Source organism: Mauremys mutica, chromosome 6, assembly GCF_020497125.1.
Source record: "Mauremys mutica isolate MM-2020 ecotype Southern chromosome 6, ASM2049712v1, whole genome shotgun sequence".
Taxonomy (NCBI): Eukaryota; Metazoa; Chordata; order Testudines; family Geoemydidae; genus Mauremys; species Mauremys mutica.
In genome coordinates, this window is record NC_059077.1 from 29,410 (window position 1) to 298,298 (window position 268,889).

Consider the following 268,889-nt stretch of genomic DNA (forward strand, 5'->3'; position numbering starts at 1 on the left):
CCTAACAGCCGCTGAATAGAGCACTACTATCACCTCTCATTACTGTCATGTTATGCCTCTATTAATGCAACCTAAAATTGCATTTGCTCTTTTTGCAACAGCATTGCATTGGTGACTCATGTGGAGGTTGTGATCCACCACAACTGCCAAATCCTTCCAAGCAGTGCTGCTAGCAAGCCAGTTATCTCCATTCTGTATTTATGCATTTGATTTTTCTTCACTTAGTGTAGCACCTTACATTTATCTTTGCTGAATTTCATTTTGTTGTCTATAGCCCACTTCTCCAATTTATCAAGATCCCTCTAAATTTTAGCTCTATCTTTCAAAGTGTTAGCTTCCCCCGCCAGCTTATTTGATCAGTATGCTCTCTATTACTACATCCAAGTAATTAACAAAGATGTTAAACAACACCGGACCCAGCACAGATCCCTGTGGAACTCCACTTGGGACCTCCACTTGGGGGGAGGGATAGCTCAGTGGTTTGAGCATTGGCCTGCTAAACCCAGGGTTGTGAGTTCAATCCTTGAGGGGGCCACTTAGGGATCTGGGGCAAAAATTGGTCCTGCTAGTGAAGGCAGGGGGCTGGACTCGATGACCTTTTGAGGTCCCTTCCAGTTCTAGGAGATTGGTATATCTCCAATTATTACCTATTACCTTCCAATCTGACATCATTCCATTAATAGTAACTCTTTAAGCATAATAAACTAATAACTTTAATATCCTATGTGCTGCAAAGAGCTGCTGGAGACACATTAAAGAGCCACCTTGCAGCTCATGAGCCTCAGTCTGAGGATCACTGGTTTACAGGAATAGATCAGTTGGTAGGGATCTAGGATAGCCACAGCCTTACTAATAGCAGATAGGGGGGCAGCCTTCATGAACCCTACAGTTACTGTTAAGTTCTATTAACATGAAACTGACCTAACCAGTGCCTTCAGAACTACCAAAAGTGTTATTTACTCATAACACTAGAACTAAGGGTCACCAAATGAAATTAATAGGCAGCAGGTTTAAAACAAACAAAAAAGTATTTCATCACACAATGCACAGTCAACTTGTGGAACTCTGCCAGAGGATATTGTGAAGGCCAATACTATAAAGGGTCCAAAAAAGAATTAGATAAGTTCATGTAGCATAGGTGCAACAATGGCTATTAGCCAGGAAGGGCAGGGATCCAAAACCATGCTCTAAAGTGTCCCTAGCCTCCTTTTGCCAGAATCTGGAAATGGGTGACAGGATGGATCACTTGATGATTACCTGTTCTGTTCATTCTCTCTGAAGCACCTGGCATTGGCAATGGGCTAGACAGACCATTTGTCTGACCCAGTATGGTCATTTTTATATTCTTAAAGGGTCAACAAACATGGACAAGGGGGATCCAGTGGACATAGTGTACTTAGATTTTGTGATGGAGTAGGGACTGTCTGTGTGGGGGATGGGAGAGCCGGGGAGGACTTTAGGTGATAGACAATACCTGAGCCTGTAACCTGAGCTAGGCGGGGGGAGGGGAGGTCAACAGCTTTGCCCGGTAAGCTAGACAAAGGAGAGAGCTGGCTGGAGAGGGTTGGGTCAGTTTCGGTTTGGGGGGTGCAGTGCAGGGAATCCCAAGCTGGGATCTAAGCTCCCTGCACCCCCAGAAGGACCCGTTTGAGGGGTCCTGGCCGTATTTCCAAGCTCTGCTGTATCCTGCATTCCTGTTGTCCAATAAACCTTCTGTTTTACTGGCTGGCTGAGAGTCACTGAGAATCCCAGGAAGAGGGGTGCAGAGCCGCACTCCCCCACACTCCGTGACAACTGGTGGCAGTGGTGGGATCTACTGCACCCCGTGGACGGTGCTTCCTGCAGTAAGTGACTGGGGAGCAGTAAAATGAAGGGGTGATTGTAGGGGTGATAAACCCCTGGGAGTGTGTGCCCAGTGAGAAGGACTTTGCAGTAACAGGGTCCCCCGGGGGATCACAGCGAGCAGTCCCATGGGCGGAGGAGTCTGCAGCTCAACCCTGGCAGAGAGGTGGTGACCTCAAGGACTGGCACACTAGGGGTCCTCCTGGAAACCATGGGGAGCGGTGAGCACCCCAGCCTGCGAATGGCCAGCAGAAAGATGTATGCCAAGCGGCATAAGTGCGACCTGGTGGAGCTGTGCAAGCAGAGGGGGCTGTGCAGAGGGAGGCTCACCAAAGACCAGCTGATTGTGCAGCTAGAGGAGGGAGATCACGTGAGTGAACTGATCCCTGTCTCTGAGGGAAGCAGCCTGGCAGATGCAGCACAGGCACCAGTGTCTGTCCCTGCTGGGAGTGGTCAGCCAGCGATTGAGGGCTTCCCGAGAGCCCCCATTCCTATGCCGAGGGGGAGGGGGAGGAGGAGGCCAGTGACTACTGAGGGCACCGTGACCCCCCCGACTAGCAGGGGATCGTCCCGGCGACACTCGGCATCCGTGGAGCGCAAGCAGCTGGAATGGGGGAGAGAGCTAAAACTGAGAGAGCTGGAGGATTGTGAGAAACAGAGAGAACATGAGGAGAGACAGAGGGAACATGAAGCGAGACAGAGGGAACATGAAGAACGACAGCGTCATCATGAGCTGGAGCTGGCGAGGCTGAGGGGCAGCGGGCTCCCGGCTGCGGTGAGTGAGGGGGGGCCCAGGACTGCGCAGAGCTTTGATAAGTGCATCCTGGCCCAGCGTAAGGAGGGGAAGGACATGGATGATTTCCTGGATGCCTTTGAGACGGCCTGTGAGCTGCACCAGGTAGATCCTGCGGACAGGCTCCGGATTCTCACCCCCTTACTGGACCCCAAGGCCGTGGCATTGTACCTCCAACTGGAAGAGGCGGAGAAAGGGAACTACGAACTATTCAAACAGGCCCTGCTGCGCGAGTTTGGGCTGACTCCTGAGATGTACCGGGAGAGGTTCCGGAGTCAGCATAAAACCCCTGAGGTCTCATATCTGCAACTAGCCGTCCGCATGGAGGGATACGCCAGCAAGTGGGCAGATGGGGCCCAGACAAAGGGGGACCTGGTTAAACTGCTGGTACTGGAACAACTCTATGAGTGGTGCCCATCCGACCTGAGGCTGTGGTTGAGGGACCAAAAGCCAGAGAACCCGCAACATGCAGGGCGGCTGGCTGATGACTTTGTGAAGAGCCAGTCAGGGGGTGGCAGGGAGGAGCCCCAAAGGAACAGGCTCGCCGCGATGCAGAGAGTGTCTCATCCTGGGACCTCCCAAAGTGGGAATAGGGAGAACCCCCTCCCAAGAGGAATGCCCAGCGTCAGGGACAACCGACCGGTTCGAGGTGACCTATGGGACATGAGCTGCTATCAATGTGGCCAGAGGGGCCACATATGGTCCCAGTGCCCCAGGCTCAAGGACAGACTGAGCAGACCGACCCCACACCAGGTTAACTTCGTAGAGACCCAGACGGATGAGGGGCAGCGTTCGCAGGAAAGGGGATCTGGCCGCATACCACCTGCAAAGGAGGGAGGAGGGCCCCAGGTCAGCTCCTCTGGAGGGCTAGATGCTCCAGGTTTTTGGTTTATAGGGTGGGCACGGGGCTAACCCTCCAGAGAGAGTGCCTTGTTCCCCTGGAGGTAGATGGGAGGAAGGTCACTGGGTACTGGGACACGGGTGCAGAGGTGACACTGGCCCGGCCCGAGGTGGTGGCCCCAGAGCGGATGGTGCCCAACACCTACTTGACCCTGATGGGTGTGAGCGGGACCCCATTCAAGGTGCCCGTGGCAAGGGTACACCTGAAATGGGGGGCCAAGGAGGGCCGCAAGGACGTGGGGGTACACCCACATTTGCCCACGGAGGTGTTAATGGGGGAGGACCTGGAGGTCTGGCCAAGCTGTAGTCAGAGTTGACGCAGGGCACTGCGCCCTGACAACGGGGAAGGTACCCTGCCCGAGGTGCAGGACCCTAACCTGGTGGGGAGGGAACGCCCAGAGACACGGCTCAGAGAGGCTGTGGCCTCAGACCCAGCCAGCGGGAGAGAGCAGGTCCCCATCCCTGTCCCAGCTGCTGAGTTCCAGGCCGAGTTGCAGAAAGATCCCTCCTTGCGGAGGCCAAGGGACCTGGCCGACCTCAGTGCGGTACAGACCATGAGGAGAGGTTGCAAGGAGAGGTTCCTGTGGGAGAAGGGGTTCCTGTACCAAGAATGGGCTCCCCCCGGGGAAGCAGAGTCATGGGGGATCAGGAGGCAGCTGGTGGTTCCCCAGAAGTTTCGCCACAAGCTCCTGTACCTGGCCCATGACATCCCCGTCGCGGGGCACCAGGGAATCCGGTGCACCAGGCAGAGGCTGCTACAGAACTTTTACTGGCTTGGGGTCTTTACCCATGTCCGACAGTACTGCCGATCCTGTGACCCCTACCGGAGGGTGGGGAAGGCCCGGGACAAGGGGAAAGCAGCTTTGAGGCCTTTCCCCATCATAGAAGAACCTTTCCAGAAGGTGGCCATGGACATAATGGGACCTCTCAGCAAGGCGACCCGGTCAGGGAAGAAATACATCCTGGTGGTGGTAGATTTCGCCACTCGCTACCCAGAGGCGGTGGCCTTGTCCTCTATCGAAGCAGACACCGTGGCAGATGCGCTGCTGACCATTTTCAGCCGAGTGGGGTTCCCCAAGGAAGTCCTAACGGACCAGTGGTCCAACTTCATGTCGACCCTGCTTCAGTTCCTGTGGGAGAAATGTGGGGTCCGGCACAACTGGGCCTCAGCATATCACCCCCAGTCCAACGGGCTGGTGGAGAGGTTCAACGGGACGCTAAAGATGATGCTAAAAACATTTATGAACCAGCACCCACAGGACTGGGAAAAGTACTTACCTCACCTGCTGTTCACGTACAGGGAGGTATCCCAGGAATCTACTGGGTTTTCACCTTTCTAACTGTTATATGGAAGGCGGGTAAGGGGGCCCCTGTACCTGATGAGAGACGAATGGGAGGGGAAGGCCGCTCCCGATGGAGAGTCAGTGGTGGAGTATGTCCTGACCTTTCGGGAAAGACTTGCCGAGCTCATGGGCCTGGCCAGGGAGAATCTGGCCCAAGCCCAGAGGAAGCAGAAGGTCTGGTATGACCGCACGGCGCGGGCCCGCACCTTCGCCACCAGGGATCAAGTGATGGTTCTCATCCCCTTGAGGAAAAACAAACTCCAAGCTGCCTGGGAAGGGCCCTTCAAGGTTATCAAGCAACTAAATGAGGTAAACTATGTGGTGGAGCTGTCGAACCGGGCGCACCACCACCGGGTGTACCATGTGAATATGATGAAGCCATACTATGACAGGGGGAATGTGGTGTTGGCCGTGCGTGGACACTGGGAGGAGCAGGGAGATGACCCTTTAATGGATCTATTCCCAGGGACAAAAGCTGGTTCCCCCCTGGAGGCGATTCCCCTCTCTAATCAGCTGACCCCGGCCCAGCATGCTGAGATCCGAGGGGTGCTGCATCTATACCAACAGCTGTTTTCCAACCAGCCTGGGCGCATTAATTTGACTGTCCACCGGGTGGAGACCGGGTCACACCCCCCTATAAGATGCTCCCCTTTTCGGGTCACCAGGAAACCTGCCCAGGACCTAGAAAGAGAGGTCAGGGACATGCTGGCCTTGGGGGTGATCCAGCCGTCCGCCAGCCCTTGGGCCTCGCCAGTGGTGCTGGTCCCCAAGAAGGACGGGTCGATCTGGTTCTGTGTGGACTATCGAAAGCTCAATGCCATCACTGTATCTGATGCCTACCCCATGCCCAGGCCTGATGAGCTCCTAGACAGGCTGGGAGGCACTCGGTACCTCACCACCATGGATCTTACAAAGAGCTACTGGCAAGTGCCGCTGGACACGGATGCCAGGCTGAAATCGGCCTTTATCAGCCCTCTGGGGCTCTACGAGTTTCTGACCCTGCCCTTCGGCCTCAAGGGAGCGCCGGCCACCTTCCAGCACCTGGTGGATCAGCTACTGAGGGGGATGGAGAGTTTTGCTGTGGCGTATATTGACGACATCTGCGTCTTCAGCCAGACCTGGGAGAACCACGTGTCCCAGGTTAGACAAGTGCTGGACTGACTCAGAGAGGCTGGGTTAACCGTAAACGCTGAGAAGAGCAAGGTGGGGATGGCTGAAGTATCTTACCTGGGCCATCGGGTGGGGAGCGGCTGCCTAAAGCCAGAACCAGCCAAGGTGGAGGTGATCAGACACTGGTCCGCTCCCCATACCAAAAAGCAGGTCCAGGCCTTTATCGGGATGGTGGGGTACTATCGAAGGTTCGTGCCCCACTTTAGCGCCATAGCCGCTCCCATCACTGAGCTGTGCAAGAAGGGGAAGCCAGACAAGGTGGTCTGGACTGAGCGGTGCCAGCAGGCTCTCCGGGCGCTGAAGGAGGCTCTGGTTAGTGGCCCAGTTTTGGCAAACTCAAATTTTGACAAGCCCTTTATGGTGTTCACTGATGCCTCAGACACGGGACTGGGGGCAGTGTTAATGCAGGAGAATGAAAAGGGGGAGAGAGACCCCATCGTGTACCTGAGCAAGAAGTTGCTACCCCGGGAGCAGAACTATGCGGCCATTGAGAAGGAATGCCTGGCCATGGTGTGGGCCCTTAAGAAACTAGAGCCATATCTCTTTGGGTGCCACTTCACCGTGTACACCGACCACTCTCCCCTGACCTGGCTGCACCAGATGAAAGGAGCCAACGCCAAGCTCCTGAGGTGGAGCCTGCTCCTGCAGGACTATGACATGGACGTGGTCCATGTGAAGGGAAGTGCCAACCTGATAGCGGACACACTGTCCCGGAGAGGGGGCCCTGAACTTCCCCAGGTCACTGGGCAGAGTGACCCTGCTCAGTTCAGTCTCAAAGAGGGGAGAGATGTGATGGTGTAGGGACTGTGTGTGGGATGGGAGAGCCGGGGAGGACTTTAGGTGATGGACAATACCTGAACCTGTAACCTGAGCTAGGCGGGGGGAGGGGAGGTCAACAGCTTTGCCCGGGAAGCTAGACAAAGGAGAGAGCTGGCTGGAGAGGGTTGGGTCAGTTTCGGTTTGGGGCTGGGGGGTGCAGTGCAGGGAATCCCAAGCTGGGAACTAAGCTCCCTGCACCTCCAGAAGGACCCGTTTGAGGGGTCCTGGCCATATTTCCAAGCTCTGCTGTATCCTGCATTCCTGTTGTCCAATAAACCTTCTGTTTTACTGGCTGGCTGAGAGTCACTGTGAGTCCCAGGAAGAGGGGTGCAGAGCCGGACTCCCCCACACTCCGTGACAGATTTCCAGAAAGCCTTCGACAAGAGGGAGGGATAGCTCAGTGGTTTGAGCATTGGCCTACTAAACCCAGGGTTGTGAGTTTTAAGGTCCCTCACCAAAGGCTGTTACGTAAATTAAGCTGTCATAGGATAAAAGGGAAGGTCCTTTCATGGACTGAGAACTGGTTAAAAGACAGGGAACAAAGGGTAGGAATTAATGGTAAATTCTCAGAATGGAGAGGGGTAACTAGTGGTGTTCCCCAAGGGTCAGTCCTAGGACCAGTCCTATTCAATTTATTCATAAATGATCTGGAGAAAGGGGTAAACAGTGAGGTGGCAAAGTTTGCAGATGATACTAAACTGCTCAAGATAGTTAAGACCAAAGCAGACTGTGAAGAACTTCAAAAAGATCTCACAAAACTAAGTGACTGGGCAACAAAATGGCAAATGAAATTTAATGTGGATAAATGTAAAGTAATGCACATTGGAAAAAATAACCCCAACTATACATACAATATGATGGGAGCTAATTTAGCTACAACGAGTCAGGAAAAAGATCATCGTGGAGTCATCGTGGATAGTTCTCTGAAGATGTCCACGCAGTGTGCAGAGACGGTCAAAAAAGCAAACAGGATGTTAGGAATCATTAAAAAGGGGATAGAGAATAAGACAGAATATATTATTGCCCTTATATAAATCCATGTTACGCCCACATCTCGAATACTGTGTACAGATGTGGTCTCCTCACCTCAAAAAAAGATACTGGCACTAGAAAAAGTTCAGAAAATGGCAACTAAAATGATCAGGGGTTTGGAGAGGGTCCCATATGAGGAAAGATTAAAGAGGCTAGGACTCCTCAGCTTGGAAAAGAGGAGACTAAGGGGGAATATGATAGAGGTATATAAAATCATGAATGATGTTGAGAAAGTGGATAAGGAAAAGTTATTTACTTATTCCCATAATACAAGAACTAGGGGTCACCAAATGAAATTAATAGGCGGCAGGTTTAAAACAAATAAAAGGAAGTTCTTCTTCATGCAGTGCACATTCAACTTGTGGAACTCCTTGCCTGAGGAGGTTGTGAAGGCTAGGACTATAACAGCGTTTAAAAGAGAACTGGATAAATTCATGGTGGTTAAGTCCATAAATGGCTATTAGCCAGGATGGGTAAGGAATGGTGTCCCTAGCCTCTGTTTGTCAGAGGATGGAGATGGATGGCAGGAGAGAGATCACTTGATAACTGCCTGTTAGCTTCACTCCCTCTGGGGCACCTGGCATTGGCCACTGTCGGTAGACAGATACTGGGCTAGATGGACCTTTGGTCTGACCCGGTACGGCCGTTCTTATGTTACTGTATGATTAACCCTGGCCACTTGGATCACTCTTGCCTTCTTCATTATTAATCAAAGTGTTCCTTTCCTAGATAAATATAGTGAAGAGGCAACCTAATAACCTAATTCCAACTTTGACTGTAAACAGGTGACAGTTTTTTTAATGTACAGTTTATGCTAATGAAGCATTTCTTCCAGCAGCACACATGCTGTTATTTATGTTGTTGCTGATCTAAGGCTACAGTTTAAAAATGAGTTCTGGGAAAGGACACACTCTGTCTTTACTGAACACTGCACCATCGAGTCCATCTCTCACTGATGCCTGTAGGTGCTCCTGCAGTACAAATCACATGCACTAACCTAAAAAAAAAAAGAACTTGACGTGCTGGTATATGAAGCTGGTGGAAAAAATTTAAGCATTTGTCTATGTGGAAAATGCTAGTGCTTGTTCAACATAAGGGTGACTGTAAAACTGTCCTTATGGCTACAGTGCTGTGCTTGTTTTTAAACTTAGTCAATGACACAAACACTTTCATAGAATCCCAGAATATCAGGGTTGGAAGGGACCTCAAGGTCATCTAGTCCAACCCCCTGCTCAAAGCATCCCAGCCAGGGCTTTGTCAAGCCTGACCTTAAAAACCTTCAAGGAAGGAGATTCCACCACTTCACCACCCTCCTAGTGAAACAGTTTTTCCGAATATCCAACCTAAACCTCCACCACTGCCTCCATGAATCCTTTCACAAGAACTTTCACAAGATCTCAGGAAGGTTTTCAAAAGGAGGTTGGAGGTTGGATGCCTTAGACACAACAGATCCTGCATCTTGGTGGGGGTTAGACTAGATGACTTGTGGTCCCTTCTAACCCTATGATTCTATGAACCAGGCATCCTTATCACTAAGGTGGCACTTTGAGAGGACAGCAACTATCAGACAAGCCAAGATGCTGCTATTACAGAACATGGGAATTGACAGATCAGTTCAGATTTCTGGTCCACCTGAATTAGTACCAAATGCTTCAGAAAAAGGAGTTGGCTGAAGTAGTCAACTATGACATAACTTTTGTATAAGGGAAGTATCCTTAACCCATGTCTGAGATTAGCCTGTGATCTGAATGCTAATGTAACTCTGACTTGTTTTTATCCTTCTAAGTATACATTTTCCTTTTAAATTCCAACTAAGCTCTTGGCTACTGTGGTATTGAGTTTGAAAGGTTATGCATGCATTCTATAAGAACATAAGAGTGGCAATACTTGGTCAGACCAAAGGCCCATGTAGGCCTAGTATCTTGTCTTCCAACAGTGGCCAATACCAGGTGCCCCAGAGGGAATGACCAGAACAGGTAATCATCCCGTGAGCCATCCAATCGCCCATGCCCAGCTTCTGGCAAAGAGAGACTAGAGACACCATCCCTGCCCATCCTGGCTAATAGCCATTGATGGACCTATCCTCCATGAACTTATCTAGTTCTTTTTTTAACCCTGTTACATTCTTGGCCTTCACAACTTCCTCTGGCAAAGAGTTCCACAAGTTGACTATGCGTTTTGTGACAAAATACTTCCTTTTTGTTGTTTTAAACCTGCTGCCTCTGTTCCCCTTACATCTTGGTGAGAGAGCCAAAAGCTCTGTTAACATTGTAACTAGACTACAGTAACTCCTCGCTTAACGTTGTAGTTATGTTCCTGAAAAATGCTACTTTAAGCGAAATGATGTTAAGTGAATCCAATTTCCCCATAAGAATGAATGTAAATGGGGGGGTGGGGGTTAGGTTCCAGGGAATTTTTTTATGCCAGACAAAAGACTATTTTTGTTATATATAGACAGTATAAGTTTTAAACAAACAATTTAATACTGTACACAGCACTGATGATTGTGAAGCTTGGTTGAGGTAGAGTTAGAGGGTGGGATATTTCCCAGGGAATGCCTTACTGCTAAATGATGAACTAGCACTCGGCTGAGCCCTTGAGGGTTAACACGTTAATGTAGCCTCACATTCTACAAGGCAGCACGGAGGGAGGGGAGACAGCATGACAGAGAGAGACAGTGTGCATGAGAGAGACGCACATTGCCCCTTTAAGTATGCTGACACCACTCTAAGTACATTGCCTTTTTAAGTAGATCAGCAAGTTGAGATAGCAGCTGCTGCCAGCAAGCTCCCTCAGTCCTAAGCCCTGTCATGTCCCCGCCCCCAACCTCTGTGAAGAGGAACACCCTGACATTAGCACCCCTCTTCCCCCTCACACAGCAAGCAGGAGGCTCCCGGGAGCAGCTCAGGGCAGTGGGAGGAGGGAGGGACAGCTGAACTGCCGGCAACTGATAGCCTGCTAGGCGGCTGCCGCACAGGGAACTTAGGGGAGCTGATGGGGGGCTGCCTGTCCATGCTGGTTCTAAGCCCCCACCAGCTGGCTCCAATGTGCTGCTCTTTCTGCAAGCAGTGGACAAAGCAGGCGGCTGCCAAACAACGTTATAAGGGAGCACTGCGCAACTTTAAATGAGCATGTTCTCTAATTGATCAGCAACGAAACATTAACCAGGATGATGCTAAGTGAGGAGTTACTGTATTTCATAGGGACTGTGGTGGGAACTAGAAATAAAAGGTCACTGAGTGCACAGCTGGTGGAGCTTGTGTAGTTTCTGCAGGGAAGAAGATGGGGGTAGAGTGGGCCTGTTACAGTCTTATACTGCCCAGTACAAATATATTAAGTCTATTCCCTGAAAGGAATAACAATGTCAGTTTATTATTTTAAATAGCTATCCAAACATTTCAACAAACCACAGTGGATTAGATAAAACAATAAAACAAGTTTATTAACTACAAAGATGGATTTTAAGTGAGTACGAGTAATGAGCCATAAAAGTCAGAAATGGTTACAAGAAAAATAAAACAATCCCTGGTGCCTAACAATAGATTATATTCAAAACAAAGATTTCTCACCACATGCTTTCAGCAGTCTTGCTGACCAAACTCTTTACATAAGGACCCCTCCCCCAGAGTCCAATGGCCGCTTCCTTTGTTTTGTCAGATGCAGAAAATGCGATGGGAATGGAGAGAGAGTTCTCTGCCCCCTTTGGGAGCATTTCCAGGCGGGAGCAAGGTGACAGGCCATTTGTGTGGAAGGAACTCCATGCTGTTTTTTTGCTAAGATAAAGATTTTTGCCCGTCCCCTTTCCTGCCAAAGAATGGCCATTTAGCAGGTAATGTCCATCAGCCTTGTTTACACCTGGCTGAGGTATCTCTGACGAACTGCTTTGGCCACTTCCCAAACTTATCTGGAAAATATACTTTTATAGTCACAATCTCAGTTTATGCTTGTAACGTCACATATAATGCTGCTGCGTGCATTTTGCCATGATACTACTGATCATCAAATTACAAGTTTTTAAATGATACCTTAAAAGGCATACTTGTACAAACATTATTACAGTAGTGTGTAGGGTGTGAACACAAGGGTATCATCTGTCACACAGGTCCACTTTTTGTGTATCCCCACAATACACACACCTAAGTTCTCTGTAAGCTGCATGACCACGCAGCAGAGGCGCCCTGCCGGAGCCATCACGGCTGGGGAGAGGCACCTCTCCCCAGCCCCAAGCTGCTATGCTGAGAGAGGGCTGGGGGGAGTCCTTTCTCCCTGCTGCAGTCCCAGGGCAGCGTACACCCTGAACCCCCCAACCCAGAGCCCACAACCCCAGCCAGAGCCTGCACCCCACTCTCTGCCCTAGCCCTGAGCCCCCTCCAGAACCCCTCATCCCTGACCACGCTCCAGAGCCCTCGCCCACCCGCACACTAACCCTCTGCCCCAGCCCTGAGCCCCCTCCCAAACTCCAAACCCCTCAGCCCCACCCCTGCCACACATCACCTCCATTTTGGTACACTTAAAATTAATTCCGTACATGGACATAAAAAATTAGAGGGAACATTGACACACACCTTTGCTCTCATAAATCCTGGCACATTTCCTGGACTGTGTGGGTATCTCTTGAGCTGACAGGTTGTTCTGTCAGGTATTCCTTCTGGTGTACAAAGGTGGGCCTGGCTTTCAGCTGCCTAGGGAAAAGAACAAACGAGGAAAAACCCACTCTAACATTTTGTTCACCCGCACCATGAGATTATTCCTTCTAAGGCTTGCCTTCAGAGTCAAAGCTCCCTTTCCTTCCCACAATCAGCCTGGTACTATAGCCACTCATCTTGTGGATACACTTCCAGAAGCCCACATGATCACTTTGGTGCACTGTCTCACCTCCTACTCCACAAGTACACATTAAGAGAAAAAAATGTCACCTACTGAACAACAGAAAGCAGATAAGACCTACCTGATAGCAGTTGTCAGATTCAGATACCAGTTGTTAATATCCTCCTGGTTGCTCGACATCAGCAGCAGTGTCTTGTGGGGAAAGGAGAGCTGAAAGAAGAGAACATAATAGCTACACTTGGTCAGACCAATTATTCCTCTAGTCTAGTATATCTTCCAGTAGCAGCCAGGGCCAGATGTTTCAGGGGGAAGGAACAGAACAGAAGGAGAAAGGCGTTGAGTCCAACACCCATCTTTAACATTTCCTTTGCCCCAGACAGCAGCCCTGCCACAGAAACAACCAGCACCTCATCCCATCCTACACATTTCTGTAATCTTCCTTTTGCAATAGAAAAGCAACAAGGCTGTCCAGCTCCAGGCTATACTGGCACAGAAACAGACCTGCCCTACTCTGTTCCATTCCAGCTGATGATCTCAAAATACTTCACACAATTAAATATTCCTCCCAGCACCCTATGGAGGTAGTAAATCAATGCCACCCTTGATACTCTGTTCATACTCCAGTATCTGTCCCTTAATCCACGCTGCCCCACTGAATTGAACATCCTTGTTATTCAATCCACCACTCGCCCCAAGTTCAAGTTGCGGTCAGACTACTTCCCCCATACAGCTCGTAAGGAGTGATCCAAAATAAACTCTCTTTAAAGGTATTCCTTCTGGTCTTCCCACCATGTCCCATCTTGCCTGCCTTTGCCACAGAGCTCTCCATAGAGCCAGGATTTTCACAATGGTGTTTTATACACAGAGTGAAGTCACTGCTTAAATATAATCCCTTGTAATGGGGCTAGCTGCATGCCATGTGCCCCGTCATGGCCTTGGGGATACACTACGGGCAGCCTGTCTCAGATTCCCCCTCAAATGATTTCTTGAACTCCACACAGGCTTTTCTTGTCCATTCACCACCCCTTCTGGGGGCATATGTCCAAATTTGTTCACATAATAAAGTTCAAAAAATCCCCTGCAAGTTCTAAAACACTCCATTGGTTTTACCTTCTTGTTGGGTCCCCAGGCTTTTCCTGGCTATAGTCTCAGCAGGGAAATCCCACATCACAGATCTTTTGGCTAGAGCCTACTCACTCTCAGCAGGCTCCAATTTACCCTGTGCCCGGGCCTGCCTGCCTGGGGCCTTTCCTACATTGGCAGACCACATGCAGGCCCTATGTGTCTTGAGCCTCAGGTTTCTAGCTCTGGTTCCAAACCCCCTGGTGTCAAGGTCTTCTCTGTAGGAGCCTCTTTCTTCTTTCAGTTTATTGAGCTTCACACTTCACTGCAGCCACTTGTACTTTATATAAGGGATTACCTGATCTAATCCAGGTGTGCCTCTGTACTAATAAGGGCTGGCTAGCCCCAGGCCCTCCAGCCCTTACGGAGCAATCCCTGCTGTTACAGCGCTATGTCAACAGGAGAGTTTCTCCGGCTGACATAGCTACCACTTCTTGGGGAGGTGAATTAACTATGCTGACAGGAAAAGCTCTCCTCTCATGATAGAGGTGTCTTCATTTACAGATTTACCTTATACATTGAGAAACTAGCCCAGAAAGGAAGCCTCTTGCTCAAGATCACAGAGCAAGTCTGTGGTGAATCCAGTAGGGCCCAGGAGACCTCACTCTCTGTACTGCATTTTAATGTGGCTCTCTTCTCAGAAGTAACTATAAATGGCAGCACAGGGTCTTAGTTTAAATGTAAATAGACCAATTTGCTTTAGCATTATTGGGACAAGTCAGGAGACGTTTTTCTAACTGTAGGCACTTCAAATGACCTCTGGGATGCTTCTACCCAAGGTATAATAACCCCTAACAGGAGAAGTCCTTGCAGCCAAAAGGCAGATCCTTCACTGAAAAGACATGGGGGAAGAAAGAAAAGCAGCCAGGAGGAGGAGCTCCACCCTTGGCAACAGTTCCAAAGAATCTCTCCACATGTTATCTGGCAGGATTTCAGATGAGCCAAGCCCTAGTGACCACTCTGTTGCCTTTTACTTACCATGCTGCCTTGGGGCCAGTTTGGAAGTAGCCTCTTTGTGGATGCATGGGGATAGCACAATGAGCAGAGCCCAGGCACTGCTTCCTCTGTGCACTCCTAAGGGGGCAAGGGGCCATGCCCCTACCCTGAGCAAAACAAGTACAGTAGTGGGAGCAAGCTGCACACCAGGGAGGTCAGAGAGGAACTGTGCCTCCCACAGAAGTGATATGGGCTCTTCACTCCCTCACTCTTCCACCTGCAGTGAAGCCTCCCTAGTACAATCTAGCTCTTTATATTTATCACTGCCACTATTTTACCCTCTCTAGTCTGCTGCTCCTGCAGCAATTAAGAGACTCACCTTGGCTCTCCCCATCACGGCCTCAGCCACAGGGGTCAGTTACACCCACTATCCTCTCTCATATTAATTCTATTTTAGATCAGGATGTGTTTGTGGGTGGGGGTGGAAATGAGGGCTGTAGGAGCTGCAGCCAGAAACTGAGAGAAACTTACACTGAGCAGCCCTCCTTGGCTCTGGGTATGGCCAAACACTTTGTCCACTGTGCACTGGTTAAGTGGATAGACTGCCTGGCAAGAAAACTTGTCTGAATTCAGGGGATGCAGTGGATGGCAGGGCTTCGTCGCAACCAAGATATCGGAGAAGAGGAAGAACATCTTACGCTTCACTTCTTCACCCTTTGTGGGCACCACCATAAGCCAGCCTTCTTGGATATACCAGCGCCCTGGTTGTGTGGGGGGAAAAAGCACAACTGTGAGATGGGACTCAATCATGACACAGGCAATATCAATTAAAGGAATAAAGTGAACTACTCATATCGATTACTGTGTTTTAAATAAACTATTAATCACTCAGGAAATAGCCCTCAATGTGACTGAGGGCAGTGTTATGAAACCTCTGCTCAATGTGCAGAAAGTGCTCAGAAAGAGCATGCAGGCATGAATAAAAAGTGTTATATGCATGTGGAATGATACTGAATTATAATGCCATTATAAAAGTAATGGGACACCCTCCTGGCGTATTGTGTTCAGATATGCCCACCCTACTTCAAAACAAATGTAACAGAAAAAGAAGGGTTGAGAGAGATTGACTGTTTACCTTAAAGAAAAGAGGACTAAGGGGTTCTTCTTCAAGTGCTTGTTCATATCAATTCCAATCAGGTGTGTACACACACACATGCACGTTGGCCAGAAGATCTTTCCATTAACAGCATCTGTTGGGTCGGCCTGGGCACCCTCTGGAGTCGCGCCCTCATGGCACCTAATATATAGCCCTGCCTGCCACCCCTTCAGTTCCTTCTTACCGCCAGTGACGGTAGCTGGAACTTCCCTTGGCTCTTGCTCAGCAAGTTCTCTTTGTTATTCTGTGTATATAATTAGATAGTTAATACCAGTTAAAAGTTTAGTACAGTATAGTAGTTGGGGAGTTCCCTCCCCCCCAGCCCCAGCACCATGGCATGCCGCAGTCCCTGGGATTTAAGAACTGCGTGGCTTGCGCCAAGCGCATGCCTAAGAGTGGTCCACACTCATCGTGTCTTAGGTGCCTGGGGGAGACCCATCAGAAAGATTGTTGCAAGATCTGCCGCAAGTTCTGCCCAAGAACACTTAAAGAATGGGAACAGCAGCTGATGGTGATCCTCATGGAGGCAGCCTTGTGCCCCCACTCCAACCCGGGCTCAAGAGACCCGACCCCAACGACGTCCTCGACACGGAGTGCCCCAGCGCAGTTGGCGACTTTGGTGCCGAGGAAGGACTCCTCCAGGGACGTTCGTCACCTCCACGGCTCCTCACAGGGCCCATCTGATAGTAGGCACCGCTCCCATTCACCAGTGCTGCAAAAGAAGAAAAAGCCGGACGACCATTCTCCTCCGGCTAAGCCTCAAGAAGTGCGACCCCACGCGGGCCACTCCTCGGCATCTCCTTCCAGGGCTGTGTTGACTCCTGCCCAGGTGAGGTAGTCGAGTCCGGCCCCACCTCAATCTCTGGCGCCTATGCAGCAGCTTCAGCTCCCGTCCATGCCGGAAGCTTACCAGGCCACCAGAGATATCCTCCACCTGATGGCACCGTTCTCACCTGCCAGGGAGGAACCCTCAGCGCTAACGGAGCCCCGTCCTCCAGTGCATTCCAAGGGAAAGCTGGCTATGATGTCGAGGCACTCCCCTTCGCCTTGTCTATCGGCACCTACACGCTCCCACAGAGAGCCTTCCTGCTCCTCGAGCTCTCAACTTTTGAGGCACCAAGGATCAGCTCCTCCATGGTCTTCAGTGTCTGAGACCTCAGAGTCAGAGCCCGACTCCTACCGCTCAAGTACCAGCAGAAGCCATAGAACGAGATCGGGCAGAGATAGAAGGGAGCAGCAGGTGTGGCCTCCGCAGTGGCAGAATCCACCTCAATGGTCCTTCTGGATTCCCTGGGCTTATCACCAGGGCCAGGGAGGAACCCAGGGCCCATGCTCAGCAATGTCTTCAGTCACCTCTGCTACTGTCATGCCGCCTTCCACCGCACATCCGCACCTGGCGCCTACAGTCCCGACGCCTTTCCCTCCAGCACCGTCGTTGACTCCGGCACCGTGCTCAGCTCCGACTTCGGCATTGGCCTTTACGACATCGACACACCCGTCTCCCACGCCTACACCCTGGTCGACGTTGACTTCAATTCAGACACCGGGCCCCCCGACCTCGGCTGCTCCTGTGAGCATGCCGATGCAGATCCTTCCTGTGAGCCTGATGCTGACACCGACTATGCCGCCTTCGGCCCCGTCACCATCATTGGCACCACCTCCTCCAACGCTGCCCTGGGAATCACGTGACCCATCGGGGGCAGGGAGCTTCCACCACCGGCACATGCTTCCTCCTCCTCGTTTGGCTGGGTCGTCCATAGCTCCTGCGTTAGAGGACAACAGAGTTCTACAGCAGTCGCCCCGCAGGGCTGCCCAAGGCTTGGGCATCAAGGCCAAGGAGGTGGTTGAGGACACGGATCCCACGGTGGACATCCTAGCACCCTCAGGGCCCTCACAGGTAGCATTACCCCTCATAAAGACGGTGGTGGACACCTCCAAAACTCTATGGCAGACACCAGCATCTCTACCACCCACTGCCAAATGCAATGAGCACTGCTATTTTGTCCCTTCCAGAGGCTTTGAGCATCTCTACTCCCATTCACCTCCGGAATCGTTGGTCGTTGACGGGGCTAACCAGCGGGAGAGACAAGGTTTCCAAGATCCTTACCCAAAGAACAGGGACAGTAAACGCCTCGTGGGTAGGAAAATCTACTCCACCAGTGGTTTACAACTCCATATTGCTAACCAGCAGGCCATTGTGTGTAGGTACTCTTATAACACCTGTGCTTCCATGGCTAAGTTCACGGAGCTCGTCCCTTCAGACTCTTGGTCTGAGTTCACCACCTTGGTGGAAGAAGGAAAATTAGTCTCCTGCGCTTCATTGCCGGCAACCTTAGATGCTGCAGACGCTGCCACAAGAGTCATGGCGACAGGGCTATGTGACAGGGGGCCTGGTTGCAAGTCTCAGGGCTACCCTACGAAGTCCAACAAATGATTCAGGACCTCCCGTTTGAGGGTGAGACTCTGTTTTCAGAGAAGACGGACAAACGGCTCCACAGCCTAAAAGATTCCCGAGCCACCCTCAGACCTGGGCTTGCATACTCTTGGCCACTCAGCAGAGACACTTCTGCCCACAACCTCCTCAAAGGTTCCAGCAGCAGAACCGCCAGGACAACTCTAGGAGGAGGAACCGGAGCAATAGGAGAAGACAACATCCCTCCGCTAATCAGAGCCAGCCCAAACCGCCCTCTGGCCCTAAACCGGCATTTTGAAGGTGCGGTCGAGGTCGGCGCACCAGTCCAGAGACTGAATTCACCCCGCCGTACCTCTTCCTCCCGACTATCCCCTTTCTACCATGCATGGTCCCATATAACTTCGGATCGCTGGGTGCTTCACACGGTAGAGAGGAGATACTCCATCCAATTCTGTGCCCTCCCGCCTTTCCACCCCCCTTCCCTGTCCCTCTTCAGGGACGCTTCTCACAAGCAACTTCTCATTCAGGAGGTGCAATCACTCCTAGCGCTGTGGGCTGTGGAGGAGGTTCCACTGGAGCACAGGGACAAGGGTTTCTATTCCTGCTATTTCCTAATACCGAAGGCCAAAGGCGGCCTAAGGCCTATCCTGGACCTCCACGACCTCAACAAGTTTGCGAGGAAACTCAGGTTCCACATGGTCTCCTTGACCTCCATTATCCCTTCACTGGATCCAGCAGACTGGTATGCCACCCTCGACTTGAAGGATGCGTATTTTCACATAGCAATAGCGCAAAACCACAGAAAGTACCTCAGGTTTGTGATCAATGGTTCCCATTACCAACTTGCTGTCCTCCCTTTCGGCCAGTCAGAAGCACCTCAAGTCTTCACCAAGTGCATGGCAGTCGTCGCCACCTTTCTGTGGAAACATCAGGTACAGGCGTCCCCATACCTTGATGACCGGCTGATCAAAGGCCGATCCAGGGCTCAGGTGGAAGCACAGGTGGCATTCATCAGAGCCACCTTCGAGAATCTGGGCCTCCAGCTGAACGAGGTGAAATTGACTCTGTCCCCGGTCCAGAGGATACAGTTCATAGGGGCAGTTCTAGACTCAACCCAAGCCAGATCATTCCTCCCACAGGTGAGATTCCAGGCTCTTGATGCCATGATCCAGGGAGTCAGGCAGTTCCCCACCACCACCGTGAGAAATTGTGTCAAACTGCTCGGCCATATGGTGGCCTATAGGTACGTGGTTCGGCACGCCAGACTTCGGCTTCAGCTGCTTTAGTCATGGCTTGTGTCAGTGTACAGACCTGCCAGGGACAGCTTGGACAGGATTGTGACCCTGCCTCACCCCATCCTCGACTGACTCCTGTGGTGGATGGATGCTCACCAGGTGTGCTCGGGGGTCCCCTTCACTGCCCCACAGCCATCCCTGACACTAGTGACGGACGCATCAGATTTGGGGTGGGGAGCTCATCTGGAGGACCACAGGACTCAGGGCCTCTGGTCACAGACAGATCTCCATCTTCATATCAATGTCAGGGAGCTCAGGGCGGTACGCCTAGCATGTCAGTCATTCCACACATATCTAGCAGGTCGATGTGTATCAGTCATGATGGACAATATGACTGCAATGTTCTATATCAACAAACGGGGGTGCACGTTCCTCTCCCCTGTGCCAGGAAGCCTTCAGGTTATGGGACTTTTGTATAGAGCACTCAGTCAACAGGCGTCGTACCTTCCAGGGATCCAAAACGAGCTGGCAGACAGCCTCAGCAAGTCTTTTCACAGCCATGAGTGGTCCCTTCACCCGGATGTCGCATCTTCGCTCTTCCAGATGTGGGGCTGTCCCCTGATCAACCTCTTCACCACATGACACAACAGGAAGTGTCAGCAGTTCTGCTCCTTCCAGAATTATAGTCCGGGCTTCACAGTGGACGTGTTCCTCCTCCATTTGGGGGGGAACGCTTCTATACACCTTCCCACCCATACCACTTGTCCACAAGGTCCTGCTCGAGATTTGCAGAGACCAGGCTTAGGTCATTTTCATAGCACCAGCTTGGCCCCGCCAGCATTGGTACATGTCTCTCCTAGACTTGTCAGTGGGAGCCCTGATTACCCTGCTGCTTTTCCTGGACCTTCTCATACAGGATCACGGGCAGCTCCAGCACCCAAACCTGCAGTCACTGCACCTCACAGCCTGGAAGCTCCATGGCTGAATACATTTGAGCTCTCCTAATCAGAACAAGTCAGACACCTGATTGGAATGGACATGAACAACACATCTAGAAGAACAACAGTTACGAGAAGGTGAGTAACCATTTTATATGATAAAGGGATACAAAACAATAAAGGGGATAGAAAAAGTAAATCAATCAAGTATTTCTATTCATCTTCTCTCATATAATACAAGGGAAAAGGCAGCAAATTAACATCTATTTCATGCACTGCATCATTAGCCTGGCACTCTCTGCCACAAGGCAAAGAGTTTACCAGGGTATTTTTAAAGAAGATTGGGTCTCTGTAAGTACAGAGAGAACATGCACAGCTTTATTATATTTAACATAAGATAAAAAAGGACATGATCCCTCCTGGTTCAGGACAAACTAACCTCAAACTGATGGGAATTCGGAAGAAACTTATCCATGGGTAGGTTATTCATAGATTTTTAAGGCCAAAAGGGTCCACTATGATTATGTAGTCTGACTTGCATAACACATGCCAGAGAATTTCAGCAGCATTTTGTACATCAAGCCTGTAACTTCTGAGTTGAACTAGAACATATATCCTTTAGAAAAAGGCATCCAGTCTTGATGTAAAAACTTCCAAATTATGAAGAATCCACCAATGTTCCTTGGCATAGTGTTTTAACAACAGGAGGAAGAATCACTTTTGTAGTGATAATCAGGGTGGCCCATTTCAAACAGTTGACAAGAAGGTGAGAGTAACAGTAGGGGAAAATTAGCATGGGGAAATTAGTTTTTAGTTCTTGTAATGACCCATCCATTCCCAGTCTTTGTTCAGCCCTAATTTGATAGTGTCCAGTTTGCAAATTAATTCTAGTTCTGCAGTTTTTCATTGGAGAACTCTGTTCAAAATAGCAGCAGATTGAATCACGACTGGCATTCATAGTCCGTTACCCTCCAGTTTTTAAATTCTCAGCCATTTTTGGTGGGTTTATTTAAACCATGTGACTTTAGGAATTACACCCATGTGACAGCATAGGCTTGCAGTTACTAGTAATGAAATATGCATTGGAGAAGGGGGCTGAACCTGGATCTGCCTGCTACATGGGGACTGCCCTAACCACTGGACTATAGAGACAGCCATTCTAATTCTCTGGCCCAATGTGCATTTGATTATTTCAACAGGTTCAACAGGAGCGCCAGAGAGCCCTGCCCCAGAATACCCCATAGCTCAGTGGTTAGGGGGAGGTGGGCAGGGCTGGCTCCAGACCCCAGCACGCCAAGCGCGCGCTTGGGGCGGCGTCCTGGGGGAGGGCGACAGGCGGCTCCGGTGGACCTCCCGCAGACGTGCCTGCGGAGGGTCCGCTGGTCCCGCGGCTCCGGTGGAGCATCCGCAGGCGTGCCTGCGGGAGGTCCACCAGAGCCGCAGGACTGGCGACCAGCAGAGCGCCCCCCGTGGCATGCCGCCCTGCCTGGGGCGGCGCAAATCCTAGAGCCGCCCCTGGAGGTGGGAAGCCACAGTTAAAATCTGTTCTCCACAGCTGGCAGCGGTGGGAATTGAACCTGTCTCTCCCACATCCTAAGTGAGCGCCTTAACCACTAGGCTAAGTAATATCTGGTCCCCTGACTTGTACCATTTTGTGTAGGTTTAGGGGTGCTCCAAGCATGCCTAGTGAATCAGACCCCAAAAGCAAGATAGGAAGGAGAACACTAGCCTGGAGAACACCACTGTGGTTTAGGTGCAAGTTACGGACCAAACTGGTCATTTGTGTCAGGACTGAGGTAGCTTTGTGCACACACAGCCACTTTAAATCGCAGAAATTCAGATGCCTAGGGACTTTAGCCACCTTCAGGGTTAGGAGACAGCCAAGCAAGGGTTTTGCGTACACTAGTGGTGCCTAACTGCCACTTTAGGCACCAAGGCCCCCTTCTGAATCCGACTAAGTGCTTTCCAGAGTCTCTGGTTTTCAAATTATCAACCTCCATTTCTAATGTACGAGTTTGTACTCAGCTATACTGAAAAGCCTATATTTTTGTTTGATTTTGCCTAGCTTATCTAGCTACACTGATCACTCATTATTTTCCACCCCACCAGTGTAATTTAGAAACTTGTCAGCTGCTGTGGCATAGCTAGGAGTGGAAATTTGGGTGGGCCCCGACTTTCAGGTGGACGAACAATGAAGACTGTGATAGCTCAGCTTCTCCCCGATGCCACACCCTCTTCCTAGGGCTTTCCCTGCTGAGCTGGGCATGTGTATAGGGTGGCTCAAAAAATGGCAGAACTGTTGGAGCATAGCTTTCTGAAGGGCAGACACATAGCACCGTCCTGGATTTCAGGTGCCCAAGGTGTGCACAGGGATTTAAATGACTATTTTTGGGGGGCACTTAAAATGCTGGCCCCTCACCCAATGCCCCTGGGCCCTGCTGCTTCCCCCACCCTCCTGGCTCCCACCCTGCTCCCCGTGGCGTCCTCCTCCTCACCACTGTCCTGGGCTCCAAACACTTACTGGAGGTTGCAGGTGAGAAAGGGATGGAACTCAGTAGGCTTCCCGGTTCCTATTTCACAGAACTCTGCTGCCAGCCCAGTTTCCCTGCTCTTGGCGCCATCTAGCAGGGCTCAGTGGGAGCACTAGCTGCGGTGCCTTTCCTAGGCACGTCTCCAGCCCGACTTCCACCATGGCAGAAAGGGGGGAGGAGGGGCTAGGGAAGGGAATCCCAGGGCAGGGGCCAAGGCAGAAGCTGCAGACAGAGCCAGAGATGATTAATGGGTAGGGGGAGAGGGGGGAAGGGCATGCCTCTTATGTTCTCTCACAAATCATTAACAACATTAGTCTGCACAGGCACAGAACCCATGCCTGCACCCACCTTCCTCTACAGACAAAATATACTGGCCACTCTTGGAAACAGAAGACTTGACTAGATGGACCATTAGGTTGATCTGGTGTGGCAATTATTGTCAACCAACATTCCTCGATTTTGCCAGTGCACTGCAGGGGCAAAACACCAGTTCACATGCCACCAGAACATATTGGAGTCTTGCCTTTTTTTTGGGCGGGGGGGAAGTGAGGGAGAGAGGTGAGTGCGCATGAGGGATGAAAACACAAATGTCAGCTTGCTCTACTTATTAAAAGATGAGATGGAGACAGTAGCTACATTTTCCCAAACTAATGTCCATGACCTAATTTGGATCATTTTCCTGTCCTCACTGCAAGTCATAAATTCCTCCCAGTTGAGTAACACCTGCAAGTGCCATTAACCTGCTACTTACCTCCACTTCCAAGTCATTAAATGTGAATCCAGCCAGGCAGCCCCATTCCCTGAGGGCCCACTAGTCACCTCTCCCCATAATTTGCCATTTATCATAACCTGTTTGTGAGATATTAGCCAATTTTCCTCTCCAAGTCTATTTGAATTGAATCAGAAGTGACCACAAAGCAGTATCCAAATTCACTTAATCTGGCTGATGAGTAGAACCCACCTGGAGTAAGCACCTTGGTCTTCTGTCCTTTGAGAAGTTTCTGGACCCGAAGCAGTTGCACTGAGTTCTCATGGCTGCGAATTGTGCTGTGGACCCACTGAGACACCTCAGAAACAGATTTCACAGCTTCTGAAATTAGCATAGCATATCAGTAAAAAACCACTTCACTGCTAGTGACCTACATTAGGTTGGGAAATAGATAAAATTGCCAGCACCGGAGAAGAGCATGTAGATGGCTCTACCCAATCCTATCGCTGAAATCTGGGAGTTGAGCAGATTACTTACCTGTAACTGGAGGTTCTTCGAGATCACAGAATCATAGACTATCAGGGTTGGAAGGGACCTCACGAGGTCATCTAGTCCAACCCCCTCCTCAAAACAGGACCAATACCCAACTAAATCATCCCAGCCAGAGATGTGTGGTCCCTCTCTGTATTCCAAAAGTGGGTGTGCTTGCCCGCCATAGCTGAAAGTTTTTAGTAGCAGGGTCAGTTGACCTGCACCTGAGTCATACATTGCCTCATGCTACAGACAAGATTGTAGGAGGCCATGCGGGGCAATGCCCCTTCAGTAACCCTCTCACCACTAAGTAGCACAGTCTGCAGTAGAGGGGGATGGTGGGTGGGTGGGTGTGACCACGTCTCTGGATGGGCCACACTGACAATGCAGGTCGTTATCAATGACTCCATGTCTAGTTGACAGCCGGTTTCAAGTGGAGTGCCCCAAGGGTTGGTCCTGGGGCCACTTTTGTTCAATATCTTCATTAACGATCTGGAGGATGGCGTGGACTGCACTCTCAGCAAGTTTGCAGATGACACTAAACTGGGAGGAGTGGTGGATACGCTGGAGGGTAGGGATAGGATACAGAGGGACCTAGACAAATTAGAGGATTGGGCCAAAAGAAACCTGATGAGGTTCAACAAGGACAAGTGCAGAGTCCTGCTCTTAGGACGGAAGAATCCCATTCACCGTTACAGACTAGGGACCGAATGGCTAGGAAGCAATTCTGCAGAAAAGTACCTAGGGGTTACAGTGGACGGGAAGCTGGATATGAGTCGACAGTGTGCCCTTGTTGCCACGAAGGCTAATGGCATTTTGGACTGCATAAGTAGGGGCATTGCCAGCAGATCGAGGGACGTGATCATTCCCCTCTATTTGACATTGGTGAGGCTTCATCTGGAGTACTGTGTCCAGTTTTGGGCCCCACACTATAAGAAAGATGTGGAAAAATTGTAAAGAGGCTGAGGGAACTGGGATTGTTTAGTCTGCAGAAGAGAAGAATGAGGGGGGATTTGATAGCTGCTTTCAACTACCTGAAAGGGGGTTACAAAGAGGATGGATCTAGACTGTTTTCAGTGGTACCAGATGACAAAACAAGGAGTAATGGTCTCAAGTTGTAGTGGGGGAGGTTTAGGTTGGATATTAGGAAAAACTTTTTAACTAGGAGGGTGGTGAAGCACTGGAATGGGTTCTCTAGGGAGGTAGTGGAATCTCTTTCCTTAGAGGCTTTTAAGGTCCGGCTTGACAAAGCTCTGGCTGGGATGATTTAGTTGGGAATTGGTCCTGCTTTGAGCAGGGGGTTGGACTAGATGACCTTCTGAGGTCCCTTCCAACCCTGATATTCTATGATTCTATGAATGCCACACTTAGGGCAGACTGCAAGAAATAGGGCCCATAATCCCCAAAACTGGTGGTTTATTCTGTAATCAGATAGCTCTCGTTACTGGATTGGTGAATCTATAGTGCAACACTGGTTAATAAGAAACCAAACCCAATCCCCTTTAGGTATTCCAGCTCTTGGCTCCCATCTAGACAACCAAGTCTAATATAGTGAGGGGTTACTGAAAACCCTATTCACCATACTTAAAGTTCTACCAATCCCAAAGATATTGGACACTTATTCATATGGACCGATGGGTCTCAGATCTTACCCAAATACATGCTCACAGCCAATCCTTAATAACTAAGTCTAAGATTTACTATTGAAAGTAAAAAGAAAGAAGAGAGTTATAAATGGCTAAGGAATCATATACATACAATTGATTGCAAAGTCCTTATATCAGGTTTGTAGCAGTGGTGGAATAAACTGATAGCTTGCAAAAGTCTCTCTAGAAATTACCCAGACAGATTAAGGGTTATCAGTCCTTGTTTAGAGTTTCCTTGTTAGTAATCCAGTCCAGAAACATGAAGCAGGAAATGAAGACAAAATGGAGATGTCTTGCGTGCCTTTTTATATCCTCTGTCCCAAACAAAGCCCACAGCTCCTGTTTATGGAAAGTTACTTGCCCAAGATGGAGCCAGGGTCATATGGGCATATCAAGTCCTTACATGGTTTGCTGACTCACAGGGGTTGGCCATTGGTCCCTTGGTGTCTAAGGCATCCTTTGGGAGAGTTATCTGGGAAGGATGAGTTTCTTCTATGGCCCACTGATAGAGTGAAGTGTCCTTAATGGGCCATCTACACACACGTCTAGTCTTAATGTTACTTTATTTGAGAGGTGTCACCCAGAAACAAACATTTACCTTCTTCAAGTGATAGTCCCTATATGTATTCCAAATGTGGGTGAGTACCAGTAGCGATCAGCTTGGAGACGGGGTGAAGACACAAGAAGTATCGTCATCTGCAGGATGGCATGGCTGATGGCTGTATCTTCTACTGCTTCCCCATGTGATGGCATAGTGGGTGGGGCAGGTATGCACGGAGCGCCAGGTTGCTGCCAGGTCGTGTGTGTCCGCATGGAGTGGGCTGTAATCCTGCCGGGCAGCGGGGTATTAGCCTGCCTGCAGCATTCTGTGATGCATGTAGAGACCCGCTTTGATATGTGCTGTGAAGAGGGGGCTTGTCCTCACGACCTCACCGCAATGCCTACAAAAAGGTATGAAAGGCATGGGTCCTGTCAAGATAGAACGCAAGTGCATGGCAGACGTCCAATGAGTGCAGGGTCCTGTCCCCTGTAGAGACATGTGGCTTAGGATGGAAGACCGGGAGGTGAATGGACTGATTGAGATGGAACTCTGAGACCACTTTCAGAAGAAACTTAGGGTGAAGGCATAATGAAACTTTGTATTTATGGAATACTGTATATGGTAGGTCGGCCATTGTGGTCACCAATTCGCTGACCCACTTAGTGGAAATGATGGCAATGAGAAAGATGACCTTCATGGATAAGTATGAGAGGGAGCACATGGCCAGGGACTCAAAGGGAGGTCTGATGAGGGCAGAGAGTACACGTTTGAGGTCCCAGGGTGGGGATAGTAGGTTTAAGGACAGATGGGAAGTTATTTGTCAGCCTTTTCAGAAAGGGGGTGGGGGGCAAACATTGAGTGGCTGTCAACCAGTGGGAAGAAGGCATTAAGTGTTGCTAAGTGGACTCAGAGGGAGCTGATGGCAAGGCCTGAGGTCATAAGTTCCAGGAGGTAGTCCAGGACGGTAGGAATGAAAGACATCACTGAGGGGGAAGATGGCAGTGTTGCGCTCAGGAGGTGAAATGCATCCATTTCACTGCGGAGAATGCCCATGTGGAAGCCGTGTGCTGTGCTTAAGTATGTGCTACACTGGTGTCAAGCAGACAATGTCTACATGCAAGCACCATCCCAAAGCCAGGAGAGGAGGCAAAGCAGGCCTGGGCAGGGATGTCTGACTCTGCCTCAGTCCTGGGTGAAGAGATCCAGCAGTGTTGGGAGGTGGATTAGGGGACGGGTGGAGAGTCTGAGCAGGTCTGGAAAACCAGAATTGCTGGGACCAAAATGGGGCTATTAACAGGACCATGGCCCAATCGTGTTGGAGCTTGCACAGTACCCCGGGAATTGGGGTTGGGAGAAGGTGTAGTGGAGGCCACCTTGCCACAGAAAAAGGAGAGCATTGACCTAGGAATCATGCCCGTTGGCCCCCCGGGAGCAGTAGAGGGGGAACTTGCAGTTTTTGCAAGTCGCAAAAAGGTCCCGGTGACGGGTGCCCTAGGCATGGCAAAGGCAGAAGAGAGTGAGGTTGTGTAGCTTCCACTTGTGATTGAGGTACCAGATCCGGCTGAATGTGTCCACCAGAGAGTTCTGCATTCCTGGGAGGTACGTCACACAGAGTGTGACATTGTGGCAGATATACCAGTTCCAGAGGCAGATGGTCTCCACACTGGGTGACCAGGACTTGGTGCCCTCCACCTATTTATGTATGCTGCTGCGGTGGTATTAGCGAAGAGGAGATGAACCTGGCATGCTTGGATAAGGGGCAGGAACACAAGGCAGGCAAAGCGGATTGCCCACACCTTCAGGATATTGATGTGCATGTGGGCTTTGTGCTGAATCCAAGCCCCTGGGATGGCATGACCATCCAGGGTGAGCACCCCAACCAGCTAGGGAGGCATCCGTGGTGAGAGTGGTGGTTGGGATGGGAGTGGGGGCGGGTGATGCCTATCATCACTTTGGAAGGGTTGGTCCCCCAGACGAGAGGCCTGAACTAGACTTGGGACAATCAATGTGGTCGACATGGAGCCTGCAGACCGATAGGAGCCACAACTATAGACAGCGCATGTTCAAGCGGGCATGCAGTGTCACATGGGTTCAGGCTGCCATGTGGCCAATAAGACAGAGACAGCGACACACTGTGGTGTGTGGGTTGCGACATAGGACTGCTGTCTGGGTGGCGAAATGGCTTGCCGGGAGAAAGGCCTGAGCCACCATGGAATCCAGGAATGCCCCGATGAAGTGTCTGTGCTGGGAGGAGCATGGATTTTTCCTTGTGGATTCAGATACCAATAGTGGCGAGGAGAGAACAAAGAGCGCAGATGGCTGACGTCGTCTCAGTGAGTACCCCAGCTGCTTTAGTTGAGCTGTGAAGACTTTGGTGAAGACCCTTGGGCCGTTGCAATGCCGAAGGGGAGGACTCTGAACTGGTAGTCGTCGCTGCCCATGCAGAAGCAAAGAAACTTGCAGTGGACTGGGCAGATGTCAGTGTGGAAATATGCATCCTTCATGTTGAGAGCTGTGAACCATGACCCCTGGGAAAGGTAGGGGATGATGGAAGTGAGCGTCACCATATAGAACTCCGTTTTTATGATTAATGTATTGAGTAGTCAGAGATCAAGAAGGAAATGAAAAAGTATGGGGAGTAGAAGCTTTTGCTGACTAAGGGATTAGACACCAGTTCTATTGTGCCTTTCTCAAGGAGGGTGTCTGCCTCGTGTTGTAGGGGGTTGCGATAAGAGAGACTCCCAATAGGCATCTGGGAAAGGCAGAAGGCATGCAGCAGGAGGGGAAAGCAATTTGATTGAGTAACCGTGCTGCATGATCTCTAATACCCAACAATCCATGATGGTCTTGTCCCAATCATAGACAAATAGGGCAAAATGGCCCCCAAAGGTTGGGGGGCTGAGGATGGTGATGTGGGGGGCTCGCAAGTCTCAATATGTGCATCAAAACTGTCACTTCGGTGGATGCCGTGGTGCTGCAGAGAAGTGGCGGTGGCTGAGTGTCATGGACACTGTGACTGAGAGCACCATTGTGCGGGCTCATGATATTGGGGGTAGGTGACCTGGTACGGTGCATAGGAGCATAACTGGATTGCTTTTGATAGGGTGCCAGGATGTATTTCCCAAGAGAACAGACTTGCATCTGAAGAAGTGGGTATTCACCCACGAAAGCTCATGCTGCAAAACGTCTGTTAGTCTATAAGGTGCCACAGGATTCTTTGCTGCTTTTACAGATCCAGACTAACACGGCTATCCCTCTGATACAAGAGAACAGAGTGCTGCTCTAAAGTCCTTCAGAGTGTGGAGGGACTTGTCTATCTTCACTGAGAACAAACTGTCCTCATCAAAGTGGGAGGTCCTGGATGGTGGCCTGTATCTTCCTGGGGAAGCCAGAGGATGGCTGCTAGGACTCTCATTGTATGATGATGGCTGTGGCAAGGGAGTGGGCGGATGTATTTGCTGCATCCACCGCAGCTTGGAGGCTGACCTTGGCCATCAGGTGACCTTCCTCCACCAGGGTCTGGAAGTGCTGCTGTTTGTCTTATGGTAGATCCATAGCTTGCCTAGTTATGAAAGTAATACTTCGCTAGCAGAGTACAGTAGTCACGAGATGTGGAACTGCAGAGCTGTGGAGGAGTATACCTTATGACCAACTGGATCATTTTGTCAACTAGGCTGAAAAGCCCATTATTAAATATTTGTTCCCTGTGTAGGTACTTAGACTGATCAGGTCACCCCTCAATCGACTCTTTGTTAAGCTAAACAAATTGAGCTCCTTGTGTCTGTCACCGTAAGGCAAGTTTTCTAATCCTTCAATCATTTCTTGTGGCACTTCTCTGAACCCTCTCTAATTTATCAACATCCTTCTTGAACTGGACGCAGTATTCCAGCAGCGGTCACACCATTGCCAAATATAGAGGTAAAATAGCCTCTCTACTCCTCCTCAACATCCCAGTTTATGGATCCCAGGGTTGCATTAACTCTTTTGGCCATTGTGTCACATTGGGAGCTCATGTTCAGCTGATTATCCACCAAGACCCGCAAATTTTTTTTTAGAGTCACTGCTTCCCAGGATAGAGTCCCCCATCCCGTAAGTATACACTATATTCTTTGTTCCTACACGTATACATTTACATGTAGCCACATTGTTTGCTTGCGGCCAGTTTACCAAGTGATCTAGATCACTCTGTCCTCTTGATTATATACCACTCCCCAAATTTGTGTGCTACCTGCAAACTTTATCAGGGTTGATTTTGTTTTCTTACATGTCATTGATAATTATGTTAAATAGCATAGGGTCAAGAACTGAGGCCTGCAGGGCCCCATTGGAAACAATAATGGCTGCCCATTTACAGTTACACTTTAAGACCTATCAGTCAGTTTTTAATCCATTTAATGTGTGCAATGTTAATTTTTTACCATTCTGTTTTTTTAATCAAAATGTCATATGGTACCAACTCAAACACCTTACAGATATCTAAGTATATTATGTCAACACTATTCTCTTGCATCCGAAGAAGTGGGTATTCACCCACGAAAGCTCATGCTGCAAAACGTCTGTTAGTCTATAAGGTGCCACAGGATTCTTTGCTGCTTTTACTATTCTCTTTATCAACCAAACTTGTAATCTCATAAAAAAGACATCAAGTTAGTTTGACAGGATCTATTTTCTATAAACCTATGTTGATTTACATTTATTATATTACCCTCCTTTAGTTCTTTATTTTTTGAGTCCCACATCAGCTGTTCCATTATCTTGCCAAGGATCAATGTCCGGCTGGCCATCCCGCTTTTTACCCTTTTTAAAACCTGGCATGACATTTGCTCTCTTCCAGTCTTCTAGAACTTGAGTCCAGTCCCCTGCCTTCACTAGCAGGACCAATTTTTGCCCCAGATCCCTAAGTGGCCTCCTCAAGGATTGAACTCACAACCCTGGGTTTAGCAGGCCAATACTCAAACCACTCCCCCTGAGGGACAGCTCAGTGGTTTGAGCATTGGCTTGCTAAACCCAGGGTTGTGAGTTCAATCCTTAAGGGGGCCACTTCGGGATCTGGGGCAAAAATTGGTCCCCCTAGCGAAGGCAGGGGGCTGGACTCGATGACCTTTCAAGGTCCCTTCCAGTTCTAGGAGATTGGTATATCTTCAATTATTACCTTTTATTATTACCTTTTAACTTCTCCAGTGTTCCAAGATTTATTGAAAATCAACATTAATGGTCCAGCAAGCTCCTCAGCCAACTCTTTTACAACTCTTGGACACAAATTATCTGGTCCTACTGATTTAAAAATATCTAACTTTAGTAGCTTCAGTTTAACATCCTCCAGATATACTAGTGAAATGGAAAGAGTGTTATCACCATATGGTGGAACTATATCATCTGTTTTTTCCCCAAATACAGAACAGAAATATTTATTAATCCCTCTACCTTTTCTGTGTTGTTATTGATAATTCTACCATTTCCATCTGATAATGGACCAATACCATTTCAGGATTCTTTTTGTCCCCAATATATTTTAAAACTCCTTATTGTCCTTCACTTTCCTAGCCATAGATTTCTCCTTGTGTCCTTTGGTGCCATTATCAATTTTTTACTAAACTTCTGATATATATTCCTTACTATCAACTTGTCTATTCTTCCATTTGTTATATATAACTTTTTTGTAGCTGCCTTCAATGCCTCTCTAAACTATGTTTGTTTTTTAACCAGCATAGCTTTCTTCCTCAACTGTGTTTTTTTGGGGCATCTAATAAGATGTTATTAAATGATTCCCAATGAGCATTCACATTTTTCTGATTAAATTCTTCATCACAGATAATTTGGCTCATGACTATTTTCAGTTTTTTTAAATTGGTCCTATTAGAGAGAGAGAGAGAGAGAGAGAGAGAGAGAGAGAATGAATATGTATAGAAACTGGTCTGGACTTTATTCAGCTTGCATATTATAAACACAATTAAATCATGATCACTTGCATCTAAGCTACATTAATTTTTAGTTCTGTGATCAGTTCTTTATCTGAAGGACAAGACCTAATATAGAATTCGCTTGTGTTGGCTGCCACACTTTTTGAATTAGGAAATCATTTATAATGTTTAGAAATCCCAAGGGTGTTTTAAGACTAGCAGCATGAGACCCCAAGCATGTTACTCAAATTGAAGTCCCCCATTATATCAGTTTTTTTTCTCTACATATTGTAAATTGGTGCATAAGGAGGTGGTCATACTGTTCCCTCGTGTGATTGGTGGTCTGTAGCAGATATCAGCTAATACCCTAGTCTTGTGCTTTATCTGTTAGGACATTGATCCATAAGCATTCAAGATTATTTTCTTCTTAGTTATCAGTGACTTGGAAACAGGTAATGCCATTTTTGACAGAGTGCCACTCACCTTCCCCTTTTGCCCACTCGATCCTTCCTAAATAGGTTATAACCACTGATTTTAACATTCCAACTGTGCTACTAATCCCATCAGGTTTCAGGAAGTTGGGATGTTTGGTCGGGTGGGGGGTAAAGGGGGGAAGAGAGAGAAGGAGGAAACAAATAGTAATCTACTAGAGTTCATCACCGAAAAGGGTTTGAAGTCAGAGAGATTATTAAAATCTGATCATTGTTAGCAAAGGAAATAATCCAGAACAAGGTTTGGAATCTACATCATACTTGCAAGGTACTGGAACTCCACACTATCCGGGCTGGTGTTCTCCATCAGGTCTCTGAACAAGTGCTTGTATCTAAGACAGATGGGATAAAGTTACATTTCACGTACAGTCACCATCAGCAGAATCTCTTACTGTTGATAATACAAGGGATGAGAAAGATCCAGCCTTTGGAAAGGGAGGACTAATCAGTCAGAGTCTTGAAGCACTTCCCCTCCTTCAAGACAGTCAGTTCCCCCTTCTTCTCCCCACATACACCATTTTTCTCCTGACCCATGTAGACCAGGAACTTGGTAAGATTCAAAACGGGATTTGACACATACATAACAAAAATATCAATTATCCTAATAATAATTGCAGTAACTCCTCACCTAAAGTCGTCCCAGTTAACATTGTTACGTCACTGGTCAGTTAGGGAACATGCTCATTTAAAGTTTGGCAATGCTCCCTTATAATGTTGTTTGGCAGCTGCCTGCTTTGACCACTGCTTGCAGGATTCTCTCGAAGAGCAGTCCCTCCTTGTGGGGATTAGAACCGGAGGGGCCAGCAGCCCCCCCGCATCATCTCCCCTAAATTCCCTGTAAGATATGTGGCTCAGCAGCCGCCCAGCAGCAGTTCAGCTGTCCCTCTGCCCTCTGCCTTGGAACTGCTCCCAGGAGCTTCCTGCTTGCTGGGGGAGAGGTAAGAAGGGTGCTGATAACAGGCTGTTCCCCTGCTCCTGCCCCCACACTCAATACCCCCTCTCCACAAAGCGGAGAAGGGGGACAGGGCTCAGGGACAGAAAGGCAGGAGCTTGCTGGAAGCTATTGCTTCCTGTCTGAACTGGCTGATCTGCTTAAAAGGGCAATGTACTTGAAGTGGGGTCAGTGTACTTAAAGGGGCAATGCATGTCTCTCTCTCTCTCATGCACGCCCCCCCTCCCCCAGCACTTTGGAAAGTCAGCACCTGTGCAGCCGTGCATGTGCTGTCAGGAGGAGGGAGTGGTGCGCTCCAGCTGGATAGCGTGGGCTCATCATCATGTTCAGTTTTTGCAGGGAAGTATTTGCAGCTACTGCCCTGTATCTATTGTGTTTCCTCCCTCCTGGCTCAATCCATGCTGCCTTGTAGAGTGTGAGGCTACATTAACAACAGCATATTAACCCTTGAGGGCTCAGCCAAGTGCTAGTTCGTCATTTAGCAGCAAGGCATTCCCTGGGAAATATTCCACCCTCTTACTCCACCATCTCAACCAAGCTTCACAATCATTCATTGCTATGTACAATATTAAACTGTTTGTTTAAAATTGTTTAGAACGTATACTGTATGTGTATATAATGTCTTTTGTCTGGGGAAAAAATTTCCCTGGAACCTAACCCCCCCATTTACATTCATTCTTATGGGGAAATTGGATTTGCTTAACATCATTTTGCATAAAGTCGCATTTTTCAGGAACATAACTACAACATTAAGTGAGGAGTTACTGTAGTGATAAACATTTCAAAAGGAATAATAATCATCACACTTCAGGTCTTAAACCAATCTCCAACTAGTAGAGGACAAGATCCAATGTGGTGGGCAAATTATCCAGCCTCTGCATACTACAGATGAAGTATCTGACAGTGGCCTCTGTCGAAAACAAGTTACTGGAGTAGATGGACCTCAGATCTGACCCAGACTGTCAATTCCTATGTTCCTACATCTCATGTCTACAGCCACCACCATGGTCCAGGAGACTAAAGTGTTATGGAGTCCCTCTCCCTGACTGAGGGATGCCCTGACAAGTGAAATGCCCTCTCCATCAGATGTTTTTACTTACTTATCAGCATCAAAGGAACTATAAATGTACTACTCAAACTGGAGTCTCAGCAAAGACCCTACATCTGGACCTCCCCATGGCTCCCCCAAGCTAAATTAGCCTCCAAACCGCCACATGCAAACAACCTTCTTCCTGCACATCAGGATGGCTGCTCTTAAAGGAAAGCCCTAAGCAGAATAGACCTGGATTACTGTGGCAGATATCAAATAAGAGGAAAGGGTACAGCCTCTGATCAACCACAGAAGGTTCTATGGCTCTCCCGTGCCTCCATCGCCTCCTAAAACCATGCAGGTGCAAAAAGGGAGATACAGAATGTCCCGGAGACAGCAACCCATATAAAGAGTGGGCAGACACAGAACCTATAAAACGGCACCACTTCTGCCGGTGTGAACCAACTTGGTGCGAACCAACTTCAGCCAATTTTTTCTTGTCCAGCTGCCAAGTCTCAGTCAGATGCTGGAAAGACAGAGACCCTACCTACTCAAATCTGGATTAAATGAGATTAGAGCCAGCAGTCACAGCAACCAGTAATCCAACTATCTCCCCTCGAAATTTGGCATACCCAGTTAAGGAGTCCTGCAGCATCCCATATCGGAGACCCTCTGGCAAGGCACCACCACAATCTGAGAATTGCTCAGGGGGCAAGAGTTTATGCCATTGAATGTCTTTCCAAAATCTGGAGAGACCTCAGACAGCTGCCTACCTCCTTGTATCCCCACCACACACACACCTTGGAATCTGTGTGGACTGCAATGGAATGTTCTGACTTGGGGTCACTACTGCCACTCTACCTCTGTCCACCAGCAACAAACTACAGTTCCATGGGGTCCCCTCTCTTCACCTCTAATTCCTAGCACCTAGTGCTAATCTTGGTGCTAAAATGACATCTGAAGGCTCAAGGCTGCTTCCTTACTGATGGAGCCTCTGCAGTGGCAGAGGGAGTAGATCCTCCAACTGCCATCCCAGGAACTCAGGTCGAGACTCTTGAAGCTTCTTAAACCGGCAAAATGCCTTATTCTTCTTCACTTGCTCCTGTGTGTGACCAAGCAAAGATGAAACATAGGTCTGAAGTACCAGAAAGAAGCAGTATATTTTAGTAGTTTGAGCAGGAGCCCTAGAAAAGAACATTTACTTACCCTACAGTAACTGGGTTCTTCAAGCTGTTGGGAGCCACAGATTACATTACAGGTGTTCATGGACCTTACGCATGTGAGACAATTTGTTGTGGCTAGCAGTGTCCATTCGGATGGCACAGGCCCCCTTCTGCCCCCTCCCATATGAAGAAAGAAAGGGTAGGGTTCCCATGACCCTCCCTTGCAATCCAACGCCTGGATTACTGAGTGATCTGTCCTGAGTTTGGGTCTATTCAATATCGTCATAAATGAGTTAGCTAATGGGATAGAGAATATACTTATAAAGCTTGTGGATGATACTAAACTTGTGGAGGGGGTTTGCAAGCACTTTGGAGGACAGGATTAGAATTCAAAATGCTCTAGACAAACTGGAGAAATGGTCTGAAATAAACAAGATAAAATTTAATATGGATTAAGTCGGGATATGATAAAGGCCTTTAAAAACATGACTGGTGTAAAGAAAGTAGATAAGGAAGTGTTATTTACTCGTTCTCAAAACACAAAAACCAGGGGTCACCAAATGAAATTAATAGGCAGCAGGTTTAAACAAATAAAATGAAGTATTTCTTCATACAACTCACAGTCAACCTGTGGAACTCTTTGCCAGGGGATGTTATGAAGGCCAAGACTGGATGATAGGTCCGTCAGTGGCTATTAGCCAGGATGGGCGGGATGGTGTCCCTAGCCTCTGTTTGCCAGAAGCTGGGAATGGGCGACGGGATGGATCACTTGATTACCTGTTCTGTTCATTCCCTCTGGGGCACCTGGCATTGGCCACTGTTGGAAGACAGGATACTGGACTAGATGGACCTTTGGTCTGACTCAATATGGCCATTCATATGTTCTAAGAAAAAGTGCACAGTACTACATTTAGGAAGGAATAATCAACTGCACAAATACAAAATGGGAAGTAACTACCTAGGAAGAAGTACTGCAGAAAAGGATCTGGGATTATAGTGGATCACAAACTAAATACGAGTCAACAATGTAAAAATATTGCCCCCACAAAAAAGGTGCATATCATTGTGCGCTGATAAGGTCTCAATCGGGAGTACTGTGTCCAGTTCTGGGCACTACACCTCAGGAAAGATGTGGATAAATTGGAGAAAATCTAGAGGAGAGCAACAAAGGTCTAGAAAATATGACTGATAAGGAAAGATTGAAAAAAAATGGGTTTATTTAGTTTGGAGAAGAGAAGACTCGGGAGGAAATGATTATAGTAGTCAAGTACATGAAAGGCTGTTGTAAAGAAGAGCATGATAAAATTGTTCTCCTTAACCACTGAGGACAGGACTAGAAGTAATGGGCTTAAATTGGAGCAAAGGATATTTAGGTTAGAAATTAGGAAAAACTTTTTAAATGTAAGGATAGTTAAGCACTAGAACAAATTACCTAGGAAGGTTGTGGAATCTTTGTCATTGTCTAATCTGTCAGGTATGGTGTAGATAATATTTTGTCCTGCCTCAGTGCAGGGGACTGAATAGATGACCTGTCGCGGTCTCTTCCAGTCCTACATTTCTATGTTATCACCACGCTGATACCCTGCAGTGCAGCTGATTTCAGGATCAGGTGGAAAGCCTAGAGCAAGAGACAGAAGGCAGAAAGGATCACAAAAGGGAGGGGGAAGACAGAGCACGATCTCAAACATATTATGTTGGGATCCTCACTGGTACAGCGATGATACTTCAGTGGTGATACTTGACCATTAAGGTCTGGTGTCATAGCAACAATCCTTCTGCTACAGCCATGATGATGGTAAAACGTTCTTTTCTCTCCTCTCTCCAAAAAGTTTTTTTAAAGACCCGCAAAAGACAATGAGTAGAATAAGTCATCCTCATTATTCTTACAACTAATTAGGCCATATTTTCAACACACCAATTGTAGTTAATTGATTTCTGCTCTTCTTTTACACCAGACATACTCTTAACACAGTACTTGAGCATTATCAGTAGACTCTTCGTTTAAATTAATTCAGTCTGTCTCCCTCTCATATCTTTTCTTAAAGAGTTTTATACAACAGATCATTATAACAATTCATAAACCTTTACCTACTTTTCATTGGTTAGGCTAACAATTAATGTAGGCTTGCTAGGCCTCAATTATTATAACAAATGGGACACTTTTCACTAGAATGGAGGGGTGAGGATTCCCAAGGAGTACAAAATTGTTTTAGACAATTTCAAGTGAGTGTAGGTAGATCAATCCGTCCTCTTGTGCAATAATAAAGCTCTCAAAGGGCACGTTCTCATTTGCGGCTTGTACCTCTTGGGGGATACCCAAATCCTGAAGCCACAATTCTCTCTGCATGTTCACTGCAGGGGTTGTGGACCCGGCCATGATATCCAAGGCATCCACTGTTGTCTGCAAGACCATTTTGGCCAGCAGTTGCCCTTCCTGTGTTATGTGTTTTAGCTCCTCTCTGCTCTCATGAGCAAGCTTAGCCACAAAGGATGTCATGCTGTCCCTAGTCAAATCATATTTGCCCAGTAAGACCTGGTAGTTGGCCACCCTCAACTGAAGTAAAGCCAATGAGTACAGTTCTCTTGCAAAAAGATCTACCGTAAATGTTTGGGATATTTGTGTTTGGGTATGCTCTTGATAGAACTTGACTTCTCTTGAACATGCAAGACAACTAGGGGCCAGGGTTGGCATGGGTATAAAAGTACTCAAACCTCCAGGGGGTAACTTGTAGGTACCATTTCTCAATTAGTTTCGATGTTCGTGTTATAATGACTGGTGTCTACCACAGAGTTCTCGCTGGATCTAGGAGCCCTTCATTTACGGGAAGGGTGGGCAGGGCCAACAGAAAATGTCAAATAACTTGTGGGATTTTTCAGAGATGACTGCAGTCTCTTTCGCCAAGATCTCAGAAATCTGTGCAAGGAACTCCTGAAAAGCCTTGAAATCATCCAGTGTCAGGTCTACCGTCTCATCCAGCAAAGATAAAGAACGATCCTTAGGAACTGACAAAGGATATTGGCACACTTCTGAATCTTGCTCCTTTTGGTGCTCCAGTGAGAGATCTTGCTAGGAAAGCCTCTTGAGTAAGTGGATCTTCTCCTCCTCCATGATGACAGGCACCAGCTCGAGGCTTGTGAAGGTAAGCCCCAATAGGGCCATGGTGGCATCCTGTATGTGTATCAGTGGCCAATGGGTTGCTGGCTGGATCAGTGGTTGAGCTCTGTAGAAGTCCTCGGGTTTCTCAGTGGCAGCCCTCATGGAACTTAGAGGGGAGCTAAGTTCCCTCTAAGCCCCATGCATCACGCATCACCTCCATATTGGTGCACACAACAAAATTAATTCTGCACATGGATGCAAAAAATTAAAGGGAACACTGGAGGGGAAACAAGAAAAAAGTGTGCTCTGGGGATGGAGAGGAATGGTACACCTCCTCCATAGGCAATGCTGTTGGTAGAGTGCTGTCAGTACCAAGTTCTGTGTCAGTATTTGTGCATTCTGAGTCTGTTCTGCCAGAGCCAGAGTTGACATTGGCAGGGACACTGCTGGTACTGGACCCAGCGGAGCCTGCTGCATCACAGTCTGCTCCTTCTTGACAGTCATCAACATCATGCAGGACCTGGCCAGCTTGTTTCCCTAACATTTTCTTGTGCCTCTGAGAGAACACCAACCTCCTTCTCAAGCTCTTACTCCAGTGCTCAGAGAAACCGATTGTTGCACTCTGCTTTGACTTCCGAGGTATCAACTTTAGTGTCGAGACTGTTAGTGGTTTCAGTACTAGAGGAAATGCCAGTACCAATGTCAATGCCGGCACCAGGTCTTCTCTCAGCATCATTTTTCTCTGAGGAGATCTTCAGAGTTCCCTGCCTCCTTGACTGATTGCTGGACAACGTGGGCTTGAGCATTAGAAGGGCCTTTGCTCCAGAAAAACCTGGCTCTATCTGATCCAGGAGGTGTATCTTAGGACTTGACAGTCCTTGCGGAGAAAGATAGGCAGACCAAGCACTTGCTTAGGATATGGGATTCTCCTAAGCATAACACACACTTGCTGTGCCTATCATTTAGAGGAATTAGTCCAGAGCATGGGCAAGGCTTAAAAACATCTGCGTTTAAGAGTCCCACATTTTTAGTTCCTTGTACAGGGGAGTGTGTGTGGGAGGGTGGAGGGGAAGCAGGGAATGTACAGGGTGGTCTGAGCAGCAACATTTGATTCAAACAAGTAATAGAACAGATTACGGTGATAGGTTGTTCTGAGGATACTCAGAATCATAGAATCTCAGGGTTGCAAGGGACCTCAGGAGGTCATCTAGTCCAACCCCCTGCTCAAAGCAGGACCAAACCCAACTAAATCATCCCAGCCAGGGCTTTGTCAAGCCTGACCTTAAAAACCTCTAAGGAAAGAGATTCCACCACCTCCCTAGGTAACCCATTCCAGTTCTTCACCACCCTACTAGTGAAAAAGTTTTTCCTAATGTCCAACCTAAACCTCCCCCACTGCAACTTGAGACCATTACTCCTTGTTCTGTCATCTTCTACCACTGAGAACAGTCTAGATCCATCCTCTTTGGAACCCCCTTTCAGGTAGTTGAAAGCAGCTATCAAATCCCCCCTCACTCTTCTCTTTTGCAGGCTAAACAATCCCAGTTCCCTCAGCCTCTCCTCATAAGTCATGTGCTCCAGCCCCCTAATCATTTTTGTTGCCCTCCGCTGGACTCTCTCCAATTTATCCACATCCTTCTTGTAGTGTGGGGTCCAAAACTGGACACAGTACTCCAAATGAGGCCTCACCAGTGCTGAATAGAGGGGAATGATCACATCCCTCGATCTGCTGGAAATGCCCCTACTTATACAACCCAAAATGCCATTAGCTTTCTTGGCAACAAGGGCACACTGTTGACTCATATTCAGCTTTTCGTCCACCGTAACCCCTAGGTCCTTTTCTGCAGAACTGCTGCCCGGCCATTCGGTCCCTAGTCTGTAACAGTGCATGGGATTCTTCCGTCCTAAGTGCAGCACTCTGCACTTGTCCTTGTTGAACCTCATCATATTTCTTTTGGCCCAATCCTCTAATTTGTCTAGGTCCCTCTGTATCCTATCCCTACCCTTCAGTGTATCAACCACTCCTCCCAGTTTAGTGTCATCTGCAAACTTGCTAAGGGTGCAGTCCACACCATCCTCCAGATCGTTAATGAAGATATTGAACAAAACCGGCCCCAGCACCGATCCTTGGGGCACTCCACTTGATACCGGCTGCCAACTAGACATGGAACCATTGATCACTACCCGTTGAGCCTGACCATCTAGCCAGTTTTCTATCCACCTTACCGTCCATTCATCCAGCCCATACTTCTTTAACTTGCTGGCAAGAATACTGTGGGAGACTGTATCAAAAGCTTTGCTAAAGTCCAGAAATAGCACATCCACTGCTTTCCCCTCATCCACAGAGCTGGTTATCTCATCATAGAAGGCAATTAGGTTAGTCAGGCATGACTTGCCCTTGGTGAATCCATGCTGACTGTTCCTGATCACTTTCCCCTCCTTTAAGTGGTTCAGAATTGATTCCTTGAGGACGTGTTCCATGATTTTTCCAGGGACTGAGGTGAGACTGACTGGCCTGTAGTTCCCTGGATCTTCCTTCTTCCCTTTTTTAAAGATGGGCACTACATTAGCTTTTTTCCAGTCATCCGGGACCTCCCCCGATCGCCATGATTTTTCAAAGATAATGGCCAATGGCTCTGCAATCTCATCGGCCAACCCATTTAGCACCCTCGGATGCAGTGCATCCGGCCCCATGGACTTGTGCTCGTCCAGCTTTTCTAAATAGTCCCGAACTACTTCTTTCCCCACAGAGAGATGGTCACCTCCTCCCCACACCGTGCTGCAGAGTGCAACTGTCTGGGAGCTGACCTTGTCTGTGAAGACAGAGGCAAAAAAAGCATTGAGTACACTAGCTTTCTCCACATCCTCTGTTACTAGGTTCCCTCCCTCATTCAGCAAGGGGCCCACACTTTCCTTGACTTTCTTCTTGTTGCTAACATACCTGAAGAAACCCTTCTTGTTACTCCTAACATCTCCGGCTAGCTGCAACTCCAAGTGTGATTTGGCCTTCCTAATTTCACTCCTGCATGCCTGGGCAATACTTTTATACTCCTCCCTGGTTATTTGTCCAATCTTCCACTTCTTGTAAGCTGTTTTGTTGTGTTTAAGACAAGCAAGGATTTCACTATTAAGCCAAGCTGGTCACCTGCCATATTTACTTTTCTTCCTACACATTGGGATGGTTTGTTCCTGCAACTTCAATAAGGATTCTTTCAAATACAGCCAGCTTTCCTCGACTCCTTTCGAGGTGTTCAAGCCTGAGCTAAGGTGTAGTGGGTGAGACACCAGCTGGATTCCATCTCGCTGCCACAGTGGAAAGAAGGAACTGAGAGAGGATCATAAAATCAAAGAAGATTAGGGTTGGAAGAAACCTCAAGAGGTCATCCAGTGCAACCCCCTGCTCAAAGCAGGACCAACACCAACTAAATCATCCCAGCCAGGGCTTTGTCAAGCCCGGCCTTAAAAACCTCTAAGGATGGAGATTCCACCACCTCCCTAGCTAACCCATTCCAGTGCTTCACCACCCTCCTAGTGAAATAGTGTTTCCTAATATCCAACCTAGACCTCTCTCACTGCAACTTGAGACCACTGCTTCTTGTTCTGTCATCTGCCACCACTGAGAACAGCCTAGCTCCATCCTCTTTGGAACCCCTCTTCAGGTAGTTGAAGGCTGCTATCAAATCCCCCCTCACTCTTCTCTTCTGCAGACTAAATAAGCCCAGTTCCCTCAGCCTCTCCTCGTAAGTCATGTGCCCCAGCCCCCTTATCATTTTTGTTACCCTCCGTTGGACTCTCTCCAATTTATCCACATCCTTTCTGTAGTGGGGGGCCCAAAACTGGACGCGATACTCCAGATGTGGCCTCACCAGTGCCAAATACAGGGGAATAATCACTTCACTCGAACTACTGGCAAAGCTCCTACTAATGCAGCCCAAATATGCCGTTAGACTTCTTCGCAACAAGGGCACACTGCTGACTCATATCCAGCTTCTCATCCACTGTAATCCCCAGGTCTTTTTCTGTAGAATTGCTGCTTAGCTAGTCGGTCCCCAGCCTGCAGTAGTGCATGGGATTCTTCCATCCTAAATATAAGACTCTTCACTTGTCCTGGTTGAACCTCATCAGATTTATTTTGGCCTAATCCTCCAATTTGTCTAGGTCATTCTGGACCCTATCCCTACCCTCCAGCTCATCTACCTCTCCCACAGCTTAGTGTCACTTGCGAACTTGCTGAGGGTGCAATCCATCCCATCATCTAGATCATTAATGAAGATGTTGAACAAAACTGGCCCTAGGACAGACCCCTGGGGCACTCCACTTGATTCCAGCTGCCAACTAGACATTGAGTCATTGATCACTACCCATTGAGCCTGACGACGTAGCCAGCTTTCGATCCACCTTATAGTCCATTCATCCAATCCATACTTTTTTAACTTGCTGGCAAGAATACTGTGGGACACCATATCAAAAGCTTTGCTAAAGTCAAGGTACATCATGTCCATGTTTTCCCCATATGCACAGAGCCAGTTACCTCATCATAGAAGGCAATCAGGTTGGTTAGGTATGACTTGCCCTTGGTGAATCCATGTTGACTGTTCCTGATCACCTTCCTCTCCAAGTGCTTCAAAATGGATTATTTGAGGACATGCTCCATGATTTTTTCCAGGGACTGAGGTAAGGCTGATCGGTCTGTAGTTCCACAGATTCTCCTTCTTTCCTTTTTTAAACATGGGCACTATATATTTGCCTTTTTCCAATCGTCCAGGACCTCCCCACAATTGCCAAGAGTTTTCAAAGATAACGGCCAATGACTCTGCAATCATATCAGCCAACTCGGATGCATTAGATCCAGCCCCATGGACTTGTGCATGTCCAGCTTTTCTAAATAGTCCTTAACCTGTTCTTTCACGACTGACAGCTGCTCACCTCCTTCCCATACTGTACTGCCCAGTGCAGCAGTCTGGGAGCTGACCCTGCCTGTGACGACCAAGGCAAAAAAAAAGCATTTAGTGCTTCAGCTTTTTCCACATTGTGTGTCATTAGGTTGCCTCCTCTATTCAGTAAGGGTCCAGCACCCCCTTTTATGCCCTGTAAGAGCACAAAGAGTCACTGGGAACATCCACCACCCTGATGGACACTGCTAGTCAAAAATATCCAGTCCTGTGCATGAGACACATGTACACCTATAGTAGGATCCAGACTGACACATACCTGAAGAAGAACCAGAACTCCCAAGTCCTATCTAAACCCATCTGACACCAACTGATTTTATGACATTCAGCAAGCCACTTCTCCCTCTCCAAGCCACCATTTCCCAGTTTCAGAGAGGATAACTGTACTGACCCACCTCATAAATGTATGTGTGTACATGAGAAAGATAAACTAGTTCTTATAAACAAACACTTTTAAAAGTGTGTCTAAAGTAGATATAAGAATGAAGAGCTCATTAATTTTGGTGGCACTTATCACCAGCATAATATGATGTGGAGATGCAGCCTTGCATCATCTTATGGTGACAAGACTAAAGACAAGTGTATCTGAGAGATATTCCTATCCTCCAAGGAGGCCAACAGAGTGCATGTATGCATGCACCCAGAGGTGGGCAAAAGCACATCCTTAGTGCTTTCCACCGCAATGTCTCTGGGAGTTGGGAAATCTGCACTGATATTAAAATTTTAATAATTCAGAGGGACAAGGGGGTCCTTCTGAGGAAGACTTTTATCCTTCACGCAATTTTCCTAATTCTAGAATACAAGTCATTTAAAAGACATACTACGTGTTTTGAGCGGGACCTGGAAAGAATGGAAGGGAGGTCTTTTCCCCCTCTCCTATAGGAGAAGGTAGATTTGAGGAGGTGGCAAAGGAAAGATATCCTAGCTGGGAGTTTCCCTGTCACGGTTCTCTTGGTGCTTTACCCAGTAATGGGAAAGGCTAGTAGCTCTGCTAATTCTCCAGCCAAACACCAGCTCCTCCTTCCTAATGATCCCTTTTCAAATTCCCTTGCCTGGTGAGTTTGCACTGAGCCTACCAGAGGAGGAGCAGGAGCCAAAATTCCCCCAAACCAGAAGGGAAATTCTTGATTTTAGAAGAGGAAAAGCTGTACTCCCTTCATGATCCCGCTTTATTTAAATCTCTAGTTTTGGAAGCGTGAAGTGCTAAATAAGTACTGAATATTTCATCATGGGCTGGGGTGGGGGGATAGGGGGGCAACAGTTTGGAACAGGAAACAATTGGTCCCTCACTGCTATCTCTGGAATGAAAGAGGGGATATAGCAATGCCAAAAGAGTGGAATGACACAAGAAGAAGGGCAGAGGGGGCACTCACCTGCAGGGTTTTCTTAGCTTGCTCCAAGTTTTCAGCATAGTGGCCATAGAGCTCCAGCTTCTGACAGAAACCCTCCAATCCTAGCCCCAAGTGCCCTCTCTCCAAGTGAAGCAGCAGAATCCTGTGTGCAAGGACAGCAGCTCACTGAGAGGGCTACATGATAACCAAAATTGCCTTGGCTCCCTCTACTTCAAGCCCTGTTCTATCCATCATTTTGGGGTCTGTCACCCCTCTCACACCCAGAAATTAAATCCAGGATACATATTCAAGGGATCCAATGGGAACTAAACAGAATATTCTCTAAAACATTGGAAAGCTCACTTTCTAGGGTTTAAAAGAAAACTCTACCCAGCAAGTGATCAGCATGTGGGTAGGCATATGAATAGTTTAGTTTAATAATATAGTACCTTATATGCACAATAGCTTATGGCTAATATTAAAAAAAAATTAGAATCAACAACTCCAAAAAACAAATTTTAAACACACAAATTAAAATACAAAATTAGCCCTTCTCTAAAATTAGTTACACCTGTAAAATCACCACCCGTAAACTGATATAAGAAAAAAAAGTTTGAGGAGTACATTATTTCACTGAGATCAAAAGTAGCCTCTCTTTCACTTACTTTTTTTCTTATTTTTATGGCAGGTAAATAGGGGAACAGCCCAAATAACAAACATTTTCAGGACATAGCAAATATGCTAATTTCTGAGCTGATGTGGTAAAAAGCATCTGGGCCAGGAATGGAGACAAACTATATATTTCTCAGGTGGCAGTACAGGTTACAAGACAATAAACAGCATGATTAGTTTTCAACCTGGCTACACTGAGATGGACAAAGAATTATGTCTCTCAATACCAGCATATCTCCCTTCCAAATAGGCCATCTGTGTAGTATGGAAATGGAGGCCTATAAAGGCCCTCCCCTTAACAGACTGTTGCTTAAAATCAACGACCAAGTCCCAAATGAAGTGATCAGACAGCAAAGTGGAGTGCGGGACGCCATTGAGAGCAGGCATAGTAAAATGCGATGGGCCGCGCATATAGCGAGGCTCACTGACAATCAATGGACTGCAGCCTGTCGCTGAGTGGTACCCACAGGAACTGAAACAACCACTCGGCCGACCTCCAAAGAGATGGGAAGATTTTATCGTGAAAAAACATGGCCGCACATGGAGAAGGAAGGCCAGGATACAAGAAGAATGGAAGACGTGTTGTGATCGGCACAATCTATATGAGGGCTGAAGAACCGATTGATCGAGGTGATCAAGGTGTTTAAAATAGCCAAATATTTCTCATAGCTATGGACATTCTGGCTATCTGGATAGATGTGCACAGGTCAGCAGCTCCCTGGGCACATCTCCAAGCCCCACCAAGGTTAGTTATCTCCCACACACCCACTCTCCCACTCATGTGTGGTACTCCCTCAAGCCGGTCACTTACTGGCTGGTGCAATGTATGGATTCCAGGAGCCCGAAGATGCCTTCCCGCACAGCTGGCTGCAGTGTCCCTTTGGCCTTCAGAATTGTCACAAAATACTAACCAGGAAAGAAGTACACAGAAGGGTTATACCCCACAGTCTACACAGGGAAACAGCTACACTCAGCCTGCAGCAACACCAAGAAACTGCAGACACTCACTCCCTCCTTCCTCCTACCCCCCGCCCTCAACAGCAGTGAGAGCAAGCATAAGACAGCTCCTGCTCTACTGGCATCAAGAAGGCAAGGCTATTCCTCAATGACTGTTTTTCCCCCATCACCGTACACAAGTGATGAGCGCCCAAGGCAGCCCCACCACTACCCCCAGGAAAAGGTCAGCAACACTTAGGGCTTTATAGTCTCTTATTTTGTTTCACAGCAACATATGAGAATATTATCACCTTCCTTATAAACTTAGTTTATTCCTCACTGGACCATCAAACTTTCTGGGCCAACCCCCTCATACCAGCAACCGTGCAACTGCACTGGAGAACCCTGGCCAGCACAAATGTATTTGAAGTCACAGGTCTCAGAGCCATGAACAGAGGTAGACTGCAAACAGCTGGAGGGTTTTTTGGTTTAAGTATGTTAGGATTGTTTTTGTTCCTAAGTGGTAGAATTTTCAATAATAATGCAGAAAAGAAAGTGTTCAATAAGTTCTCCTGTTTTTTTATTTGGAAAAAAGCCAGATGATATAGTCTCATCATCATCTTTCTAGTTCAACAGTAAGTCAAGAGGATGTTAAACAGTAACAGCTACTAAAGTAAGATATTTTTAAAATCAGCAGGTCCAGATAGTTTGCATCAAAGAGTCCCAAAAGAACTGGTGTAGGAGCTATATGGACCATTAATATCAATTTTCTATAAGTCTTAGAATACTAGGGAAGTTACAGAGGGCTGGCAGAAAGCTAATGTTGTACCAATTTAAAAAAGGGTAAAGGGATGACCTAGGCAATTATAGGCGTGTCAGCCCAACATAGATTCCAGGAAAAGAAAAGCAATGGGTGATACAGGATTCGATTGATAAAGAATTAAAGGAATATAATTAATACTGGATTTAGGGACCCTGGTTTAAGTTTGGCTGATAAAGGTAAGGCAATCATAAAATCATAGACACATAGGACTAGAAGGGATCTCGATGGGTCATTTAATCCAGTCCCCTGCACTGAAGTCAGATTATCTAGACTGTCCAAACGGTATTTGTTTAATCTATTCTTAAAAACCTTTAATGACTACTCTAGCTAATTTGTTCCACTACTTAACTACCCTTACAGTTAGGAAGTTTTTCTTACTATCTAACCTAATCTCCCTTATTGCAATTTACGCCCATTATTTTTTGTCCTGTCCTCAATGGATAAGGAGAACAATTTTATTAAGCTCCATTTTATAACAGCCTTTCATGTACTTAAAGACTGTTATATGTTCCTCTTTAGTCTTCTCTTCTCCATACTAAACAAACCCATTTTTTTTTTCAATCTTTCCTCATCAGTCATATTTTCTAGACCTTTGTTGCTCTCCTCTGGACTTTCTCCAATCTGTACACATCTTTCCTGAAGTATGCTGCCCAGAACCGGACACAGTACTCCCAGTTAAGATCTTATCAGCGCTGAGTTGAGTGGGAGAATTAATTCTCATGTCTTGCTCACAACATTCCTGCTACTATATCTCAGGATGAGATTTACTTTTTTTGGCAACAGTATTACATTGTTGACTCATATTTAATTTGTGATTCACTATGACCCCAGATCCTTTTTGTACTACTGCTTCCTATGTAGTGATTTCCCATTTTGTATTTGTGCAATTGATTATTTCTTCCTAAATGTAGTACGGTGCACATTAGAATGGCCATACTGGGTCAGACCAAAGGTCCATCCAGCCCAATATCCTGTCTATCAAAAGTGACCAATGCCAGGTGCCCCAGAGGGAGTGAATCTAACAGGTAATGATCAAGTGATCTCTCTCCTGCCACCCATCTCCACCCTCTGACAGAGGCTAGGGACACCATTCCTTACCCATCCTGGCTAATAGCCATTAATGGACTTAACCTCCATAAATTCATCTAGCTCTCTTTTAAACCCTGTTATAGTCCTAGCCTTCACAACCTCCTCAGGCAAGGATTTCCACAGGTTGACTGTGCACTGTGTGAAGAAGAGAAGAGAGACTGCTGAACTTGAATTAATATGCAAATTAGATACAATTAACTTAGGTTTGAATAGAGACTGGGAATGGTTGGGTCATTACACTAATTGAATCTACTTCCCCATGTTAAAATAGCCTCACACCTTCTATGGGTCATCTCGATCATCACTTCAAAGGTTTTTTTCTCTCTCCTGCTGATGATAGCTCATCTCAATTGATTGGCCTCTTACAGTTGGTATGGCTACTCCCACCTTTTCATGTTCTCTGTATGTATAAATATCTTCTGTGTGTTTCAGTCTATGCATCCAATGAAGTGGGTTTAAGCCCATAAAAGCTTATGCTCAAATAAATTTTTTAGTCTCTAAGGTGCCACAACTACTCCTTTTTGTGTGAAGAAGAACTTTGTTTTATTTGTTATAAACCTGCCGCCTATTAATTTCATTTGGTAGCCCCTAGTTCTTATAGGAACAAATAAATAACTTTTCCTTATTCACTTTCTCCACATCACTCATGATTTTATATACCTCTATCACATCCCCCCCCTTAGTCTCCTCTTTTCCAAGCTGAAAAATCCTAGCCTCTTTAATCTCTCCTCATATGGGACCCTCTCCAAACCCCTAATCATTTTAGTTGCCCTTCTCTGAACCTTTTCTAATGCCAGTATATCTTTTTTGAGATGAGGAGACCACATCTGTACGCAGTATTCAAGATGTGGGAGTACCATGGATTTATATAATGGCAATAAGCTATTCTCCATCTTATTCTCTATCCCTTTTTGAATGATTCCTAACATCCTGTTTGCTTTTTCGACTGGCGCTGCACACTGCGTGGACATCTTCAGAGAACTACCCACAATGACTCCAAGATCTCTTTCCTGATTAGTTGTAGCTAAATTAGCGCCCATCATATTGTACATATAGTTGGGGTTATTTTTTCCAATGTGCATTACTTTACATTTATCCACATTAAATTTCATTTGCCATTTTGTTGCCCAGTCACTTAGTTTTGTGAGATCTTTTTGAAGTTCTTCACAGTCTGCTTTGGTCTTAACTATCTTGAGCAGTTTAGTATCATCTGCAAACTTTGCCACCTCACTGTTTACCCCTTTCTCCAGATCATTTATGAATAAATTGAATAGGACTGGTCCTAGGACTGACCCTTGGAGAACAGCACTAGTTACCCCTCTCCATTCTGAAAATTTACCATTTATTCCTACCCTTTGTGCCCTGTCTTTTAACCAGTTCTCAATCCATGAAAGGATCTTCCCTCTTATCCCATGACAACTTAATTTCAGGGCCGGCTCCAGACCCTAGCGCGCCAAGCACGTGCTTGGGGCGGCATGCAGCGGGGTGCGCTCTGCCGGTAGCCGGGAGGGCGGCAGGCGGCTCTGGTGTACCTGGAGCCGCGGGACCAGCGGACCCTCCGCAGGCATGTCTGCAGGAGGTCCATCGGAGCTGCGGGACAGGCGACCGCCAGAGCGCCCCCCGCGGCATGCCGCCGTGCTTGGGGCAGCGAAATTGCTAGAGCCGCCCCTGCTTAATTTACATAAGAGCCTTTGGTGAGGGACCTTGTCAAAGGCTTTCTGGAAATCTAAGTACACTATGTCCACTCGATCCCCCTTGTCCATATGGTTTGTTGACTCCTTCAAAGAACTCTAATAGATTAGTAAGACATGATTTCCCTTTACAGAATCCATGTTGACTTTTGCCCAACAATTTGTGTTCTTTTATGTGTATGAATTTTATTCTTTACTATTGTTTCAACTAATTTGCCCAGTACTGATGTTAGACTTACCGTCTGTAATTGCCGAGATCACCTTAGAGCCCCCCTTTTTAAATATTGCCGTTACATTAGCTATCTTCCCTTCATTGGGTACAGAAGCTGATTTAAAGGACAGGTTACAAACCCTAGTTAATAGTTCCGCAATTTCACATTTGAGTTCTTTCAGAACTCTTGGGTGAATGCCATCTGGTCCCGGTGACTTGTTACTGTTAAGTTTATCAATTAATTCCAAAACCTCCTCTAGTGACACTTCAGTCTGTGACAATTCCTCAGATTTGTCACCTACAAAGGACGGCTCAGGTTTGGGAATCTCCCTAACATCCTCAGCCGTGAAGACTGAAGCAAAGAATTCATTTAGTTTCTTCACAATGACTTTATTGTCTTTAAGTGTTCCTTTTGTATCTCAATCGTCCAGGGGCCCCACTGGTTGTTTAGCAGGCTTTCTGCTTCTGATGTACTTAAACATTTTGTTATTACCTTTTGAGTTTTGGGCACTTTTCCTTACTGAATTTCATCCTATTTATTTCAGATCATTTCCCCAGTTTGTCAAGGTCATTATTCTATTCTTGTCCTCCAAAATGCTTGTAACCCTCCCCTCTGCCACCCCCAGCTTGGTATTGTCTGTAAGTATTATAAGTGTACTCTTTATGCCATTATTCAACTTATTTATGAAAATATTGAATAGAACCAAACCCAGGACAGACCCCTGCGGGACCCCACTTGATATAACCTTTCAGTTTGACTGTGAATCATTGATAACTTCTGTGTACAGTTTTCCAACCAGTTGTGCACCCAGCTTATAGCAGGATTGTCTAGACAAGTGGCTTTCAGCCTTTCCAGACTACTGTACCCCTTTCAGGAGTCTGATTTGTCTTGCATACCCCAAGTTTCAACTCACTTAAAAACTACTTGTTTACAAAATCAGGCATAAAAATACAAAAGTGTCACACCACACTATTACTGAAAAATTGCTTACTGTCTAATTTTTACCATATAATTATAAAATAAATCAACTGGAATATAAATATTGTATTTCTATTTCAGTGTATAGAATATAGAGCCGTATAAACAAGTCATTGTCTCTGTGATATTTTAGTTTGTACTGACTTTGCTGGTGCTTTTTAATGTAGCCTGTTATAAAACTAAGCAAATATCTAGATGAGTTGATGTACCTCCTGGAAGACCTCTGCGTACCCCCAGGGGTATGCATATTCCTGGTGGAGAACCACTGGTCTAGGCTATATGTCCCTAGTTTGCTTATGACAAGGTCATGTGAAACAATATCAAAAGCCTTACTGAAGTTGAGATATGTCATATCTACTGCTTCCCCCTATCTTCAAGGCTTGTTACTCTGTCAAAGGAGGACATTAGGTTGGTTTTACATGGTTTGTTCTTGACAACGTAATGTAATAGACCTAGATTTCTGTAGGGCATTTGACTTGGTACCACACAATATTCTGATTAAGAAGACAGAATGATAAATGGGTTTACAGTGGGTTTGGGGGGGTCACAAGTGTAGGGCTGGCGTTAGGGGGTGACAAGCAGGGCAATTGCCCAGGGCCCCATGTGACAGGGGCCCTGCTGCCCAGGGCTTAAGCATGTAACTTAGCTTTGCGGGGGGCCCCTTGGCGTATAGCCCCAGGCAATTGCCCTGCTTGCCACCGCCTAATGCCGGCCCCAAGTATTATTAATAATTTACTTACTGATATTTAAAGTGGGGGGGTCCGCAATTTTTTCCAGTGTTAATGGGGGTGGTGGTCACAATTCATTTATTTTTAAGTCCAAAGGGGGTCGCCAGCACAAAAAGGTTGAAAAACACTGGTTTACAGAGTTCTAGTCCCACCCCAAGCCATAATCTTAACAAAAACTCAAAAAGGTACAACTTCAAATGATCTCAGCTGACTTCTTATCACTGGCTGTTCATCCAGACACTTCTTAAGCCTTTTGGCGCTCTGGCTGCCAGTGGAGGAATGCCAGATTCTTCCCTTCCTGGTGTCCCCTGACAAATGAAGTACTTAAACAGTCCTTGTTATCCTGCGTTTAAACCATCGTCCCAAACAGCTACAACTCACCCTGTGTGGGCTTCTATCTCCTCTGGGAGATTCTGGGAACCCCTTCCAGCTACCCCTGCCTAAGCTTTTGCTCCAAACAGTTCTGCCTCTCTAACCCCAGAGAGGGTCTTTTCCAGCCCTTCTCTTCCTATTTCCTCTTTATAGAACGTGCTCCTGGCCCTCCCCAGCTGGAACTGATAACTTCAATTTAATTAGCCCCAGGTGTACTCAAATAGCTAAACTGGACTCACAGAAGTAGCTATTTAGCCACAGGGGACTGGTCCCATTCCCTCCTAAATGGATCAGGCACACTATGACAGGCTTGATCATAGTCTATAAGTACCTACATGGGGAACACAGATTTGGTAATAGAAGACTCTTCAATCTAGTAGACAAAAGGTAAAACAATGGCTGGAAGTTGAAGCTAGACAAATTCAGACTGGGAGTAAGGGGCACATTTTTAGCAGTAGATGTAACCAACTATTGGAACAAATTACCAAGGATTGTGGTGGATTCTCTACCATCGGCATTTAAAATAAAATAAATAAATAAATCAAGATTTGATTTTCTAGATTTATTTTTTAAAAGAATTGCTCTAGTTTAAACAGATCCTAGTTCAGGGAAGTCCTATGGCCTGTGTTACAGAGGATATCAGAGATCATCAGGGTCCTTTCTGGCTTTATAATCTATCAATCTAGCCACAATGAAATCATACAAGCTTCAGGAAATTAAGCAAACACACTTCTCAGTCCCAAAGAAAGCGTACAGCTAGAGTTTGCCTCCTACTCTATGAAAAAGGCAGTCAGAATGCTGCTGTGTGACCACTGGTATGACCCCCAACCAAGACAGAAGAATGGGGGTATGACTCTACACCCCATATTCAACATAATAACATTATTACAATATGATTATGGCATAATTATGATGCATTTTGTACAAGATGGGTCATGTAAGATATAATTGGAAAAGTTATGATTTGCTGAATATGATTATTCTATCATTTTTCTATCCGAAGTTATGAATATTGACAATGTGTCTATATTTCACATGTAGTCACACCTGGGTGACACTCATTAGGCAAAATGCTTCCAGTCTAGATAGCTGGTTGTGAAGGGCCTATTCTAGGTAATAGGCCATTAGAAAGAACAATAGGCCTTAGGTGAGCCTTCCTGAGAATGCTCCAGGCAGCCTGTAAATAATGGCTGCTATGACTCAATAAGGTATGCAAGGGCATGTGACTAGGCCACATGACGCAGAACTCCATCATGGATACCAATGTTTTTTCCCCAAAAGGTTCCGGCCATATGCTAAAGCTATATAAGGCAGGGAGTGACATCATCAGTTGTTCTTCACTCCCACACAACTGAACACCTAAAATAAGCTCCAAAAGAAAAGGACTTGGAACCTGGGGTGGGGATTCCAAACTGCAAAACAAATGCAGCTTGTGCCTTGAGAATCTGCAAGCCTGCTTGTATCATCAGTCAGGGTAAGAGATTGTTAATTAAAATCCTAGCCTTCTAGTATGTTAAGCTTAGTTTGCGTTTTTGTTTATTTACTAGGTAATCTGCTTTGATCTGTTTGCTGTCACTTATAATCACTTAAAATCTATCCTTTTTGTGGCAGAGCTCTGACCTTGCTCCTGTGGGTCCTGCACTTCTAGGCAGTTTATGCTAGCCTCAGTGGCTCACTGTGACCCTCCACGTAGCCCGTCTCTCTCTAGGGCCAGAGTTACAGTCTACTGAGCCCTTTTCATCATAGGCCTGCAAGGAGGTTGGTGAGAGAACTCCCACAGTTTCTGTTCAGGCTCCTGTCCTGACAGGGACCTGACTTCCCCTTCCAGGAGATGTTCCTGTAGTGGTGGGTTGGGGGGAACCCGGGCCCGCCCTCTACTCCGGGTTCCAGCCCAGGGACTCTAATGGTAGCAGTTGTTGGCAGCCAACCTTTCACTGCCAGAGTTGCTACATTTCCCTGGGCCACTTCCCCACAGCTCTCCTGCTTCTCCCTTCTTCACCCTTACCTTAGGGCTCCTTTAACGATGTTTTAGGGTGTCTTCAGTAACCAGCCCTTCAGCCGCACTTCCTCTCCTCTGGCTCCCTCACTCCCCTGCCTGACTGGAGTGAGTCCTTTTTATAGTATCAGCAGGGCCTTAATTAGAGTCAGGTGGTCACATTAACTGAATGGCCTCACCTGACTCTTTACAGCTTAATTAGAGTCAGGTGTTCTCATTAGCCTAGAGCAGCCCCTGCTCTGGTCAGTCAGGGAACAGAAAACTGCTAATCCAGTGGCCAGTATATCTGCCTTCTGCTATTCTGCTGTACCCAACTGGCCTGGGTCTATCACATTTTGTAGTTAATAAACTTATTTTATGTTTTAATCTAAACCAGTAAGTTTGGAATGAAGTGCTTGGGAATCTTAGCTCAAGAGGTAGGAGGTGGCGTATTTCCTCTCCACATTGAGGGAGGGGCGAACTCTAGGAGGTTATGCTGTACAGTTCCGTGTGCAGTGCAAGATGGTATAATTTAGAGTTTATACTCCAGAAGGGGATGCGTGCCTGGGGAGCTGGGGGTTATCTTGGCTGTAGCCTCTGTATTGTTGATTCATGCAGTGGCTGGTCAGAAAGCCTGCATGAAACTGCAGCTGGGTCTGTCTCTACCTGTGTTAATAGCTGGTGGTATGGTGCTGGTGGTAGGACCAGGAGTGTGTCTGCAGCTTGTCACAGCAGCACAGTGTGAGAGGGAGCCCAGGCTGGAGAGTCAGAGGGCTCAGTGATACCCCAGTTCCAGGTGGCACCCAGGGGGGAACCCCTCACAGGAGGGATGGCAAAAGGGAACCTACTAGCCCTTGGACGCCCACACATCAGGGTGTCACTACATCATGAGGAAGCCCTGATACTCACTGTGGTAACCAAATCCAGCTGCTCCAGGTATTTCTGCTCCGTTTCCACCAGTTCCTTGGCTGTCCGGCTACGTTTCCTCTCCCAGCGGGCCCTCTGCTCTTCCACAGTGTTTACTGCAGCCACAGGCTGCAGTAGCATGATGCTTATGATTGATTCAAGAGTGGGGATGACAGCTGATCTCTTTCCCTGAAGTAATAAAAGCCATAAACACCTGTGATAAAAGTGCACCCTGGATAGTGGGATTTTGTGCACTGCTACTGTTTACCCTTTATTATGTAGGGAAAGGAAACAGAAAGGTTACTAACCAGTAAATGTTATTCTTTGAGAAATGCTTGTGTGAATTTATACTTGTGGGCTGTGACACCCACCAATGTCAAACTGCAGAACTGTGTTGAAAATGTGAAACAGGCAGAAAAAAAAGAGGTTACAAAAAGCAAAAAATGCAATAATGGGAATTTCAACTATCCTCATATTGACTGGGTACATCACCTCATGAACGGATACAGAGGTAAAAATTTTAAACACAGCTTGTTGGGATAGTTTGTCCTGGAACCCACAAGGGGACACAGGATCTGGTCCAAAAGGCAACTATAGCTAAATTGCTCCATAGCAACCATAAGGTAATTACATTTAACATCCTTGTAGAGGGGAAAAATACCAAAGAAACCCACCACAGTAGCATTTAACTTCTAAGTGGGGAACTACACTAAAATGAGGACGCTAGTTAAATGGAAAAGAAAAGGAACAGTCACAAGAGTGAAATGCCTGCAAACTGCATGGAAACTATTTTAAAACACCATAATAGAGGCTCAAACTAAACGTATACCCCAAATAAAAAAAAAAAGAGAGAACCAACAAAATCCCACCATAGTTAAACAGCAGAGTAAAAGGGGTGGTTAGAGGCAAAAAGGTATCCTTTTAAAAGTAGAAATTAAATCCTAGTGAGGAAAATACATTCTAGCGAATCAAGTATAAAAGTATAAGGTGGCAGACCAAGAAAGAATCAGAAGAGCAACTAGATAAGGACACAAACTAACAGCAAAAAATTTTAAGACCATCAGAAGTAGGAAGCCTTCCAATCAGTTGGGCCACTGGATGATCAAGGTGCTAAAGGAGCACTCAAGAAAGCCAAGGCATTGCAGAGAAGATGAATTAATTCTTTACATCAGTCTTCACTGGAGAGCATGTGGGAGAGATTCCCACACTGAGCCATTCCTTTTATGTGACAAATATAAGCAACTGTCCCAGAGTGAGGTGTCAATAGAGGTGGTTTTGCAACTAAATGATAAATTTAATTCTCGGCCTTCTGGCTAGAGAGGTGAAAACATTATCTAAGTTACCAAGACCAGATAGTGTTCAGAATTCTGAAGGAACTCAAATATGAAATTGCAGAACTTCTAACTGTGGTATGTAACCTATTGCTTAAATCAACCTCTGTACCAGATGACTGAAGAATAGATAATGCAATCCCAATTTTTAAAAAAGTCTCCAGAGGCGATCCTGGCAGTTACAGGCCTGTAAATTTAACTTCAGTACCAGCAAATTGGTTGAAACCAGAGTAAAGAACAGAATTTTCAGACACATAGATGAACATAATTTATTCGGAAGAGTCAACGTGGCTTTTGTAAAGGAAAATTATGTCTCACCAATCTATCAGAATTCTATATGGATGTCATGAGGGGGTTCTATGAGGGTGTGGATAAGGGTGATTCAGTTGATGTAGTATACTCGGACTTTCAGAAAGCCTTTAACAAAGTCCCACACCAAAGGCTCTTAAGGAAAGTAAGCATTTATGGGATAAGAGGGAAGGTTCTCACAGATCAGTCACCAGATAAAATATAGTAAACAAAGGGTAGGAATAAATGGTCAGTTTTCACAATGGAGAGAGGTAAGTAACGTGGTCCCCCAAGGATATGGACTATGCTGTTCAATATATTCATAAATGATCTGGAAAAAGGGGTAAATAATGAGATGGCAAAATTTGCAGACCATTCTAAATTACTCAAGATAGTTAAGTCCCAAGCTGACTGCAAAAGTTATAAAGGGACCTCACAAAACCGGGTGGCTGAGTAGCAAAATGGAAGATGAAATTTGGCGTTGATAAGTGCAAAGTAATAAACATTGCAAAAAATAATTCCAACTATCCATACAAAATGATGGAGTCTAAATTACCAGTTATCACTCAAGAAAGAGATCTTGGAGTCCTTGTAGATAGTTCTCTGAAATCATCCACTCAATATGCAGTGGCAGTCAAAAAAGTTAACAGAATGTTAGGAACCATTAGAAAACAGATAGATAATAGGACAGAAAATAGTGTATGAATGGCTTTCATACGATAGGTTAAAAAGACTGGGGCTGTTCAGCTTATAAAAGACACAACACAATATAGGTCTATAAAATCACAGATGATGTGGAGAAAGTGTTATTTACCTCTTCACATAAAACAAGAACCAGAGAGGTCATCCAATGAAATTAATAAGCAGGTTTAAAACAAACATAAGGAAGTACTTCAAAGAATGCATACAGTCAACTTGTGGAACTCATTGCCAGGGGATGTCGTGAAGGCCAAAAGTATAACTGGCTCAAAAAAGAATTAGGTAAGTTCATGGAGGATACGTCCATTAATGGCTATTAGCCATGATAGTCAAAACCCCATGCTTCCGGTGTCCCTAAACCTCTGAGTGCTCAGTAGCATAATTCATACCTAATCAAGATGTTATGGAGAAGGGGACGTGTCAAAGAAACCTGATATTTTTTCTGAGATCACAAATTTGGCTGATAAAGTATAATTGTGCTGACATAATATACTTAGAATTCTATGAGGCATTTGATTTAGTCCTGCATGGCATTCTGATAAAAAAAAGTTAATTAGCATTATACAAAGTCAATTTAGCCCATATTAATTGTATTAAGATCTGGTTCACTGATAGATCTCAGGAAGTAGTTGTAAGCTGGGGATCACAGATTTTGAGGCCGGAGGGACCATTAGATCACCTACTTTGACCTTCTGTTTAACACAGACCATGGAATTTTACCCAGCTACCCCTGTACTGAACCCAATAATTTGTGTTTGACTAATATTTTCCTGAAAGACATCCAATTCTTGATCTGAAGTCTTCAAGAGATGGAAAATCCAGCACTGCCTGTGGTAGCTGTTTGTTCTAGTAGTTCACTGTTAACATTTTTTGCCTTATTTCTGATCTAAATCCATCTGGCTTCAGCTTTCAGCTAGTGGTTCTTATGACGCTTTTCTCCACTAGGCTGAAAAGCTTTTATATCCAGTATTTTCTTCCATTGAAGGTACTTGTACACTGTCATCAAGTCATGTTACCCTAAGAGCACTCCAATGCCAGAGGGCAAGGTACCATCTGGTATGTAGCAGTCTCAGCAGGCCTGACCAGCTCACTGCTTCCTAGGCACCTTCTAAATAAATAACATGGCAACAGTGCATTGTAATACATAATTGGAGAACTAGTAACTCAAAGATCATTAATATGAGTCAACAGTGTGATGCTGTTGCAAAAAAAGCAAACATGATCCTGGGATGCATTAACAGGTGTGTTGTGAGCAAGACACTGGAAGTCATTCTTCTGCTCTACTCTGCGCTGGTGTGACGGAGCGATTCTGGCGGGACCCAACTGAGAGTGCCAAATCAGGACCAATTGCTTAAACTGGGCAGTCACAGCCCTAGGCTGGGGTTTTTCCACCTCTAAGGCAAACCAAACCAGCCAGACAAAAAGGACTTTGGTCTCACCCCACTGGCTAACCACAAGTCACACAAGCAATCTCCTTAGACACTCCAGTCTCCCAGTATCACCACCAGTGCACTCGTCCTGGGGATGAATGGTTATGAAAACCAACACCCCAATAAAAGAAAAAGGTTCTCTCGATCCCAAAAGACCAAGCCCCAGACCCAGGTCAATATACACATCAGATCTTACCCACAAATCACGCTGTTGCCAATCCTTTAGAATCTAAAATCTAAAGGTTTATTTACAAAGGGAAAAAGGTGGAGATGAGAGGTAGAATTGGTTAAATGGAATCAATTACATACAGTAATGGCAAAGTTCTTAGCTCCGCTTGCAGCAGTGCTGGAGTAAACTGCAGGTTCAGATTAAGTCTCTGGAACATCCCCCGCTAGGATGGGTCAACAGTCCTTCGTGCAGAGCTTCAGTTTGTAGTAAAGTCCTTCCAGAGGTCAGAAGCAGGATTGAAGACAAGATGGAGATGATGCATCAGCCTTATATAGACTTTTCCAGGTGTAAGAATCCCTTTGTCCTCACGGTGGAAACTTACAGCAAAAATAATATGGAGCCTGGAGTCACATGGGCCAGTCCCTGCATACTTTGCTGAGTCACAAGGCGTGTCTGCCTTCTCTCCATGGGTCAATTGTGTAGCTGATGGCCCTTTAATGGGCCATCAAGCCAGCTATGCTGGGCTAACATCAGCTTTGTCTGGAACACTTCCCAGAGGCAGAGCATAATACAAACTACAGACAGTATAGAGCCAATACTTATACTTAAACTACAAAATGATACACAGACATACAGACAGCATAATCATAACCAGCAACCCAGAACCTGGTCTTAGACACCTTATATGACCCCCTTTACTTAGGATTTGGTGCCACCACAGGACCTTGGTTGCAATCCATGTTCTATATGGTTCCCATTTATATCAATAACGTCACAGCTGGTTAGGCCTCAACTGGAATATTGTGTCCAGTTCTGGGCACTGCATTTCAAGAAAGATGTGGAGAAATTGGAGAGGGTCCAGAGAAGAGCAACAAGAATGATTAAAGGTCTTGAGAACATGACCTATGAAGGAAGGCTGAAAGAATTGGGTTTGTTTAGTTTGGAAAAGAGAAGACTGAGAGGGGACATGATAGCAGTTTTCAGTTATCTAAAACGGTGTCCTAAAAAGGAGGGAGAAAACTTGTTCACCTTAGTCTCTAAGGATAGAACAAGAAGCAATGGGCTTAAACTGCAGCAAGGGAGGTTTAGGTTGGACATCAGGAAAAAGTTCCTAACTGTCAGGGTGGTTAAACACTGGAATAAATTGCCTAGGGAGGTTGTGGAATCTCCATCTCTGGAGATATTTAAGAGTAGGTTAGATAAATGTCTATCCAAGATGGTCTAGACAGTATTTGGTCCTGCCATGAGGGCAGGAGACTAGACTCGATGACCTCTCGAGGTCCCTTCCAGTCCTAGAATCTATGAATCTATTCTTGTGTGATGGATGTATGGTTAACCTGCAAAGAATTACACAGATGTGCTGTAAAAGCAACAAAGAATCCTGTGGCACCTTATAGACTAACAGACGTTTTGCAGCATGAGCTTTCGTGGGTGAATACCCACTTCTTCAGATGCAAGATGTGCTTCAGATGTGGGTGAATACCCACTTCTTCAGATGTGCTGGAAATATGTGACTAAAATGTGTCTAAATCAGGCATGTCAGGAAAAGCTGAAACATTTTTTTCTTAGACAAAGGTGAGCAAGCCCTGGACAATTGAGATACATCAGCATGTAAACAAAGCAGTCAGCTCACAGGTAGGGGGAAAGATTTCACTTGCACTGTAAAATTGCAACAAGGAACATCACATGGGAACTCACGGGGGGTGGGGGGGGGAAGCAGAAACGTTGATCAAGATGGCATTGCCCCCCTGGAGGACAGAAGAGACAAACCTCAGGGGACCTTCCACGCTCTTGACATCAGGACACTGAAATTTGGGGACTATATGTAACTGGGCAAGAGGCTTTGGGTTATCCTTCACTGAGGCAAAGAAATGAAGTGCTCTGAGCTCTCTGTTGGATCCTGGCTAAAGCCTGGCCAGCCTGCTGGAAGAATGGCTGTTGTGAGAAAACTACTTTCAACGAAAGACTTTAGCTTATTAAGTCTATTTTTACTTTTGTTTGTAACCAATTCTATACTTATTCCCCTTCTACATGGAATCAGGTAAATCTGTGTTCTATTGTTAAACTCATTTTACTTTTACTATAAACCAACTCAGAGCCATGTACTCAAGTGGACGGTGTGTCAATTGGAGTTAAGCTAACCAACTGCAAATTTGATAAGGTTTTGAGAGGTTGAACACTGCAGAAAAATGTTTTGGGGAAGAATGTGGGGTTAGAAGGGTTATTGAGGGCCCCCAGCAGTGCAAGCCAGAGTGAGACCTTCATCCTTGTATTCTAGCTGTTGGGGTCACAGTTGTGAGCCACAGCAGCATAGCATATAAGGCACCCGAAGTTGCTAGGCAGTTGTTGAATGAACCCCTTTCGGGCATGGATTGCTCCCAAAAGCATCACATCATCTCTCAGTTTTCTTTTGGGTAAGTTAAACAGAGCTTGTTAAGTCTTGCACTGTAAGGCATTTTTTCCAGCCCTCAAGTCATTTTTGTGGCTCTTCTCTACATTCTCTTCTGGTGGCAACACTCTAAAAAGTATGCTGGAAAAAGTTAACTTTATGCAGTATTCTCGTATCAGTCTCACCAAAACCATATACAGAGATTATTTTTCTCTCTCTATTCACTGTTTATATATCAATGATTGCATTAAGTCACTTTGCCACTGCATTGCACTGGGAGCTCATGTTGAGTTGTTTTTCCCACTATGACCCCTAAAATCCTTTTCAGTCACTGCTTTCCAGGATACAGTCCCACATTCTGTAGGTATGGTGTGCATTCATCGTTACTAGGTGGAGGACCTTGCATTTGGCTGTATTAAAATTCATTTTGTTTGAATGGACCCAGACTGATAAGCAATCCAGATGACTCTTGTATGACTGTCTTATCCTCATTTGTCACTGTCAATCTTTGTGTCAATTTTTCTTTAAATCACTAATGAGTTTTTATTTACTTCTAGACCCTTTATAAAAATACTGAATAGCATGGAGCCTTGAACACCCTGTGGAATCCCACTAGAAACACACACATTCAGTGATGATTCAACTTTCACAACTACTTTAAGATTTGTCAGTTCTTAATCCATTTAACATGTGCTTTATTGATATTGGATAGTGCTAATTTTGGGAATAGACTATGGCAGGGGTGGCTAAATGCAGCTCTTTTACATTTTAGAGTGCAGCTCGCGGAGCCCCTCATGGTGCGGGGTTGGAGGGGGAGGAGAGACTTCTGCCCTGAAGTAGGATGGTGGCACTAGAGGCTTCTGCCCAGCCAGGAGAGGGGTCAAGGTTAGGGGTCAGCAGCCTTTCAGAAGCAGTGTGCCGAGTCTTCATTTATTCACTTTAATTTAAGGTTTCACATGCCGGTAATACATTTTAATGTTTTTTAGAAGGTCTCTCTCTATAAGTCTATATATTATATAACTAAACTATTGTTGTATTGTAAAATAAACAAGGTTTTCAAAATGTTTAAGAAGCTTCATTTAAAATTAAATTAAAAAATTGATCTTATGCCGCCGGCCCACTCAGCCTGCTGCTGGTCGGGGATTCTGTTCACCTAGGTCGGCAGCAGGCTGAGTGGGGCCTGCGGCTGGGACTCCAGCTGGCAAGGGTCCAGCAGCCAGAACCCCAGACCGTCAGCGGACTGTGCGGGGCCAGCGGCCAGGACCCCAGACTGGCAGTGGGCTAAGCAGCTCAGCCCGCTGCCGCTCAGGGGTTCCATCCGCCGGCTCCTGCCAGCCGGGATTCCAGCTGCTGGACCCACTCAGCCTGCTGCCGGTCTGGGGTCCCGGCCCTGCCCACATACAGTGGGTATCTACCTTCTCCCTGGTTCTGGCCCATTCTCTTCCTCTCTCTGCACTGAGCTGAGGGTGGGAGTGCACTGAGCACAGGGCTGGGGTGAAGGAGCAGGCTGGAGATTAGGGTGTAGGGTTTGGCCAGGATCTAGAATGAAGGAGGAGGCTCAGGTTTGGTGCAGGAGGTTTGGGTGTGGAGCGCTTACCTGGGCAGCTCCCATTTGGTGTAAGGGGTGCAGGTGGGAATGTGATGGTGGTGGTAGTGCAGGAGCTCCCGTTTGGTGCTCAGGGTGGGGGTTGGGATGTGGGGGGTGCAAGAGTCAGGATGTGGGGGGTGCATGGGGTGTGGGGGGGCTGGGTATGTGTGGGGGGGCAAGAGTCAAGGCAGAGGGCTGGGGGCATGTGAGGGAGTGCAGGTGTCAGGGCATGGGGGTGCCAGAGTCAGGACTGGGGTCGTGGGGGGCAGGGGGTGAGTCAAGCAGAGGGCTGGGTGTGTGTGAGGGGGATACAGGGCTCAGGGAAGGGGCCTGGGGTGTGTGCAGGGCTGCAGGGCTGGATGTGTGTGAGGGGGGGGTACAGGGCTCAGGGTACGGGCCTGGGGTGTGTGCAGGGCTGCAGGGCAGAGGGCTGGGTGTGTGTGAGATGGGGTCAGGGCAGAGGGCTGGGGTCGTGGGGTGCTCACGGCAAGGGGCTGGAGGGGATATGCCCCTATTCCAGTCGGGAGCAGTGAGCACACTGACTCCACTCCTCCCCGACCCCCTCCCTCACAAGGGCCATCAGCTGATCGGCCAGCAGGGAGGGAGGGAGGGACGGAGAGGAGGAGGAGGGACAGGAACCCAGCACACTGCGGGAAGAGGCCAGAGAGTGGGCAGGACCAAGCTTCTGCCCCCTGCCCCTTGCCCCTTGCCCCCATGGGAGGAGACGGGGAGGGTGGAGAAGAGCAGGCCGGGACTCCGGCAGGCAGCAGTGTGCCATTAAAAATTGGCTCGCGTGCCATAGGTTGCCGACTCCTGGTCTAGGGGCTTCAACCTCAGAGGAGGCTCCTGCTGGGGCTCAGGGCTTCAGTCCCGCTCTTGCTGAAGCCCCAAGCCCCAGCAGATGCCTCCTGCGGGGCTGAAGCCCCTAGCGCCCCCACCGTGCCACAGGGCAGAAGCTCCAAGCTCTGGCAGGTGCGCCTGGCTCTCAAACTTCTGAAGATTATTGTATGTGGCTTGGAGGGTCAGTAAGTTTGACCACCCCTGGACTATGGGGTCCCACAGAGATGTGTTTTTGGCTCAATACTATTCAATGTCTATCCGTGATTTTGTATTTTCTCCAAGATCATTACTGGTAAAGTTCGCGGAGGACAAAAAAAAAATGGATGGAATGGAGAAATAATGATGGGGACACAACAGTTATGTAGGCTGAACTGGATCACTTGGTAAGATGGGCTCATTTGAGCAATGTGTCTTTACTATGTAGCTGACATCTTGAACAAGTTTGAGACCCTGCTAGAGTACACTGATGCTGAATCCACCTGGACAGACTTCAGATTGCACATAACTGATGCTTCTAAGACCATCTGTAACCGTGTCTCAGTGGGTCACAGCTGAGAATGACAGATTCAGGACAAACTGCTGAAAAATAGGGCAGACTCACCCAAAACTGGTAGTTATTCTCTCATTAGATTATACCAAGCCAGTAACAAAAGTAAACCAGTGTGGTGAAACAGAAGTTAACAGGAAGTCCTCCTTAGGCATTCCAGCCATTGTCTCACCACCCAGACATTGGACTCTATGATGAGTGGTTACTGAAAACCAATTTAATCAAATATAGGGTCCATCTAATCCAGGGGTGGCCAAACCTATTGAACCTCTGAGCTGCATATGACAATCTTCAGAAGTTCAAGAGCCGGGATGCACCTGCCGGGGCTCGGAGCTTCAATCCCGTGGGAGGTGCCTGACAGGGCTTAGAGCTTCAGCCCCACTCCTGCTGAAGCCCTGAGCCCTGGCAAGTGCACCCCATGGGGCTGAAGCCCTAAGACACCCCTCCCCTCTGGGCAGAACCCCCTACCCCACCACCCTGCTTCAACGCAGAGATCCTGAGCTCCCCCCCGAATCTGGTAGGTGGATAATGGGAGGAGTGTGTGAGGGGACCCCTTGAACTGCACTTCAGTGGTAAAAGAGCTGCATGTGGCTCATAAGCCACAGTTTGGCCACCCCTGGTCTAATCTCAAGAGATCACCCATTTAGCCAGGTCAATATATAACTCGGATCTTAAAAATAACCGTGCTAATTCAATCCTTCAGTGACTAAAAACTAGAGGTTTAATAATAAAAGAAAGAAAAATAGAGTTAATAATGGTTAACAGATCATATACATATAAAAAATTGCAAAGGCCTTCTATCAGGTTTGTAACAATGATGGTATAGATTGCTGGCTCCTAAAGTCTCTCTGGTAACTTCCAAAAGATTGGGAGGGCCCCATTCCATATTTCAGTATGCTCCTTTTTGTTGTCAATCTATAGTCCAGAGAATCAAGGCAGGAAAGAGGAAAAATGGAGATATCTCAGGGGTCTTTTATATCCTCTGCTATATGCCTGGAAATGTACTGTCTCAAACAAAGCTCACAGCCCAGTTTGTGGAAAGTTACTGGCTCAAGATGGAGTCCAGGATCACATGAGCATATCACATGTCCTTAAATGGCTTAATGATTTCCAGGGGCAGCCATTATCCATATTCGTGCTGAGGCATCCACAGGAAGGCTACTGGGTGGAATGTTTCTTCCACTGTGGCTGGATGGTGTCAAATGTGTGTCCCTCATAGGCAGCCTATCCTGTAACATGCCAGATTTGGCTCAGGACATATCATCATGGAGGCACATGCCCACCCCGTCCAAAAGACGGGATGAGAACTAACCAACATGTCTTAGCACAACCAAATGCAAGATGGTCTATCTAGAAACAAAGAATGTCGGTCATACTTAAGTGACCCTTCTGTCAGATAGCAGCAGCAGCAAGGATCAGATTCAAATATGATGGGGGTCCTCTTTAAATTAATACATACCCACACACCAGCTTGAGGCCTCATCCAGAATCTGGGAAAACTAACCACCTCCCGTGCCCTTCACAGGCAATACTTTCCCTCTCACAAGCACTGAGTGCACATAAAGTAGAACAAACTTTAAGGGGAACAACACAGTATTAATTTGGGAAAAACAACAATAACAATAAATTAGAGCATAGGTGTTTGGTAGAAGTTCATGCAGTGGAGTTCACTCAGCTCTGTTGCTGCCCCTTACAACTTCAATCAAGAGCTACAAACAACTCTAACCAGATTACCGTCTCCAGGATTTCAGCTCTATCATTAGACTGTGAAGAGGGTCCAAATACATTTGTAACCCTTGAGCAGAAACCATGCTGCCAGGGATTCGGTCTTTCCTGTATATGTATCTCTCTATCTTTCTTGTTTGTGTCCCAGTGTCACTGCCAACCATTCAGGATTGAGGTTCTGGTTACAACTCATTGAGGACATCTTCAATATAGTTCTGTTGTCCTATTGTCACACAACAAGGATAATATTTAATTATTCCTACACCCAAAACTTAAATCAATGTTAACCCAAAACTAGCCAAATATCTTCACCGTGGCATAGTAGGGGTTACTTGTGCAAATGAGATGTGTTCACACTCTCTCCCTTCCTTTAGTTCACCACTAGATGGCACAGAGGGCTCCTTCTCTCTAGAAATGAAGCCACAGGCTTATACATGTCTACCTCTATATAACACAACCCGATATAACACGAATTCAGATATAACACGGTAAAGCAGTGCTCCGGGGGAGGCGGGGCTGCACACTCCAGTGGATCAAAGCAAGTTCAATACAACGCGGTTTCACCTACAACGCGGTAAGATTTTTTGGCTCCCAAGGACAGTGTTATATTAAGATAGTAGTGTACTTAGACAGAAGACTGAATCATGAAAAGCAGCGAGGCTGCCAAGAACTAGGATCACAGTAGACAGTCAGTTGAACATGAGCTCCCAGTGCTATGCTGTAGTTAAAAGGGCAAACATGATCCTTGGATTCAGGGGACTGTCAAGTAGGACCAGGGAGGTGGTATTACCTCTGTATATAGCATTAATTAGACCATTACTGGAATACTGCAACCAGTTCTAGGGTCCAATAGAGACTGAGAATGGCTGAGCCATTACACACATTGAATCTATTTCCCCATGTTAAGTATGCTCACACCTCTTGTCAAACTGTCTGTAATGGGCTATCTTGATTATCACTACACAAAAATTTTCTCTAATTAATTAGCCTCTTAGAGTTGGTAGGACAACTCCCACCTTTTCATGTTCTCTGTGTATATATATACATATACATATATATCTCCTTACTATATGTTCCATTCTATGCATTTGATGAAGTGGGCTGTAGCCTACAAAAGCTTATGCTCAAATAAATTTGTTAGTCTCTAAGATGCCACAAGTACTCCTGTTCTTTTTACTTCCAAAAAGGATGCTGACAAATTGGGAAGGGTTCAGAAAAGAGCTACAAGAATGATTCAAGGTTTGGAAAGTGTGCCTTAATTGTGAGAGACTCAAACTCAATCTACGTAATTTACCCAAGAGAAGGTAAATAGGTGACTTGATCATTGTCTACATTTATCTCCAAGGGGGAAGAGATTTCTGATAGAAGAGGTCTCTTCAATCTAGCAAACAAAGGCCTAATGAGATCCAGTGTCTGGAAGCTGACAGATTCAGATTAAAAGTAAAGTAGCATTTAAAAAAAATACAGTGAGGATAATTTACCATTGGAACTTACATAGGGATCACTTGGAAATCTTTAAGTCAAGACTGAGTCTCATTTTGTAAAAGACATGTTTTGTTTTAACCAGAAATTATCAGCTTGATGCAGAAATTAAGTGAGGTTCTATGGTCTGTTATACAGGAGGTCAGACTAGTTGATCATAATGATCCTTTCTGATCCTAATCTATTAATGTACCCATGGTTTTTGGTTAGACCAAAGAACCAGGTAAAGTTTAAGATGTGTCTATGTTCAGAGAACGGCATGCTGACCTGACACAGAAAGAATATCCAGATTTTTGAATCTCTGCACTAGTTTAGGATCACAAGGTGAAGTGTAGAAAAGGTTCAGAAAAGAGCAACTAAAATGATTAGGGGTTTAGAGACGGTCCCATATGAGGAAAGATTAAAGAGGTTAGGACTCTTCAGTTTGGAAAAGAGAAGACTAAGGGGGGACATGATAGAGGTATATAAAATCATGAGTGATGTTGAGAAAGTGGATAAGGAAAAGTTATTTACTTATTCCCATAATACAAGAACTAGGGGTCACCAAATGAAATTAATAGGCAGCAGGTTTAAAACAAATAAAAGGAAGTTCTTCTTCACGCAGCGCACAGTCAACTTGTGGAACTCCTTACCTGAGGAGGTTGTGAAGGCTAGGACTATAACAATGTTTAAAAGGGGACTGGATAAATTCATGGTGGCTAAGTCCATAAATGGCTATTAGCCAGGATGGGTAAGAATGGTGTCCCTAGCCTCTGTTCGTCAGAGGATGGAGATGGATGGCAGGAGAGAGATCACTTGATCATTGCCTGTTAGGTTCACTCCCTCAGGGGCACCTGGCATTGGCCACTGTCGGTAGACAGATACTGGGCTACATGGACCTTTGGTCTGACCCGGTACGGCCTTTCTTATGTTATGTTCTTATGTAGGAAGGTGTGAATTTGCAGAACCCTTATCTCTGGGCTTCATTATTTTCACCTCTTCAACACCACACCCACATCACTCCCACCTATGCCCTATCTCCCATCCATTCAAAACACAACCACTAAAATGATCAGCCTCTCCCACTTTAACTATATCAGGTTCAAGATTTTTGTCCTATTCTTCACAACCCTTCCCTTCATCACATCACCTAGGGACCATTGCCAGCTGAAGATAGCCAGATAGTTCCAGCCACTCCTTTCTACCCTCCACACCCCTCCTGCTCCAGTGGATGGAGTGGCTCAAGAGCATGAGTACCAACCTCAGAGCAAACTGTTACAAACCAGTGCACAAATGGCAAACTGATTGTGAGTTCTATACTTAGATCTCACCAACCCAGCATCAAGTGTGAACTCCTTAAGCATTATAACAGCCTTAACATGGAGTCACAGACAGTCCCCTTGGATACTCTATCTTACCACCTAGGCAAGCCTGCCTTTGTGATAGATGGTCCCTTACACCAAAAAGGTTACTCTCAGTTTCAAAGGACCAGTCACTTACCCCAGGTCAATTGTATCTCAGATCTGTCACCACACACAACACTTGTAGCCAATCCTATATTAAATGTTGTAGTTATGTTCCTGAAAAATGCTCCTTTAAGCAAATGATGTTAAGTGAATCCAATTTCCCCATAAGAATTAATGTAAATGGGGGGGTTAGGTTCCAGGGAAATTTTTTTCACCAGACAAAAGACTATATCATATATATTATACACACACAGAGTACAAGTTTTAAACAATTTAATACTGTAAACATCAATGGTGATTGTGAAGCTTGGTTGAGGTGGTGGAGTTAGAGGGTGGAAGAGGATATTTCCCAGGGGATGCCTTATTGCTAAATGATGAACTAGTGCTCGGCTGAGCCCTCAAGGATTAACACATTGTTGTTAATGTAGCCTCACACTCTACAAGGCAGCAGGAATGGAGGGAGGAGACACAGCACGGCAGAGAGAGACAGAGACATTGTGTGAGAGAGAGAGAGAGAGAGAGAGAGACACGTGCATTGCCCCTTTAAGTAGGCTGACACCACTCTAAGTACATTTGCTGATCTACTTAAAAAGGCAATGTACTTAGAGTGGTGTCAGTGTACTTAAAGGGGCAATGCACGTCTCTCTCTCACACACACACACACACACACACTCTCTGTGGAGAAGCAGGGGGACACCCTGACATTACCACCCCTCTTCCCAGCAAGCAGGAAACTCCCGGGAGCAGCTCCAAGGCAGAGGTCTGGAGCAGCACACAGCAGCGGGGAGAGGGACAGCTGAACTGCCTGGCAATTGATAGCCTGCTGGGCGGCTGCCGGTCCACCCTGGTTCCAAGCCCCCACCAGCTAGCTCCAACGGGCTGCTCTTTCTGAAAGCAGTAGACAAAGCACGCGGCTGCCAAACAACGTTATAAGGGAGCATTGTGCAACTTTAAACAAGCATGTTTCCTAATTGATCAGCAACGTAACAATGAAACAACCTTAACTGGGTTGACTTTAAGTGAGGAGTTACTGTACCTAAGGATTCATTAACTAAGAAAAAGAAATGAGAGTTATTTACAAGGTTAAAACAGATAAACATACACATACAAATTAAAGCAGTTAAGGGCATAACATTTACATCTAACTGGGATAAATACAACATGGTTTTACAAAAGGTAGATCATGCCAGACCAATCTGATCTCCTTCTTTGAGAAGACAAATGATTTTTTCGACAAAGGAAATGCAGTAGGTCTAATCTACCTGGATTTCAGTAAGGCATTTGATACAGTTCCACACAGGAAATTATTAGTTAAATTGGAGAAGATGGAGATTAATATGAGAATTAAAAAGTGGATAGGGAATTGGCTAAAGGGGAGACTACAACAGGTCATACTGAAAGGTGAACTGGAGGGAGGTTACTAATGGAGTTCCTCAGCGATCGGTTTTGGGGCCAATCTTTTTTAAAATTTGTATTAATGACCTTGGCACAAAAAATGGGAGTGTACTAATAAAATCTGAAGATAACACAAAGTTGGGAACAAGTATCGGGGGTAGCCGTGTTAGTCTGTATCCACAAAAACAACAAGGAGTCTGGTAGCACCTAAAAGACTAACATTTATTTGGGCATAAGCTTTCGTGGGTAAAAAACCCCCACTGCATCTGAAGACGTAAGGTTTTTTACCCATGAAAACATATGCCCAAATAAATCTGTTAGTCTTTAAGGTGCCACCGGACTCCTTGTTGTACAAAGTCGGGAGGGATTGCCAATATGGAGGAGGCCTGGAATATCATACAAGAAGATCTGGATGACCTTGAAAAGTGGAGTAATATTAATGGGATGGAATTTGATAGTACAAAGTGCAAGGTCATGCAGTTAAGGACTAACAGGAATTTTTACTATAAGATGGGGACTTATCAGTTGTGACAGAGGAGGAGAAAGACCTGGTGTATTGGCTGCAGGATAACTATGAGCTGCCAATACGATGCTGCCGCAAAAAAGGCTACTACAAGTGGGAGTTTCATCGATTCCAAGCCTAGATGGGACCCCTGTGATCATCTAGTCTGACCACCTATAAAAACACAGGCCATAGAACTTCCTGCAAAATAACTTCTTTTGAACCAGAGCAGATCTTTTAAAAAACATCCAACCCAAATATTGCTGGTGACTGAGACTCCATCACAACCCTTGGTAAATTGTTTCAATAGTTAATCACTCTCACTGTAAACAATTTATGCCTTCTTTCCATTTTGAGTTTATCTGGAATTGCCTTCCACCCACTTGATCTTGTTCTGCCTTCCCTCTACTACAAGAGATCCCATTCCCTATACAGGCACTTCTAGACTGTGATCAAGTCACCTCTTATCCCTCTTTGTTAAGCTAGCTAGGTTGAGCTTCTTCATCTTCAATTGTAAGGCACATTTTCCAGACCATTAATAATTATTGTAACAGTTCCCTAAATCCTCTACAATTTTTCAACACCCTTTTTAGAGCATTGACATCAGAAATGGACACAGTATTAATTATTGCAGTAATGGGAACACCAATGCTGAATACAGAGGTAACAGCACCTCCCTGCTGCTCTATATTCCCTTGTCAATCCCTCCTAATATCATGTTAGCCCACTAGGCGCTCATGTTCAGTTGCTTATATACAATAGCTAAGTTAAATGCTTTAAAGAAGTAGAGTAAATTATATTAGAAGTTACTTTTATTAGAGTTGATATTCTTGGAAAAGATTACAAGTTCACTTGACAAAGAAATATTTTCTTCAATACTATATTATTAGCATTATATATTTCCATCATTTTACTCCATATATTGAGTTTGCTTCAGCCATGCCATAATTTTGTCTGAGATCAATATCATGCAAACCATCCTATAGTTACCTGACTTATCCTGTTTATTCTTTTTAAATATTAGTACAATGGCTGTCTTCCAGACCTCTGAAACTTCCTCACTATTCCAAGACTTAATCATAGATTTTAAAGCTATTTCAAGGCCAAGAAGGGAGCATTACAATTTCAAGTTTGACCTCCTGCAAAAGATCAAACATCCAGAAACCTCTTCAGCCAGTTCCTTATAGAATCATAAAAATATAGCATAGGAAGAGACCTCGAGAGGTCATTAAGTCCAGCCCCTTGCACTGAGGTAGAACCATGTAAACCAAGACCATCCCTGACAGGGGTTTTGTCCAAGCTGTTCTTAATAACCTTAAAAATGACAGGGACTCCAAAGCCTCCCTTGGAAGCCTTTTCCAGATTTTAACTACCCTTATCATTAGAAAGCTTTTCCTAATATCTAACCTAAATCTCCTTTGCTGCCGATTAAACCCATTGCTTCTTTTCCTACCTTCAGTGGACACATATAAAGAGGACTGCGATCAGTTGTTCTCTAACAGACCTTTACATATTTGAAGGCTGTTATTGGATTCCCCCCTCAGTCTTCTTTTCTAAGAACTAAACATGTCCAGTTTTTTTATACCCTTTCTTCAGGTTGGGTTTTCTAAACCTTTTATCATTTTTCTTGCTCTCCTCCGGATTCTCTCAAATTTGTCCACATCTTTCCTAAAATGTGACATCCGAAACTGGACACAGTACTGCAGCTGAGGCCTCAGCAGTGCTGAGTAAAGTGAGAAAAGTACCTCCTGTGTCTTACACATGACACTCTTGTTAATATCTCCAGAAGGATTAGCCTTTTTCGCAAGTGCATCACACTGTTGATTCATACAGTAACTCCACACTCAACGTTGTAGTTATGTTCCTGAAAAATGCAACTTTATGAGAAATGATGTTAAGTGAATCCAATTTCCCTATAAGAATTAATGTAAATGGGAGGGAGGTTAGGTTCCAGGGAAATGTTTTTCACCAAACAAAAGACATTATGTACAGATACAGTATAAGTTTTAAACAATTTTAAACAAACAGTTTAATATTGTACACAACAATGAATGATTATGAAGCTTGGTTGAGGTGGTGGAGTAAGAGGGTGGAATATTTCCCAGGGAATGCCTTGCTGCTAAAGGAACTAGCACTCAGCTGAGCCCTCATGGGTTAATACGCTGTTGTTAATGTAGCCTCACACTCTACAAGGCAGCATGGACTTCAGGCAGGAGGGAGGAAACACAATAGATGCACTTCCCTGCAAAAACTGAACATGATGATGAGCTCACGCTATCCATCTGGAGCGCACCACTCCCTTCTCCTGACAGCACATGCACAGCTTCACAGGTGCTGACTTTCCAAAGTGCTGGGGGGGTGCGTGCATGAGTGAGAGAGAGATGTGCAGTGCCCCTTTAAGTACACTGACGCCACTTCAAGTAAGTTGCCCTTTTAAGCAGATCACCCAGTTCAGACAGGAAGCAACAGCTTCCAGCAAGCTCCCTCCTTTCTGTCCCTGAGCCTTGTCCCCCTCCTCCACTTTGTGGTGAGGGGGGTATGGAGCAGGGGGACATCCAGATATCAGCACCCCTCTCCCCTCCCACAGCATACAGGAAGCTCCCAGGAGCAGCTCCAAGGCAGAGGGCAGGTCAGGAACAGCACAGCAATGGGGAGAGGGCCACTTGAACTGCTGCTTGGCAGCTGCCGAGCCACATACCTTAAAGGGAATTTAGGGGAGCTGATGGGGGTGGTGCTGCCAGCACACATACACCCCCCCCCCCCCCCAGTTCTAATCCCCACAAGAAGGGGCTGCTTTTCCAGAGAATCCTCCAAACAGTGGACAAAGCAGGCAGCTGCCAAAACAATGTTATAAGGAAGCATTGCACAACTTTAACCGAGCTTGTTCCCTAATAGATCAGCAACGTAACAATGTTAACTGGGACAAGGTTAAGTGGTGAGTTACTATATTCAATTTGTGGTGAAAACAGAGGTGAAGAGGTGAAAATAATGAAGCCCAGAGATGAGGGTTCTGCAAATTCACACCCTCCCCTATGACCCTCAGATCCTATTCAGCAGTACTGCCACTTAGCCAATTTTGTAGTTGTGCATTTGATTTTTTCTTTCTTAAGTGAAGTACTTAGCACTTGTTTTGTCTTGTTGAATTCAGACCAATTCTCCAACCTGTCAGGGTCATTTTGAATTCTAATTCTGTCCTCCAAACTGCTTACAATCCCTCCCAGCTTGGTGTCTGTGACATTCTGCACCTCAGACATATCTGCAGGATAGCATCCTGGCACCCCCATATTCATCACTGTGATATGATTATGAATCTGTTTATATATATATAATTTTTAATAATTGGAGATATACAAATCTCCTAGAACTGGAAGGGACCTTGAAAGGTCATCAAGTCCAGCCCCCTGCCTTCACTAGCAGGACCAATTTTTGCCCCAGATCCCTAAGTGGCCCCCTCAAGGATTGAACTCACAACCCTGGGTTTAGCAGGCCAATGCTCAAACCACTGAGCTATTCCTCCCCCCCTTGAACATTACTATCCTGTTGAATTATGTATTTTACCATTGTATCTGAAGGTATGATGAAGTTTTGCTAGCCCACAGCTAGCCTTTCAGTGGCCACAAAGGAGCAACACATACTGGCCAGACAGGCGTTGATGGCCCATCAAGAAGAATCCACTCTCCCAGAGATTCCTCAGCAAGAGCATGTACTCAGCAGGGGCTATCTAACACATCACAGCAAGGATCTTTCTATCAGCTGAAGAGAAAGTATAAATAAGGGTCAATGGCATCACCACAGGTTAGAGGCTTGCATCCGAAGAAGTGGGTATTCACCCACGAAAGCTCATGCTGCAAAACGTCTGTTAGTCTATAAGGTGCCACATGATTCTTTGCTGCTTCCCCTATCTTAACACCTGGAAGATGATTTGGAAGACAAAGACTGAACTGGGGAGATTGGTACCAGGCTGAGAAGAAAATTCTGCCTTTGTAATAAGAGCTGTCAACTAACTGCCTGAAACATCCAGTGGGATGAGAAACTGCTTGATTCAAATCTTGCTTAATCTGTAGAATTTAGACTGTGATTTTATTCTTATTTCTTATGTAACCAACTTTGATCTCTATGCCTACTACTTATAAACAGTTAAAATCTATCTTTGTGTAGTTAATAAATCTGTTTTATATTTTACCTAAAACAGCGTGTTTCTGGTTGAAGTTCTTAGAGAATCTCAGCTCAGGTTAACAAGGGTTGTTGCCAGTCCAACAAAGGGTAGGGTATATGCTCTTTGTATAATTCAGGAGCGTCTTAGACAGCATTCATGCAATTTAGCTGGCTGTAGGTTTCCATATGCTGATGTATGAGTGATCACAGCACCTGGAGGAGTTTGCTGCTTGTCACTGGCATAGCATTGTGAGAGACAGCCCAGGCTAGAGAGTTAAGGCAGAACAGCGGTCCCACATTCCCAGGCTGTACACTGGAGACATGTCACAGTGTCATCTGCAGATTTTATAAGCATGTTCTCCATTTCCTTATACAAGTCATTAATGAAAATATTGACTAGTACTGGACCCAAGACTGACCCCTGTGGGATCGCACTAGATACACCCTCCAGTTTGATGACAAACCATTGATACCCACTCTTTGAGTGAAATCTTCAACCAGTTGTACACCCATTTTACAGTAATTTCATCTAGACACTGCTTGTCCCTAGCTTGCTTATGAGAATATCATGTGAGACTGCATTAAAAGTTTTACTAAAATCAAAATATATAGAATCATAGATTATTAGTGTTGGAAGAGACCTCAGGAGGTCATCTAGTCCAGGGGTCTCAAACATGCGGCCCGCGGGCCGCATGCGGCCCTCGGAGCTCTTCCCTGCGGCCCGCGGAGCTCCCCCAGTTACTTCCTGTCGCCGCCAAACTCCCCTCACCCCCGCCCCCCTCCCTGAGTTATTTTCTGTGCCTAAGCTCCCCGCGCGCTGCTCCCCAATGTTTGGGACCGGGTCTCTCCCTTGGCCCCACCTGCCGCCCCCACGCGCCTCCCCCCAGTGTCTCCCAGCCCCCACTTGCTGCCCCCTCACCGCCCGGGAGCTCACGCTGACTCCACTCCTCCACTATGCCGGCTTCTGGCATCACCTGCTGCTGCAGGGTCCTAGCGCCCCCCTGCACTAGGGCCAGGGCAGGCTGCCCTTCCCCTGCCCTTCTGCCCTAGTCCTGAGACTCTCTAATGCCCCGAGCCTCTCCAATGCCTCAAACCCCTCACCCTCAGCCCCACAGCCCTCACCCCTGCACCCCCTCCTATCCCCAAACTCCATCCCAAAGCCTGCACCCCCACTCCCTGCCGCTGCCTGGAGCCTGAACCGAGCACAGAGCCTGCACTCCAGACCCCCTCCCCCACTCAAACTCCAGCCCAGAGCCTTAGGCAGTAAATCTAAGTGCGTGTTTTGTCCTTTGAGTGAGGTGCATTACTGAGTGTATATATTTATTAAAACTGCTTGGAAATGACTTCGTCAAAAAAAAAGAACACTCATGGAAGAAAAGAGAGTTTTCCAAGACAAATGGGAGAATTTATATTTTTTCACAGAGGTAAAAGATAAAATTCAATGCCTTATTTGTCAGCAAACGATTGCTGTTCCCAAGGAGTATAACGTGCGTCGGCACTATGACACGATGCACCGTGAAAAATATGATGCATTCACCGGAAAAATCCGAGAGGAAAAAGTTCAGCAACTTAAAGCAGCATTTGCCAAGCAAAGAAATTTATTTTCAGGGATTAACAAGTCTAGCGAAGATTCAGTAAGAGCAAGTTTTGTGATAAGCGAAATGATAGCTAAATCATCGCGACCTTTTACAGAAGGCTTATTCATAAAAGAATGTCTTATGAAGGCCAGTGAAATTTTATGTCCTGATAGGAAGAAAGTTTTTGAAGGCATAAGCTTGTCTGCAAATACAGTTGCCTGCAGGATAACGGATTTAGCTGATAATGTGCAAAAACAATTGATTCAAATGGCAAAAGACTTTGAAGTATTTTCAATTGCTCTTGATGAGAGTACAGATGTATCAGATACCGCACAGTGTGCAGTGTTCATTAGAGGTGTGGACTGCAATTTGAATATAACTGAAGAATTGCTAGACTTAATGCCACTGAAGGGTACCACAACGGGACGTGACATATTTCAAGGATTGGAAGAATGCATTGAAAAAGCTGCGCTGCCATGGAACAAACTCGTATCTTTGGCTACGGACGGTGTGCCATCAATGTGCTCTGAAAACATTGGTGTGGTTGGATTATTGAAGACCAAACTGAACAGCCTCAATATACCAGGAATTAGCTTCACCAGTATACATTGTATTTTGCACCAAGAAGCCCTGTGTAGTAAAAGTCTACAAATGAAAGAAGTTATGGATGTAGTTGTTAAAACTGTTAATTTTATACGTGCACGAGGGCTGAATCACAGAGAGTTCACTTCTTTTCTAGCAAGTATGGACAGTGAATATGGGAAACTTCTGTATCACACTCAAGTTAGATGGCTGAGTCGTGGAAATGTTTTGAAGCGTTTTTTTGCACTTAAAGAGGAGATTGATTCCTTCATGAAAATGAAAAACAAGGAGGTTCCACAGCTTGCTGATTCCACTTTTATCTGCAACATTGCTTTTCTAACAGATGTAACTGATCACCTGAATGCACTGAACTTGAAACTTCAGGGTAGAAAACAGGTGATAACACAGATGTATGACAGTATTAAGTCATTCAAAGTCAAGCTTACTTTATGGGGGAAACAGCTGACTGCTGGCAATTTGGTCCATTTCTCAACTCTGAATTCCTTAGGAAAAGTTGAACCCAAATCCTTGAAAGAATATGCAGAGATCATTTCTAACTTACACAAACAGTTTGATGTGCGGTTTAAAGATTTCAAGGCACTTGAACCACATTTTCAACTTTTTTCCCACACCATTTGCTGTTGAAATTGACAATGTTGCAGAGGAAATGCAGATGGAGTTAGTGGAGCTTCAGTGTGACACGATTTTGAAGCAGAAGTATACAGATGTTGGAATTCCAGAATTCTACAGGTTTCTTTCACAAGAAAGATTTCCCATGTTATTCTCTGCTTCTGCAAGGATAATGGCAATGTTTGGAAGTACATATATATGTGAACAGTTTTTCTCTTCCATGAAGATTAACAAATCTGTGTTAAGGTCAAGGCTCACTGATGAACATTTGCAAGCAACACTGAGATTGGTTTCGTCTCAGGATATCAAACCTAATATTGATGCTCTGGTTGATGCAAAACGCTGCCAGCTAAGTGGCCAAAAATGAAATGACTGTCAAAATTAGCACTGATGTTTAACATTACAGTTAAAGAAGTTAATAAAAAAGTTAATAAATTGACTTTTAATAGCATACTATATTTTAATACTATACTACTATATTACTCTTCATTTTTTTTCTGCCTACCTCCAGACGCTTCCTGCCGCCAAACAGCTGTTGGTGGCGCTTAGCACTTTCCAGGAGGGAGGAGCGGGGAGCCGCGCGCTTAGGGGAGGAGGTGGAGAAGAGACAGGGCAGGGGCGGGGCCTCATGGAAGGGGTGGATTGGGGGTGGGGCCAGGGGCAGCAAGGGGGCGTGTCAGTGATGCGGCCCTCGGGCCAATGCACTAGTCCTCATGCGGCCCTCGGGGTCATTTGAGTTTGAGACCCCTGATCTAGTCCAACCCCCTGCTCAAAGCAGGACCAACCACAAATAAATCACCTCTGCCTGGGCTTTGTCAAGCCGGGCTATCTTGATTATCACTACAAAAGATTTTTGTCTATTAATTAGCCTCTTAGAGTTGATAAGACAATTCCCACCTTTTCATGCTGTATTTTAAAGAATCCTTAGGGAGGTGGTGGAATCTCCTTCCTTAGAGGTTTTTAATGTCAGGCTTGACAAAGCCCTGGCTGCGAAGATTTAGTTGAGAATTGGTCCTGTTTGAGCAGGGGGTTGGACTAGATGACATCCTGAGGTCCCTTCCAACCCTGATAGTCTATGATTCTAAGTTGAAAATGAAGAGGCAGAGAGATATGATGGAGAAAGATGACACCTTAGAGAGGAATATGAGATGTTACAGAGATGGAAGTTTGGGGTGTTAGGAAGAAAGGATAAAAAGTTGGGCTGGATATGGAATAGAAATGTATAGGGGCGCAGTACCAATCCTCCACACAAGCCTCACAGGGTCTCCCTCAATACTGCTGATGCAGGGAAGGGATCAGAGTAGGGGAAGCAAGTGTAAGAAATAGCAAGAAAGATATCAAGATCTCATTGAGGGAATATGGCTGCCATTTGTGAATAATAATCATAATTTAGAAGGCTGGAGAGACCTCTGGCTGATGCTGCATGTGCAGGTAGCAGCTGTAGCCAGGGGCAATCCTTTCCATCCGCATGCAGTAAGATAAATGAGAACATTTCTCTGAAATAGTAGAGCCATACTCCATTTAACCATATTTTTTGTCATCTTGATATTAGACTCTTACAGCATGCTGGGAGGCATAAGTAGTGATTAGGGTGCAGATCCACAAGGATAATGAGGCACGTACGTCCCAGTTTTGGCTCCATAGAAATCCACAAGATTCCTGGCAAACTTGGTGGGCACTTACATTTTAGAGATAAAAGTTTTGCCCTCTCAGCATGCACACTGCTACCTTACTCTAGGCATCTATATGGGTATCTCCCACCCAGTGAGAGCCACAGAGTGAGGGAAGATGAGTGTTTGGGCCCTGCACACAACGTAGGTGGGCAATCCAGTAAGTGTGCTCAGTCACCCATTGGATCAGGTGGGTCCTTTCAAATCCAGCGGTAGGACGTGGTGGTAGTGCCCTTATAACTTTGTGCCTAGTGGTTAGAGCACTCACCTGAGATGTGGGAGCCCCAGCTACCAGAAAGGGATAAAAGATTTGAAAAGGGCATCTCCCACCTCTCAGGAGAATCCTGACCACTGACCTATGGGATACTCTGATGTGGGGCTCCCTCCATCTCTCCAGTTGAAGCTGTTCCATTTGGAGCAGGAGGACTGGACCACAGAGTCAATCCTTCTCATTGTGGCCCAATGACTATGACTGTGGATAAACGCCTATAGTCATTTCTCCCAGTCCTCCTCCCCCCCCCAGCTCTCCCTCTGCCCCCACAACAAAGTACAACAGCCGAGCACATGGTCCTCCTGCCCCTACACACACACACACACCAGCAGAACAGAGGCTCTTCCCCCCACCCCACAGGACAGCGCATGACTCCAGCTCCCTCCCCCTACACCTACACACAGAATGCGGGGAGCACAGCCGTGCCCCCACGTACAACGGGACAGCGCACGGTCCTGCCGCCCCCTGCCCCCGTACAGCGGGGCGCTTCGCACACCGAGGGGACAACGGCACAGATTATATCACCCTCGGGCCCTCAGCAGGGCGCGGCTCCGAGCGGGAACCCCGGCGCCCCATTACCTGCGCTCGCTGGGCCTCAGTCAGCAACGCGCCGCGCCGCCCCGCCCAGCATTCAAACGGCTGCCGCGCGAGCCCAGGGGGCGGGGACTCGGCGGGCCGAACCCCTCCTCCCTGCCCGCCCCCGGCCTGCGCGGGGAAAGAGCGCAAGGCCCACGGTCGGGTTGAGTGGTGCTTCCCACTAGCCCTTGGCTCGGGCCCGCGAGCGCTGGGCCGGGGATGACTTGGGGGGCCAGGACAGAGAGGGGCGGGCGGCAAACGGAGCTGAGGGCGGAGATAACGGGGACGGGGTGTGAGGCAACAGGGGAGGTGCGGGCGGGGGCCGGTCTGTGGCAAGAGGAGACCTTGGGGCGGGTCCGAGTACCCATTTTGTGGTAAAGGGACCGAGCCCCCGTGGTTTGTCACTTGCAGAAGGAAGAAGTGCAATATCTAAGAAATCATTCAGGCATAAGAGAGAGAGATCAGCGTCAAGATGAAAGAATAAAGTGAAAGATTGGCCCAAGAGGACAATGAATGGCACCACCTGGAAAGTACAATTGAAACAATTAGTTTAGGATAAGCTATAGCTATACAGGTGTAAGCACTTCCATACTGGCCGAGGCGGCTCCAGGCACCAGCACAGCAAGCGCGTGCCTGGGGCGGCAAGCCGTGGGGGGGCGGCATGTTGGTCACTGTGTGGGTGGCAGTCAGGCACTCTTCGGCGGCATGCCTGCGGGAGGTCCGCTGGTCCCACGGGTTCGGCGGTAATTCGGGGATGGGCACACCGAAGGCGCAGGACTGGCAGATCACCCGCAGAAATGCCACCGAATCCGTGGGACCAGCGGACCGCCTGCAGGCATGCTGCCAAAAGGCCGCCTGACTGCCGTGCGTGGGGTGGCAAAAAACATAGAGCTGCCCCTGATCCTGGCATAAATGCATCCACAGGATGGAAGAGGGTGGTATTTTTTATAAAGCTGTCAATTAATCACAGTTTTAATCACACTGTTAAACAATAGAATACCAATTGAAATGTATTAAATCATAGAATCATAGAATATCAGGGTTGGAAGGGATCTCAGGAGGTCATCTAGTCCAACCCCTTGCTCAAAGCAGGGCCAATTCCCAACTAAATCACCCCAGCCAGGGCTTTGTCAAGCCGGACCTTAAAAATGTCTAAGGAAGGCGATTCCACCACCTCCCTAAGTAACCCATTCCAGTGCTTCACCACCCTCCCAGTTAAAAAGTTTTTCCTAATATCCAACCTATTTTGGATCTTTTTCTACATTTTCATATATATTGTATTATGTGTTGTAACTGAAATCAGTGAATATTCTTGATTACAAGTACTTACACTGTGAAAGATAAACAAAAGAAATAGTATTTTTCAATTCACCTCATACAAGTACTGTAGTGCAATCTCTGTGCAGTGAAAGTGCAATTTACAAATGTAGATTTTTTTTTGTTACATAATCACTCAAAAACAAAACAATGTAAAACTTCAGCGCCTACAACTCCAGTCAGTCCTACAACCCAAGCGCTAAGACAAACAAGTTTGTTTAAATGTACAGGAGATAATGCTGCCCTCTTCTTATATTCAATGTCACCAGAAAGTGAGAATAGGCATTTGCATGGCACTTTTGTAGGTGGCATTGCAAGGTATTTACATGCCAGATATGCTAAACATGAGTATGCACCTTCATGCTTCAGCCACTATTCCAGAGGACATGCTTCCTTGCTGATGATGCTCATTAAAAAAAAGTGTTAATTAAATTTGTGACTGAACTCCTTGGGGGAGAATTGTATGTCCCCTGCTCTGTTTTACCTGCATTCTGCCATATATTTCATGTTATAGCAGTCTCGGATGATGACCCAGCACAGGTTGTTCATTTTAGGAACACTTTCACTTCAGATTTGACAAAATGCAAATAAAGTATCAATGTGAGATTCTGAAAGATAGCTAAAGCACTCAACCCAAGGTTTAAGAATCTGAAGTGCCTTCTAAAATCTGAGAGGGACGAGGTGTGAAGCATGCTTTCAAAAGTCTTAAAAGAGCAACACTCTGATGAGGAAACTACAGAACCCAAACCACCAAAAAAGAAAATCAACCTTCTGCTGATGGCATCTGACTCAGATAATGAAAATGAACATGCATCGGTCTGCACTGCTTTGGATTGTTATCGAGCAGAACCTGTCATCAGCATGGATGCATGTCCCCTGGAATGGGGTTGAAGCATGAAGGGACATATGAATCTTTAGTGCATCTGGCACATAAATACCTTGTGATGCTGGCTACAACAGTGCCATGAGAATGCCTGTTCTCGTTTTCATGTGATATTGTAAACAAGAAGCAGGCAGCATTATCTCCTGCAAATGTGAACAGACTTGTTTGTCTGAGCGATTGGCTGAACAAGAAGTAGGACTGAGTGGACATGCAGGCTCTAATGCTTTACTTTGTTTTATTTTTTAATGCAGTTTTTTTGTACATATTTCTACATTTTAAATTCAACTGTAATGATAAAGAGATTGCACTACAGTACTTGTATTAGGTGAATTGAAAAATACACCTCTACCCTTATTTAGTTTTTTTTTACAGTGCAAGTACTTGTCATAAAAAATAAATATAAAGTGAGCATTGTACAGTTCGTAGGGAGGATTATTTTTTAATTTTCTTGAAGTTGGGGTTAAGACTGTTCTATACACTTTATGCCACTACAATTGTGCCCCACACTAAAGCGTTAGACTGCTTAATTATCAGTTTCTAAACCAATATAGTTAAAGCAGTACAAAAACTGTGTAGATAAGCTCATAGCTTTAAAAAATCTGGGGAGCACTGCCCTAGGGCAAAGGAATGAGACAGTGATGTTACAGTCGCAATCACTTGCCTTTTCACACGCTAGTCTTCCCCCTTTCTGGCTAAGCAGCAGTTCTGCTGAAAAGGACCTGGGAATTACAGTGGATGAGATGCTGGATATGAGTCGGCAGTGTGCCCTTGTTGCCAAGAAGGCTAATGGCATATTGGGCTGCATTAGTAGCAGCATTGCTAGCAGATCAAGGGAAGTGCTTATTCCCCTCTATTCAGCACTGGAGAGCCATATCTGGAGTATTGCTCCAGTTTTGGACCCCCCACTACAAAAAGGATTTGGACAAATTGGAGGGAGTCCAACGGAGGGCTACGAAAATGGTCAGGGGGATGGGGCACATGACTTATGAGGAGAGGCTGAGGGAACTGGGCTTGTTTAGTCTGCAGAAAAGAAGAGTGAGGGGGGATTTGATAGCAGCCTTCAACTACCTGAAGGGGGGTTCCAAAGAGGATGGAGCTAGGCTGTTCTCAGTGGTGGTAGATGACAGAACAAGGAGCAATGGTCTCAAGTTGCAATGCGGGAGGTCTAGGTTGGGTATTAGGAAACATTATTTCACTGGGAGGGTGGTGAAGCACTGGAATGGGTTACTTAGGGAGGTGGTGGAAACTCCATCCTTAGAGGTTTCTAAGACCTGGCTTGACAAAGCCCTGGCTGGGATGATTTAGTTGGTGTTGAATCATAGAATATCAGGGTTGGAAGGGACCTCAGGAGTTCATCTAGTCCAACCACCTGCTCAAAGCAGGACCAATCCCCAACTAAATGGTCCTGCTTTGAGCAAGGGGTTGGACTAGATGACCTCCTGCAGTCTCTTCCAACCCAAATCTTCTATGATTATGTCCTGCACATGTAGAAATCAGCATTCTTGTACTCTGGCCAGGGGCAGCTCCAGGCACCAGTGTGCCAAGCATGTGCTTGTGGCAGCAAGCCATGCGGGGGGTGGCCTGCCGGTCGCCGTGAGGGCAGCAGTCAGGCTGCCTTCGGTGGCATGCCTGAGGGAGGTCCGCCAGTCCCGCGGCTTCAGTGGTAATTTGGTGGTGGGGATGCCGAAGGCACGGGACTGGCGGACCTCCTGCAGGCATGCAGCCGAATCCGCGTTACCAGCAGACCTCCCCCAGGTGTGCCGCCAAAAGCCGCCTGCCTGCCGTGTTTGGGGTGGCAAAATACATAGAGCCGCCCCGGCCTCTGGCATAAGGTGTTTTGTGTTTCCTTGTGTGAGTGTAGACACAAAGCCATCCTTTCTCTGTGAGGATGGCTCATGAAAAAATATAAAATATACTTTCAAGGCAGTTGGTGACCTATCTGTCAAGGGTAGAGAGATTTTTTGTAAACTAGTTTTACCTGCAGCTCCACTAGTGGTGCTGTGTCTGGGGATCATTGGCTCAGGTACAGGGGCGGCTCCAGGCCCCAGCACGCCAAGCGCGTGCTTGGGGCGGCATGCCGCGGGGGGCGCTCTGCCAGTCGCCGGGAGGGCGGCAGGCGGCTCTGGTGGACCTCCCGCAGGCGTGCCTGGGCGGCTTCGGTGGAGCATCCGCAGGCATGCCTGCGGGAGGTCCACCAGAGCCGTGGGACCAGCGGACCCTCTGCAGGCACGTCTGCAGGAGGTCCACCGGAGCCGCGGGACCGGCGACCGGCAGAGCGCACCCCGTGGCGTGCCGCCGTGCTTGGGGCGGCGAAATTGCTAGAGCCGCCCCTGCTCAGGTAGCTCCATGAGTAGCTTAACTTCTCTATATCTTTATAAACAAAGGGAAGTGCCCTGGTTATGCCGTATGCTGGGATCCCTCCTATGAGGGTAGAGTGGCTGTAGTCAGGGGCATCTCTAGCTTTTTTGCCGCCCAAGCATGGCAGGCAGGCTGCCTCTGGCGGTATGCCTGCAGGACTTCCCCGGTCCTGCGGATTCGGCGGCATGCCTGTGGGAGGTCCGGCAAGTCCCGCGGATTCAGCGTACCTGCCGCCAAATTGCTGCCGAATCCGTGGGACCGGCGGACCTCCCGCAGGCAAGCCGCCGAAGGCTGCCTGACTGCCGCCCTCGCAGGGACTGGTACGGCGCCCCCTGCGGCTTGCCACCCCAGGCACGCGCTTGGAGCGCTGGTGCCTGGAGGCGCTGGTGCCTGGAGCCGCCGCTGGCTAGGGGTTCAGCCCCATTATGTGAAAGTCGTGGTTAGAGCTGGACCCCAGACTTCACTGCCCTGTGGCCAGGGCCGGTGCAAGGATGTTTCACGCCCTAGGCGAAACTTCCACCTTGCGCCCACCCCCACCCCCGCCCTGAGGTGCCCCTCCCGTGGCAGCTCCCCCCTCTACTCTGAGGCGCCCCCCCCACAGCAGCTCCCCACCCCGCACCCTCTGCCCTGAGGCACCCTCCCCCGCCCCAGCTCACCCCTGCCCCGCCTCCTCCCCGAGCACGCCGTCGCTGCTTCACTTCTCCCGCCTCCCGGGCTTGTGGCGCCAATCAGTTTAGGTACCGCAAGCCTGGGAGGCGGGAGAAGTGAAGCAGCAACGGCATGCTCTGGGAGGAGGCGGGGCAGGGGTGAGCTGGGGCGGGGAGTTCCCCTGCGTGCCCCCCCACTTTACTTGCTGCAGGTGGCCCTCCCCGCGCTCCCCTGCCCCAGCTCCCTCCGCCTAAATGCTGGCGGCGACCAGGGCGGCCGAAGATCCGGCCACTGTGGTTGCTGCCGAAGAAAATGCCACCCCCCAAATCCTAGGTCGCCTAAATGGTTGCACTGGGCCTGCCTGTGGCCTGGTGGTTGGGAGTCACTCCTTGGGCAAAAACGAGGCGTCCTTGTGACACCTTAGAGACTAACAAATTTATTTGGGCATAAGCTTTCCTGGGCTAAAACCCACTTCATTGGATGCATGGAGTGGAAAATACAAGCTGTAGGCTCCTAGAGACTTTTTTAGTGAGAAAACCATGTTGTCAAGCAGAGCTTGGCTGTGGGGAAGGAGGAAGGGAGCGCGCAGGGGGAGTGGGCTGAGGTGGGACTGCCCGACCCAGGGCAGGGCTGGGGGCCAGAAAGGGAGGAGCCGACGGACACGCTGAGCGGGGCCGAGTCTCGAAGGCTCCTGGGCGGAAGCTCGCCTGCGGTTGCCGGGTCGGGCTCAGAGCCAAGCCTTGCTGGGATGGTGCCTCCTGGGGAGCCGGGGCCGCTGGCCTGCGGCGGGACTGAAGATCTGGCTGCCCTGGAGGAGCTGGACGAGGCGAGGTTGCTTCAGAATCTGAGCGGCCGCTTCCTGCAGCAGCGGGTCTATGTGAGGGGGGAGCCGGGGCCGGGGCCGGGGCCGGGCGGGGGGAGGGGTCTCCCCTAGCTGGGAAATGACTGGAGGGTGGGAGAACCGACCCCCGCGGGACACCAGGTGGAGGTGGGGGGCTGGCGCTGGAAGTGCGTAAGGGACAGCGGGGGGCAGGAAACCCCGCGGGACATCGTGTGACGCTGTGTGTGTGAGTGAGAGTGAGAGAGAGAGAGGGGGGGGCGCTGAGGCGGGAGACCAGGGATGGGGGAGTAGGTGACCCCACGGGACATTGGTGGGGTGGGGTGGGGTGAGAGACCAGGAGCGTGTGGGCAGTGCTTAATTTGTGCTGCTAGGGCTGAGCCCCAGCACCCCTATGATTGCAGCCTCAATTATGCAAATAAAAAAAAATGCTTGAGCCCTGGGGTACCTCTTTCGTTACAAGTACTGTATCTGGTGGTGGAGGGAGACCCAGGGGAACACTGGAGGTGTTGGGCGGGAGACCCTGTGAGCACTGGGGGGAAGTTGGGGAGAGAGACCCCATGGGACATGGTTTCCTCGCCACTCCTCAGTAGTGTAGTGCAAGGGGTCCATGGGGCACTGTGCAATGTTTGCTTACCTGGTTGGTGGGAATTTTCCTTTTACATCAGACATATATTGGGGACATTCTGATTGCGATGAACCCGTTCCAGAGTCTTCCGCTCTACGAGAAACCAGTAAGTGTCCCCTCATTCCAGTGTATGGTGTGAGGAGCATGAGTGTGTGGTGTCTCATCCTGGGGTGTGGGGGGGAGATGCAGGTGGCCCTTCTAGGGGGCGGGCCAGACAGGGAACAGAGTTGTGCACAAGTGCACCCTTTGCTCTTGATGTTTGAATCACATTACTTCTCTGTGAAGTTATATTGTTACCTGTAAGAAATGTGGCTAGTTGGGCTTTTGTAGGAGGCGTTTCCATGTACTTTTGAGTTCCTATTTTTTTTCAAAATGTAGTAAGTCTCATATGGATTTTGTCAGCTTTGTTTTGATTTCTCTGTGTCACCCATGGCTCTAGGCACTTCATCCTATTTGAAACAAAATATTTTAGAATGTTTTAAATCTACAATGTACTCATTGAACTGACCATCCAGTAGTAAAAAACAATCCTGCTTGCAGCAACCCTCACGTCATTCCTCCTGTTTACACCCTACCCTTGCCATCCTACCCACAAATGCTCAAGAACAGAGATGACCTTTACAATAAGCCAGAGGTTCTAAGCAGGGCAGTGGCATGGGGTTCTGGGGCACGTTATGTTTCTGGAAATCTTCATCTGACATATGGTGTATTGTTTGATCTGCTCTATCAAACCCTGGAAAATGTAATCTAAACTACATATTTAAAAAAAAAAATAAACCAACAACTTTGATGGCTTCTCCCTCCCTTGTCTCAGTGGCTAGCCGAAGTGAGGAGGGGAGAATTTACCCTCTGTCCCCTAACTGTTCTGGTATTTCACTTTAATTGAATTCTCCCCCTGCTCCCAGGTATCAGAGAAATATCATAACCATGACAAGGGCACCCTACCCCCTCACATCTTTGCTATTGCTGACAGAGCATACCAGGCCATGCTGGGGCATCTGGCAACAGGACCTCAGAACCAGTGTATCGTCATCAGGTAAGAGAAAGCAATTCAAAATATTTGTAAGTCTCCATATCGTGGGACAGTATGGTCTTGTCAGACCAGCATCACTGAAAGGGAGAGCAGACAAGATGGAACTATCAACTTTGCACCCTCCAGTCTGTGGCCAGACAAATTAGAGGATTGGGCCAAAAGAAATCTGATGAGGTTCAACGAGGACAAATGCAGAATCCTGCACTTAGGACAGAAGAATCCCATGCGCTGCCATAGACTAGGGACTGAATGGCTAGGCAGCAGTTTTGCAGAAAAGGACCTAGGGGTTACAGTGGACTAGATGCTGGATATGAGTTGCCAGTGTGCCCTTGTTGCCAAGAAGGCTAACGGCATTTTGGTTGTATGAGTAGGGGCATTGCCAGCAGATCAAGGAACGTGATCATTCCCCTCTATTCGACATTGGTGAGGCCTCATCTGGAGTACTGTTTCCAATTTTTCCACATCATTCTTGTAGTGTGGGGCCCAGAACTGGACAGAGTCCAGCAGAGGGCAACAAAAATGATTAGGGGACTAGAGCACATGATTTATGAGGAGAGGCTGAGGGAACTGGAATTGTTCAGTCAGAATGAGGGGGGATTTGATAGCTGCTTTCAATTAACTGAAGGGAGGGTTCCAAAGAGGATGGAGCTACACTGTTTTCAGTGGTGGCAGATGACAGAACAAAGAGCAATGGTCTCAAGTTGCAGTGGGGGAGGTCTAGGTTGTATATTAGGAAAAACTTTTTCACTGGGAGGGTAGTGAAGCACTGGAATGGGTTACCTAGGGAGGTAGTGGAATCTCCTTCCTTAGAGGCTTTTAAGGTCAGGCTTGACAAAGCCCTGGCTGGGATGATTTAGTTGGGGATTGGTCCTGCTTTGAGCAGGGGGTTGGACTAGATGACCTCCTGAAGACCCTTCCAACCCTGATATTCTATGACCCTCTAAGGATGGAGATTCCACCACCTCCCTAGGTAACCCATTCCAGTGCTTCTCCACCCTCCTAGTGAAATAGATTTTCCTAATATCCAGTATTAAATTCTGCAAAAATTGAAGGGAGCCCCAGTACGATGATGGCCTGGGGTTTTGGCCAGATGTGTCTTATTGAACAGTGCTCCCAGGGAGAGGAAATGATAGGGAAAGAATATATGTGTCTGGGGCAGACATGCTTTGGGATCACAGATCACTTGGGTAATAAATACTATCAGGCTCTGAGTTAGAGAATGGATGGCAGCTCTTGGAGTGTGTGCCTGGACAATTAGGTACATCAGTGGTGAGAAATAGTAGTAGGAAACTCACCCTTTCTTTCCAGACAAGGACCTGGCTACAATGATCCGCTTGTTTTCACCTTCAGCTTGGATAACTGTAACTCGCTGTATCTGTAGAAGCAATGCAAAGATGGAAGTGGTGTGCAAAATCCAGCTCTCTACCATCTCAAGGGGATGGGCTGCTGCAAATACTTTACACCTGTGGTCTGATCCCTCAGCTGCTTCCCAGCCTTCTTCCATTGCTTGTTTGAGGTTCTGATATTCAGTATCCTCAGTGGTTCAGGACCAAGCTTAATTTGCAAACGCATCTCCATCCACAACCTATTTGAGGGCACTGTTTTTCTGGAGGAATACAGCTGCCAAAGCCCATGGTGAAGTGCATGAGAGATGAAAGTAAATATTTTTGGGTGAGGTAGTTCAAAGTGGGTCAGACTCCCAATTAGCTCAATCTCCACACTGAAGTTTGCTGTAGGTGCCTCCTCTTTGGGAAGAGTAGCTCCTACTGTAACTAGTATAAGGAGGATTAAAAAAACAAAATACAACCTTATTCTCAAAGTTGAGGCTCCTATAACCACAGAGTCAAGGAAGGAAGAAGAGCAGAAACCACCCCCTCATCCCCACCCCCCCGAGCCCTTTAGAGATCTGGCTATGGAGATCTAATTGACCTGGGATGCTCTAGACACTACAGCAATGGGCAGTATAACATAGATAGATATAAATGGAGTGAATTTGCTGTGGAACCCTGACATGAAAAACAGGGAACCCCATGATGTCATCATTAGACTTAGTGGAACTGTACAGGGCAGTAGAGGGAACCAGCTGGAGGCAAAAGCCCTTTGGGCAGGACTGAGGGAGCACAGCTGCTGACTGAGGGCCCATCTTTAGTCAGCAGCGCAGAAGTAAGGATGGCAATACCATATCATGCCATCCTTACTTCTGCGCTGGTGCTGGCGGTGACTCTCCCTTCAGAGCTGGGCTCCTGGATAGCAGCCACCACTCTCCAGCTGCCCAGCTCTGAAGGCAGCGCTGCCACCAGCCGCAGTGCAGAAGTAAGGTTAGCAGTATTGTAGTTCCCTGCACAAAACCTTGTGATTTCCTTCCCCCCCCCCAACTTTTTTGGGTCAGGACCTCTACAATTATAACACCATGAAATTTCAGCTTTAAATGGCTGAAATAATGAAATGTACGATTTAAAAAATCCTATGACTGTGAAATTGACCAAAATGGATGGTGAATTTGGTAGGGCTCTAATATCTATCTGTCTATCTATCTCAGGTTATTAACTAGCTTCTCCAGTGCTAGAACAGGAAGTTCATGGTTTGTGTTATCTGCAAAGGCAATAACTGAGAACACTTAGTGTGAACAAAGATCAGGGGGAAGGGAAGGCACCCTTATTACACATAGCTAAGGCTACGTTTTAGTCATGGGTATTTTTAGTAAAAGTCATGGACAGGTCACAGGGCCGTGACTCTTTCTTTATTGCCTGTGACCTGTCCATGACTTTTACTAAAAATACCTGTGACTAAATCTTACCTGCTGGGAGGGGGGTGCTCCTGAAGACTGCTGTGGGAGGGCAGCCTGGCCCTGTGCCCCGAGTTGCTGCTGCAGGGGGTAGCCTCGGGTCCCCCTGCCACCGCCACCAGTACGAGCGAGGGACAGCCTGGGGCCCCACCGCCTCCACTGCTGGTCTGGGCAGGGGAGGGCCCAGGGCCCTGCCAATGCTGGTTTGGGCAGAGAACGGCCTGGGGCCCTGGGACCCCACTGCCTCTTGTCCCGGACCGCTGCTCCAGGGCAGTGCTGGGGACCAGCTGCCTGGGCTGCCAGAGCAGTGGCCGGTGCAGCTGGCCCCGGGGCTTCCCCAGCTGCCAGGGTGGTCCTGGGGTCAGCTGCACCAGTACTGCAAAATTCACAGTGGTCACAGAAGCTGTGACTTCTATGACCTCCATGAATGCCCGTCGAAGTAGCATATAGTATTGGGGCAATGTTTTATTCCGTTGCTTCTGGGCACACATATTGTCACACAGATGAGAGGTCCCATCTTCAGCTGACCAGGAAATAGTATGGCCTCTGTGATCTGTACATTCCTCACTACTCAGATTAGTCACTGCAACTGACTCTCTGCTGGGTCCGAATGCAAACGTGTCTCAGAGACTTCAGCTGGCGCATTGCGTAACAGCCATCTCCTAAGTAACAAAGGTAGATATGATCACATTGCCCTGTTCTCTGAATTCCACTGTCTCCATTCCTGCTGGTGTCAGAGCTAAATTAAGTCCTCGCCCTAATATGCTTTGCTCTAGGGCCTGGCCAACTGGGAGGTAGTCTCATGTAGCTGTATTCAGCGTGCACAATACAGGGGACAGAGTTATCTCAGCAGCAGGCTCTGGTGATGGAACTCCCTGTCAGAGGGCAGTGTTGAGACCTACAGAGCCTTTCCTCAGCCGTGGCTCCCATTAAAATTAACCAGCTGCCCCAACCCTGCGACCTGGGGAAGGGCAGGCACTACATAGTTCCTGATTCCTAGAGCTTATATTCTGTCTTTTTATTCTATATTTGTGTGATACCCAGCACACTGGGGGCTCTGATCCATGACTGGGGCTCCTGGATAATGCCACAATATAAATAATAATGGGAAGCTAAATGCCCTCAGTTTCTTTGTAGCTGTTCAGTGCTTAAGTGCATAGATGAGTGCCCTAGAAATATCATAAAGAGAAGGTGGTTTTAGTGATTACTGTGTAGGGCCACGAGCATCCAGTGGAAGTCTGGGTGGGTCACAACCCCCTCTTGGAAACTGGTGTGTCTCTGTAACACAGTAACAGAAGGCTGGGACTTTTCCTCTTTGCTGAGTGCCAAACTGGCACACTGTCCCCCTCCCCCACATACCAGAGCAACACCCAACCACCTGGCTGTGTGTTGACCCTAGATTTCTGTCCAGCCTGGTGCATGTCAAACCAAGATGGTCTCCCTTTCTCCTTTGCTGCTGTCCTGTGTCTTATTTAGAGAGAGAAGTTCAGGTCACCAGGCCCCCCCACCTGAATCCCAGGAGTCTGTTTGCCCCAGCACTCCAGTAGACTGTACATCACCCCTCCACTACACCCTGTAGCTACAGAGAGCTGCAGAGCAGAAGCCACACCTGGGACACAAAGTGCAGTGCCCAGGTGTGTAAACAGTCCTGCCCTTTGGAGTATGTGTGCTATTTCCTGCTTCTGCTTTGTGACTGACAGATCTTCACACAGGATGAAGTCCTAGTGCACATGTCCTGTCACGGGACCACAGCCCAATTACGGACATTGAAGCAGTGGGACGAGTTCTGCTTGTAAGGGTGGGGAGGGGAGGAAATGCCTAGTATATGTGACGGATTCAGTGAGACAGGTGCCTTTCAAGGTCATTCCTCCCTCTTTGCCAAGAGCTGGGGACACTAAGAAATTCCTTTTGGCCCCACTGCTTAAGGGGCTGCCCAGTGGGTCAAGTTCACAGATAGGTGGGAGACAATGTCAGTGTGGGTAAGAGCCCTCCATCCCTAGTGTCAGAGAAGAATTTCAAGTGGAGGGTGTTAAATTGCTACACTGTGTGTGGAGGCTTACTAGGGGATCAGTGCCCTATAGAACCTGTTGCCATGGGGGGATGGGTAAAGGTAGTGCTAATGTGGGCACTGCCAGTAGGAGGCACCTGGAGCTGTGCAGTAGTATTGGTACATGGGGTGTGTTGGTTCAGAGAAAGGGGAGATGCACTGAGGCATAAGGGGAACAGCAGCTGCGTCCTTGTGTTGGTAGTTTCCTGTCCTCACCCTCTGCTCTTTTTTGACAGCGGAGAGAGTGGTGCAGGGAAAACCGAGAGTGTAAAGCTACTGCTGCAACACATCATGCACCTGTGCAAGGGCAACTCACAGCTGGAGCAGCAGATACTGCAGGTGAGTCACTGAAACAGAATGTGGGGGTACAGACGGAGGGATGGCCACAGAGCAACTCATAGTTGGCTCAGGGGGTTCTACAGATGAGTCACCTGGTAGTGGCAAAAGCACAGGGTAAATGAAATCTTAGCAATAGTATAAATCCAATACTAGATTGTCAGTCATGTTGTAGACAAGACACATGGGTTCATTAAATATTTGGCAAGAAGCAGGATGATCTACTGATTACTGAAATAATTTCTATTCCGTCAGTAATTAGGGAGGATGTTGAGCAGCATCTGTTCAAGTTAAAGATTTCTAAATCAGCAGGACCAGATAAGTTGTATCAGAGGCCTGGTCCACACTAAAAAGGGGGTTCGAATTAGGGTACGCAAATTCAGCTACGGGAATAGCGTAGCTGAATTCGAAGTACCCTAATTCGAACTACTCACCCGTCCAGACACGGCGGGGTCGAACTCCGCGGCTCCCCCGTCGACTCCACCACCGCCGTTTGCAGTGGTGGAGTACCGGAGTTGACCGCGGCGCTTCTGGAGTTTGAACTATCGCGTCTAGATCAGACGCAATAGTTCGAACTCCGAGAAGTCGAACTCACCGCGTCGACCCGCGCAGTGAGTATGGACCTGCCCTAAGAATATTAAAAGAATCAGCGAAGGAGTTCTCTGAACCGTTATTGTTTTTTATTATATCTTGGAACACTGGGGAACAGTCTAGTCCAGTGGACTAGAAAATATCCAATGTTGTGTCAGTATTTAAAAAGAATAAACAGTATGTCCCTGGTCATAGGCTGGTTAGCCTGATGTTGATCCCAGTCAAAATCATGGTAAGGCTGGTATGGGATGCAGTCAGTAAAGATGCTGTAGCTAAGAGGGCAAATATGAGCATTGAATGTATGTGGAGGGGAGTATCAAGTAGAAACAGGGAGGTGGCATTGCTTCTATATACAGCATTAACAAAACCATTACTGGAATAGTGTGTTCAGTTCTGGTGTCCACTCCTCCAAAAGGATGCTGACCAATTGGAAAGGGTTCAGAAGAGAGCTACAAAAATGATTCAAGGTCAGGAAAACCTGCCTTACAGTGAGAGACTAAAGAAACTCTTTAGGCTGGGGATCGACTGGCTAAGCAGCAGTTCTGCAGAAAAGGACCTGGGGATTACAATGGGCGAGAAGCTGGATATGAGTCAGCAGTGTACCCTTGCTACCAAGAAGGCCAACAGCATATTGGGCTGTATTAGTAGGAGCATTGCCAGACGATCAAGGGAAGTGATTATTCCCCTCTATTCGGCACTGGTGAGGTCCAGTTTTGGTCCCCCCACTACAGAAGGGATATGGACAAATTGGAGAGAGTCTAGCGGAGGGCAACAAAAATGATTAGGGGGCTGGGGCACATGACTTATGAAGAGAGGTTGAGGGAACTGGGTTATTTAGTCTGCAGAAGAGAAGAGTGGGCGGGGGGAGGAGGAGGAGATGGAGCTAGGCTGTCCTCAGTGGTGACAGATGACAGAACAAGAAGCAATGGTCTCAAGTTGTAGTGAGAGAGGTCTAGGTTGGATATTAGGAAACACTATTTCACTAGGAGGATGGTGAAGCATTGGAATGGGTTAGCTAGGGAGGTGGTGGAATTGCTATCTTTAGAGGCTTGACAAAGCCCTGGCTGGGATGATTTAATTGGTGTTGGTCCTGCTTTGAGAAGTGGGGTGGACTAGATGACCTCCTGAGGTCTCTTCCAACCTTAGTATTCTATGATAGCTCAGACTATTTATTTAGTTTATCCAAGAGAAGCTAAATAGGTAACTTGATCATTGCCTACGTTTACCTACGTGGGGGGAAAGAGATTTCTGATAGCAGAGGTCTCTTTAATCTAACAAACAAAGGCATAACAAGATCCAGTTTCTGGACCCTGAAGCTAGACAAATTCAGTCTGGAAATAAAATACACAAATTTAACAAAAAGAACGAGGAGTACTTGTGGGACCTTAGGGTGCCACAAGTACTTCTCGTTCTTTCTGCTGATACAGACTAACATGGCTACCAATCTGAAACATATTTAAGTGAGGGCAATTAACCATTGGAACATCTGACATAAGTATGTGATGTATTCTTCATCACTTGAAATACAGTATTTTAATTCAAGACTAGATATATATATTTTTTTAAAAGGAGGTGCTATAGCTCAACCAGAAGTTAGGGGCTTGATGGAGTGATTACTGGGGTAGTTTCTCTGGCCTCTTATGCAGGAGGCCAAATTAGAGGATCATAATGGTCCCTTCTGGCTTTAAAATCTATGAATTGCAGCTGGAGTGTTGGAACCTGCAGGTGAGTCACTACAGGAGGTTGGGGGCACAGGGCAACCTGTAGTGGAGCTTTCTCATATTTGCAGATGATCATGTATTATCATCCCTTCCATCCCATCATTATTAGCCAAGCTTGACAGATTTATTTTCTGAGTCCTATAACTCAGTCCTTCTGCCCCATATTAATTTCTCTCTCTGCTGTGAACTTCCCTCAGTGAGTCTATCTTTCTGTCATTGAGTTCCCCAGAACTGCACACAGTATCCTATCTGGGGCCATCCATGAGAGGGACCCCTCCTCACCCTCACTGATTGGTGGGAGTGGGAGGCTTCTGGGATTGAGGGGCTGAGGGCAGAATCCCAAGGGTTCTCTCCAGGACCTGACACTGTCTCCTCCTTGCTCCAGGATGTGGTGCCTTTGCTTATACAGTCCATGGTTGCATTGGATCAGTTTGCTGCTGTGTGCATTTCCAGCTGCATTTGAGCGACTCAAATCTTTTTTTTTTTTTCCCCCTCCTCTTTGGCTCCTCAAGAGGCCATGAGGCTGTTTCACATGATACCTCTGATACCTTCTGCAACCTAGTTGGGCCACTGTAGATGGGAGGGGACATTAAGGGTTCCATGTTGCTTAGACCTTCCCATCAACTCTGTCCATTTCCCTTCCAGGTGAACCCATTGCTCGAAGCCTTTGGCAATGCACAAACAGTGATGAATGACAACAGCAGTCGCTTTGGAAAATACATGCAGTTGAGGTTCCAAAGGAGTACAGGTGAGACCTAGGACTAGGTCTCTGGGTGTGTGGAACCCGCCATCTGTGTGCTGATTTCTTTCCTTCTGCCCCTTCCCCATGTAGTGAGGGGTGCCAAGCTGAGTGAGTATCTGCTAGAGAAGTCTCGTGTGGTGCAACAAGATGCTGGAGAGAGGAATTTCCATGTCTTCTATTATATGTTTGCTGGGCTCACTGCAGAGGAAAAAGACATGTATGGGCTGCTAGATCCCTCGTTGTACAGGTATGTGAGTGGCAGGTCCTGCTCTGGCTTCTCAGTGGAGTGGAGGTCAGAATAAGGGGCTCCTACAGCCCCATAGGGGAGAGAGTGGGGAAGAGGATTTGACTTGGTGTGAGGGTTAGGTAATGAGAAGAGAGCACAGGGTTGGGGGATTGTCATGGAAGGCTGGAGCTGGGCTCTGAATGGAGACATAGTGTGGTCTAATGGATGGGACGCTGGTCTGGGACTCAGGAGACTTGTGTTCTGTTCCTGGATCTGCCAGTGACCTGGGGAAATCACTCCCCTCTCTGTACCTCTGCTTCCCCTACCCTATGTCTGCGCTGTCTCTGGGGCAGGGACTGACTCGCTGAGACTGCCCTGCACAATGCTCTCATATGAGATGTGTGGTGTACTTGGGGTACAATCAGGACTGAACAACTGTGTCCCGTCAGCTCTCCTACATGGGGTGCCTTTTACGTTGCCATGCTGTGAGAGCTATCACTCCTGGTCTGTTCACACACAGCTTCCAGCATATGAGTTATTCCCAGTTATATTGTATGAGTGCCATAGCCAGCTACTCTTGAATTACACTACAGAGCAACACCAGCAAACTCCCAGTCCCAGACTTTCTGCAGAGATGTGTGCCTTGTACTGCCTAGCTCTCTTCTGGACAACACAAGCTCATATGAAGTCCGTCATTTTATTAATACAAAATAATATGTGCAAATCCTGTTATCCCAAATGGAATTTCCCATACACTTCAATTCAAACACACGGGTTTAGATAAAACACTAAAACAAGTTTATTTATTTCAAAAGGATAGATTTTAAGTGAATACAACTCATGAGGTATAAAGGTTAGAATTGGTTACAATAAAAATAAAAGTAAAACACAACTAATGCCTAACAACAAACTTGAGCGAATTCAAAGCAAGGTCTCTCTCACCACATGTTTCAGCAGTCTTACAGTCAGGATCCCTGCCCCTTCCTTTGTTTGTCAGGTACCGTGGACACTGTGGGCAGAGAGAAAGGGAACAATGATGTGGGGTGTCTGCCCTCCCTTGTTATAGTTCTTTGCCTTCTTTGAGATGCATCTCCAGCTGAGGTTCAGGAGACAAAAAATCTTTGAACGGAAACCCCAAGCTGTTACTTTTTAAGATGTAGATTTTTTTTTTTTGCTCATGTGGCTTTTCCTGCCAATGTATAGCCATTTAGTGGGTGATGGCCTGTTTGGCCTATTTACACCTGGCTGAGGCATCAGTTTGTCCTTTCATAGACTCATAGGACTGGAAGGGACCTTGAGAGGCAGGACTAAGTATTTTGTCTCTGAGGAAATGGTTTGGCTGCTTCCCAGATCGGAATACATCTTAGTAACACCATACAGTGGAATCTTATAACTTTATGAGTACAGTATTGACCAGTGAGTTATGAGTTTTCAAATGATACCTCACAAGGCATATTTGGGCAAAGATTATTATAATAGCGTGCATGGGGTGAATACAGGGGTACAGAGCATCACAGTATGTAGACTGTACCCTAATACAAATAATATCAGGTTGACTCACTTGTCTCCCCAGGTACATAAGTGGATGGTTTAGGACAGAGGATGTGGCTGAGTGCTGGAAGCACAAGTACTGGGAGGTGCGTAATGCCCTAGACATGGTGGGCTTCCAGGAACAGGTGAGTACAGTGGGCATTCTGTCACCATCTCCACCCCCTCTGCTTAGTCAGCCCATTTGCTCCACTTCTACTTCCCTCCTTCACTTTGCTGTGCTGCTCTCAGGCTGGCAGATTCAGTGCAGAGCTCTCCTCTCTTTTCTTCCCCTCCCCTCCCCCCCACACCTGACTTTCCTCTCCCTTTACCACTGCAGGAAGTTTGAAGTTCCAATGGAAGGGGGCTGCTTGCTCATCATGTGTATGTTACATGCCCACACACATCTGTGGGTGCCAGGCCCAAGCCATCTCTGTTGTGTATTTTAGGAGCAGGTGGACATGCAGGCAATCCTGGCCGGAGTCCTGTCTCTGGGCAACGTGACCTTCCAGTCCCAGGAGAACAATGGGGCCCTGAGAGTGAGTGAAGCCTCCAAGGGGTGGCTGAAGGCTTCAGCGGTGAGTCGAGTGAGAGGCTCAGAGGAGTGAGACAAGATTGTGCTCCCACTGGGGACCCGTGTGAGGTTTGGGGAATATTTATATTAGGAATGTTTTTTTAAATCCATGTGTGAAGGGTAGATGAGGTCCACTGCTGGGGTCCTTCCATTCTTTGGGTGCCTCTTATGCTACACCTGACTGACGCAGGGGACTCCTATCCCTGATTCTAAAGACGCTACAGAAGAATTAGGAGTTGTCCCAGGAATGCACCAGATTGCCCCAGTGACTGGTATCTTCAAGCCCTCTTCTCTTCCACCATGCTCCTTATGTGCGTTTTAACCAACAGCAGGTTATTCAGTTCAAAGCCAGCTTCAAAATTGGAGCAGAAGATGGGCTGGGGCTACAGACCAATACTTTTCTCTCTCAACCACTTACATCCTGGCAGTATCCAAATCCTGCTTTATTGTATCGAAAACCTGATCCATCTTCTCTTTCCTCAAAGCTAAAACTCTTGCTCAGACTCTCCTGTTTCAGTTACTACAACCTTTTTCTCTCTAGCCTGACACCCACATCACTCTCCACCCCAGTTTGTCAAAACACAGGTACTAGACTTATTTTTCTCACCTGTTGCTCTGATAGCACCACTCCTCCCACAGGCCTGCTTGCACACTGCATCAGATCTGGCTTTGGTGGGGGGCAGTATAGAATATCAGGGTTGGAAGGGACCTCAGGATGTCATCTAGTCCAACTTCCTGCTCAAAGCAGGACCAATCCCCAACTAAATCATCCCAATCAGGGCTTTGTCAAGCCTGACCTTAAAAACCTCTAAGGAAGGAGATTCCACTACCTCCCTAGGTAACCCATTCCAGTGCTTCACCACCTTCTCAGTGAAAAAGTTTTTCCTAATATCCAACCTAAACCTCCCTCACTGCAACTTGAGACCATTACTCCTTGTTCTGTCATCTGGTACCACTGAGAACAGTCTAGATCAGTGGTTCCCAAACTGGGGTTTGTAAAATGTTACAGGGGGTTCTCGGGGGGGGGGGAATCCCTAATAGCAGACAGAGGTGTCTCGAGGGACCCCAGGCAGCATGGGGCCAGCAGCCCACAGCCCCTGGACTTCGAAGAGCTAAGCAGATCAAAGCAAGCATATCTATCACTCTGAGACTTAAACTTCAAGACTCCTTATAAGAAACGGAAAGGGAGGTGAATATTTTTTGCTGTTTTTAAAATTAAATAGGCAGCTAGTATTGTTTTTAAAATTATTATGTAGAACAAGTTTAAGCTTTGTTGTAATGTGCGCTGTTTGCCTAGACTGCTCAAGATCTGAATGCTTGTGTAGGAGGAACTCTTCTGAGTTGGCTTCTTAAATACCTTCATGCTGTTTCACATCTGATACTCCTTGATGAAACATAGGAGCCTTGTCTTATAACAGGCTTATTCAAAGTGATAAAAGCTACGAAAGTGAGATCTTGGAAGAGTGTTGACGTTTTCATAATGTAATAAAAATACTGTAATGATTAATAATAATAATACCATGTCATAAAACAAATTTTATATTTCCAAGATCACTGCTTTTATAATTTATACTCAGGTAAAGGAGAAAATCCCTGGAAATATTCATTTTTAAGAGGGGGTTTGCTAGACTGGATGTGCTAGTGAAAGGGGTTCACAGGCTGTTAAAGTTTTCGGGAACCACTGGTCTAGATCCATCATCTTTGGAACCCCCTTTCAGGTAGTTGAAAGCAGCTATCAAAGCCCCCCCTCATTCTTCTCTTCTGCAGACTAAATAATCCCAGTTCCCTCAGCCACTCCTCATAAGTCATGAGCTCCAGCCCCCTAATCATTTTTATTTTCCTCTGCTGGACTCTTTCCAATTATTCCACATCCTTCTTCTAGTGTGGCACCCAAAACTGGACACAGTACAGAGGCCCCCCAGGTTACGCAAACTCAACTTATGCAAATACGCACTTACAGAAAAAGTTCCATAAGCTAGAAATAAGTTTTTTTCCTTTTTTTTGCGTAGCGGTCAGGTATAAGTTTCTGATTACGCAAAATTCAAGTTACGCAAGGTGTAATGGAACACTTATGTAAGTCGGGGAGCATCTGTACTCCAGATGAGGCCTCACCAATGCTGAATAGAGGGGAATGATCACGTCCCTCGATTTTGCTTGCAAAGCTCCTACTTAAACAGCCCAAAATGCCGTTGGCCTTCTTGGCAACAAGGGCACACTATTGACTCATATCCAACTTCTCATCCACTGTAACCCCAGTCCTTTTCTGCAGAACTGCTGCCTAGCCACTCGGTCCCTAGTTTGTAGCAGTGCCATGGGATTCTTCCGTCCTAAGTGCAGGACTCTGCACTTGTCCTTGTTGAACCTCATCAGATTTCTTTTGGCCCAATACCCTAATTTGTCTAGGTTCCTCTGTATCGTCCCTACCCTCCAGCCTATCTACCACTTATCCCAGTTTAATGTCATCTGCAAACTTGCTGAGGGTGCAGTCCTCGCCATCCTCCAGATCATTAATGAAGATATTGAACAAAACTGGTTCCAGGACGGACCCTTGGGGCACTCCACTTGATACCAGCTGCCAACTAGATATGGAGCCATTGATCACTACCTGTTGAGCCCAATAATCTAGCCATCTTTCTATCCACCTTATAGTCCATTCATCTAATCCATACTTTTTTTTAACTTGTTGGCAAGAATACTGTGGCAGACCGTATCAAAAGCTTTCCTAAGTTAAGGAATAACATGTCCACTGCTTTCCTCTCATCCACAGACCCAGTTATCTCCTCATAGAAGGCAATTAGGTTAGTCAGGCATGACTTGCCCTTAGTGAATCCATGTTGACTGTTCCTGATCACTTTCCCCTCCTCTAAGTGCTTCAAAATTGATTCCTTGAGGACTTGCTCCATGATTTTTCTAGGGACTGAGGTCAGGCTGACTGGCCTGTACATCCCCAGATCCTACTCCTTTCTTTTTTTAACGATGGACACTACATTAGCTCTTTTTTCCAGTCATCCGGTACCTCCCCCGATCACCATGAGTTTTCAAAGATAATCGCCAATGGCTCTGCAATCACATCCGCCAACTCCTTTAGCACCCTTGGATGCTGTGCATCCGGCCCCATGGACTTGTGCTCAACTAGCTTTTCTAAATAGTCCTGAACCACTTTTCTCTACAGAGGGCTGGTCACCACCTCCTCCCCATAGTGTGCTGCCCAGTGCAGTGGTCTGGGAGCTGACCTTGTTTGTGAAGACAGGCAAAAAAAGCTTTGAGACCATTAGCTTTTTCCACATCCTCTGTCACTAGGTTGCCTCCCCCATTCAGTAAGGGGCCCACACGTTCCCTGACCTTCTTGGTGTTGCTAACATACCTGTAGAAACTCTTCTTGTTACTCTTAACATCTCTTGCTAGCTGCAACTCCAAGTGTGATTTGGCCTTCCTCACTTCACTTCTGCATGCCCGAGCAATATTTTTATACTCCTCCCTGGTCATTTGTCCACTTCTTGTAAGCTTCTTTTTTGTGTTTAAGATCAGCAAGGATTTCACTGTTAAGCCAAGCTTGTCGCCAGCCATATTTACTATTCTTTCAGCATATCGGAATGGTTGGTTCCTACAACCTCAATAAGGATTCTTTTAAAATACAGCCAGTTTCCTGTAATCTGGGCTTGACTATTGCAGTTCTCGCTAAGAATAATGCTCCCTGATTTGAAAATGCAGCAGCTCATCTGCTCATCTGCTATGTGCCACCCCCTCCTCTGCACCTCAGTGCCCCACTCTCAACAGTGGAAGCAAGGAAAGTAGCACATGCAATTACAGAATAAGGTCTAATATCTTTTATCAATTTTATTCAAGTTATCAGCACAGTTATGAATATCAGAGCATGTATAAATTATAGATGCAGTCATACTCGCATCCTTTTAGATAGTGTTAGTGTCTGATGGTCCTCTTATGGAGTGATCATTAGTAAAGGGATGGTTTCTGCTGGAGTCTTTCTATAGGAAGCTCATTGTTTCCAATCTGGGCACCTTCTTTTTATAATGTGATTTTTGCATATACCTACATTCTGTGCATGTGCATGAAAGTGTCAACCCTCTTTTTTCCTTTTGGTTTGGTGTTCCCAAAATCTTGAGGTACCCTGTTTTCTAGAGGTTATGGATAGTTCCTTTTATTCTCATTAGCATTGATACATAACATGTATCCTGCCGTTAAGGCATGCATTAAACAAAAATGTGCTTCTAGAGCATTTTTGCGATTTAAAATTAATCTTTTGGCCAATTTTTTTCAATTTCTTCACCTCTTGGTACATCTTTTCCCATAATCTTATGGCACTGGGTTATTTTTTGGTTACTTACTAATGTCAGCATTTTTTTTATTTCTAAGGCCTAAAATAGCTAAACTAAAATCTTACAGGCCTCCGCCTATAGGTTTTGCATTTCAGCCTTCCTTACTTAGATACCTAATACATATTTATCCCTTCTAACTACTACAATCATATACTTTTATAATCCTATCACTTACCTTTAGTTAGCATTCAATAATTAACTAACATGTCATGTTATATATAATCATAACATGACAAAATAAACAATAAAATCAAATCCTTGGCTATAGAGATGCCCTCTTTCCACAATGGCTGCATGCCACTGGAACCATGAAGCTGCCCCTCTGTAGGGGAGGCTTGTGAGTGCAGGAGATGGAATCGTCACAGGAGCTGGGTTCTGACTGTGGAATTCTCTGCCTGGTGAAATCAGAATGAGCACTAATCTTGTTGTATTTGGAGCAAAGTAAAAGCCACACCTCTGCACCCAGGCTCTCGCTTTGTATTTTAAATAAATAAATAAACTACACTCCACCTCAGTCTACTCTTGCCAGCAGCGCAGGAATAGAAATTTCAGTGCTGTATCTTGCTACCTTTTGGAGAGCACTCTGGTTCTGTGGTAACCAGGAGCCATATGATCATATTTTAAACTTCTCTCCTCCCCTTCAAGGCTTGGCAGAACTCTGACGCAGCTTTTATCTCGGGCAATTAATAATGTATTATGTAAATAATTGGCGGTAAATGCTGGGAAGGTGTATGGGGTTGTGGGCAGGGAGGCTGTGACAGTGTCACAGGAGGGACTAAGAGGGAGGTGGGCTGTGTGTGCGTGAGAGCGAGTGAGCAAGCTGGTCTTGAGGAGAGTAGTGACTTCAGAGTTTGTGGCTTGATTCCCGCAATGTCATCTTATTATTTACATTACAATAGTGTCCGGAGGCTCCAGTCAGGATCATGGCCCCATTGTACTGGTCGGTGCACAAAGGCAGGGAGATATGGCCATTGCGCTATGGAACCAGGGACTGAAACTGACTATTCTCTTTGGCACCTTCTCTCCCAGGGTCAATTTGGAGTCCAGGAAGAGGAGCTATTGAAATGCCTCATTTGTAAAGTGTCCGTAACCCGGGGAGAGCAGATTCAGCGTTTCCACACCCAGCAGCAGGCTGAGGGTAAGGGGCAGGGGAGGTAAATCAGAAAAATTGTCTGGAAGAGCCCTTCTAGGCACATCTGTCTTATCCATGACCCTAGAGCCTGGTGTGGTATTGTCCAACAGTGTATGAAAACTCTCTGGAGCAGGGATTATGTCTCCCAATGTGTTTGTGCAGCCCCCCTTATAATGGGCCCTAATCCTGAGAGGGGCCTGGGACAGATTCCCCCTGAGGTGCCACCTGGAATTGGGATACCACTGAGCCCCCTTGACCCACCAGCCTGGGCTCCCTCTTACACTGTACTGCCATGACAAGCTGCAAAGCCCTCCAGGCTTCAGCCTGAACTTTCACCAGCATACAGACAAGTAGGGACACACCTAGCTGCAGTTTCATGCAGGCACTTTGACCAGCCCGTGCATAGGAAGGCGACAGCTAGGGTAACAACCAGCTTCTCAGGCATGCACCCCTTCTGGAGTATAATCCCAAAATTATACCATCTTGTGCTGCACACAGAACTGTACAATGTAAGCTAATAAAATTCACCCCATCCCTCAATGTGGAGAGGAATATGCAATAGCCTTCTGCCCCTGAGTTATGATTCCCACACACTGGTTTAGATAAAGCAAAAATAAGTTTAACAACTACAAAAGATATAGATCACTTAAAATCTAAGTGATAGCAAACAGATCAAAGCAGATTACCTAGCAAATAAACAAAAAATGCAAACTAAACTTAATACAGGCAGTCCTCGACTTTACGATGTTCAAGTTACAATGAATGGCACTTACGACGTTTATAAATTGTTTTTCGACTTTACGATGCTCGATCTGACATTGTTCCTATGGGAAATTCGAGTTGCAATGTATTCAACTTAAGATGTGATTTTTCAGGAACCAATTGTGTCATAAGTCGGAGGACTGCCTATATACTAAATAGATAGGGTGAGAATTTGCTATTCATATCCAAAGTGATAATACAAGCAGGCTGCAGATTCTTAAGGGGCAAGCTGCACTGGCTTACAGCTTGGAATCCCCAGGTGTTCCATTCACAGGCTAAAACTCCCTTTAGCCTGGGTTCAGCACTTCCCCAGTTCAGTTTTTATTCCTCAGGTGTTTCCAGGGGTCTCTTTGTGTGCGGAGCGAAGAATCCCTGGTGATGTCACTCCCTGCCTTACATAGCTGTTGCATATTGTGGGAACTCTTTGTTTCAAAGCTTAGTTCCCAGACTGGTCAGTGGAAAAACATTGACATTCCAAAATGGAGTCTAGAGACATGGTCATATCACATGTCTTTGTAGAGTCATAGCAGCCATTGTTTGGAGGCTGTCCCTAGCGTCCTCAGGAAAGCTCCCCAGGTGGGAGATAAACTTCTTCTAAGGCCTATTGTTTTCCTAATGGCCCATTCCTCCCCCACTTTCTAGAATGAAAATATCTTGTCTAGTGGGCATTACCCAGGTGTGACTACATGTGAAATACAGATACATAGTTGATATTCATAACTTCAGATTATCCTATTTATATGCATTTTTAATCATTCAGCAAATCATAACCTGTCCAATGACATCTCACATGACTTGCATAGACTACATCATAACTAGGTTAGAATCGTATCATAATATCACTGTGAAGAATATGGGGTGCAGTGTCACAGGGCCTTTAGGTATTTAGTGCTATACCTACCAGGCCTGCTTTGTCAGAACTGCTGTGGATCCACAAATCCCTTTGAAGTAGATGAGAGCTGCATGTGCTGAGCACTCTTGAAAATCAAGCCAATAATAGAATAATACTCCTGTGCTCTTTCCCATCTGGTTTTCAATGCAGTGAAAGGGCTTTTTAGTGTCTGCATTGTGGGTATGACAGATGTGGGGATGACCAATGCAGCAGACATCTTGCTTTGGCTCTGATGTTTAAACAGGGCCATTTTCTTCCTGTGATGGGCTTTTTTTGCTGTCCACAAGTCTGGCCCGCATCCAGAGGCTGGATGTGGTTATAAAACATGAGCCACCTCCAGTTTTGTCAGACCACTTCCACATCCATGCAGAAACAAGAGTTTTGTCCCCAGTGTGAAGAAAAAAGAAACTCTCTATCTGTATAACGCTCCTTGAAAACTTGGATCTCACCAAACTACTACACTGACAGAAAACTCCACGTAACTGAAAGACCAAGGGATAGAGAGATCAGTGAGGTGCTACTGCAGCCATAGATACCCCAGCACCAAAGCCACCTCCCCACCACCCACATGGATGACTGTGGCTCTCCAAGAATCTGCAACAGGAAAAGTAGTAAGGAAGGAAACTTGAGCATTGGTGCTGGAAGCAGTGTGATAGAAGCAGGTTCAGACACAAGAAAGGGATCCTACAAATCCATGCAGGTGCCATGAAGGGGCAGAAAGAGACTGCTGCCTCTATGGCAGGAGAGGCAAAGTCGCACCACACAACCCTTCTGGACTTGAAATTACTTTAACTTACACAGCCCTATAGCCCATCACTTCGCACTGTGGAGAATTCTTATTCCATAGAGATTACCTGCCCCAGGGATGGCTTCACAGGCCTCCAAAAACAGCCAGCTAAGCACAGCTAAGAAATTCATGCTCCCAGCCCACTCCTATATTGTCATGGAGGCACTGATGGCATCAGGGCCACCCCTGAGACTCTGCCTCTCCCCTCCCCTGCAGTGGTGAGAGACTAGAGAGCACCTGGGACACTGACTAGTAGAGACTGTCAGTTGTCACCTTCTAGTGAGAGGAACCTAGTGGCACCCCCCAACATCTAGCAGTCTGGCCTGCATCAAGAAACAGTCATTCAGCCCACGTTACTTCCCAGTCCGGTGTCTGATCTCCCTTTGGTAAGCCAGCTCAGAGAAAATAGCAAAATTTAGTCTCCAGTACCACCTGCTTGTGTCCTGGGTCTCTTTCAGTCAGGATTGAGGCCAGGGTATGGCAGAGAGCCAGCACTTGTTGCCCTCCATGGATGCTCTCCTCTTGCCTTTATTCAAGGTGACCCATCCACATTCATCCTGCTGGGTGGTCTCTGGGGCTGCTAACCACACAACATTCCTGTCTTCCCTTTCCTTTCATCCCTGCAGCCCCTTGAAGGCAAGACCTGAAATGCTTCAGATCCAGCCTAGGAGGTTGTCCTGGACAATTGTCCTGCACAAAGCCCTCAGCTCTGGGGCATCATATTCAGCTCTGCCATGATATTCAAGATTGGAATGATGTTTTAGGGACTGCTGAGGAGACAATCAAAGCTATAGTATCAGCAGCACATGGACAGCACCCAGCTCTCCATCTCCTGTATGTCAGACACACCCAGCACCAGCTCCCTGTGTCTTGACTAAGATCAGCAGCCACATGATATTGAACCCAGAACATAAAAACAGCCATACTTGGTCAGAGCAGTGGTCCTCACCCAGTGTCCAGTCTTCTCACTCTGACTGTGGCCGGTGCCAAGTGCTTCAGAGGGAATGAACAGAACAGGGCAATCATCGAATGATCCATCCCTTCTTGTCCAGTCCCAGCTTCTGGCAGTCAGAGGCTAGGGACACCCAGAGTATGGGTTTGCATCCCTGATGTTTGATTTAGCAGGTCTGGGGAAGACAAGCTAAGTTGATGGAAGAGTGCTCTCCCATTGATGTCTCTACTCCACCTCCCCAAATGGCAGAAGCTATGTTGGCAGGAGAGTGTCTCCCAGCGGCATAGTGTGGTGTAGACACCATTGTAAGTCAACATAAGTTACATGGACTTCAGCTAAGTAAATTACATAACTGAAGTAGCATAACTTAGTTCAACTTACAGCATTCGTGTAAACCAGCCCTGAAAGTTCAAGTACACTGTATGCACTGGCACACCCTCGTCCACATGTTTGTTTGACCCCCTCAAACGATTCTAAATGATCGGTGAGGTATAATTTCCCTTTTCAAAAGCTGTGTTGAGTCTTCCCCAACAAATTGTGTTCACCTGTGTGATAATTCTGTTCTTTACTATAGTTTCAACCAATTTGCCTGGTACTGAAATTTGGTTTACTTGCCTGTAATTGCCAGGATCACTTCTGGAGCCTTTTAAAAAATTAGTGTCACATTAGCTATTCTCCAGTCATCCTATACAGAAACTGAGTTAAGCAATAGGTTACTTACTACACTGCAATTTCATATTTGAGTTCCTTCAGAACTCTTGGGTGAATACCATCTGGTTCTGGTGACTTATTACTGTTTAATTTATCAATTTGTTCTAAAACCAATCAACGAATGGCTACGCAGATGGTGTCGGAGAGAAGGGTTTGGATTCTTTGACAATGGGATGGTCTTCCAAGAAGAAGGATTGCTAGGCAGAGACGGGCTCCACCTCACGAAGAGAGAGGGAAGAGCATCTTTGCAAGCAGGCTGGCTAACCTAGTGAGGAGGGCTTTAAACTAGGTTCACCGGGGGAAGGAGACCAAAGCCCCGAGGTAAGTGGGGATGTGGGATACCGGGAGGAAGCACAAGCAGGAGATTACAAGAGGGGAGAACTCCTGTCTCAGACCAAGAAAGCGGGACAATCAGCGGGTTATCTTAAATGCCTATACACTAATGCAAGAAGCCTGGGGAACAAGCAGGGAGAACTAGAAGTCCTGGCACAGTCAGGGAATTATGATGTAATTGGAATAACAGAGACTTGGTGGGATAACTCACATGATTGGAGTACTGTCATGGATGGATATAAACTGTTCAGGAAGGACAGGCAGGGCAGAAAAGGTGGGGGAGTTGCGTTGTACGTAAGAGAGCAGTATGACTGCTCAGAGCTCCAGTATGAAACTGCAGAAAAACCTGAGTGTCTCTGGATTAAATTTAGAAGTATGAACAACAAGGGTGATGTCGTGGTGGGAGTCTGCTACAGACCACCGGACCAGGGGGATGAGGTGGACGAGGCTTTCTTCCAGCAACTAACAGAAGTTGCTAGATCACAGGCCCTGGTTCTCATGGGTGACTTTAATCACCCCGATATCTGCTGGGAGAGCAATACAGCGGTGCACAGACAATCTAGGAAGTTTCTGGAAAGTGTAGGGGACAATTTCCTGGTGCAAGTGCTGGAGGAACCAACTAGGGGAAAAGCTCTTCTTGACCTGCTGCTCACAAACAGGGAAGAAATAGTAGAGGAAGCAATAGTGGATTGGAACCTGGGGGGCAGTGACCATGAGATGGTCGAGTTCAGGATCCTGACACAAGGAAAAAGGGAAAACAGTAGAACAGAGACCCTGGACTTCAGAAAAGCAGACTTTGACTCCCTCAGGGAACTGATGGGCAAGGTCCCTTGGGAGAATAACATGACGGGGAAAGGAGTCGAGGGAAGCTGGCTGTATTTCAAAGAAACCTTATTGAGGTTGCAGGAACAAACCATCCCGATGTGTAGGAAGAGAAGTAAATATGGCAGGCGACCAGCTTGGCTTAACAGTGAAATCCTTGCTCGTCTTAAACACAAAAGAACAGCTTACAAGAAGTGGAAGATTGGACAAATAACCAGGGAGGAGTATAAAAGTATTGTTCAGGCATGCAGGTGTGAAATCAGGAAGGCCAAATCACACTTGGAGTTGCAGCTAGCCGGAGATGTTAGGAGTAACAAGAAGGGTTTCTTTAGGTATGTTAGCAACAGGAAGAAAGTCAAGGAAAGTGTGGGCCCCTTGCTGAATGAGGGAGGGAACCTAGTGACAGAGGATGTGGAGAAAGCTAGTGTACTCAATGCTTTTTTTGCCTCTGTCTTCACAGACAAGGTCAGCTCCCAGACAGCTGCACTCTGCAGCACGGTATGGGGAGGAGGTGACCAGCTCTCTGTGGAGAAAGAAGTAGTTCGGGGCTATTTAGGAAAGCTAGACGAGCACAAGTCCATGGGGCCGGATGCACTGCATCCGAGGGTGCTAAAGGAGTTGGCCGATGAGATTGCAGAGCCATTGGCCATTATCTTTGAAAAATCATGGCGATCAGGGGAGGTCCCGGATGACTGGAAAAAAGCTAATGTAGTGCCCATCTTTAAAAAAGGGAAGAAGGAAGATCCAGGGAGCTACAGGCCAGTCAGTCTCACCTCAGTCCCTGGAAAAATCATGGAACAGGTCCTCAAGGAATCAATTCTGAACCACTTAAAGGAGGGGAAAGTGATCAGGAACAGTCAGCATGGATTCACCAAGGGCAAGTCATGCCTGACTAACCTAATTGCCTTCTATGACGAGATAACCGGCTCTGTGGATGAGGGGAAAGCAGTGGATGTACTATTTCTGGATTTTAGCAAAGCTTTTGATACAGTCTCCCACAGTATTCTTGCCAGCAAGTTAAAGAAGTCTGGGCTGGATGAATGGACGGTAAGGTGGATAGAAAACTGGCTAGATGGTCGGGCTCAACGGGTAGTGATCAATGGTTCCATGTCTAGATGGCAGCCGGTATCAAGTGGAGTGCCCCAAGGGTCGGTGCTGGGGCCGGTTTTGTTCAATATCTTCATTAACGATCTGGAGGATGGTGTGGACTGCACCCTTAGCAAGTTTGCAGATGACACTAAACTGGGAGGAGTGGTTGATACGCTGGAGGGTAGGGATAGGATACAGAGGGACCTAGACAAATTAGAGGATTGGGCCAAAAGAAATATGATGAGGTTCAACAAGGACAAGTGCAGAGTCCTGCACTTAGGACGGAAGAATCCCATGCACTGCTACAGACGAGGGACCGAATGGCTGGGTAGCAGTTCTGCAGAAAAGGACCTAGGGGTTACGGTGGACGAAAAGCTGAATATGACTCAACAGTGTGCCCTTGTTGCCAAGAAGGCTAATGGCATTTTGGGTTGTATAAGTAGGGGCATTTCCAGCAGATCAAGGGATGTGATCATCCCCCTCTACTCAGCACTGGTGAGGCCTCATTTGGAGTACTGTGTCCAGTTTTGGGCCCCACACTACAAGAAGGATGTGGATAAATTGGAGAGAGTCCAGCGGAGGGCAACAAAAATGATTAGGGGGCTGGAGCACATGACTTATGAGGAGAGGCTGAGGGAACTGGGATTGTTTAGTCTGCAGAAGAGAAGAATGAGGGGGGATTTGATAGCTGCTTTCAACTACCTGAAAGGGGGTTCCAAAGAGGATGGATCTAGACTGTTCTCAGTGGTAGAAGATGACAGAACAAGGAGTAATGGTCTCAAGTTGCAGAGGGGGAGGTTTAGGTTGGATATTAGGAAAAACTTTTTCACTAGTAGGGTGGTGAAGAACTGGAATGGGTTACCTAGGGAGGTAGTGGAATCTCCTTCCTTAGAGGTTTTTAAGGTCAGGCTTGACAAAGCCCTGGCTGGGATGATTTAGTTGGGTTTGGTCCTGCTTTGAGCAGGGGGTTGGACTAGATGACCTCCTGAGGTCCCTTCCAACCCTGAGATTCTATGATTCTATGATTCTATGATACTGACACCTCAATCTGGAACAGTTCCTCAGATTTGTTCCCTGAAAAGAATGGCTCAGGTGTGGGATTCTCTCTCAATCTCTTTGCAGTAAAGACTGATGCAAAGAATTAATTTAACATCTCTGCAATGGCCTTATCTTCCTTGAGTGCTTTTTTTTTAGTACCTTAGTCATCCAATGGCCACACTGATTGTTTGGCAGGCTTCCTGCTTCTGGGTATACTTTAAAAAAAAATGCTGTTGGTTTTTGAGTATTTTGCTAGTTGCTCTTCAAAAAAAAATTTTTTGGCCTGCCTAATTATACTTACTTGACTTGCCAGAGTATATGCTCCTTTCTATTGTCCTCACTAGGATTTAACAACAAAGTGGTAACACTTTTTTGGTCCTCTTGCTATGTTTTTTTAAATTGGGGTATACATTTAATTTGAGCCCCAGGATGTTAAATTTAATTATATTATGGGTGCCATTACTGAGCGGATCAAGTATATTCACCTCTTGAGCCAAATTCTGTGCTTCACTTAGGACTAAATTAAGAATTTCATAGAATCTCAGAGTTGGAAGGGACCTCAGGAGGTCATCTAGTCCAACCCCTTGCTCAAAGCAGGACCAAACCCAACTAAATCATCCCAGCCAGGGGTTTGTCAAGCCTGACCTTAAAAACCTCTAAGGAAGGAGATTCCACCACCTCCCTAGGTAACCCATTCCAGTTCTTCACCACCCTACTAGTGAAAAACTTTTTCACTAGTAATGTCCAACCTAAACCTCCCTCTCTGCAACTTGAGACCATTACTCCTTGTTCTGTCATCTTCTACCACTGAGAACAGTCTAGATCCATCTTCTTTGGAACCCCCTTTCAGGTAGTTGAAAGCAGCTATCAAATCCCCACTCATTCTTCTCTTCTGCAGGCTAAACAATCCCAGTTCCCTCAGCCTCTCCTCATAAGTCATGTGCTCCAGCCCCCTAATCATTTTTGTTGCCCTCCGCTGGACTCTCTCCAATTTGTCCACATCCTTTTTGTAGTGTGGGGCCCAAAACTGGACACAGTACTCCAAATGAGGCCCCACCAGTGCCCAATAGAGGGGAATGATCACGTCCCTCGATCTGCTGGAAATGCCCCTACTTATACAACCCAAAATGCCATTAGCCTTCTTGGCAACAAGGGCACACTGACTCATATTCAGCTTTTTGTCCACCGTAACCCCTTTTCTGCAGAACTGCTGCCCAGCCATTCGGTCCCTAGTCTGTAGCAGTGCATTGGATTCTTCCGTTCTAAGTGCAGGACTCTGCACTTGTCCTTGTTGAACCTTATATTTCTTTTGGCCCAATCCTCTAATTTGTCTAGGTCCTTCTGTATCCTATCCCTACCCTCCAGCGTATCAACCACTCCTCCCAGTTTAGTGTCATCTGCAAACTTGCTAAGGGTGCAGTCCACACCATCCTCCAGATCATTAATGAAGATATTGAACAAAACCGGCCCTAGCACCAACCCTTGGGGCACTCCACTTGATACCGGCTGCCAACTAGACATGGAAGCATTGATCACTACCCGTTGAGCCCGACCATCTAGCCAGTTTTCTATCCACCTTACCGTCCATTCATCCAGCCCATACTTCTTTAACTTGCTGGCAGGAATACTGTGGGGGACTGTATCAAAAGCTTTGCTAAAGTCAAGAAATAGCACATCCACTGCTTTCCCCTCATCCACAGAGCCGGTTATCTCATCGTAGAAGGCAATTAGGTTAGTCAGGCATGACTTGCCCTTGGTGAATCCATGCTGACTGTTCCTGATCACTTTCCCCTCCTTTAAGTGGTTCAGAATTGAATCCTTGAGGACGTGTTCCATGATTTTTCCAGGGACTGAGGTGACACTGACTGGCCTGTAGTTCCCTGAATCTTCCTTCCCTTTTTTAAAGATGGGCACAACATTAGCTTTTTTCCAGTCATCCGGGACCTCCCCCGATCGCCATGATTTTTTCAAAGACAATGGCTAATGGGTCTGCAATCTCATCGGCCAACTCCTTTAGCACCCTCAGATGCAGTGCATCCGGCCCCATGGACTTGTGCTCATCCAGCTTTTCTAAATAGTCCCGAACTACTACTTTCTCCACAGAGAGCTGGTCACCTCCTCCCCCATACCGTGCTGCAGAGTGCAGCTGTCTGGGAGCTGACCTTGTCTGTGAAGACAGAGGCAAAAAAAGCATTGAGTACACTAGCTTTCTCCACATCCTCTGTCACTAGGTTCCCTCCCTCATTCAGCAAGGGGCCCACACTTTCCTTGACTTTCTTCTTGTTGCTAACATATCTGAAGAAACCCTTCTTGTTACTCCTAACATCTCCGGCTAGCTGCAACTCCAAGTGTGATTTGGCCTTCCTAATTTCACTCCTGCATGCCTGAGCAATACTTTTATACTCCCTGGTTATTTGTCTAATCTTCCACTTCTTGTAAACTGTGTTTTTGTGTTTAAGACGAGCAAGGATATCACTGTTGAGCCAAGCTGGTCGCCTGCCATATTTACTTTTCTTCCTACACATCGGGATGGTTTGTTCTTGCAACCTCAATAAGGATTCTTTATAATACAGCCAGCTTTCCTCGACTCCTTTCCCCATCATGTTATTCTCCCAGGGGACCTTGCCCATCAGTTCCCTGAGGGAGTCGAAGTCTGCTTTTCTGAAGTCCAGGGTCTCTGTTCTACTGCTCTCCTTTCTTCCTTGTGTCAGGATCCTGAACTCAACCATCTCATGGTCACTGCCTCCCAGGTTCCCATCCACTATTGCTTCCTCTACTAGTTCTTCCCTGTTTGTGAGCAGCAGGTCAAGAAGAGCTTTTCCCCTAGTTGGTTCCTCCAGCACTTGCACCAGGAAATTGTCCCCTACACTATCCAGAAACTTCCTGGATTGTCTGTGCACTGCTGTATTGCTCTCCCAGCAGAACCAGGGCCTGTGATCTAGCAACTTCTGTTAGTTGCTGGAAGAAAGCCTCGTCCACCTCATCCCCCTTGTCTGGTGGTCTCTAGCAGACTCCCACCACAACATTACCCTTGTTCATACTTCTAAATTTAATCCAGAGACTCTCAGGTTTTTCTGCAGTTTCATACTGGAGCTCTGAGCAGTCATACTGCTCTCTTACATACAACGCAACTCCCCCACCTTTTCTGCCCTGCCTATCCTTCCTGAACAGTTTATATCCATCCATGACAGTACTCCAATCATGTGAGTTATCCCACCAAGTCTCTGTTATTCCAATTACATCATAATTCCTTGACTGTGCCAGGACTTCTAGTTCTCCCTGCTTGTTCCCCAGGCTTCTTGCATTTGTGTATAGGCATGTAAGATAACTCACTGATCGTCCTGCTGTCCCAGTATGGGGCAGGAGCCCTCCCGTCTTGCACTCACCTACCGGTGAACCTAGTTTAAAGCCCTCCAAACTAGGTTAGCCAGCCTGCTTGCAAAGATGCTCTTCCCTCTCTTCGTGAGGTGGAGCCCGTCTCTGCCTAGCACTCCTTCTTGGAAGACCATCCCATGGTCAAAGAATCCAAACCCTTCTCTCCGACACCATCTGCGTAGCCATTCGTTGACTTCCACAATTTGACGATCACTACCCTGGCCGTTTCCTGCCACAGGGAGGATAGACGAGAACACCACTTGCGCCTCAAACTCCTTTATCCTTTTCCCAGAGCCACGTAGTCTGCAGTGATACGCTCAAGGTCATTCTTGGCAGTATCATTGGTGCCCACGTGGAGAAGCAGGAAGGGGTAGTGATCTGAGGGCTTGATGAGTCTCGGCAGTCTTTCCGTCACAGCATGAATCCTAGCCCCTGGCAAGCAGCACACCTTCTCGGTTTTCCCGGTCAGGGTGGCAGATAGATGACTCAGTCCCCCTGAGGAGAGAGTCCCCGACCACCACCACCCTCCTCCTCCTCTTGGGAGTGGTGGTCGTGGAACCCCCATCCCTAAAACGGTGCATCTCATGCCTTCCAATCAGTGGAGTCTCCTTCTGCTCTGTTCCCTCAGATGTATCATCCACTCCACTCTCTGCACTAGTACCTGCGGAGAGAATATGAAAACGGTTGCTCACCTGCATCTGTGTTACTGGTACATGGACATTTCTGGTACTCTTTCCTCTTCTGGAAGTCACATGCCGCCAATTATCCTCACTGGCCTTCTGTCCCCGCTGCGTAGCCTGCTCTGAGTCTTCAGAACATTGTGCCCGCTGAAGCTGATCCTGACGTCTATCCAGGAAATCCTCATTTTCTTTTATGGAACACAGGGTTGATATTCGTTTCTCCAGACCTTGAATCTTCTCTTCCAATATGGAGATCAGCTTGCACTTTGTACAGACAAAGTCGCTTCTATCCTGTGGAAGGAAGACAAACATGGTGCATCCTGTGCAGGTCACAACAGCGGCTCGCTCAGCATCCATAGTCTCTTCCTTCTAAAAGCTTCCTTACTTGTGGCAGAAGCTACTCAGAGAAACCTGCGAGAGGGGAGCCTCAGTAGGCTCTCTCCAGGCGAACTCCCAGGCAAACTCCTTCTGTTTGCCTCTCTGCTGTTCCCCTCCCCTTGTGGGTTCCAGGACTAGCTGCTCCAAGAAACACTCATTTATGGTGTCTAGAAACTTTATCTCAGCCCGAGGTGACATATACTCCATCGATTATGGGGATAGTTGAAATCCCCTATTATTATCATTGAGTTTTCTACTTTTACAGTCTCTCTCATCTCCTGGAACATTTCACAGTCCTCATCACCATTCTGGTCAGGTGGGCGGTAGTGTATTCTTACCCAGACAAGAATTGAGGTGATGTAGGTGGGAAGGGGGATGTGCTTCAAAGAGCTTGTGCCATCTGTAACGTCATTCACTATCTAGCATGTCTGCCCTCAGACTAAGCCCCAGCCTAAGGGTGATCAGCTCACTTCCATCTGCAACTGATCAGAGCTTTATCACATGCAGGTTCAGATGTTTCAGTTCATTATATCTTAAGAAGACACATCAGTCCCCAAGGGAGCTCCAGTTGGTACAAAACTCAACATGAACACATCACCTCTATCTCTGTACTGGCTCCCCCCATAAGCCCTCCATGGGATCAGTCCTGGTTCCCTGAGAGACATCCCTGCTTTTGCAGCCAGGACCTCCCATAGCTATGGTCCGTTAAAACAGTTAACCCACCTCAGTAGGGAAGGGCTTGTGATTGCAGGAGACAGAGCTGCCAAAGATCCCAGACCTAGAATATGAAACTCTGCAATAGGAGAGGAGATCATCAGCCTCATCATATTTTGAACTAAAATTCATCACATTGACATAACTTCCCCAATGCGTGACGTGCACACAGAGCACAACCATCCCCCTTGCTCGTTCCCATATACACAAACCATTTTTTGTTTTGTTTAAGTCTCAGGAAAAGATTAAGGCCGTCTGCACCTCTAACTCCCCTTGGTCTTCAGGTTGCCCCTTAGTGCCTACTTTCAGCTCTTGCAACTTGCTCTGTCCTGCATGGAATCCATTATCCATGCCCTTCTAGACCAAAAGCAGGGTAGATACCTAGATTCACAATCCATGTGTTGCAGATACTCCTCTACATTGAGTACTTGCTCAACTCTCTCTCCAGAAATGGGAATTTGCTCAATGGCTTTTGCTTAAAAGCAACTTGTTTTTAATAGAGTAAAAAGATGATTTACAAACAAAACAGATGTCTCTCCAGGCGAGGTTTAATCTTTTATATTTGTTTACCAGCCAGATGGTCTGTCTTCCGTTACCTCATAGATAGCATGTTTCTCACTCTCTTTCTGTTAGGTTTTAGTCCATCGTGTGTGTGTGTGTGTGAGAGCGCCAGCCAGCCCTTAAGAAGCTAGCCTCTGTTTTGTCTCTGGAATCATTAACGTATTCCCTGGGGATTGTATTCCCTCCCACCTTGGTCTGCTGGAGCTTCTAGGTGGGTCTTTGAGTGCTGTGTAATTGTTATTTGCACTCATAGGTGTGTTGCACCCTCACTAATGAGGAAGAAGTTAATTTTCCTCCTGCTGCTAAGGAGCCCAGACAGCCTGTGGAGCTTCAGAATACACTTAGAACAGGATGGGCAAACTTTTTGGCCCAAGGGCCACGTCTGAGTATAGAAATTTTATGGTGGGCCATGAATGCTCACAAAATTGGGATTGGGGTGCAGGAGGGGGTGAGGTCTCTGGCTGGGGGTGTGGGCTCTGGGGTGGGGCCAGAAATAAGGAGTTCATGGTGCCGGAGGGGGCATGGGAGGAGATTGGAGTGCAGGTGGCATTTACCAGAAGCAGCGGCATATCCCCCTTCTGGCTCCTACATGTAGGTGAGGCTAGCCGGCTCTGTGCACTGCCCTGTCCACAGGTGCCACCCCTGCAACTCCCGTTGGCCATGGTTCCCAGCAAGTGGGAGCTGCAGGGGGTGGTGCTTGGGGCGGGAGTAGCGTGCAGAGCCCCCTGGCTGCCCCTAAACGTAGGAACCGGAGGTGGGGGATATACTGCTGCTTCTGGGAGCCATGGAACGCACGCACAGAGCAGTCCCCGACCTTGCTACCTGGCTGGAGCACGGGAGCTCGAGAGTCGGATTAAATCGGCTGGTGGGCCGGATGTGGCCCACTGGCTGTAGTTTGCCACCCCATCTTAGAACATAGGACAGAAAAATCAGATTTCAGCTACAGATCAAAATATACAATTAATACAGGGATATGTGGTTATTGTCACAAACTCTGTAAACTTAATCAATTCTTTTTTGTCTTGGGAAAAGGAAGAGAAATACTATTATTATTTTGATTAATAACAATGTTCCATTGATGGGGCCCATATAAATGCAGAGGGCTTGTCCACGTGACTGTTTAGTGTGTGGCAAGCTGGAGTGTAAATCTACAACACTGTAGTCTGCCCTGCACCAGCTGGCTGTGTGGACCCTGCTACAGTGTATCAGCTGATCTGCAGTGTACTTTGACCTCTTGCTGTTTGAAACAGCAATAGCAAAAGCAGGTGATAGGTCAAGTGAGGGGATAAGGTTTAAAAATTACCCTTTGAGCATGTGTATTCATTATTTAAATAAGGGTGTTTGATAAGGCTTTCTATTAGAATGGCACATGTGTGTCTATGGGAATTCAGACCTGACTAAATGTTTACAACTTTCAATGCACAGGCACATGTTGAATTGGGCAAACTTCTATAGGGAAGTCCATAGGACATCTGCAGGTGCTAGTCAAGTTCTCATGCATTAAAAGTTAAGCATTTGTTTGTCAATCATGAGCTAGTTTCTTTCAGGAGCAGAGCAGTGGCTCAAGGCCTTGGAAGCTGGAGTAGGCACTGTCTGTTCAACTCCTTAATCTTTTGGGAACTTAAGAGAACTGATTCATATCTTGCGCCAGTTTTTCTAACCACCTTCCCCCCCCCCCCCCCGAATCTGTAACAGTCTTTGGAGTTTTATATGTAGTAAGTGTGCCTGAAGCATGCACAGTGCTGTTGGTGAAGTGAGGGTTCCTGGTGAAAAGCAGTGACAATGTGCTCAATGCTTTGTAGCATGTAAGAGGGAAATTCTGAGAGGATTATCATAATAGCACACCACTGAGGAATGAGTGTCAGAAGCAGAGGTAAAGTATCAAAATATAACCCATGTAAAGTGTTCTTTCCTTATACTCCCTCATAAGGAAAGAAATGAAACTCAGATATGTCTTTATTAAGAATAAATACATTAAAATAGATTGTTTTTAATAAACTTTTGAAATCCGAGAATTTTTAAATTACTGTTGCATAAAAAAAGAAACAGTTTGAGAGTTAAGGTAATAAGGTAATAATTGGAGATATACCAATCTCCTAGAACTGGAAGGGACCTTGAAAGCTCCTTGTTCTGTCTACCAAACCTCCCTTCTCATGTCACTCCAGACAGTAAAATAGTTACTTTCTACCATGTAGGTTCATACATGACATGGTGCTGACTTGCTCTCCTTCTCAGTAGAATGACAGCAAAGTTTCTAAGCATGCAAACTTGATATAGTCCTGCAGCCCAACCAGTGTGGGTCCTACCATTGTTCTCTCGTTGAAGTCTGGAGTGCTGGTGGATGGCATGAATGTTGTGTAAGGGTTTCTACAGTTTAATCAAAAGTTCAGGAGTCTGCGGAAGAACCATCCAAATTTCCAGATAATATTCAAAGGCCCTAGTGCTCAAGGACTACAGTGTCAGAAATCATATGTACAGAGAGAGCGCATCATCCTTGGTGACAGAAGGGTGAAGGGAGTTTCTATGCCAAAAATGTTGGGGGAATTATTCTAAAAAATGGTGAGGCTCTTCAACAGATGAGATTTCCAATTTCATAGGGTCTCCTAAATACATTTTCTCCAAGACTGTGCTCTGGCAGGAGGGCACATGAGCAATTTCAGAGTAGAGTGGAAGTGTATTCCTAAGGAATCTTAAGGGTGGGTGGAGGTCAAAATCCATCTTGTAATGGATAGCTTGTTACAGTCTCAACAGAGCTTCATAATCTACTCCAGACAGAGCACTAATCACATTGGGGGAGGGGGTGTGCAAAGAAATAGCCCAGGCCCCACATTCCCTGCTTGGGCCTCTAGATGGAGGAGGGTCCCACTACCAGGGCCTCTTGATGTCCTAGAAGGAAGCTCAGAAGCTCTTTGAGGGGAAGGAGCACCTGTGGCTAGGTGATCATCTTTCTTTACTGTCTGGCCGTGCAGATGCTCGGGACTCCATTGCTAAAGTGGCATATGGCCGCGTGTTTGGTTGGATTGTCCGCAAAATCAATGAACTGCTGGCTGAGAATGTGGATCCTGAGGTGGAGCTGAGGGAGATTGGTGAGTCCCAACTATTTTGCTTCTGTCAGCCCCCTGAATGCACATGCCACAGTCAGGGCCAGCTTAACTTTTTGTGGGCCCAGCACCAAACGTATTTGTGGGCCCTCCTGGGGAATGATTGTAAAAGGGGCCGGAGGTAAAAGGACAGTGGGGCAGGAGCTAGTGTTGGTCTCTGGAGCAAGGGAGAGGTCAGGGGTAAACTGCAAGCACAGCAGGGCTGGGGAGGGGGTAAACAGATCCCCCCTGCCCACATAGAGCGGGTACCTACCTGGTTCTTGCCCATTCTCTTTGTCTCTCTCTGCATTGAGTTGCCCCTCCTCCTGCAGCAGCAGGATAGGTTCTCTTCCAGCCCTCGGGAGTGGGTATTGGGAGTGGGAGGAGCGGAGGCTAATGTGGTGACTCCTCTAACCGGACATTTAGTTTCCAATCAGCACTGGTAACTGGACACGCAGGTACTGTTTTCTACTGGAGTTTCCAGTCTAAAACTGGATGCCTGGCAACAGGGCTGCCAGAAAAGCCTGATGGGGGGGAGAAGGGCAAGCAATCATTTTTAAAAGTAAGAGGGCTAAGCCTTAAGGTGGGGGCAAGTGGTGGGTGGGCTGGGGAGTGGAGAGGAGCTAGTGGGCAGGACCATGTCTGCTGTACTGCACACATAGGTTGGAGACTGTGGGGATCAGCTGACGCAGTCAGTATCCCCAGCCCAGGTGACGTGACAGCCAGTGGTGGATTTAGAGTTAGTCCCCCACCCCCACCCCCCAGCCCTGTGCTCAGCTTCATTTTTGGGGCTCCGCCTTGGGACCCAGCCAAGAAAAGGAACATTCTCTCTTATCTCCCCCCACCCCTGTTTTTCTTTCTTTTTTTCTTCCTCCTCCTATAAGTAATAGCAAGTAAATGAAAATAAAATGAGGTACCTTGATTGTTCTTGTAGTCTAACTTATTTTTCCACAGACCACTTGAAAATCACGGAGGGTCTCGATGGACCACTTAATGATCTTTCCAAATATTGTAAAAAAAAAAAAAAAAAAAGTTGGGGTGCGGGGTCTGGCCAGGAGCTAGGGCGAGGGAGGTTGGGGTGTGGAGCGCTTACCTGGGGCAGCTCCTGTTTGGTTCTCAGGATGGGTGTGTGTGTGTGTGCAGGAGTCAGGGCAGGGGGCTGGAGGTGTGTGTGGGGGGGGGGTGCAGGAGTCAGGGCAGGGGGCTGGAGGTGTGTGTGTGTGTGTGTGTGCAGGAGACAGGGCAGGGGGCTGGGGGGTGTGAGGGAGGGGATGCAGGAGTACAGGGCTGGGGAGCTGTGGGGGGTGCAGGGATCAGGGCTGGGTGTGTGGGGAGGGTGAGAGGGGGCGTAGGGGACTGGGGAGGGGTGAGGGGGGATGCAGGAGTCAGGGCAGGGGGCTGGGGAGGGGTGGGGGTGCAGGGGTCAGGGCAAAGGGCTGGGGGTGTGTAAGGAGGTGCTGAGGTGGTGTGAGGGTAGTGCAGGGTTGGATGGGTGTGTGTGAGGGGGGTGCAGGGGGCTGGCGGTATGTGAGGGGGTGCAGGCGTCAGGGCAAGGGGCTGGGGGTGTGGGCTGGGGTCGTGGAGGTGCTCACGCAGGGGGCTGGAGGGGTATGCACCAATTCTAGCCCCTTCCCCAAGATCTCGCCCCCATCTCTTCTTCTTCTCCTCCTCCTCCTCCCCAGAGTGGTGAGTGTGCTGCTTCCCCCTCCCTCCTGCCAACAGCTGATCAGTGGCAGGGAGATGGGGAGGAGAGAGAATGTAGCATGCTGGGGGAAGAGGCAGGGCAGGAGCTTGGCTGCCAGCAGACCCTGCCCTGCTGCAGCAAGAGCCCCAGCAGCCGGCAGCATCAAGCTTCTGCCCCGCACAGGAGAGAGCAGGGGGTGGAGAAGAGCAGGCCGGGGCCCCTTTTGACCGTAGGCCTGGCGCCATAGTAAATCTGGTACTGGCCACAGTCAAAGGGGCAAAGCACCATGGGGGAGGAGGTGTCTCTAGGACTGAATACAGGGTTGTAATTCCAGGGAGATGGCGGCCTTGGGGAAGATTATTTTCACAGTGTCTCTGGGAGGCTCAGTCTGCAGAGGAAGCTGGCTGCACAGATGTAATTCTGGGGGAGAATGCAGTCTTTGCAATAGGGCAGGGCTTGTGCTGGGGCTTGGATTATTGCTGGAGTCCCTCTAGAGTTCACTGGGATTTAGTTCTAGTATTGTTCTCTGTGAGGTGGGTCTCTGTGGGGTGGAGGGAGCTGGGGTGTATCTGGCTGCAGGGATGGGGTTGGTGTGAGGGGAAAGAGACCCAGTGCAGGGGTGTCATGGCAGCCTGTGGAAGAGGCATAATGCCGGGGGGGGGGGGTCCCACAAGGCTGAGTCTCTGAGGGGATGAGAGCTTGGTGTGAAGGCATGGGGCTCAGTGAGGGGGGTCTTTAGCTGCCAAAGTAGGGGGCTTAGTTCAAGGAGTATTCAGCCACCCTATAGGTGAGTCTGCAGGGGTCTATATTGAGGCTCATCTCCCTCCTTCCAGGGATCCTGGATATCTTTGGGTTTGAGAACTTTGTGGTGAATCGTTTTGAGCAGCTCTGCATAAACTTGGCCAATGAGCAGCTACAGCACTTCTTCAATTATGTGAGTTCCAAGTGTGATGTTTTCTGGCCTGGCAGGGGGCTCCGCAGGGTGTTGGGAGAGCCATGGGAAGGCAGAATGGTGACCTCTCCTTGTACAGTAGCCCCTCCCCTCCCCCCCCCCCCCGGGCTGGGGGAGCCCAGAGTTGTGATCCAGCCATGGGAGCAGAGTGGAGACCAGGAGCAAGGGCCTCCTCATGCATGTGGGTTACTATTGGATGCTGGGTCTGGCACAAGGGGATTGCTCACAGCAGTGAACTTGTCTTGGGGAGGTATACGAGTGCTGAGGTGGTTTGAAGCTGTGACTCTGCCTTCCACGTAGCGTGTCGAGGGGAAGGATGCATGATTTGCTTGGCCGAAGGCTGTTGGTGCTGCTGGGAGCTCCAATTTTACTGTCTTCTGTGTCTCAGCATATTTTCCAGCTGGAGCAGGCCGCATACCAGGAGGAAGGGCTGCCCTGGGAGGCAATTACATTCAACAATAACAAACCCATTTTGGTGAGTGACCTAGACCTGGGTGAGGGAGAGACCCCTCTAGCCCCAGGCATGGGCCCAAGGGAGGGAGAGAGGAAGTGCTGTATCCAATGTTGGGAGGGTTAGGATCTGGGGAAAAGTTCCCTTGAAGGTGGAGGCAGAGAGTGCAGTGAGCAGACAGAGGGGAGATGGCCTCTCAGGAGAGGATGGACTGCCTCCACTCCCATTAGGTAAGGGGCTCATCTCTTTTCCTTCTCCTGCTGCAGGACCTGTTCCTGGCCAAGCCGCTGGGGCTGCTGTCTCTCCTGGATGAGCAGAGCGCATTCCCTCAGGTATGGCAATTGTGACTAGAATGGTACAGGGACAAGCTGTGGATCAGAGAAGATGTTGTGGGGGCTGGTGCAACAGATATCTGAGGAGAATCATAGAAGATTAGAGTTGGGAAGAGACCTCAGGAGGTCATCTAGTCCAACCCCCTGCTCAAAGCAGGACCAACCCTGTGTTCTAATTGAAATCAATATATTTGAAAATGTAGAAAAATATCCAAAAATATTTAATACATTTCAGTTGGTAGTCTATTGTTTAACAGTGTGATTAAAACTGCGATTAATCGCCATTTTTTTTTTTAGTTAATTGCATGAGTTAACGGTCATTAATCGACAGCCCTAATAAATATTAGGAATGGCAATATACACAAACCTGTAGGAGAACACTTCAACCTCCCTGGTCACACAATAGCAGATCTTAAGGTGGCCATCCTACTGCAAAAAAACTTTAGGACCAGACTTCAAAGAGAAACTGCTGAGCTCCAGTTCATCTGCAAATTTAACACCATCAGCTTAGGACTGGACAAAGACTGTGAATGGCTTGCCAATTACAGAACCAGTTTCTCCTCCCTTGGTTTTCACACTTCAACTGCTAGAACAGGGCCTCATCCTCCCTGATTGATCTAACCTCGTTATCTCTAGCTTGCTTCTTGCTTGCTTATATATACCTGCCCCAGGAAATTTCCACCACTTGCATCCGAAGAAGTGGGTATTCACCCACGAAAGCTCATGCTGCAAAACGTCTGTTAGTCTATAAGGTGCCGCAGGATTCTTTGCTGCTTTTACAGAACCAGACTAACACGGCTACCCCTCTGATACCTAATAAATATGTACCAGGAAATTCCATATAAACACTCAAAAACCAGGAAATGGCCAACATTAAGTTTTTCTGTGTAAGCTTAACATGTGTCCTGTTTGTGCATATACATTACGTTAGTCTTTAGTTATGTGATCAGGTACTGTTGTTTATCTATGATCAGTCTGTCATCCAGTAAACAAGACAGGGTGCACTTATTGAGCAGTGGCGATTAAAAATATATATATAAATAATTATACTTAAACATTATTTAAAAACAAGTATTTCATTTTTATAAGGAAAACAACTAATTCTTCAAGAGCTTGGTTGTACATGCATTCCATGTGCCGAGACCAGAAGCTTTTCACTAGCACTGTCCATTGGCTTATACATGCACCTGCCTACCCTCGTGCTCCCTTCTGAGGGTATAAAAGGTAGCACCAGCCATCTGCCACTCCAGTTCCTCCCCATCCTTGGCCTGAGATGGAGTGAGCTGTATCTGTAGCCAGTTGGGATTTGGCTAATTATTTGGTTTTGTGTGTATTGTTATTTATAGATAGTATATGTATATGTATTTATATTTAGGTAACTGTTACTTACAGTAGAAAGTAAGTGCAAAGGGGGATCATTTTTCAGGGCTTAACTCCCCCACTCATCTCCATCCTGAAGAACAGGTTCCTAAAGTGCCCAGGTCGCCTGGATTTAAAAACTGTGGTCTGCCTCAGACTGCTTCTTATGAAGGACGATCATGACACCTGCCTCTGCTCCTAGGACAGACTCTTATTACTTCTGTGGTATCTGCTGCTTGTTGTTGCATAGGATGATGCAATCCAGAGAGAGCTGGCTTAAAATGTTTCTGATGGACAGGTCCATGAGGGCAGACTGGGACTCAGGCTTGGGGGACCCTCTGTACACAGCTGCAGGAGTTTAGGAGTGCTCCATTAAGCTCAATGTTGATTGGCTCCAAGGCTCCTTCTCTGAAATAGTTTTCAAAGGACACTGGTAAGCAGCACTAGGAAAAGAATGAGGAAGGGAGATTGAAGCATTCTCTTAAAGAAAAGAGGGATAAATCTCCCTCTAAGTCATCTTCAAAGAAGAGCCTGTCATCCCCATCTCATGAGACTCCCTGCCACGGCATGGACATATCCAGCGCTCATAAGAACCGCGATCCTGGCTTTGTAACATTTAAGTCAGAGGACCTGGCACCACCAACCGGCACCAAGTCTACTGGTGAAGAGCTCCCCACAGTACAGGATCATTCCATACTGACTGACTGAGTGCCGATGGTTCCAACAGCCTTTGTATGGAGAGATTAATGCTTTTTGATTCAGATTGCAACCTCAAAATTGCTGATATTGGCACAGAGCATGTCACCTCTGGTACCAACAAGACAGAGGATGACAACAAATCTTCCATCACTAGCATTGATTCCATATACAGTAGCAAGCAATTTCACTGTCTGTACAGAACCGGAATCCCTACTTCTTTTGGGACAACCTCAGGCAGAACCAAGACTTGAGACAGCACAGGCTACCATGTAGTTTCCTCCCCCAGTACTGTCTATGAGTCAAGCTAGATCACACTCCTCTCTGGTATTGATGACACTGCCATTTGATTCAGAGGACTCATACCGATCTTCTGAATCCATTGCCAGTGGGACTATGTCACCTGAATACCCGCAGAAACCATGCTCACAAGAATCATAGACTATCAGGGTTGGAAGGGACCGCAGGAGGTCATCTAGTCCAACTCCCTGCACAAAGCAGGACCAATCCCCAACTAAATCATCCTAGCCAGGATGTGAGTCCAGATAGTGTCTAAGGCTGTTGTGAGCATTGCTACTTTCTCTCACTTTGGAACTGTCAAACAGGGTATGTCACAGGGTGACTGGCCCCTTTATGAGGAAGCAGGGTTCAGTGCACCTGGACCAAAGGCTTTAAGGAGGTTCCTGAGCCCTATAAAGGGGGGGATAGATGCAGATGGTTGTTGGTGGATTCCTGCAGACGCTGCAGGGAGTGAGAAGGCTCCTGCAGGGCCTTGAATCAGCCTGTAGAGAATGCCAAACTCCAGGCAAGAGGCATTTGGGAAGAAGACAGACCCTCAGGGAGGAGGGTCTGGGACCAGCTGAAACTGGGATAACTCAAACTTAAGAAGTCTTTTTCTTTTGAAAGACTTTATGCAGGATTTAATAAATTGTACTCCATAAGGACATTAATATAATTATCTCCTGAAGAGATCTGGTCACTTAATCACTGAACTTGCAGTTTAGGATTGTAAATTAGCAAGCACTCGTGACAAAATATGACTTTTACAGTGAATTTACAAAAACAATGAGGAGTCGGGTGGCACCTTAAAGGCTAACAGATTTATTTGGGCATAAGTTTTGTGGGTAAAAAACCCCACTTCTTCAGATGCATGGAGTGAACTGGCACATGAAGAGAAGGGAGTTACCTTACAAGTGGAGAACCAGTGTTGACAAGGCCAATTCAGTCAGGGTGGATGTGGTCCACTCCCAATAATTGATGAGGAGGTGTCAACGTCAAGAGAGGGAAAATTGCTTTTGTAGTGAGCCAGCCACTCCCAGTCCCTATTCAAGCCCAAATTAATGGTGTTAAGTTTGCAAGTGAATTGTATCTCTGCAGTTTCTCTTTGAAGTCTGTTTTTGAAGTATTTTTGTTGAAGGATGGCTACTTTTAAATCTGTTGTTTTGAATGTCCAGGAAGATTGGCGTGTTCTCCTACTAGCTTTTGTATGTTACCATTCCTGATGTCTGATTTGTGTCCATTTATTCTTCTATGTAGAGACTGTCCAGTTTGGCCAATGTGCTTGGCAGAGGGGCATTGCTGGCACATGATGGCATATATCACATTGGTAGACGTGCAGGTGAATGAGCCCCTGGTGGTGTGGCTGATGATGTTGTTGGGTCCCATGATGGTGTCACTAGAGTAGATATGGGGACAGAGTAGGCAACGGGGTTTGTTACAGGGCTTGGTTCCTGGTTTAGTGTTTCTATGGTGTGTAATTGCTGGTGAGTATTTGCTTCAGGTTGGGGGCTCTCTGTAAACTAGGACTGGCCTGCCTCCCAAAGTCTGTGAGAATGAGGAATCACTTTCCAGGATAGGTTGTAGATGGTTGATGATGTGCTGGAGAGGTTTTAGCTGGGGGCTGTATGTGATGGCCAGTGCTGTTCTGTTATTTTTCCTTGTTGGGCCTGTCCTGTAGTAAGTGACTTCTGGGTACCCGTCTTGCTCTGTGAATCTGTTTCCTCACTTCCCCAGGTGGGTATTGTAGTTTTAAGAATGCTTGATAAAGATCTTGTAGGTGTTTGTCTCTGTCTGAGGGATTGGCGCAAATGTGGTTGTATCTTAGGGCTTGGCTGTAGACAATGGATCATGTGATGTGTTCTGGATGGAAGCTGGAGGCATGTAGGAAGTATAGTGGCCAGTAGGTTTCTGGTATAGGGTAGTGTTTCTGTGACCATCACTTATTTGCACTGTAGTGTCCAGGAAGTGGATCTCTTGTGTGTACTGGTCCAGGCTGAGGTTCTCCACTGGTAAGGTAACTCCCTTCTCTTCATGTGCCAGTATATCTATGCCTGTATCTGTAATTTTCACTCCATTCATCTGAAGAAGTGAGGTTTTTTACTCACGAAAGCTTATGCCCAAATAAATCTGTTAGTCTGTAAGGTGCCACTGGACTCCTCATTGTTTTTGTGGATACAGACTAACATGGCTACCGCTCTGATACTTAGTGAATTTTCAGGACGTATTTCCCCAGGACTGCAGACAGCAGTTTTAGTCTGTAATTGACAAAGGACAGTTGCAGGCTAGGTCATCATTCCAAGCAGCTCTGGATGGGGCAGGCACTGCCTCTTGCTCTCTGGCAACTACAGTTGCCATGAGATGGTCATCATGGCTCCATTCGTTGGGTTTCCTGAAAAGTGCGGGCAACATTTGAAATTCTACCATTTGAAGGCCGCCTGTTCAGTGAGAGGACAGATGAGTCACTGTACACGCTTAATAACTCTAGAACCACACTTTGTTCCCTCAGCGTAAATACTCTGCCACCAAAGAGGAAATATATTGGGGCTCAATCCTGCCACAGGCCAAAGCCCAGAGCCGGTTCCAGGCACCAGCTAAGTAAGCAGGTGCTTGGGATAGCCAATACAAAGGAGTGGCACTCCATCCGCTATTGGGGTGGCACAGCCAGGTCTTTGGCGGGAATTTGGCAGCGGGTCCCTCAGTCCCTCTTTCTCTTTGAGCTGCCGCCGAAGTTCTGCCGAAGAGGAAGAGAGGGAGTGAAGGACCCGCCACCAAACTGCCGCTGAAGAATGGAGTGGGATGACTGAGCTGCCGCCAAAGTGCCGCTGATTCTCCCCCCCCCCCCCCTTTTTTTTTTTAAATGCCACTTGGGGCGGCAGAAAACCTGGAGCCGGCCCTGCAGAAACCTACCCCTCTGCCATCCTTTTATCATCAGCATGCAGAAGATGTGACAAAGGGTGCAAAAGCAAAACCCAAATGCACCATTGTCATTTTCATCCCAGTCAGCACCATCATCAAAGCAAACATTTTGACAGTTCTGTTGTATTAATTTCAAGGATCAAAAGCGTTCAAGGTGATTTCACTGTCTAACATAAAAACAGTGATACAAAGAAGTGCAGATTTTTTTTCCTACATAGACCTTACTTTACTTGATTTCTTGGCAAACACCCAAAAGCACTGATTCTAAAGTTTATTAATCAAACACAAGAAAGAACAAGAAATTAAAAGAAGTATTTATATTGTAACTAAAATTCAGTGATAATGCAAAACAAACTTAATCAAAACCTTTAAATTTTGGACGCAAAATATCAGCCTCTTATTTTGAAAATAACCTTTCTTTGAAAAGGAAAGGGTTAATTTTACTTTCAGTCCTGGTGTGTAAAGGGTAGTTACGTTTCCTGTTTCTAACAGACAGGCTGACACAAGGTGGAGGAGAGAGAAGATAGAAAAGGTGGGGGAAATATGGTTTTTCTTGGTGTTCTTGGAACACTGGATGTCTGGTCAGTCACGAATGGATGCTTTGGCTGGCAGATCGACCACAGCACCTGTTGCTTGGACCCTGGTTCACTTTCTGGTCAGGGACATCATCTATTTGGGTCTTTTCTCCTTAGACAGGGCAGGGTTATGATCATCTAATTTCTCTATGTTGATGCAATGCATTTGATTTCAGGATCTGATGAAAAGCAGAACGAAAGATATAGGGTAAGAGAAAGTAACACAACAGGGAAGGGAGGCAAAAAAAGAATCTTAAGTGTCTCTGCGATGCTGGCAATTAGGTATCCCAACATATGGGCAGAGGACTGGATGTCATGATGATTTTCAGCACTCTCAAGTGAGAATAAAGTTCCTTAAACAGGAGCAAGGCTAGCCAGCCTTCCTCTTGGAAGAAAGTCTTTTAGTCTGGTCTGCTCCTATCTTGAGGTTAGGGAAAACGAGTCAAGACAAGACGAGCTGGGATACAAGGTGAGACAGGAGATGAGAGAGACGATGATTTTTTCAAAGTCTCTTTTTAAGAAACCCTAAAGGGGGAAAAGTGGACAGTACAGTTCATTCCCCTCAATAATTTGTTCACTAGTTAGGCCTAATATCAGTCACACCAATTCTGGTCTATTAGCTTCTAGTTCCACTTCTTCTGTTTTTACCAAGCATAATTTCAACAGTCCTTGGATTATATCAGCGTGGCCTTTGAATCATATCACTTTCTGTTTGGACTAATCCAGCTTCTTTGTCTGGTTCTCTTGCACTTGTTTTCAATATTCATTTATTGTACACATTTATTGTACACATTTCTTCCAATTCCCCAGCTGCTGAAAATGCTGGTAAAGATCAGGCAGGGAAAGGCAAAAGTCGTCCTGGTGATACCAATATGGTCAAGGCAATTCTGGTTCCCTGTGTTACTCCAGCAGTCCACTCATTCTCACCTCTGCATCCCATTGTCCGCTGACTTACGTAGTCAGGACAGAAACTATCCCAGCCCAGCATTTCTTTACCTATCAGTAATGCTGGAACTAGAGTGATAGTGAGAGAATGTCAAAAATTATCAGTGCAAATGATAAGCATACAAAGTGAACAAACCAGACACAAAGAAATAGCATTTTCATTGATAATCCTATAACATCTTGCCTGATACTTGAAGTAAAAGCAAGTGAAATATTTTCTTACTGAAGAGTGGTACATTTTTAAGCTGATGATTTTTCGTTTACTTTTAGCATTGTTAGATTACATTCCCCAAGTCTGTGAAGCTAGTTCTCTGTGAAGACATGTTGGCTGCTGCTGCTCTTTGCATTTTTTTCCCAAAGGATTTACAGCCTGAGCACTTTAAGGAGTTTTAGGATTCTCCAGCTGACCTGGTAGATTTTTCTTCTTCTTCGCAATGTACCATGCCTATTAGATTTACTTCTCCCAAATTTGCTTTAGGTCTTGATCCTACAGATATGCTTAAGTAGCCCACTTGATTTCAATGGGACTACTCACATGTGTAAAGTTAAATATGTGTATAAGTGTTTGCAGAATCAGGGTCTTTGCATATTTTGTCATGCCATTTAGAGTTCAAAGATCTGTAAGTAAGAGAGGAATATTAGATCATAGAATCATAGAAGATTAGGGTTGGAAGAGACCTCAGGAGGTATCTAGTCCAACCCTCTAGCTCAAAGCAGGACCAACCCCAACTAAATCATCCCAGCCAGGGCTTTGTCAAGCCAGGCCTTAAAAACCTCTAAGGATGAAGATTCCACCATTCATATAGTCTCACTCCCAAGCTGTTCCTGGGATATGGAGTCATCTCTGTTCAACACACAGTAGACAAACTGAAAGGATCTGCTGCATAACACAGGCCACAGTTTCACCCAGTAACTCCTTCACTGAGCCCAGTAACCTGTGACAGAGATTGAACGGATCTTTTAGGAAGAGACTCACCCAATCTTGATTTAAAGACTTCAGTTGATGGGGAATACGATGCATCCCTTGGTTCAAATGTGGGTGGATGTCAGTCTGGGAAGCTGGTGGGTGGATTTACAGTATAGGGATTTGCAGAAAGGTTAAGTAGCAGTTGGTAGGGTTAGTCACTGCATAGATAAGAATTCTCTTCATCACTGTCTCAGCTGTTAGGGTGGCTTTTATTACATTTGTATTGTATTGAAATGTGTTTCTAGTCAGTTGTAGATCCCTGCCCAGTGTCTTGATGGGATTGGAGATGCTGTATAAATAATAACTATTAATTTCTCATTTTGTGGGGTTTTACTATGAAATCTCTTGTGTTGCAGGCGACTGATAAAACCTTTGTGGATAAACTGAACAGCACCTTCAAGGGGAACTCACACTTCCAGCCATGTAGAGGCCACGTGCTAGGGTTCAGCATCATTCACTATGCAGGGAAGGTAAGTACTGTTTAGGGTACAGACTGGCACTTTGTCTCATGTAGGTGAAAGAGATGGGGTGTGCATCAGGGCCCGTGGGGGTATGGGTGGAAGAGATGTGCTCCCTGGGGGCCACTTCTTAGGTGAGGTAGGGCTCTCTAGAAGGTATCCTATTTAACATTATCAATGACCTGGAAGAAAACATAAAATTATTGCTAATAAAGTCTTCAGATGAACCAAAAATTGGGGGAGTAGTAAATAATGAAGAGGAGATGTCACTGATTCAGAGTGATCTCGGTCGCTTGGTAAACTGGGGGCAGGCAAACAATATGAGTTTTAATATAGCTAAATATAAATATACAGCTAGGAACAAAGATTCTTCTTCGAGTGATTAGAAGAATAGAGGCTTTCCACTCAGATCACCTTCCTAACAGCCCCAGATTGCCTTATTTCAGTATGACTAAGGAGGGCCTCAGATTGTCACAGTGAGAGAAGGCCCTTACACAGATTCTTTCTTTTATACCTTTATAACCAGCTAAATAATAAACATATATCGAAATTCTTAAAGTCTAGGCCTTTGTAGTGTATCTAAGAAATAGGGCCTAGATAAGACGGTTACTCACCTTTGTAACTGTTGTTCTTCGAGATGTGTTGCTCATATCCATTCCAGTTAGGTGTACACGTGCCGCGTGCACGTTCGTCAGAAGACTTTTACCCTAGCAACACTCGGTGGGTTGGCTGGGCGCCCCCTGAAGTGGCGCCACTGTGGCACCGGATATATACCCCAGCCGACCCAGCCACCCCTCAGTTCCTTCTTGATGGCTACTGTGACAGTGGGGGAGGAGGGTGGGTTTGGAATGGATATGAGCAACACATCTCGAAGAACAACAGTTACAAAGGTAAGTAACCGTCTTATCTAGGCCCTATTTCTTAGATACACTACAAAGTTTTGTCGGCAAAAGATATGCGACTTTAAAACCACTGTTGCATGTCCACACTAGCTCCTTGTGTTGGCAAAGTGCATCCTCATTAACAGCTCTTGCATCGACACAAAGAGCAATGCACTGGTAGCTATCCCACTGTGCAACTGGCTGCAGAGTGCTTTGGGGAAGGGTTTGCAATGCTTCATGGGGCAGGTACAGCATCACACAATGAAGGTTTCTCAATCCCATGGTTCCTGGGGCATCCTAGTATATTGTCAGTTGCTTTTTCAACTGAAGTGTATGGGGGGAGGGAGAGGAGTGGTGTATATGGGGCAAGGGAGACAGCAGGCTGACTGACCTATCCTGAGGCAGTCCCTGACTCTGCTTGGCACAGCAGTCTCTCTGGAAACAGTCTGCTCTGCCTTCCTGCCTATGATTCTGTGATTCCCTCCGAGTTCTCCCACAGCCGCCAGGAGCAGAATCCTGAGAAGCTCTGTGAGCTCTCGCTGCTGAGGAATGTCAAAGCAGCACAGCAGTCCCTTCCCCCGCCACTCAGCAGTCTGCCTGCGGCTGTGTTCCTAGTGCAGAGCAGAACGAGAGCATTTCATGTTAATGTTCCCCAAAATGAAGCAGTATCTCAGCTGTCAGATACTTCCCGGAGATCAAAACAATAAGCAGAACAGTGACGGCAGGCATTGTAGGATACTGGCGGAAGCCAGTTATGTCAACAAAACAAACAGCAGTGTCTACACTGGCGTTTTGTCACTTTAACTTTTGCTGCAAACAGCTTTATGCCTCTCGTCAAGGTGGTTTTATTTTGTCAGCAAAACAGCAGAGTTTTGCCACCAAAAGTAGCTTTGTAGTGTGTACACCTCCCCTGTTTTGTTGGCAAAAGGCAGCTTTAAAAGCTTTGGGAGTAATTGTGGATAATTAGTTGAACACAAACTCCTAATGTGACGCTGTGGCCAGAAAGGCTAGTGCGATCCTGGGATGCATGAACAAGAGAATCTCGAGGTTATTTTACCTCTGTCTTTGGCACTGGTGCAATGGCTGCTGGAATCCTGTGTCCAGTTCTGGTGCCCATAATTCAAGAAGGATGTTGATAAATTGGAGACGATTCAGAGAAAAGCCACGAGAATGATTAAATGATTTAGAAACCCTGCCTTATAGTGATAGATTCAAGGAACTCAACTTATTTAGCTTAACAGAGAGAAGATTAGGGTGTGACTTGATTAGAGTCTAAGTACCCACTTGGGGAACAAATATTTAATAATGAGCTCTTCAGTCTAGCAGAGAAAGGTCTAGGATGATCTAGTGGCTGAAAGTTGAAGCTAGACAAATTCAGACTGGAAATGAGACATGAATTTTTAACAGTAAGAGTAATTAACCACTGGAACAATTTACTAAGGGTTGTGGTGGATTTTCCATCACTGACAATTTTAAAATCAAGGTTGGATGGTTTTCTAAAAGAGCTGCTCTAGGAATTACTTTGGGGAAATTCCATGTCCTGTGCGACACAGGTCAGACCAGATGATCACAGTGGTCCCTTCTGGCTTTAGAATCTATGAATCTGTGGGAGGGCACATAGTTCCTAGGGAAGGTGGGGCTTCCCCTGGAAGCTGTGGAATTTCTCCGTATTTGCAATGTACCTATCACCATGGTACAGTAGAACCCCATTTATCCGAGCCTCCATTATCCAGCTATCTGTACTAACCAAACAACCAACGCACACACAGGATAGCATACATGAACTGCTACTTCTAGTAAAGAATACAGTACCCATTTTTAAAAATGCAGAAATGATAAACTCAAGCAACTCCAAAATAATACAGTGTTGTCGTTGCAACTTAAAATGATCATTCTGCATTTTTAAAAACTGGTACTCTTTACTAGAAGTAACTGTTCATGTACACCGAAAATAAAAAAGGGGTGTGTGTTTTAATGCTTCTCTGGGAGGGGTCAGATAGCTTAAAAGCAACTCCGTATCTTAACATAACAGATAGAAAGCTCTTTGTCCATTCTCCAGATTATCTGAATTTTTGACTATCCGATCTGGACCTGGTCCCAATTAGATCAGATAATTGGGGTTCTGCTGTATGTGAACTCCTGTCTCAGGCTATTGCTTTGCTGATTCCCTGCTAAGGTGTATATACTCTGCATTCTTTGGAGGGCATTGGTGGAGAAACGTAGTGGCCTTATGTCCAGGAGCCCGGAATACCAGAATCACTGCTGTATTTCCAAACATTAACAAGCCCAATGGGAGCAGCTAGGTCAGGGGTCGGCAACCTACGCCACGCGCGGTGGGCTGAGCCGCTCAGCCTGCCGCTGCTCTGGGGTTCCCGCTGCTGGCCCCTTGCCAGCCGGGGTCCCGCCCCCGGTCCCACTCAGCGCCCCCTGCTGGCCTGGGTGAAGAAACCCCAGGCTGGCAGCGGGCTGAGACCGCAGCTTGCAGGAGCCAGTGGTCGAAACCCCAGAGCAGGGCGGGCTGAGCTGCTCAACCCGCTGCCACTCTGGGGTTCCCGCTGCCAGTCCCACTCAGCTCCCGCTGCTGGCCTGGGTGAAGGAACCCCAGGCTGGCAGTGGGCTGAGACCCTGGCTGGCAGGAGCCGGCGGCTGAAACCCCAGAGCTGGGTGGGCTGACCCACTCAGCCTGCTGCCGCCCTGGGGTTCTGGCTGCTGGCCCCTTACCAGCCAGGCTCCCCACCGCAGCCTCACTCACCTTGCTTCCAGTTGGAGTTCCAGTGCAGGCCCCCTGCCAGAAAGGGTCCAGGCTTCCGGCCCTGCTCAGCCCTACCAGCTGCCAGCTCCACTTACCTCAGCTGCCAATCTGGGGTTCCAGCTGCTGACCTCCTGCCAGCCGGTTATCAACTGATCACTCAGAAGCCTGTGTGTAGCTTAAAGTATCCAAATATGTGCCACCAGACATTGGAAGACTCAGCAAGGAAAAGCAAGGACAAGGATCACACTGAACTAATAAGTTCTGCATTTTAATTTAATTTTAAATAAAGTTTCTTAAACATTTTGAAAACCTTGATTACTTTACATATAACAGTAGTTTGGTTATATATTATAGACTTATAGAGAGACCTTCTAAAAAACGTTAAAATGTATTACCGGCACATGAAACCTTCAATTAGAGTGTATACATGAAGACTTGGCACACCACTGCTGAAAGGTTGCCGACCCCTGAGCTAGGTGTTCAGCATTTTTAAAATTGGGCCATTTATTTCAATGCTTAAATATAGACCGAGGAGCTTAATTTAGGACAGATGAACACATACTGTTAGGATATAGATATTCAAGCCTGTCTGTAAAGGCCTAGACTTTAAGAATTTCAATATATGTTTATTATTTAGCTGGTTATAAAGGTATAAAAGAAAGAAACTGTGTAAGGGCCTTCTCTCACTGTGACAATCTGAGGCCCTCCTAAGTCATACTGAAATAAGGCAATCGGGGGCTGTTAGGAAGGTGATCTGATATATCACCTCCAGAGAAAGGGAAGAGCCTAGAAGATGTAAAAGGAAATTTAGTTTAATAGTTTTCTGTCTGGTAAGAACTCACTTATCAATAGACACAGCTGGGAAACCCTTATGTCTTTATAGATGTAGTTGTGAAATCTTCACTTCTGTATTGTTTTGTATGTTTGTTTGAATGGTCTCTGTCTGGTTCTGTGATTGTTTCTGTCTGCTGTATAATTAATTTTGCTGGGTGTAAACTAATTAAGGTGGTGGGATATAATTGGTTGGCTAATCATGTTACAGTACGTTAGGATTGGTTAGGTAAATTTCAATACAATGATTGGTTAAGGTATAGGTGTAAATATTACTATAAATTAGGGGCAAACAGGAAGTAAGTTGGGATTCGAAAATAAGGAAAAAGGAGCTTGGATTTAAGCTTGCTGAAAGTTCACCCCAATAAACATCAAATTTTTGCACCTTCGGACTTCAGGTATTGTTACTCTCTGGTTCAGGCGAGAAGGACCAGGGAAGTGGAAGAGTGAAGGAATAAGCTCTCTAACACATACTTCCCCTGGATCGATAATCTTGGCCATAATGTATTAAACAGCTCATTTACATGGAAGTGAATTTTGTAACAAGGGAAGACACAGTTCTGGTTACTAATGTTCTGTGATTTAATACTTTGATTCAGTATTTGTTCAAGGGGTTACCCTCTAAGACATTCTTTATTAAAATACTTAACATCTAGTTAAAGGAGAAGAGAGAATGGGAAGCTGAAGGTAGGAAATATGGGGAGTGGGAGAATGGAGGGAACAGAGCACAGTGGAGAGGATAACAACCCTAATGGAACGAGGGGGAGAGAATAGAGATAGGAATGCAAAGCAAGAAAAAAGTTAATATCTTTGAGTTATGCTGCCAGCCGTGCACCACCATTGTAGTGTCTGGGTATTATTATCTGTATTTCATTCATGGCGTTTAGTCAAAATGCATCCATGGGAAGAGGATACAAAAGTAAATGCAAAATAGTAGTTGTGCTGGACTCTTCCAGGATGAATTGATTTTAATCAAGGTGATTTAAATCATCAATTTAAATAATGATTTAAATCACCAAGTGGAAAGCCTCTATTTTAGTGTTTTTCAAAGTTTTTGTGCTGGTGACCCCATTTGGACTTAAAATAAAATCGTGACCTCCCCACTAGAAAAAATTGCCCCTACCCCTTCAGCATCACCATCTGTGGGGCTTGTGGCTGGGGCTCTGGCCCCCTGCCATCTGTGCAGCTCATGGCTGGGACTCTGGACCCCCTGTGGGACTTTCTGCCCTGGCGACCCCATCAAAATGGAGTCATGACCCACTTCGGGGTCACAGCCCATAGTTTGAGATCCATTGTTCTATTTGATTCATCAATTTCAATCAGCTTTTTTATTTGTACTTCAGTTATTTTCTAAAGAAAGGTTAATTCTCATTTGCTTTGGTAGATCGTGCCAAACCAACCTGATCTCCTTTTTTTAGAAGGTAACAGATTTTTTAGACAAAGGAAATGCAGTGGATCTAATTTACCTCGATTTCAGTAAGGCATTTGATACAGTTCCACATGGGGAATTATTAGCTAAATTGGAAAAGATGGGGATCAATATGAAAATTGAAAGGTGGATAAGGAACTGGTTAAAGGGGAGACTACAGTGGGTCGTACTGAAAGGTGAATTGTCAGGCTGGAGGGAGGTTACTAGTGGAGTTCCTCAGGGATTGGTTTTGGGACCAATCTTATTTAATCTTTTTATTACTGACCTTGGCACAAAAAGTGGGAGTGTGCTAATAAAGTTTGCAGATGAGACAAAGCTGGGAGGTATTGCCAATACAGAGAAGGACCGGGATATCATACAGGAAGATCTGGATAACCTTGTAAACTGGAGTAATAGTAGTAGGATGAAATTTAATAGTGAAAAGTGCAAGGTCATGCATTTAGGGATTAATAACAAGAACTATTGTTATAAGCTGGGGAGGCATCAGTTGGAAGTAACAGAGGAGGAGAAGGACCTCAGAATATTGGTTGATCACGGGATGACTATGAGCCGCCAATGTGATATGGCCGTGAAAAAAGCTAATGTGGTCTTGGGATGCATCAGGTGAGGTATTTCCAGTAGAGATAAGGAGATGTTGGTATCGTTATACAAGGCACTGGTGAGACCTCATCTAGAATACTGTGTGCAATTCTGGTCTCCCATGTTTAAGAAGGATGAATTCAAACTGGAACAGATTCAGAGAAGGACTACTAGGATGATCTGATGAATGGAAAACCTGTCATATGAAAGGAGACTCAAAGAGCTTGGCTTGTTTAGCCTAACCAAAAGAAGGCTGAGGGGAGATATGATTGCTCTCTATAAATATATCAGAGGAATAAATACCAGGCAGGGAGAGGAGTTATTTAAACTCAGTACCAATGTGGACACAAGAACAAATGGATATAAACTGGCTATCAGGAAGTTTTAGACTTGAAATTAGATGAAGGTTTCTAACCATCAGAGGAGTAAAGTTCTGGAACAGCCTTCCCAGGGGAGTAGTGGGGGCAAAAGACTTATCTGGCTTCAAGACTAAGCTTGATAAGTTTATGGAGGGGATGGTATGATGGGATAGGCTAATTTTGGCAATTAATTCATCTTTGACTACTAGCGGTAAATACGCCCAGTGGCTTGTGATGGGCTGTTAGATGGGGTGGGATCTGAGTTACTACAGAGAATTCTTTCCTGGGTGTGTGTCTGGTGAATCTTGCCCACATGCTCAGGGTTTAGCTGATCCCCATATTTGGGGTCCGGAAGGAATTTTCCTCCAGGGCAGATTGGCAGAAGCCCTAGGAGGGGTTTCACCTTACTCTGCAGCGTGGGGCATGGGTCACTTGCTGGAAGATTCTCTGCACCTTGAAGCCTTTAATCCATGATTTGAGGACTTCAGTGGCTCAGACACAGGTTTGATACAGGAGAGTGGGTGGGTGAGATTCTGTGGTCTGCATTGTGCAGGAAGTCAGACTAGATGATCGTAATGGTCCCTTTTGACCTTAAAGTCTATGATTCTATATAACCATTAAAAATCTGTTGATTTACAACTAAACAGAGCCTTTACTCTAGACTTGGTACATCTTTTTGGTACTTAGGAGAATACACTATTTATTTAAGCAATTATAATGCTTAATATTTTCAGATTCTTATTAATCCTACATTTTGGTATGTTAGAAAATAGTGAATGAGACGTTGCTTATTTACTAGATAATTTACTTTTTGCTCATGATTTATGTCGAGCTGCATCAGTGGGAGCTGTGTGGGAGATGTTTGGTGTTTAAATTCCATCATATGAAGTTTATTTGTATTAAACAAAGCAACCTTAAATGTTTTGGATACATAAACTTCTCTTATCAAAACATCTTTTATGTTACAACTAAATTATAATAAGTTTAGGCCTTAACATATTTTGTATTAAATTCAGATTTCATACTAAACAGGTTCATTTTTTAAAAGAAAAACTTACTATAATGTAAATAACAATCAAAAAAATCCAACATAAATATAAAAAAATTCATTTTTTTTTTTTAAACATTTTTTTTATCCATCCTGGACTCTTCTGTGCTGCCAGCGTGGCTCTTGGTGCCATACACTTTGGGCTCCACTGTGCTTTGGTTGGGTTGGCAAATTGCTTCCCTTGCTCTGCTTCTTTCCCCAGGTTCAATATGCTTCCAGTGGCTTCCTAGAGAAGAACAGAGACACTTTGCCAGCAAATATCCGGGGTCTCTTCATCAACAGTGTCACCCCATTACTGAGTGTGCTGTTCACAGGTCAGTCCCCCTGTTGGCATGGGTGTCCGGTGAGTAATGTCACCAATAATCCCTGAGTTCCTGGACTGTGCTTAGGGGAGAGAATCAATCACATTAGAATCCAGTAAACAAACACTGCTTTAAGAGCTGTGCACTGGCTGGGGGGCCCTGCCTGGGACACAGACATCTGCTTAATATTAGACTACGTGCCCTTCACTGTTCCTCCAGCCCAGGATGTCTGTCTTAGACTGAATAACTGAATGTTTGTGCACCACACTGATCACAGCTATCCAGATGCAAAGTATTATCCCAGCCCCCACATGGCAAAAACATAAGTGCAGCAGCCAAGCTTGTGTTGCCCTTAGTGCACCCTCTCACCCCTGCTCTGCCAGGGCCTACAGTTCCAGGAAGGTTTTGTGGAGGCTCCAGCATCAGTGGCTCCTAGGTAAGCAGGCTTCCCTCTCATGGTCTGGGAGCCATGACTAAGTCTGTCAGCAAACTATAGAGCCAGCTGAGCAGTTAGGCCTCAGTTTATTGGAGGGGGAGGATAAAAGCAAATCCATCCCCTGACATGTTACTCCTGAGGAAATTCTGCAATAAAAATTACAAATTCTGTGCACAATATTTTAAAATGCTGCAAAATTCTGTATATTTTATTTGTCAAAATAACACAATATAATCACACCAGTTTCAATTATTTTTGGTCATTTATTTCAAAATACCTGTCCGCAAGTATGTCTGTAACAATACAGACAACAACAAAGATTCAGGAAATGTTTTTTGACAAATAGATTCCGTACTAGGCATATTAATACAGAACTTTGAGTAATAATTCATTTAAATGACAGTACCGGATCGTATTTCCCACACCCCTCAGAAGCAGTGCAAAGACTTGGGGGAGTCAGAGGTAACGGAGGAGCTGAGGGAGAGGGAAGTAAATTGCTGGGAAGGAGCCTGGGTGTGAACTTGTAGGGTTGTTGGGTATGGGTGGGGAAAGTATGGAACAGGTTTTTTGGGGGGGCAGGGAGGGATTGTTAGAGACCCTGTTGCAGACCCTGGCTGACCTCTAGTCTCTCCCATTCAGTCAGGCACATCTGCCCCTGTCTCCATGTGTTCCTGCACCCCCATGTGTCCTTGCACCCCATCCACATGTGTCCCACCACCCCCACTCAGACACCCCCTCCCCCATCCCCATGTGGCCCTGCACCCCACCTCCTAGGGTAACTCGTGGTGTTCCCTAAGGGTCAGTCTTAGGACCAATCCTATTCAATTTATTCATAAATGATCTGGAGAAAGGGGTAAACAGTGAGGTGGCAAAGTTTGCAGATGATACTAAACTGCTCAAGATAGTTAAGACCAAAGCAGATTGTGAAGAACTTCAAAAAGATCTCACAGAACTAAGTGATTGGGCAACAAAATGGCAAATGAAATTTAATGTGGATAAATGTAAAGTAATGCACATTGGAAAAAATAACCCCAACTATACATACAACATGATGGGGGCTAATTTCGCAACAACGAGTCAGGAAAAAGATCTTGGAGTCATCGTGGATAGTTCTCTAAAGATGTCCACGCAGTGTGCAGAGGCGGTCAAAAAAGCAAACAGGATGTTAGGAATCATTAAAAAGGGGATAGAGAATAAGACTAAGAATATATTATTGCCCTTATATAAATCCATGGTACGCCCACATCTCGAATACTGTGTACAGATGTGGTCTCCTCACCTCAAAAAAGATATTCTAGCACTAGAAAAGGTTCAGAAAAGAGCAACTAAAATGATTAGGGGGTTAGAGAGGGTCCCATATGAGGAAAGATTAAAGAGGCTAGGACTTTTCAGCTTCGAAAAGAAAAGACTAAGGGGGGATATGATAGAGGTATATAAAATCATGAGTGATGTTGAGAAAGTGGATAAGGAAAAGTTATTTACTTATTCCCATAATACAAGAACTAGGGGTCACCAAATGAAATTAATAGGCAGCAGGTTTAAAACAAATAAAAGGAAGTTCTTCTTCACACAGCGCACAGTCAACTTGTGGAACTCCTTACCTGAGGAGGTTGTGAAGGCTAGGACTATAACAATGTTTAAAAGGGGACTGGATAAATTCATGGTGGCTAAGTCCATAAATGGCTGTTAGCTAGGATGGGTAAAAATGGTGTCCCTAGCCTCTGTTCGTCAGAGGATGGAGATGGATGGCAGGAGAGAGATCACTTGATCATTGCCTGTTAGGTTCACTCCCTCTGGGGCACCTGGCATTGGCCTCTGTCGGTAGACAGATACTGGGCTAGATGGACCTTTGGTCTGACCCAGTACGGCTATTCTTATGTTATGTTCAGAAGCCTTTTTCTGCGCAAAAAAAATGTGTGGCTCATTAATTATGCATGCACGCAATAGCACAGAATTCTCCCAGGAGTGACACACATTTGTGGTGGTGGAAGCATTCCTCAAAGACCATCCTGTAGATGGAGGAAGTGTCTACCAGGGTCTGGCTACTTGGAGGTCTTGTTTAGGTCTGAAGAAAAGACTGCCTCCTTTGTTTCTCCTGCACAGGTAATGACCACCTCAGCCCCAAGACCTGACATGACTTATTCTTTGTAAAAGCTGCTTGTAGTCAGATGCTCCTCCCTCCAAGTGGTAACACGTGATTAATGAGCACCTTTCAGCTTAAGGCGAATGTTTATCTTTTCAGTATCGAGAGCTGTGTGGTGTCTGTAAAGGAGATGTGGCCTTGGCTACTTTGTCATTTTCATTATGTCTGGAAAGCTGGACAAGTTATATCAATTCCAAGAATCAGCCATTTCTTCACCCTCTTGCCATAGATCAAATAGCCCATGTCCCGGGGCCAGTGCAGGATTGTCCCCTATTGTACATTCACCAGAGTTAATTTTCAAAGAGAAGGAATGGGGCCTCAATTTCCTTGGAGAGACTGTTTCTTCCATGAAGGCCATATCCCCTTTTGCTTCTCACTCTAGGGGAACTTTTCCTGATTTCCAGCCTGTATCTAATTTTAATTAACATTAGGACTGTCAATCACAGTTAACTCACGCACTTAACTCAAAAAAATTAATTGTGATATTCAAACTGCAGTTAATCTTTTTTTGCACTGTTAAACAATAGAATACTAATTGAAATTTATTAAATATTTTTTGATATTTTTCTACATTTTCAAATATATTGATTTCAATTACAGCACAGAATACAAAGTGTACAGTGCTCATTTTATATTATTTTTATTATAAATATTTGCACTGTAAAAATAAACAAAAGAAATAAATTGAAAAATACTATCTCATACAAGTACTGTAGTACAATCTCTTTATCGTGAAAATGCAACTTACAAATGTAGATTTTTGTTTGTTTGTTCATTGAATCATAGAATATCAGGGTTGGAAGGGACCTCAGGAGGTCATCTAGTCCAACCCCCTGCTCAAAGCAGGACCAATTCCCAACTAAATCATCCCAGCCAGGGCTTTGTCAAGCATGACCTTAAAAACCTCTAAGGAAGGAGATTCCACCACCTCCCTAGGTAACCCATTCGAATGCTTACATTCCAGTGTTACATAATTGCACTCAAAAACAAAACAATGTAAAACGTTAGCGCCTACAAGTCCACTCAGTCCTATTTCTTGTTTAGCCAATTGCTAAGACAAAAAAGCTTGTTTACATTCACAGGAGATAATGCTGCTGGCTTCTTATTTACAGTGTCACCTGAAGGTGAGAACAGGCATTCGCATGACACTTTTGTAGCCAGCATTGCTAGGTATTTATGTGCCAGATACACTAAACATTTATATGCCCCTCCATGCTTCAGCCACCATTCCAGAGGACATGCTTCCATGCTGATGACGCTTATTAAAAATGTGTTAATTAAAAATTTTGACTGAACTCCTTGGTGGAGATAGTATGTCTCCTGTTCTGGTTTACCCACATTCTGCCATATATTTCATGTTATAGCAGTCTTGGATGATGATTCAGCACATGTTCATTTTAATTAAAAAAAAAAAAAAGATTTTAAGAACACTTTCACTGCAGATTTGGCAAAACGCAAAGAAGGTACCAATGTGAGATTTCTAAAGATAGCCACAGCACTCAACCCAAGGTTTAAGAATCTGAAATGCCTTCCAAACTCTGAGAGAGATGAGGTGTGGAGCATGTTTTCAAAAGTCTTAAAAGAGCAACACTCTGATGAGGAAACTACAGAACCCAAACCACCAAAAAAGGAAAATCAACCTTCTGCTAATGGCATCTGACTCAGATGATGAAAATGAACATGCGTCAGTCTGCACTGCTTTGGATCATTATCGAGCAGAACCCATGTCCTTTGGAATGGTGTTTGAAGCATGAAGAGACATATGAACATAAGAATGGCCATACTGGGTCAGACCAAAGGTCCATCCAGCCCAGTACCCTGTCTGCCGACAGTGACCAATGGCAGGTGCCCCAGAGGGTGTGAACCTAACAGGTAATGATAAAGTGATCTCTCTCCTGCCATCCATCTCCACCCTCTGACAAACAGAGGCTAGGGACACCATTCCTTACCCATCCTGGCTAATAGCCATTCATGGACTTAATCTCCATGAATTTATCCAGTTCTCTTTTAAACCCTGTTATAGTCCTAGCCTTCACAACCTCCTCAGGCAAGGAGTTTCACAGGTTGACTGTGTGCTGTGTGAAAAAGAACTTCCTTTTATTTGTTATAAACCTGCTGCCCATTAATTTCATTTGGGGTCCTCTAGTTCTTATATTATGGGAACAAGTAAATAACTTTTCTTTATTCACTCACTTTCTCCACACCACTCATGATTTTATATACCTCTGTCATATCCCCCCTTAGTCTCCCCTTTTCCAAGCTGCAAAGTCCCAGCCTCTTTAATCTCTCCTCATATGGGACCTGTTCCAAACCCCTAATCATTTTAGTTGCCCTTCTCTGTACCTTTTCTAATGCCAGTATATCTTTTTTGAGATGAGACCACATCTGTACGCAGTATTCAAGATGGGCAATAAGATATTCTCTGTCTTATTCTCTATCCCCTTTTTTAACGATTCCTAATATCCTGTTTGCCTTTTTGACTGCTGCTGCACACTGCGTGGATGTCTTTAGAGAACTATCCACGATGACTCCAAGATCTCTTTCCTGATTAGTTGTAGCTAAATTAGCCCCCATCATATTGTATGTATAGTTGGGGTTATTTTTCCCAATGTGCATTACTTTACATTTATCCACATTAAATTTCATTTGCCATTTTGTTGCCCAATCACTTAGTTTTGAGAGATCTTTTTTGAAGTTCTTCACAGTCTACTTTGGTCTTAACTATCTTGAGCAGTTTATTATCGTCTGTAAACTTTGCCACCTCACTGTTTACCCCTTTCTCCAGATCATTTATGAATAAGTTGAATAGGATTGGTCCTAGGACTGACCCTTGGGGAACACCACTAGTTACCCCTCTCCATTCTGAAAATTTACCATTTATTCCTACCCTTTGTTCCCTGTCTTTTAACCAGTTCTCAATCCATGAAAGGATCTTCCCTCTTATCCCATGACAACTTAATTTACGTAAGAGCTTTTGGTGAGGGACCTTGTCAAAGGCATTCTGGAAATTTAAGTACACTATATCCACCGGATCCCCCTTGTCCACATTTTTGTTGACCCCTTCAAAGAACTCTAATAGATTAGTAAGACATGATTTCCCTTTACAGAAACCATGTTGATTTTTGCCCAACAATTTATGTTCTTCTATGTGTCTGACAGTTTTATTCTTTACTATTGTTTCAACTAATTTGCCCGGTACTGACATTAGACTTACTGGTCTATAATTGCGAGGATCACCTCTAGAGCCCTTTTAAAATATTGGTGTTACATTACCTATCTTCCAGTCATTGGGTACAGAAGCTGATTTAAAGGACAGGTTACAAACCCTAGTTAATAGTTCCGCAATTTCACATTTGAGTTCTTTCAGAATTCTTAGGTGAATGCCATCTGGTCCCGGTGACTTGTTACTGTTAAGTTTACCAATTAATTCCAAAACCTCCTCTAGTGACACTTCAATCTGTGACAATTCCTCATATTTGTCACCTACAAAAGCCAGCTCAGGTTTGGGAATCTCCCTAACATCCTCAGCCGTGAAGACTGAAGCAAAGAATTCATTTAGTTTCTCCGCAATGACTTTATTGTCTTTAAGTGCTCCTTTTGTATCTCGATCATCGAGGGGCCCCACTGGTTGTTTAGCAGGCTTCCTGCTTCTGATGTACTTAAAAAACATTGTTATTACCTTTTGAGTTTTTGGCTAGCTGTTCTTCAAACTCCTTTTTGGCTTTTCTTATTACGTTTTTACACTTATTTCAGAAGTGTTTATGCTCCTTTCTATTTACCTCACTAGGATTTGACTTCCACTTTTTAAAAGATGCCTTTTTATCTCTCACTGCTTCTTTTACATTGTTGTTAAGTCACGGTGGCTCTTTTTTAGCTCTTTTACTGTGTTTTTTAATTTGGAGTATACATTGAAGTTGGGCCTCTATTATGGTGTCTTTGAAAAGTGTCCATGTAGCTTGCAGGGATTTCATTCTAGTTCCTGTACCTTTTAATTTCTGTTTAACTAACCTCATTTTTGCATAGTTCCTCTTTCTGAAATTAAATGCCACAGTGTTGAGCTTCTGAGGTGTTCTTCACACCACAGAAATGTTAAATGTTATTATATTATGGTCACTATTTCCAAGCGGTCCTGTTATAATTACCTCTTGGACCAGATCCTGCGCTCCACTCAGGACTAAATTGAGAATTGCCTCTCCCCTTGTGGGTTCCTGTACCAACTGCTCCAAGAAGCAGTCATTTAAAGTATTGAGAAGTTTTGTCTCAACATTTCATCCTGAGGTGACATGTACCCAGTCAATATAGGGATAATTGAAATCCCCCACTATTACTGAGTTCTTTATTTTGATAGCCTTTCTAATCTCCCTTAGCATTTCATAGTCACTATCACTGTCCTGGTCAGGTGATTGATAGATCCCTACTGTTATATTCTTATTAGAGCATGGAACTACTATCCATAGAGATTCTATGGAACATGTGGATTCGTTTAAGATTTTTTACTTCATTTGATTCTACATTTTCTTTCACATATAGTGCCACTTCCCTCCTCCTCCCCTGCCCCGCATGACCTGTTCTGTCCTTCCGATATATTTTGTACTCTGGAATGATTGTGTCACATTGATTGTCCTCACTCCACCAGGTTTCTGTGATGCCTATTGTACCAATATCCTCTAACACAAGGCACTCAGTTCACCCATCTTGTTATTTAGACTTCTAGCATTTGCGTACAAGCACTTTAAAAACTTGTCTATTTTTTTTATTTGTCCTTTTCTGATGTGCTAGGTTCTTTTTATGTGAATGTTTCTCGTCTGATCTGGCCCATCCTTTATCCTCTTCCATCCTCTCCTCCTGACTAAAACCTAGAGGATCTCTATAAAAGACTCTCCTCTAAGAGAAGTCTGTGTCTGATCCACATGCTCCTCTGCAGCACTCGGCTTTCCCCCATCTCTTAGTTTAAAAACTGCTCTGCAACCTTTTTAATGTTAAGTGCCAGCAGTCTGGATCTACTTTGGTTTAGGTGGAGCCCATCCTTCCTGTATAGGCTCCCCCATCCCAAAAGTTTCCCCAGTTCCTAATAAATCTAAACCCCTCCTCCCTACATCATTGTCTCATCCACACATTGAGACTCTGAAGCTCTGCCCACCTACCTGGGCCCGCGTGTGGCACTGGGAGCATTTCTGAGAAAGCCACCATAGAGGTCCTGGATTTCAGTCTCTTTCCTAGAAGCCTAAATTTGGCCTCCAGGACATCTCTCCTACCCTTCCCTATGTCATTGGTACCTACATGTACCATGACCACCGGCTCCTCCCCACACTACACATAAGTTTGTCTAGATGCCTCGAGACATCTGCAACTTTCACACCAGGCAGGCAAGTCACCATATGGTTCTCCTGGTCATCACAAACCCAGCTATCTATGTTTCTAATGATTGAATCTCCCATTACTAACATCGGCCTTTTCCTAATGACTGGAGTTCCCACCGCCGGAGAGGTAACCTCAGTGCGAGAGGATACCCCAACATCATCTGAAAGGAGGGTCCCAACTATGGGAAGGTTTCCCTCTGCTCCTGTTGACAACTCTCCTTCCCTGCGCCTTTCATCCTCCTCAACAGCGCAGGGGCTGTCTGACCAGAGGTAAGACAATTCTACAGTGTCCCGGAAAGCCTCATCGACATACCTCTCTGCCTCCCTTAGCTCCTCCAGTTCCGCCACCCTGGCCTCCAAAGCCCATACATGGTCTCTGAGGGCCAGGAGCTCCTTGCACCGAATGCACACATACGCGACCCACCCACAGGGCACGTAATCATACATGCTAAATTGAGCACAATAAACAAGATAGCTCCCACTCTGCTGCTGGGCTTCTGCCTGCATTCTCTCCTACAGCTACCTAGATTAACGATAGGGTCTTTGTGTAAATCAAGAAATTTTGATTATAGTTAAGGTTACACCAAGGTTTTAAAGACTGGCAAGTGTACCTCACCCCCTTCCCACTCCCCTTCCAAACTCCCTCTTGAAACTCCCTGTTAGCGGCCCCTGTTCTCAAAGCACAAAGATATGATTCCTTAGTGCATCTGGCACGTAAAGATCTTGCAGGGCCAGCTACAACAGTGCCATGCGAATGCCTGATCTCACTTTCAGGTGACATTGTAAACAAGAACTGTGCAGCATTATCTTCCGCAAATGTAAACAAACTTGTTTGTCTGAGTGACTGGCTGAACAAGAAGTAGGACTGAGTGGACTTGTAGGCTCTAAAGTTTTACACTGTTTTATTTTTGAATGCAGTTATTTTTTGAACATAATTCTACATTTGTAAGTTCAACTTTCATGATAAAGAGATTGTATTACAGCACTTGTATGAGATGAATTGGAAAAATACTATTTCATTTTTTTACAGCACAAATATTTGTAATAAAAAATAAATATAAAGTGAGCACTTACTCTGTGTTGTAATTGAAATCAATATATTCGAAAATGTAGAAAACATCCAAAATATTTACATAAATGGCATTATACTATTGTTTAACAATGCAATTACTTGCGATTAATTTTTTTAATCGCTTGACAGCCCTAATTAACATTATTTGTAGCACCCTCATCCTTGATAGTTAGACTCTGAGGAGTTGCCCTTTATTATTTTTCTCCCGTTCTTGATGTTTACGTCTTCATATATTTGTGAAGAGTTTTCCTTTCCCTCCATTACTGTCTCTTCATGAAAGAATTGAATAGTCTGGCTCTTTCCACCCTGATTAGGGCCATGGCTTTTCTTTGAACTCGCTTCAGTTTGTCTATTATGTGGTTCACAGAGATGACTCCGTGTATGACATCCCAGGCATAGCTGCAGTATTCCAAAGTCATACTATTCCGCCTTGCTTTGTGATATGGCAGTCCATGCAGTTGTATGTGCAGCCCAAAACTGCACTGGCATCATGGTTCAGGGTTATCTTTAAACAAAGCCTTGGTTTTACTCCGTTATTTGGCAAACACCCAAAAGCATTCATTCAAATTGAGTTTAATTAGACACAAGAAAGAACAGGAAATTAAAACAGGCATTTCTATTGAAACTGTGGTTGAGTGATTATGCAAAACAAACTTAGTCAGACCGTATCAATGTCTTTCTCCTTTTGTAGTCAAAATATTAGAATCTCTTATTTTCAGAGCAAATTTTTTATGATAAACAGGAGAAGGTTAATTTTACTCTCAGTCCTGATGTGAAAGATTTCACTCATCCTGTTCTTAACAGACAGACAGCCACAAAGGTGGAAGAAAGACAGGATAGAAAAGATGGGTGAAATACGGGTTTTGTTGATGTTTTTGGAACACTGGACTGCTGGTTAGTTATCAGTGGATGATTTGGATGGCAAGTCCACCATGACACCTGTTTCTTGGGCCCTGGTTAGTTGTGACTTGGTCAGTGCTGTCATCTGGTTGGATCCTTTCTCCTTAAACAAGACAGGTTTGGATGATTGAATCCTGAAATCAACTATACGGCAATGAAAAGCCAACAGAGTGAGATAGGATAAGAGGAAAGAAACTGTGAATATAAGAATGGCCCTACTGGGTCAGATCAAAGGTCCATCTAGCTCAGTATCCTGTCTTCTGACACTGGCCAGTGACAGGTGCCCCTGAGGGAATGGACAGAACAGGTAATCATCAAGTGATCCATCCCCCGTCACTCATTCCCAGCTTCTGGCAAACATAGGCTAGGGACACCATTCCTGCCTGTCCTGGCTAATAGCCATTGATGGACCTATCTTCCATGAATTTATCGAGTTCTTTTTTGAACCCTGTAATGGTCTTGGCCTTCACAACATCCTCTGGCAAGCAGTTCCACAAGTTGACTGTGCATTGTGTGAAGAAGTACTTCCTTTTATTTGTTTTAAACCTGCTGCCTATTAATTTCATTTGGTGACCCCTAGTTCTTGTGTTATGAGAAGTAGTAAACAACACATCCTTATCTACTTTCTCTACACCAGTCATGATTTTATAGACCTCAATCACATCTCCCCTTAGCCGTCTCTTTTCCAAGCTGAAAAGTCCCAGTCTTCTTAATCTCTCCTCATACGGAAGCTGTTCCATACCCCTAATAATTTTTGTTACCCTTTTCTGAAGCTTTTCCAATTCCAATATATCTTTTTTGATATGGAGCGACATCATCTGCACACAATATTCAAGATGTGGCCATACTATGGATTCATATAGAGGCAACATGATATTTTCTGTCCTATTACCTATCCCTTTCTTAATTATTTGCAGCATTCTGTTTTCTTTTTTGACTGCCGCTGCACATTGAATGGATGTTTTCAGAGAGCTATCCACAGTGACTCCAAGATCTTTCTTGAGTGGTAACAGCTAATTTAGACCTCATCATTTTATATGTAGCATTGAGATTGTTTCCAATGTGCATTACTTTGCATTTATCAACATTTAATTTCATCTGCTATTTTCTTGCCCAGTCACCCAGTTTTGAGAGCTTCTTTTGTAGCTCTTCACAGTCTGCCTGGGTCTTAACTATCTTTAGTAATTTTGTATCATCTGCAAATTTTGCCACCTTACTGTTTACCCCTTTTTCCAGATCATTTATGAATATGTTGAATAGGACTGGGCCCAGAACAGATGCCTAGGGGACACCACTATTTACCTCTCTCCATTCTGAAAACTGACCATTTAGTCCTACCATTTGTTTCCTATCTTTTAACCAGTTACCAATCCATGAGAGTACCTTCCCTCTTATCCCATGGCAGCTTACTTTGCATAAGAGCCTTTGGTGAGGGACCTTGTCAAAGGCTTTCTGAAAATCTAAGTACACTATATCCACAGGATCACCCTTGGTCCACATGCTTGTTGACCCCCTCAAAGAATTCTAGTAGATTTGTGAGGCATGATTTCCCTTTACTAAAACCATGTTGACTCTTCCTCAACAAATTATGTTCATCTATATGTCTGACAATATTGTTCTTTATTATAGTTTCAACCAGTTTGCCCAGTACTGAAGTTAGGCTTACAGGCCTGTAATTGCCGGGATCACCTCTGGAGCCCTTTTTAAAAATTGGCGTCACATTAGCTATCCTCCAGTCATTTGGTACAGAAGCTGATTTAAATGATAGGTTACAGACTACAGTTAGTAGTTCTGCAATTTCACATTTGGGTTCCTTCAGAACTCTTGGGTGAATACCATCTCAGATCTGTCACCTAAAAAGAATGGTTCAGGTTTGGGAATCTCCCTCATATCCTCCGCCGTGAAGATTGATGCAAAGAATTCATTTAGTTTCTACGCAACGACCTTATCCACGAGTGCTCCTTTAGCACCTCGATGTCCAGTGGGGCATAAAATAATACCACAAGAGTAGAGAATTCAATATAGTGCCTTTGTAGTGCTGCTAATCGTAAATCCCCACTGGTGGGCTGAGGACTGGATGACATGATAATGCAATGAGACAAGGTGAGATATAGGACCAACATCTTTTGGTGAGAGACACAAGCTTTTGAGTTGCACAAAGCTCTTCTTCAGGTCTCTCACCAACAAAAGTTGGTCCAGTAAAAGATATTACCTTCTCTCCCTTGTGTCTTTAATATCCTGGGACCGACAGAGCTGTGACTACATTGTGTAGGATAATGCGATGACTTTCAGCACTCACAGGTGAAAACAAAAGTTCCTTAAACAGGAGCAAGGCAAGCCGGTCTTCTCCTCAGGAAGAAAGTCCTTTAGATGAGTTGCAGTGCTGGCAGGTAGGGGATGAACTGGGATGCAAAGTGGGACGGGAAAAGAGAAGGAGAGCCGAACTGAACTGATGATTTTTTCCCAAAAGTTTCAATAAGAAGCCCAAGGCTGGCATAGTTTATCCCCCTCATTATTTTGTCCACCAATTAGGCATACTATCCATAACACCAGTTTTGATATATTAACTTGTGGTTCCACGCCTTCTGTTTTACCCAGCATAATTTCAACAGTCCTTGGATTATATCAACATGGCCTTTTTGGGTTAGACTAATCCAGCTTCTTTAGTTCTCTGCCACTTGTTTCAACATTCAGTGTTGTAAACAACTTGACCTATTTTTCATGGTTATTGTAACATCTTAGGAACTTTCACTCACTTCTTATTTTTGAGTTTACAGTTGAGGTACATTTTGTAGGCCCAATAGTCACAAAACAACCCTCCTTCTGGGAAGCAAATTCTTGCAGTATGTTCACCTTACACTGAAGGTGAGCTTCAAATATATGCATTTGGGGGGAGGGATAGCTCAGTGGTTTGAGCATTGGTCTGGTAAACCCAGGGTTGTGAGTTCAACCCTTGAGGTTACCATTTAGGGATATGGGCAAAAATTGGATGGATGATTTAATTGGGGATTGATCCTGCTTTGAGCAGGGAGTTGGACTAGATGATCTCCTGAAGTCCCTTCCAACCCTGATAGTCTATGATTCATTTCAGATAGTAGTACTTATAGTTACAAGTTACAAAACTACTTAAATGTTACTAAAATCCAGCCAACCAGTTTGTAACAGTTCCTTAACTTGTTTTGTTCTGTACTTTTCTTAATCTCTGTTTTGGATACTAAATTCCGAACCAGTTGGGCATAGAGGTACACCCCAACTTGTGCTAGGACACGCTGTTCATGTATTTTGGCTTCGACAGACTTCCTATGTTCTAATGACAAAGATAACTTCAACTTTTCAAAGTGCTGTAGGATATTTAACATAGGTGAACGGAATTGCAGGGAGAGTAGAATACATTCAGTTAACCTAACTTTCCAACACGCATGCACACATGCACACTATATATGTATATTATATAGGGCTGCCAATTAATCGCAGTTAACTCACGCTATTAACTCAAAAAAATTAATTGGGATTTAAAAAATTAATCGCAATTAATCACTGTTAAATAATAGAATACCAACTGAAATTTATTAAATGTTTGATGTTTTTCTACATTTTCAAATATCTTGATTTAAATTACAACACAATACAAAGTGTACAGTGCTCACTTTATATTATTTTTGCTTACAAATATTTGCATTTAAAAATAAAAAAGTATTTTTCCATGCACCTCATAGAAGTACTATAGTGCAATCTCTTCATCATGCAAGTGCAACTTCAAATGTAGTTTTTTTTTGTTACATAACTGCACTCAAAAACAAAACAATGTAAAACATTGCCTTCAAGTCCACTCAGTCCTAATTCTCGTTCAGCCAATCATGAAGTTTGTTTACATTTACAGGAGATAATGCTGCCAGCTTCTTAATTACAATGTCACCTGAAAGTGAGAACAGGTGTTCACATGGCGCTGTTGTAGCTGGTATTGCAAGATATTTATGTGCCAGATGCACTGAAGATTCATATGCCTCTTTATGCTTCAGCCATCATTTCAGAGTACATGCTTCCATGCTGATGACGCTCATTAGAAAAATAATTTGTTAATTAAATTTGTGACTGAATTCATTGGGGGAGAATTTTATGTCTACTGCTGTTTTACCCACATTCTGCCATATATTTCATGTTATAGCAGTCTCGGATGATGACCCAGCACGTGTTGTTCATTTTAAGAACACTTTCACTGCAAATTTGACAAAATGCAAAGAAGATACCAATGTGAAATTTCTAAAGATAGCTACAGCCCTCGACCTAAGATTTAAGAATCTGAAGTGCCTTCCAAAATCTGAGAGGGACGAGGTACGGAGCATGCTTTCACAAGTCTTAAAAGAGCAACACTCTGATGTGGAAACTACAGAACCCAAACCACCAAAAGGGAAAATCAACCTTCTGCTGGTGGCATCAGACTCAGATGATGAAAATGAACATGCATTGGTCCGCACTGCTTTGGATTGTTATCGAGCAGAACCTGTCATCAGCATGGATACGTCCTCTGGAATGGTGGTTGAAGCATCAATGGATATATGAATCTTCAGTGCATCCGACATGTAAATATCTTACAACGCCGGCTACAACAGTGCCATGTAAATCCCTGTTCTCGCTTTCAGGTGACATTGTAAAGAAGAAGCAGGCAACATTATCTTCTGCAAATATAAACAAACTTGTTTGAGCGATTGGCTGGACAAGAAGTGAGACTGATTGGACTTGTAGGCTCTAAAGTTTTACATTGTTTTATTTTTGAATGCAGGGGTTTTTTGTTCGTAATTCTACATTTGTAAGTTCAACTTTCATGATAGAGATTGCACTACAGTACTTGTATTAGGTGAATTGAAAAATACTATTTATTTTGTTTTTTATAGTGCTGATATTTAAAAATAAAGTGAGCACTATACACTTCGTATTCTGTGCTGTAATTGAAATCAATATATTTGAAAATGTAGAAAAAATCAAAAAAGATTTAAATAAATGGTATTCTATTATTGTTTAAAAGCGTGATTAATCTTTTTAATTGCTTGACAGCCCTAATATTATATTAATACCATGCGCATAATATCCATTAATGTGGTGTATGCTATACCTAACATATATGTATTGGCTAACATAGTGCTCTCTCTGCCATTCTTGGTACCCTCCCATTGAGTTTCTCTCAGATGTCTCCCATATCCATATGGTTACATTTTTTCCAAGGAGGAGTTTATTACATAAATAACCTGGGTCTCAGCATTTTTCTGCCCTTGGTGGGATTTCCAACTCTTTCCAGTGTAGTTCTATGGGCAAATTTAATTAATGTCTTGTTTGCTTACCTCTTCCAGATTATTAATTAAAATATGAAATAAGACCGAACCTCATCCCCCCGCTCATTTCTTTGCTGTTTATCTTTGTCCTGTGTTTGTGGTCTTTCAGCCAGTCTTCAGTTCAGGTGACAATGTTGTATCCAGGTTGTGTGAGACTGTATCACATCCTTCACTAAATTCAATTCTTTTGATCTGTTTTTTAACCTCATCCTGTAATTATTTAAATAACTTACCTGGTATGACTCTTTATAAGCCTCCCATGCTGATTGTTGCTCATAGTTCAGTTGTCTTCATGACAACTGTGTGGGTTCTGGGTTTTTGTTTGTTTACACTGTTAAAATTATTCCCATTATTTTGCTAGGGATAAAAGTTACAGGGTAGTTGTAATTGTCAGGATCCCTCATCTTACTTTTTTTAGATTGGCACTATTTCTGCTTTTCACCTTTCTTCTCACACCTCCCCAGTTCTCCCTGACTCTTTCAAAGATCGTGGCCAGTTATTCAGTAAATTGATTAGCAATTTCCCTCAGTGCCCCAGATGCTACTTCCTGGGTTGTCTGTTTTAGGTACCTGTACATTTTCCAAGTGTTCCTTTCCTGCTCTTAAGCTCACTGTTTTTCCAGGGTTTTGTTCATTCGTATTCAGCATGTGAAACTTAAACTTTTATCTAGGGAAGAGGGGGCACCAGGGCAAGCTTTCTGCACTTGTGGGGAAGATTCCGTGTCTGCTGATGGTTTCACCTGGTTTGAGGGATGGGGCTGTAGAACTCAGTGTTACCTTTTTCTTTATCCAGCCACAGTCTCCAGAACAGGGACTTTGATGCCTCACATTAAAGCCAAGGTAAGAACCACGGGGTCCGTCGGACAACCAATAACTGGGTCCTGGTGGCATGACTCTCCCATCTGGGATGTCTGCAATTAAGGAGGAGAGAGAGAATGGGGACAGGCAGCCCTGCACATTGGAATCTGTCTCTGCTCCTACAGCTCTTCCTCCTTTTATGGCATTGGGCTTTCCCTCTTGTCTCCCTGGCATGTGCATACTCACCTTTTCCTCCTTTGAAATCCATTCTCTTGTCTTTTTTCCCAGATGCCCTGTGGGCTTGTTCTTCAGATAGAGACAGGGTCTCCAGGGCTGGGAGCTCAGGGGAATGATGTTGGAGTATGTGATATACATGTTTAGGTCTGGTTTCAGGTCTTTCCAGGAACAGACAATAACTTCAACAGCACTCGGAAGCAATCAGTGGGTGCTCAGTTCCGGGTAAAGTACTGTTGTTTTATTATGCTTATTTAGTAACATGCAAGGAAATGCCGAAATGGCCCCCAGGAACCTGAGTATAGTCAATAGAGCTCCTAGCACATGGAGAAAGGACTTCTCTGAGCTACAAGTGCACGCTGTAGTGGTGGGGAGTCTTGGCTTGCACTGCTGAGAGGGAGCTCCCGCTGCCAGAGCCCTGGCTGGCATTGCTGATGGAGTTTTCACCAACAGGACCATGGATCCAGGAGGGTCTGGTTATTCTTTGTTTGAAGTGTTGTAGTAGCTGTGTTGGTCCCAGGATATTAGCGAGAAAAGATGGATGAGATCATGGTTGGTGGGTGAACCCTGGGCTTGGGGAGACCGGAGCCCAGCCCCCACTATAGCTGCTGGCCCCTGCCCAGCACCCCCAACCCACTGTGGTTGCTAGCCCCTGTCCAGGTTAGTGCCCCCAGAGTGCTGGAGAGCTGGGCAGCGCAGCCCCAGCCTCCCTGGGCTATGCCACCCGGCCCAACCCCTGGCCAGCATGCCTCGACTGCCCTGGGCCATGCTGGCCGGCCCAACACCCAGCTGACCAGCCTCCCTGCCCCTGAAGGTGCCCCCCTCCCAGCCAAGCTGCCACTGCTGGGCGGGTGGCCGGAGCGGCCCCAACCCCAGGCGAGCGGTACAACCAGAGTGGCCCCAGCCCTGGGCAGGTGGCTCCGGCCTCTGCCACAAAGGGAACAGCCTTACAGCAGGCAGGATGGGGCCTGGAGGTGGAGCATGGGTGGGAACATGTCAGGCTGTTTTGAAGGTACAGTCTTCCCATGCCTACGATACCTGCTGCCCATGGATGAAGTAATATCTGTTATTGGTATTAATATCTGTTGGCAAAAGAAGCAAGCTTTCAATTTCAAGCTGACACAGAGGTAATGTACTCAGAGTGTCACAGCTAACTACAAGTTGGAACAGATAAGGAGTTAACATGTTGGAAAAGGCCATTCAAAATGAAGTGGCCAGTTGACACCTCTGTAGTCCTAGGACAAAGGAGGGTGAGTGGGTTACAAATTGTTGTAATGAGCCAAAAATCAGGAAATTATTTGGCATACTGAGCTGCTGACCTATGTCACTGCCTCCTACTAGCATTCCCTATCAGTGCTGATGGAGCGAATGTACTCTGCTAACCCCCACTTTGTGCGCTGCATCAAACCGAACAGCCAGAAGGAGCCGGGCGTGGTTGACAGCCAAGTGGTGCTGGAGCAGGTGAGTGAGGGACTCAGCATCCCTTCAACCAGGTCCTGTTAGGAACCAGACCTGTGACAGAGCAGAGGGCTGAATACAGCTGGGACTGGGCAGGACAAACCCCATTGTGAGGGTGGGGTTTAAAATAAAATAAAATAAAATAATTGGAGATATACCAATCTCCTAGAACTGGAAGGGACCTTGGAAGGTCATCGAGTCCAGCCCCTTGCCTTCACTAGCAGGACCAATCTGTGCCCTAGATCCCTAAGTGGCCCCCTCAAGGATTGAACTCAACCCTGGGTTTAGCAGGCCAATGCTCAAACCACTGAGCATTTTCCTCCCCCCTAAGATTTGAAGATTGAATGGCTTGAATGAACACTGAAAGCTTATTCTTTCAGCAGGAGGGCCAATGAGGGGGGCAGGGAGCAGAGAAGGCATAGCTCTTTGTGGGATCTCCATCGTTCGGGATTTTTAAGATCAGGTTGGACAAACACCTGCCTGGGATCGTCTAGGTAATACTTAGTCCTGCCTTGAGTACAGGAGACTGGACTACATGACCAGGTCCCTTCCAGTTCTATGATCCTATACAGGACAAGCTGGGTCTCTTGATTGGTACAATCAAATGCACCATTATGCTACTGGGAGGAAAGGACATCATGCTTACAGGATGGAGAGCTATTCTGGAAATCAGTGACTCTGAAAAGGACTTGGCGATAAGGGTAGATAACCAACTGAGCTTGAGCATCAACTGCAATGGCTTGCCTAGGAAGGCTAACGTGAATATTGGACATATATGTACAGGGGATTAGTGAGCAGGAGTAGGGAGGTGGTATTTCTTTTTTATACTACATTGTTGAGACCATTACTGAATAAAATAAAATTGAATTTTATCAAGTAGCATATGAAACATGTCTTTTGCAAATACAACCCTCCCCCCACAGCAACATCCACATAATACATGTAATACATTAAAATAACAGTCAGAGCCTAATAAATATTCTCTTCTTCGGCACTTGCTAAAGGGGCAAAAATTGCAACTGATTTGATCACTACTTGGGACTGAGAAAAAAGCTAATCATTATCTTTTGGGATGGTGACAAATTCTTTTTGATACAAAAGAGATAAAAACAAGCATGCTTTCAGCAGCTGGAAAATTCTACAGTCCAAAAGATACTGAGGTAGATCTTCCAACACTCCAGATGTACATGGGGAAAAGATAAGATGTGAAGGAACTTTTCCATGTCTGCTTTACAGGACAGCAGTTTCCATGGTTTGAAATCTTAATTGAGTATATGCCTTACATAAATATAGGTTTGATTTAAAAACATGAGCTATCTTCAAAGTAGAAAACCAAAAGGCAAACTTAGAATCGTGAATCATAGCCAGATCTTCTTCGTAGTATTTGTCATTGTCTGTTTGAATAGTTGATTATGTTGATTAAAATATATCAGCAGTAAGAGAAAAACCCAACCTATCTATAATAAATTGAAAGGACTTATACCATGGAAATAAGGAGTACGCAGGTTGTTCCTCCATCTCCTGAAGGCGAAGACAGGGCCATCTATAATCTGGAAGAGCACAGATCTTAAACCAAAATTTAAGAAAAGCAGTACAGGCTCTACTACTTAAGAAAGAACACCTACCTCAGCATATAAAAATTGAAAGTCTCCTCAGAAAATTATAATGAACAATCGCTAAGGCTGAAATATGGCCCTATGCCACACTTTGGCCCCATAGACCATCTGTGATCTTATTTTAGCATTAAAAATTCTGGGCAACTCTGTTCTCACTGTATGAGCAGGTAAAACAGAGCATCCCTTGAGCAGAGCCATTTTGTTTTAAAGAATCGTAGGACTGGAAGGGACCTCGGGAGGTCATCTAGTCCATTCCCCTGCACTCATTGGAGGACCAAGCACTATCTAGACCATTCCTGACAGGTGTCTGTCCAACCTATTCTTAAAAATCTCCAATGATGGAGCTTCCACAACCTCAGGAGGCAATTTATTCCAGTGCTTAATCACCCTGACTATTAGGATGTTTTCCCTAATGTCCAACCTAAACTGCCCATGCTGCAGTTTAAGCCCATTACTTCTTGTCCTATCCTCAGAGGTTAACGAGAACAATTTTTCTTCCTCCACCTTGTAACAATCTTTTATGTGCTGAAAACTGTTGTCATGTTCTCCCTCAGTCTTCTCTTCTCCAGACTAAACAAAGCCAATTTTTTTAATCTTCCTTCAGAGGTCATGTTTTCTAGACCTTTTATCATTTTTGTTCTTCTCTGGACTTTCTCCAATTTGTCCACATCTTTCCTGAAATGTGGCACCCAGAACTGGACACAATACTTCAGTTGAGGCCTAATCAGTGTGGAGTAGACAGACTTGTATCTTGCTTACAACACTCCTGCTAATACATCTCAGAATGATGTTTGCTTTTTTTGCAACAGTGTTACACTGTTGACTCATTTAGCTTGTAATCCACGGTGACCCCCAGATCCCTTTCTGCAGTACTCCTTCCTAGGCAGTGATTTCCCATTTTGTATGTGTGCAACTGGTTGTTCCTTCCTAAGTAGAGTACTTTGCATTTGTCCTTATTGAATTTCCTCCTACTTACTTCAGACCGTTTCTTCAGTTTTTCCAGATCATTTTGAATTTTAATCCTATCCTCCAAAGCACTTGCAACCCCTCCCAGCTTAGTGTCATCCACAAACTTTATTAATTTATACTCTGTGCCATTATCTACATCATTGATGAAGATATTGAACGGAACCAGACCCAGAACCAATCCCTGCAGGACCCCACTCGATATGCTCTTCCAGCTTGACTGTGAACCACTGATAACTACTGTCTGGGAACAGTTTTCCAACTGTTATGCACCCATCTTATGGTAGCTCCATCTAGCTTATAGTTCCCTAGTTTGTTTATGAGAAGGTCATGTGAGACCGTATCAAAAGCCTTACTAAAGTCAAGATATACCCCATACTGCTTCCCCCCATCCACAAAACTTGTTACCCTGTCAAATAAAGCAATTAGGTTGGTTTGACATGATTTATAATATATGGAGATATGCCTATCTCATAGAACTGGAAGGGACCCCAAAAGGTTATCAAGTCCAGCTCCCTGCCTTCACTAGCAGGACCAAGTACTGATTTTGCCCCAGATCCCTAAGTGGCCCCCCTCAAGGATTGAGCTCACAACTCTGGGTTTAGCAGGCCAATGCTCAAACCACTGAGCTATCCCTCCCCTCTTGTTCTTGATAAATCCATGCTGACTGTTACTTATTACCTTACTACCTTAAGACCATAAGAATGGCCATACTGGATCAGACCAGAGGTCCATCTAGCCCAGTATCCTGTCTTCCAACAGTGGCCAATGCCAGGTGCCCCAGAGGGAATGAACAGAACATGTAATTACCAAGTGAACCAACCCTGTTGCCCATTCCCAGCTTCTGGCAAACAGAGGCCAGGGACACCATCCCTGCCCATCCTGGCTAGTAGCCATTGATGGACCTATCCTCCATGAAAGCAGCATACAATTGAGTATCCTTAACCACAGGTTATTTATAAATCATACAAGATAAAGTAAAACAGTTATTAGTTGTGGCTATACCAGCCCTAAAACAGGACTGCTTTTTGTGTAATAAATTAGCCTCTAAAGCTTGTATTTCAGGTTTAGACAATAAAAAGCTGGAATAAGTTTTCCCTGCCACATCTATCAGACTACTAGGTCTCTAAGAAACAGGATTCTTTCTATTCCTGTTTTAAAAATAAAATAGGAACTACAGTACTGGACTTCCAATTAGGCGGAATCAATCAAGTATGATTAACGACAGTAAATAATTTAGCCAATACCACCAATTAAGATTCTCCTGAAAAATTTCAGCAGGGAGAAGAATCTTCCCCTGAAGCTTTTTTCTGTTGTTGGACTAAAATAAATGACTATACTTCACTGTTCTTTACTGGAGACTAGAGAGGTCAATCAGACAGAGGATTCCTCATTGCATCAACTATAGTAAAATTATATTTGAAAAAAACTGGTTTGGGGGGAATCAAAGACCTGGCCAAAATATACTATCCAGGCGTTGTCATTAATATAGTGTCTCTACCAGTGCCTGAGGCTACCATCTCATTAAACATGGAAGAATTTTTAGCTCTAGCTGCTGCTTCAAAATCCTTCCACAGATATTGAAGATACTCTTATTTTTTGTATACAATAAGTCTTTATATCTTCTTCTGGCAGCTACTAAAATTCTTAAGTAAATTAGGAGAGGAATTGCATCTTACCCTGTTAGTTATGTGTGCTAACGCAGACTTTTTGTTCACACAGTCTGCCTCAAATCAAGTGTGTTTATCTTTGAGAGCATTTTTAGAATAGCTAAAACCAAAATCAGTTTGTTTAAAACAAGAGTTCCCAAACTTTTTGCTGGCATGACCCCATTTTAATAAATTATTTTTTCCCAGGACCCTAGATAGCATGGAGGAGGCCATTTTGAAGATTAAAGTGGTGTGCTCTGCACAGCGTTACATCACATGCACTATATGTGTGAGGTCAAGTCACAATGGAGGACGCCAGTTTACTCTACAAAATGACTTCATACACACAGCATGACCTCATACCTATGGTGCATGTGAGGTCACACTGTGCAGAGAATGCCATTTTGTAGAGAAAAATGGTGTCCTCCATGCACAGGGCCGGCTCCAGACCCTAGCGCGCCAAGCACGCGCTTGGGGCGGCGTGCTGCGGGAGGGCGGCAGGTGGCTCCGGTGGACCTCCCACAGACATGCCTGCGGACGGTCCGCTGGTCCTGCGGCTTCGGTGGAGCATCCGCAGGCATGTCTGCGGGAGGTCCACCGGAGCCGCGGGACCAGCGGACCCTCCGCAGGCACGTCTGCGGGAGGTCCACTGGACCCGCGGGACCAGCGACCGCCAGAGCGCCCCCCGCGGCGTGCCGCCCTGCTTGGGGCGGCGCAATTCCTAGAGCCGCCCCTGTCCATGCATCATGACCTTGCACGCACTGTACATGCTAGAGCATGCTGTGCAGAGCAAGATGATGTTTGCCACGCATTATGGATTGCTGCGGCCCATAGTTTGGGAACTGCTAGTTTACAAACAAGTGATTGTTAGGACTTTACCAACAACAAATGTGATTGACAAATTTGAGAGGAATTTTTGGACTAAATAATTTGTCTCAGATGTTAGATTTCTCAGAGTCCTCCAATCTCCTAGATAATTTTTCACAAATGTCAAGGGCTCGTTTTAGTCTTTTACAACTATGTTGTTCCCAAGGGGTAATTAAGACATCCTCAACCATTGGAAACAAAACTCTCTTCAGAAAGGGCACACTGGGCATAATTATAAAGAGAGGTTGATCGCTATCTGGGCAAGAAAGTATAGAGAAATCCCTATAGAAGGGCCAATTAATTATAGGAATAATATAATCAAGACTACTACCACCAGTCAATGAAATAAAGGTAAAATGTTCTTCTTTCCCCCAAACTTCTTCAATTTATAGTTATTAAATTAAACATATTTAATAATGCCTTTAAATTTTGTCCAGAGATGTTAAGCACCTGATCTCTAGAATTTTGAGGGGGAAGTTCAAAAATCTCCTCAATGTTTTCTTTATTCAATGTCTAAAAATCTCCCAAAACAATTAGATGAGCCATTGAGAATTGAAGACCTACCATATCAATTTGCTCATCCAGACATGCCAACAATGACTCAGAATAAAATGGGGAGCTTATGGAGGGAAAATAACATTTAATACTAAAATTTGAAGATCACGGAAAAAATTAATACAGTCTGAACGCCCTGACACTTTGATTCCAAAGGTAAAATCTGGGCTTTCAGGTGGAAGGAAACCAGAGAGGCAAGTCCTCCTGATATATGACCCCTTTTAGACAAATGGCTTCCTCCATGGAGAGAAAATTCAAAATCAGGAAAGACTATGATTTCAGACTCAGCTATCTACGTTTCTTGTTTTGTTTTTTCTTTTTAAAGTTTTAATTTTTTTTTAAAAAAACCTCTGTCATTCATCTTATTTTTATACCCAGCTAAATTCCAGGTAAACTATTCTGGCAAAAGCTCTCCCTAGATGGAGTGAAAGAAATTGGAGAATCTAATCAAATAGGAGAAATTGGCCCAACAGCCTGATTGTAAGAATTTTGATTCCTCTCCAAATATCACATTTTTTTGTTGAGAAATCTGCTTGGAAGATAGTAAACATAAGGGGTGGGAATCTTCTTGGACTTCTGTCTCAAGACTCCCATAAAAAATAGCACCATTTCAGAGAAGGGGAATGATAAAACTAGTGGCCCTAGTAGAAGAGACTGACAGCTCAAATTTAGGTGATCCTGTTAAATTAGACTAGCACAAAAAGTTCTAGAATGTACCTGAGGAAGAGTTGATGTAAAATCCTGAGATATATTCTCATAAGATAAAGGATAGGAACCAGCCTCTTCTTTTAGACACAAATAATTATACCTTAGATCCTTACTCTATAGGATATTCCCAAATAATATATCTGCTCTAGAGATGAGGACACTTTGGCACCTTAGCTGTTTGCTCATCTTCCAAATTCTAGAAACTATATGGCAATAAAAAAATTCCACCTCTCGCCTCTCATGCATATTGTGAGAGTAAAGGTTCAACAAAGTTAGAAAGTAAATAAAAACAAACCTTATCAGCCAATTACTGATTTAAATGGATAGCTGTAAGGGACTATCTGAATATACTCCTCTCGAAAAACTAAAAACCTCAGTGGTCCATTTCGGTTAAATATGAGAGGGCCAAATTTTCAGCATTTTCTTAGACCCTAAGATATTTGAAAGATTTCTAAGAAAGGGAGAATTATCCCTTGAAATATTTAAATCAGAAGATGGTAAACCAAGAAGAGAAGTATCAGAGGGGTAGCCGTGTTAATCTGGATCTGTAAAAAGCAACAGAGAGTCCTGTGGCACCTTAAAGACTAACAGATGTATTGGAGCATAAGCTTTCGTGGGTGAATACCCACTTCGTCAGATGCATGTAATGGAAATTTCCAGAGGCAGGTATAACTATGCAGGCAAGAATCAGTCTGGAGATAAAGAGGTTAGTTCAATCAGGGATGGTGAGGCCCTCTTCTAGCAGCTGAAGTGTGAACACCAAGGGAGGAGAAACTGCTTTTGTAGTTGGCTAGCCATTCACCGTTTTTGTTTAATTGTGTACATGAACGCAAGAAACCTGGGAAACAAGCAGGAAGAATTGGAAGTTCTGGCACAATCAAGGAATTATAATATGATTGGAATAACAGAAACTTGGTGGGGCAGCTCACATGACTGGAGCACTGTCATGGATGGGTATAAACTGTTTAGGAAGGACAGGTATGGGAGGAAAGATGGAGGAGTTGCATTGTATGTAAGGGAGCAGTATGATGGCTCAGAGCTCCAGTATGAAACTGGAGAACAGCCTGTTGAGAGTCTTTAGAGGTGAGAGCAACAAGAGTGATGTCGTGGTGGGCATCTGCTATAGACCACCAGACCAGGAGGATGAGGTAGACGAGGCTTTCTTCGGACAACTGACAGAAGTTTCCAGATCAAAGGCCCTGGTTCTCATGGGGGCTTCAATCACCCTGACATCTGCTGGGAGAGCAATACAGCAATGCACAGACAATCCGGGAAGTTTTTGAAGGGTGTTGGGGACAACTTCCTGGTGCAAGAGCTGGAGGAACCAACTAGGGGCCGTGCATCTCTTGATCTGCTGCTGCTCACAAACAGGGAATAATTGGTAGGGAAAGTAGAAGTGGGTGGCAACCTGGGCAGCAGTGACCATGAGATGGTCGATTTTAGGATCCTAACAAAATGAAGAAAGGAGAGCAGTAGACTATGGACTCTGGACTTCAGAAAAGCAGACTTTGACTCCCTCAGGGAACTGGTGGGCAGGATCATTTTTATATTATTTTTATTTATTATTATCCCCTGGGAGGCTAATATGAGGGGGAAAGGAGTCCAGGAGAGCTGGCTGTATTTTAAAGAAGTCTCATTGAGGACGCAGGAACAAACCATCCCAATGTGTCAAAAGAATAGCAAATATGGCAGGCGACCAGCTTGGCTTAACAGTGAAATCTTTGGTGAGCTTAAACTCAAAAAGGAAGCTTACGAGAAGTGGAAATTTTGAGATGGCTAGGGAAGAGTGTAAAAATATTGCTAGAGCATGTAGGGGTGTAATCAGGAAGGCCAAGGCACAATTGGAGTTGCAGCTAGCAAGGGATGTGAAGGGTAACAAGAAGGGTTTCTAGAGGTATGTTAGCAACAAGAAGGTCAGGGAAAGTGTGGGACCCTTACTGAATGTGGGAGGCAACATAGTGACAGATGATGTGAAAAAAGCTGAAGTACTCAATGCTTTTTTTTGCCTCAGTCTTCACAGACAAGGTCAGCTCCCAGACTGCTGCATTAGGCAACACAGTGTGGGGAGGAGGTGAGCAGCTCTCAGTGATGAAAGAACAGGTTAAGGACTATTAGAAAAGCTGGATATGCACAAGTCCATGGATCCAAGGGTGCTGAGGGAGTTGGCTGATGTGATTGCAGCACCATTGGCCATTATCTTTGAAAATTCGTGGTGATCGGGGGAGGTCCCGGACAATTGGAAAAAGGCAAATATAAAAAAAGGAAGAAAGAGAACCTGGGTGTAGTGGGACAGCTGCCCCACTCCTGGAGAACAGGTGTTTAAAGCAACCAAGCTTGGCTAATGGGGAAGCAGCCACAGCAGGGGCCATGCCCCAATTAGACCACAGCTGGCCCTATAAAAGGTCTGTGAGCCAGGAGTGGAGTCAGTCTCTCTCTTGCTCTGGAGAGGGAAGGACCTGGCTGCCTGGGAGCTTAGGGTACGGGAAGTAGAACAGGGCTGGGGAAAGGTAAGAGGAGCTCCAGCCTGGCAAATCCCCAGGCCTTGCTAAAGGCCAAAGCTGGTACAGGGGTTGCAGAGATGCAGCAAAGGCTTAGGCAGAGGCAGCTGATCTGATTCCCTTGCCAGTGATGAGTGGCCTTTACAGACTGCAGTCTGCCCCAGTGAGCGGGGACTAGATGACGACTGGCAGTAGCCATTGAGGCAAGGTGGATTTAGAGGGTTGGGGGTTCCCCTGGGAGGGGAAACCCAGAGTAAGGGGTTACTGCAGGGACAGAACCCTGAGGTAAAGGAGTCCGGGAGGGACACAAGGTGAGCAGCAGGAGAAACACTGGCCTGCAGAGGGCACTCCGTATGCTGGAAAAGAGCTAATTCCCAGACCAGTGGGAGGTGCTGCACCGGTGAGTTGTCGCTTCGCTATATCGGAAAACTACAGACCGATCAGCCTCACTTCAGTCCCCAGCAAAATCATGGAGCAGGTCCTCAAGGAATCCATTTTGAAGCACCTGGAGGAGAGGAAGGTGATCAGGAACAGTCAACATGGATTCACCAAGGGCAAGTCATGCCTGACCAACCTGATTGCCTTCTATGAAATAACCAGCTCTGTGGAAATGGGGAAAACAGTGGACGTGATATATCTTGACTTTAGCAATGCGTTTGATACAGTCTTCCACAGTATTCTTAAGAGTAAGTTAAAGTAGTATGGATTGGATGAATGGACTATAAGGTAGATAGAAAGCTGACTAGATTTTTGGACTCAACAGGTAGTGATCAACGGCTCAATGTCTAGTTGGCAGCCGGTGTCAAGCGGAGTGTCCCAGGGGTTGGTCCTGGGGCCGGTTTTGTTCAACATCTTTATTGATCTAATAGACAAAAAGGCATAACATGATCCAGTGAGATAATTAGCCTTTGGAGCAACCTTAGAATCATAGAATATCAGGGTTAGAAGGAACCTCAGGAGGTCATCTAGTCCAATCCCCTGCTCAGAGCAGGACAAACACCAATTAAATCATCCCAGCCAGGGCTTTGTTAAGCCAGACCTTAAAAACCTTTAAGAATGGAGATTCCGCCACCTCCCTAGGTAACCCATTCCAGTGCTTCACCACCCTCCTAGTTTTTTCCTAATATCCAACCTAAACCTCCCCCACTGCAACTTGAGACCATTACTCCTTGTTCTGTCATCTGCTACCACTGAGAACAGTCTAGATCCATCCTCTTTGGAACCCCCTTTCTGGTAGTTGAAAGCAGCTATCAAATCCCCCTTCGTTCTGCTCTTCTGCAGACTAAACAATCCCAGATCCCTCAGCCCCTCCTCATAAGTCATGTGCTCCAGCCTCTGAATCATTTGTGTTGTCCTCCGCTGGACTCTTTCCAATTTTTCCACATCCGTCTTGTAGTGTGGGGCCCAAAACCTTCCAAGTGATGTGCTGAATTCTCCATGACTTGAAGGTCCATGACCTTTAAATCAGGATTGGACATCTCTAACAGATGTGCTATAGAAATATAGAGCTGCATGGGACCTCAAAGTCATCAAATCCAGCCGTTTGCACTGAGGTAGGACTAAGTAAACCTAGACCATCTCTGACAGAGGTTTGTCTAACCTGTTCTTAAAAATCTCCAAAGATGGGGATTCCACAACCTCCACTGGAAGCCTATTCCAGTACTTAGCTAGCCTTATAGTTAGGAAGTTTTCCCTAATATCTAACCTAAATCTCCCTTGCTCAAGACTAAGAGCATTACTTCTTGTCCTACCTTCAGTGGACATGGAGAACAGTTGATCACGGTCCTCTTTATAACAGCCCTTAACATATCTGAAGACTGTTATCAGGTCCCCCCTCGGTCTTCTTTTCTTTACTAAACATGCCCAGTTTTTTTTAACCTTTCCTCATAGGTCAAGTTTCCTAAATCTTTTATCATTTTTGTTGCTCTCCTCCGGACTCTCTTCAATAAAGTGTAGTACTTTGCACTTGTCTTTATTGAATGTCGTGTTTATTTCAGGCTTATTCTCTAGGTTGTCAAAGTCAGTTTGAATTCTAATCCTGTCCTTGAAAGTGATTGCAACCCCTCCCATCTTGGTGTCATCCACAAATTTTAGAAGCTGACTCTCCTATTATCCAAGTAATTAATGAAAATATTGACTAGTACCAGAACCAGGACTGACCCCCACCACCCTCCGTCGAACCTCACTTGAGACATCCTCCCAGTTTGACTGAACTATTGGTAACCACTCTGAGTATAGTCTTTCAAACACTTGTGAACTCACCTCATAGTAACTTTATCTAGACCCATTTCCCTAGGTTTTTTTTTTTGATTTTTTGTTTTTTTAAGAATATCACATGGGATTATGTCAAAAGCCATACTAAACTCAAGATGTATCGTGTTTACTGTGTTCACATGCATCCGACGAAGTGGGTATTCACCCACGAAAGCTCATGCTCCAAAACGTCTGTTAGTCTATAAGGTGCCACAAGACTCTTTGCTGCTTTTATCGTGTTTACTGCTTCCCCCTCTATCCACTAGGCCAGTAACCCTGCCAAAGAAGGGAATTAGGTTGGTTTGGCATGATGTGTTCTTGACAAATCCATTCTGGTTATTTGTTATAACTCCTTTTTATAACTCAGCATCCTGACAAATTGATTGTTTAATACTTTGTTTCAGTATCTTTCCGGGTATTGAAGTTAGGCCAACTGGTCTGTAATTCCTTGGTTTCCATTTTGTTTCCATTTTTAAAGATAGGTGCTGTGTTTGCCCTTCTCTGGATACCTCAGCCATTCTCCAGGAGTTCCTGAAGATAATTGCTAATGTTCCAAGATTGCTTCTGCTAGTTCTTAAGTACCTTAGGATGAATTTCATCAGGCCTTGCTGACCTCAATACGTTTGACTTTTCTAAATATTCTTTTAACCTCTTCTTTCCCTGTTTTGGATTGCAATCCTTCCCCTTGTTGTTATATTAGTTATGTTGAGTGTCTGGTCACTGTTAACCTGTGTAGTGAAGACTGAAGCGAAATAGAAATTGAACACATCAGTCTTCTTTATGTCCTCTTTTTATTAGCTCTCCTTCCTGGCTAAGTAGAGGGCCTACATTTTCCTTCATCTTTCTCTTGCTCCTTCTGTATTTAAAGAACCTCTTCTTATTGCCTTTGATGTCCTTTGCTAGGTATAACTCATTTGGTGCCTTAGCCTTTCTGATTTTGTTCTTACATGCTTATATTATTATTTTGTTCTCCTCCTTAGCAGTTGATCCAGGTTTCTGCTTTTTGTAGGATTATTTTTTTATTTTCAGGTAATTCATTCATGAGCTCCTGATGGAGCCACTTTGGTTTCTTCCTATTCTTCACATTGGGATAGTTGGCAGTTGTGTCTTTAATATTGTCTCCTTGAGAAAATGCCAGCTCTCCTGATCTCCTATATTCCTTAGATTTTCTTCCCATGAACCTTACCCTACCACTTTTCTGAATTTGTTGATGTCTGCTTTTTTGAAGTCTATTGTCCTTATTCAGCTGCTCTCACTTCTTCCTTTCTTTCAAATAATGAAATTTATGATTTCATGTTCACTTTCCCCCAGTTTCCTTCCACCTTCAGATTCTCAGTCAGTTCCTCCCTGTTGGTCAAAATGAAATCTGAAAAGGCTGACCCACCTGGTTATTTTCTTCACTTTCTGAAACAAATTTGTCCCCAATACATTCCAAGAACTTATTGGAAATTTTGTTTTGCTGTATGACTTTTCCAACAGATGTCTCTAGATCAACCAGAACTTATTGGTCTGGTTACAGGAATTTCTGTTTGAACTTCTTTGACCTATGCTGTGCAGGAGGCCAGATTTAGATGATCATAATGGTCCCTTCTGGCTGTAAAATCTGTTAATCTCTTTTTGAACTTTATTATGCTCTCACCTCAGCTCAGGTACAATGGATTGCTGGAGACCATCCGGATTCGGCGAAACGGCTTTTCCTGGAGACCCTCTTTTGAGGAATTTGCAGAAAGGTTTGTTAAAATCATGAAATGTTGTTTGATGAAGGTCGAAAGGGAAGTGATTCCAATAATGGGGTGAGGGAATTGCCAGTCTGATCAACAGTGAGTGAAATTACCTGATTAAAAAGTGTGAAAAGGACCTAAGACAGTGGATATGGTATGTGTGGGGCAGGGGGAGGAAGTGGATGGGTACTGATTTGTGGTCATCCTTGCTGTAATCAGAACACTGGATCAGCTCAGGGCATCAGAGATTTATCTCTCCCTTGTTGTTATGTTTGGTTTATTTCTCACAGATACCGAATTCTCCTAATTAAACCAGATGTCCCGCTCACACGGGAAAGGTAAGAACCTTCCTCTCTGCCCCCTATAGTCATGAGTAAAGAACAACACAGGAAATTTCTGAAGGGCAAAATTTGCTAAACCAACATGATTGCTGTTGTGAAGGAATTGCAAACTGAATAGGTGAAGGGAGTAGCGTGGGAAGGGATCTTGCGATCAAGGGACTATAAGTACCTAGACAAAGTGATTTGGCGTTTGGTAAAAGCATTTGATACAGTGATGTGTGGAACCTTTCTCCCTCAAATAATTCACATTGGCTTGGATAGAAACTCGGTCACATAGAGGAGAGAGACCCGGCTGAAGAAGGAAAGTGATAATGTGGTGGTGTCCAGCTTTGGTCGGTCTCTTTCTCTCTTCCTCTCCTCCCCCAGTTCTTTATTGATGGTGTGTGTGTGTGTGTGTGTGCTGCTTTCTTGCTTCCTACTCTGTGTACTTACAGGGCCAGTTACTGTGTTTGTGCGTGTATAACATTGGGTATAACATTGAGTGTGTGCATCTACTCAGTGTTTGCTGTTAGTTATCTGCCATTCAGACTGTTATGTTTTGTTCAGACTTAACTGATTCATGGTTATTACATGTTTTGTTTGACAACTTACCTGTGAGTCTTCCTTCATATATAATTTTTGTTTGATGTTTTGGGCTTGCCATTCTGGGGTGCATCTGTGCATAACATTATGCAATGAGTATTTCTATTGTGTAACTCATGCTGCCTGTACATCCTTCTGCTGTTGAATGGCGATACTTTACCCCAGATGCAGAACTGCTTAGGCTGTTATGGCATTGGTATTTATGATGAACTCCTGGAGCCCAAGTCCTCTTTTGATGCGGCTGTGTGGCATATCAGTGAGTATTTTGACACTGGAGATTCTGTTCTGTTAAAGAGGAAAACAATTTTTTTGAAGCTCATCAGCAGCCTAATGAAACCATATGTGAATTTATTTGTGGCAGTTGACCCAGGACTGTGATTTCAGGGATATTTTTGTGATTGGCATAGCCAAGGACCACGTCGGTGAATAGTTACTGGTGCAAGATGCTAAACCCTAACTTTTCATGCTGTGGTTACCAAGAGCGAGGCATTTGAGGGCACAGGCTGAAAGAGGTTCTGTGTCTCAGATTGCTGCTACCTTTACGTCTATGCTTAAACTATTAGCTGTTCATTGTGTTTCCATCACCCAGAGTCATACGACACTATATACTCCTGCTCCACAGCCTCAGCAGCGAAAATTGCCTGCTTTTCAGTTTCAAGTGTGGTAATACAGATCACTTGGCTAGAACTGCTGAGTGCTGGGCTTGTGGAGAGAAAGGACATTTTAAGTTACTGTGCCATGGTATACTGGTTCATGACAAGAAGAGGTTTGAAGTGCATATTAGAGTCACAGACTTTAAGGTCAGAAGGGACTATTAGGATCGTCTAGTCTGACCTCCTGCACAGTGCAGGCCACAGAATCTCACCCACCCACAGCTGTAATAAATCCCTAAGTCTTAGCTATTGAAGTCCTCAAATCATGATTTAAAGACTTCAAGGTGCAGAGAATCCTCCAGCAAGTGACCCGTGCCCCATGCTGCAGAGAAAGGTGAAAAACCCCCAGGGCCTGTGCCAATCTACCCTGGAGGAAAATTCCTTCCCGACCGCAAATATGGCAGTCAGCTAAACCCTGAGCATGTGGGCAGGACTCACCAGTCAGACACCCAGGAAAGAATTCTCTGTAGTAACTTTCATCCCACCCCATCCCATGCCAGGCCATTGGGCATATTTACCTCTAATAGTCAAAGATCAATTAATTGCCAAAATTAGGCTATCCCATCATACCATCCCCTCCATAAACTTATCAAGCTTAGTCTTGAAGCCAGATATGCCTTTTGCCCCCACTGCTCCCCTTGGAAGGCTGTTCCAGAACTTCACTCCTCTGATGGTTAGAAACCTTTGTCTAATTTCAAGTCTAAACTTCCTGATGGCCAGCATGGAAGCTCTTTCATGGAGGTTTTCAAAACGAGGCTGGATAGCCAATTGTCTTGGATGGCTTAGCCAGGGGTGGGCAAACTTTTTGGGGCGAGGGCCACATCTGGGTGAGGAAATTGTATGCAGGGCCAGGGCAGGGCAGGTTGAGTGCGGGATGTGGAGGAAGGGGCTCAGGACAAGGGATTGGGGCAGAGAAGGGGTGCAGAGTGTAAGAGGGGGCTCAGGGAAGGGGGTTGGGGTACAGGAGGGGTGCGGAGTGCAGGATGGGGCTCAGGGCAGGGAGTTGGGGTGCACGGGGTGCAGGGTGCAGCAGGGAGCTCAGGGCAGGTGGTTGGAATGCACAGGAGTGCAGAAAGGGGCTCAGGGCAGGGAGTTGGGTGCGAGGTACAGGCAGAGGGCTTAGGGCAGGAAGTTGGGGGGCGGGGGGCAGGAGGGGTTTGAGCTCCAGCCCGGTGCCGCTTACCTAAAGTGGCTCCGGGGTGGCAGTGGCGCACACCAGGGCCAGGGCAGGCTCCCTGCATGCCTGCCCTGTCCCCATGCCACTCCAGGAAGTGCTGCGGCCCCTGGGGGAGGGGGGGCAGAGGGCTCTGCGTGCACACATGGAGCCCTTTGCCTCCTGGCCCGGGGGCTGCTTCTGAGAGCAGCGCCGGGCCCGCAGCACCACCAGGGGTAATCCCGCGGACCGGATCCAAAGCCCTGAAGGGCTGGATCCGGCCCGCGGGCCATAGTTTGCTCATCCCTGGCTTAGACACAACAAATCCTGCATCTTGGCAGGGAGTTAGACTAGATGGTCCTTGCAGTCCTTTTTGACCCTATGGTTCTATGATTCTATATTGGGAATGTGAAGCCACATGAGACCACCTTGTTGTCTTGAATACAATACAGGAACTCCAGTGTTGCCTTTAATACAATCTTCTCATGTGGAAAGGCACTGAAACTGGTCTCTTGTGTTATAGAAATTAATGGTACACTGCTGAGGTGCATGGTGGATACAGGTGCTGAAGTTAATGTTCTCCCTTTTGGGTTAGTTCATAATCTAGACATTTGTCCAATTACAGTGGTTGTAAAAGCCTGGAATTTGTATTCTTTGCAGACAGTGGGTGAAACTGTGTTTTCTGTGCTCTACAAAGGCAAAGCCTTGACTGCAAAGTTTTATCTTGTTAAAGATACTGCTGTGAATTGCATTCCATTATTGTCCTACGATTTGTGCTTACATTTTGGTATCATGCATGAGCTCTCCCAGGATATCTCACGTGTGATTATGTCAGATAGATTAGAAGGGGATACCCAATGTATCATTTAGAGACACCATGATTTGTTTAACAATGACAGTGTTCCATCCACGGGCTATGCATACTCTCTGCTGCTGGATTTGAACACCAAGCCCTTTGCACTCCCTGCACGAGATGTACATCCTGCACTTGTGGACAAGATCTGAGCAGAACTGCAATGCATGAAGAATGATGATATCATTTGGAGGTGGAAGGGCATATGGATTAGAGCTTATCCACAGTGATAGTATACCAGAAGAATGGCGATATTTGACTTCACAGATTTTAGGGCTCTTAATAGATTTGAGAAATGTGAGCAGTTTGTTGCCAACCTTCAAAGAGGTGACATGTTGGGTCAGTGGATCCCAGATTTTCTCTGTGTTGGATTACCGATTCGGTTATTGGAAAATACCTGTGTCTGGAAGTTTGCTTTCAGTGTGCCGTTAGGGAGGTACTGCTATCACTGTTCCTTGAAGTATTTGAGAGTGGTCTCTCAGCTCTTTGGTAATATCCAGGGTGCATGGTGCTATTTGGATGCCATTCTGGTCTTTGACAAGACCCTTCCTGAACATAATGCTTATCTGGACCAGCTGCTAACCCGACTCCAACAAGCTGGCATAAAGTTGAATGTGGCCAGCTGCAGTTTTGCAAAAGATGCTATAGAGTTTCTGTGGCATTCTCTGTCAGCTGATGGTGTGAAACTGACAACTGAATGGCTAGGAGCTGTTGCTTCACTATTGAAACACACAGATTGTAGTGGTTTACATTCATTCCTTGGCCTATTGCAATACACAGGTGGCCATGTTCTGCCCAATTTTAGTACCCTTGCCAAGCTGCTGAGAGATCTAATCCTGGGACGGTTGGTTTGGACTAGAGACTAAACAGATTTTTGAAACAGTCTGCCAGGTCCTCTGTTAAATCCAATCTCATTCTCATTTTGATCCAAGGAAGCCCATAGTGATTCAAATTGATATATGCAATCAGGGTCTGGGCACAGTTCTGTTCCGGGGGGGGATGGCCAATTATATACTCCTCCCGTACTCTCACCCTGACAGAAGCCAAGTATTCCCAGATTGAGCTAGAGTTCTTGGTGATGGTTTTTGCTATTGTACACTTCAAAGTCTATTTACTGGGAAAACATGTTACTTTAGAAACTGATTTGCCTATTTTGGGCCTCTGTCATAAGGCTGTTGATCTGCTGAGCATGAGGCTGCTGCAGTGGGTTATCAGTTGCAGCAGTATGACTGGCTTTCATTTGGTACATTTCAAACAGAGATCTAATTTACTTGCCGATACTCTTTCAAGAAATTCTGCTGGATTGGCACCCTCATGTGCAGAAATGGCAAGGTATGCTTTATGCTTTTTACTGAACAGTTTGCCAGTTGACTTAAGGCAGACTGCTGCTCTTCAAGATGCTGAACTGTGCGAGGTGATGCATGCTGCACAAACGGGTTGGATAGACCCAGTCCTTAAGAGAATTTTGTCTACATCCTACAAAATTTGTTCTGAGCTCACAGTGATGATATGTGCTACTCAGCATATCTTATGCAGAGGAGCATGGGGGATCATCCTAGCATCATTCGACAAGCAGTACTGGATGTGACTCACGAAGGACATTTGGGAGTTATGAAGGTGATTCTGTGTAGTTATGCTTGGTGGCTAGGGCTGCACTCAGACATTGAGCATCATATGAAGGCATATTCAGCCTGCACAGTGCATAGAACTACTGCTCCTCCAGCCCCTTTGATAATGGTAGTCGTAGATAGACCATGGCAGAGAATTGCAATGGATATTACTGGCCCATCGATTGCAGTGCATGGCTACACGCTATTGAGTGTTATAGACTGTTACTCACATTACTTCTTTGCATTCATAATTTCAAAGAAGCTAATCTCTTGCATAAACGCTTTATTTGTGATGTTTGCCCTACCAGAGAGCCTTCTTTCAGAAAATGGGACTGTAGCAGTTTCCCCCAGAGTGCCACCTGGAACTGGGGTACCACCAAGCCTCCCTGACCCACCAGCCTGGACTCCCTTTACACTGTATTGCTGTGACCAGCCTGCCAAGCCCTCTCCCAGGCTCCAGAACACATACTGGTAGGGACACACCCAGCTGCAGAACATACAAATGCTGTGATCAGCTCTGCATGGGAAGGCTACAGCTAAGGAACAGCCCAGCTACTCAAGTGCACATCCCCCCCAGAGTGTAAGCCCAAAATTATACTATCTCATATACACTCATGAAATTTGCCTCCTCCCTCGGTGTTGAGAAGGATATGCAACAGCCTTCTGCCCAAGTTACGACTTCCACACACTGGTTTTAGACAAAGCAAAAATAAGTTTATTAACTACAAAAGATAGATTAAGTGATTATAAGGGATAGCAAACAGATCAAAGCAGATTACCTAGTAAATAAACAAAGTCGCAAACAGATCTTAACATATTAGATAGGTAGGATATGAATTAGCAAATTCTCATACTCGATGATTCAAGCAGGCTGCAGAGATTCATAAGGGGCCAGCCACACTTGCTTACAGCTTAAAAACCCCAGGTGTTTCTTTCACAGGCTAAAACTCCCCTTTAGCCTGGGTCCAGCACTTCCCCCCCCAGTTCAGTCCTTGTAGCTCAGGTGTTTTTCAGGAGTTGTCTTTGGGCAGGGAGTCAATGAAGAGTCCCGATGATGTCACTCACCTGCCTTAAATAGCTTTTGCATATGGCAGGAACCCTTTGTCTCCAAGATTTGTTCCCATGCCAGTCAGTGGAAAAACACTGGTATTCCAAGATGGAGTCCAGTACCAGGTGACCTGATCACATGACCCTGTAGGGTGCTAGCAGCCATGAGTTAGAGGCTGTTTACAGCATCCTCAGGAAGGCTCCCAGTGGGAGATAAGCTTTTCCTAAGGCCTATTGTTCTCCCTAATGGTTCATTAACTTGAATGGGCCCTTCCCAGCCAGCCATCTAGACTGATTATATATGGGGAACACCCACAAGGCAGAATGTAAACACATTTGTAATAGATACACAGACAATATTCCTAACTTCAGATATAAAAATGATACATATATACCAATAGGCTAATCTTATTCAGTAAATCATAACCTTTCCAATGATATCTCACATGACCTATCTTTCATAAAATACATTGTGATTATGTCATAATCATATCATTATATTATTACTGTGAAGAATATGGGGTGCAGTGTCACAAGGACATGTTTTATATCAAGAGAGTTTTGAAGGCTTTTTGATAAGTATTGGTCCAGTACATTATAAATCTGCTGAGTACCATCCCCAAGAAAATGGGATAGTGGAAAGACTGCGGGGAACTGTGAAGAAGCATGTAGCTTGCATACTGGAGGAACATTGAGATACACCCTTCCCTATTGCATTGAGTCAGGATTTATATAGTACACACCATGAAAGTACTAGAGAAACCCTGTTCTATCGGTTCTTCAGCTGACCTATGAGGACTCAACGGGTAGTGGTTCCACGTCTAGTTGGCAGCCGGTATCGAGCGGAGTGCCCCACGCTGGTGCTTGGGGCGGCATTCTGCAAGGGGCGGCAGAATGCTGTTGTTTTGCCCCCGCAAGTAGCGCGTCGAATTGCCACCATGGGCGGCGGGGCCAGTCCGTGCGCCTTTAGGGCGGCAGGTGCGTTTCCGCGGCGGCGGCAATTCGGCAGCAGCTTCTATATTTAGCTGTCCTCGGCGGCTTCAGCTAAACATAGAAGCTGCCGCCAAATTGCCGCCGCCGCGAAAACGCGCCTGCCAGCGGCGGCAATTTGGCACGCTGCTTGGGGCGGCGAAAACTGTAGAGCCGGCCCTGGCCCCAAGGGTCAGTCCTGGGGCTGGTTTTGTTCAATATCTTCATTAATGATCTGGAGGATGGCATGGACTGCACTCTCAGCAAGTTTGCAGGTGACACTAAACTGGGAGGAGTGGTAGATACGCTGGAGGGTAGGGGTAGGATATAGAGGGGCCTAGACAAATTGGGCCAAAAGAAATCTGATGAGCTTCAACAAGGACAAGTGCAGAGTCCTGCACTTAGGACAGAAAAATCCCATGTACTGCTACAGGCTAGGGACTGAATGGCTAGGCAGCAGTTCTGCAGAAAAGGACCTAGGGGTTACAGTGGACAAGAAGCTGGATATGAGTCAGCAGTGTGCCCTTGTTGCCAAGAAGGCTAATGGCATTTTGGGCTGTATAAGTAGGAGCATTGCCACCAGATTGAGCAACGTGATCATTCCCCCTCTATTCGACATTGGTGAGGCCTCATCTGGAGTACTGTGTCCAGTTTTGGGCCCCATACTACAAGAAGGATGTGGAAAAATTGGAAAGAGTCCAGCAGAGGGCAACAAAAAGGATTAGGGGGCTCGGGCACATGATTTATGAGGAGAGGCTGAGGGAACTGGGATTGTTTAGTCTGCAGAAGAGAAGATTGAGGAGGGATGTAATAGCAGCCTTCAGCTACCTGAAGCGGGGTTCCAAAGCAGATGGAGCTCGTCTGTTCTCAGTGGTGGCAGATGACAGAGCAAGGAGCAATGGTCTCAAGTTGCAGGTGGGTAGGTCTAGGTTGGATATTAGGAAACACTATTTCACTAGGAGGGTGGTGAAGCACTGGAATGGGTTCCCTAGGGAGGTGGTGGAATCTCCATCCTTAGAGGTTTTTAAGTCCCAGCTTGACAAAGCCCTGGCTGGGATGATTTAGTTGGGATTGGTCCTGCTTTGAGCAGGGGGTTGGGCTAGATACCTCCTGAGGTCCCTTCCAACCCTGATATTCTATGATTCTATGACCAAGTTGTCTATGCTGACAGGAAAGGTTCATCCCACCCCTTTGCCATCCCCAAAGCTGATTGATATGACTAGGAAATATGTGCAGGTGTGTCCATGCAAGACTCCATGAGTTCTTTCCTGGACAAACAGTGTATGTTAGACTAGGGTTAGGAAGAGTTTTCAATAACAGGTGTGATCTTCCTGGCTGCAGGATACGGAACATGGTGAGTGCATTTACCACAGACAGAACATGTTGTTAACCAGCAAGATGTTCTGCATACTGAAAGGGGAATAGAGAGGGAAGAGGACGCTCTCTCTGCGTATGATGGTGTCATGGGCAGTTGGGGAAGTGGCGCCACAGTAACAGCATCCACCTCCTGAGCTGAATCAGAAGTATAATTTATGGCTCTGGGATTACCTGGTGCCTCTAGCAAAGTACGGCTGAACTTTTTGGGGAAAGAGTAGGAAATTGTGATGTGGTGTGTATGTTGCCTTTTTGTTTCCTCTTCCTGTTCTTTTCCTAGTTCTGGCTCCTTGAACTCAGTGATCGGAGGGGGGTGGGTGGGTGGGGGTGGTTATTTAGGGTCTGCTGCTACTTATCTCCCTTTCAGATGGCCATGTTTTGTTCAGATTGTTGCTGACTTAACTGTTCATGTTTATTACATTTTGATTGGCAACTTGCTTACATGTCATGCTTTCGGTTTGTTTTGTTTTTTTGGTGCCATTCTGGGGTGCTTTTGAATCTCATATCTGGGAAAAGGAGTATGCTTTTATTGATTATAATGTTTATATTAAGTGCCCCAACGTGTCTTGGATATCTCCCAGGTTTAGAGAGAAAATGTAGTCCCTGCCCTGAGAGCTTAAAGTCACAACAGGCAAAACATACCAAGGATGTGCATCTCTTGATGGGATGTCATTCCATAATTTTCTTGCTGTAAACCAACCCTTTCTGCCCACTCTATCCTAGCTGCCCCTGCCTGCTGCCCCATGTGAAACAGACCCTTCTCCCACCCTGACTGCTCCACCACATAAAACAATGGCTCATTGCAGTGGTGAGCTCCAGCCGGTTCGCACCGGTTCGCATGAACCGGTTGTTAAATTTAGAAGCCTTTTTAGAACCGGTTGTTCCAGGACAACCAGTTCTAAAAAGTTTTTAAATTTAACAAAGGCTCGAGCAGCTGTCCACCCGGCCCCGGCCCTAGCTCACCTCCCCCTCTCCCCTGAACGCTCTGCCCTCCTTCTCCTCCCCCTCCCCTGCTTCCCGCGAATCAGATGTTCGCGGGAAGCCTAAAACAAGGAGCAGGCAGGCAAGCCGGGCGGGGGAGGGGGACAGCGCTCGTGGCCCAGTCCAGCTCCACTTGAGCGGCTCCCCCTGGCCCCGGCCAAGCTCCCCAGCCCGGTCCCGGCCAAGCATCCCCGGCTCGGGCTGGTCTCGGCTGAGCGGCTCCGACCCGGTCCAGCTCGGGCCCCACGGCTCCGGCCCCGATGCCAGCCAAGTGGCTCCAGCCCGACCCGGCCCGGGAAGTCGGGTCCCGTGGCTCCGGCCGCGCAGTGCCTGCTCTGGCCCGGCCCGGCTTGGGGAGTTGGGCCCTGCGGCGCCGGTCGTGGTCCCGGCGGAGTGGACTTGGTCCCGGCCCCAGGCAGTGTGGTAAGGGGGCAGGGAGGGGGTGTTCGGTGGGTTGTGGGGGGGTGGATAAGGGTCAGGGCAGTCAGAGGGCAGGGAACAGGGTGATTGAATGGGGGCAAGGGTCCCGGGGAGCAGTCAGGAAAGAGCAGGGTTGGATGAGGTGGTGGGGGCACTCAGGGACAGAGAGAAGGGGTGGTTGGATGGGGTAGGGGTTCTGGGGGGCCATCAAGAATGAGAGGAGGGGTTGGGTGGGGCAGCAAGGGGCAGTCAGGGGACAGGGAAGGGGGGGATGAGTCAGGGGTCCCGGGGGGGGGTGTCAATGAACATGAGGTGTTGGATGGGGCATGATCCCCCCCTCGGGGGGGGCACGACCCCCTCATGAGGTGAGGAGGAGGGAACCTGTTGTTAATATTTTGGCAGCTCATCACTGGCTCATTGCAAAGGTGTGAAACACCCAGCTAGAGGGAGCCCTCTCATTCAGTCTGGGACAAGGGGAGACCAGGAAATGAGCACCTCCCTACCGTGAAGTCTGGGAGCAAGTGGCTCCTCCACCCCTTGTGAAATCTGTTAATTTAGCATTATCTGTATAAGAACATAAGAACATAAGAAAGGCCGTACCTGGAACCAGACTGCTGGCACTAAACATTAAAAAGGTTGTAGAGCAGTTTTTAAACTAGGAGATGGGGGAAAGCCGACTGCTGCAGAGGAGCGTGTGGATCGGACACAGACTTCTCTTAGGGGAGAGTCTGATGATAGAGAATCTCCAGGTTATAGTCAGGAGCAGAGGACTGAGAAATATAATGTAAGGGCCGGATCAGATGATAAACAGTCACATCAAAAAGAATCTGGCACCTCAGAAAAAGGCAGGCTAATAAACAGGGACAAGTTTTTAAAGTGCTTGTACACAAATGCCAGAAGTCTAAATAATAAGATGGGTGAACTAGAGTGCCTTGTGATAAAGGAGGATATAGATATAATAGGCATCACAGAAACCTGGTGGACTGAGAGCAATCAATGGGACACAATCATTCCGGGGTACAAAATATATCGGAAGGACAGAGCAGGCCGTGCAGGGGGAGGAGTGGCACTATATGTTAAAGAAAGTGTAGATTCAAATGAAGTAAAAATCTTAAGCGAATCCACAGGTTCTTCTTCGAGTGATTGCTCCTATGCATTCCAGTTAGGTGTGCGCGCCGTGCGTGCACGGCTCTTCGGAAGATTTTTACCCTAGCAACTCCGGCGGGCCGGCTGGGCGCCCCCTGGAGTGGCGCCGCTATAGCGCAGGATATATACCCCAGCCGGCCCGTCCGCTCCTCAGTTCCTTCTTTCCGCCCGTGACGGCCGTTGGAACAGTGGAGCACAGCTCAGCTGACCTCCACTTCCCTTGCTACTCGTAGTTTTCTCTCGTTCTGTTTATAGTTGTAATTAACTCTGTTTGTTTGTAGAATAGTATAGTGTATTTATTTTACAGGGGTTGGGGTTTATCCCCTTCCCCTCACCCGGGGCCGGGTCCGATGCCCGGTCCACAGGGTTTTCTAATGCTCGGCCGGCCACAAGCCGCTGCTGACAAGAGATCTTCTTCTAAGTGCCTCGAGGGATCTTACCTCACAGATAAGTGCCGCATTTGTGAGGCCCTTAATCCGTGAACAAAGGGGAGCGGGGCTTTCGTTTTAAACAACTCCTGAGGGAGGCAGCTCTTGCTCCTCCGCTCTCGGCGCCGAGCGCTAGTTAGTTTTCACGGCGCGCTCCCTCGGCACCGGACCGCCGGTGCCGCCAAGGCCTCCTGGCACCACCGTCGCTGACTCCGACGTACCCTCGGCATGGACCTCTCTCCTGGAGGATGAAGAGTTACTCCGGCCAGGCAAGAGCCGTCGAGTCCGGTGCTGGAAAGCTCCCCGGTACGGACCGTGGTCGAGCTCGCCCGGAAGCTGCGTCCGAGCCGCCTGCTCCGCAGCCGAGCGCTATGCTCCGTCGGATCGCCCGGAACCGATGTAGGCCGCGGCACCGACAATATCCGCACCGTTAACTCCGGCCAGGCAAGAGCCGTCGAGTCAGGTGCCGGAAAGCTCCCTGGTACGCACCGTGGTTGAGCTCGCCCGGAAGCTGCGTCCGAGCCGCCTGCTCCGCAGTCGAGCGCGATGTTCAGTCGGATCGCCCGGCACCGATGTCTGCCACGGCACCGACAGTATCCACACCGTTAGCTCCGGCCAGGCAAGAGCCGTCGAGTCCGGTGCTGGTAAGCTCCCCGGTACGGACCGTGGTCGAGCTCGCTAGGAAGCTGCGTCCGAGCCGCCTGCTCCGCAGCCGAGCGCTATGTTCAGTGGGACCGCCCGGCACCGATGTCTACCGCGGCACCGACAATGCCCGCACCATTAACTCCGGCCAGGCAAAAGCCGTCGAGTCCGGTGCTGGAACATTCCCTGGTATGGACCGTGGTCGAGCTCACTATGAAGCTGCATCCGGGGTGCCAGCTATGGTCGAGCTCACTATTCCCTCCACGCCGGAGACAGTGTCCACGGCGAGGGGGCTGATTGCAACAACAGCATCTACGCTGCCTCAACCCCCGGCACTGCCGGTGGGGGTTACATAGTCGATGGGCAAGCCTGCCTTGATCAGACCAGACTACCTCGGCACCGCACAGCGGCACCATTCAGGGTCGCGGTTCCGCAGATGTTCTCGGTCCCGTCACCGATCTAGGTCTCGGCGCCGTTCTCCCTGTTGGTACCAGTAGTGCTCGCGGCACCGGTCAGCATCCCGTTCGCCGGTCCGGGACACTCAGCTCCGATCAGGCACCGCCCTCGGTCGACCGCCCGGCACAGCTTCGGTGGCAGGTCCCGTTCTCGGTACCGGTCTGTCTACCGGTACCGATCCCCGGTGCCGCATCGAGCGACGTCAGTTACAGACGGAGACTCTACCAAGAGCTTTCAGCTCCTCCAGGGCCATCCAGCCACGCATCAGTGTCGTCCCGTGCGGACACTTCATATGCGTAGCACTCTGTTTTCCGATGTGCCCTCCAGAGTCTTCGAGGAGACCTATCAGTGGTCATTCTGGACGCCGTGGGTGTACTACCACGCCAGAGGCGTACCGGTGATCCCATCTCGCTCCGTTCCCTCCGAGCTCTGGGTGCCAGAGGTGACAATTAGTCGTCCCCGTCCGACCGGTACAGAGCAACCCCCGGTACGGCACCGGGCTCCCAGATCCCACCGGATCAGGAGGTCGTCCAGGAGCTCGAGCCCACACAGGACCCGCTTGTCCCGGGCCTTTCTTCTTCCTCCTCCCCAGATGAGGCGGGGGCAGGAACATACCCCTCCGGCCCTCCTCTAATCGAAATGCGACCAGCCCCTAAATCCAAAGAGGCTGGGCGTGTGGTCTTACTGGGCCATAAGATGTACCCGGAGGGGGCCCTGCAACTTCGTGTAGCGAACCAGCAAGCCCTGCTTATCCGCTACTGTGGGTGGCGGTGGGCAAATTTACAGAGTCGGTTCTTCGGAACGCCCGTCAAGAGTTCGATGCCCTCCTGCAGCAAAGGACGGAGCTGGAGAGAGCTTCCCTCCAGGCCTCGTTGGACGCAGCTGACTCCGCTGCCATGACTCTGGCCTCGGGTGTTGCCACGCGGCACGTTTCAGGACTCCAGTTATCGAGCCTTCCCTCGCAGCTGCGGCACACTATACAGATCTTGCCCTTCAGTGGCACAGGCCTGTTCTCTGACAACACTGGCCCTAGGCTGCAGAACCTAAAGGGCAGCAGGGTCACTTCTCTCTCTCTCTCTCTCTCTCTCTCTCGGCATACACATGCCGTTAATTCAGCGCCGACGCTTCCGTCCCCAACCTCCGCTCTTACCCTGCGCCTTGACAAGGTCAGGACATGGCCAGCGGGCGTGGCTTACACGGTCGTGGCCATCAATCCGCACCCCAAAGGAGCCAGAATTAGGGTCCTTCTGACCACCAATGGGGCAAAAGCCTACCCATCCTCGCCCCTCCTAAGGACCCCTCTCACGAGCGATTCCTCTGGCAAGAGGTGCGGACGCTCCTCCTCATCGGAGCTATACAGGAGGTACCTAAGGGCGAAACCTATTCCCCTAAGCGAAGGGAGGTCTCAGACCTATCCTAGGCCTGCAGGAACTCAACAAGTCACGATGCAGATGAGTTCCGCATGGTACCCAGGGCGACCGTCATCCCATCCTGGGATCCTGGAGACTGGTACGCCGCCCTCGATATGAAGGGCGCGTGTTTTTCACGTTGCCATTTCTCTTCCACACAGAAGGTACCCTCGGTTTGGGGCCTACCATCGTTATTCCCAGTATACGGCCCTCCCGGTTGGCCTCTATACAGCCCAGGGGTATTCAAGGTGCATGGCTGTAATCGCCGCCTTTCTTCGCCACCGTCTGATACACGTTCTCCGTGTCTAGACGAGTGGCTCATTCGAAGAACCCCCGGGCCCAAAGTACCAGTCATGTGGGCATCGACACGAACCTTTTCCTGTGTCTAGGCCTGATGATCAGTAGTAAAATCCACTCTGATTCCCATATAGGGAAGGGAATTCATTGGGGCCGTCCTGGACTCCAGACTCGCCAGAGCCTGCTTTCCTCAGCCTTGGTTTCAGGCGAGGGTAACAATTGTACAAGGTCTACGGACCTTCCCGCCAACTTGGGCTCGCTCTTGCCTCGGTTTCCTGAGTCACATGGCTGTCTACACGTTTGCAACTAAACATACCAGGCTTTGCCTCTGTTCACTTCAATCGTGGCTCACCTGGGGGTGCCACCCAGGCAGAGATGGCATACTCGTGGTCGTCTCGTTTCCACCGAGCAGCCTAGGCTCCCTCGACCGGGAGTCGGCATCCTCCCCGGTGTATCCGGGGATGCTGTTTCACTCACCCCTCGGAGTCCCTCGTGACAGACAGCCCATCTCTCGGCTGGGTGCGCACCTGGTGTAGTTTCGCACTCACGGCCTTCGGTCAGCGCAAGAGCTGGCCTTACACATCAATGTCCGAGAGCTGAGAGCAGTCTGCTTTGTGTACCAGGCGATTCAGCTGGCGGATTGTCTCAGCAGATCCTTCCTGTCTCACAAGTGGTGGTTTCCTCCCGTCTTTATCTATTCCGTTTTCCAGAAGTGGGTCTTCCCCCGCATAGCCCTCCTCGCTTTCGGGAGAACGGAAAGAGGGAGAGAAATTCTCCTCGTTCCAAGGCCTCTCCCCAGGCTCGGTCTTGGAGGATTTTCCTGAGGCCATGGATCAGCCATCTGCCGTACGCTGTCCACTATCCCCGCTGGTTCACAAGGTCCTGCTCAAACTCCGCAGGGACAGAGCGCCCCTGATCGGGTTCGCTCCAGTGTAACCTGGGCAGCACTGGCACACCATGTTGCTACACCTCTCGGTAGCAACCCTCTTGGCACAGACCCCATGACGCGGAATCACGACAACCTTCACCACCCGGTCTTGTAATCCCTGCACCTCACAGCAGGACTCCTGCGTGGCTAAACCGATCCGAGTTACGTTGTTCGGCCTCGGTTCTACGGGATTCTCCGGGGTGGTAGAAAATTCGTCCATTCGATTAAAGTATCTGGCCGAGTGGAAGCGTTTCTCATGCTGCTCCGAAACGTGCAAGGTTTCTCCCGCCGAGATCCCGCTCCGTTCCATCTGGTTCCTCAGGGCTTGGAGCGTTTATGCACCCCCCCCGCAAGTGGGGCCCCGCCATAAACCTGGCTCTTCAATCTGGTTCTACCCAGTTTTATGACTGCCCTATTCGAGCCAATGTCAACATGCTCATTGATATAACTGTCCTGCAAGGCAGTTTCCTGTAGTCTTTCCTGCGGCCACACGAGTCTCCGAGCTTCAGACTCTCACAATAGGCCCAAGGGATACTGTGTTCCTCAAGGACAAGGGCAGTTATTACCACGTCCGACCTGCCTCCCCAAGGAGGTGTCGGCCTTTTATATCCACCAGGATATCTTCCTTCCGGTCTTATTTCCGAAGCCACTCTCTGTGCAAGGAGAGCAACGGTTGCCCTCCTTCAACATCTGCAGGGCGTCCGCATTCTATATCTAGTGGACAGAGCCCTCTCGTAACGCCCCCACAACCTTCATCGTACCGGCATACTGGACGAAGGGCATACCTGTCTCCTCCTAGAGGATTTCATCTTCAATGATGTTGTGCATCTGCACCTCTTCTGTTTCGGCCCATGTGCCATAGAGCCACCTTGCTGCACATTCCGCCAGGGCTCACGCTTCTCAGCTGCCTTCCTGGCTCGCATTCCCTTTCGGGGGATGTGTTGTACACCTATCTGGTCCTCGGTCCACACCTTTGCCTCATTGGTCCAGGAGTCCAGAGCTGTTGCAGCCTCTGGCTTAGCGGTTGCGTTCTGCAACATCTAACTCCGACCCCACCGCCTACGTAAGGCTTGGGAATCACCTAACTGGAATGCATAGGAGCAATCACTCGAAGAAGAAAAGACGGTTACTCACCGTAGTAACTGTTGTTCTTTGAGATGTGTTGCTCCTATCCATTCCAGACCCGCCCTCCTTCCCCACTGTCGGAGTAGCCGGCAAGAAGGAACTGAGGAGCGGACGGGCCGGCTGGGGTATATATCCTGCGCTATAGCGGCGCCAATCCAGGGGGCGCCCAGCCGGCCAACCGGAGTTGCTAGGGTAAAAATCTTCCGAAGAGCCGTGCACGCGCGGCGCGCACACCTAACTGGAATGGATAGGAGCAACACATCTCGAAGAACAACAGTTACTACGGTGAGTAACTGTCTTTTCCATTGAGTCTCTATGGATAGAAATTTCATGCTCTAATAAAAATGTAACAGTAGGGATCTATTATCGACCACCTGACCAGGACAGTAATAGTGATGAGGAAATGCTAAGGGAAATTAGAGAGGCTATCAAAATTAAGAACCCAATAATAGTGGGGGATTTCAATTATCCCCATATTGACTGGGAACATTTCACTTCAGGACGAAATGCAGAGATAAAATTTCTCGATACTTTAAATGACTGCTTCATGGAGCAGCTGGTATGGGAACCCACAAAGGGAGAGGCGACTCTAGATTTAATCCTGAGTGGAGCGCAGGAGCTGGTCCAAGAGGTAACTATAGCAGGACCGCTTGGAAATAGTGACCATAATACAATAGCATTCAACATCCCTGTGGTGGGAAGAACATCTCAACTGCCCAACACTGTGGCCTTTAATTTCAAAAGGGGGAACTATACAAAAATGAGGGGGTTAGTTAGACAAAAGTTAAAAGGTACAGTGACTAAAGTGAAATCCCTGCAAGTTGCGTGGGCCCTTTTTAAAGACACCATAATAGAGGCCCAACTTCAATGTATACCCCAAATTAAGAAAAACAGTAAAAGAACTAAAAAAGAGCCACCGTGGCTTAACAACCATGTAAAAGAAGCAGTGAGAGATAAAAAGACTTCCTTTAAAAAGTGGAAGTCAAATCCTAGTGAGGCAAATAGAAAGGAGCACAAACACTGCCAACTTAAGTGCAAGAGTGTAATAAGAAAAGCCAAAGAGGAGTTTGAAGAACGGCTAGCCAAAAACTCCAAAGGTGGTAATAAAATGTTTTTTAAGTACATCAGAAGCAGGAAGCCTGCTAAACAACCAGTGGGGCCCCTTGACGATGAAAATACAAAAGGAGCGCTTAAAGACGATAAAGTCATTGCGGAGAAACTAAATGGATTCTTTGCTTCAGTCTTCACGGCTGAGGATGTTAGGGAGATTCCCAAACCTGAGCTGGCTTTTTTAGGTGACAAATCTGAGGAACTGTCACAGATTGAAGTATCACTAGAGGAGGTTTTGGAATTAATTGATAAACTCAACATTAACAAGTCACCGGGACCAGATGGCATTCACCCAAGAGTTCTGAAAGAACTCAAATGTGAAGTTGTGGAACTATTAACTAAGGTTTGTAACCTGTCCTTTAAATCGGCTTCGGTACCCAATGACTGGAAGTTAGCTAATGTAACGCCAATATTTAAAAAGGGCTCTAGGGGTGATCCCGGCAATTACAGACCGGTAAGTCTAACGTTGGTACCGGGCAAATTAGTTGAAACAATAGTAAAGAATAAAATTGTCAGACACATAGGAAAACATAAACTGTTGAGCAATAGTCAACATGGTTTCTGTAAAGGGAAATCGTGTCTTACTAATCTATTAGAGTTCTTTGAAGGGGTCAACAAACATGTGGACAAGGGGGATCCGGTGGACATAGTGTACTTAGATTTCCAGAAAGCCTTTGACAAGGTCCCTCACCAAAGGCTCTTACGTAAATTAAGCTGTCATGGGATAAAAGGAAAGGTCCTTTCATGGATTGAGAACTGGTTAAAGGACAGGGAACAAAGGGTAGGAATTAATGGTAAATTCTCAGAATGGAGAGGGGTAACTAGTGGTGTTCCCCAAGGGTCAGTCCTAGGACCAATCCTATTCAATTTATTCATAAATGATCTGGAGAAAGGGGTAAACAGTGAGGTGGCAAAGTTTGCAGACGATACTAAACTACTCAAGATAGTTAAGACCAAAGCAGATTGTGAAGAACTTCAAAAAGATCTCACAAAACTAAGTGATTGGGCAACAAAATGGCAAATGAAATTTAATGTGGATAAATGTAAAGTAATGCACATTGGAAAAAATAACCCCAACTATACATACAACATGATGGGGGCTAATTTAGCTACAATGAGTCAGGAAAAAGATCTTGGAGTTATCGTGGATAGTTCTCTGAAGATGTCCACGCAGTGTGCAGAGGCGGTCAAAAAAGCAAACAGGATGTTAGGAATCATTAAAAAGGGGATAGAGAATAAGACTGAGAATATATTATTGCCCTTATATAAATCCATGGTACGCCCACATCTCGAATACTGTGTACAGATGTGGTCTCCTCACCTCAAAAAAGATATTCTAGCACTAGAAAAGGTTCAGAAAAGGGCAAGTAAAATGATTAGGGGTTTGGAGAGGGTCCCATCTGAGGAAAATTAAAGAGGCTAGGACTCTTCAGTTTGGAAAAGAGAAGACTAAGGGGGGACATGATAGAGGTATATAAAATCATGAGTGATGTTGAGAAAGTGGATAAGGAAAAGTTATTTACTTATTCCCATAATACAAGAACTAGGGGTCACCAAATGAAATTAATAGGCAGCAGGTTTAAAACAAATAAAAGGAAGTTCTTCTTCACGCAGCGCACAGTCAACTTGTGGAACTCCTTACCTGAGGAGGTTGTGAAGGCTAGGACTATAACAATGTTTAAAAGGGGACTGGATAAATTCATGGTGGCTAAGTCCATAAATGGCTATTAGCCAGGATGGGTAAGAATGGTGTCCCTAGCCTCTGTTCGTCAGAGGATGGAGATGGATGGCAGGAGAGAGATCACTTGATCATTGCCTGTTAGATTCACTCCCTCAGGGGCACCTGGCATTGGCCACTGTCGGTAGACAGATACTGGGCTAGATGGACCTTTGGTCTGACCCGGTACGGCCGTTCTTATGTTCATGATGTGCCCACTCCTGTCTTACTGTGTCCAGTTCTGGTTGCCCCATCTTGAAAAGGTTTAGAGAAGGGCAACAAAGATGATCAAGGGTATGGAGCAGCTTCCATACAAGGAGAGACTAAAAGATTAGATCTTTCAGCGTAGAAAAGAGACGACTAAGGGGGGATACAATAGAGGTCTATAAAGTCATGAATGAGTGGAATAAATGATTAGAGAAAGGTTATTTACCCTTTAACACAATACAAAAATCAGGGGTCACCAATGAAATTAATAGGGGGCAGGTTTAATACAAAAAAGAGGGAAGTACTTTTTCACACAGTGCACAGTTAGTCTGTGGAACTCATTGTCATGGAATGTTGTGATGACCAAAAGTATAACTGGATTAAAAAAAGAACTGGATAAGTTCATGGGGGGTTAGGTCCATGAAATGCTATATTAGACAAGATGATCAGGGATGCAGCCCCATGCTCAGAGCGACCTCTGACTACTAGAAGCTGGAAGTGGAATGCAGGGGTGGATCACTCCATAAATGACTTGTTCTGTACACTCCCCATGAAGCTTTGGTATGGGCCAGATACTGGGCAAGCTGGACCATGGTCTGAACCGGTATGGAACCAGCTCTTACCCCTTGGACATAGGTTTGCCCTGCAAAATGGCAGCAAGGAGTATCTATGTGACTTTAATGGCAGCATTTGCAGAGCGGGAAGGGAAGAGTTCCTCTCTATGCCATATCTGAAGTAATCCATTCAGATACAAATGTGTGAAGAGTGTAAATGCCACAGAGGGAGAGAAATTTCTTTAAGGGTGCTCAAGGAATGTAACTAGGTGTAGTTAGATGAAACTGAGGGCTTGTACACACTAATGCTTACTTCAGTATAAGTTAAGTTGCTCAAGGGTGTGGAAACCCACCCCCCTGAATGATGTAAGTTATATCAATCAATGTCATAGAGTGTCTGCCCTAGCACACTACAACAGTGCAGTGCATCGGCCCTAGTGATTTTAGTGTAGACTAGCCCTTTGATCATATAATGTGTAGTTGTTGTGCTCTACCCGGATTCATGTTCTGCACTTATCCACTGGGATTTGAGCACTTCTCAGAACTAGGAAATTCAGCAAGGAAAAAACTTCTGACAATGAGCTCTTTATCTGTGGGAATCTCTCCCAGGAGGAAGGGCCAGGAGCCTATTCACTGGGGGAATCACCCTCCTGAGGCAAGGGCTGGGTACGCATTTGCTAACAAGCCCCACCATAACCCCTGTACCAGCTGTGATTCTGAGAGAGCTACCATTTGGGAACCAGTTTTCACAAAGGGCGCATTGCAGTACAAAGGGTTGCCTGTCTCTGGCTACACAAAGTAGAAGGGGACTTTTTACTATTTTTTTTCTCCTTCTTTCTTAGCTGCTTGGAGATTTTGCGGAGTACAGAGCTGAAAGACTGGAGATGTGGGTAGGTGTGGGCCGCTGCACATGGGTCTGGACTGAGCATGATGGGTCTGAGCTGTATTGTGCACGTGTGTGGGAACTAGCTCTCTGCAATAACTGTCAGCTTTTATGTACGAGGGGCCTGTTCTAGTGGTGGGATGGGGTCTGAAATGAGTCCTATGTCTTACTATTGCCTTGGCATTCTCTCCCATCCCCACAGGAAGTCCCGCCTCTTTTTTAAGTACTGGCACCAGGAGCTGCTGGCAAAGAGCGTGGACTGCTTGGAAAATGCAGCAATAATCATCCAGAAGAGTGAGTATTGTGGCAGGAGGGTCTCCTCCAACCCAGAGTACATATCAGGGAGGGAGCACAGACAGAAGTCCTTCCCCAACCCCTCTCTCATCCCAGAATATCCCTTGATAGCATTCCAGGGCATTGGAGACAGAAAAACCTGATAAGGCTCCATCTCTAAGGCACCTCAAACCCTTTGTGTTTGTGGTGTGAACAACAAACGCTCAACTCCTTCTCAGAGTCTTCAACAAGCAGGAAAGCAGTCTAAGTGTGAACAGGAAGGGGCATATGTGGGAGAGCAGAGCAGGTGCAAGCTTGCTGGTCTCGCTGTAAAGTGAATATCCGGGGGAGTGGTTAATGAGCTGCTTATAGTGATGGGATGAATTGTAAGAAGCCATGGGAAGCTGGAGAGAAGCGCCAGCAGAAGGGGAGACCAGAAAATGTCATTATCCTCTCAGGGAAGGACAGTGGCATATGATCCAGGTGACCACTGCCCTACTAGCCTGGCTTCTGTCCCTGGCAGAACAATGAGATCATGAGCAGTAGGTGCGCTGGTGAGAGACATGGTAGAACTTTCTCTCTGCACAGTCTCTCTGGTATGACTGTATTGGACACACAGGTACTATAGGATGCTGCTCTTGCCTGGCCCTTGTTCCTTGCTGTTCCAGTGGAGTCTCTGCTCTAACTATAGCTTCTCTGTGAGCAGCTTACAAGAGATTCTGCTGTAGGAAGAGTTACCAGGAGCTGGTGGTTGAGCTCAGAGCCCGGGAGAAGCACCTACAGGAGGAAGCAGAGAGAGAGAGAAACAGGCAACTGGAACTGGAGTCCCAGGCCCAGAGTAAGTCACTGACACATCCTCCTTCCATCAATACCTCCATGCCCCAAATCCCTGGACGCTCACTTAGTGGCTGTTTCCAGCCACCACAGACCCTACTGGGTCTGACTGCCTTATTCCCTAGTTGTAGCTGAGCCCTCAGGCCACACTCTCTTCCAGGCCACACCTGAGCAATGGGTAGTTAGAGGAGATGATACACCTGCCTCTGTGAAACTCTCCTCCAGCATTTGCCTCAGGACAGACCCCATCTCCACTTGGAAATGGAGGCGGTTTCCCATAGAGGCTGGGAACTGAGCTGTGAAATCCCTCATGCCTTGGGCTGTGATGTAAAAGGCACCCTGGCCTGACCCAGCCTTTTCTGCTCATGCAGCAAGGGATGGCTTCATGCCATCTCCCACTCAGAGCTGGATTTTTTTCCTTAGAGCATGGAGCAGGAGGTGGCAGCAGAGCCGGGACCCCACCCCTTCTCGCTCCTTTCTATGCTCCATAGCAAGGCTCAGGTGGGATGGGGAAGTTCCAAGCTCCATGGATTGATGTTCCTGGGAGTCCCTTGTCTTGCAGCTGCCATGCTGCCTGCTGGAGAGGCAGAACCTTCCCCATGGTACCCTTGGGTGTGATGATATTGTACCCACATGCTCCATTCCTGGGTGGAACGAATCATTCCCTGGGGGTTCCTAATGCCATTTGTTCCCTCCTCTCACTGCATGAATAGTTGCCTCGCCAGTCCCTGTGCCACGGAGGAGACGTCCTCAGCCCCTCCCACATTCTCAGCCTGGAGCTGATTCTCTGACACAGACACCAGTACCACGCCCTCGCAGCAAACTCACAGAGGTAATAATGTTGGCTTTGCCTAGGGTCAGATACCCAGGGACGTCCCAACATGTGATCTTGTGGGAGCCCTCCCATCTGTACATCCCATACATGTGATCCAGGGAGACCCATGCTCCTCATCCATGTAACCAGGAATAAAGGGGAGTTCATGCCCAATATTGTGAGTTTAAATAAATCAATCCTGATAAAACCTTGGGCAGGGCCTGGTCTTGGGAGAACTGAAAGTGGAAGGTGGATGAGGTTCCTGTCTGGTCTCCCTTAGGGCGCAGACTTGAGTGAGGTTGTCTGTGATATTTTCAAAAGAGCTTACTGTCAGTGTCCCCCACCTCTTGCTCCTGCCTCCACCGTTGATTTTCAATAAGTCTTGGAGCACTGGGGAAGTTCCAGGAGACTGGAAGGAAGCTAGTGTTGTGCCAGTTTGTAAAAAGGGTAAATGGGATGACACAAGTAATCATAGGCCCGTCAGTCTGACATCGATCTTGGACAAGATAATGAAACAGCTGAGACAGAATCATAGACTATCAGAGTTGGAAGGGACTTCAGGAGGTCATCTAGTCCAACCCCCTGCTCAGAGCAGGACCAAACCCAACTAAATCATCCCAGCCAGGGCTTTGTCAAGCCTGACCTTAAAAACCTCTAAGGAAGGTGTCAGGGTTCCCTCCCCACTCTGAACTTAGGGTACAGATGTAGGGACCCGCATGAAACACCCCTTTAGCTTATTTCTACCAGCTGAGGTTAAAACTTCCCCAAGGCACAAATTCTTCCTTGTCCTTGGACGGTATCACTGCCACCGCCAAGTGAGTTAGACAAAGATTCAGGAAAAGGACCACTTGGAGTTTCTGTTTTCCCAAAATATCCCCCCCAGTCCCTCCCAAATATGTAAACAAGGTTAGCACAGACCAGACCCTTGGGTTTTTAGGACACTAAAAACCAATCAAGTTCTTAAAAGCAGAACTTTATTATAAAAAAAAAAAGTAAAAGAAGCACCTCTGTAAAATCAGGATGGAAGGTAATTTTACAGGGTAATAAGATGTAAAACACAAAGGATTCCTCTCTAGGCAAAACTTCAGTTACAAAAACAGGAATAAAGCTCCCTCTTAGCATAGGGAAGATTCACAAGCTAAAACAAAAGATAAGCTAATGCATTTCCTTGCTATTACAATTTTTGTAATCTAGGATGCTTATTTAAGGTAGGGTTTTAGGAGATGTTTTTTCCTGCCCTGGTCCCTCTCTGTCCCAGAGAGAACAAGAAAAGAGAGCACAAAACAAAACCTCCCCCCACAGATTTGAAAGTAACTTCTTCCCTTATAGGTCCTTTTGATCAGGTGCCAACCAGGTTATTTGAGCTTCTTAATCCCTTACAGGTAAAGGAGAGATTTTATGCTACCCTTAGTTGTATGTTTATGACAGAAGGAGATTCTTCCACCTCCCTAAGTAACCCATTCCAGGGCTTCACCACCCTCCTAGTGAAAAAGTTTTTCCTAATATCCAACCTAAACCTCCCCCACTGCAACTTGAGACCATTACTCCTTGTTCTGTCATCTGGTACCACTGAGAACAGTCTAGATCCATCCTCTTTGGAACCCCCTTTCAGGTAGTTGAAAGCAGCTATCAACCCCCCCCACCATTCTTCTCTTCTGCAGACTAAATACCCCCAGTTCCCTCAGCTTCTCCTCATAAGTCATGTGCTCCAGCCCCCTAATCATTTTTGTTGCCCTCCGCTGGACTCTTTCCAATTTTTCCACATCCTTCTGGTTGATAGTGTGGGGCCCAAAACTGGACACAGAACTCCAGATGAGGCCTCACCAATGTTGAATAGAGGGGAATGATCATATCCCTCGATCTGGTGGCAATGCCCCTACTTATACAGCCCAAAATGCTGTTAGCCTTCTTGGCAACAAGGGCAAACTGTTGACTCATATCCAGCTTCTCGTCCACTGTAACCCCTAGGTCCTTTTCTGCAGAACTGCTGCCTAGCCATTCAGTCCCTAGTCTATAGCAGTGCATGGGATTCTTCCGTCCTAAGTGCAGGACTCTGCACTTGTCCTTGTTGAACCTCCTCAGATTTCTTTTGGCCCAATCCTCTAATTTGTCTAGGTCCCTCTGTATCCTATCTCTACCCTCCAGCGTATCTACCACTCCTCCCAGTTTAGTGTCGCCTGCAAACTTGCTGAGGGTGCAGTCCACGCCATCCTCCAGATCATTAATGAAGATATTGAACAAAACCAGCCCCAGAACCGACTCTTGGGGAACTGCGCTTGATACCAGCTGCCAACTAGACATGGAGCTATTGATCACTAACCATTGAGCCCGACCATCTAGCCAGTTTTCTATCCACCTTACCGTCCATTCATCCAGCCCATACTTCTTTAACTTGCTGGCGTATCAAAAGCTTTGCTAAAGTCAAGGAATAACATGTCCACTGCTTTCCACTCATCCACAGAGCCAGCTATCTCATCATAGAAGGCAATTAGGTTAGTCAGGCATGACTTGCCCTTGATGGATCCATGCTGACTGTTCCTGATCACTTTCCTATCCTCTAAGTGCTTCAAAATTGATTCCTTGAGGACCTGCTCCATGATTTTTCCAGGGACTGAGGTCTGGCTGACTGGCCTGTACTTCCCCAGATCTTCCTCCTTCCCTTTTTTTAAAGATGGGCACTACATTAGCCTTTTTCCAGTCATCCGGGACCTCCCCCAATCGCCATGAGTTTTCAGAGATAATGGCCAATGGTTCTGCAATTATATCCGCCAACTCCTTTAGCACCCTCGGATGCAGTGCACCAGGACTCGATTAATAAAGAATTAAAGGAGGGTAATGCAAATCAACATGGGTTTATGGAAAATAGATCCTGTCAAACTAACCTGGTATCTTCTTAGATGAGATTATAAATTTATTTGATAAAGGTACTAGTGTTGCTGTAATACATGTAAATTTCTGCAGTGCGTTTGACTTGGTATTTCACAACATTTTGATTTAAAAAACTAGGAGAGTATAAAATGAACATGGCACACATTAAATAGGTTAAAAATTGGCTAACTCAAAATGTAATGGTAAACAGGGAATCATCATCAAGTGGGTGTGTTTCCATTGGAGTCCCACAGGGATCTGTCCTTGGCCCTCCGCTATTTAACATGTTTATCGTTGACCTGGAAGACGACATAAAATCATCACTGATAAAGTTTGGAGATGACCCAAAAATTGGAAGAGTGGTAAATAATGAGGACAGGTCACTGATTCAAAGTGTTCTGGATCACTTAGTAAGCTGGATGCAAGCAAACAATATGCGTTTTAATACAACTAAGTGTAAATGTGTACATCTAGGAACAAAGAATGTAGGTCATACTTACAGAATGGCACGTGGTGACTGAAAAAGATTTGGGGTTTATGGTGGATAATCAGTTGAACACAAGCCCCAGTGCAATGCTGTGGCTAAATGGGCTGATGCAATGCTTGGATGCATAAACAGGGGAATCTCTAGTAGGAGTAGAGAGGTTTATATATCTTTCTATTTGGCACTTGTGTGACTGCTGCTGGGATCCTGTGTCCACTTCAGGGTGCTCACCATTCAAGAAGGAGATTGATAAGTTAGAGAAGGTTCAGAGAAGAGCCATGAGAATAGAAAACTCGCTTTATAGCGATAGACTCAAGGAGGTCAATCTACTTAGCTTAACACAGAGAAGGTGAAGGGTTGACTTGATTAGCCTAGAAGTGTCTACACGGGAAACAAATATTTAATAATGGGCTCTTCAGTCTAGCAGACTGATCCAATGGCTGGAAGTTGAAGGTAGACCAGGGGTCAGCAACCTTCGGCACATGGCCCATCAGGGTAATCTACACGGGAAACAAATATTTAATAATGGGCTCTTCAGTCTAGCAGACTGATCCAATGGCTGGAAGTTGAAGGTAGACCAGGGGTCAGCAACCTTCGGCACATGGCCCATCAGGGTAATCTGCTGGTGGGCTGCGAGTCATTTTGTTTACGTTGACCGTCCGCAGGCATGGCCCCCGTAACTCCCAGCAGCTGCGGTTCACTGTTCCCGGCCGATGGGAGCTGTGGGAAGTGGCGGCCAGAAGTAATGCTCTATGAATTAGTTTGGGAGAGGTATAACACAGGCCACATACAGGAGCTCAGACTAGATGATCACAGTAGTCTCTTCCGGCCTAGGAATCTACCAGTCTCACACCCACCTTCCTTTTTTCTCTCTCTTTCCTGTTTTCAGTCAACTCCCTTTGATAATTTTTTGCGCTCCAGGCCCTGCCCTGTGCTGGGGACAGAGGGGCAGACAGGAGAAGAGGAAGAAATGAGGCAAATCAAGAGGGGAGCAACTCTCCGCTGGTTCAGAGAGACACAGGCCTGGAAGGTTATGCAGGATGATGGGGCCTTTCCTGGCTGGCTGCATGGGATGATCAGCAGGAGGTGAGAACCCTAGGGGCATGCAGCATACCAAGGAGGCTGGGCTGTGCAAGCAGAGGCTGGCATATCCTTAGGGAGAGTGTGTATGAGAGTGGGGGTTGGGGTCCCTGGAGATAGCATGGACTGGTTTCTTGGGGAGCTGGGAATACAACACATGGCCTTTCCACTCTAGAGCACCGATTCCCATTCAGACCCGTCAGGGGGATTGGCTGATCTATGGAGCTGGGATACAAGGCCTTTTACTTCTAGGTCACTAGTTCCAATTCAAGGTGGCAGCAACTGAATGTTTTTATCTGATTTTTATCCCAAAGATTGATGGAATGGTAAATGTTGATGAGGACAGGACAGCCATGTAGATTTGGACTGATTGGTAAGATGGGCCCATTTAGAATAAAAGTGTTCTAATTAAGGCTGTCAATTAATCGCAGTTAACTCGCGATTAACTCGAAAAAATGAACCGTGATCGAAAAATTAATCGTGATTAATCACACTGTTCAACAATAGAATACTAATTTAAATGTATTAAATATTTTTGGATGATTTTCTACATTTTCAAATATATCTATTTCAGTTACAGCACAGAATACAAAATATACCGTGCTCACTTTATATTTTTTTTACAAATATTTGCACTGTAATTATGATAAACAAAAGAAATAGTATTTTTCAATTCATCTCATACAAGTACTATAGAGCAATCTCTTTATCATGAAAGTGCAACTTTCAAATGTAGTTTGTTTTTGTTACATAACTGCACTCAAAAATGAAACAGTGTAAAACTTTAGAGCCTACAAGTCCACTCAGTCCTACTTCTTGTTCAGCCAAATGCTAAAAAGTTTACATTTATGAGAGATAATGCTGCCCACTTCTTAATTACAATGTCATCTGAAAATGATAACAGGCGTTTGTGTGGCACTGTTGTAGCTGTCATCGCAAGATATTTATGTGCCAGATGCACTAAAGATTCATATGCCTCTTCATGCTTCAGCCATCATTCCAGAGGACATGCGTCCACGCTGATGACACTCATTAAAAAAATGTGTTAATTAAATTTGTGACTGAACTCCTTGGGAGAGAGTTTTATGTCTACTGCTCTGTTTTACCTGCATTCTGCCATATATTTCATGTTATAGCAGAGACGGATGATAACCCAGCACATGTTCATTTTAAGAACACTTTCATTGCAAATTTGACAAAATGCAAAGAAGATACAAATGTGAAATTTCTAAAGATAGTTACAGTCCTCGACCCAAGATTTAAGAATCTGAAGGGCCTTTCAAAATCTGAGAGGGACGAAGTGCGGAACATGCTTTCAGAAGTCTTAAAAGAGCAACACTCTGATGCAGAAACTACAGAACCCAAACCACCAAAAAAGAAAATCAGCCTTCTGCTGGTGGCATCTGACCCAGATGATGAAAATGAAAATGCGTCGGTCCACACTGCTCTGGATCATTATCGAGTAGAACCCGTCATCAGCATGGACGCATGCCCTATGGAATGATGGTTGAAGCATCAATGGACATATGAATCTTTAATGCATCCAGCATGTAAATATCTTGCGACACCAGCTACAACAGTGCTATGCGACTGCCTTTTCTCACTTTTAGGTGACATTGTAAACAAGAAGCAAATGTAAACAAACGTGTGTCTGAGTGATTGGCCGAACAAGAAGTGAGACTGATTGGACTTGTAGGCTCTAAAGTTTTACATTGTTTTATTTTTGAATCCAGGGTGTTTTTGTATATAATTCTATATTTGTAAGTTCAGCTTTCATGATAAAGAGATTGCACAACAGTACTTGGTTTTGGTTAATTGAAAAATACTGTTTCTCTTGTTTGTTACAGTGCAAATATTTGTAATAAACAATAAATATAAAGTGAGTACTGTACACTTTGTATTCTGTGTTGTAATTGATATCACTTATATTTGAAAATTTAATCGCAATTCATTTTTTGTCGCACGATTAATCGCGATTCATTTTTTTAATCGCTTGACAATCCTAATTTTAACATAATTAAATGCAAAGTTATACATCTAGGGTCAAGGAATGCAGGCCATACCTACAGAATGAGGGACTGTGTCCTGGGAAGCAGTGACTGTGTAAAGGATTTAGAGGTCATAGGGCACCAGTAATTGAACATGAGCTCCCATTATGTTGCTGTGGCTAAAAGGGATCCTGGGATGTGTAGACACAGGAGCAGGGAGGTGATTTTAATTCTGTTTGTGGAGTTCAATATGGCAATACTGTTGTCACAGATCCACAGGATCTGTGCTACAGCCCAGTCTTTAAGCAGTCCCCTTCAGTGTGCCAGACCCCCAAGGAGCCTTCCTTCAGGCTGGGCTGTGCAGCTTCACTGCCTCCTAGACTGAGCCTCGGTTTAACGCTGGGAGCTCTGTTCAGCAAACCCAATTGAAACAGACTCCTGGTAACGACTTGGACACTCTTCAGGGAGTAATGCACACAAGCAAGTGCTTTCAGTGACACCAAACAGTCTTTTCAAAACAGAGGAGGATGTATTAGTCAACTGGAACACAGCATTTGAAGTCCTTACAGTTGCATACAGAAATAAAGGTTAAACCATGGTCCATTATGGTCAATCCAGAGCAATTCACCAGCTATTTCAGGCTCTATCTTTCTGACTCCTTTGTCAGTCCCAGAAGAGAGCAACCAGTTTCCTCCAAAAGCCCACACTTTATTCCCTGACTGTCTTGTCTCAGAGACATTGTGGGTGGACCAACTTCTGTTGGTGAGAGAGACAAGCTTTCAAGCTACACAGAGCTCCTCCTCAGGTCTGGGAATGGTACTTACATTGGCACAGTGTGCCTGAAGTGAAGCGGACAGAATGAGAATAAGTGCTGGCTGCACCATAGAGGGAGTGTTACCAGGATGTGAAAAAGGGATGGGGGCTCCTGAACAGGGAGAGTACAGGGTTTTATTGATGACTCTCGGATTAAAATCTTTCCTCTTTGCTTTCAGGGAAGCTGAGAACTTGCTGATGGACAAGCCTCTGGGCTGTTTCCTGGTTCGAATCAGTCAGAGCAGGCCAGGCTACACCCTGTCATACAGGTAACGCACCCACTGCTTTTCTTCTACCAGAACTCTTGGTGATGGGCTGCATGGGGCAATTGTAGCACAGTGCGTCAGCTTTCTCTGTGGACTGAGATACCGAGGCTGTTGCTTAGACACCCCTGACCTGGGTCCCTAGACACACCCCAGAGGGACAGATGGGGACTCTGGGGCCTCCATAAAGAAGAGATAGCCTCCCCTCCAGCTTATGTCCTGCGGCTACTATACATAGTTCATGAATCAAGGTAATCCTCAGTAAAAGGCAGAGGCTAAGTATGGGCACTGTGTGGGGAGCTGAGAAGGTGGGCAGTTGATGTGGATGCTGTATGTAGGGATGGATGGAGCTGGAGCTGAGATGGTGGGCAGTTGGTGTGGATGCTCCATCTATCTCCACATGCAGCTGTATGGGAGGTGGAGGATGGTGGGTGTGGGTACTGCATGAGGAAGTGCCATATTGGATGGGAAGAGGATGCTGTTTCTGGGTCCTGCACTGTGGGATCAGGCTGGAGGAGGTGCTGCCTGGAATGGGGACAGACTGGAGGTGGTTGGGATGCGTAGGCTAGGAATGTACTCAGAGGGGAGTGATGGAAAGGGATCCTTTGGACAGATACATGCAAGGGAAAGTGCAGGGTAGTGATGCAGGGGCACAAGCCTGCAAGATAGAATGGGCTAGTGAGGAATCCTAGATTCTAAGGCCAGAAGGGACCACTATGATCATCTAGTCTGATCTCCTAACACAGGCTAGAGAACTGCCCCAAAATAATGCCTGTTTGAACTACAGCATATATTTTAGAAAAACATCCAATCTTAAAATAGTCAGTGATAGAGAATCCACCATGATCACTGGTAAATTGTTCCAGTGATTAATTACTCTCACTATCAAAAATTTGCACCTTTGTTTCCAGTCTGAAATTGTCTAACTTCAGCTTCCAGCCACTGGATGTTGTACCTTTGTCAGTTAGGCTGAAGAGCCCTGTATTATCAAATTTCTATTCCTCATGTAGATACTTATAAACTGTGATCACGTCACCCTTAACTTTCTCTGTGAGAAACTAAACAGGTTGAGCTCCTAGAGTCTATCACTATAAGGCATGTTTTCCAATCCTTTAACCATCCTCATGGCTTTTCTTTGAACCCTCTCTAGTTTATCGGTATCTTTCTTGAAATGAGGACATCAGAAATGGAAACAGTATTTTCGTAGGGGTACCACCAATGCCAAATACAGAGGTGGTAAAACCTCTCTACTCCTGCTTGAAATTCCCTTGTTAGTGAATTCAAGGATCATGTTAACCCTTTTAGCCGTAGCATCGCACAGGAAGCTCCTGTTCAGCTGATTATCCCCCACAATCCCCAAATCTTTTTCAGAGTCACTGCTTCCCTGGAGAGTCCCCCATCTTGTAGATGTGGCTTATGTTCTTTGTTCCTAGGTATATACATTCATATTTGGCCATATTGAAACACACATTGCTTGCATCCAGCTTACCAACCAATCCAGCCCTTTTTATTAGTTATATTTCCCCAAATGTTTGTGTCACCTGCAAACTTTGTCAGTGATAATTTTGTTCCAGGTCATTGATAAAAATGTTAAATAGTGTAGGGCCAAGAACCATGTCAAGCTACCTCAACTGGTTCCTGACAGTGCATGCCTGGCTCAGGGCAGACTGTCAAGAAGTAAGGCACAAACCCTAAATTGGTTGGATGTTCCATAATTAGGTTTCACCAACCAAGTAACAAGAGTGAACTCCACAAGCTCTATAACAGCCTTACCCTGGAGTCACAGACCATCACATTGGGCACTCCAGTCTATCTTGCCACCCAGGGAAGCTTGTCTTTGTGATAGATGGTCCCTTACAGCAAAAATCACAACAATATTCAGGTTTCAGAGTGGTGGCCATGTTAGTCTTATCAGCAAAAAGAACAGGAGGACTTGTGGCACTTTAGAGGCTAACAGATTTATTTGAGCATAAGCTTTCGTGGGCTAAAACCCACTTCATCAAATGCATGCAGTGGAAAATACAATAGGAAGATATATAGACACAGATGACATGAAAAAAAAATGGGTGTTGCCATAGTATCTCTAACGAAAGTAATCAGTTAAGGTGGGTTATTATCAGGAGGAGAAAAAAAACTTTTATAGTGATGATCAGGATGGCCCATTTCCAACAGTTGACAAGAAGGTGTAAGTAACAGTAGGGGGAAAAATTAGCATGGGGAAATAGGTTTTACTTTGTGTAATGACCCATCCACTCCCAGTCTTTATTCAAGCCTAATTTAATGGTGTCCAGTTTGCAAATTAATTCCAATTCTGCAGTTTCTTGTTGGAGTCTGTTTTTGAAGTTTCTCTACGCAAAAGAAAAATGGACACAAATCAGATGTCAAGAATTATAACATTCAAAAATCAGTCAGAGAACACTTCAACCTGCCTGGTCACTCGATTACAGACCTCAAAGTCGCAATACTCCAACAAAAAAATCTTCAAAACAGACTCCAGTGAGAAGCACCAATGCCAGAGGTGTTTAAGGTGGCTCAGGACCTTGTATGCCTCATGGCGCCATCCTCCCCACAGAGGAAAGACAAGTCGCCGGTGACCGCCCAGCCCCCGTTCCCATCAAGGGGCAAGCCGGCGATGATGGTGCACCGATCTCCATCTCCAGCACCCCTCTCCCTGGCACAGTCCACCCAAGTGGGGGAGCCGTACCAGTACCAGTCCCCTCTTGGCACCGCTTGCCAGCACTGCAGAGTACCACTCCTCTGTGGTGGTCCTTCTCGGAGACCTCGGAGGCACAATCCTACTGCTCCGATAGGACCAGGAGCAGAAGGTCTAGGTCCTGCCGTGACTGCCATCCCTATCTGGCGCTTTGGCCACCGCAGTGGCAACCATCTGGACACCCTGGGCATATCATCAGAGCCAGGGACAAATCCAAGGATCAAGGTCCGGGTCCGAAACAGTGTCTTCGGCGTCCTTCATCTTTGCACAAGCAATGTCGACACTGCCAGCAGCGGCGCCACCAACACTTCTACCTTCGCCTGAGGCACCAGTACCAACTCTTCTGACATCAGCACCACTGGCATCGATGACCTGGGCACCGCCGGCATCAGCACTGATAATCCTAGTTCCGGTGGCCCCAGCACCGCATGTTATGGACTTGGTGGCACAGCAGTACTGGGTGCTGTGTGACCCCCTGGGTGCCTAGGGGAGTGAGCAGGGCCCATTGCCAGGACTTTCCTCTTCATCTTCCCCAGACATTGATGGCCCTGGCCTTGGAGGATAACAGAGTCCTGCAACAACTTCTGCGACGAGTGGCCCAGAACCTGGAGATCCAGGCGGAGGAGGTGGTAGAGCATGCCGACCTGATTTTTGACATCCTCGCCCCCTCCGGACCGTCTCATATTGCCTTGCCATTAATAAAGACTATTACCAAGACCATAAAGACCTTGTGGCAGACCCAGGCATCTCTGTCTCCTATGGCCAAGAGAAATGAGAGGCGGTACTTTGTCCCTTCAAAGGGATATGAGCACCTATATACCCACCCACCCTCCATTGCCTGGTGGCTGATGCAGCTAACCAGCGTGAGTACCAGGACCCCTCCTGTAAAAATAGGGATGCTAAAAGACTAGACCTTTTTGGGAAGAAGGTCTACTCCACTGGGGAGCTGCAGCTCTGCATTTCGAACCAGCAGGCCGTTGTTCGCAGATAGTCGCATAACACCTGCAGTGTGATGGCCAAGTTTCCTGAGCTGCTGCCGCAGGACTCTTGTGCAGAGTTCTCAGCACTGGTGGAGGAAGGAAAACTGATTTCCCACGCTTCTATACAGGTCGCATTGGCCGTGGCAGATGTGGCCTCCCACACAACGGCCACAGGAGTTGCAATGAGGAGTTCCTGGTTGCAGGTCTCTGGTCTCCTCTACGAGGTTCAGCAAACCATCCAGGACTGCCTCTTCGAGGGTTCAGCCCTATTTTCCGATATTACGGATAAAAGACTCCACAGTCTAAAGGACTCAAGGGTCACCCTCAGGTCCTTGGGCCTCCACACTCCCGGCACTTTTGGCCTCAGCCTCCTTCACGGTTCTACCAGCCACAGAACCGGCAGGACGCTCCTCGGCGGAGGAAAAGGAACGGCAGGAGAAGACAGCACCCTTCCTCTGGCCAGGGCTCTGGCCAGCGCAAGACACCTCCTGGCCCCAGACCAGCCTTTTGAGGGTACAGTCGAGGATGGTGTACCAGTGCAAGAACTGGATCTACCCTGCCTTACCTTTTCGTCCCGACTATCTCCTTTCTACTGTCCATGATCCCGTATAACTTCGGACCGCTCGGTACTCTGCACGGTAGAGAAGGGATACTCCATCCAATTCTGTGCCCTCCCGCCCTTCCAACCCCCTTCCCCATCCCTCTTCAGGGACCCCCCTCACAAGCAAATCCTTATTCAGGAGATACACTCGCTCCTCTCTCTAGGGGCAGTGGAAGAGGCTCCTCAGGAGCAAAGAGGCAAGGGTTTCTACTCCCGGTATTTCCTAATACCGAAAGCCAAGGGTGGGCTCAGGCCCATCCTAGACCCGCGAGAACTCATCAAGTTTGTGAAGAAGCTCAAGTTCTGCATGGTCTCTTTGGCCTCCATTATCCCGTCACTGGATCCAGGAGACTGGTATGCCACCCTCGACTTGAAGGGCGTGTACTTCCATGTAGCAGTAATTCCTCCCCACAGAAAGTACCTCAGGTTTGTGGTGAACAACAGCCACTATCAGTTCACAGTCGTCCCGTTCGGCCTGTCAGTGACTCCTTGAGTGTTCACCAAGTGCATGGCAGTTGTGGCGGGGTTCCTGCATAAGCGGCGGGTACAGGTGTTCCTGCACCTCAACGACTGGCTGGTCAAGGGCTGCTCCAGGTCTCAAGTGGAGGCACAGATCGGCTTCATGAGAATGACGTTCGGCGAACTGGGTCTCCTTCTAAACAAAGGGAAATCAATGCTGTCCCCTGTTCAGAGGATAGAGTTTATAGGGGCAGTACTGCACTTGACACAAGCCAGGGCATACCTCCCAGAAGCGAGGTTTCGGTTCCTGGGCAACATCATACGGGGTCTCAGGCAGTTCCCCTACAACACAGCAAGGAATTGCCTGAAGCTCCTGGGACACCTGGCGGCTTATATCTATGTAGCACAGCATGCCAGACTCAGACTTCAACCACTTCAGTAGTGGCTAGTGTCAGTATATTGGCCAGTCTGGGACACTTTGGACAGGATTATAACCCTGTGTCGCCTGGTACTCAACTCCCTCCTGTGGTGGCTCGACCCACAGGTAGTAGATCCAGAGGTCCCCTTCGCCATCCCTCTCCTTAGTGACAGATGTGTCAGACTTGGGCTGAGGGGCACATTTGGGAGATCTCAGAACACAAGGCCTCTGGTCTCAGGTGGATCTTGCTCTACACATCAATGTCAGAGAGCTGAGAGCGGCGCGCCTGGCATGCCAGACTTTCAGAGTCCACCTAGCAGGGAGATGTGTATCAGTCCTGACTAGGGTGACCAGACATCCTGATATTATAGGGACAGTCCCGATTTTAGGGGACTTGTCCCGCGTCCCGACCTTACATTGGTCGGGACGTCTGGTCACCCTATATGAGGGGGACCGCGGCAAGCTGGCGCCACCGGCGCCATTCACCTTTCCTCCCTGGGCCCTGGGACAGCGCGCAGCTGAGCTCCCGGCTCAGCGGCGCCAGCCCACAGGGCCTGCTGCCCAGCCCCCTGCCCCGGGCGCACAGAGAGGCAGCAAGGAGGTCTCGCTCCGCTGCGTGCTGCAGCAGGGCGGGGCTTATAGACGCAGGCAGCGGGCACCGGGCAGAGAGCCCCCCCCCCCCCCGACCCGACCCTAGGAAGGAGCAAGAGGGACTGGGAGGGACCTGCCTGCTGAATGCTTCCTGGGAGCCGCTCCAGGTAAGCACTGCTGGCTCACCTGGCCTCCTGGGAGGTCCCTCTGGGGAGGCTCACCTTAGACCCACTGCCCTCAGCCCCCACCCTGACCTTGTTCCCTCAGCCTCTCCCGCAGTCCCCCCTGTGCCCCCCACCCTCAATCCACTGCCCTCAGCCCCCCCGACCCTGTTCCCTCTGCCTCCCCCACAGTCCCTCCCCTCCCCCCGTTCATCTCACCCTGCATGGATGTGGAAATCTGTCCCGGATTCCAGGCTGTCGTAGCCCCTGGGGCAAAAGATCAGCAGAGGTTTCCAAAGGGAAGTTTGCAGCCTTTGCTCAGACCCAAACATTTTCACTTTAAAAAAAATATAATAATAAATACCCAAACCCATCCTGATACCCATCTGCTCTGTCCAGATTTGCTGTTATCCCTGTTGAGGCCAAAGTGGTTTGAAAAATTAAAAATCCATGACACCATTGTGTTGCTTTCCCCTGTGTTGCTTGTTAATCTGATGGACCTGCCAATAATGAATAAAGATGAATGCCCTGGGAGCAATGTGTCAGGCAGACAGTTTGTCAAGTAGGAAAGTGAATGCTGAAGCCCTCACAAAATGCAGAGGCTTTTCTTAACCTGAGAACTGAAAAAGAGCCAGATACCCTGCATGGGTGTGAAAGTGACAAGAGCCTAGCGACTGATCAGAGCAGCGCCAGGTTTGAAGTGACAAGGAGGGTCTGTGTCATGAAGTCTGCATTTCCACTGAGGACTCTTCCATCGCCAGGGTAGCACTGGTGCAGGTCTGCCGCCCGGCACAGCAATGCTGAGAGGTGCCAGTGTAGACCCAACCCACTGCCCTCAGCCCCCACCCTGACCCTGTTCCCTCAGCCTCCCCCGCAGTCCCCCCTGTTCCTCCCACCCTGAACCCACTGCCCTCAGTCCCTGCCCCCGTTCCAACAGCCTCCCCCACAGTCTCCCTGCTCCCCCCAACCCACTGCCCTCAGCCTTGCCCTACCCCAAATCTCTTCTTCAGCCTCCCCCGTCATCCCACCCCCTCAACTTCCCCCCATTCCAGTCCTGCTCCCCTCTGTCTCATCCCCTCCAGACCCTGTCCCTCTCCCCAACCCTCCCCAGCCCAGCCCCATTGTCTCCCCCGCCCCGCCCCACTCTACACAGCTCTCTCTACCCTGTCCCATTCATGCTCCCCTCAGCCCCTACCCTACTCCCCCCATCCCAGTCCTGTCCCATCCCCCTCAGCCCCCCCCAACTCCCCCAGTCCCAGTCCTGTCCCCCTCAGTTCCTCCACCCTGCTTCTCCCAGTCCATCCCCACACACCCACCAACTCCCTCGACCTCCCTCCCTCCCTGCAATCCCACTGCCTGGACCCACTCTCATCCCACTCAGGACATGCAGGAAAAAGAAGCAATGGGCTTAAATTGTAGCAAGGGAGATTTAGGTTAGACATTAGGAAAAACTTCCTAACTGTAAAGGTAGTTAAGCACTGGACAAATTACCTAGAGAGGTTATGGAATAGCAGTCATCGGAGTTTTTTACGAGGTTAGACGAACACCTGTCAAGGATGGTCTAGTTGTTATTACTCAGTCCTGCCTCAGTGCAGGGTTTGACTAGATGACCTGTTGATGTCCCTTCCAGTCCTACATTTCTGTGATTCACACTGAATTGCCTTGTGCCACTGTCTAGTAGTACTGACACACTGTTCTCTGACATGCAGATTTATAAAATTGTAGTTAGTATACAGTTTAGAGACTAGCAATTTTAAAGCTCTGCATGTTCAGACCAACTGAGCTGAAAATTGTGATCTACAGTATTCAAAACTATTAAGATGTGGGCTGCAATAAAATCAGCATGAATTGCTCAGCAATGTCAATGGACTCAGCATTGCGCTGCTCTATATTGTAAAATGTTACAGTGAAATCTTGCAGGTATTACATAGAACGCCGCCTTGCCCAAGTGGTAACTAAGCATAACATCCTCCTGTTTCAACATTCTTAACTTGTATCCCATAGCTCCTAGAAGTTGGTTTTTTTCAAACACTGAATGCTGCTAAGTTATGAGTTTTAACAGGTTTTTTTCTTTTAAACCACAGCACTGAATGTTGTTCTAAAATTGTTTTCCAAATATTCTTAAACTCCCAGTTTATCCCCCGCTGATGTTCATTGTGAAAAGTATTGCAGGTCTAATAATAATATTTGGCACTTTTTGTAATTCACTGTCCAACATGTGTTTTGTGCTCTCCTCTGGTGGATTTTTAGAGGATAACTGTATAGCTACCAGCTAAGGGAGTTATATCTTGAACTCAAGTAGTAGAATCATAGAATCTCAGGGTTGGAAGGGACCTCAGGAGGTCATCTAGTCCAACCCCCTGCTCAAAGCAGGACCAAACCCAACTAAATCATCCCAGCCAGGGCTTTGTCAAGCCTGACCTTAAAAACCTCTAAGGAAGGAGATTCCACCACCTCCCTAGGTAACCCATTCCAGTTCTTCACCACCCTACTAGTGAAAAAGTTTTTCCTAATGTCCAACCTAAACCTCCCCCTCTGCAACTTGAGACCATTACTCCTTGTTCTGTCATCTTCTACCACTGAGAACAGTCTAGATCCATCCTCTTTGGAACCCCCTTTCAGGTAGTTGAAAGCAGCTATCAAATCCCCCCTCATTCTTCTCTTCTGCAGACTAAACAATCCCAGTTCCCTCAGCCTCTCCTCATAAGTCATGTGCTCCAGCCCCCTAATAGTAGAAGCTCATGCTTTTAAGTCTGGATGGCTCGGGTTCAATCTTTGGTGACTAGCTATGATGGAGGTTGCTACACTTATAATCCCTTTAATCAGAGGTTCTGAATATGCTTTGTTGTAGGCAGAGCTAGCCTATAGTTAAGCAACCAAAAATTTAGAATGGGAAGTGTTGGAATGTTGGGAACTGTTATAATTTTTCCAGTCTGGAACGAACATCCCATCTGAGGGATGGGGACGGGGAGAGAGGAGAGTGAGACAGGACCAGGAAACAGGGACAAGGAATCCAGAGCGGTAGTGGGGGGCAGTTGAAATCAGATGAGGAGCTGGAGGGGTTAGACGGCAATAGGATAAACATAGACTGGAGGGGATGGGGAAGAAATGTCTTTGACTACTAGAGACCACTCCGTTCAGGAGCCTGGAATAGACCCAAGATTCCTGAGTTTCACAGTTCCTCTTCTGTCAGCAGCAGATATCTGTGAAACCCAGTGGCAAAAAAAGTGTCTCATTCCCCTATAGAGCTGATCTATCACGTATAGGATGACAACCTACTGCCTCTGCCATCACTTACTCCATTAGCTCTAGTGGCAGAAGTCTGTGCAGTGGATCTAAAGGTTCATCGGCAGGGTTGGAGCCATGCAAGGTTCACGATGATTCCACATGACAGAATTTCTGGGACAGTTCAGTTTTGATTTTTATAAAAAAAACCTGGGGAAATGCATACAGAAATACGGTGACCAGATGCCTAAATAGGGGAATCTCAAGCAGGAGTAGAGAGGTTATTTTATCTCTGTATTTGGCACTGGTGCAACCACTGCTGGAATCCTGTGTCCAGTTCTGGTGTGCACAATTTAAGAAGGATATTGATGAATTGGAGAGTGTTCAGAGAAGAGTCACAAGACTGATTAAGTATCAGAGGGGTAGCCGTGTTAGTCTGGATCTGTAAAAGCAGCAAAGAATCCTGTGGCACCTTATAGACTAACAGACGTTTTGCAGCATGAGCTTTCGTGGGTGAATACCCACTTCTTCAGATGCAAGTACTTGCATCTGAAGAAGTGGGTATTCACCCACGAAAACTCATGCTGCAAAACGTCTGTTAGTCTATAAGGTGCCACAGGATTCTTTGCAAGACTGATTAAAGGATTATAAAACCTGCCTTATAGTGATCTCCTCAAGGACCTCAATCTATTTAGCTTAACAAAAAGAAGGTTAAGAAGTGACTTGGTTATAGACTGTAAGTATCTACATGGGGAACAAATAAGTTGCAGCTAGACAAATTCAGACTGGATAGAAGGCATACCTTTTCAATGGTGAGAGTAATTAACGATCAACGATATACTAAGGGTCATGGTGTTTTTCTAAACGCTTTTTCTAAAAGCTATTCTCTAGGAATTATTCTGCCTGTGCTATACAGGCGGTGAGACCAGGTGATCACCGGATCCCTTCTGGCTTTATAATCTCAGAACTAGGTACATCAATTCACATGCAAATTTCTCATTGAATTCAATAGGTGTCCTTGCCCTGTGGCTTGTGGGCGGGCTGCAGCAGGGGCCATACAACCCCTCTCACAGCTTCCTAGGGCCCCCTCTCATGGCTCTGTGCACCTGCGTCTGTCGTTGTCGTCTGCGCTCCCTCCCCCCCCGCCCACCACCACTCGCCCAATGTGTCCTGATATTTCACTCTTGCGATCTGGTCACCCTAGTCCTGACAGACGACACCACAGCAATGTTTTACATCCACAAACTTGGGTGCACGCTCCTCTCTCCTGTGCCAGGAATCCCTCATGCTGTGGGACTTCTGTGTAGAGCGCTTGATACACCTTCAAGCATCGTACCTCCCTGGAATACAGAACAAGCTGGCAGACCATCTCAGCAGGTCGTTTCACTGCCACAAGTGGTCCCTTTGCCCAGACATAGTAAAATCAATTTTCCATCAGTGGGGCGTTCCCCAAATAGACCTGTTTGCTACGCGATGCAACAGGAAGTGTCAGCGATTCTGCTCCTTCCTGAGTCACAGCCTGGGCTCCATCGCAGACGTTTTCCTCCTCCCATGGGGAGGCCATCTCCTATACACGTTCCCACCTGTCCCTCTCGTTCACAAGGTGCTCCTCAAGATTCGCAGGGACCAAGCTTTGGTGATATTGATAGCTCCAGCCTGGCCCCACTAGCACTGGTACACATCACTCCTGGAAATGTCCATGGAAACTCTGGTCACCCTGCCACTCTTCCCAGACCTAAAAATGCAGGATCATGGCTGCCTCCAACATCCAAACCTCGAGTCGCTCCACCTCACAGCATGGAAGCTCCATGGCTGATCGCAGGGGAGCTCTCCTGCTCTGATCAAGCCAGACAAGTTCTCCTTGGCAGCAGAAAACCTTCCACAAGAGCTACCTACCTTGCCAAGTGGAAGAGGTTTTCAGTCTGGTCAGAGCAGCACCTCTCGTCCCCGACACTCGCCTCGGTGCCACTTACAACGGATTATCTTCTCCATCTTAAAGCAGCAGGAGCTGTCCATGTTGTCAATAAGGATTCACTTGGCCTCCATCTCTGCTTTCCGCCCAGGCGCAGAGGGATGCTCGGTCTTTGAGAATCTGATGGTCAACAGGCTATACCCGCAGATCTGACAGCCTATCCCAGCTTGGGACCTCAATCTGGCCCTTTCCAGATTTACGGGATTGCCATTTGAGCCCTTGGCGACATGCTCCCATCTCTATCTCTCATATAATGTGGTGTTTCTGGTAGCGATAACCTCAGCTAGGAGGGTGTGAGAACTCAGGGCCCTAACATCAGTGCCCCCTTACACTGTATTCTATAAGGACAAGGTTCAACTCAGGCCTCACCTGGCTTTTCTCTGAAAGGGTGTGTCTCAATTTCATATCAACCAGGAAATCTTCCTCCCTATATTCTACCCTAAACCGCATTCATAGAATCATAGAATCTCAGGGTTGGAAGGGACCTCAGGAGGTCATCTAGTCCAACCCCCTGCTCAAAGCAGGACCAAACCCAATTAAATCATCCCAGCCAGGGCTTTGTCAAGCCTGACCTTAAAAACCTGTAAGGAAGGAGATTCCACTACTTCCCTAGGTAACCCATTCCAGTTCTTCACCACCCTACTAGTGAAAAAGTTTTTCCTAATGTCCAACCTAAACCTCCCCCTCTGCAACTTGAGACCATTACTCCTTGTTCTGTCATCTTCTACCACTGAGAACAGTCATTCCAGCACCAGGAAGCAGAGACTTCACTCACTGGATGTCTGCAGAGTGCTAGCCTTCTATATCAAGAGAACGAAACCATTCCGAAGGTCCATCCAGTTATTCATGGCAGAAGTGGACAGAATGAAAGGTCTTCCTTTCTCCTCTTCATCATGAAAGTTAAACTTACAAATGTAGAATTATGTAAAAAAAACCCTACATTCTAAAATAAAACATTGTAAAACTTTAGCACCTACAAGTCCACTCAGGCCTACATCTCATTCAGCCAATCACTCAGACAGACAAGTTTGTTTACATTTACAGTAGATAATGCTGCCCTCTTCTTATTTACAGTGTCACCAGAAAGTGAGAACAGGTATTCACATGGCACTGTTGTAGCCGACTGTGACGGGTTGGATCACAGAAACCCCTTTGGGGCTGCAAACTGATGTGCCAAGACTACTTCCGCCCCTGCTTTCCCTGTCAGCTTGGAACTCCAGCACCCTGTCTTGTTGAGCCAGACCCTCCAGTCTGCTCCAACACAGACCCAGGGTCTGAACCACGAGCCCCAAAGCTGCAGACTTAATTGAAAGCAGCTTAAGAAGTGTTCCTGCCTTTAACACTCAGATGCGCAACTCCCAATGGGGTCCAAACCGAAATAAATCCGTTTTACCCTGTATAAAGCTTATACACGGTAAACTCATAAATTGTTCGCCCTCTATAATACTGATAGAGAGATTAATATTAATACGTACTCTGGGTTAATTAATAAGTTAAAAAGTGATTTTATTAAATACAGAAAGAAGGATTTAAGTGGTTCCACGTAGTAACAGACAAAACAAAGTGAATTACCAAACAAAATAAAATAAAACACGCAAATCTAAGCCTAATACAGTAAGAAAGCTGAATACAGATAAAATCTCACCCTGAGAGATGTTTCAATAAGCTTCTATCACAGACTGGATGCCTTTCTAGTCTGGGCACAATCCTTTCCCCTGGTACTGACCTTGTTCCAGCTCTGGTGGTAGCTAGGGGATTTCTCATGATTGTAGCCCCCGTATCTGATACGGAAACTACAGAACCCAAACCACCAAAAAAGAAAATCAGCCTTCTGCTGGTGGCATCTGACCTCTCAGATTTTGAAAGGCCCTTCAGATTCTTAAATCTTGGGTTGAGGGCTGTAGCTATCTTTAGAAATTTCACATTGGTATCTTCTTTGCATTTTGTCAGATTTGCAGTGAAAGTGTTCCTAAAATGAACAACCTGTGCTGGGTCATCATCCGAGACTGCTATAACATGAATTTATGGCAGAATGTGGGTAAAACAGAGCAGTAGACATGCAGTTTTCCCCCAGGAGTTCAGTCACAAATTTAATTAACACATTTTTTTAACGAGCGTCATCAGCATGGAAGCATGTCTTCTGGAATGATGGCCAAAGCATGAAGAAGCATATGAATCTTTAGCACATCCGGAATGTAAATGTCTTGCAACGCTAGCTACAACAGTGCCATGCGAAAGCCTGTTCTCACTTTCAGGTGACATATTTAAGAAGCGGGCAGCATTATCTCCCATAAATGTAAAAAAACTTGTTTCTCTTCGCAATTGGCTGAACAAGAAGTAGGACTGAGTTGACTTGTAGGCTCTAAAGTTTTACATTGATTTGTTTTTGAGTGCAGTTATGTAACAGAAAAAACTACATTTGAAGTTGCACTTTCATGATAGAGATTGCACTACAGTACTTGTAGGAGGTGAATTGAAAAATACATCTCTACCCTGATATAACGCAGTTCTCGGGAGCCAAAAAATCTCACCGCCTTATAGGTGAGACCATGTTATATTGGGTTTGGTCCGGTTCGGCGTCCCGGACTGCACCAGCTTCCCCAGCGGTGATTTAAAGGGCCTGGTGCGCCAGCTGCTGCGAGGAGCCCCGGACCTTTTAAATCACTGCCAGAACTCTGGCAGCAGGGCTCGGACGGGGATTTAAAGGGCCCAGGGCTCCCTGCAGCGGCCGGAGACTCTGGCCCTTTAAATCATTGCCTGAGCCCAGCTGCCGGAGCTCCAGCGGTGATTTAAAGGGCCCGGGGCTCCCCACTGCTTAACCGCATTATATCAGGTCGTGTTATATCGCGGTAGAGGTGTGCTACTTTTGTTTATCATTTTTAAGTGCAAATATTTATAATCAAAAATAATATAAAGTGAGCACTGTACATTTTGTATTCTGTGTTGTAATTGAAATCGATATTTGAAAATGTAGAAAAACATCAAAAACATTCTAGGCACATCTCTAATGCAGATGCTGCTGCTCAGAAAGGCCTGGAGAGGTTCTGGGGCCCAGAGCAGTGACTGTGTCTGGTTCTGTAGGGGTGAGAGCCGCTGCAGACATTACATGATTGAGATGCAGCCCAATGCACGCTACGTGATCCTGGGGGAGGACCGAGCTCACACTTCGCTCACCGCGCTGGTCCAGTACCATCGAACTGTGGGAATCCAGCCCTTCATGGAGACGTTGACTGTGCCCTGTGAGCTGGTAGGTGTTGGGGACTCCAGGTGTGACTTATGGGCAAAGGGTGGGAGGGCTCAGACTGTACCCTTTGAGCTAATGGAGTTTTCCCGATGGTAGTATTGCTTTGTGTTCCCATAGGAAATGTCCAGTACTTTATCAACTGGTCAGGCAGCCCGGACCCCTCCTACCTTTATTCACTAGGGAGCTCTAGCAGCTGGGCCAGTGGTTCTCGATCCACGGCCCAGTCAGCACACAGCTGCAGCCCACATGACATCCTAAAGGCCATACAGGTAGTATATATATTGTGTGCCTGTGGCCCACACAAAACAGAGAGAGCTGCATATGTGGCCCATAATGGTAAATAAGTTGAGAACCGCAAAGCTAGGCACAGCAACGCAAGTTAGTATTTTGGTGGGGAAGAGGGATGCTCCCATTGCATCCCTGGCCATCCCAGGGCATCTCTACAAGCTGTGCATTATGTCTCTGCCCCCCAGTTACCATCCTGGGGAGCGGTTCTCACAGCTCCATTGCATCCCAAGCCCCTCATTGATGTTCTGGAGGCAGGGGCACTCCTGGGGGTGTCCTTCAGAGTCTCAATGCGTGGATGAGACGATGGTGTAGAGAGAAGGTGTTTACGTTCATTAGGAACTGGGGAAACTTTTGGGATGGGAGGAGCCTATACAGGAGAGATGGGCTCCACCTAAACCAAAGTGGAACCAGACTGCTGGCACTAAACATTAAAAAGGTTGTAGAGCAGTTTTTAAACTAGGAGATGGGGAAAAGCCGACTGCTGCAGAGGAGCATGTGGATCGGACACAGACTTCTCTTAGGGGAGAGTCTGATGATCGAGAATCTCCAGGTTATAGTCGGGAGCAGAGGATGGAAGAGGATAATGTAAGGGCCGGATCAGATGATAAACAGTCACATAAAAAAGAATCTGGCACTTCAGAAAAGGGCAGAAAAATGAACAGGGACAAGTTTTTAAAGTGCTTGTACACAAATGCCAGAAGTCTAAATAATAAGCTGGGTGAACTAGAGTGCCTTGTGATACAGGAGGATATAGATATAATAGGCATCACAGAAACCTGGTGGACTGAGAGCAATCAATGGGACACAATCATTCCGGGGTACAAAATATATCGGAAGGACAGAACAGGTCATGCAGGGGGAGGAGTGGCACTATATGTGAAAGAAAATGTAGATTCAAATGAAATAAAAATCTTAAGCGAATCCACATGTTCCATAGAATCTCTATGGATAGAAATGTCATGCTCTAATAAAAATATAACATTAGGGATCTGTTATCGACCACCTGACCAGGACAGTAATAGTGATGATGAAATGCTAAGGGAAATTAGAGAGGCTATCAAAATTAAGAACCCAATAATAGTGGGGGATTTCAATTATCCCCATATTTACTGGGAACATTTCACTTCAGGATGAAATGCAGAGATAAAATTTCTCGATACTTTAAATGACTGCTTCACGGAGCAGCTGGTACGGGAATCCACAAGGGGAGAGGCAACTCTAGATTTAATCCTGAGTGGAGCGCAGGAGCTGGTCCAAGAGGTAACTATAGCAGGACTGCTTGCAAATAGTGACCATAATATAATAACATTTAACATCCCTGTGGTGGGAAGAACATCTCAACAGCCCAACACTGTGGCATTTAATTTCAAAAGGGGGAACTATACAAAAATGAGGGGGTTAGTCAAACAAAAGTTAAAAGGTACAGTGACTAAAGTGAAATCCTTGCAAGCTGCATGGGCGCTTTTTAAAGACACCATAATAGAGGCCCAACTTCAATGTAAACCCCAAATTAAGAAACACAGTAAAAGAACTAAAAAAGAGCCACCATGACTTAACAACCATGTAAAAGAAGCAGTGAGAGATAAAAAGACTTCCTTTAAAAAGTGGAAGTCAAATCCTAGTGAGGCAAATAGAAAGGAGCACAAACACTGCCAACTTAAGTGCGAGAGTGTAATAAGAAAAGCCAAAGAGGAGTTTGAAGAACAGCTAGCCAAAAACTCCAAAGGTAATAACAAAATGTTTTTTAAGTATATCAGAAGCAGGAAGCCTGCTAAACAACCAGTGGGGCCCCTTGACGATCGAAATACAAAAGGAGCACATAAAGACGATAAAGTCATTGCGGAGAAACTAAATGGATTCTTTGCTTCAGTCTTCACGGCTGAGGATGTTAGGGAGATTCCCAAACCTGAGCTGGCTTTTGTAGGTGACAAATATGAGGAACTGTCACAGATTGAAGTGTCACTAGAGGAGGTTTTGGAATTAATTGATAAACTCAACAGTAACAAGTCACTGGGACCCGATGGCATTCACCCAAGAGTTCTGAAAGAACTCAAATGTGAAGTTGTGGAACTATTAACTAAGGTTTGTAACCTGTCCTTTAAATTGGCTTTGGTACCCAATGACTGGAAGTTAGCTAATGTAACGCCAATATTTAAAAAGGGCTCTAGAGGTGATCCTGGCAATTACAGACCGGTAAGTCTAACGTTGGTACCGGGCAAATTAGTCGAAACAGTAGTTAAGAATAAAATTGTCAGACACACAGAAAAACATAAACTGTTGCGCAATAGTCAACATGGTTTCTGTAAAGGGAAATTGTATCTTACTAATCTATTAGAGTTCTTTGAAGGGGTCAACAAACGTGGACAAGGGGGATCCAGTGGACATAGAGTACTTAAATTTCCAGAAAGCCTTTCACAAGGTCCCTCACCAAAGGCTCTTACGTAAATTAAGCTGTCATGGGATAAAAGGGAAGGTCCTTTCATGGATTGAGAACTGGTTAAAGGACAGGGAACAAAGGGTAGGAATTAATGGTAAATTCTCAGACTGGAGAGGGGTATCTAGTGGTGTTCCCTAAGGGTCAGTCCTAGGACCAATCCTATTCAATTTATTCATAAATGATCTGGAGAAAGGGGTAAACTGTGAGGTGGCAAAGTTTGCAGATGATACTAAACTGCTCAAAATATTTAAGACCAAAGCAGATTGTGAAGAACTTCAAAAAGATCTCACAAAACTAAGTGATCGGGCAACAAAATGGCAAATGAAATTTAATGTGGATAAATGTAAAGTAATGCACATTGGAAAAAATAACCCCACCTATACATACAACATGATGGGGGCTAATTTAGCTATAATGAGTCAGGAAAAAGATCTTGGAGTCATCGTGGATAGTTCTCTGAAGATGTCCACGCAGTGTGCAGAGGCGGTCAAAAAAGCAAACAGGATGTTAGGAATCATTAAAAAGGGGATAGAGAATAAGACTGAGAATATATTATTGCCCTTATATAAATCCATGGTACGCCCACATCTTGAATACTGTGTACAGATGTGGTCTCCTCACCTCAAAAAAGATATTCTAGCACTAGAAAAGGTTCAGAAAAGGGCAAGTAAAATGATTAGGGGTTTGGAGAGGGTCCCATCTGAGGAAAATTAAAGAGGCTAGGACTTTTCCGCTTGGATATGATAGAGGTATATAAAATCATGAGTGATGTTGAGAAAGTGGATAAGGAAAAGTTATTTACTTATTCCCATAATACAAGAACTAGGGGTCACCAAATGAAATTAATAGGCAGCAGGTTTAAAACAAATAAAAGGAAGTTCTTCTTCACACAGCGCACAGTCAACTTGTGGAACTCCTTACCTGAGGAGGTTGTGAAGGCTAGGACTATAACAATGTTTAAAAGAAAACTGGATAAATTCATGGTGGTTAAGTCCATAAATGGCTATTAGCCAGGATGGGTAAAGAATGGTGTCCCTAGCCTCTATCTGTCAGAGGATGGAGATGGATGGCAGGCAAGAGATCACTTGATCATTGCCTGTTAGGTTCACTCCCTCTGGGGCACCTGGCATTGGCCACTGTCGGTAGAGAGATACTGGGCTAGATGGACCTTTGGTCTGACCTGGTACAGCCATTCTTATGTTCTTATGTCCTGGGGACTGCTGCATCTGGGCATTTTACTTCCGGCTGCTGACTTGGAGACTCCTGCAGCTAGCTGTGGATCTCTGTCTTCTGAATTCTGCCCTTTTTCCTTCAGAAAGGTGATGGGGACTCTGATTATGAGGAGTTGAAATTCCACACCCTGGCCCCATGCCCAGCAGATGGAGAGAAGCAGCCTCAAAAGGAACAGGCTGATCTTAATGGGGCACCTGCTGTCAGCCACACCCAACATGCAGGAGCAACTGCTGTTCTCAAGCACATGCGGTTCATGAAATCAAAGAAGTGCCAAGAGCAGCAGCTGAGCCCTGGCGAGGAGCCGAGCCCATGTGAGGCTGGGGTGGCCAGACGGGCCATTCCTCGCCTCTACCCCTCCATACGATTGGCAATGTGGGAAATCCAGCAGGTAAGAAGGCCGGCAGGTTCCGTCCATCCACCCTGTATCCGTTGGTCACCGCAGCAAACCCTGTCTGTCCAGAGTGTCTGCAGGTGAGTTAGAAGCTCTTTGCCTGGGGACCAAGTGGGGAAGAGGGCTCCTTAGAAGTGGAAGGCAGTGGTCTCCTCCCTGTTGCAGGTTTTCCAGGCTTCTCGTTTTCCATGCCCTGTGGTTATGTGGCCTCTGGATCAAGGATGTATTCACCGGGAACTACAAGGTTTCAGACTTCCTCACTCTTGGAGAGCAGATGGTGTGAGAGCGTCTGGGCATGAATAGCACAGGGCCCTGCAGGGCTTTGGTGGGGAGGTCCCCAGTGTGGGATGGCAGAGGGGGTTGTGTGTCTGTGTGATTGGGCAAGGGGGCTGACATTGTGCATCTACTTTGCCCTGCAGTTTTCGTCCCACTCCTCAAATGGTTCCTATGCCGAGCGGAAGCCCCAGAACTGAAGGCAGCGGGGCCCACAGCAAGAGTGACATGGTAAGAGCGGGGCCTCTGCAGCGGGGCAGGTGGTAGATGCAGCTTCCCTAGGGAAGTCAGAGGAACAGAGGAGCCATTTCATCTCATTGCACCTGTGGCTGCTTGGAGAGTCTCCCTGGACCAGCACCTACACAGATTTGGGAGTGGAGGGTAAAATGGGAGAGCAGCTGCCAGCAAAAGCTAGAGGGGCTTCTGGGAGTCTGCACCATAGGGAGACCAGGGAGGGGAGGAAAGCTGCATTTTCAGCATAGGCTTTTGTTTCGGTGGCACTGGGGTGAGCAGAGTGCGTCAGAGGCAATAACCATGTCCTGCCCTGAGGAGTTCAGTCTGTTAAAAGCCACAGCATATGACAACAGCTGGGTGTGGGGAGTAGGAGAGAATGAGGGTTACGGCAAGTTAATCGGCGCTCTGCTTTGTTCAGCTGCATGTACAGCTTGTGGGTCTGAGCAGGGACCCAGGAGCAGATAGTGCCAGTGGGGAGGCACTGAGCAGGTAGCATTGGGGTGCAGCAGGGGTAGTGAGGAGAGAGAAAAGCAAGGGGCAGAGCTGTGCAGGTGAGGTAGAAGAGCTGGGACTTGATGTGGGAGGAAAGAGCAGCCAATGATGGGGTTTGAGCAAGGCTGACATAGTCTAAGCAGCAGGAGAGGGAGGGTATTGTAGCTGTAGTACAGATGTGAGATGGATTAGAGAGGGCACGGGGAGGACAGAGAGGGCACTGGGGAGGAAGTGACCTCTGATACAAGATGGCCAGACAGGAAGGCTGTTCCAGGGGTCAAGAGCTGCGGCAGAGTGGCAGGATTGGAGGGAGGCATAGAGGAGAAAATCAGTGCTGGAGAAAAGGCAAGATTCTGGAAGCAAAGTCTTTGAACAAGGACAGTGAGTGGCCACTGGCTCCTCTAACGAATGCAAATGTGTGAACTTGAAATCCAAGGTTCCTGAGACTTTTGGGATCTGGAGACTCAGAGGGTAAGACTGAATTAAGAGCAGCTCAGGCCAGTGTTCGCTGCCTCCACAGAGGCACAGCTGGTTCTCTAGGAGTGGTGGGGACAGTCTTCTCTGCTTGATTCAGAGTGGTAACCGTGTTAGTCTGTATCAGCAAAAACAACAAGGAGTCCTTGTGGCACCTTAGAGAGTGTCAGCCTATGATGCTAGCTGTGGTGCTGGGGGATTCATAGATTGTAAGGCCAGAAGGGACTATTAGCTCATCTAGGATGACCTCCTGTACAGAAGAGGTCAGAGAATTTTAAGCAGCTACTCCTGTATTGGGCCCAATAACTTTGTTTGACTAATGCATATCTAGTGGATGTACAGGCAGTGGGTGAGAGCCATGCCCCACCTGGCTGGTGAGAGCCAGTGGAGAGGTGTTGATGTCACTGTTGTGAATCATTGACAGTCATCTCCTAAGAGAGGGCAAGGAGCTGGCTTCTCTCAGCAAGTTAGACCTTGCTGCAGAAACCATCCCTTGGCACAGACAGTCTGCCTAGCCATGTCCCAAATCTCCCCTGTTGGGGCAAGATTGTTGAGGAGGTTGTGGTAAAGCATCTCCAGCAATATCTGGATTGTTCAGGTCTCTGACTCCCATCAGGTCCGCGTCAGCCTGGTGATGGATGAGCGTCAGGTGTCCGAGCTGATTCTATCTGCTGCCTATGACACCGCTGGCCACAAGGCTTTGCTGATCTGTCTGAAGCTCCTAGCAAGAGTTGTCAGGGTGTTCAAGTGGCTCTGCTCCATTCTTTTGAGAGATTGCTTATCTGCCCCAAGGCAGGGGTCCTATCTTGTCACCCTGTGACATACCAGGGTACAATCCAGACCAGTGAGTAGCTGTGTCACCTCTGCCCAGTAACCTGGGGTGCCCTTTACAGTGCTCTGCTGCTGTAGCCCCCAGCATGGACTGCTCACAGCCTCCAGCATGTAAGTCACTTCCAGCCACATCTATGTGTGCTCCAGCCAGCCAGCCACACCTTGGCTCTTACCAGCCTTAAAGTCACCACAGAGAGATTCCAACACACTCCCACTCCCAAATTTCCCCCCAGACACGTATGTTCTGTATTGCCCAGCCCTGGACAGTACGAATATATTCAGTCTGTTATTCCTTTAAGGGAATAATATGCAGACAATTTGCCACCCCAAATGGAGTTACCCAGACACTTCAACTTGAACACACTAGATTAGATAAAACAATAGAACAAGTTTATTAACTGCAAAGAGAGATTTTAAGTGAGTGCAAGTAATAAGGCATAAAACTCAGAAGTGATTGCAAGAAAAATAAATCATAGAATCATAGAATCTCAGGGTTGGAAGAGACCTCAGGAGGTCATCTAGTCCAACCCCCTGCTCAAAGCAGGACCAATCCCCAACTAATCATCCCAGCCAGGGCTTTGTCAAGCCTGACCTTAAAAACCTCTAAGGAAGGAGATTCCACCACCTCCCTAGGTAACCCATTCCAGTGCTTCACCACCCTACTAGTGAAAAAGTTTTTCCTAATATCCAACCTAAACCTCCCCCTCTGCAACTTGAGACCATTACTCCTTGTTCTGTCTCCTTCATAGAAATATAAAATGCTTACTGGGGTCTAACTTAACAAACTGCATTAGATTCACAGCAAAGTTTTCTCACCACATGCTTTCAATAGTCTTACTAACCAAACTCTGTAGGTCTAGACCCCTCCCCCAGTCCAATGGCTGCGTTCTTTGCCTCTTCAGGTACAGTGAATGTGACAGATGGAGAGATAAGGTTGGCTTGAGGTGTTTGTCCCTCGTTTTTACAGTTCCAGTCTCCCTCTTGGAAAAACATTTCCAGCTGAGAACCAGGAGCCAAAGAGTCTACATGGAAGGATGTTCCTTGCTGTTTTTTTCACCTGTTTGAACATCCTTTGTCTTCCCTTCCTGCTTGATGACTCTGCTTACAGCTTAAATGCATATTAAGCAAAACCAACTTCTGTGTAGGCAGGGCTGTGGAGTTTGGAACATGTGTTAACACCGTACAGGGGAATCTTATAACATCATAGACAGTGTTGCAACACATATTTTACAAGGACAATACTGGCCAGCAAATTATGAGTTTTCAAATAGTACTTTATGAAGCATACTTTGTACAGCGTTATTACAGGAGTGTTTAGGATGTGAATGCGGTGGTATATTCTGTCACACTGCTATTGTTGAATGTGTATATGGGATCATCAGAGAGAGGTGAGGAAGTGCATGTTGCAGCGACCACAGGCTGAGGACTCCCAGCTCTGTATTTCCATCTCTCCCAGCCCCCAACATAGGGGAGTGATTTACTCAGTGTCTGCAGAAAACTAGATTATCGACCAGGGCAGCTTCTGCAACTCCGCACAGGAGAGACTGAAATTACAAGGAAGGCAGCTAGAAGATGTGGTAGAGAGTATGTTGCTCCTGGATTAACAGGATCCCTCCATCACTTCCAAGGCTTGTAACCTGAGGTCTTTTTGGATCCCCAGTTGCTCTAGATTTTTAGCTGGCAGCAGCCGTGAGCACTTGCCAAAGGGAGAGCATCTGATTCCTTTGGGATACAGAGATCTCTCCAGGTATTTGTGACATCAAGCTTGGATCACTGCAATGGGCTCTACATGGGGCTGCAGGAAACTGGTCCTCCAGAAACTGCAGCTACTTAAATAGTGTTCCCCACAGATCACGGTTCTGCCTGTGCTCCAGGACCTGCACTGGTCCCAGTTGCCCTCCATGGGCAGGTTTTTCATGGTTTAGGTCTCAAGAGCACCTCTCTCCCCATGGACACTGCAGCAGCTGAGATCATGCACAGTTCTGAAGCTAAATAGGAGGAGGTGGGGAGGAGCTCCTGGACTTTGGAACATTCTTCCTGTCCCCAAACCTTGAGTCTGGATTTAGTGATGTTCAGTCCATGGTATAAGACCCATCCACTCTCCTTGGCTTTTCTATGTGTGTATTGAACGGTGAAGCTCTGTTGGCAACTGAGAGGCTCTTCAGGAGTTCTTGTGAAGATTTCAGTTCTGTGGTTGATTGCTGTGCTTTGTGTCTTGTACTTGTAGTCAAATGTACTTGAAACATAACTACCATGCAATCTGCATTCTGGGTACTTCACAGACCTTTGTTAGCTCATAGTGTGAGAATCACAGAGCCCTCTCTGCCTTCCCCACCTTCCCTTTACATTCTCCCCTGAGACTTGTTTCCCTGCCTCTTACAGATAAACCTGGCTCAGACCACGTCCTCCTCTGGTGCTACAGGCCCTGCATCATCTGGTAGAAGCACCTGGGGAGATGGCAGCCTCTTCCACATACACAGGGCTGGCTCTGTACCCTATGGACAAGACACTGGGAGAGAATAACTTTCTGCAGCTTTTTGTCATGCTCTGCCACGGGGAGCTGCTATGTGGGCCAGTCTCTGATTCTGGCAGGAGGAGGTGATGGCATGACCAAGAGCTGGGGTCATGTTGCAAATCTGTATGGAAATCTTGGTGGTGATTTTTCTAATATAGCTGGAGAATGAATGCCATGTACTTTGTGTGGTTAGATATTTGGCTGCGTGTGTGTTCTCCCTGTGTGCTGTCCCAGCTCTGTGCAGACAGCTGGCACAGCAGACCTCAAGCAAACTGCCCAATGACCACAAGATCCGTTAAGGTGCGAAGGCACCTGGCCAGGTTTATTGTCGACAAAGCACGGTAATAGCACCTGGCAGACTCTATGAGGATACTAAGACATGTATGCCTGTGATAAGGGTTGCAGTTCAGTGAATGGCGGGACTTTCCATTCCCCCTCAGCTGGTCAAAGATACTCCCTCTGGGATACATCTTTATACCCCGATACAAACAAGTTTGTATTGCCTCTGGCATGATTACTGCCCCCTGATGTCGCTAGTTATCACCCATCACCTTGCTCATGTTGGTTCGATCAAAACATCTCTATTAGGTACTGTCATCCTGACCGTATCTTTTAGGAGGGGTTAGTTTGTTCCTGTTATCCTTGGGGAATGTTTTTGTACCATCCTTGATATCAGGATGATCTGCTACCGCTTAATATCAGGATGTGTTTGCGTCAGTACTCTGTGCTTAGCACTTCTTAAGAATGTGTATTTCTGCAATATCAGCCCTGTTTTGCTACATTCTGTGAGCAGATTCTGCCTCATACCAGGCCTCTAATCCAAGGGCTTATGTCTCAGGCTCTCTTCCTACTACGTTTTGGTTAACAAGTCTGATCACTCAGGCTGTCTCACAGTGTTCCTTTAGCTCACAATCAGGGTGTGCTGGTTTTCAGTCTAACATTTCGAGTTTTCTCTGTGCTTTGGCAAGGTCACTGTGAGGGTTTGGACCTGCTGTTCTGGCAGGCCATGGATGGCTGGTGCTGGGGATAGGGAATGAACTTGATTTGTTCCTTATGCCTTTCTAGCATGAATACCAGAACTGAGACCCTCACAAAAACCAGGAGGGCATTGCTGCCCGGGGGAGCAGCTGCCTCCCGTAAGCCAAAGCCCTCACCTGGACTACTCCATCTCTGAGCTGGGTTCTAGCCCAGAACAGAGAAAATGAGGGACCTGTTCCTCTCCCCCATGCCTTTGTCTCCATGGAGCAGTAACACTAAGTCTCCAGGCTGCACAGTGTGTCCCCTGACCCATGGCAGAGAGTAGCTGATGCTGCGCTGTTTGCATTTTCTCTCATTTAACACATCGAATGTAATCGAATGACTTGCATCCGACGAAGTGGGTATTCACCTACGAAAGCTCATGCTGCAAAACGTCTGTTAGTCTATAAGGTGCCACAGGATTCTTTGCTGCTTCTACAGAACCAGACTCACATGGCTACCCCTCTGATACTTGATCGAATGTAATGAGACTTTTTGGAACAGCTTCTCTGATGTTAGGTGGACACCATGACATCTGTGTTCCTATGGTCTGCAGCCATTTCTGTGAGTCCTGGGTGCGGGCAAAGTGCTGTCCAAGAGTCTGCTTAGGGAGCAAAGAAATGGTTAGTGATTGGTAACCAGGGTAATATTCACAGACTCCTTTCAGTGCTAAAGCAACTCTAGTGCGACATTATCCTGCTGTCCTAGCCTGTAGCTTTGGCTCTGGCGCCCCTCTCTGTGCATCCCTTCACTGACGCACCCTTCTCTGTCGCTGCTTGTGTTCACTGTCAGGGCCCTCCTGGTCAATCCTCAGCCTCCCTGTCCTATTTCATTCACTATCAAGTTGTCGACACATGGGTGCATGATGCCAGCCTCCACTGCCCACCTGTTAGATATTCAAACAAGTGCCTTTATGCTTTCTCCTATGCTGCCCCTCAGGCTTGGAAGGCCCTCCCTATAAAAACCCTCAAAGCTACCTCATTATTCACCTTCACATCCCTTCTCAAAACTCTTTTGTAGAGATGCCTCCAAAAAACATGACAGTGATTAGGCCAGAGGACACTGAGAACACAGCCTATCATGCTGACCAATACTGTTTCATTGTTTCCTTGTACTCCCGTTAGTCTGTCTATCCATCTATAGTCTCTTGTCTGATACTTAGAATGTAAGCACCTTGTGCCAGGGGCCATCTGGTTTTTTTCTGTCCTTGTACAGTGCCTAGTACATTGGGGTCCTGGCCCATGACTAAGGCTCCTAAGTTGCTACAGCCATCATCCCAAGCCATCGGTAACAATCACAAGCCCCTGCTACTTGACCTAATGGTAGTTGATAAATTGCATAGTTAGTTGCCTTAACTCACTTTGACTCATTATGAAATATATTCAGAAGACCAAAGAACCGTTATCTGTCAGGTTTACTGCTAAAGCCAATAAGAATATACTATGGGAAAAAAGAGTCATTATGATACTGGTCTCTGGAAGCAATCTCATGCAGTGTTGTTACGTTCACCTTACACAGATGGTGCACTCCCAGAGTTATGCGTTTCAGCTGATGGTATTTATAGGATGATTTTACAGGTTAGACATCTCTTTATGTGTCACTACAATCCATGCCATCAGTTCAACCCAGTTTCTTATCTTGTTGCTCTGTTCCTTCCCTTCTCTTTGTTTTGGATACTCATATTCCAGGTACTGGTTTGTCAGTATAACTCCTTACCTGTTGCTATGGTAAAATAATCATATGTCATGATCCTGACAACTTTCATAACTATTTAAGCCAAAGCTTACTTCATCTAATGCAAAATGTTATAGGACACTTAGCATAGGAGACCAGAATTAAAGTAAAGATATAGGCCATCCAGGTGTGGGAAATCACTATTTCAAGATCCCCATCATGGATAAGGTCATTCGAGGTTTGTTCTGCCTTGTGCATGTCGTGGCTAATATGAATAATGTGTGTGTGTTTTCTGTCTAGTAATGATTTTAAATTTAAACTGAGTGGATTAATTTACATGTTTAAAAACTGGTTGGTAAGTTTAAACTTTATCTTGGTATTGGGGCTCATTTTGGATAATAGATTAATTTTGAAAAACTGGGATAGACAGTATCATAGTGTGTCCCACAGTGCTATGTACATGAGGAATAAACCAGAAATTTGGAGTAGTAACATTATAAATGAGGCCTCTATATATAAATTCAGTGTAATTAATTACTACACTCTACTGTCCATCCATATTATAGGTCACTCTTACTGCTTGTTTTCACCATCTGGAAAGCTTCACCAGGCAGGAATGGCTAGCTTCTGTGTCCCATTGTACTGGCTTGAGCAATCGTGGCCACACACCTGGTTTTGCAATGTTAAAAATGTTCCTGGCACAACAAACCTGTGCAGTGCTCTTCAGGTTTGCATTGCTGTGTGATGCACCTGTAGTTGAGGTAGATCCTGTTGTTTCTTGTACATGCTGTCTTTCAGATAACCCCTAATGGACAGTAGCTTATTTATTAAATATTGCTGTATCAGGAACCGGTATTGGTATACATGGAATCAGACACTGAGAAAGATTGTTTTGAATAACATGTGCCTTGATTAGTTATATTGTGTTACTGACCCCAGGTTACATAAGAACAGCCATACTGAGTCAGACCAATGGTCTGTCTAGCCCAGTATCCTGTCTTCCAGCGGTGGTCAATGCCAGGTGCTTCAGGGGGAATGCACAGAACAGGCAATCATTGAGTGATCCTCCCCTGTCATTCACTCCTGGCATCTGGCAGTCAGAAGCCTAGGGACACGCAGAGCATGGGGTTGCATCCCTGACCATCTTGGGTAATAGCCACTGATGGACAGATCCTCCGTGAATGTAGCGAATTCTTTTTGAACCTTTCTTGTAGTTTTGGCCTTCACAACATCCCCTGGCAACAAGTTCCACAGGTTAAATGTGCGCTGTTTATTTTAAACCTGTTGCCTATTAATTTCATTGGGTGACCCCTAGTTCTTGGGTTATGTAAAAGAGTAAATAATACTTCCTTATTCACTTTCTCCACACCACTTATGATTTTTTTAGCTGTGTGTCATGTCCCCCCACGAGTCATCTCTTTTCCAGGCTGAAAAGTCCCAATCGTTTTAATCTCTCCTCACAATGGATTTCAAATGGTACTAAAGGGGAACTATCCACACAATTTAACACATTGCCAGTTTACCACTATTTTTGTTATACACTGAGGACAATCCCATTTAGCTGTTTGTTGCTAATAAGGTCAGGCAATTTCCTTTTTTTAATGTTGCCTAATGAATTGGTTATGGTAGTTGTGACAGATTGGATCACAGAAACCCCCTTGGAGCTGCCAACTGATGTGCTGGGACCATTTCTGCTCCTGCTAGCCTGGGACTCCAGAGCCCTGCCTAGTTGTGCAAGACACGGTTGTCAGCCACAAACACAGACCCACAAACTGTAAGCTTAACTGAAAGCAGCTTAAGAAGTGTTCCTGTCTTTAACACTCAGATGTCCAACTCCCAATGGGGTCCAAACCTCAAATAAATCTGGTTTACCCTGTATAAAGCTTATACAGGGTAAACTCATAAATTGTTCCCCCTCTATAACTGATAAAGAGATATTCACATCTGTTTGCTTCCACCCCCCCCCCCCCCCCCCGGTATTAATATATACTCTGGGTTAAATAATAAGTAAAAAATGATTTTATTAAATACAAAAAGTAAGATTTAAGTGGTTCCAAGTAGTAACAGACAGAACAAAGTGAATTTCCAAGCAAAATAAAATAAAACACGCAAGCCTATGCCTAATACAGTAAGAAGCTGAATACAGATATAATTTCACCCTCAGAGATGTTCCAATAAGCCTCTTTTACAGACTAGCCTCCTTCTAGTCTGGGTCCAGCAATCACTCCCACCCTCTGTAGTTACTATCCTTTGTTCCAGTTTCTTTCAGGTAGCCTCTCCACCTCCAAAGGATATCTCTTGAGCCAGCTGAAGACAAAATGGAGGGGTCTCCCCAGGGTTTAAATAGACTTTCTCTTGTGGGTGGAGACCCCTTCCTCCCCCTGTGTAGAATCCAGCTACAAAATGGAGATTTGGGGAGTCACATGGGCAAGTCACATGTCCATGTATGACTCCGAACATGCAGGTAGCAGCCATTGTTCACGTGCTACCTTGAACATCCTCAGATAGACTTCTTATGTGGATTGAAGCCTTCCAAGATCCATTGTCCATTAAGTGTTTCTTAATTGGGCACTTAACTTGCACATTTCTTTCTCAAGAAGCTTTACCAAATGCTTTACTAAGGCTACTTAAAAATCAAGCAAGTACACAGCCAATATTCATAACTTCAAACACAAAAATGATACATGCACACAAATAGAAGGAATAGATTCAGTAGATCATAACCCTTACAGAGATATGTTACATGACATATGAAGCATAAAACATATTCCAGTTATGTCATGTATACATTCATAAGCATATTTCTGTGAACCCTGTTTTCTCTTGCCTTCATATTATTGACTGCAATTAATTCATTAATTTTTACTTCTTCTAGTGATGGTCCCTATGTAAATTCCACATGTGGGATATGCGCACACATTATGCACTTGAGTTCAGGATTTTTTTAGCAAGCAGTGTCCATTAGTCTGCATATGTACCATAGCTCTCCTCGTGCTCCGAACCATAGCAGAGACATCAAAGGGTCAAGCTATATCTGAGTAGAGACTTTCAAAATGGATCTCTGGTTGTATTATCCTTTGCTGCCAGCTAACTCACATTTCCCACCCCTTCCCCGGAGGGATGAGGGCTCATTCCACCAGAGCACAAGCAACCTCTGCCACATCTCTGAGAGACATGCCTGTACTAGAGGTATGTAGAGCAGCCACCTGGAGATCCTTGCATAAAGCATTATGCTTTGGTCCAGTCTTCTGCTGCAGATCCAAGTGTGGGGACAGTAGTATTTCAGTCAGCTACCACTTTTGTGTACTCGCTTCCACTTCCTGTTTGACCACGTTTGTTAACCTCCTCTGTGTGGAATACACATAGGGACCACCACTCAAATACAAAATGGAGGTTACCTTACCTGTAACTGAATGTGCTGCAAGATGGGTGGTCCCTATCTGTATTCCACTGCTCATACTCCAGCCCCTCTGCTGAGGAATATTTGGATTTGTGGCAAGAGGAGGAACTGGAGAGGTCTCTGTCTACAGTGTCCCTTATATCCTTGGTTCAGAGCTCAAAAGAGCTACGGCGCCTGTGTGGACCAACAGACGACTTACTAAAAAAAATTCTGACCTCAGGTGCATGGTGCACATGCATATCCCATGTGTGAAATACAGAGAGGGACCATGCATCTCAAAGAACCTCCAGATACAGGTAAGTAATCTCCATTTGTGTTTGATTAAATAGCTTTGCAATGGTCATGCATATAGTAGCATGTGTACTTGTTTTTCAGTAACCAGGCCCTTATTACCATGAACTATGGGTTTTGAATCTGTTTCTGCTGCCTGATGTTCACAATAGTTAGTGTTAAATATATTTTTTCATATTACCCCTGTTCCAAATAGGCATTCCAGATTGGAATAATCCTGAAATGTAACCAGTAATTCCATCTAGACTTTGGAGTCTCCTGTTTTGAAAGATTCCAGATCATGGGATGATCTCTTGCCTGGCTATGTGCACATTCCTGATAAGAAGCTATTATATTAATTAATAAAGAAGTATACAGTAATGATACATTTGCTTTTACACAATAACCAAATTAAGCCATATTCCAATGAGAGAGATTTAGAACTACGCATGTATGCATGAACTCACTCTGCTTAATAATATACAGTTTAAATAACAATTAGACCACGTCCAGCTAGTGGTCTTTATAATGTTTCTATACACTCAATTGTCCCTATATGGTAGATTGAAGTTCTCATGGGTTGATAGGATTGTTGCTATGGACCACCTTTGGAAAGGTCTCTAGGAGGAACCGCTTCAGTGTGCCCAATCCCCTAGGGTCTCACACTTCCTCCAGCGTAAGCCATGTGGCTTTACCACCTCCTTAACCTGGACCTCTGGGTCTGCAGCCCTCCTGCTTCACACCATGACCTCAGTTTAGTGCAGGGGTCGGCAACCAATGGCATGCGTGCCAAAGACAGCACGCGAGCCGATTTTTAATGGCATGCTGGGGCCTGCCGGGACTCCAGTGTGTCATTAAAAATCCTGCTGGCACGGCAAGCTGCAGAGTCTGCGCTCCCAGGCTGGAGTGTCCGGCTGAGCGCAGCAAGCTGCCGGCCCCTGCCCTGCTTTCCCCCCCTTCCCCTGGAGCCCTGCCTCCACGCGCGCAGCGCTCTGGGGGCCAGGGCTGCACGCTCCCGTGGGGCAGTGTTTGGCTCCACGGGGAGGGAAAGACGCTCCCCACTCATCCAGAGCTCTGCCACTGCACGCCGCATTCTGAGGGGCAGGGCTGCGTGCATGGCGGTAGGGCTCCGGATGAGCGGGGAGCCTCATGGTAAGGGGGCCGGGCCGGTTGGATAGGGGGTGGGGGCAGTCAGGGGACAGGGAGCAGGGTGGATTGGATGGGGGGGTGGGATCCTGGGGACGTGGTTAGGGGCAGGGGTTTCTGGAGTGGGCAGTCAGGGAGCAGGGAGGGTGGATGGGGTCTGGGAGTCCCGGGGTCTGTCAGGGGGTGGATAGGGGTCAGGGCTGTCAGGACAGGGAGTAAGGAGGGTCTGGGGGGGGCAGTTAGGGTGCAGGGGTCTCTGGAGGGGGTGGTCAGGGGACAAGGAGCTGGGGGGGTTGGATGAGTTGGGAGTTCTGGGGGGAGCTGTCAGGAGGCAGGGGCGTGGAGAGGGGTTGGGGCAGGCAGGGTTTTATGGGTCGGGAGTTCTGGGGGTCCTGTCAGGGGGCAGGGAGTGGTTGGATAGGCATGGGAGTTCGGGGGGGGTCTGTCTGGGTGCGGGGGTGTGGATAAGGGTTGGGGAAGTCAGGGGACAGGTAGGGGGTAGGGTCCTGGGGGGCAGTCAGGGGACAAGGAGCAGGGAGGCTTAGATAGGGGATAGAGTCCTGGGGGGCAGTTAGGGGCAGGGGTCCCAAGAGGGGGTAGTCAGGGGACCAGGAGCAGAGGGGTTGGGGGTTCTGAGGGGGGCAGTCACCCAGCCCTTCCCCCCGAGCCCTGCCCCCCCCACCCCCAGGCCCCTGCCCTGACACCTGCACCCCCTCACATGCCCCCAGCCCTCTGCCCTGACTCTTGCACCCCCACACATCCCCAGCCACCCCCACATCCCCATCTCCATCCCGAGCACCAAACGGGAGCTCCTGCACCCCCCCCCACACACACATTCCCACCTGCACCCCTCACACCAAATTGGAGCTGCCCAGGTAAGTGCCCCACACCCGAACCTCCTGCCCCAACCCTGAGCCCCCTCCCTCATTCTAGCTCCTGGCCAGACCCTTCACCCCCAGCCCTGTGCTCAGTGCACTCCCACCCTCAGCTCAGTGCAGAGAGAGGAAGAGAATGGGCCAGAACCAGGGAGAAGGTAGGTACCCACTGTATGTGGGCACGGACCCCATACTGGCAGCAGGCTGAGCGGGTCCGGCAGCCAGGATCCCAGCTGGCAGGAGCCGGCACATGGAACCCCTGAGCGGCAGCGGGCTGAGCCGGTCAGCCCACTATTGGTCTGGGGTCCAGGCTGCTGGCCCCCCACAGCCTGCTTCCAGTCTGGGGTCCCGGCCACAGGCCCCACTCAGCCCACTGCCAGCCTAGGTGAACAGAACCCCAGACCAGCAGCGGGCTCAGCAGGCCAGCAGCGTAAGATCAACATTTTAATTTAATTTTAAATGAAGCTTCTTAAACATTTTGAAAACCTTGTTTATTTTACAATACAACACTAGTTTAGTTATATAATATATAGACTTGTAGAGAGAGACCTTCTAAAAAACATTAAAATTTATTGCCTGCATGCAAAACCTTAAATTAGAGTGAATAAATGAAGACTCGGCACACCACTTCTGAAAGGTTGCCAGCCCCTGGTTTAGTGAGTTCAACTGAGACAGACCCTGTTGGATATTTGGCTGCTCTTCAGGGATTAATGACTCTCACAGCGTTGTCAAAACAGTAGGGCGTATTAGTCATGTGGAACACAGCATAGGAAATCTTTAGGTTCTTCTTCAAGGAGAGTCCCTGTGGGTGCTCCACTTTAGGTAATTGTGCACCCCTGCACTTGTAATCGGAGATTTGTAGTAGCAGTGCCTGGTTGGGTTGCACATGCACTGTCCCTGTCTCACACTGCCTCAAGCGGTTACATACTGCAGTGCTCAGTTCCTTCTCTACCACCTTTGGCTTCAGTCAGAGCACTTAGCAGCACCTCTGTACCTAACCCTAAATAGCATAGTTCTTCTTCGAGTGATTGCTCATATGCATTCCAGTTAGGTGTGCGCGCGCCGCGTGCACGCTCGTCGGAAGATTTTTACCCTAGCAACACTCGGTGGGTCGGCTGGGCACCCCCTGGAGTGGCGCCGCTATAGCGCTAGATATATACCCCTGCCAACCCGTCCGCTCCTCAGTTCCTTCTTACCGCCCGTGATGGTCGTTGGAACAGTGGAGCGCGGCATTGCTGTCCTCCACAGCCCTAGCTTCTCACTTGTTTTCTCTGTTTGTCCTGGAAAATGGCCTTCCTCGTTGCTATTACTTCAGCGAGACGAGTCTCTGAGCTTCGTGCCCTAACGGCTGACCCGCCATATACCATCTTCCATAAGGACAAAGTGCAGCTTCGGCCACACCTCGCCTTCCTTCCTAAGGTGGTGTCGGCCTTTCATGTAAACTAGGACATCTTCCTCCCGGTTTTCTTCCCAAAGCCGCATGCATCACGTTGGGAACAACAGCTTCATAGCCTCGACGTACGTAGGGCCCTCGCTTTCTATATAGACCGAACGAAACCCTTCCGGCGTTCGCCCCAGCTCTTTGTAGTGATAGCAGATCGCATGACGGGCTTGCCAGTCTCTTCTCAGCGAATTTCATCCTCGGTGACATCATGTATCAGGACATGACATGGTATGAGCTTGCTCAGGTTCTGGCTAGCCATCTCACCGCTCACTCTACAAGGGCACAAGCCTCTTCTGCTGCCTTCCTGGCCCATGTCCCCATCCAGGACATCTGTCGGGCGGCTACCTGGTCTTCAGTTCACACCTTTGCTTCCCACTATGCATTGGTGCAACAATCCAGAGACGATGCAGCCTTTGGCTTAGCAGTCTTTCATTCCGCCACGTCTCACTCCGACCCCACCGCCTAGGTAAGGCTTGGGAATCACCTAACTGGAATGCATATGAACAATCACTCGAAGAAGAAAAAACGGTTACTCACCGTTGTAACTGTTGTTCTTCGAGATGTGTTGCTCATATCCATTCCAGATCCGCCCTCCTTCCCCACTGTCAGAGTAGCTGGCAAGAAGGAACTGAGGAGCGGACGGGTCGGCAGGGGTATATATCTAGCGCTATAGCGGCGCCACTCCAGGGGGCGCCCAGCCGACCCACCGAGTGTTGCTAGGGTAAAAATCTTCCAACGAGCGTGCACGCAGTGCACACACACCTAACTGGAATGGATATGAGCAACACATCTCGAAGAACAACAGTTACAATGGTGAGTAACCGTTTTTTATTCAGTTAAGAGTTAGCTGTCGATTAGCTTATAGTTAACTTTCCTTCCCTGTTTATTTTACTTACCTTTTTATTTAAAAAAAAATTCTCTCTTATTAGGAAATTGTTTCAGTTGTTAGTGATTCTTTAGAGTAGAGTAGTTCTCCCTTGCAGGAGAAAACCCTTCTCTGAGGAGCATGCCCGGCTCCCTGGTTTTAAATGCTGCCTTACGTGCAGACTCTCTCTCCTGGTCTTGGATGGGCACTCACAGTATGTCCGCTGCCTTGGCGAGACACACGTCCCCAGAAATGCTCACATTGCCATAACCTGAAAGCCTGCACCAAGAAAGCAAGGGACCTGCAGTTGAAACTCCTCATGATAGAGAAGTCACTGCGCCCAGCATCCAAGCCCGAATCACAACCCCCTCAGACAACAGTCTCCCACAGCAGCCTCTGATGGAGACTCTGCTTTATTGGCTCATGCAAAAGAGCACTCTGCCAAGAAGGCAACTAAAAAGCAGGCTCCAACTTCACCTTCCCAGGAATCTGCCAAGAAATAGCATTCCCCAACTCTGCATACCCTGCTGGTACCGACCGCCCCAGGACCTTCCACAGCCAAGATAGTGGGATCATCCAGTACAGCGAGTACCGCAAGAGCAAAAGACCCTAAGCGGGCTAGCTCAGACAAGGGCAACAAAGGGAAATTGAAACCCTCTACCTTGGCACCGTCGGAGACTACGAGACACTTGGCACTACTACAGACCATGGTGTCATCTTCTGTTGGCATAACCCACATGGTGTGATTCTCAGCACCAGCAACCATACCATAGCCGTCGGTACCTCCCGGAACACCCTGAGTGGCACCAGTGCTCCCAGTATTGCAGCAATTCCTGTGCCATACAGACTTGCTAATCTCCTCTTCTTGTTACTGACATTCCAGCTCGATTGGTACCGAGCTATCTCACCACGCTGCCCAGATCTTCTCCCTTCTTGAGTGATTAGGATGACAATGACGAAGGAGAAATCTGCTCCTCACACCACTCTCCCCACACACACACATCCCTCCCCACACACACACATCTACCAGACTAGGTCCATCACAGCAAAGGGGTTATTATACAGGGTCTGAACCTCAGAGCTGGTGCGGGCACCCATGGATGCCATCGTTGCTTTTTCCACCACAGTGGCCTTACTGGAACCCATGGGCAGCATACCTCCCAGAACATCACAGGCCTCCCAGTTCACCCAGGGTGAGGTCACAACATTCACCTTCACCTTCGGTACCGGGACCCTCTGAGTCCCCCGAAGAGGCAGTTGGGGAGGTGGAGGAGGTTTCAGACCAGGAAGTTGCATCACCAGCAAATATCTGATCCTCTTCCCTGGATGAAACCATCATGCCCCCATCTCCCACTGCAGGGGATGACTTTAAGCAATTTCAAGAGCTCTTTCTAAGAGAGTGGTAGACTCATTGGACAGTTTTACTAGAGGAAGTGGCTGACTCCCAACATAAGCTACTAGATATTTTGCATACATCAACTTCTTCCAAAATTGCTTTACTAATTAATGATGCACTCATTGAACTGGCAAAAGCCATCTGGCAGACCCCGGCAACAATCCCACCCATCTGTAAATGGTTGGACAAAAAGTATTATGTGCCCTCTAAGGGAATGGAATTCCTTTTCTCGCATCCCACACAAAACTCTCTAGTGGTGGAGGCAGTGAAGGAATGGGCAGACAACACCACTCCAGCACCACCCCGTATGATAGGGACTGGCAGAGACCCACTAGACCTCTTCGGTCGTAAGGCCTACTCATCGGTGACTTTTTATAATTCAGGATTGCCAACTATGAGGCATTATTGGCTAAGTGAAACTCCACAAATTACTCAAAACTGTCAGAATGTATTTAATTCCTGCTGGAAGAAAAGAGAGAACAATTGAGAGTCATCATTTCTATGGGGCATCTGCTTGCTAGAACAGCATTGCAAACTTCATTGGATTCCACAGACACCATGACACAGTCTGTTCCCACAGCCGTAGTCATGCGACGCGCATCCTGGATACACTTCTCTGCTTTTCCCAGAGTAGTACAATTGACGGTCAAGGATCTTCTGTTTGAAGATCCTAAACTATTTGCAGCCAAAACTGATGAGTCCCTTCAAATGTTGAAGGACTCCAGAGCGATGCTGAAGTTCCTGGGCATATACATACCTATGAACAAGAAAAAACAGGGCAAGTACTATGCATCACAAAGATTTCGGTCTCCGCCTTACACACAATCTCACAGGCAATATGACCCAAAAAAGACAGAAACAGAGACCTGCAAGATGATGACAGCCTCTGCCCCAGCCTTCGAGATCCCAGCAACTTCTCTCAAAACAACAATTTTGAAGTTTTTGTCAAGGGTCTGAGTCCCACAATTTCAAGTGCTGGAAACACCTGCTACCTGCCATCCATTTGGAGACCATCCGACCCCATTTCACCCAGCCTCACAAACCATCACGTCAGACAGATGGGTATTAGAGATAATCAAGACTGGATCCTCCATTTCCCCCCCCACACACACACACACACAACACACCCTCCCTGCCAGTCCCTCTTCAGAGATCCCTCTCATAAACATCTACTGCGACAGGAATTAAACCATCTCATACACCTAGGTGCAGTAGAACCAGTACCAATACAACATGGAGCAGATTCTATTCATATTACTTCCTGCTGCTCACAAACTGGGAAGAATTAGTAGGGGAAGCAAAAGTGGATGGGAACCTGGGAGTCAGTGACCATGAGACGGTCGAGTTCAGGATCCTGACACAAGGAAGAAAGCAGAGCAGCAGAATACAGACCCTGAACTTCAGAAAAGCAGACTGACCTCCTCAGGGAACTGATGGGCAGGATCCCCTGGGAGAATAACATGAGGGGCAAAGGAGTCCAGGAGAGCTGGCTGTATTTTAAAGAATCCTTCTTGAGGTTGCAGGGAAAAAAAACATCCCGATGTGTAGAAAGAATAGTAAATAAGACAGGAGACCAGCTTGGCTTAACAGTGAAATCCTTGGTGATCATGAACACAAAAAAGAAGCTTACAAGAGGTGGAAGATTGGACAAAGGACCAGGGAAGGGTATAAAAATTTTGCTCAGGCATGCATGTCCTTTTTCCTGCCTTCAGATACCTTCTCTGCGACCCATGAGTCTGAGGACTTGTCAGTGGTTCAGTAAGTGTGCATGCACTTATACACTTGGATGTCTTTTGTTTAGGCTAGCTGATCTGTATGTGATACATTGTCCATGTCTTCTTTTTTTTTAACCTCCTCTGTATTGGTAGCTGTTTTGACAAGGCTTACAAGACTTCCAGTTTTATTCAGAATTCTATTTAGTATTTGTATTTAGATTAATTTGTTTAGATTTCTAGAAGAGCCGTCAGTACTGTATGGCTGCCCTTCCACGGCTCCCTGCTTTTGCTGGTGTATTTCTGACTTGCCTTCTCCCTGGCAGGGTGCCACAGACGAACGCCACAGGTGGGCAGCCCTGTGTGGTAGGGGTTGGTTGTACTGGATCATGAAAGGCTGTCCCAAGGCCTTGTCTGCATTACTCTGGCTTCCCTTGAATCTCTCACTGGTGCTGAGAATGGTGCAGCCCCCTTTGCACAGCAGTGGTTGTCAGTGTGGACCAGGCACTGGATTCTAGACCTACTCTGAGCTCCAAACAACTCCCCTGTGTCCAGCTCCTGTCATCACTGCACATGGTGGAGCTACAACCATTATAGCAACAGTGGGATGTGCTAGGGAAGCCAGGCTAAAGTAGCCCCAGCCCTCAATATTAAGGTTCTGAGTGAAAGATGCCAGTTTTTGAATGTGATACTTCATGGCAACCAGCATGGAGAGCTTCACTGACACAGAGTGACACTGACTGCCAAGGAAAATTACCTGTTAGTGGGTATAAAAATGAAAGGAATTTGGTAGTGGAAGTGGGTGAGAGAGTAACGCTCACGTAGTCAGCAGTGTGTCCACTCCTGCATGTGGGATGTGAGATAGGAGGGCTATTGGCTGAAGAGAATGAAGGGGATTAATTCACTCCCCAAAAAGAAGCACCTGGGCAAACATTGTTCCTGTGTGAAAACAACCTTGCTAATGGGGAACAGCGCACTACCACCTGCCCATTTCACAGCGCTCAAAGGCAGTACTTGGCCAATGCAGCTGCTTGAGGGGGAGCAAGGGGTGTGTGTTTGTGTCACTTGATAGTAGAGGGACTTGGGAGAAGAACCTCTGACCTGCTGTAGGAAGAGAGAAGTTCTGTGCCATTTCTAACTTGGGGTATAACTATGAGTCCCGCTCCCCTAACCAGGAGTGGCTCTAGGTATTTTGCCTCCCCAAGCATGGCAGGCAGGCTGCCTTCGAGGGCTTGCCTGCGGGGGCGGGTCCCCAGTCCCGTGGATTTGGCAGCACACCTGCGGGAGTGCCGCCGAAGCTGCGGAACCAGCGGACCCTCTGCAGGCATGCCACCAAAGGCAACCTGCCTGCCGCCCTCCCGGCGACCAGCAGAGCGCTCCCCTAGCTTGCCGCCCCAGGCACCCGCTTGGCGTGCAGGTGCCTGGAGCCGCCCCTGCCCCCAACTGCGTTCAGAACCCCCCTCAGGGGAGAGCCTGGAACACATCTCTGCATTTCTCCACCTTGACACAGACACTGGCACACACACAGCATAAATTGGATTTGCTGCTGTTTACTTTTAACTCCGGAGCATTCTCCAGGGCTCACATGACTCCAACACCTCCGAAGCCTCTGAACCCTATTCTGTCTCCTAAGGAAACTGAGTTGTCATGGGTGAGAGGCAAAGTGTTGTCATCGATCAGAAACTGGCTCGGAGAGAGAAAACAAAGAGGAGGGTTAAATGGTCAATTTTCCATCAGGGCCTCAAGGTTCCACACTAGGCCCAGTCTTGTTAAATATATTAATGATCTGGAAAAGGGAATCAGCCGAGAGGTAGCAACATTTGCAGATGACACAAAGCTTTTCAGGTTAGTCAGGACCAGAATGGACTGTGAGGATCTTCAGACCATGAACCTAAAAGTCAGATGAGCGGGGGCAAATGAAATTTGATGTCTATAAATACAAAGTAATGTCATTGGAGGGAGGATTCTAAATTACTCTGTCAACTCGGGAAAGCACCTGCGTGTCACTGCAGACAGTGCAATGGAGAACTCTGCTCAGTGAGCAGAAGTGGTACAAACAGCTAACAAAGATGTCAGGAGGCATAAGGAAGGAATGGAGTTGAGGGTGATACAGAGAATATTCTAATGCCTTGATATAAATCAATGGTTTGGAATCATCTGGATACTGTGTGCAGCATTAGTCCCCCCATCTCAGAAAGGATAGTGCAGAGTGAAGGGGGTTCACAAGGTGAGCAATAAGACTGATTAAGGGTCTGGAAAAACTCATAGGAAGAAACTGAAAAGATGGGAACTGTTGCATGAGGCAGATGACTAAGATGGGACATAGATTCATAGACTCTAGGAGTGGAAGGGACCTCGAGAGGTCATCGAGTCCAGTCCCCTGCCCTCATGGCAGGACCAAATACTGCCTAGACCATCCCTGATCGACATTTATCTAACCTACTCTTAAATATCTCCAGAGATGGAGATTCCACAACCTCCCTAGGCAATTTATTCCAGTGTTTAACCACCCTGACAGTTAGGAACTTTTTCCTAATGTCCAACCTAAACCTCCCTTGCTGCAGTTTAAGCCCATTGCTTCTTGTTCTATCCTTAGAGACTAAGGTGAACAAGTTTTCTCCCTCCTGATGATAAAGAAATATCAAACACCAGTCTAAAGAAGAGAGATCAGGAGCTTCTATTTTCCCTGTCTCGTAACACAAGAACAAGGGGACATGCAATGAAACTGAATGGTGGAAAACTGAACATTGATAAAAGGAAATACTTTTTCACTCAATGTATAATTAGACTGTGGAACTTGTTGCCACAGGAGATCATTGACGCCAAGTATTTAATAAGGTTCAAAGAAAGATTAGAGGATTATATGGATAACAAGAATATCCAGCGTTATATCAGTTACTGGAAACAAGCAGTGCTTATGAAAAAGGTGCCAGGGCTCAAGCAATTTATTTTACTTTCATAACTGATGCAGCAAACCCAGGTGTGCCTGGGCTCAGCCCTGCCAAGCCCACAGATGGGCTCCACCTAAACCAAAGTAGATCCAGACTGCTGGCACTTAACATTAAAAAGGTTGCAGAGCAGTTTTTAAACTAAGAGATGGAGGAAAGCTGAGTGCTGCAGAGGAGCACGTAGATCGGACACAGACTTCTCTTAGAGGAGAGTCTGTTATAGCGATTCTCTAGGTTTTAGTAAGGAGGAGAGGATGGAAGAGGATAAAGGATGGGCCAGATCAGATGAGAAACATTCACGTAAAAAAGAATCTAACACATCAGAAAAGGACAGACAAATAAACAATGATAAGTTTTTAAAGTGCTTGTACACAAATGCTAGAAGTCTAAATAATAAGATGGGTGAACTAGAGTGCCTTGTGTTAAATGAGGATATTGGTATAGTAGGCATCACAGAAACCTGGTGCAGTGAGGACAATCAATGGGACACAATCATTCCAGGGTACAAAATATATTGGAAGGACAGAATAGGTTGTGCGGAGGGGGATGAGTGGCACTATATGTGAAAGAAAATGTAGAATCAAATGAAGTAAAAATCTTAAATGAATACACATGTTCCATAGAACCTGTATGGATAGTAATTCCATGCTCTATACAGTAGGGATCTATTATCGACCACCTGACCAGGACAGTGATAGTGATGATGAAATGCTAAAGGAGATTAGAGAGGCTAGCAAAATAAAGAACTCAGTGAGGGATTTCAGTTATCCCCATATTGACTGGGTACATGTCACCTCGGGACAAAATGCAGAGACAAAATTTCTCAATACTTTAAATGACTGCTTCTTGGAGCAGCTGGTACAGGAACCCACAAGGGGAGAAGCAACTCTAGATTTAGTCCTGAGTGTAGCACAGGATCTTGTCCAAGAGGTAACTATAACAGGACTGATTGGAAATAGTGACCATAATATAATAACATTTAACATTCCTGTGGTGGGAAGAACACCTCAGCAGCCCAACACTGTGGCATTTAATTTCAGAAAGGGGAACTATGCAAAAATGAGGAGGTTAGTTAAACAGAAATTAAAAGGTACAGGCACTAGAGTGAAATCCCTGCAAGCTGCATGGACACTTTTCAAAGACACCATATGTGATGTTATGAGTATAATATCTCATTGAAAGGTGACAGGGCCAGAAAGAGTTAATTAACTCACCTCACCGACTGACCTGACCCATGGGTGAACCTTAAGAACTGGTTAGCAAGATATGTAAATGAATAAAGCTTTGAAATGCAAGTCTGCATTGTTAGAGGTAGAAGGGGAGATGTTTGCTCAGGTCTTGTAATGTAAGCAAACAAGTCTTGTCTATTGCTATAGTTTTAATTCAAAGATCAAAAAAAGGAATATTAACATTTATGATGATACTTAAGTGAAATAGTATTATTGTCTATGTGTCTCTTTGAAGGTTCTGGTAACCTGTATTTGAACTGTTTAATGGATAAATTACTTTGTGCTAAGTGCCAGGATATTTGGGAGAAGGAGTTAAGCCTATTGTTTTCTCAGGCCGAAAGGCTGCTGGAAATGTATAAGAAGCCTGGGACACGATCCTTCTTCATCTCAGATCTGCTTTGGGTTTCAAGAGGGGGAAACCTTAAGCCACAAGGATTGAGATCCCCAGTCACTGACTGGAGCCACCCTGAATATGAGCCTGTTATAAAAAGGCAGTCAGCTGCGAACCAGCTGAGCAGCGAACAGCAGAGAGGCAAACAGAAGGAGTTTGCCTGGGAGTTCGCCTGGAGCGAGCTCTTAGAAGGAAGAGACCATGGATGCTGAGCAATCCGCCGTTGTGACCTGCACAGGATGCGCCATGTTCGTCTTCCTTCCACAGGATAGGAGCGACTTTGTCTGTACAAAATGCAAGCTGATCTCCATATTGGAAGAGAAGATTCAAGGTCTGGAGAAACGAATATCAACCCTACGTTCCATAAAAGAAAATGAGGATTTCCTGGATAGACGTCAGGATCAGCTGCAGCGGGCACAATGTTCTGAAGATTCAGAGCAGGCTACGCAGCGGGGACAGAAGGCCTGCGAGGATAATTGGCGGCATGTGACTTCCAGAAGGGGAAAGAGTACCAGAAACATCCACATACCAGAAACACAGATACAGGTGAGCAACCGTTTTCATGTTCTCTCCACAGGTACTAGTGCAGAGAGTGGAGTGGATGATACTCCTGAGGGAACAGAGCAGAAGGAGACTCCACTGATTGGAAGGCATGAGATGCGCCGTCCTAGGGATGGGGGTTCCACGACCACCACTCCCAAGAGGAGGAGGAGGAGGGTGGTGGTCGGGGACTCTCTCCTCAGGGGGACTGAGTCATCTATCTGCCGCCCTGACCGGGAAAACCGAGAGGTGTGCTGCTTGCCAGGGGCTAGGATTCACGATGTGACGGAGAGACTGCCAAGACTCATCAAGCCCTCGGATCGCTACCCCTTCCTGCTTCTCCACGTGGGCACCAATGATACTGCCAAGAATGACCTTGAGCGTATCAGTGCAGACTATGTGGCTCTGGGAAGAAGGATAAAGGAGTTTGAGGCGCAAGTGGTGTTCTCGTCTATCCTCCCTGTGGCAGGAAAAGGCCAGGGTAGAGACCGTCGAATCGTGGAAATCAACAAATGGCTTCGCAGATGGTGTCGGAGAGAAGGGTTTGGATTCTTTGACAATGGGATGGTCTTCCGAGAAGAAGGATTGCTAGGCAGAGACGGGCTCCACCTCACGAAGAGAGGGAAGAGCATCTTTGCAAGCAGGCTGGCTAACCTAGTGAGGAGGGCTTTAAACTAGGTTCACCGGGGGAAGGAGACCAAAGCCCCGAGGTAAGTGGGGAAGTGGGATACCGGGAGGAAGCACAAGCAGGAGACTGCAAGAGGGGAGGACTCCTGTCTCAGACCGAGAAAGCGGGACAATCAGCGAGCTATCTTAAGTGCCTGTACACAAATGCAAGAAGCCTGGGGAACAAGCAGGGAGAACTAGAAGTCCTGGCACAGTCAGGGAATTATGATGTAATTGGAATAACAGAGACTTGGTGGGATAACTCACATGATTGGAGTACTGTCATGGATGGATATAAACTGTTCAGGAAGGACAGGCAGGGCAGAAAAGGTGGGGGAGTTGCGTTGTACGTAAGAGAGCAGTATGACTGCCCAGAGCTCCAGTATGAAACTGCAGAAAAACCTGAGTGTCTCTGAATTAAATTTAGAAGTATGAACAACAAGGGTAATGTTGTGGTGGGAGTCTGCTACAGACCACCGGACCAGGGGGATGAGGTGGACGAGGCTTTCTTCCAGCAACTAACAGAAGTTGCTAGATCACAGGCCCTGGTTCTCATGGGTGACTTTAATCACCCCGATATCTGCTGGGAGAGCAATACAGCAGTGCACAGACAATCTAGGAAGTTTCTGGATAGTGTAGGGGACAATTTCCTGGTGCAAGTGCTGGAGGAACCAACTAGGGGAAAAGCTCTTCTTGACCTGCTGCTCACAAACAGGGAAGAAATAGTAGAGGAAGCAATAGTGGATGGGAACCTGGGAGGCAGTGACCATGAGATGGTCGAGTTCAGGACCCTGACACAAGGAAAAAGGGAAAGCAGTAGAACAGAGACCCTGGACTTCAGAAAAGCAGACTTCGACTCCCTCAGGGAACTGATGGGCAAGGTCCCTTGGGAGAATAACATGACGGGGAAAGGAGTCGAGGGAAGCTGGCTGTATTTCAAAGAAACCTTATTGAGGTTGCAGGAACAAACCATCCTGATGTGTAGGAAGAAAAGTAAATATGGCAGGCAACCAGCTTGGCTTAACAGTGAAATCCTTGCTCGTCTTAAACACAAAAGAACAGCTTACAAGAAGTGGAAGATTGGACAAATAACCAGGGAGGAGTATAAAAGTATTGTTCAGGCATGCAGGTCTGAAATCAGGAAGGCCAAATCACACTTGGAGTTGCAGCTAGCCGGAGTTGTTAGGAGTAACAAGAAGGGTTTCTTTAGGTATGTTAGCAACAGGAAGAAAGTCAAGGAAAGTGTGGGCCCCTTGCTGAATGAGGGAGGGAACCTAGTGACAGAGGATGTGGAGAAAGCTAGTGTACTCAATGCTTTTTTTTCCTCTGTCTTCACAGACAAGGTCAGCTCCCAGACAGCTGCACTCTGCAGCACGGTATGGGGAGGAGGTGACCAGCTCTCTGTGGAGAAAGAAGTAGTTTGGGGCTATTTAGGAAAGCTGGATGAGCACAAGTCCATGGGGCCGGATGCGGTGCATCCGAGGGTGCTAAAGGAGTTGGCCGATGAGATTGCAGAGCCATTGGCCATTATCTTTGAAAAATCATGGCGATCAGGGGAGGTCCCGGATGACTGGAAAAAAGCTAATGTAGTGCCCATCTTTAAAAAAGGGAAGAAGGAAGATCCAGGGAACTACAGGCCAGTCAGTCTCACCTCAGTCCCTGGAAAAATCATGGAACAGGTCCTCAAGGAATCAATCCTGAACCACTTAAAGGAGGGGAAAGTGATCAGGAACAGTCAGCATGGATTCACCAAGGGCAAGTCATGCCTGACTAACCTAATTGCCTTTTATGACGAGATAACAGGCTCTGTGGATGAGGGGAAAGCAGTGGATGTACTATTTCTGGACTTTAGCAAAGCTTTTGATACAGTCTCCCACAGTATTCTTGCCAGCAAGTTAAAGAAGTATGGGCTGGATGAATGGACGGTAAGGTGGATAGAAAACTGGCTAGATGGTCGGGCTCAACGGGTAGTGATCAATGGTTCCATGTCTAGTTGGCAGCCGGTATCAAGTGGAGTGCCCCAAGGGTCGGTGCTGGGGCCGGTTTTATTCAATATCTTCATTAACGATCTGGAGGATGGTGTGGACTGCACCCTTAGCAAGTTTGTAGATGACACTAAACTGGGAGGAGTGGTTGATACGCTGGAGGGTAGGGCTAGGATACAGAGGGACCTAGACAAATTAGAGGATTGGGCCAAAAGAAATATGATGAGGTTCAACAAGCACAAGTGCAGAGTCCTGCACTTAGGACGGAAGAATCCCATGTACTGCTACAGAATATGGACCGAATGGCTGGGCAGCAGTTCTGCAGAAAAGGACCTAGGGGTTACGGTGGACAAAAAGCTGAATATGAGTCAACAGTGTGCCCTTGTTGCCAAGAAGGCTAATGGCATTTTGGGTTGTATAAGTAGGGACATTTCCAGCAGATCAAGGGATGTGATCATTCCCCTCTACTCAGCACTGGTGAGGCCTCATTTGGAGTACTGTGTCCAGTTTTGGGCCCCACACTACAAGAAGGATGTGGATAAATTGGAGAGAGTCCAGCGGAGGGCAACAAAAATGATTAGGGGGCTGGAGCACATGTCTTATGAGGAGAGGCTGAGGGAACTGGGATTGTTTAGCCTGCAGAAGAGAAGAATGAGGGGGGATTTGATAGCTGCTTTCAACTACCTGAAAGGGGGTTCTATGAACATTGGACTGTAACCTAGGAACTATTTCTAAAAGGACTTTTGGCAACTACAAGCTCACCTCTACTATGTATCTGAACCTCAAGAATTGAATTCAAGTCTGTGTGTATATTAATCTTTTAACCAACACTCTCTCTCTTTTCTTTTTTAATAAATTTTAGCTTAGTTAATAAAAATTGGCTATAGCATGTATTTTGGGTAAGATCTAAGTTATAATTGAACCTGGGTATGTGGCTGATCCTTTGGGATTGGAAGAACCTTTTCTTTTATATGATGAGATCAGATTTTCAGGAATCATCATCATATCTGACAGGTGTCTCTGGACAGAGGCCTGAGGCTGGGTACTTTAAGGGAACTGCGTGGTTTGGACTTCTGAGTAACCAGTGAGGTACTATAGAAGCTGTTTTGTGCTGGCTTCGTAAATCTAAGTATTGGAATAACCACCAGCGTTTGGAGTTTGCCCCGTTTGGTTTGCAGTTCACCCTGATTGAGTGACCTCAGCTGGCTCCCACGGGCAGCACCGTCACACCATAATAGAGGCCCAACTTAAATGTATACCCAAAATTTAAAAACACAGTAAAAGAACTAAAAAAGAGTGACCGTAGCTTAACAACCATGCAAAAGAAGCAGTGAGAGATAAAAAGGCATATTTTATAAAGTGGAAGTCAGATCCTAGTGAAGTAAATGGAAAGGAGCATAAACACTGCTGAAATAAGTGTAAAAATGTAATAAGAAAAGCCAAAAAGAAGTTTGAAGACCAGCTAGTCAAAAACTCCAAAGGTGATCATGTTTTTTTAAGTACATCAGGAGCAGGAAGCCTTCTAAACAACTAGTGAGGCCTCTGGACGATCGAGATACAAAAGGAGAACTTAAAGACAATATCAGAGGGGTAGCCGTGTTAGTCTGGTTCTGTAGAAGCAGCAAAGAATCCTGTGGCACCTTATAGACTAACAGACTTGCATCTGAAGAAGTGGGTATTCACCCACGAAAGCTCATGCTGCAAAACGTCTGTTAGTCTATAAGGTGCCACAGGATTCTTTGCTGCTTAAAGACAATAAAGTCATTGTGGAGAAACTAAATGAATTCTTTGCTTCAGTCGTCATGGCTGAGGATGTTAGGGAGATTCCCAAACCTGAGCCATCCTTTGTACGTGACAAATCTGAGGAGTTGTCACAGATTGAAGTGTCACAAGGAGGTTTTGGAATTAATTGATAAGAAACTTAACAGTAACAAGTCACTGGGAGCAGATGGCATTCACCCACGAGTTCTGAAAGAGCTCAAATTTGAAATTGTGGAACTATTAACTATGGATTGTAACCTGTCCTATAACTTCTGTACCCAGTGACTGGAAGATAACTAATGTAATGCCAATTTAAAAAGGGCTCTAGAGGTGATTCCGGCAATTACAGACCGGTAAGTCTAACATCAGTACCGGGAAAAATTAGTTGAAACAATAGTAAAGAATACAATTGTCAGACACATAGAAGTACATAAATTGTTGGGCAAAAGTCAACATGGTTTTTGTAAAGGGAAATCATGTCTTACTAATCTATTAGAGTTCTTTGAAGGGGTCAACAAACATGTGGACAAGGGGGATCCAGTGGACATAGTGTACTTAAATTTCCAGAAAGCTTTGACAAGGTCCCTCACCAAAGGCTCTTACGTAAATTAAGTTATGGGATTAGAGGGAAGATCCTTTCATGGATTGAGAACTGGCTGAAAGAGAACAAAGGGTAGGAATAAATGGTAAATTTTCAGAATGGAGAGGGGTAACTAGTGGTGTTCTCCAAGGGTCAGTCCTAGGACCAATCTTATTCAATTTATTCATAAATGATCTGGAGAAAGGGGTAAACAGTGAGGTGGCAAAGTTTGCAGACCATACTAAACTGCTCAAGTTAGTTAAGACCAAAGCAGACTGTGAAGAACTTCAAAAAGATCTCACAAAACTAAGTGATTGGGCAACAAAATGGCAAATGAAATTTAATGTGTACAAATGTCAAGTAATGCACATTGGAAAAAATAACCCCAACTATACATACAATATGATGGGCGCTAATTTAGCTACAACTAATCAGGAAAGAGATCTTGGAGTCTCTGTCAATAGTTCTCTGAAGACGTCCATGCAGTGTGCAGCGGCAGTCAAAAAAGCAAACAGGATTTTAGGAATCATTCAAAAAGGGATAGAGACTAAGATGGAGAATAGCTTATTGCCCTTATATAAATCCATAGTATGCCCACATCTTGAATACTGTGTACAAATGTGGTCTCATCTCAAAAAAGATATACTGGCATTAGAAAAGGTTCAGAGAAGGGCAACTAAAATGATTAGGGGTTTGGAGAGGGTCCCATATGAGGAAAGATTAAAGAGGCTAGGACTTTTCAGCTTGGAAAAGAGGAGACTAAGGGGGGTTATGATAGAGGTTTATAAAATCATGAGTGATGTGGAGAAAGTGGATAAGGAAAAGTTATTTACTTGTTCCCATAATATAAGAACTAGGGGCCACCAAATGAAATTAATGGGCAGCGGGTTTAAAACAAATAAAAGGAAGTTCTTCACACAGCGCATGGTCAACCTGTGGAACTCCTTGCCTGAGGAGGTTGTGAAGGCTAGGACTATAACAGGCTTTAAAAGAGAACTAGATAAATTCATGGTGGTTAAGTCCATGAATGGCTATTAGCCAGGATGGGTAAGGAATGGTGTCCCTAGCCTCTGTTTGTCAGAGGGTGGAGATGAATGGCAGGAGAGAGATCACTTGATCATTACCTGTTAGGTTCACTCCCTCTGGGGCACCTGGCACTGGCTACTGTCAGAAGACAGGACACTGAGCTGGATGGACCTTATGTTCTTAAGTAGCCCTGCCAGGCCCAGCGGTGCCAGGGCTCTGAGCTGCCAGGCCCACCGGTGCCGGGGCTCTGAGCTGCCAGGGCTCTGAGCTGCCAGGCCCAGAGGTGCCGGGGCTTTGAGCTGCCAGGCCCAGAGGTGCCAGGGCTCACCCCTGCAAAAATTAAGCACTGGAAACAAGAGTTTCAGAAAGGAACTGGTCTTGAGCCAGTCCATAACCATTAGAGACCAGGAGGTGCCCTTCATGGAAGGGAGATTATTCTACATCCCCTGATGCGGGTTTCTTGGCCTTTCTGCTGAAGCATCTGCTGCTGGCCATTGTGGGAGTCAAGATAGATTCCTAGATTCCAAGGCCAGCAGGGCCCATTAAACCAGTGGTTCTCAAACTTTTGTATTGGTGACCCCTTTCAAACAGCAAACCTCTGAGTGTCACTCCCCATATATATATATATATTAAAAACACTTTTTTATATTTAACACTATTATAAATGCTGGAAGGGAAATGAAGCGGCGTTTGGGGGGGTGGAGGCCAACAGCTCATGACCCCCCCCGTAATAACCTCCTGACCCCCTGAGGGGTCACGACCCCAGTTTGCGAACCCCTGCACTAGATTATCTAATCTGACCTCCAGTATAGCACAGGCCAGATGATAGTGGGCTTGACGGTGGCTGTAGGTCTAATGCTGCGTGGCAATTCGTATGAGTTTCCTAGGGAATGCCTCACTCAGGACAGGGGTGAGGGTGATGGGTACAGTACAGCTGCTTGCAGCTGAAGCAGTTTTCCTCGTTGGTTATTCTTGCTGAGTAGTTCGGCACGTATGGTGCCCATAGCCTGGGGGGAGGCTGGCAGGCTGTGAGCACTGTGCAGTAATGAGGTGTAGGGCTGAGTTCACATTGCAGTGAGTGTGGAGGGATGAGTACAGCTCTGTCCCCACAGTGAGGGTCAGTGGCTCCTTATTGACTCTCCAGACGTAGGAGGGTGATGCAATGATCCTGTGTGGTCATCATTCCTGGAGCTCCTTAGTCTCAGTGCTTGGGGACCTTTGGCAAATGCTCTTTGCAGCAGCACTCTGAGTGGGTATGAGCAGGGAAGGACTGCATTTGTCAAGGCCACAGAGAGGGGTGTTGCCATTAGAGGCAAGATGATGAAAGCTTTGCTGAGAGTTTAGCTGTATGGATTGACAGCAAAGGCCAGATCTGACAGATGTTCTGCAGGAAGAGTTGGCAATCTGTAGACTGGATGTGAGGACCTAGAGAGAGAGAGCTCCAAGTCGAAGATGACGCCAAGGTTATGAGACTAAGTGGCAGGCAGGATGGTGGTGCTGTCTATAGTGATCAAGTAAGGAGGTAATGGGGAGGGCTTGGTGGGATGGGGGAGATTAGGAGCACTGTTTTAGCTACATTTAGCTTGAGCTGGCGGCTACACATCCATGAGATTTCAGAGACAGGCCTAGATATTAGTGTGAACAGAAGGAGACTGGTTTGGTGTAGAAACGCAGATCTCTAATATGCGAGACACAAGGTAGGTGAGGCAATATCTTTTATTAGACCAACTTCTGCTGGTGAGAGAGACAAGCTTTCCAGCCACACAGAGCTATTCTTCAGGTCTGGGAAAGGAACAAGGAGCATCACAGCTAAATGCCAGGTGGAACAGATTGTTTAGCATAAGTGTTAGCACCTATTTTAAGGGACCATTCAAAGTAGAGTGGCCCGTTAACATCTCTACAGTTATATGATAAAAAGAGGGGATTAGTGGGCCAAAGTTTGTTGTCAATTATTGTAATAAACCATAAATCCAGTGTTTCTGTTCAGTTCATGATGTTTAGTGTCTAGAAGATAAATCAATTTAAATTCTCAGGCTCATCTTTTGAAAGTGTTGTGTAGGTTTCCTTTGAGGATGAGGACTGATAGGTCAGATACAGCGTGGTCGCTGTGTGATGAGTGTTCACCCACTAGGGTTGCCAGTTTTTGTTGAACGTATTCCTAGAGGTTTCATCACATGACATAAGAATATAAGAACGGCCGTACCGGGTCAGACCAAAGGTCCATCTAGCCCAGTATCTCTCTACCGACAGTGGCCAATGCCAGGCGCCCCAGAGGGAGTGAACCTAACAGGCAATGATCAAGTGATCTCTCTCCTACCATCCATCTCCACCCTCTGACAGACACAGGCTAGGGACACCATTCCTTACCCATCCTGGCTAATAGCCATTAATGGACTTAACCACCATGAATTTATCCAGTTCCCTTTTAAACGCTGTTATAGTCCTAGCCTTCACAACCTCCTCAGACAAGGAGTTCCACAAGTTGACTGTGCGCTGCATGTAGAAGAACTTCCTTTTATTTGTTTTAAACCTGCTGCCTATTAATTTCATTTGGTGACCCCTAGTTCTTGTATTATGGGAATAGGATTAATCTTTAATTCCTGGAGACTCCAAGATAATCCTGGAGGGTTGGCACCGCATCACCCACAGGTGATATGGTGCTTGTCCTTTATCATTTTCCTGTATGAGTTCATTCAAGAGCATAGTGATTGTTTGGTTTCACCCACATAGTTGTGATTGGGGCACTTAGTGCACTGCATGAGGTACGCTACATAGTATCATAGAATTGGAAGGGACCTCAAGAGGTCATCTACTCCAGTCCCCTGCACTCAAGGCAGGACTAAGTAATAGCTAGACCATTCCTGACAGGTGTTTGTCCAGCCTGCTCTTCAAAATCTCCAATGATGGAGATTCCACAACCTCCCTAGGCAATTTATTCCAGTGCTAAACTACCCTGACAGTTAGGAAGTTTTTCCTAATGTCCAACCTAAACCTCCCTTGCTGCAATTTAAGCTCATTGCTTGTTGTTCTATCCTCAGAGGTTAAGAAAAAACATTTTTCTTCCTCCTCCTTGTAACAGCCTTTTACATACTTGAAAACTGTTATCATGTCCCCTCTCAGTCTTCTCTTCTCCACACTAAACAGCCATTTTTTTCAATCTTCCCTCATAGGTCATGTTTTCTAGATCTTTAATCATTTTTGTTGCTCTTCTCTGGACTCTCTCCAATTTATCCACATTCTTCCTGAAATGTGGCACCCAGAACTGGACACAGTACTCGAGTTGAGGCCTAATTAGAGCAGAAGAATTACTTCTTGTGTCTTGCTTACAATACTCCTGCTAATACATCCCAGGATGATGATCACTTTTTTTGCAACAAGTATCAGAGGGGTAGCCATGTTAGTCTGGATCTGTAAAAGAAGCAAAGAGTCCTGTGGCACCTTATAGACTAACAGACGTATTGGAGCATGAGCTTTCGTGGGTGAATACCCACAGCGTTACACTAATGATTCATATTTAGCTTGTGGTCCACTATGACCCCCACATCCCTTTCCACAGTACTCCTTCCTAGGCAGTCATTGCCCAGTTTGTTGTATGTGTGCAACTGATTGTTCCTTCCTAAATGGAGCACTTTGCATTTGTCCTTACTGAACTTCATCCTATTTACTTCTGACCATTTCTCCAGTTTGTCCAGATCATTTTGAATTTTAATCCTGCCTCCAAAGCACTTGCAACCACTCACAGCTTGGTATCATCTGCAGACTTTATAAGTGTACCCTTGTGATACAGCATGGCCAGAGGACAGCAGGAGAGGGTTAGAAGGGAGCCTTATTCCCTGTAAGGGGAAGAAAGTTTGCTATAGATTAATTAGAGCACCTGAAGCCAATTAGGGCACGTGAAGCCAGTCACATGATAAAAACTCCTGCTTCAATCAGATTGTGGGAGTTGGAGCAGAGAACAGTCTGAAGGGAAGCAGAGGACAGTTTGGAGAAGTGCTGCGGTGAACTAAGAAGTCCAAGACCCTCGGTAAAGGGGCACCTGGCTTGTGCAGAGGGAGGGCAGGAAGCCCCCCACAAGCTGAAGGGCAGGAGAGGGAAGTAGCCCAGGGGAAGGAAGTGTCAGTTCAAGTGGTTTACCACTATCCTCAGGGCTCCTGGGCTGGGACCTGGAGTAGAGGGCGGTTCCAGGTCCATCCCTCTCCTCTAGGACACAGGTGGGGCAGTTAACATTCCACTGCAGGGGCAAGAAATGGTGCCCTGAACCCCCACCCCCCAAAGAAGAGAGAGCACGAGACCCATCAAAATAGTGCTGGCAATTTGCCACACCTGTATGCCAATATCTAAATCATTGATGAAGGTATTGTACAGAACTGGACCCAGAACTGATCCCTGTGGGACCCCACTCGTTATGCCCTTCCAGCATGACTGTGAACCACTGATTACTTTTTTGGGAATGGTTTTCCAACCAGTTTTGCACCCACCTTATAGTAGCTCCATCTAGGTTGCATTTCCCTAGTTTGTTTATGATGTGATGTTTGTATCATGTTGTGATAGGGATGGGTACACAGGTGTTGACTTTCCAAAGTGCCAGGGGTGCTCGACCCCCAGCTCTGCCCCAGGCCCTGCCCCCACTCCACCCCTTCCCCTAAGGCCCCACCGCTGCCCCAACTCTTCCTGTCCTTGCTCCACCCCCACCCTGCCTCTTCCCACCTAGTTCCGCCCCCTCCCTTGAGTGCCCCTCGTCTCCGCTTCTCCCCTCCCCCCCAAACCTTCTGCACACCTTGAAACAGCTGATTGTGATGGGCGGGAGGTGCAGGAAGGGAGAGGCACTGATCTGTGGGGCCCGCTGGGAGGCACTGGGGATGGGAGGAGCTGATAAGAGGGCTGCCAATGGGTGCTCACCATCCACCATTTTCCCCCCCGTGAGTGCTCCAGTGCCAGAGCACCACAGAGTCGGTGCCTATGCATGGGTATGTCCCATGGATCTTGAAAGGTGTGTTGGGGGGGGGGTGTTGATCATAGTAGCAGTGGAGATATGTCTGCAGGTTTTACATCTTTTGTTCTGGCACGATCTGAGGCCGCTTTGAGTTGGTGTGTCCTGGTCTGCGATGTAGTGAGCCAAAATCCCCGTGAAAAGGAGAAGTGGTAGGGACAGGTGCTCCTACCTGGTGGTAAAGACTCCGTGTAAGGGTCTGTAGTGAGGCGGTGTGGTTCCCAGCCGCCCTGGAGAGAGAGATGAGTCCCTGCAGACACCAGAGTGGGTGGAGCCAAGGAGTTCTGAGCCCGCCCCCCCAGAGGGCCAGGCGTTGCCCCAGAAGTATAAAGGGCTGACCTCAGAGCTCACTGGGAGAGCAGATTCCTCCAGCCTAGCTCGCAATTGGGAAACCCCAGCAGCCTGCGGTAAACCCGAGGACTGGCCCGACCTGCCGCACTCCAGCTACCTGGAGGAGTTGCCGAGCCTGCCCCTCACCAGCTATTCTGAGGAATCCATGGTGCTGGACCCACCCTGAGGACACCACCCTGACCCAGGTACCTGAAGGGGGTGAGTCTGGAAGTAGCCTGGGGGCAGCCAACCCTAGTCAGGCTGCAGCACTGCCAGAACCCATATCAGTGTGTTGCAGCCAGGATCCCCACTCAGGGCCGGCTTTACGCCGATTCCACCGATTCCCCGGAATCGGGCCCTGCACTGAAGAGGTCCCCGCTCCCGCGCCTAAGGGAGCCCTGCTCTGGGGGTGACAAGGTTTCCTCCCCCACTCTGAGCTTTAGGGTACAGATGTGGGGACCTGCATGGACCCTTCTAAGCTTAATTCCTAGCTTAGATCTGGTAACACTGCCACCAGCCAGAATTCCAGTGTCTGGCACACTCCTTGTCCCCCCAAAACTTTCCCCTTCCTGGATAGCTTTGAGGCTTTTCCACCAAGTCCCTGGTGATACCAATCCAACCCCTTGGATCTTAACACAAGGAGAAATTAACCATTCCTCCCTCCTTTCCCCCACCAACTCCTGGTGAGTCCAGATCCAATTCCCTGGGATCTTAAAACAAGAAAGGGAAAAAAATCAATTAGGTTCTTAAAAAGAAAGGTAAAAATCATCTCTGTAAAATCAGGATGCAAAATATTTTACAGGGTACTTAGATTTATATAGCCCAGAGAAAACCCCTCTAGCCTTAGGTTCAAAGTTACAGCAAACAGAGGTAAAATCCTCTCAGCAAAAAAGGAACATTTACAGGTTGAGAAAACAACATAAGACTAACACGCCTGGCCTGTGCTACTTACAAATTTGAAACATGAGAGACTGATTCAGAAAGATTTGGAGAGCCTGGATTGATGTCTGGTCCCTCTCAGTCCCAAGAGCGAACAACCCCCAAAACAAAGAGCACAAAACAAAGACTTCCCTCCACCAAGATTTGAAAGTATCTTGTCCCCTTATTGGTCCACTGGTCAGGTGTCAGCCAGGTTTACTGAGCTTCTTAACCCTTTACAGGTAAAAGAGACATTAACCCTTAACTATCTGTTTATGACAGGGGGTCTTCGGCAGCATTTCAGCGGCAGGGGGTCCACTCCGGGGGTCTTCAGCGGCATTTTGGTGGCAGGGGCGTCCACTCCGGGGCGTTTCGGCAGCATTTCAGCGGCGGGGGGGGGTCCTTCAGTGCCGCAGAAGACCCGGCGCAGACCCTCCGCCACCCAAATGCTGCCGAAGCCCCGGACCACCGCCGAGTATTCCAGTCAGGCCCCGCAGGTCATAAAGCCAGCCCTGTCCCCACTGATGCAGCAGCAAGTATTCTGCCGCTGTTAGGGCCCTGGGCTGGGACGCAGTGGAGTGGTCGGACCTGCATCCCTCCTGCCACCCACCTCTCAGGTGGCCGTCTCCCCTTGTCCCTGGCCATTGGAGGCTTGGGCCTATTATTGCTCCGCCCCTACCTGAGGGCCTGAACTCCTGACTCACCGTTGCCCTACCCTGACCTAGGGCCTGAGCTCACCATTGCCTGTACTGTTACTGCTCAGCCCTGCCTGAGTGCCTGACTCACCGTTGCCCCGCCCTGCCCTGCCCTAAGGCCTGGGCTAACTGTGTTTATTTCTGCCCTCACAAAGGCCACAGAGGAAAACTCCCGTGGCCGGACTAATTCCCCAAAAGACATCTTCCCGAGTTTAGTGAGGCAGTTGGTTCCCCGCTGCCCGAGAGAGAGAGAAGCCCCGGCTAATCTCTCTACAGGGTCCTATACCCCATTTGAGTCCTCCCTTTCCAGAGTTCAAAGACAGAGCTGATTAGAGAGTCCCCCTCCCTTCCCAGCGACCACTGGAACTGAAATCACTGAAGCTGGTCTAGGGGGCTGAGCTTTAGACGTAAGGAAAGGACCTGGGGATTCCAGTGGACGAGAAGCTGGATATGAGTCAGCAGTGTGTCCTTGTTGCCAAGAAGGCTGACGGCATTTTGGGCTGTATTAGAAGGAGCACTGTCAGCAGATCAAGGGAAGTCATTAGGCACTGGTGAGGCCACACCAAATCTGGACACAGTACTCCAGGTCTCCCCACTACAGAAGGGATGTAGACAAATTGGAGAGAATCCAGTGGAGGGTATCAAAAATGATTAGGAGGCTGCGGCACATGACTTACAAGGAGAGGTTGAGGGAACTGCGGGTATTTAGTCTGCAGAAGACAAGAGTGAGGGGAGATTTGATAGCAGCCTTCAACTACCTGAAAGAAGGAGAGGGGTACCTACTCACCAGGGCTGGAGCAGCAAAACAGCACAGTGAATGGTTACAGATTCTGATTGTTATGGCTTGCATCTACTGTAATAAGGGTTTTTGTTTTATGCCTTGCTATGGAAACATTTTATTCATGTACAATGGCTCCTTTATTTTTCCCCCTGATTGACAGCTAGAAATGTGTCCTTTGGCAGGTCATCAACACCTGAAAGCAGACTTTTGCTGATTAGCAGGAGGTGAAAGAGAATGCAGGAGGACATGCTCACTGAGATCATAGAATATCAGGGTTGGAAGGGACCTCAGAAGGTCATCTAGTCCAACCCCCTGCTCAAAACAGGACCAGGCCCCAGACACATTTTACCCCAGTTCCCTAAATGGCCCCCTCAAGGATTGAACTCACAATGCTGGGTTTAGTAGGCCAATGCTCAAACCACTGAGCTATCCCTCCCCCCCAGGATGACTGATGCAGAGCTGTGTGGAGGATTTCACTGTCTGAGAAGTTGGACATGGAGCGCAGGAAAGCTTCTAATGAGTGAGAGCATGCGGCACAGGATGAGATGCTTTGGATTATGAGGGACCAAGCAGACACGTTGAGATGTCTGGTTGAACTGCAGGAACAGAAGCAGGAGGGTAGAGTCCCTCTGCAGACCCTGGTGGACAGCCAGCCCTCATCGCCTAGCACAGAATCACCCTCCCCAAAGTGTTCCATGAGATGTGGGCAAAAAGTCCATTATCCCTTTCACTTAACTCGGGGGGCGGAGGGAGGGTACAAAGAACAGAAGGCGCCCATTCACAGACCTTTGATGAAAATGTTTCTCCTGTTCCAACTTTACAACCCCTTTTCCCCAAGTTTACCTTTTCTTTCTGCTCTCCCTCTTCACTTATGTTTGTTAAATAAAGTAAATAGATTTGAGAAATAAATGTTCTTTATTGAGTAGAAGCAGTGGGCTTGAGCGGGGGGTTGGCTTTACAGGGACAATGATACAAGCCAGGTGAAGGTTTGGGAAAGCACAATGCAGACAAGCAGCTCACATTACTGTGACTCATTATTATTAAAATGACTTTTCAGAGCCTCATGGATATGCAGTGTCCCTTGCCCTGGTGTCTGGCTGCTCAAAAATGGCTGCCACGTGATCTGTCTCAACTGCCCACTGCTGCAGAGAATTTCCCCCCTTTTTTTCACAGATATTATGGAGCACACAGCAGGCAGCTATAATCATGAGGATGTTCTCCTCACTAGGGTCCAACCTTGTTAGTAGACTTTTCCAATGCCCTTTTAAGTGATCAAAGGAACATTCAACCACCATTCTGCACTTGCTTAGCCTCTAGGTGAACCGTTCCTTACTGCTGTCCAGACAGCCGGTGTATGGCTTCATAAGCCATGGGAGCAAGGGGTAGGCTGGGTCCCCCAGGATAGGTATCTTAACGTCATCAATTTTAATTTTGTGGTCTGGAAAGAAAGTCCCGGATTGCAGATTTTTTAACAGACCTGAGTTCCTAAACATGTGCACATCATGAACCTTTCCTGACCATCCTACGTTGATGTCAATGAAATGCCCCCTGTGATCCATCAGCACTTGCAACACCATTGAAAAGTATCCCTTTCGGTTTATGTACTCTTTGGCAAGGTGGTCTGGTGCCAAGATGGGGATATGAGTGCCATCTATCACCCCACCAGACTTAGTGAACCCATCCACTATGTCCTGCACATTTCCCAGACTCTCTACCCTTCATAGCAGAATTCAATTAATGGCCCTGCACACTTGGAGCACAGCAGCTCCCACAGTTGATTTACCTACTCCAAATTGATTCCCCACTGACCAGTAACTGTCTGGTGTTGCAAGCTTCCAAATAGCGATCACCACTCGCTTCTCCACTGTCAGAGCAGCTCTCATTTTTGTGTTGCTGAACTGCAGGGCAGGGGAAAACTCTGCACAAAGTTACCGGAAGGTGGCCTACCACATTTGAAAGTTCTGCAGCCTCTGTTTGTCATCCCATACCTGCAAAACGATGTGGTCCCACCAGTAAGCGCTTGTTTCACAGGAACAGAAACAGCGCTCAACAGTGTGCAACTGCTCTGTGACTGCCATCGGTAACTGTGAATTCTTTTTTCAATAGCTTGCAGCAGGGCTGCTTGCAGGCCATCACTATGTTCCATGTGGCGGACCCTACTTTGGCTCTGGAGACACTGCAGGAGACGGCACGAGGTATTTGAGATGCTCACAGCAAGAGGGTACAGCTGAGCAGGCTCCATGCTTCTGGGATTCTGATGTACGCATGGTGGTTTTAAGGCGCAAAAACCACTGGGTTGTTTGCCATTGATGGAGAGAGCACAGTGCATCATGGGATGCTGACGCAATGTTCCCATTCTCCCCTGCGACAATGTTTTGGTCCCATGAGGCATTGCACAAACTTCCCAGAACACACTGCGGCAAGTTGCACTTTGGGATAGCTACCTGCATTGCTTTGTGCATCAGTGCAGGTGCTGCTGGTGAGGACGCACTCCATCAAGACAATGAGTATGGTGTGGCCACACACTATCAACTTCATTAATTCAGGGGCTTGAGGTCAACGTAATTTTGTAGTGTACACAAGCCCTGAGAGCTTGCGAGAGGGGAAGTACTGCCTATCTGGGGGGCCAGGGACGGTATTTAATGTGCCCAGGTTTCTGCGTAGGGACTGGGACTGGTTTTGTTTTGTAATACTAAGAGGCATCAACCCCTTGATATTGAACCAGGCCCTTGCTGCTCTGGTAGAAGGGTTATATTGACAAATTAGAGAAGGTGCAGAAAAGAGCCATAAAAATTATTTGAGGGTGGAAAAAATGCCTTAGTCTACCTGGTGGGGTATTGGGCTGTCCAGGCAGATGATTTCTAAAGGACACTAATGTGTTGTGCATTAATTGGTCCATGCAGACCCTGCTTGTGCACACTAAAGTTTCCCTAGTGCATTTTACCATTTCAAGTAGCACTACATCAAAGTGCACAAGGGATGCTTTAGTTCACACCAGCAGGGCTTACACAGACCACTTAATGTGCAAAACAGTGCACTTGAGAAATCACACCCCATAGTGTATATTACCACACTGTGTAGACAAGTCCTTATAGCAAGAGACTTAAGGGAATTAATTTATTTACTTTACCAAAAAGAAGACTGAGAGGTGACTTGATTGTGGCATATCAGTGCCTTTCCTGGGAGAATATACCAGGTACTAAATCATCATCATCAATTCACACAGTCTACTGAGGCTGTTACACCAGCCAGAGCGACTGCGGTTGATGGTGTCACAACAGGCATCCTGTACTGAAGTTCCCAGATCTGGCTCAATCCTGCAAACACAGAAGTCTCTGGGGTGACCCTGCTGGTGGGGCCGGGCAGGGTCAGGGCATGTATCCCTTCGTGCATTAGTGGAGAGGTTGAGAGCATGGTATGCTGGGGGCGGGGTGTCCATTCTGGCAACGTGGCTGAGGCGCATGCAACGGCACTTTTGAATGTAATGAGCCACTGAAGGAAGGCCAGTCTTGGTTAGATTATGACATTTCACATGAAGTCAAGCCGTGTTAAGCTTGATATCATGCTGTCTGGAGAGGTTCACAACTGAGAATGCCAATCTCAGGTCAGACTTTCAGGAAATAGGGCAGACACCCCAAACTGGGGGTATATTCTATAATTAGATTTCACCAAGCCAGTAACAAATGTGCATGCCTGGATCACTATACCAATCTTACCAAGGAGTCACAGACAGTCCCCTTACACCCCCCAGCCTGTCTTGCTACCCAGACAAACTGAACTTAATGATAAAAGGTTATTAACAAAAATCACACTTCTTCAGGTTACTCCCAACCCAAAAGGGTTGGTCACTTACCCCTGGTCAATGGATACTCTCCATCTCGCACCAAAGACAATGCAAGCAGGTAATTTCTCTAGTAAACTAACTAACGGTTCGTTAGCTAAGAAAAAGAAATGAGTGTTATTGAGAGGTTAAATCAAGCAAAATACATTAACAGGTGAGTCCAAGTTTGTAAGTCCAAAATGATAGCTGAGATGTAGCAATCTGCTAGTTTTCCGTAAGTCTCTCAGGGTTACCCAAAACAACTTTGGGGTTCTCTGTCTTGCATCTGGAGCATTCCCTGTGAGTCTACAAACAGTTCAGAGATGCAAGATCATTCCCTTAAACCAGTATTTATAGACCCTGCTAACAGAAGACAATCTGAACTTTGTCCTCGGGCTGTGTGTGAGGAATGCAGATTGAGTTTGTGTGAATTTCCATTGTGAACAAAATGGCCCTTGCTTTGAAGTTAGCAATCTTCTTAATTTACATTTCCAAGGCTCCAATCCGGTTTGATGGGTAAATGTAATTACCGGGATATATGCTATGTAAATTGTAATGTAACAGCATACAACAATCTTCCATTAGTTTTCGTGAAGTTTACACATCAGGTAAATTCTTATTTTAATACTAATACACCCTTTTGATCTAAGGTTAAGTACTGGTAAGTACAGGGATACACATAATGTTAATTGATAGCAATCAACAGGTTACAGATAAATTAAGACAATATCGTTTGCATTTCTTTTTAACTAAATTAGCACTCAAGTGAAGTATTACACAACATTCCGTTGATATTCACACACCTCAGCTGGGCTGTCAGTATCATACAAAGTCAAATCACTTTATAGTCGGTATTTGATGCTGGCAGCGCTTGTGGAATGCCTCAAGCCACTCCAAGTATGCCTGTAGAGGGTCCTTGTTTCTGATGCATATAGCAATACAGGCAGTATACAGGTGTGATATAGCCTGAACTTTGTCTCAGTTCAAAGATATTTTTGCTCTATAAGTGAGACATGGACTTCCTGAAGGCAAGACCTATTTGCCAACTAACCTCCAGTTTGCTGCAACTCTTTGAACTAAAGGGGTCTTTAATCCAGTGGAGAAAGGCATGCCAAGAATCAATATCTGGAAGCTGAAACCAATGAAATTCAAATGAGAAATTCTTCTTCTTCTTCTTATTCACTCCCTGTGGAGCATAAGGCACCAACCACTCTCCTCCATTCATTTTGTTCTTGAGCGAGACAGCAAATTTCATAGAATCATAGAATCTCAGGGTTGGAAGGGACCTCAGGAGGTCATCTAGTCCAACCCCCTGCGCAAAGCAGGACCAAACCCAACTAAATCATCCCAGCCAGGGCTTTGTCAAGCCTGACCTTAAAAATCTCTAAGGAAGGAGATTCCACTACCTCCCTAGGTAACCCATTCCAGTGCTTCACCACCCTACTAGTGAAAAAGTTTTTCCTAATGTCCAACCTAAACCTCCCCCTCTGCAACTTGAGACCATTACTCCTTGTTCTGTCATCTTCTACCACCGAGAACAGTCTAGATCCATCCTCTTTGGAACCCCCTTTCAGGTAGTTGAAAGCAGCTATCAAATCCCCCCTCATTCTTCTCTTCTGCAGGCTAAACAATCCCAGTTCCCTCAGCCTCTCCTCATAAGTCATGTGCTCCAGCCCCCTAATCATTTTTGTTGCCCTCCGCTGGACTCTCTCCAATTTATCCACATCCTTCTTGTAGTGTGGGGCCCAAAACTGGACACAGTACTCCAAATGAGGCCTCACCAGTGCTGAGTAGAGGGGAATGATCACATCCCTCGATCTGCTGGAAATGCCCCTACTTATACAACCCAAAATGCCATTAGCCTTCTTGGCAACAAGGGCACACTGTTGACTCATAATTTCATCCCACTTCATTGGGAAATGAGAAATTAGGCACACATTATCATCAGTGAGAGTGATTTAACCATTCGAGCAAACTTCCAAAAGAAGTGGTGGATTCTCTGTCTCTTGGAGTCTTCATGTGAGAACTGGCTGCCTTTCTGGAAGAAGCTTTAATAAAACACAAGTTACTGGGCTCAACTCAGGCATAACTTGATGCAATTCTCTGGCATGTGACATAGAGGAGGTCAGACTAGATGATCTAAGGGCTCCATTTGGCCTTAAACTCTGTGAATCTAAGATCCACATCACATGCCGCCCGCAGGAGGGTAATCGCTGGGTGGGAGAGGCTAACCCCAGACCCATCCCTTCTTCCCAAGGCCCTGCCCCTTCTGTCCTCCCATGGGAGCCCAGACTCACCCCCCATGGCCGCCAGCCCCTACCCCAGACGAGGGCGCCCCCCCCAACCACGGAGTGCTGGGAGGGTGGGTGGCATGGCCCCAGCCCCAGGCAAGGCCACTGCACAGAGAGGCCTGGGAGTGGAGCATGGGGGAGGGTATGCCTGGCTGTTTAGGGAAGCACAGTCTCCCCCAGCCTATGATACCCGCCATTCATGCCTGCCTTACACCTTGCCATACTGTACGTGCTTCCATCTCATCTGAAGAATTTGCTAATTATTTTTAAACTATCAGTCATTTTAACACCAGGTACAAACCATTCAGAAAAATGGATTTTTAACTGCTGTTCCATAGATTTCCCTTACTTTTCTTGCATAGTGATTACTGAGTTTGTGACCTTTAAAATGAGTAGGCTTTTTTAGCCCCCTCTCCTTCCCTTTATAGAGGAAATATTAAAAAGTAAGAGTCACAATGGAGCACAAAGTGTGGTGATGTCAGTGACTCAAGTGCTCTGATCAGCTCAGTGTCTCGCTGCTCTCTGTAACCAGTGAATTGCTCACATCGGTGAGGCCAGAGATTACAGTTGTGGGGAATTGAGCAAGAGCAGCATTTCCCAACCTGCTGAATGACACACTGTCCTTTAGCAACCCTCAGAACTTGCCTGTATCCTGGGGCATCAGTCTCCCCGCCCCTGTGGCCACCTTGCATTAGCGTAACACAGAGGGGCATTTCCTGCTGTCTTCAGGACCCCATAATGGGATAGGGGCTTTACTCAAATGCCACCATGCTGGTCTCTGCTTGGCTGCCCCTCCTCATGGTTGCTTGCACAGTTAAAAAAAAGGGTGCATGTTTTTTTGCAAGTAAAAGTGCCATATTCTGTTCGTTCTGATTTGTGGGATTGAATTATTCACTACTTGGGAGAGTTCGGCATACTCAGCATTGCAGGAAGTGAACAGCAGTCCTCAAAGCACCAGTGATTATCCCTATGGGGCAGTGCATTCTTCATTATTTGCTAGCAGCCAGTCACTATCGCGGGGATGCTTTAGTCATGTACGGAGCCCAAACAATACCAGGCTCCAGACAGAGACTCTTAGCCTTTATCTCCTAGTTTAAATGCTTCCTGATCCAACTGGGAAGAGGAAACCATTCCTGTGACAGCGGTGACCAACCACATTCTGCAAATAGCAAATCCAGTTGGGAAGCAGTGTCTGATCAGCCATAATTTGTAGTTGTACCTCCTGACAACTACTGACGCTATTTGCAGAGATTCTGGTGTAGGGAGTCATTTGCTAACCCCAGCCAGGACAGGCGAGGCTATTGACCAGCCCTGTTCCCTTATGTGGACCAAGTCTCTGCATGGTGTGATGAGGTTTAATATAACAGCTCGAGCTGGGACCTATACACAGGTAGATAATAGCCCTCTGTAAATTCACTCCAGCTCCTCAGCTGAGTGGTGTGTGCTATTAACTACCAACTTACCCCCTTTGTTTTGTAGATCTGCCAGACAAAGCCATCAAGTGTCTCTGGCATGATTTGCTCAGCAACTTACGATGGGGAGGACTGAATAGTGACTGTGGCTAGGGACATAGGGTGTATGTGGTACAAAGGAGTTATAGAGCTGCCTCACTCATGGTACAATTACCCTCTACACACTCTTGGCTATTTTCTCACAGTTCTTGGTTCTTTAGCGTGATGTGACAGTTCAATGTTTGTCTGTCAACGAGTCACCTTTGATCTAGAGAGGAATCAGAGGCATGGAAGGTAGTCAGCAAGTTGGAATCAAGCTAACCTCTCCAGCCAGGACAGGTACCATGCATGCAGCTGAGACACAGGGCATGGGAATTCCTGAAGTGGAGAATGCTGCTTTGAAAATGTGAAGGTGGTAAGTACATTGTGTGTGCTTGTGTGTGACCTTCCAAAGGACTATTTACATTGTAAAACTGGGACCATATAACCAGGAATGACCCTTTGTGTTGAAGCTGTGAGTGCAGTCCGGATTGGATTTGGGATACAGGTGATGGGCATTAATTAGGGACTATCATCCCCTCCTTGTAGAGCCTATCTCTGTAAATACTTATGTGGATAAGGGCACAAGGCAGCAGAACAAAGCAACGTGGATAGAAGAAGAGAGGCCCCCAGGAGCAGGACACCAGGCTGGTGGCTGAAGCTTACCTTGCTCAGGGTTCTCAGTCCACATGGCATGGACTTACCGGGCCTCTGTCACTGTCCTATCTCAGCAACTCACAGTTGTGGCTGCATTTATCCTTACGAGTTGTGAGGGCAGCAGTTCTATTATCTCTGTTCTACAAATGGGGCCTGAGGCACAGACAAGCCCTGGGTATGTCTATGCTGGAACTGGAAGGTTAAATTCCAGCATGAGGAGACACACACACTCTCTGACTGAGCTAGCATGCTGAAATAGAAGTATAGCCTTTGTGGAGGGGCTGTCTGCGCTGAGTACCTACCTATGGTCTCAGATGGGATTGTACTCAGGATGGCCAATCTCAAGTGGAGTGCCCCAGGGTTCAGTCCTGGGGCCGGTTTTGTTCAATATCTTTATTAATGAGCTAGATGATTGGATTAACTGCCCCTCAGCAAGTTCGCGGATGACACTAAGCTGGGGAGAGGTAGATACGCTGGAGGGTAGGGATAGGGTCCAGAGTGACCTAGACAAATTAGAGGATTGAGCCAAAAGAAATCTGATGAGGTTCAACAAGGACAAGTGGAGAGTCTGGCACTTGGGAAGGAAGAATCCCATGGCACTGCTACAAGCTGGGGACCGACTGGCTAAGTAGCAGTTCTGCAGAAAAGGACCTGGGGTTACAGTGGATGAGAAGCTGGATATGAGTCAACAGCGTGCCCTTGTTGCCAAGAAGGCCAGCGGCATATTGGGCTGTATTAGTAGGAGCATTGCCAGCAGATCGAGGGAAGTGATTGTTCCCCTCTATTCGGCACTGGTGAGGCCACATCTGGAGTACTGTGTCCAGTTTTGGTCCCCCTGCTACAGAAGGGATGTGGACAAATTGGAGAGAGTCCAGTGGGCCAAAAAAATGATTAGGGGGCTGGGGCACATGACTTACGAGAAGAGGCTGAGGGAACTGGGATTGTTTAGTCTGCAGAAGAGAAGTGTGTGGGGGGGGAAGGGAATTTGATAGAAGCCTTCAGCTACCTGAAAGGGGGTTCCAAAGAGGCTGGGTCTAGACTGTTCTCACTGGTGGTAGATGACAGAACAAGAAGCAATGGTCTCAAAGTTGCAGTGGGGAAGGTCTAGGGTGGCTATTAGGAAACACTATTTCACTAGGAGGGTGGTGAAGCACTGGAATGGGTTACCTAGGGAGGTGGTGGAAACTCCATCCTTAGAGGTTTTTAAGCCCCAGCTTGATAAAGCCCTGGCTGGGATGATTTAGTTGGTGTTGGTCCTACTTTGAGCAGGGGGTTGGACTAGATACCTCCTGAGGTCTCTTCCAACCCTAGTATTCTATGATTCCTGCCACGCGTGTTCTGGTGGCTACACTTTATTTTTAGCAAGTTCATTTGATGAGCGCTAACGTGGGTGTGTCTCCTTGAGCTGGAATTGACACCTTCCAGCTCTAGTGTAGACGTACACTAAGTGACTTGCCCAAGGTCCCACAGGAAGTCTGTGGCAAGGAATTGAATCTAAGTCTCCCAAGGCCCATATCTGAGACCTAATCACTTGGCTACCCTTCCTCTACAGACTAAGGAGTCCTGTCCTGTAAGGTGTGCCCTGTCTGGGGCTGCGGTCCTTCCAGAGTCATGAGAAACACTTCACCAAGGGTACAGACAGTGCAAGGGGTGCAAGATGGCATTTTTGAGGGGAAGAGATGAGAGTTTGCAGACACTTACAAGGATTGCTCCTCTCCTTTGGTGAAGATCAGGATCCTGTTCATTGTTGCCTTTCGCTGGTACCTCTCCACCCCCTGTGACACCCCATGAATATTTACTAGCGCATTATCATAGCCTCAGAGACATGTAGGTATGGAAGGGACCTCAGGAAAATATCTATTCTATCCCCCTGTGCTGAGACAGGATTAAGTAAATTTAGACCAGAGGTTCTCAAACTGTGGTCTGCGAACTCCATTCAGGGGGTCCGTGGCTAGTTCCCTGTAAGCTGCGTGCTTGGGCGGCCGCACACAAGAGAATGAAGGGCCACCCACCTAATTAGTGGAACTGTGCAGGTGTGGCTCCACTAATTAGGTGCCTGGACCCTGGAGAAGACATACATGTAAGGTGAGAGGGGGTGGCCTTGGGGGAATAGGGGGCAGGTGGGAGGGGGTCAGTGGGGTGAGAAGAGGGGGTGGGAGGAATTTGGGACATTCAGTGCTGCAGCAGCCAGAGAAAGAGGCAACTTTCCCCAGCTCCAGGGCTGCGGCTGCTGGGGAGAGATGGCTGGCCCTCCTTCCCAGCCTCAGGTCTGTGGCTGCTATGGTCGGGGAAGAGACCACCCCTCCTTTCCAGTCTCCACTTGGAGGCTGCTGCGGTAGGGGAGAGATGGCACATCCATTGCATTAGAAAGGTAAGACTGCTGATATTAAAATATGAGTTGCAAGCTTTTATCTGTAGAACAAAAAAAGTTAATTATTAAGTTTTTTTATATAGCACTTTTATCCAAAGCACTTTACAATAGTTAGCTAACGGGACAAACAACATTTGGAAAGATCGTTAAGTGGTCCGCCGAAGCCCTTAGCAATTTCCAAGTGGTCTGCAAAACAAATGTTTGACAACCGCTGATCTAGACTATTCCTGAGAGGTGTTTGTCTAACCTGCTCTTAGAAACCGTTAATGACAGGGATTCCACAGCCTCCCCAGGTCACCTGTCCCAGAATTTAACTGCCCTCATAGTTAATTCTTTTTTCCTAATATCTAATCTTACCCTCCCTTGCTACAGACTGAGACAATTACTAAGTGTCCTACCCTTGGGTGACATGGAGAACAATTGATCATGGTCCTCTTTACAAGAGCCCTTAATATATTTGAA

The 268,889-nt window shown here is 46.6% G+C and overlaps 2 protein-coding genes across 2 annotated transcripts; one reads left to right on the forward strand and one right to left on the reverse strand.

The window, feature by feature from the left end:
* Positions 1 to 11,315: 11,315 nt before the first annotated feature.
* ARHGEF39 (Rho guanine nucleotide exchange factor 39) lies at positions 11,316 to 81,176 on the reverse strand. Its single transcript, XM_045022428.1, has 11 exons — positions 81,077 to 81,176; positions 55,786 to 55,971; positions 46,884 to 46,978; positions 45,443 to 45,563; positions 35,841 to 35,959; positions 33,137 to 33,207; positions 24,019 to 24,147; positions 15,316 to 15,545; positions 12,848 to 12,936; positions 12,465 to 12,581; positions 11,316 to 11,803 (listed from the first exon to the last, which is right to left on the reverse strand). Exons 2-10 carry the CDS (start codon positions 55,921 to 55,923, stop codon positions 12,473 to 12,475), a joined length of 1,101 nt encoding a protein of 366 aa, XP_044878363.1. The 5' UTR covers positions 55,924 to 55,971; positions 81,077 to 81,176; the 3' UTR covers positions 11,316 to 11,803; positions 12,465 to 12,472.
* A 5,771-nt stretch (positions 81,177 to 86,947) lies between these two features.
* LOC123373220 (myosin-IIIb-like) lies at positions 86,948 to 229,637 on the forward strand. The gene is made up of 30 exons (XM_045022086.1): positions 86,948 to 87,156; positions 87,786 to 87,851; positions 88,651 to 88,781; positions 93,847 to 93,949; positions 96,904 to 97,006; positions 97,091 to 97,247; positions 98,800 to 98,902; positions 99,203 to 99,331; positions 104,694 to 104,802; positions 120,860 to 120,976; positions 123,488 to 123,588; positions 123,995 to 124,081; positions 124,324 to 124,389; positions 132,483 to 132,596; positions 140,666 to 140,777; positions 156,796 to 156,842; positions 157,194 to 157,259; positions 158,376 to 158,495; positions 171,249 to 171,334; positions 171,616 to 171,663; positions 192,170 to 192,217; positions 192,413 to 192,504; positions 193,190 to 193,321; positions 194,031 to 194,149; positions 198,373 to 198,569; positions 201,544 to 201,633; positions 215,829 to 215,994; positions 220,032 to 220,337; positions 220,760 to 220,844; positions 225,027 to 229,637. The coding sequence occupies exons 1-29, from the start codon at positions 87,028 to 87,030 to the stop codon at positions 220,811 to 220,813; spliced, it is 3,198 nt and encodes a 1,065-aa protein (XP_044878021.1). The 5' UTR covers positions 86,948 to 87,027; the 3' UTR covers positions 220,814 to 220,844; positions 225,027 to 229,637.
* The last annotated feature ends 39,252 nt before the right edge of the window (positions 229,638 to 268,889 follow it).

Excerpts from the sequence above, each read along its gene's own strand:
- ARHGEF39 (XM_045022428.1), bottom strand. The coding sequence starts at position 55,923 with ATGCTACTGCAGCCTGTGGCTGCAGTAAACACTGTGGAAGAGCAGAGG. Across the intron at positions 45,564-46,883 it reads TCCATACATTGCACCAGCCA|GATTCTGCTGCTTCACTTGG; the intron begins GTAAGTGACCGG and ends CCTTGCACACAG. Across the intron at positions 24,148-33,136 it reads GGAGTTCCAGTACCTTGCAA|AAGCTGTGAAATCTGTTTCT; the intron begins GTATGATGTAGA and ends TGCTAATTTCAG.
- LOC123373220 (XM_045022086.1), top strand. The coding sequence starts at position 87,028 with ATGGTGCCTCCTGGGGAGCCGGGGCCGCTGGCCTGCGGCGGGACTGAA. Across the intron at positions 120,977-123,487 it reads GGTGGAGCTGAGGGAGATTG|GGATCCTGGATATCTTTGGG; the intron begins GTGAGTCCCAAC and ends CCCTCCTTCCAG. Across the intron at positions 124,390-132,482 it reads AGCAGAGCGCATTCCCTCAG|GCGACTGATAAAACCTTTGT; the intron begins GTATGGCAATTG and ends CTTGTGTTGCAG.